Source organism: Ceratotherium simum, chromosome 22 (genome assembly GCF_057802395.1).
Source record: "Ceratotherium simum simum isolate JZ-2026a chromosome 22, ASM5780239v1, whole genome shotgun sequence".
Lineage (NCBI taxonomy): Eukaryota > Metazoa > Chordata > Mammalia > Perissodactyla > Rhinocerotidae > Ceratotherium > Ceratotherium simum.
Genome location: NC_141921.1, coordinates 49,466,540 through 49,712,684, shown reverse-complemented (window position 1 = coordinate 49,712,684; position 246,145 = coordinate 49,466,540). Strand labels below are relative to the sequence as shown.

General features: G+C 59.7%; 7 protein-coding genes and 1 long non-coding RNA gene across 20 annotated transcripts; 4 read left to right on the top strand and 4 right to left on the bottom strand.

Annotated features, from left to right (window-relative positions):
• Positions 1 to 15,915: 15,915 nt before the first annotated feature.
• PLCH2 (phospholipase C eta 2) lies at positions 15,916 to 78,845 on the top strand. The gene is made up of 22 exons (XM_087446974.1): positions 15,916 to 16,306; positions 49,000 to 49,146; positions 51,286 to 51,539; positions 51,744 to 51,872; positions 57,188 to 57,358; positions 59,606 to 59,699; positions 59,889 to 60,092; positions 60,335 to 60,455; positions 62,271 to 62,442; positions 62,820 to 62,927; positions 64,142 to 64,300; positions 68,307 to 68,393; positions 68,815 to 68,897; positions 69,347 to 69,444; positions 69,528 to 69,710; positions 70,121 to 70,228; positions 70,893 to 71,017; positions 71,096 to 71,180; positions 71,485 to 71,631; positions 72,883 to 72,962; positions 75,138 to 75,435; positions 77,062 to 78,845. The coding sequence occupies exons 1-22, from the start codon at positions 16,276 to 16,278 to the stop codon at positions 78,342 to 78,344; spliced, it is 4,167 nt and encodes a 1,388-aa protein (XP_087303100.1). The 5' UTR covers positions 15,916 to 16,275; the 3' UTR covers positions 78,345 to 78,845.
• Positions 78,846 to 81,559: 2,714 nt separating this feature from the next.
• On the bottom strand, positions 81,560 to 99,395 carry PANK4 (pantothenate kinase 4 (inactive)). Of its 4 annotated transcripts, none has more exons than XM_004425504.3 (19): positions 99,246 to 99,395; positions 94,831 to 94,913; positions 94,208 to 94,422; positions 93,364 to 93,547; positions 92,917 to 93,009; positions 92,386 to 92,539; positions 92,101 to 92,282; positions 91,425 to 91,506; positions 90,623 to 90,723; positions 87,688 to 87,843; positions 86,925 to 87,037; positions 86,429 to 86,516; positions 85,188 to 85,339; positions 83,997 to 84,052; positions 83,800 to 83,849; positions 83,290 to 83,394; positions 82,901 to 83,001; positions 82,724 to 82,792; positions 81,560 to 82,069 (listed from the first exon to the last, which is right to left on the bottom strand). In XM_004425504.3, the coding sequence occupies exons 1-19, from the start codon at positions 99,367 to 99,369 to the stop codon at positions 81,856 to 81,858; spliced, it is 2,322 nt and encodes a 773-aa protein (XP_004425561.1). In that variant the 5' UTR covers positions 99,370 to 99,395; the 3' UTR covers positions 81,560 to 81,855. The 4 variants fall into 4 exon arrangements, 3 of the variants coding, with proteins under 3 accessions (XP_004425561.1, XP_087303097.1, XP_087303098.1); XM_087446971.1 differs by having other exon boundaries at positions 90,638 to 90,723; XM_087446972.1 differs by lacking the exon at positions 83,800 to 83,849 and having other exon boundaries at positions 83,290 to 83,360.
• A 2,306-nt stretch (positions 99,396 to 101,701) lies between these two features.
• Positions 101,702 to 103,019, bottom strand: HES5 (hes family bHLH transcription factor 5). The gene is made up of 3 exons (XM_004426066.3): positions 102,874 to 103,019; positions 102,624 to 102,789; positions 101,702 to 102,546 (listed from the first exon to the last, which is right to left on the bottom strand). Exons 1-3 carry the CDS (start codon positions 102,925 to 102,927, stop codon positions 102,260 to 102,262), a joined length of 507 nt encoding a protein of 168 aa, XP_004426123.2. The 5' UTR covers positions 102,928 to 103,019; the 3' UTR covers positions 101,702 to 102,259.
• A 6,972-nt stretch (positions 103,020 to 109,991) lies between these two features.
• LOC147914158 (uncharacterized) lies at positions 109,992 to 119,413 on the top strand. Its single transcript, XR_015555882.1, has 3 exons — positions 109,992 to 111,070; positions 118,448 to 118,517; positions 118,655 to 119,413. It is a non-coding gene; the product is annotated as an uncharacterized LOC147914158 (long non-coding RNA).
• A 15,424-nt stretch (positions 119,414 to 134,837) lies between these two features.
• TNFRSF14 (TNF receptor superfamily member 14) lies at positions 134,838 to 141,644 on the top strand. 4 transcript variants are annotated; one of them, XM_087446968.1, is made up of 8 exons: positions 134,838 to 135,226; positions 136,223 to 136,331; positions 136,905 to 136,967; positions 138,107 to 138,324; positions 138,468 to 138,574; positions 139,490 to 139,650; positions 140,779 to 140,810; positions 141,026 to 141,644. In XM_087446968.1, the coding sequence occupies exons 1-8, from the start codon at positions 135,158 to 135,160 to the stop codon at positions 141,224 to 141,226; spliced, it is 960 nt and encodes a 319-aa protein (XP_087303094.1). In that variant the 5' UTR covers positions 134,838 to 135,157; the 3' UTR covers positions 141,227 to 141,644. The 4 variants fall into 4 exon arrangements, with proteins under 4 accessions (XP_087303094.1, XP_087303093.1, XP_087303096.1 ...); XM_087446967.1 differs by having other exon boundaries at positions 134,840 to 135,226; positions 136,842 to 136,967; XM_087446970.1 differs by having other exon boundaries at positions 134,846 to 135,226; positions 138,169 to 138,324; positions 138,484 to 138,574.
• Positions 141,645 to 166,449: 24,805 nt separating this feature from the next.
• On the top strand, positions 166,450 to 169,886 carry PRXL2B (peroxiredoxin like 2B). 5 transcript variants are annotated; one of them, XM_087446963.1, is made up of 7 exons: positions 166,450 to 166,604; positions 167,032 to 167,236; positions 167,922 to 167,973; positions 168,557 to 168,620; positions 168,717 to 168,792; positions 169,080 to 169,198; positions 169,630 to 169,886. In XM_087446963.1, the coding sequence occupies exons 1-7, from the start codon at positions 166,542 to 166,544 to the stop codon at positions 169,867 to 169,869; spliced, it is 819 nt and encodes a 272-aa protein (XP_087303089.1). In that variant the 5' UTR covers positions 166,450 to 166,541; the 3' UTR covers positions 169,870 to 169,886. The 5 variants fall into 5 exon arrangements, with proteins under 5 accessions (XP_087303089.1, XP_087303090.1, XP_004425562.1 ...); XM_004425505.3 differs by having other exon boundaries at positions 166,451 to 166,604; positions 169,707 to 169,886; XM_087446964.1 differs by lacking the exon at positions 167,922 to 167,973.
• Positions 169,887 to 171,193: 1,307 nt separating this feature from the next.
• MMEL1 (membrane metalloendopeptidase like 1) lies at positions 171,194 to 207,291 on the bottom strand. Of its 3 annotated transcripts, none has more exons than XM_087445827.1 (23): positions 207,117 to 207,291; positions 190,550 to 190,627; positions 189,671 to 189,730; positions 188,606 to 188,767; positions 188,275 to 188,364; positions 186,507 to 186,593; positions 185,870 to 185,988; positions 185,224 to 185,289; positions 183,718 to 183,915; positions 183,549 to 183,638; positions 178,449 to 178,585; positions 177,989 to 178,082; positions 176,349 to 176,477; positions 175,768 to 175,866; positions 175,179 to 175,262; positions 174,680 to 174,783; positions 174,374 to 174,432; positions 173,775 to 173,894; positions 172,728 to 172,861; positions 172,531 to 172,596; positions 171,857 to 171,952; positions 171,402 to 171,478; positions 171,194 to 171,313 (listed from the first exon to the last, which is right to left on the bottom strand). In XM_087445827.1, the coding sequence occupies exons 1-23, from the start codon at positions 207,268 to 207,270 to the stop codon at positions 171,214 to 171,216; spliced, it is 2,403 nt and encodes an 800-aa protein (XP_087301953.1). In that variant the 5' UTR covers positions 207,271 to 207,291; the 3' UTR covers positions 171,194 to 171,213. The 3 variants fall into 3 exon arrangements, with proteins under 3 accessions (XP_087301953.1, XP_004425563.1, XP_087301952.1); XM_004425506.3 differs by having other exon boundaries at positions 183,718 to 183,852; positions 186,507 to 186,602; positions 188,284 to 188,364; positions 207,117 to 207,270; XM_087445826.1 differs by lacking the exon at positions 190,550 to 190,627 and having other exon boundaries at positions 183,718 to 183,852; positions 186,507 to 186,602; positions 188,284 to 188,364; positions 207,117 to 207,270.
• A 5,161-nt stretch (positions 207,292 to 212,452) lies between these two features.
• Positions 212,453 to 238,053, bottom strand: TTC34 (tetratricopeptide repeat domain 34). The gene is made up of 8 exons (XM_087446962.1): positions 237,273 to 238,053; positions 229,584 to 230,406; positions 228,010 to 228,235; positions 226,621 to 226,825; positions 225,150 to 225,316; positions 220,820 to 221,090; positions 219,783 to 219,997; positions 212,453 to 216,660 (listed from the first exon to the last, which is right to left on the bottom strand). Exons 1-8 carry the CDS (start codon positions 238,051 to 238,053, stop codon positions 216,133 to 216,135), a joined length of 3,216 nt encoding a protein of 1,071 aa, XP_087303088.1. The 3' UTR covers positions 212,453 to 216,132.
• Between the last annotated feature and the right edge of the window lie 8,092 nt (positions 238,054 to 246,145).

The window sequence follows — 246,145 nt, the reverse complement described above, 5'->3', positions numbered from 1 at the left end:
TCCTCTCGATTCCTGAGTACTGTACAGTGTCGGTCCTCAGGGCCCTCGAGCCAGGTGTCCAGCTTGGTGTGGACCCCAGGGGGAAAGTGGGCAGTGGGTCTAGAAAGAGTCGAATATTAAGGGAGAGCAGGCCATCTCCCAGAGCAGCCACACCAGCTGGGTTGGTGGGGGGTCCTGCCCTGTCTGGGCCTCAGTTTCTCCCCTCAGAGAGTGGGATGTCAGTGGTCTGGGAGGGAGAGGACGCCCCACCTCCACATCCCCTCCTCCAGAGGCTGGGGCTTCCACTTCTGCCCATCCCCCGGGGTCTTCCTGAGGCAGGGGATGCCAGCGGAGGGCGTGGCGGCTCCACTTCCTGGGCGCTGACGCAGGAGGTGGGAGGCAGGAGGCAGATGGTGTCCAGGAGCAGGCTGGGGCTTGTGGTGGGCCCCTCTGGCACTCCCGCTGCCAGCCAGCCGCTCTCTGGGACACGGCCAGGGGACACCACGGGCATCAGAACGGAAGCTCCTAATGAGTCCTCCAGGGTAGGAAGCAGGCCCCTGAGGATACACTCGGGCCCTCCCCAAGGGCAAGAACAGCCAGGGCAGGCGGGGCGCTATGGGCTGACGAGGGCCTGCTAAACGGCAGGCAGCCACTTCATCCTCCAAGGTTTCGAGGGCGTGGGGGGTTGGCTGTTGTATGGAGGCGGATCTGCCAGTCTGGGTGTGGACAGCACACCCTGAGCACGTGGCCTCGAGGCCGGGCCACCCTTTGGCCTCTCTGGGCCTGGGCTGCACATCCTGATTAAACAGGGCTGGCTGCTGGGGGGCAAGGGTCAAAGGGACCTCTCTGCCCTGTCGCATCCACCTGGCCCGGCCTGGCACTGGGAGATGCCATCCGTGAGTGGTCACCTGTGGGCAGCAGCCAGTTCCCAAGGCCTGACTTTGGCATCTGGACCAGGGTCTGAGCAGAGGCCAGAGGCCTGAGACAGGAGGTGCCCCTCCTTAGCCTGGGGGCCTGGGCTCCTGGGGGTTGGCCAGGGCGAGGAGGAGCAGGCCTAGCTGGGGAGAGCCCCACAGCATGATCAGCCACGGATCCTCCAACCCACAGCCCCTTCCCACACAGCCACCGACCCAAAGCCATAGGGGGCCCGGCATGGCTGGAAGTGAGGGGTACCTTGAGGGGCCTGGCCTGGTTCGAGGGGCCCCTGGGCGCCCGTGCTGCAAGGGGGCTCAGCTCGCCCAGCAGGTGCCGCTGGGCCCACGCCAACTGCTGACCTCATGGTCCTCCGTGGCCTCGCCTCGGCTTGCAGTGCAGTGCTGTTGCCTAATTAGGTTCGCCTCTGCCAGCCCAGCCCGAGCCCCACGCCCGGCCCGCGCTCGGCAGACGTGTCCGGGCACGGCTCCTGGGCTCCCACTGCGGCAGGAAGCTGTGGCGCCTGCTCGGGAGCCTGGCAGGAGCGGGCCGGGACGGCGGCCGGAGCCGGCACTGGCCTCGCGGGCTGTGTGGCGGAGGGGCTGTGGCGGTCCAGCCGCCTCTGTGGAGCCTGGGCTGGGAGACCCCACACCTGCGGGTGAGCCTGGAGCCAGGGCAGCCCATGGGGAGTCCAGGAGAGGAGGGTGGACCTGTGACGGGCTGTGGCGGGCACAGCCAGGCCGGGGTGGGTGAGGCCGCTGGGCTGGAGGGTGAGCATGGGTCCCGAGGGGCCCAGGCTTTTGGGCTGCCTGGCATCCACCCCCTACGCTCTTCTGAGGCATGGGATGCCCGAGGACTGCTGGCCAGCCAACTCCAGGCCTGCTGCTGCTCTTGGAGGGGGTGGACCAGGTGGAGGGCCCGGGGCTGAAGCGTGCCAGGGTGAGGGAGGACGGACCACCGAGGGGTCCTCCTTCCTGGGGAGTGGAGGAGGCCGGAGGGACCTGGGTTTGAGGAGGGATGTGTGGTGGGGCTGCACCGAGGGGCCCTTGGGAGAGGAGGTGCCATTGGGAGCCTGAGCGTACCGACCCCGGCCGTTCACTCTTCCTACCTGAGCTGGGCTGGCTCCCAGTGTCTGGAGGGCCCATGGCCCCATGTCTATCCGAGGGCCAGGCCCTGGGAGCTCCGTCCTGGGATGTCAGAGGCTCCAGACAGAGCCCAGCGGCTAGAGACTCCCACCCCGGCCTCTGCAGTTTCTCTGTGGCCTCCAGGAAGGAGGCTCAGAGGAGTGAGCGCCAAGGAAGCCTCTGAAGGAGCTGGCCCGGGGAAGTGAGGAGGAGTTGGGTGGATGGAGAGAAGATGGAAAGGAGAGTTCCGAGCAGGAGAGGAGGCTGAGCAGAGGCTGGGGTGGGACTGAGCCTTTAGTGGGGCCATGAGGAGGTTGGGTGGAGCCTGGGGCCCTCCTGGGGGGTGGGGAGAGTTAGGGGCCTGGAGCCCAGCCAGGGGTCAAGGGGCAGACAGCAGCCTGGGAGGCCGAAGTGGCCTCAATTCCCTGCACAAACCAAGTGGTGGCTAAAGGGCCTGAGACCCCCGACCTGAGAGTGACAGTGCAGTGGGACCTGAGGGCTGGAGGGAGGACTAAGGGTCCCCAATGTGCCATGGGCTCCTCCTGTGGCCCAGGGCTGGCAAGTGCCTCCAGCGCCGTCACAGCAGAAGGGGCTGGTGGTTTCTTAAGATGGTTCCTTTGAACTTCCTCAAGCTGTGGAAAAAGTCCCAGCACAGGGAACCGTCAACACTTTGGTGACAACGCCACTGGTACCGTCCCTGGCCCTCTGGCTTCACTTGCTGCTCACCCAAAGCCTCCGTGTCCCGGGGCGGGTGCTGCCGTCCTGCCTGACCCTTGCACACTGCTGCCCCTGCACCCACCTTGGTGGGCTGTTTACTTCTGGGGTGGTGGAGCTGGGCTGCAAGACAGCATCCTCCTGTGCTCCCACCATGTGAACCTGGGCGGCTGGACAGGCCTCACCCACACCCCTGCTGCCCCTGTTCCCTCTAGGTGTGTGATGAGCGGCAGACTTCATCCCAGCGGGACACGCCGGGGGCCCTGGGGGCAGTGCGACCTCAGAGCAGCCTCTTTCTGCCTCCCTCGGATGGCCGGCCTCAGCTGGTAATCCAGGCCGGTCCCACCTGTCGCCGGCTGCCGCCACCGCCGAGAGCCTGCGATCCCTCCCTGATGGCTCCCCCGCCCGAGGACCCAGGGCCTGGTCTGGCGAGTGGACTGCCTTTCCTGACCATCAACATTCTGCCTGTGGGTGAGTGAGGCCTCTGGGCAGACAGCCATGTGGTTCTGGGTTCGGTTCCCCATCAAGCGTGACGTCCTGGTCCCACCTGGGAGAGGGGCTCGGCCAGCTCCTCCAGAACAGGGGGGCTGCCATGGGCTGGTCGCCGTGCACCTGCCCCAGTGCAAGAGGAGGCAGAACAAACAGACATTAACAAGACAGCTTTGGGGCTGCCAGCTGCCCCTCCAGCTCTGTCCAGCTGGGGCAGACCCCGGGAACCCTGGGCCGATTCGGGGATGCTCAGTGGTCTCGCGGCTGCTGGGCTGTGCATCCTGGACAGGTGCTTGGTATCTCTGGGTCTGCCACTTCTCAATGTCCTGTGGCCTATTGGTGACGATACTTGTGGCTTCTGGAAGTGGGTTGTGCTGGTTTAGGAGCACGCTCTCTTTTTCCTCCCTCAACTTTAAAAAAGAAGGGACTGTAAAGCGCGATCTTAGGTGCGCGGCTGGATGAGGTCGTGCAGAGTGAACTCGCCGTGTAACTGCCACCCAGATCAGGAAACGGGGCATTCCCACCTGCCCCTCCCTGGGACTACCCTCTTGCCCCCAGGGGTCACTGCTGTTCTGACTTCTATCTCGTTCATTTGCTGTGTTTCCACTTCTGACATTTGGAATCACTCGGGTATACGGGTGTACAGTGAGCCTGGCCAGGTGCGAGGGCCCCGGCCTGAGGGAAGGGTGGGTGCTGACGGTGCCCTCCCCTCCCCGGGCAGCACAGGCTCCTCCCGGAGATGCTGTCTCCAGTCTCTGTCCTGCTGTGTAATTTGCTCCGTGTTCAGAATCTGTCCGCATAGAAGGATTACATACTACTCAGGTATGAGCCTGCATATGGGCCCTGGCAGTCTGGGAGGTGGGGGGCTTATCCCCTTCCAGCTCAGAACAGTTGGCTTCTTTCTGTCCCGAGCACCCAGTGTGGTGGGCTGAGCTGGTGTGTGTCTGCCCCTGGGCCCTGGGCCTCAGGCCCGGGTTGAGCTGCCACCTGCGGCCCTGGGCCTGCCAGCCCCTGAGTCAGGAGCCACCGTTCTGGGATAAGGTGGGAGCTCAGCCCACCTGGAGAGGGGGTGGGTTAACCCCTGGGGGCAGCTCTTGGCCGCCTGGTGCACCGTGAGGACCTAGGGGCTGGTGGGGGCAGACACATCCCTGCATCTCAGGAATGTTTTCTTCTCAGACGTGTTGCTGGGCCCGGCACCTGGGCATGGTCAAAAGGTCAGGGGTCTCCTGATGTGGGGGCCTTCTGGGATCTATCCCAGGAGCCTACTGGACCCCACCTGGTGTGGGAGACCCCAGGAGGCGTAGGTTTCTGGTTTTCTGGGCCCTCTGCTGAGCGGCAGGTCTGCCTCTGGCTGCCAGTGTGTGTGTGGGCACAGGATCTTCCTCTGGCTCCTCCTTGGCAGACACAGCGGCTCTTGGGACCCTGACTCAGCTCTCTTGGGAGGTGGGGGAGGAGACCAAAGAGGAAGGGTCCAGGAGGTGAGGGTGCGCGTGTCTGTGTGGGTCTGTGGGCATGACGACAGGGCTGCATCTCAGTGGGGGGGGCGTGTGCACGTGCATGTGTGTGTACCTGTGGTGTGTGCATGCATGTGTGTGCATGCGTGTGCGTGCTCATGCACAAGAGCACCTGCTCCTCCTGGGAGCCCTTGCTGCTAGCTTGGTGGCTGCTCCCCAGGGGAGAGCAGTGGTGGAAGTGAGTGTTCGCACGTGTGTACACGCGTGTGCCGCATGAATCTGAATGCATGCCTGTGAGGGTCTGTGCGTGTACATGCGTGACGTGCGTGTGTGTGGGTGTACACCCCTCCGTGTGCCTGTAGAGCCAGCCCTGGCTTGTTCCTCCCACATTCCCCAGATGTGCCCGGGCGGGTCTCCTCTCCCTCAGGGAGGTGGCTGCTCAGAGGCACACGGCCCCTGCCCAGGCTCAGGGCCCCTGCTTCTCAGCTCAGTCTGGAATGGACACCCAGAGAAAGGGTGGCTGGCACGGGGGAGGGGAGGCTGCTGGGCCCCTCCTCCAGACCCAGAGTCCCTGAGGCCGCATCCCCAGGCAGGGCCCTCAGGGGGAGCTGGCACTTCTCGGTGTGGGGAGGTGCCTGGATCCAGGGGCGATGGTGCCCAGGAAAGGGGGCTCCACCCTCGGACTTCTGCACCCCCGGTGCTCCCCACCCACCCCATGCCCCGTCCCCTCCATGCCTGACTTGCTGATGCTGACATTGGGCAGGTCCTGTGCTGGGTGCCAGGCTGAGGGCAGGAGTGGGAGCACCTGGTCTAGCCCTGCAGGTCCTTCCAGAAGGCTCCCTGAGGCAGCCCCACTGAGCAATGGGAAGTTTCCCAGCCGAGAGGGCAGGGAAGGCCCTCAGGCCCGGGTGACAGGCTCAAGGCCTGGGAAGCAGGTCAGCATGTCCTGTCGGCTGCCTGGGGATGGTCTGTGTCCCTGGCAGGTAGGAGGCCCCTTCTTGTTTTGGGCTGGAGTTTCTCCGGGCTCCTGTGGGCCACAGCGCCTGCCCTGGCTGATGCCAGCTCTGTCCCCCAGTGGCAGACCCAAGTGGGTGTGTGGGGGTGAGGGTCAGAGCTGTGCCAGGAGGTGTGGCCTGGGCCCTGCTCTGGGGCCCCCACTCAGGCTGCAGGACCCGGGTTGGGCGGCTCACCTGGAGCCCGGTGATGCTACCCAGCACCTGCTCTGTGCCACCCACACCAGGGCTGGCGTCCCCTGCATCCACAATGGGGCACAGGCCCCGGTCTCCAGACGAAGCAGTTCCCACGGCGCCGTGGCTCTCATCGCGTCCTCAGCCCCTCGGCCAGAGCAGGCACCCCTTGGTTCCAGCGAGGGAACCCCGCTCCCAGCTGGTGCTGGGAGGGTGGACAGTGCGAGGCCCAGGCCCAGGGCTGGGGTAGCGGGACAGCACTGGGGGACGTGGCAGCCCCACCCCCACGGTGCAGTTTGCTTGCCCAGGTTCTCGTGTGTTGTATCCGTGGCAACAGGATGCCATTCACAGCTACTTACCCCACTCCATGCCAAAGAATGAGGGGAGAACGTGAATGAGCTGCTCCTGATGTCATGGAGATGAGGGCAACGTGGCAGGGGCTGGAGGGTTGAGTCTGGCCCCCACCAGGTGCCGGGAGTGTGGGGCATGTGGGGTCCGGGCCACACTGGGGCTTGCAGCATTGGGGTGTGGTACCCGGCCCCTCCCTGGTCCCGACAGTGCACCTACAAGTCTCTGTAAGTGGCCCGCCTTGAGATGCTGCTGGGCTGGTGGATGCAGATGGGAAGGGTCAGAGCTGGGGCATGCCGGGCTGGGCGGGACAGACGCAGAGGGCGTGCCCCCCAGGGAAGGAGGGGCCCTGGGCTCCTAGAGGGTGAGCGGGAGCAGTGACTCTCCACCAGCCGCCCCAGGTTGCATCCTGCCCCCCTCCCCAGGACTTTGAGGCTGCCTGGGGACTGGCCTCTGGGTGGTGCAGGGGCCCTGGGGCATCAGGAGTGTCCATGGCCCCTGGGCAGTGTGCACCAAAAGGAGAGCTGCCAGAGCCATTCTGCGGGAGCTGGGGTGGTGGAGGCGGGCCTGACGCCAGGCGGCACTCCGGGCAATGCCTGCCGTCTTGGGGAGCTTTTGTGGAGGCTTCCCTGGGTCACTGAGCCACCTGGCTGCCCCTGAGAGATGCAGTTCCTACAGGTCGGGGGGGTGGGGGCTGTGGTGGTGGCAGCTCCTTTCTTCTTTGGGGGCTCCAAGCAGTTACCTCCTTTTTCTTCCCAGTGCACAGATGGATGGAGGTGGGGGAAGTCAGGGGGATCTGCCCCAGCCGTTACCCACTGGGGCCCATGGCCAGGCTGCGTGTGCCCACCCCAACCACCTGCTCACTCTCTCTGAGGATGGGGCCATGGCTCCACCTGGGAGGAACTGGAGCTTTGCAACGCTGGCAGAACTTGGTCTGGCCACCCCCAGTGGCCAGCTGGCCCAGTGAGCTCACAGGTGGGGAGGCTGGTTTGGGCTGCCCCCAGCTCCATGGCCCCATGTGTGATCCTGAGCCAGTGATACTGAGTGGGGTCCACCTTTCACTTCGCCCCACCTAGCCTGGATCCCAGCCCGGCTAGCCATGTGCTGAGGGGCTGACAGAGCAGCAGAGCCATGCTCAGAGACGTTCAGTCAGTAACTCAAGCTCACACAGCAGGATTTCTGCTTTGTTGGTGGGGAGATGACCCAGCCCTGGGAGGGTCAGCGAGGGGGCCAGGAGGTTGCCAAGAGAGCAGGGCATAGTGCTGGACCCGACTGGCTGAGTGACCAGAGACAGGAAGGTCTCAGCAGGGTGGACGGTGTGTGTGCCTGGAGTTGCTTGTCTCCTGGAGCTGGGGCAGCCACCGCCTGGGTCGCCGGGCCTCTGAGGGCTGGCAGATCCTCCTTGGGACTCTCTGGGTGGACAGGGCCAGCAGCCAGGACATCCCTTGAGGCACAGCTGGCTTGGAGCTGAGGCACGGACTGGCTCAGGCATCCTGGCCATTGCCCTCCTGTCCACAAAAGGCCAGACAGAACGAGGCCTGGCCCTCACGCTCCGGGCCGGCTGGAGTGCGCGTCCGGGTCTGTGTCCTTATAGAGCTGGGGCTGGAGGGGCCATGGCGGCTGCAGCCTCTGGGCCACGAGGGTGGGGGAGGTGGCCAGAGTGTGTCCACATGGCCCACTGGACCCCGGGGGCTTTCCCACTTTAAAGTGTGTTCAGATCCACCGCTTCCCCTGGGACTTCGCACCTGCTCTTTGTTGGCTGTGCTGGTATTTCTTTTTTCCTGACTATGAAAGCAAGACTTGCTCAGAAGGGATGCTTTGGAAAATACAGAAAAAGCATAGAGAAGAAATGAGATCCGTCGTCAGCACCTGTGCCTCCCCTCCAGCCCCCCCCCCCCGTGGGCTCCAGGTGCTGCCCGGCGGCCTCCCACCTCGTCGCGGTCCTGCTCCCTCTGCCAGGAACCCAGCCGTGGGGGCTTGGAGGCGGCCTAGGTTCCCTCCTGACCCTCGAATCTTCTTCAGGAGCCTGATTTTTAATGGCGGCCTCACACTCACGGATGTAGAGCCGCAGCCATCAGCGAGCTCTCGGAAACTTCTGAGCGTTTGCCGTTATGAATCATGTTGCAGGAAGACTCTGGCGCAGGCCCCCCTGTGTTTCTGGCTGTTTCCTTGCAGCGCCTCTTTCTGACTGTGCGCGGTGGCGTTTGATGTGCGCCTGGCTCTTTGAAGCTCCCGCCTTCGGCTTCCTGCTGAGCAGGAAGGGAGCCTGTGCGCGGAGGGCTCGCCCCACATTCGCTGCTGCCTTTCCAGAATCGGCCCTTGCCTGATGCAGGGTCAGAGGCTTTTCTGGAGGAGGGTGGACTCACGGACTCACCTTCAGGCGGGTCTACGGCTGGGAAAAGTGGCCGTGGCTCCATGGACAACGGCAGCTTTGGGCTCCTTCATTCCCTGGGCACCCGTGGGGGCCTCTGGGCAGGGCCGAGCTCTCCTCATGCAGAGGGTCCTTGTTCTCAGTTGTCCAGAATGCAGCCTGGTTTTGGAAAGCAAAATCGAGCCCTGCCTCCAAGTAGACAAAACGGAAGTTGCCCAGTCCTCGTCCTCACGAGCCCATCGCTTCCCTCGGGTGCTCAATCTCAGCTTGTTGATTCTTGGTTTAGACACAGTTCCACCAGGTGGCCCAGAAGGTCAGCCAGCCAGTTTGAATATCCGGTCTTGGCAGAGCGTGGTAAGGGTCTTTCTTCCAGGAATCGCCTGTCCCAAGCAAGTAGAGACACACCAGGCTGCTGGGTTTCCCTGACGGGGAGAGTGGGGCAGAGGCTCGCGGATGGCGTCCCCACTCTGGGACCCCGTGGCCCCTCTCTTTGGTGCCACGTGCACTGATGCTCCCTGTGGCCGTGAACCCTGGGCAGGCCGTGTGAACACAGCCACTAGTCGTTTGTGTCTGAGTCGTTTATGTCCTCGGGCGTCGACGCTGTGCCTGGGCCAACAGGGAGGCCTGAGGCTCCCTGGGAGGGGGTCCCTTAGAAGTGGCGTTTTCCCCATGGTCTACAGCTTGCTGCACAGGGGAGATTTATTCTGAGAAGTGTGGGGCTTGCAGCTCCCAACTATCCAGAGGCCGTGAGCCTGGCATGCAGCAGAGCTGTGCTGGGCCCTGGGACAGAGACCTGGCTTTGCCGACAGATGGGGAGGCAGACAGACCCCAAACCATCCTGCTTGGTCTGGAGGGGAGCAAGCAGCCCAGGGCTCAGCCTGGGAAGGGGGTGTGGGCTGCTGGGCACCCATCAGGGAGAAGGGAGCTGGGAGTGGTCCGCAGGTCATCTGGGGGTTGGTGCACAGGCTGAGGCTGGGTGGGTGCTGCTTCCTGCAGGGAGGGAACCTGGTCTTGGGGCGTTTCCTCAGTGAAGCTGGGGGAGCACGGGGCCTGACACCCTGGGCCTGGGATTCCTCTGGGCTGACCAGTGCTGGGGGCTGGCCCTCTGGCCACCCTGCTCTGCAACACCGAGCTCAGTGGAGGCTGTTTGGGGCTTCCCTGAGGCTGGCGGGTGGAAGATGTTTGTAAGGTGGGGGTGGTGGGGGTGGCAGGTGGGGGAGTCTGTCTGCAGCCCCTGTGAGGCTCCCCGCCATGAGTGGCAAGACCTTCCTGTACGGGGAGCAGCAACTCGCTGGCCCGTGGGGCTGAGTGCAAGGTGGCTCTGCACCTGGCCCCAGCTGTGACTCGAGGTGGGAGGCTGGGTTTCAGAGTCTTCTGGGGCTGGGCCCGCTGCTGCAGGAGGCCCAGGCCTAACCCGGCATAGCCCCAATCCTGAGGGGCTCCTGCTCTGCCCAGTGTGGAGTTTAATTTACTGCAGGGGACTGTGCTTGCAGAGTCTCTTTCCCTCTGCCAGGAAATGCAAGGGCCCCTCCTCCCTCCATTCCTCCTGGGGGCGGCAGCTCCCTGAGCCGCTTGGGAGAACTGAAGAGGCAGACAAGGATGGCTGTGCTGGCCGGGCTGGCAGGTGTGGCCCGAGGTCCCAGCTATTTCTGGTTCCCTGCTGCTCTGCCCCCTGGGGACTGGGGCCCATAGCTGCCTCCAGGCACAGCCTCTCCTGAAGTCTGGCAGATGAGGAAGGTGGTGGGGCCAGGCAGGACACACCTTGGGTGGGGAGTGGGTGAGGGGGCATGAAGTACGGCTTGGGCCCCTCCCCAGGGTTCTGCTGCAGGACCCGCCCTGGAGCTTGGAGCCTCTGGCCTTCCTGCTGAGCAGGACAGCCCCTGTGGGCTGGTACACAGCCGGCACTCAGTGCACGCTGGCAAAGGGCTCTGTGCCCAGAGCAGGCAGCAGAGGGAGCAGCAAGCCCAGACCTGGCCCAGGGATGCGGGTCTTTGGGGTCTGTTCCCTTTCTGGCTGGCCACAAGGGAGTGGACTTGGGCAGCGGCCAGGCATAACTCTGCCCAGCTCAGGGCCCCTCTTTTCTGAGCGTGGTCACCTGCTCCAGAGACTGGAGGTCCACTCTTACCCGGGGGTCACCCCCATCGTGGTGTCCAGCCCCTCCTCCTGCTCGAGCTCAGCTGGGACCTCCCATGGCCAGCTGAACCACTCTGCCTGAATCTCAAACTCATCACATTGAAAATTCTACTTCCGAAACCCTGCCCCCCCACCACCAGCTTTCCTGCCTGGGCAGATAGCACCCCTTCCCCCATGGGCCTGACCCAAATCCTGCTCCTCAATGTCTCAGGTTCCCCCCACTTTTCTCCACCTCTACAGCCCCTGCCTGTCTGAAACACCTTTGTGTCCTGTGCCCAGGCTGGCGTTCAGCCAGGCTGCTGCTTCCCGAAGTACCCCCGCACTCCTCCCTCCATCCGCCCGCCCCATCTATCTCAATGATCTTCTGGACCTGACCCATGAATACCTCCCCACTTTTGTCTCTAAGACACTCTGTGATCTGGCCCCTGCCCCTGCCTCCCTCTCCCCTAGCCCCTCTCCCTCTGCTTATCCCACCCCCACTGAGCAGAGCTCAGCCCCTCATTGGAGGACCCCTCCTGCTGTGCCCCCTCCAGGATCCCCCCTAGTGTCAGCTGTGACGGTTTTTGTAAACCGCAGGCCAGTTGGTTGGGTGCTTGTGTCAGGCTGGTCAGTGGGTGGAGGCCTCCTCCAGGGCAGGGGCCTTGGGATGGGGTCACACTGAATTCCTAGCCCTAGCCCGGTGCCCTGGGCCATGCAGAGTGTTTGTGAACAGTTACAGGAATGAAGGAACGAGTGAATGAATGAATGAATGAGTGAACAATCAGCCTAGCGGACGGCTGGCCGCTATGTGAGGGCCACGGCTCGTTTACCACAGCGTGCAGATGCGGCCCCGAGCTCAGTGGGAAGGCAGTGCTGGGATGCTGGTGTGGGGTTGGGGTGCCCACAAGGAGGATGGGGAGGGAGCTGTGCTCCTCCACCCCGTCCTACCCACCCAGGGCCCGGGAGAGGTGTCTCCATGAGACCCCTGCCCGGCCCCTCTCTGAGACCTGAGCCCCACACCACCCCACCTCCTCCGGGCCTGCTGGCTACCACGTCCGTTTGACTGCGCAGCAGCTGCAGGACCCAGGCGACTGCTTTCTCCCCAGCTGGCCTCGGGCCATGCAGGCTGGGAGCAGCCACTGCCCTCCTGCCCGCTGCCTGCCCACCAGCCTCCGCCCGCCCCTGTCCCATGGGCACCTCCCCTGCAGGTCCCAGGACGCGAGCGCCCCCAGTGGGTTTGCCCTGGGGCAGCCGGGCAGTTCACACGTTAGTGGGGCATCGGGCATTTCCACCTCACTCGTCCAGACGTGGGCCGCCCTGCCCAGAGGTCCAGGCTGGCCTCATGGATGGCCACGTCTCTCAGCCCTGACCCAGCTCAGACCCAGATGGAAACACCCACCCCCTCCAATGAGAGAGGCCCTCTGGGGGCAGGACACCTGGTCTCCGGGACCCGAGGCAGGTGCCTTCCTCTCTCTGCACCTCTGTTTCCCCCTCAGAGAAGATGTGGAGTCAGGAATCTCTGATTCCTAATGGCTGGCGGTGCCTGTGAAGACCTGTGGCCTACTGGGGACGGCCCTCCCAGCAGGTCCCCACCCCTCCTTTGGCCAGCACCACCTGGATGCAGCTGAGTGTCCCGGGGTCTTGGGGCAGGTGGATCAGCCCTGCCTGGGCTGGGGGCCGGGTCGCCCACCTCCTGTGCCCAAGGGAGATGCCTTGCTACCAGCCATGCCAGCGCTGGTCAGGCCGGCCCAGGGCTGCCCCAGACTCGGGAAGTGTGGGAAGCAGGAGCCGGGAGAGCTGAGATCCGACCCTGCACGTTGTCTTGAGTTCTGGTGGAGAACGGGACGTCTTAAGACCAGATGCTGGTGACAAATAAACACACTTGCTAAATTTAGCCGGCTGAGAATTGCACGTTTACCCAATTAGGCGTATTGATTCGGCACGCGCGTGCTTGCTCTCCCCGCCACACCCGCTGCGCCTCGCACCGCCTCCCTGGGTCTGTCTCTGGGCCTCTGTGTCCTCGCTGGTGACCTCGGGCTGCAGAAAGCCTTCCAAGCCAGGCTCTCCCTGGAGCCACTGTTTACGCCTGGAGCCGGGCAGCAGTGCCCACGGGGACAGGCTCAGGGTACACGGGACAGCGGGGCAGCCTGGCTGGACTCCTCTCCGCTGAGGCCGAGCAGACACGCCTGAGGCCACCAGAAGCTGGGCCTTGCTGGTGTGTTTGGGGGAGCAGTGGGCACGTGGTGCCCTGCAGCAGGGGTCTCATGATCCTTCTGGGCAGCACAGACTTGAAACAGGGCAAGGCCTTTGCGACATCTCTGGTTAAGTTCTGTGGCTCAGATCGTGGGTGCTGCACAGTCTCAGGGGCTGTGAATACAAGGGACAGGGGAATCTGGGAAGGCTTCCTGGAGGAAGCCCCTGGCTCCAGGCCTTAGAAACCAGGCGGGAGGGAGGCCGGTGAGTGGGGCCCCTGAGAGCCAGGCTGAGGGGTCTGATGTGTGAAGGGAGCCCAGAGTCCCTGAGGGTTTGGAGCTGGGACTAGCCTGCTGGGGCTTGTGTTCCAGCAGCACAGGTGGGTGCACTGGAGGGAGGCATGGAGGCCAAAGCAGGGTGAGGGGAAGGCCTGGATAGTGGCTTGTCTGGGAGACACCGGGAAGAAAGAGTGGCCGGAGTGGCTCTCAGTGGGGGCGATGGTGGGCTGGGGGGCCGGCTGTCTGCCCTGGCTGCTGAAGTTGCCCCCAGAGGACCTGGCAGTAGTGGTGGGCGCATCCTCACAGCACGCACCATGTCAGCGGACTCTCTCCACCCCACGGCAGGCCCCGCCCGGAGGCCGTGAGCCCCGTCTGCCCAAGGTCCACGCTCTCCTTTGGGGGTTCTTGGAGTCTCTGGCTCGGAATGGAGATTTCTTTCCTGGTTTCTAATTTGTGCTTTAGCTTTGGCTTTGTGCAGGAGGAAGCCGAGATTTCTCTGTCTCATTGTTGCCCTTGGTTTCTGTCTCTCTGTCTCCGGGTTTGGGGTATCCCTGTCTCTGTCTCTCTCTATCCCTGGGTCGGGCTCTCGGCTGCTTCCCTTGGCACAGAGGGTGCATTCACCCTTTCTCCTGGGGCTGCCTCTGCACCGGCTGCTGGACTGCCACTGCGCCCAGCAGCCCTGCTCCAGGACTGCCATCTCTGTCCCCCTGGGAAGAGCCCCCTCCCCCTAGCTGAGCCCCATGCTGCCTGGGAAAAGTGTATGGGGGGCATGGTTGGAGGTGCTGCCCACTCGGGGTGCCCAGGAAGTTCCCCCGCCTGCCTGCACCATACCCGGGTCTCCCAGCCGGGCAGTGGTGGAGGGGTGCTCAGGGATGTCATTCTGAGGAAAGCCTTGGAGGTCCTGGGAATGGGCAAAATGCAGAAGAAGCCCCCAGCCCCTGCTTGGCCAGGCCCCTGCTGTGATGGCTACGAAGCCGAGAAGTGTCAGCACCCGCTGGCTGGTGTGACCACAGAATGTCAGGGGGCCTCTGAGTGGGGGTCCCGTCCTGGCCTGGGCTTGGCTCCCTGCAGGCTCCCAAGCACCTTCTGGAGGTTCTTTCCCTCTTATCCGTCCTTCACTTGCCTCAGCTAGCCACCCTGCATGTTTCTGGGCGTCTCTATCCTCTGTCCTTCTGAATGTCCACCTTCTCACTCATCTTGGGGTCCTGGGCCAGCTCATGCTGTCGGGTGGGGGGGTAGGGAAAGAGGAGTGGGTGGCCCTGCCCTGGCCTGGGCATTAGGCTCCTGGCCTGGGGGGTGGGCAGAGAAGTTGCTGGAGACAGCATTCTAGAAGAGGAAGCCAGGGCAGTGTGCAGCCGAGGGAGCCAGGAAGCAGCCTTCCCTCAGTGGGGAAGCACCGAGCCGGCATCCTGGAGCCGCCATAGAGGGGGTGCGACTCTAATGGCGCCGCAGCAGCTCTGGATGCATCTCTCTGACAACCCCGCACAGTAATAATGGTGGAGTCTTCACTGCCAGCTCGCGCCCAGTGGGGATGCCTGGTGCTACCCTGAGCAGGGGCTGCCAGAGCCTGCCCAATCTCAGCTAGACAAAGTATCCCTGGAATGCACACCTGGGCACAGGGCTTCCAGTGCCAGGTGTGCAGACTGCACGGGGAGTGGGAGCTCGGCCCTTGTCTTGTGCACCCAGCAAATGGAAAGACTTGGGAGCTCAGCTGGCCTGACAGGTGCCAAGATGCCATCTCTCGTGGGTCCGCCTTGGCACTGGGAGGGATCCCGCCCCGGGGTCTACAGCACAGCCAAGGAATCTGCTGTGTGGCTTGGGGAAAGTCAGGGACCTCTCTGGGCTGCAGCAATCTAGAAGGAACTTTAGAAACCAGCAGGTCTTATACCTGGGGAAACTGAGGCCCAGAGAGGGGAGGGGTTTGGCTGAGGCTACTTGTGGGTCTGTGGGGAGCCAGCATGTGAACCTGCATCTTGTCTCCTGTTGAGTCACTGGACCAGGGTCAGCCGGTGGGAGTCTCAGCCTCCCTGGACACAGGTCTGGACATGTTCTCTTGACCTGTCTCCTCCTCTCCTCCTCCACTGCTGCCTGCAGTGGTCTGGCAGGGAGGTCCCACGAAGGAGGGTTCCCAGGGCCTGTCTCTGTCACAGCTTTGGGGGCTCTCCAGGCCCCGGGGCAGTGGGAGGGAGCCATGTGCTGGGCTGGTGGCTGCCCCCGGGGCACAGGGCCAGTTTGGGGAGGGGAGGCAGTGGGCCAGCTCCCACTATTGTTCCTGGGCCTCTCTCCAGGCTTGGGGGTCACGTTTCCTAGACATCAGCCTAAGAGGCCCCCTCAGGGCAGGCTGCCCCCACACCCCCGCCCCGTGTGAGCTAAGGGGTGCCTCCTGCCCTGCAGAGGAGCTGCTCTGGGGCTGGGCTGCCACCCCTCCCCCACTAGCTCCAGGCCCTCGTGCTGGTTTCCGCACGTGCCACCTTACATCTTGGAGGAGGGGTGGCCCAGGCCCTTCGCTGCAAGCACCAGGGTGGCGATGGATGGCAGCGTGTGGTGGGTAATGCCTGGCAAACACCCCTGTCTGGCTGCACTCAGCCACCTGCTGGGCAAACGCCCAGCCTCGGGATGGAGAAGCGGTTCTTGGCCCCGCCCCCTTCGCGGTCCGCAGGCTGGGGCCGCGCGGAGGGCGTGGAGGGGGAAGTGGAGGGAGCGGGAAGGCCGGGTGCTTCTTTGCGGGAAAAGTACTTTGGCCGCGGCAAGCGCGGGGCGGGCCGGCTGGCCCCAGTGTGCGCCCCTCTCTGCCCCCTGCTCTGGGCCCCAGCTCTGCGCCTCTCGGCTCTGCGCCCGCCGCCAAGCCCGCGCCCCCGGCCCCCTCCCGGCGCGGGGCGGGCAGGGGGTGTGGTGCGGCAGGCACGAGTGACAGCGCTCTCCACGCGCGGCGCCTCCACGGGGCGCAGTGTCAGCGCGCCGAGCCCGCCGCGCGCACAGCCCGCCGCGAGCCCCCCGAGCCGGCGGGACGATGCCACCCGAGCCCAAGGCCGGCCGCTGACGGCGCCCCCGGCCCGGCGCCCCCGCCCCCCACCCCCCGACGCCGCCGCCGCCGCCGCCGCCGCCACGGAGACAATGGACGCGGGAGCCGCCCCGCGGAAGCACAGTAGGTGCCGCGCCGCTCCTGTTGCTGCGCCCCGGGCACGGTGGACGCGCGGGGGCGCCGCTGCCCTGGGCGGCCGGTCGGGGCGGCGCGGGGAGGGGGCGCGCGCTGCTCCCCTCGCGCCTCGGCTGCGTTGGCCGCCCGGTGGGCCAAGCTGCTTCTGAGGTCCAGCCCGGAGAGGGGAGGCCCCGATCTTGGAGGGGGCGGGTAGGGGTGTGGGTGTGGGATCGCGAGGGCAGGTGAGGGGTCCTGGGCTCTCTTGGAGGCCGCAGGTGTGGCTGAGGGATCTAGGGGCCACCCCCCTGCGAACTTTCCTCCCCTGGTTTAGGGTGGCAGTCGCCCTGGGGCTGTGTCCCTGTGCTGAGCCCAGGCTGGGTGCCCCGTCTGGTCGCTGCATGTGGATGGTACAGCAGGGGCACGGCCATGTGGGTCTGCTGCAAGGTGCTGGCTGGACATGCCACAGCGGGTGGACTTAGCACATCTACCTGGGCTGCAGGTGCCACCTCTGGCCTCCAGCCATCCTCTCCCAGCATGAGCAGGTGGGGTGCGGAGGGCCCTGGCAGGAGGGGCGCAACCCACACATGCTCTGGGATGGCCCCACCCAGGCTGTCTGTAGGATGGTGGTGGTGGGGGGAAGCAGTGCTTCCTGGGGCTGTGGGCCTGCAGGCAGAGCTATGGGGCATCCTTTAGGGGATGGAGCCCTTCTGGAGCTGGCAGAGGGGAGATGCCAAGGACACAGGAGGCCTCCTCTCCCCTCCCCTCCCCTCCACCCCCACCCTGCCCACTCACCCTTGAGGCAGACAGAGTGACCACTGACTCCCCACCGAGGCTGGCCTTTCTCCCATGGCCTTCTCCACCCCTCACCCGTGAAAAGGTACCTGGTTTGTGTCCTCTCTGTCTCTTTATGCCCTGATCTCTGAAAGGTGCATTGGGCCAAGGTGCCCACATGCTTCTGTCACAGGAAGCCCATCTGTGTCCTGCCAGAGTCCTCTGAGCCCACAGGCTCTATCAGACAGCTGCAGCCATAGGTGCGGGGTTCAGGTACTAGGTCTGGGGGTACAGGTCAGAGGTCAGAGGTCATCATCTCTCCTAGTTGGTGGGGACAGGAGCCGGCCTGCATGTCTTCCCCAGGACTCTGGCTCTTGCCTGGGATAAAGGAAGAAATTGGCTCTAAAGACCCCAGCAGCCCCCACCGGCTCATACTCCCTCTGCACTTAACCCACAGCCACATCCTCTGCCTGGCCCTGCAGGGAGAGTCTGGGGGTTCCAGAAAGGAGGCAGGCTTCGGCAGGTGGAGTGTGTGCCATTGGCCGTGCTTGAAGGGTCCCCACAGCCCCCTTCCCCGAGGCCCAATACTTGGTGGCCCTGTCCTGGCCTGCACCTGGCCAGAGGCTGTCGTCCTGCCCCCGGGAGGGGAGAGAGCTAACCCTTTGTGGGGCTGGGGGACTTCCATGAGCGTGCACTGGGCAGTAAGTGCTGTGCCCGGGGCTGCCTGGAGGAGGGGTCTGGCGGCCTTGACATCTTGAACCCTGGCCATCCAGGGTGAGCAGTGAGCACAAGGCTGGGTGGGGTCTCCAGGGGGCATGTCTATCACCAGCCGAGCTGAAGCAGTTGCTGTTGGGGACAGCTGGGGGCACTGGGAGGATATCCAGCAGGCTGCAGTGGCCCCTCCTGTGGGTGACCGGGCAGGGACTCCCCTCATCTGGTGCTTGGGACAGGTCCGTGGGGTCCCTTAGGTGCCAGAGGGGCTTGTGGGTGGGAGAGACCCCCTGCAGACCCTCCAGGGGAGCCATGGGGGGCAGGTGGCCCCGGTTCCCCGAGGCCCTCGCTCCCCGCAGCTGCGAGTTCAGGTTACATAATCCCCCGCCCCACACGCGGGTTGCCATAAGTGGCAGCAGCCAGGTTTTACAATACGAGTTGTAATTGGATTTTAATTTTTAATGTCTACAATAGATGAAGAGCTATGGGCCAATTTGTATAGATTCTGTTACTCTGCACCTAATAGGACTACTTCATTAGCTGGTAACTGCCGCACTCGCCCTGCCGCCTGCTCCCAGAAGGGTGGGAATGTTGGCCCAGAGACCGACAGGCTGCCTGCCACCTGCTCCAGTGGTGGACAGGCCAGGGGGTGGGCTGCCAGCAGGCACTCCTGTCACTGCCGGGCCAGCCTTCCCCTCCGCCATCCCATGCCCATGTCCACTGCAGCCCCCAGGCCCTGTGTGCTGGGGGCCCTGCTGCCGGGGTCCAGGGACTCAGGTCTCATGCCCACTGAAAAGCCAGCTTCCCTGCGGCTGCCTGCTTTTGGGCCATCGCAGGCCCAGCCAGGACTTTTGACCCCAAGAGCCGCTGGGCACAGATTGTCTTGCGCCTACCGGGGTCTCCCAGGTTCTGGAGGTGGGTGCAACTCTGGGTGCCCCTGGGGCCTCCGGATGGATCCAGGCCCTGGGCAGAAGCAGGATGCCAATGGCCCCCTCGCCCCCCTAGCTTGAGGGGTCCCGGGAGGCAGGACGGCTCCATCTCCCCTGCACTGCCCGCCCTCCGGATTATTCTTAGGTCTGTTGTGTAACAGGCCTGCATCCACGGCACGGGGAGGAAGGGCTCCTGGGAGATGTCTCCAGCGGCAGCAGCCAGCCAGCCGGGAGTGCAGCTTTTGTCCCTTCCTCCCGCCCAGCACAAAGGACAAAGGAGGCTGCCTGGCCGCCCAGCCCAGCGAAGAGCTGGCCAGCCCAGGCTGCGGAGAGCGGCCCCAGGCCAGCAGGGGCTGCTGCACTCACTCCCTGGGGCTGAGTCTGGCTTGGGGCTCCTTCGGCCTCCAGCCCCTGTGTGTGTGTGTGTGTGTGTGTGTGTGTGTGTGTGTGTGTGTGTGTGTATGTGTGTGTCCTCCTCCGGGGCACAGTGGCCTGGGTGGGGGTGCCCACCCGCCCCAGTTCTGTCCCCCACGACTCTTCTTCCTGCCTTCTTTCCACCCCTTCTGTGCTCCCAGCAGCCTCTGGGGCATTGATTCCAGGGTCTCCACCCCCACAGATCGGAGCAGACTCCTCATACCTGTTTTCTCAGCCCCTGCTACGCAGCAGACCTCTGTGGGTTGGAGGCTCTGGGAGGGTCGGGCTCCACTGCAAACAAGCTGGTCTGGGGAGGTCTGGGGAGGGCCAACCACTCACAGCCCAGAATGTGTGTGGGAAAGGCCCTGAAGCGCTCAATTCACCTGCATTCCACAGGATCAGCACCCGCTCCATCGCCGCCTTCCCCCTAAGGACCCGCGGAGAGGTGTGTGTACCCTGGCATTCATGCATACACGTGCACACATGCTCACTCCTGGGCCGCCCGGGGAAGTGGGTGAGCTGGCTGGTGTATTGGGGCTCCCATTTTCCATCCTGAGACTCTGTGGTGCTCAGAGTGGAGACCAGGCCCACATGTGGCCCCGCTGTTCCTGGGGACCTCTGCTCCAGGCCGGCTCTGCCTGGGAGGTGAAGCCCAGGCCTTGCCCGGGACGGGCCAGGGCTTGGAGGACACCGCCCCGGAGTGGGGCAGACTTGAGCAGGCTCCCAATTCTGCCACCAGCCCCTGTGTGGCCTTGGGCAAGGGACTCGGCCTCAATGTCTTCACCTGTGAAATGGGCTCCTAGTAGTGAGTTGTGGGCAGTAGCTGAGAGGGTGTGTAGAGCTCTGACCCTGGCGCCTTTGGTAACCCCTGCTGCCCACCCCTCCCCCACCCTGAGCTTCCTGACCTGCCCTCCTGGCCTGCCCCCCATGCTCCCCATGCTTCTCCTGCTTCAGAATGCCCAGGGCTGAGCAGTGGCTGCAGGTGGCTTTCATGCATAACCGAGAAGCTGACACTGGCCCTAGGCAGTCCCTGGCATGTCAGGCCTCAGTTTCCCTGGGCTCAGCCCCAGGACCCTGATACTCCTTGGGACCTGGGTGGGCAAGGCCGCTTCTCACCCGGAACCTCAGCGGAGCTCTGCCTCCACCAAGGCCTCCTGAGAGAAGTCGGGGAGCCCACGGCACCTGCCCAGCCGGGCCTGCCCCCTGAGGCTTGTCAGGCTTAGGCTGGCCGGGGCGGAGGTGGTGGTCCCCTTCCTGTGGCTGAGCTCTCAGGCAGTGGATATCGGATCTCAGGAGCCCCTCCCGTCAGGGGCCTGGTTCTGCATTCGCAAAATACTGATCAAAGGCCTTCAGTTCCTCGTGGGACATTTCAAGGGCTGGATGGCTCCCTTCCTTCGTTGGTGGCCCTTGTAGCACAGGGGGGTGCTCAAAGGGGTCCTGGGTGCCTTGTTGACTCATCATGAAATGCTCCACTTTTCCACGAGCCTCTGTTGCCTCCCTGAGCAGCACAGAGAAGATGCGGCCTTCCGGGATGCCGCCCTCGGCCTTCAGAAAACATAAAAATTAGGAGCTACTTCTCCAGCCTGGCCCTGCCCCGTGCCTCCCACCCGCAGCCCAGCTGTGCTCCCCGACCCACTGTGTGCTCAGCTTCCCCTGGGGATCCCTGGCAGCTGATAGAGGCCAAAGTGGGGCCAGAGCTGCCCCCTGGGTTCAAGTCCCAGCCCTGCCCCCTCCTGGGCTGTGGGCTCCTGGGCCAGATGCTGGTCTCTCTGAGCCTCTGTGTCCTCATCTGTGCAAAGGGGGTGATGGTGGTTGTGGTGTGAATGAGTTAACTCAGAAAGAAGGTGGGGAACATGCCAGAGGGTGGTGATTGCTCCACCGAAGCTGGAGCGTCCTTGCTTGCTGTGAGGGGACATGGGCTCCCTGGAGGTGGACCCTTGCAACCCATTGCTTGGCCTCCTGGAAGCGGATTCAGGGTGCAATTTAGAACAGGGCGTGGGTAGGGGCAGCAGATGGGTCCAGTGTTACAGGAGGGAGGCCTCCTCTTGGCCCCCATGTCGCCAAGGGGCCAAGGCGCCTCTCGACTCCCCAGGTCCCACCCGCTCTGAATCGAGGGCAGGGGGTGGGCCCTGGGTCCTAACCGTGGGATCTGGAGCCCAGAGCTGAGTGTGCTCAGTGGTGCCTCCCCAGCCCCTACAATCACTTTGGATAGTGTCCCTGAGGGATGCCACCTGCAGTGACAGGGCAGAAATGTCACTGAGGACATGGCTAGTGGAGGTGGGTCTCAGGGGCGGGCTGGCCCTTGGGAAGCCCAGTTAACTCCTTCCCCAGACCCCACCTCCCGGGAGGCCAGCATCCCTCCTGCCCTGGGCCTCTCCTCCAGCCCAAGGAACTGGCCGTGGCTAACCCACAGAGCCTTGGCCCCCACACTCGGGTGGGTCTGTTATGCGGGTGGGCTGGGGACCCTCACCCGGTGCAGAGGATGGCCCTGACACTGCCCTGCCCTGAAAGGGTTGGTTGCACTTGGCAGCCAAGAGCGAGCCCCTGGTAACTGTGGAAGGGACGCCTGCTGGGGAGACGGCCCAAGTCGCAGGGGAGGGGCCTCTAGGCCTCGGCCTCCTGCGTCCCGCCGGCCCTGAGCTGAGCGTCCTCTGGGCCCCCTGCCCTCTGGGAGGCTGGCAGGGAGGCGATGATTCAGGCCTGGGCTGTGGGGAGGTGCTGTTATCCGCACACTGTGAGGAAGTGTCTGTTCACACAAAAACCACGTTTCGAGCCCCAGGATCTTTGTCATCCTTCAGAAATGCCAAACCTGTCAAGTGGGGATTGTGTTCTGCTGCGGGCGTATGGGGGCCTCTGGGCACCTTGCTGACGGCCCCTCTGGCAGTGCAGGTGAAGGACGGCCACCGTTCTTCCTGCCTTGAGGCTCCCCTGGCGGGAGGGAGTGCCCTCAGGGACCCTGTGGAGGCGGGGGTCACTCTGTCTCGCTCTGTGGGAGCCATGGCTGGCTCTGTGTCCACTCAGGCTTACAGAAGGAGAGACGAGGCCAGGGGACAGCTGGGCCTGGGTGCTGGACCCTGGATGAGGACTGTCAGGGAGCAAACTGGAGGTTCCTGAGGAAATGCCCGAGCCTGGGTCCCGCATCTGCCCCCTCCGCCCCACCTCGCCCGCAGCAGAGCAGCCCTGTGGGAGTGGGAAGTATTTCATCTCGGCAGCTGCTGGCAGAGAGCGAGCCCCCGGGGAGAGGGGCTGTCTGCCGTGGTGGGGCCCAGGAGCCCTTGCTGCTGCTCCCTGCCTGTTCTGTCCTTCCCCCCCTGCCCCCTGCCCCCAGCTGGCTGGTCTTCGGGAGCTGCCACTGTGAGCTGGGGCCTGGTCCACGATCCTCTCCAGGGGGCTGGGAGAGCTTCCTCGCAGGTTACTCATCTGCCCCAAGCCACCCAGGAGAGCAGCAGGTGGGCCTGCAGAGATGCCTAAATAATTCCTGGGCAGTGGGGATGGGGAGGGGCTTGGCCAGGGCTCCCCACCCAGAGGCAGGTGCAAGCTTCCCTTCCTGGCGGCCTGGCCTGTCAGCCTGTGTCTTGGGAGACCCCCTTAGGCATGTTAGTTCCAGTATTGGTCCTGTTATTGCCCCATTTTAAAGACGAGGACATTGAGGCTGGGGAGGCTGTGACCTGCAGAGGGTCCTGGGGCTGGCAGGCAGCGGAGCAGGCGAGACTCTCGGCTGTCTGGTTAAACAGGGCACACAGTAGGTGCTCACTGGGTGCTGGTCCCACTTTCCCTCATGGAAGGGGTCATTGGAGCCTGGGCACGCTGACTATGGTGTGTGCCACCCCTCCTGGCAGAGGCAAGACCTTCCACCCTTGCCCCTGCCTCTGTCCACACCCTGTGGCCTGAGCTCAGTACCCCTGCAGAGGACGGCCATGCCCAGGCGTCCACATCTCACTGCCCCTTTCCAGGGTCCTCATGGCTGGGGGCAGTGTGGAGCCCCTGACAGCCCCTGGGGTGCCCTCTCCCCACTCCGGCAGACCCCAGCATGGGCCCTGCCTGCACGTGTGTCCTCTGTGTCCCCCCAACCGGAGTGGGCTGCTATGGCTCCTGGTGTCCCCAGGATTGTGGCCAACATCGGAGCAGGGCTGCTGGAAAAGCCCTTCCTGTGTTTCTCAAGTGGGGCAGGGGCAGCGAGAGAGGCCCCCAGCCCCGGGGTGGGGAAGCCCCTGAGAGCCCGAGGCTCTGAGACCCCCCCAGCCAGCACCATGGCTGAGCCTCACCAGGGGTGGGCAGGGCGTCTGGGCTGCCCAGGCCTGCTCCCTCCAGGGCTGTCTGGAGGGGATGGTTGGGGAGCCCCTCCCCAAGTCTGGGCAGGTGGGTGCTCCCTGAGGAGGGGGCTCTGGGCAGCCCCAGGCTGGGGCCAAGCCTCCCTCTGTTGCACCAGGCTCTCTGCAGGCTGCCTGCTGCAGAGGCAGATCCCGTGACCACGGGAGGCAGTTTCTGAGCAACGGAGTTTCCAGGCCAGGCTGTGGCCCACTTCTCAGGCTGCAGCAGCATTGGCCACAGCGAAATTCCAGAGCAGCAGGTGGCCACCCACCCAGCCAGCCGGCAGGGAGAGGCAGGGCACTGGCCTCTGTTTGTCTTGGTGGGCTTGGGGGTGAGAGAGGGTGGGCGGGGGTCTGCTTCCCGAGAACAAAGCCAGCCTCTGGGCAGAACTGTGTCCTGAGGCCCTGAGTGGAGCATCCAAATACGCCTTCCCCATGGTCTGTCCTCGTCGCCCTCACCGTCTGGCCCTCCCTCCAGCGCCCCATTCAGCCTGGCATGGTGTGGCCTGGCATGATGTGGCATGGCGTGGCTGCCCTCTGGGGGGTGGGCTGCAGGGGAGGGGTCTGCTGAGCACCGATGTCATTCCATGGAGAATCTGGGTATCCAGGGCCACGGACCTCCCATTCTGCAGGGGCTGGACCAGCAATGCCCTGCATGGGCCCGGCCCCTTTATTGGGAAAAGGTGGCCTGATGGCTGACCTCAGCCTTCTTGCCTGGGACCCTGGGGTGTAGGGCTCTTCGAGCTCCCATCTTGGATGAGGCCCCTGAGTTTGGGGTGGGGGAGGATGTGGGCACCAGTGGGCTTCTCCAGCCGTTCACAGGGTCTGGGTGGGCCTGTGCAGTGTCTGGCCCTGCTGGGCTGTCAGTGGGCAGGAGGCCCGCTTCTGAAGAAGAGCTGCTAGACCATGTTTCTCATGGGCGCCGCCTCGTGCTGTGGGGAGCAGGGAGCCGCTGTCCTCAGGACCCTCGGGCATGGGAGCCAAGGCCAGTGGGCACCTGGAACTCAGCACCAGCTGCTCTGGGCCTGGAGCTGCCAGAGGCCCAGCAGGCACCTCGTCCACCTGCCCTGGCCGGTTGTGCACCTGGCCTAGGAGAGGTACGGAGCTGGTAGACGCGGGCTTCCGCCACTCCCTCAGCAGAGCCGGAGGACCGGCCGCCCAGTAGGCCCACCTGTGTCTCCTCTGGCGTGGTGGTTCACAGGGTTGGCGGAGGGAGCACAGGAGAGCAGGTAGGGGCTGAGGGTCCCAAGAGGGGCCTGGGTCGGGGGGCAGGTGGGGGCCTAGGCAGCCCCATCTTCCTGCAGAGATGAGCTCACTCAGGCCCTCCTGCTGGGGTGCTTGGGGGCGCACTTGTTCTGTGTGGTCTCAGGGGCAGGGCTGGGGAGGGCTGGGGGTGTCAGAGCCCCGGAGGACTCTGCCACAGATGTGGGCCGGGAGGCAAAGGGCAGTGGCCTGCAGCCAGGAGAGTGTGCTTTCAGGCCCCTGTCCACCCCTCCACCCTGCACTGCCACCTGGGGCCTCCTGTCAGCCCCCAGGGGTGGAGGGCAGGGTCCCCCTACCCGCCCGTTCCCCCACCTTCACCCCCATACCTGGGAGCCGCGCCGTGGGCAGAGGCAGTCATCCGCATGGGCAGGTTTTGTGTTTGTCTGTGTGTGTGTGTTTAGTGTATTTTTAAAGCGACTTTGCAGCTGTGTTTGACTCAGTTACATTCTCCGGCAGGAGCTCGGCACGCGGCGCATTGTGGGGTTATTTTGGGCCTGGCATTATTGGGAATTATTATATTCTGCGTCTGCAGGGAAACAGCATCATCGCATGGGTCTCGTCAGGCTGAGTTGGGAGGGTCCTCGAGGCGGTTTGGGATGCGGGGCCAAGTGAGGTGGGTGCTCAGGGGGGCTGCAGTCGTGGAAGGCTGTGGCCACCCTCCCAAGGCAGGATGGGCGTCTCCCGGGCTGCCCCATCCTGCCGCCCCACCACCCATGGGGTCCTGCACAGGGCGTCCTCCCCCGGCCTCGCTTGCAGGGGATGTTGTTCCGCAGAGACCGCTGGCTTGAGCCAGATAGCTGAGGAGCCAGGCAAGGACAGGCTCTGGGCCGTGCATGCTCCTGGAGGCTTTCTCAGGAGAGCAGACAGACGGATGGAAGGGGACCAACAGAGGCCCGGAGAGAGTCAGGTGTGCCCCTGTGGCACATTGGGGAGCCCGCCCACACCTCTCTAGCTGCAGTTGGGGTCACCCAGCTGCCAGAACCAGATCTTACGTCAGACACAGCACAGGATACCTTCTCCTGGCGTGTCTCCACTTGGTGCCTCCTCCCACTTCCCCCCGGGACAGGAGGACAGGCTTGGGGTGGGGCTGCTGGGCTCTCCCTCCTAGGAAGTCCCTCAAGGGGCCACAGCCCCTCTCAAGGACATGACACCCCCCAATCGTGCAGCAAGGCAGGCCTACCCCTAGCCGCGCCAGGCCAGTGAGTGGACACCCATTACGCATCCCATGTCTGGGTCGCCCCACTCCTGTCCGACGTGAGTCCCCCTGCAGCGCAGCCCCCACCCCTGTAGGACCCGGGTGTCACGTTGGTCGGTGCGCAGCTCCGTGCTCTGCTCTGACCTCCTGTTCTCCTGTCTCGTCAAAAAGACTTAAATTGCCCCCTGGCACCCAGCTGTGCCTTGAAAAGGCCGGGGCAGTGACTCAGCCGCCACCACTGGGTGCTGCTCCTGGTGATGCATGAGGTCTCTGGGGCGGCTGGGCCTCCTTGAAACCCCCAGGCCAGGTTGGACCAGGGCAGCCCTGAGCAGAGGGCCTCTGGCGGTGCCCAGACTGCATTCTTGAGGGCTCCCTGGTGCCTGCAGGGCAGGAGAGAAGATGGGAGGGTGCTGGGCCGTGCTGGGGACTTGTACCACCTCACGAGGCTCGCCCAGCCCTGGCCTCAGTTTCCCCTCCTGAAACTGGGGAGCTGGGCCTTCCTCTGACCTTGGTTTGTCCGGGAGTCTTAGTGGGAGGAGTGAGGGGGGCTGTTCCTCCAGCAGGACCCCCAGCCCTGAAGTCCACCGCATCCTCAGGGGACCAGCCCTCGGCGGAGTAGGACCGCCTTCCTGCGCCATTCCAGGGCCTGGGGGAGAAGCCTGCACTTGGTTGGCTGAGGGCCGGTCTCGACGCGAGCAGAGCTCCCCGGCGGGAAGGGACACCGAGATTTGCTCCCGTGACTGGGGCACCACAAGGGCGGGCCACACCTTCCCTGGGCCTTTGCTTCAGGTCCTCTTTGTCCAGCCTGGGCCCCTGGCCCCCTGGCCCCTTCCTAAGGAGCAGGGAGCCCTCTGCAGAACCCCGGGGTCTGGCCTCTCCGGTCCTCAGGCACCCATGTGTGGCTGCAGTGGCTTTCTGTCTTGCCCTGTTGGTCTTCATGCTGGCCAGCCCTTATCCAGGGTGGCCTGGGGTTTGGGGCACCCAGGGCTCTCTCAGGGTGGGCGGAGACCTGGGGTGCTGCTCTTGGGGAGCCAGCCTAGACTGACCGGCCGGTGGCTCCATCGTCGGGGGACAGGAATGAGATCTGGCCCCAAGTGGCTGTTCTGGGCTGGCCTGCCCCGACTTGCTGGGACTCCTGCCCACCCCTGCCCTCTCTGGGGTTGGGGGCCTGTCCGGCCATGGGTTGGGGACTGCGAAGGAGCAGGGGTTTGGGAGACCTCTGCCCCTCAGGGGCCTGGTGGGCCGTGATACAGGGTCACTGTCCCCTCTGCCTCAGTTTCTAGCCGCCAACGGCTTCTCTCTGGGGTGCCTGACTCTCCTGGTCACAGTCACCCCGAGTGAATGGGCGGCTCAGATTTTCCCCGGGGAACCGAGATCTGCTGAGATGGGGGTGGCCCTTCCTCCCAGGGGTGTGGCAGAGCCTGAGCCCGCTGGAGGGCCTCCTGCCCTTGAGGGGCACGGAGGAACTTCAGGAGGTCAGCAAGGACTCCCCAAGAGAGATGGCTCTCCTGGGAGCACAGGCCGGAGGGGAGCAACGTTCCCGGAGGCTGCAGGCGCTCACCCCGTCAAGGCAGGGCGGGCGGTTCCGGTCCTGCCCTGGGGGGTGCTGGGGGCTGCTCCCTCTGCCCTTTGCTTGAATATCCCCAGTGACTCACCCCCAATAGGCCATCCCTCTTCCTTCTTTTCTTTTCTTTTTTTGCCCTAAATTAAAAATAAACATTTGCAAGTGCAGCACTTGATGGCTGCTGGGACCCACGCTATCCACGGGGGGGCTGGGAGGAGGGAGCAAGAGGGGCAGGCCAAGGGCATGGTGCCCCAGGCTCCCCGTACTGCGTCTGTCCTCGGCTTGACTCACCCCAGGCTGTGGGTGAGAGTGTGTCAGGGGGACACATGTGACAATCACCACGTGGCAGGGAGCATGACCTGTTGCCACCCCAGGTCCTTCGTCCTCGGAAGCCCAGAAGCAGAGGAAAGATGACTGGTGGGGTTGGGGACCTCAGGGAAGCTGAGACAAGAAGCCCAGGACTGACTGCCTCGAGGGCAGTGCCCACTGCCTGGGGCAGCTGCTTGGATGTTGAGCCCACCCTGCCGTGCACTGAATTGGGGCAGCTGGAGGGGACTCCCTCCCACCTCCTGCTAGGCTTTGAAGATCTCGGCCATCTGGAGGGTGAGCCCCCTGGTGGAGTAGGATCTCAGGGTCTCTCTCAGGTCTCAAAGGAAAATGTGTCTTCCAGGTGCCGTGGCCCTGAGCTCATGTTCACGCTGCTGGCCTCCTGACCTGTGTGTTCACCCCGAGCCTCCCTGAGCTGTGCATTCACACGCCCAGCCTCCTTGAGCTGTGTATTCACACCCGTGGCCTCCCTGAGCTGTGTGTTCACACTCCTGGCCTCCTGACCTGTGTATTCACACCCCCGGCCTCCCTGAGCTGTGTGTCACACCCCCGGCCTCCCTGAGCTGTGTGTTCACACCCCTGGCCTCCCTGACCTGTGTGTTCACACCCCTGGCCTCCCTGAGCTGTGTATTCACACCCTCGGCCTCTCTGAGACGCTGCCTCCTACCTGCTAGTTGCTCAGGGCATTGCCCAAGTCTTGGAAGGAGCAGGGTCAGGCTTAGAACCCGGCTCTGACTCCAATGTCTGGTAGGTGGAGGGACAGTCACTCTGAGTCAGGCACTGGCCGAGGCCTCCTGGGCAGACCCTGTGTTTTCGGAAGGCAGCACCCTCTGGCTTCTATTGGCGGGTCAGCAGCTGAATCTCCCAGTGAAGGTGGCTTGGGTGGGGGTGTCACCAAGGCAGTGCCCCTGCCTCCTAACCTGGCCCTCCCTGCCACCTGAAAACACTTAGCAAGAGCAGGCTGTGTGCCAGGAGGGCTCTGGGCACCGGAGTTAGCAGTGAGTGGCACAGCTCTGCCCCCAGGGGGGCCCCACCCCAGCCCCACTCGCCACGCAGGTACACCCCCCAGCATAGAGCCATCTCCACGCGGATGGTCTTGGGGCCGTCTTAATTCCCCTCGTCAGCCTCGTGTGTTCCCAGAGTCTCACTGGCTTTCGATGTCTGCACTTACACAACCCTCGTTCCTCTGGCGCAAACAGTGATTAAATCTGGGCTGTCGCAATGCGCGGTAATAGGTGCTGGCCGGCTCCTCACACTGGGGCTGCCTCTCGTGGCGGCCGGGGCAGCACTCCGGTTGTTTGGCAGGATTACGCGACGCCCGGGGTGGTCTAGGCTGCTTGCTGAACCACTGCCTTGCAGCGACCGGCCCCTCTTTGTGGAGTGGGCCCTGAAGCCCCCTCCCAGGCGCGGGGGCCTGGTCCCCATCTGGGGAGGAGCTCGGGACGGGCTTTGGGGACTTTTCTCTCTCCATGCACCAGGAGCCCCGCTGGACCTCAACCACAAGCTGTGCCCTCCGCCGCCTCTCCCAGGGAGGCCTTGCCTTCCCCCTCACGACAAGTTCTACACTAATCGTAACCTCTCTGACTTGTTCCTTCAGTTTTGTTGTTGGAGACACATGGATTTTTAAACGGTTTCCACTCTACCAATGACCACTGAGTAAGCGGTTATCTGAATGTGTGATGGAGTAAACTGAGGAATCGTTTATATACAGAATCGCGTCTTCGTGGAAGACCCGACTGGGCAGCATTTGGAGGATGGTTTCAGGCTGGAACCCTGTGACAGGCTGTCCATCCTTGGCACGGTGAGGGGCTGGGTGCTGACGGCCAGGGAGGGGTCCGTGGGCAGCCCCCTGCCGCTCGCTCTCCTCCGGCTCCTTGGTGCTCTGAGTGTGGGGCCTGAGCTGGGCCCGGGGCCAAGAGCTCTTCCGCTCACAGTGAGGGTGCCTCGGCTGCACGCTCCGGCCCTGCCCTGGCCCCTTCATGCCCTCAGCCCCTCACCTCCTGCTCTGGGGCCAGCCAGAGGAAGGGCTCTGCACCCAGTCAGAGGCCCCCATGGCCCCAGTGGCCCCTGCTCTCCGGGGAAGTGACCTCATCTTTCCTGGGCTTTGCAAAGGCTGTGATGCTCCGGGGGCCCCTCCTCTGCCCACCCCCGCCCAGGGCTCCCCCAAGGAGCTGGGACCACGGCTGCTCTGACTTTCCCCAGCCAGAGGCTCACTGAGGATGGGGCTGCTTCCGGTTTGCTCATCACTCCCTCCCCAGCCCCAAGGGCAGCTCCTAACACACAGCAGTGCTTAATAAACATTGACTGACAGCTCGGGGGTGCGGAACAGGCTGGAGGGAGAGGGGCAAGGAAGGATGACGGGGCACACCCAGGTAGGGGCTGGTGCCGCCTGCAGGCAGAATGAATGGCCCCCTCTGTCCTAGGATGGTGCAGGCCTGGGAGCCCAAGGCAGGGGCTGGTTTGTGTGCATATACTTCTAATTTCAAGGATTTTTGTATTTTTAATGGATGCCACTGGCCAAGTGGCTTCCCATCCCCATGCCCAGGGTGGCACAGGGGTGCAAAGACTGGCGGCTTGGGCATGTGGCCCAGCGCACAGGCCAGTGAGGCTCAAGGGGACACCCCAGTCCTGGGGGGCTGGCCTGGCCTGCTGTGGGGCCGAGGCTGTGGGAAGGGCTGGGGCCAGGTCATAGGCAGCTCCGGACAGACCTCGTCAGGGGCGTTGAGGGGAGGGTGTCCCTAGGTGGCTGGGCTGGTGGCTGTGCGGCTGTGTTTGCCCTGGAATCTGGCCCGCCTGTCTTGGTGCCAGGCTGGCCATGGCTCTGCCTGGCTGCCTGCACGCGGGCGCGGAATCTAGGTCAGGCTAGTGCAGGGAGGCAGGGCTGGGCAGCCAGGGCAGTGCCTTCTCCCACGGGCTCTATCCAATGAGGCTGCTGCAGCTCCGGGCAGGGCCCTAACCTGAGACCTCGGCCAGGACCCTCCCCGTGGCACCCAGAGCAGGGGCTGGAGGGCTGTCCCGGGGGAGTGGGGAGAGAGGCAAGTGGACGAGTGCTGTGGTTGCGGGTTCCACTGGCGGGGGTGAGTGCGGTCTGTCTGTGTGGGGACCCGGTCCCTGGGCACCTGGGGGCCTGGACATGTGGGTATGGCTACGACCATTCAGGCAGAGCCTTTAGAAGCTCCTCATCCCTCCCGTTGTCTGTGGCTTCCACTGGCCAGCCACCTCATCGTTGCCCAAATCACCCCCGTCTCCGTCTCTTCCCACGGGCCCATCTGCGGTCCCAGGGCTCTGGCCGGATCCCACTTTGTTTTGGGATTGGAGCTGGTCACCACCATTGGGACCTCAGCTCCCCTCCTGCCCCAGCAACCCTGGGGGATGCTGCGGGGACGATTACCACCCCGGCCAGTGGGACTCCACCTCCCCTGCTGCCCCCTGACTCCACAGACCCCAAATCCAACCACTCCTGCTGTTGTGTCATCTCTGTTGACTCCCTTCTGCCTGGAAATTTACTGATGTTTCTTTCAGAGCCATCTGCTGGTTCCGCTGGGCTTGGGGGGACCAGGAGGCAGGTTCATGCCCTTGTTGGGGGCTGGTCCAGGGTGCTGGGGGCAGTCTGGGGCAGGTGGGAACACCAGGCCTGGAGAGGCGGTCTCTCCCACCTAGGCCTCCTCGTTTGTGGTTCCCTTGGCTGTGCGCCCAGCACTCTGTGCTTCTGCCTGGTTCTGGGGCTTCCTTAGGTCCCACATTCTCGGGGCCATCTGGAACTCGGCCTGCACTGGCCACGCTGTTCGTGGTAGCACCTCACTGCTGCCCTGCACTCCCTCTCGCCCCCACAGGCTGTGGTCACTCCAGGCAACTTTGGTCTGGCTAGGGGGTCCCGTGGTCAGGCCAGGGCAGCCGTGGTCACTTTGGGGCAGCTGTGGTCACTTTGGGGCAGCTGTGGTCAGGCCAAAGCTGCTGTGGTCACTCTGGGGCGGTCTGTGGTTAGGCTGGCTCCCTGTGGTCCTCCTCCCCAGCCAGGCCAAGTGCTGCTCTGTGACCTCAACCCCAGGACTGAGCGCATCACTGGGGGTGACTCCACGTGGGGATCTGGGCCTGGGGAGCAGGGGATCTTTGTATGGCGGACACAGAAGGATGTCTCCTGCCTGGCCCCGTGTGCCACCTGCCTCTCCCTCTCCAGCTGCTTCCCGAGGCAGGAGGTTGCTCAGGCTGTACTGGTGTGTTGAGTGCGTGTCGAGGGTGGTGGGACTGGGTCCGGCCGCCCGTGAGGACCTCCAGAGTGGCTTAATTTCTTAACAGAAGTGGTAACATTTACAGAACTCTTAAACCAGGCACAAAAGTGCACTAAATTGGCTTTGATGTTGAATAATTAATAAAACTTCCCAGGCACGCTGGATGCTGGGCCACGTGTCTCTCCCAGGGGCGGGGCTGTCAGTCCTGTCTCATCACCTGAGGAGTCGCCTTTCCTTCTTTAAACAGGCGCTCAGCACTTCTGAGAGGAGACTGAGAGATGCTGTGCGTGGGCTGGGGTGGGCACGGTGCTCACACTCGAGAGGGCAACAGGGGCCAGTGTGGCCGTGGGGGCGGGCTCCCTGGAGGTCTTGGCTCTGCCTCTGCCTGGTTATGAACCCTGGGCAAGATCTCTCTACCTCAGTTTCCCTATCTGAAAAGCAAAGAGGTTGGACCCAGTGGTCTCTGGGGGCCCTTCTAACTCAGACATTCTGAGGTAGCCTCGGAGGAGCGGAATTGGGGACACGCCAGGGGCCCCTCTGCTGTGCCCCATGTCCCCCGGGTACTGGTGGGCCCACGGTGAAGCCCTGCCCGCGAATGGGCTGCAGCTGCGAATGGCAGTTCATTGCAGCAGGTTATGGGGGAGCGTCTCCTGGAGACGTACGTGGGACGGAAGTCAGAAGCTGGACTCCAAGGTGCCCCGTGGAGGCTCCCGAGGGTGTCAATCTGTCTGCTCCACTGCTAGGGGGCGACATCTCATGGCTTCCTGTCCCCAGAGGTTGTCCAGCAAAGTGGCCGCTGCCTCCCCGCCACTGGGCAGGGCCCAGTGCTCTTGGGTCCCCTCCTCACACAGCAGCCACCAAAGCGGGTATCGACTCGGACCTTTGGTGCAAGAAAGCCTGGCCCCAGCTGGGCCCCCACCTAGTGCCCGCTGCCCCCTCGCTACCCTCCAGACCTTCCTCTCTGGCCCCAGCTGGAGGCTCCAGGTTGGCCAGGCCCCTCAGAACTGCTGATCCTCCCTCGATTACAACAGGGAAACTGAGCCCAGAGGGGCAGTGAATTCCCACGGTCACATAGACGGAGCAGAGCCAGGACGTGGACTGGGGTCTCCCGACAGCCGACCAGAGCACTGCCCTACACACTCCTTCTCCTGTCCACAGAGGTGTTCAAAACCCCTGCCCCTCCGTGCCACTTCCTAGAGAATGCTCGGGTCAGTGCCCGGCCAGGCGGTTAGCCCAGAGGACACAGTGCTGGGCTCACACGTGCTGTTTTGCAGTTTGTGAGTGGTGTGACCTCCCTCCCCAGGTGGCCCCCCTGACTGCACGTGGTGCTGCCCACTGGCTGGCAGAGGGCGCTGGGGCTCGGGGCAGCTGGGCTGCAGGCCATCTTGGGTGGGGAGGGGTGGCCAGGGGATGGACAAGGGCAGCCCTGTTCTTTCACGCAGCTCCTTACCTCTCCTCTGCTGTCTCTCTGGCCGTCCCCCTCATGTCTCTGCCCCCCACCCCGTTTCTGGGTCTCCATCGGGGGTCTTCTATCCATGGCTCTCTTTGGGGCTGTTTTTCCTTTCAAACATCGTGTTTGTTAGTCTCAATGCAGGCTGTGCGCAGTGGCGCTCCCTGAGCACACACACATGCACACACAGGCCCTTGGGGGTCCTCGCAAGACAATAGGAGCCCTGGCCTGGCCCTGGCCCAGGTCTCCAGTCCCGCCCTCTCTCCGGCACCCTGCCCTGGACAGGCGCTGCTTAAGTTGTGTTTTGGGGAGATCAGAGGTGTGGGAGATTTTCTGGCTGGATGAGAGCGGGCCTGTGTCACGTCCTTTCAAATAAATCATGAAACTACACGTGGGAAGCAGGCTTCAGGGAGAGGCAGGGCACTGGTGGGCAGTGGAGGTCGGGAGCCTGGGTTCTGCCCACTGAGACCCTGGGCAGTCCGTGCGCCTCGGGGCCTCTGTCCAGTCCGTAGAGCAGGGAAGACCGCTCCAGCCAATGCAGAGCTAGATGGAGGTGCTGTAGGGTCTGGGGTGCACAGACGTGGCGCCCAGCGCAGTGGCAGCATGAAACAAGCTTGTGGAACGAGATGGAATGCGGAGGTGGCCCGGGGCAGCTCTGGGTCCGGAAGCTCAACATGGCGAGGAGCAAAGGGCGCGGCAGTGCCCTGATGTGGTCGTGGTTGTAGGGAGCAGATGGTGGGTGGCCGCCTGCCTGTGCAGAGCCTGGCCCCGCGAACACGTGTGCAGTGCTCCCATTGCACAGATGAGGAGACTAAGGCATGGAGGAGGACGAGCTTTGCCCACTTATAGGCCTGGCTGGGAACCCAGGGCTCTGGGCCCAAGGTCCACGCTGGCCCCTGAGTCTTAGGGCACAGTCTTCTCCGGCCTCCTCCTGACGATGCTTGGAAACCAAAGGATCGACCCAGCCGGAGCTCAAGGCCAGGTCCAGGCTCAGAGTGGCCCCTGTCCGGACACGCGTTTTAGACCTGGAAGGCGAGGACCCAGTCCCAGGGAGCGGGGTAGGAGGGATGACGGAGGGAGGGATGACGGCTCTGTCCCCAGGGGTGGGGAAGCCCCAGAGCAAAGCCCCCAGGCAGCAGACGCGGGCCTGATCCTGCAGCAGGGGTCCGGGCAAGAGAGAGGGAGTCAGCTCAGGCTGCAGAGGGCAGTTGCAGGGTCTGGGAGGGCACAGGGCACGAGGGCAGGAGGCGCCCACCTCAGAAAGGAGGGCTCAGGCAGGGGCCCCACGCCTGCGCCCATGTCACCTGATGGTATTGTTTCTTCAGTCCCCTCTTCAGACAAGAAGAAAATTAAACTCCTGAGGGCCCGCCAGGCCCTTCCTCCACGATGACGTGCATCCCCACCCACCGCCCGCCAGGCCAAATGCTCTCAAAGACAGAGTTTTGCTTAAAAGCCCAGAAAGGAGATTTAGGAGATCAGACTCTTAAGCAAATTAACATGTGCTGCGGGCGGCTTTTAATCACCGCCTTTAATCGCAGGCCGGACGGAAATCGTCCCCTGCGAGCGGGGGGCGGGGCTGGCGACACTGATGGATTATTCATTAGAAGCTGAACCTGAGCTCCATCAGGCTTCTCCACGGGGACGGCTCAGGGGCCTTTTGTCCACCCCAGGGGACCAGCTGTGTCCTCCCGGGACCCTGTGGCTCGCAGGACCTCTCCGTGATCCTCACTCTCCAGTCTGGCTGTGATTCTGCTTCTCTCTTTTCCCTTCTTCCTCTCCCTCCGTGCCTCAGTTTCTCCCCTTCTGAGACTGTGGGGCTGCTAGCTCTTCCCAAGAAGGGCCTGTCAAAGCCCTTGTGGGGGTGCTGGGCTGCCCCCTCTTGCCTTTGCTCTCTGGCCTCTGGCCGTCTCTGGCACGTTTCCACTTGGTGCCATTGCTTGGACCGGCCCCATCTTTTTGGCCTGGCAGAGCCCCCCTCAGCCTTCCTGGCTCAGCTGTAGGACCTTTCTGGCCACTGGGGTCTCTGCCAGCCTGGTGGACACAGGCCCAGGGACCCTGACAGTGCTGAGCGAATATGTGACCAGTGTGGATACAACAGAGTCACAGGGTCAGCTCACGAGGGCAAGTCCCCAGAACCCAGGCAGTGGCCGCTCCAACCAAGGGGTCAGGACTGCACGAATGGCAGTGAAGGAAGGAGAGCTGCCCCTTTAAGGGACCACACAGCACAATGGTCCCTGGGACCTTCTCCAGGCAGGATCCAGGGGGTGGTGGTGACAGCTGATGTGGCTCCCCTCCCCCTCCACACCTGGGGGCCTGGCAGAGGGTGGTCACACCTTGGGGTGGCGGCATCTCGGAGGGCCCCAAGGAGCCCTCGGTCCTCTTGCTGGGGCCTGTCACCTGTCTGCTCGTCCCAAACTTGGGCTCCTGCATCCCCATAAACCTCCCCAGGCCACCCTCTGGGCTGTGGGTCAGCCCCCCCAGTCACCAGTCGGGGCTGCAGACAGAAGCAGCAGCTTTCAAAACAGCACCCGAGGGACCAGGGACGGAAATCTCTTCCGTTGATCTGGGAACTGTTGTTTCCCTCAGATGCTGGATGCAGCAGTTCAAACCAGAACACAGCCTGGGAAGAGGCAGGTCCTGTGGGGATCAGGACCGGGCTCTCGGAGACTTTGCTCCCTGCTTGGCCCTGGCAGGACCCTGCCCTTAGGCAGCATGCTGGGGCTGGGGGCTATTCTCCCATACCTCCAACAGCCCCCACCATCCCCCAGACCCCACGGGCTTCGGTGGGACCGTCATTGAGAGACACGTGCGGGGGAGGCAGGGAGGGGACAGAGGAGAGGCTGGGGCTGCCACCAGGGGCTCCTGGATCCCTGTTGTCATCATCCTGCACACATACCCCTGACCAGGGCAGCCAGTGCAATGTCACCCTCGCCAACCCTGAAGTGCCCAGCCTCCTAGGGAGACCCTTCTGGGATCGGGTGACTTGTCCTAGATCCAGCCCTCAGGGTCTGGGGGGAGGCTGTGTGTAATGATCAGAAGGACCCTGTGGTCGTGGGGGGCTGCCAGCCGGGGTGGGGGGATCGGCCCTCCCCGCTCTGGTAGGAGGGCTGACCTGGAGAGCGGGAGGTCAGGGATGGCTGGGGGGTCGTCCCAGGAGCCCCTGCTGGAGGGGTGGGCACAGCATCGCCCACCACCCCTCCACCCCGCCCCTACTGCTGGCCTCTGAGCAGCCGCTCTCGACCCCCACCCCGGTGCGCTGCGGGCCCCACACCAGCGCGGGCTGCGATGGGTTAAGGCGGGCGGGGCTCCCGAGGGAGGGGCGGTCCTGGCGGTGGCGCGGGCAGCGTTGATCGTGGATCGGGCATGGGCGCAGCGCGGGAGGTCCCCCGGCTCTGCTCCGGCTCAGGGACACGCGGGGCCAGCGCGCTGCCTTGCCCCCCTCGGGCTGCACCAGTAGCAGTGCCTGCGGGCCATGGAAGAGCCTGGGGACCCCAGCGGGCTCAGCCGGGACCAAGGTAAGGGGGCAGAAGGGGCTGGAGGACGGAGGCTGTGACCACCCCTGCGGGGAGCCCAGGGCGGGTGCTGAGCTGCTATTGGTGACCCACTGACCCCACATAGGCAGTGCTTGACCCCCCTCTCCCAGGGATCTCTGGGACCACCCCGTTTCCCCCACCCGCACATTCCCCCGTCCCCTGCACCATCCCCTGCCCCCCGCGAAGGGTGGAGACAATCCCGAAAGATGGTGGGAGGAGGTGCCCCGGCCGAGCCGGCATAGAGCTCTGACCCCCAGCCTGCCCCCAGCAACACCAGCCTTGGTGTGGGGGTCATATCTGGGGTGTCCTGGCCTGTCCAACCCCACCCGCCCCGCTCGTCCAGGGTGGTGGTGGGGTGGCCGTCAGTGTCGGGCAGCACCATGGACAGGGCAACGGCTGCATTTCTCTGAGGGGCCGGCAGCTGTTTGCTCTCAGGTTCTGGCCCTGGCACCCAGGGTGGGAGATTTCTTGCTCGGAATTTTCATGCTGTCCTGACCTGGGGGGCTGGGCACTGCCCTGGGAAGACAGCACAGATCAGCAGGGATGGCAGGAGCCCTCCCAGGCTGCCAGGGCTCCCTGGCCCCAAGGAGTTTGGGCACAAGAAGGGGCCGGGTGCCTGGTGTCGGGGCCCGTCCTGCAGGGACAGGAGCAGGCAGAGCTTCTCCCAGGCAGGGTCTCTGTCTGCTCCCAACGCAGCACTTGCTCTGGGCCGGGGGTGGGGAGAGTCCAAAAGGGACTCTTGGGAAGTAGGGGTGACTTGGGCCAGACAGCAAGAGAACTTCCTGAGTAAGGGCTGGGATTCCAAGGAGAGTAGGAGCTTGCCTTCTGGCAACTTGTTTGGATCCTGGTTGTTCTGGACCCAATTTGTTCTGCCCTCTGGTGGGCATGGACACAGGGGAGGGACGGGGGAGCCTTGGAGAGCACGTGTAGGGAGCAGGGGCATCGTTGCTGGGCGGACTGAAGATGGGTCCCTGGTGGTGCCTCTGAGGAGCTGTGTGACCACCGACCCTGTCTGAGCCTCTCGTGGAAGAGTGGGACAGCCTGGGGTCACCTTCGTAGGGCAGCGGTGAGCAGAGTGTGCCTGGCCCGTGTGGCTGCTCCAGGAACGCCTGTTCCCTCCTGCCCTCCCCTCCCCGGCTGAGATGCCCTTTATGAATGGAGGACAGTGTGGCAGGTGTAGACGGGCTGGTGGTGCAGACACTCCCTGCTTGGCTGTGTGTTTGGGTCACCCCCAGGTGTCACCACTCCCTGGCCGCAGCCCCCACCCGAGTGCGGGGCAGGGCTCCCACGTGTGAGTGGTCCCTGGGGAGGGCCTGGCCCAGCACGTTCCTGCCTGTCTGGCCTGCAGAGAGCTCCATGGAATCAATAGCCCTGGGCTGGCCCAGCCTCAGTGAGGACCCCTGGGTACAGGAAACCTACCTGTTGGCCGCATAGGGACTAGCTGCTGCCATGTGGCCCCAAGGCCCCAGGGTCCAGGGAGACCCGACACACCCAGGGTCTGCAGCCAGCGAGGGGAGAGCTCTGGTCTTGGGAGGGGAGTGGGGTGGCAGCGGCAGAGCAGCTGTGAGCTCACCCCCTGTGCCCCCGTGTTCTGGGCTGAGGGCTCGGCCAGTCTTGAGGGAGGGGACATGTCACCTGGCCCTTATCTGCTGGAACAAACATGCCTGCGGCCCCTCCCGGGGGGAGAACAGTCTCAAATGTGCAGCTGAGGACAGAGCAGATGGACTGGAGTCTTGGGTCCGGCCCTCCATCTGCACAGCTAATGAGCTGATGACGACGGTCTCTCTGCTCCTGGCACCTTTCTCCCGGGAAGCCAGTGGATGGCCCCTGCTGGGAAGGGCCCTCTCCCGGGGCAGGGTGTGTGTGTGTGTGGGTGAAGGGGGCCCTCTTTGGTGCCGAGGCCAGGGCTTCACAGGGGGAGGGCATCGAGGAGGGAGATGAGTAATCGGAAGTGCCAGTTTCTTCCCAAGACTTTGCTTCCAGCTCGGCATACGTGGGCTCCGGCCGGCTGGACAGACTTCCTGTGTGGGCAAGGCCGGTGGGCGTGGGCCTCCTGGGTGATGTGACGGACACCCTCCCAGGACAGTGTTTTCTCTGGCTCCTGGGAAGCTGTGGGGAAAGGAAGTCTCCCACCTGGGCAGCGGGGCAGCGTGCATGCCCTGGAAGACCCAGGGTGGAGCTTTGTGTGCTGGATGGTCGGCCAAGGGAGAAGTAAGCTGCTCTGAGAGTCATCTGCTCAAGCAGCACTGGGGGCCCGTGGACCCCCTCAAGCTCTGTGTCCCGAGAGTGGGGGACCCAGGTGGGGTGCCTGAGGACAGCTCCATCAGCAGGCAGGTCTTTAGGAGCCACCGACTCAGAAACAGTGGGCCACACTGCCGTGGGGTCCACTCAGCCTGCTCAGATCCGGAGACCACAGGCATGCTGCCAAGTGACCCAGGGTGGTCTTGATTTCACATTGATCGGGAGCCAGCCTGGCCGAGGCAGGCTCTGGCCCCCCTTCAGCTGACCTGCTGTTTCCTTCGGAAACTCTCCCTGGGGTTCAGGCCCCTGCGCTGGAGCTGACTACAGGCTGGGGTTCGGGTGGCTCCTCTGGAGCCCCCTCCCGGGTCAGCGGTGGGCGCCTGGGGGACGGCATGGAGGGTAGTCAGGGTGAGACCAGGGAAGGGCCCACCTGGCCCCACAGGGCAGGAGGCAGGGACGGGCAGCTGGCCCAGCCTCCAGGCAGGAGCGGGGTGGAGTTTCCCACATCATGCACGAGATGTGGGAAACTTTAGGAAGTCAATCCTGGAGGGCCTGGCCCCACTCGGGAACATCCTCTCAGTGCCTGTGGCCCTAGGGCTCTCGAGGAAGCTGCCTCCTGGCTCTGAGGTGGCCCTGGCGGGAAGGAGGGCTGGGCCCAGGATGGATCCGCCGGCTCAGCCTTCTTCTGTTTCCTGTCTCCTCCATGGCTCTGTGCCCGCTCTGCCCGGCGGCCGTGCAGCCCTGCCAGCTGCTGCCCAGCCTCTCCCGTGGCCTGGGTGGGTATGGGTGGGGGCAGGGCCGGCTCTGCCAGTGCGCAAAGACCCCTCCCTCGGGGCGGCTGCCCCTTCTCTCACCCTGCAGGAGTTTCCTGTCTTCCCAACAGGCAGGCTGCGCTCCATCTGGTGACTTTTCAGGAAAGTGCCCCCACTCCCCGTGCCGCTGCTGTGAGCCTCTCTCTCCCTCTCTAGCTGCTCCCTGGGGGCTCCCTGGGGCCATGTCCCCGTCCCTGAGGTAGGCCAGGTACCTGCCTCCAGGAAGCTCTGGTCAAGGTGGTGCCCATTGGCCCTCCCAGCCTCCGCTCAGTGAGCTCGTGGGAAGTGAGCCTGGAGCCAGGACGGGAGCCCCAGCACGTGATCCAGGGGCACCCGTGGGAGCAAGAGGCTGTGCACGGCTGTTAATAGCTATTAATAGCTTCCTTTCCCGCAGGACTATTGAGTGTGATTAATGCACCGCTGTGGCTGTGCTGGGACCACCGGGGTGGCCAGGGGGCAGGAGGGGAGGGACCCTGGCTGAGGCTGGGACTTGCCCTGCCTGGGTTCGAGGAGGTGCCGGGCTCTGCTGGGTGGGGAGAGGAAGGCCAGATGTTGAGACCCTGCTGTGCTGAAGACCCCAGGCCCCAGTGGCACTCGGCAGGCTCCGTGATAGCGTGGGGGCCCACTGCACGGGAAGGGGCTTCTCGAGGAGGAGGGTTCCTGGCGCTGGATACCCCCAGCCTCTGAGAATGTCCCATCCACTCATGCCCACTGCCACAGGGGCTGGGACAGCTGTAAATGGCTGTGACCATCATGAATGCTTCTGTCTCATCACTACCTGTTGGGTGACATACAGAAAGGTCTTACTGGGCCTCCCTCAGGCCAATCCTCCAGGAGCTCAGGCCATCAGCTGGGGATGGGCCAGGCTGCCGCAGTCCCACCCAGAGCCCGAGTGCCCAGGGGCCTCTGGGGAGGTGGGAGGTGCAGGCCTGGGGCTGGTCAGTGGACGAAGTGTGGCTGGCCATCGGAGTCTGTTCCCACCCTCTAGGACACTCGTGGTCCCTGGCTCCCTGGGGTCTGAGTGCACAGGCCAGGAAAGGGCGGGGTGGCCAGAAGCAGCCAAGGGGGAGAGCAAAGTCTGCCCTCCTCCCCCTGCCCCTGGGCTCCTCTGGCCCTCCTCACTGTGGAGCTGGGCAACGCTGGGTGAAGTGGTGGGGCCAGGCACCCCCCCAACGAAACTCGTGTTGCTCGCTGGAAGCCCAAGCTGCCTGCCCCACGGAGAGGGCCGTGGGAGGAGAAGGGCACATCCTGGCGAGCGGAGCCTCTGGTGTAGACTTTTCTCTCCCACTGCTCCCCTGGCCCCAGCCCCCCACCCCCCACCCCCACCCCTACCCCCCCACCCAGGCTTGTCTGGGCCAGCCCCAGGCCTTACTGATCCGGCCAAATGACCCCCAGGCACCACTGCCCTCGTGTGACCCTTGAGCCAGCCCTGGCTCCCGTGACCCCCGGGCGCCCAGCACAGCCACCCTGGGGTCCTGCCTTGGGGGGAGGGGGTTGAGGGCTCCGAGTCACACTCCTTGATAAAATAAAAATAGTTGGGGAGGAGGCGCCCAGACGTGGGGATGAGCTGCTTCTCAGACGTTGAAATAATCTCCACCATATGTGTGTGGGCCCGTCCCTCCCTCCTCTGAGGCGCTGGCCAGGGGCTGGGCTGGTCCCCCGTGGGTGCGCCGGAGCCCGACGCAGCGGCTGGGGCAGGATGGCCTCTTCTTGCTTCCTCTTGTCCACCCAAGTGCAGTCTGAGCGCCTACTGCATGTTGAGCTGGGCCAGCAGCAGAGCCAAGACGCAGTGTGGAGAGGCGGGAACTCAGGGCTGCCGGGGAGGCGGGTGGGGGCTGAGGACCCCGTGGGGGGCCGTGGCAGGGACAGGGCCAGAGGAGCCTCAGGCCCCACATGTCCCACTGCTGCTGACCGTTCGAAGTAAAGTGGACATGGGGAGGGCCTTCAAAAAGGCAAAGAAGTATTGGAGGAGGAACGGGCTGGAGGCAGATGAGCAGGGCTGGGTCAGAGGGTCCCGCCTGAAGTCCAGGGCCAGCACCCTGCAGGGAGTGGGGATGTGCCGCACGCCAGGCTCGTGCGTGTTTGCTCAGTGACGGGACCAGTGAGCAGGGCGTGTACACATGCCTGCGCCCCACTTGTGGGAGGGGCGCTTCCGCACCTCCAGGGTCTGCCTGTGTGTGTGTTCTCGCGCCGGGAAGCCTGTGGGTGTAATTTGTGGGTTTTGTAGGAAGATTAAATTGATTTTCCAGCCTCCCCGGGGAGAGGCGGAGATACTGACTGCTGCTGGCCTCTTGTTGCCGGCCGTGTTAGGACAAGATCCATCTCTGCCACAGAACAAAATTAAACCAGCGCTGCCCAGCTTCTGACAGCGAGGGCTCTTCCTCCCTGGAGTAGCTGCCGCCCGTGTCCTGCGGCCGCCGCCGTCCTCTGCAGGGCTTAAGGAAGAGAGGAGTGAGGGGCTGGAGGCGCCTTCTGACAGATGGGGGAACTGAGGCACGGAGATGGGTGAAGACCACCTGAGGACTCTGCTTCCTGGCACCTGCCAAGGCCAGGCCATCTGGGTCAGCGGTTCAGCCACTGTGCAGGGGCCAAGCCGAGGAGAGTCACGGGCACCTCTACTCTGGGGTGTCGGTGGGGGGTTGAGGGCACTGCAGGCTCTTCCTGTGCCCTCTCCCCACCTCGGGAGGTGGCCCTGCCCATCTGTGTCTGAGCTGGGCACGTCTGTGTGCCAGGCTCCTCTAGGACCTCAGCTGGAGGTGTAGGCGCTTCCTGGAGATGGCTGAGCCCTAGAGAGCTGGACGGCCATGGCAATGCCAGTGATGGCTGTGCCAGGCGCTGGCTCCATGCCACCTCCCAGAGCTGGCTTGGTGGCCTTGGCATCGGGGGTCCAGCCAGTGCTCACCCCCACTCCAGTGCCTGGTGTGGGCCAGTCCTGGCTGGTGCAGGGACAGAACAGGACAGGACTGGGGAGGGGGCCTGCCCAGGAGCGCCCAGAGGTGCTCACACAGTGTGCAGACGAGTGCACATGGACCTGTCAGGCAGCCTCGAGGCAGCTACAAGGAGCCTTGAAGGAATAACTGGGTCACAAGGACCAGAGAGAGGAGAGTGCCCCGGGGTGTGTGGGCAGGCGTGAGGAGGAGGGGCTGGAGAGCAGCGGATGGGGGCCAGGTTCCCCTCTCCCTGACAGAGCCCTCCTGCCCCTTCCTGACCAGGGCTGCCGGCCCCCCATTCGGGCCGCTGGGCGCGGGGTGGTCCTGGTGCAGGGCTAGCTTCCTGCATGGGCCCGTTGGTCAGGTGTGGGACTGGTGCGAGGGCCCAGAGGCCAGGTGTGGCGGCTTCACTCCCACCTGAGCCCCTGCGGGGCTGGTGGGTGCAGCTGTCTCAGCAGCTGCATCAAGTGTCCAGGCTCAAGGCCGGGGCAGGAGCAGGGAGGGTGTGGACCATGGTCGGGGCCTGGGGTCTTGTTTGTCAGTTTCCCCCTGGGCACTCAGGGCTCTGGGGCCCAGCCCAGGGCAGGGAGGGTGAGAGCGGGGCCCTGGGCAGTGAGGGGAGTGCACCAGATGGGGGATGCACTAGCCTACCTGTGTGGGGGTGTGTGAGCCCGGCCCAAGTGTGAAAGGTTCCCCAGGGGCCCATCTGTGACCCCATGGAGGGGTGGGGTAGGGGACTGGGCCCTTCTCCCTCCAGGCCTGGCCAGGTCTGCTCTCAGCCAGCACCTGGGGGGAAGGGTTTCCTCAGGCCCCGGAACGTGGGCCCCCAGTGTGACTCTGAGGGAGTGGAGGGCTCGTCTGGTGACCATGTGTGGACGTGGGGTCCTGGCTGGCATTGCCTGCCTGGCACCTTTGGGGAGCTGGGGGGGGGGTGGCAGGCGGAATGCCCCTGCCCCGTTCTGGGCTGCTGATCCTCCCTTTGCTGAGGCCCATGGCTGCCCACAGCTGCACCAGAAGTGGAGATGGGAGCCGGGGGACAGTGGGAAGGGAGGGGCCCCGCGCCTCATGGTTTGTGGGTCTGAGCCATCGGGTTTGGGGCCCGTCCTGGGTTCAAGCCCAGCTTGGCAGTCACCTGGGGTCTTTGTATGCATCCAGCAAGCTCAGCTGCTCTGTGGGGGTGACACAGCCACCCCCAGGGCTGGACGCTCCCCTGTGGTGTCCTGCAGCCCTGGGGCACCCCGTCTTTGCACAGCGGCTGAAGTTCTGCACTGACCTGTCCCATGGAGTGTCAGAGGTGGGGTCAGGGTCACCTGGGTCCTCCGGGTAGTGGAGGGGCCTCCCTAGCGGAGCCCTGCGTCAGGCCAGATTAGCTGGACCTTCGTCCGCCTGGCTGGGGGAAGATTACAGCCCAGGGCAGCTGAGGAGGACTCAGAGAGTCTGGGTGCGGGGCCGGGCCCATGCAGTCTGTGCCCCTCCTAGAAGCCCTGCCCGGGCATATGGGGCATCCACGTGCCCTGACTGATGGCAGGAGACGGTTGACCCACTAGTGGCTGAGAGCCCAAGGGCATGATTTGAGGATGGCAGGGGGAGGCTTTGGGAGGTGGGTGGGAGGCAAGGGCAGCCCCCCAAACTGGGGTCCGGTGCAGGGGAGGAAAGAGCAGGTGTGACCAGTGTAACCTGGGTTGGAGGAGCCGCGTGCTTTGGATAGGAAGGAATGGCCCAGAGTTGTGGAGGACTGGCTGATGGAATGGGGGGCAATGACCACAGCAGGCAAGGAGGGGTGAGTGTCACAGGGCCCAGGACACGAGGTGTGGACCATGGGGCCTTGTCCAGGCCGATCCCTCAGACCCGCCCCCGGCCCCGCTCTGGTCCTGATGCTCCCCAGCTTTCTGGTTCCCCTTTCCCCAGACCCCCTGCTCAAGCGGCGATGCTGTCAGCGGCTCCAGCAGCCCCGTCTTCCTGAGGATGCCCGGGACTCGTTCCCCTTTCCTATCCTAGAGGCTGATGGCTTCCTAGTCTAATTCCATGCAGAACCGTCTCCTGCAAGGGACCGAGTCAGTGCCTTTTTGGCAAAGGGTTCTGGCATTTGGCTTTGAGTCGATTACCTTGGATCTAGCTAGGTGGGGCCCTGGTTATCTGTGGTCAGGCCAGGATGCCCATCACTATCTCCTCACAGCCTGCAGCCTCCCACCCTTGCAAACCTTGGACTTAGCAGCTGTACCAGGCTGTTTGGCCTCTGGTGCCTCTTGTCCTCGGCTCTGTGCCCCTGGCCCCAGCTCCTCCCCTCTGTGCTGGGGAGGGAAGGGTGGCTGCCCCTGTCTCAGCACAGCCCAGAAGCGGTGGGATTTATGGCAATGAGGACAGAGGGCTTTCAAGGGCAGCCCAGCACTGCCTCAGGCTGCCCCTGACCCAGGGACCCATGCTGGCCCTGCCGTGCCTGGGCAGTTGGCACAAGGTGGGCTGTGGGCTCTTGGGCCCAGTGGCAGGAGCACCCTGGGGCCCTCGGAACCAGGCCCCAGTCCTCACCACAGATGTGACTGTGGGGTGGGGTTCTGCCCCTTGGGCCTTGTGCCACCCCTTGGCCAGGCTGGCCTGCCCTGGCCTGGTGGCCCCTGGACCATGAGAGGCGGCCATGCCATCTTCTCTGTCTCTCCTGCTTGCGTGCTCCTCCTCAGAGTGCGGTCGGCTCCTCTGGGCTCGCTGCCCCGAGGACTGCCCTAGTCTGGGCCTTAGCTGGTGTGGCTGTGACTGGGCCTGTGTCCAGTCAGCAGGCAAGCAGGCAGGTCCTCCCCAGGCCCGACTCTCCTCCCCCAGGCCAGGTCAGTCATGAGGAGGGCAGCGGCTGGGACCAGCCCAGCCTCCAGGGGCAGAATGCAGCGATGAATGCAGCCATGCAGTGGGCCGCCTCCTCCTGGAAAAGGCAAGCTGGGGGGCTGGTCCCTGGGGACCGCAGCTGCACTGCCAGGGGCCTGGAGCTGGACGAGGGAGATAGTATGCTGGGCCGAGGCTCAGGGGACCCGCACCCTCCAGCTGGTGCTGGGAGTCGCAGCACAAAGGGGCCCCATGTGCCCCGGGGCCTCCCTGGGCCAGACAGGCCTGGCGGGCAGCCTCGCTCCAACTCGGCTCACCATCTCCAGCCCACAGAGGCCTGGGCGCTGGGGGACAAGAGGCTGCTGCTTCTCTCCCACTTCTGGGCTCCCCGGGACTGCGGGAATCCACTCGGGGCTCCCCGTGGGTACAAGAGATGTGGCGATGAGAGTAGGGGCTTGTTCTGGGGCTCGGGCTGGGATGGAGAATGGGCAGCAGCCTTGGACATCCAGCGTGGGGAGGATGGTGGGGAGACCGCTCTCGCAGGGCCTGAGAGTGCGCCCTGGGGGTCGTCCCATGGGAACCATCACCCCAGGCCTCCCTGCTGTGTTCTGTGGGTCCCGGGGGGCCTCTAGTCTCTCCTGCCTGTCATTACTCAGCCAGGATGTGGGGGCTGGTAGCCTGGGGCCTCCTGCCTGGTCCCCTCCTGGGCCCCAGCTGGGAGTTTCCTTGGCCTAAATCCTCTGGCCAGCTGGGCTGGATCCAGGCTGGATTAGCGCAGGGGATTGGGCAAAGGACAGGCGGGGCGGGCAGAGGCACTGCGGCTCCCCACCCCCAGACCCCGCGACACTTCTTCTTTGGGGCCCCTCCATGGCCTGGTGGGTGGGTGGGCTGGCCTAGGGCCGTCTGGGACAACAGGTGATCGTGGGGCCAATGCCAGAGGCATCTGGGAGCAGCCCTGCAGGGGCCTTGGGGGACTCTGAGGGGGAGGAGGAAGAAGTGGAGGAGAGAAGGGGGTGTGGTGGAGCCCCTGCGCCGCCCACCACCGCCTGACCTGCTACTGAGGCAGAGTGGGGGCGCTGGCCCTCTCTGGGCTCCGTGAGCCCACCCCTGGCCATCGTCTGGGCATGTCTATCCCCTGGCCATCTACCCCCAGCAGGACGAAGGGAACGGTGGCCTCCCTGGTGGAAGCCCTTCTCTGGGTTGGAGGGAGCGTGGCCGTGTCCCCGAGTCGGCAGCTTGGCCCACTAGGTAAGGGGGCAGGCCTGCTGGCCATCAGGGGCCTCCCTGGCCAGAGCCCCGCCCAGCCACTGGGGCTGGAAGGGTGAGGACTGCTCCTGGAGGTGTGAACAGTCTGGGGGCTCCCACTCCACCCCTGTGCAAACCTGTAACTCTCACCCCCTTGAGTCTCCCTCTGGGGGTCATGGGGCTCCAACAGCATCTCCCGGTCTACCTTGTTGACTGCCCCCCCTCGGGGCCTGCAGGCTGAGCCCCAGGTGGCAGCAGGGAAGGTGGGGGTGCACGAGTTAGGGGCTGAGGAGCTGGGGGCAGGGCCCTGGAGGATATGCTTGCTGGGCACTCCGGTGGCTCTGAAGCTTTCACTGAGGGGTCCCTGGCACTTTGGGGGGTGACAGCACCTTCAGCCCAGGTGGAGTGGGGCTGGCGTGTGGTGCCAGACACGACGGCCCTTAGAGCCAGGGAGAGTGCCCCTCACCGCTATGAGACTCGGATGGGGAGAACAGAGCCTGTCCAGCAGGGGATGGGGGGTGGAGGGTCTGTCTTGGTGGGGCCAGCCCACAGAAGGCCCCATGCAGGGCTGTCCACCCCACTCAGTCTCTGCTCCAGCTGGCAGACAGGGCCTGGTCTAGGCACCACCTTCCAGAACCGTGTTCTAGGCCTCTGGGGCCTGTCCCCGTCCCCATCTCGTGTCTCACCCCTCCTACCTGCTACCTGCATCCCAGCAGCCCCACCAGTGTCCTCGCGTCCCACTGTCCACCGTGGAGCCCAGCCTCCCTGTGTGCCCTCCCCCCCGACACCTGTGTTCAGGGTCAGAGATTGGCTTCCTCCAAGAAGTCCTCACTGGTCGGTCCCCTCGGGCTGACACTGCCCATGGGCCTCCGCAAACCACCTGAGGGTCCCTCACTGGGTGGACCTCGTGGGGTTTAATTACTCAGTGCTTCAGCAGATGGCGCCTGTTGGGTCCCACGCTTTTTGTAAGCAGGCGTGAAGGGTCCAAAGGGGGCCAGGACTGACCTGTCCTGGAGCTCACAGCCTCCCCAACCCCAGGGAGCTGCTATCCTGGTCGGCAACCCCGTTCCCTGGGACCTGGGAGACATGCAAGGTGCAGACAGGAGGCCAAGTGGATGGAGGAGGGGAGAGAAGGAGAGGGGTGGGGTGGGGAGAGGCAGGTGGACCCCGTGGGGGAAGGGTTTGGATTCTGGAGCTCAGATCTGGCCCTGTACCATCCCAGATCTGCACCCTTGTGTTCACGGAGACTCCCTCCGTGGCCTCTGGGGTAGACGTGAGTGGTGCCATCCTTATTGCGCGTAGAAGGAGGGCGACTTTCCTGAAGATGCCACAGGAAGGCGGTGCAGGTGCTCAGGAGTGAGACCTTCTGCTCTCAGGAGTTCCTGTGGCTAGGCCAGCAGCCAGGCTGGGTGTCGTGGGGGTGGCTGCCTGCTGCCCGTGGGGCCTGCCCTGTGCCTGGCACAGAGGCTTGTTGCACAGCAGCGCAGCCACCGTGCCCCTGTGTCCTCTCGTGTGTCACAGCCTTTGGGGCAGGTCATGGTGGTCGCTGGGTCTGGTCCAGTTGGTGGAGGGTGGGATGGGCAGGCAGCTAGATGGGGACAGAGTTGGGGAGTAGCAGGGTCCTGTCTGGGACCTCGCCTGGCTGTCAGGCTCCAAGACCACAGAGAGGGGGGCAGGAGCCTGGCCAGGCAGAATTGGTCTGTTTCTCTGTGTGGACTCTGGCCCTTGAGCAGGGTACCAGATTGGATGTGCACCTGGGGGTCGCAGGCAGCCCTGGGGGTCTGAGTTCAGCCCCTGGTGGGTGGGCAGGTGGGTGTATGGGTGGTCTCTGCACCCCCTTGAGCACACGGAGGTGGGTGCTGGGAGTGGGCTGTGGTGAGTGGTGGGGCTGCCGCAGCGCTCACTGGCGCCCTGTCTGTCTGTCTGTCTCTGTGTTGGTCGTCCATCTGCGTGCCGCGGTCCAGTGGAGCGATGTATGAGTGCCATGCAGGCAGGGACGCAGATGGTGAAGCTCCGCGGCAGCTCCAAGGGTCTGGTCCGCTTCTACTTCCTGGACGAGCACCGCTCCTGCATCCGCTGGCGGCCGTCACGCAAGAACGAGAAGGCCAAGAGTGAGTGGGGCATCCCTGGGGTCGGGCCGGAGCCCCAGGCCAGCCCTCGGGGGACAGGGACCCCTCCCAGAGCAGCTGCTGGACAGCGAGAGGGCAGCCAGACCCTGAGCCCGACAAGTCTCCAGGTGGCTCTGGGCCTGGTGCACGGGTACAACTGGCCTTGGGGGTCTGCGGTGACCTCTGGACACGGGGTGGGGAGGGGGCAGGGCCCCATGCTTTTCGGGGCCCAGGCCCTGCTGCAGCCTGGCAGAGCCCTCTGGACTCAGAGGAGACCGAGCGGCCCCAGCGCCCAGCCCTGTTTGGGATGCTGGGATGGGCTGAGAGGCAAAAGGACCTTCAGTCTGGCTGGGAGACAAGACCTCCTGGACACAGAGAGAGACCATGTCGGCTCTGAGGGGAGGGCTTTGGTGCCAAGTGTTGGCTCGGGCAGCCTGGGGCGTGAGCAGCTGCGTGGGGGTGTGGAGGCTGCAGGGCCGCCTGGAGTGAGGACGGTCCTGAGCTGGGAGGATTTGTGCTGGGGACGCATGGCACAGTGTTGATCTGAGCGGGGCACTGCAGGGACGGGCTGGGGACTCTAGGGGTCAGGAAGGGGCATATAGAGTCCTCACGGGCGGGGAGAGGGGGTTTTACTGCTCCTCCTCTGGTTTGCCCACGGGAGAGACCCAGGTGTGCCAGGGCAGGGTCTCAGCCCAGTGGTTGCCAAGGGCACCACTGCTGCCACGGGGCCCTGGAGAGAGCCATAGTGTGGAGCCCCCCGGGAGAGCATCCTGGAGGAGGGGGCTGGGAGAGTGGAGCCCCTGTGCTCAGTCAGGTGTGCCTGCTCTGTGCCAGGCACTGTTCCCAGTGCTGGACATCCTGTGGGAACTTGGCTGACGAGAAGGGGGCCTTCAGGTGTGAGGTGGGCAACACCACCTTATGGTTGGAGAACCGCATTGTGCTGAGCAACAAGAAAAACACAGAGGGTGGTGAATAGAGGGGAGTGGGTGGATGGGGGTCATGGAGGCCCCTCTGGGGAAGGGGTGATGGGGCAGAGACCTGCAGGCTAGGACTGGAGGAGACCGAATTGGGTGTTTAGAGCTGACTCTGGCCTTGGAGGGGTCCCTGGGAGGGAGGAATGCACATGCACGCACACAGGGAGCTGGAGAAGGCAGGTGGGGCAGGGCCCCCAGGCAAGTGAGGAGTGAGGAGTGGGGCCACGCCTCACTGCAGAGGATGGGGAAGCCCCACCGTTATTGCACTGGACACAATGACGCCCAGAAGGGCGAAGAGCCTGGCACAGCGAGCAGCAGGAGGCAGGTGCCGGTGGTGTTGGGAGGCAGTGAGGGCCGGGTGTTGGGGCCCTGGCTGTGCCGAGCCGAGAGTGCCTGGCTCCCAGAGGGATGCCAGCCACCTGTGCCCTGCCTGTCTGTGAGCGGACCCTGCCATGTGCGAGGAACAGACCCTAAATATGCTCGTCTGAGCTCATCTACACGAGGTAATTCAGCTTTTGAACGGAGGCTCCGAGGAGCCCCGGGTGCTGCGGCCAGTAATGAAATCCTTGATGGAACCTGAGCTGGCGCACGCTGAGCAGACCCTGCTGCACCCCAGTCCCCCACCTGCTGGTGCCAGGGCTGGTGCCCCTCCTGCGGAGACGGCCGCAGGATCGCGCTGTGGCGGCCAGCAATTGCCTTCTCAGGATGGGGAGATGTGCTGGCCGGAGCTTGACTGGTGGAATTGGCTTGTCCAGGCTGCCTCACTCTGCAGCCTCGGCCAGAGGCAGAAGCCAGACCCCAGGGTTGCTAAGTGGGGGAGGTGGCCCTCTTCCTCTTGGGGGTGTGTGCCTTTCTCACACCCAAAGGAAAGGGGGCGCAGGGTCGGGGTCAGAGCAGAGTGGGGAGAGGCAGGCTCACCAGCCCCAGCACATTTGCATTTTCCTTCTTCCACCCTGGGGGTCCCTTGAAATGCGCCCCACCCCTCACTGTCCAACCTCAGATGGGAAGGGAACCCCGAAAGGGCACCAGCCTTGCTGCTCATGGGCTGAGTGGGGCAGCGTCCGTCTGTGCAGAGCCGTTGCTGTGAGCGTCTCCAGGGGCGTGGGGACGCCTGGCCCGGGGGTGGGGGCGGGCTGTGACTGGTAACGCCCCCCACCTTCCGCCGCAGTCTCCATCGACTCCATCCAGGAGGTGAGCGAGGGCCGGCAGTCTGAGATCTTCCAGCGATACCCCAACGGTAGCTTTGACCCCAACTGCTGCTTCAGCATCTACCATGGCAGCCACCGCGAGTCGCTGGACCTGGTCTTGCCCAGCGGTGACGAGGCGCGCACCTGGGTCACTGGCTTGCGCTACCTCATGGCTGGCATCAGCGACGAGGACAGCCTAGCCCGCCGCCAGCGCACCAGGGACCAATATCCTTGGGCTCGGGGGGCAGACCCTGGGACGGACCCCTCAACTGTCCACCCTGGGTGGGGCTCCCCTGCCCCTGGCTGGGTCACATGTTTGGGTGAGGGGAGAAGGGAAGGGGTGCGTGGGCTGGGGTCCCCCACTCCTTCCTGCCTTGGGCAAGGGGCAGGCCTGGCTGGCCCTGCTGGACCCACGTTGGCCCCTAACTTGACCCCAAAGTGGCTGAAGCAGACGTTCGCCGAGGCCGACAAGAACGGCGACGGCAGCCTGAGCCTCGGTGAGGTCCTGCAGCTGCTGCACAAACTGAACGTGAACCTGCCCCGGCACCGGGTGAAGCAGATGTTCAAGGTGAGAGTCCCCGCTGGGGCTCGAGCCCCGCAGGCGCGGCACCCCTAGGCCCGTGGGGGGCGGTTGGGCGGATGCCTCCAGCTGCTCCCTCTTTCCAGCCGTGCCAGCACCACGCAGCAGCTCCCGGGGCCTCCCCAGGCAGGCGGATGGAGCATTTGGGGCGGACACCGGGTTAGTGAGGGAACCACCCAAAGGAGGCTGCACCCCCTTTTCCACCCTTCCCCACGGCTCTCCAGCCTTAATGGGGCGCACCGGCCCTGGCGGGGTCCCTGGTGGGGTCCCGGGCGCACACATGCCCGTCTTGCCCAGAGGGTGCATGAGAGGCCCAGAGTCCTGATTACCTGCCCTACGCGGCCTCCGGGCCCCCCGTAACCCTGGTATTAGAAGTTATGAAAATGCTCGCTTCAGCGAAGCGGCGGCCTTTATTGTCTGTAATTAGTTTTTCTCTTTCCGGAACCCCTGCTTGGCCGGGGGGAGGAACACGGCGTCAGCAGGTCCTGATACAGGTGGGGATGGGTGAGTGGGCAAACCTGGCCCTTGGGCCTCGTTGTCTTGCTGCAGCCAGGAAAGGGGGTTCTCTGAGCTTGAGCCAGGCCTGCACCCCGACACGCACGCACACACACGCAGGTGACCACTCCACCAGGCACGGCCCCTGGCGGCTCCCGACTGTGTTTCATGATAGACAGGGTTGTGCCCGGCTGGAGCGCAGGGAGCCAGCTGGCTCAGAGCGTGTGGGTCTGTACATGAATGAGGGGAGCTAGCAGGATGCTCTCAGACTGCTGGCCGAGGACTAGGGGAGCTCACAGGGCCCTTCCTGAAGGCCCTGGCAGGGCAGAGCCTGCCTGGGCAGTGGGGACCTGGCAGACGGCTCAGGCCTGCAGATCAGCCCAAGGTGTCCCTGCCTGCCCCATCTCCAGGGGCAGCTCTGGGGTCAGCAGGCCCTTCCAGAATGGTGAGGCAGTGCCAGGGGCCGGGAAATAGTCTGGTTTAGGACGCAGGGTCCAGATTGGCCTCTGAGGCAGGAAGAGAGAGGAGCGCCCCTCATGGAAGGGGGTGGGAGTGCCTGCAGGCTCCTGGGTCCTGAAGGTCCAAAGTCCTGCTTTAACATGCTTCCCGCTGGGAGCTCTGGGAAGCCCACACCCACCTGCTCCTCCTGGAAGGACTTTGGGCCTCTCATGCGCCCTCCGGGCACATGAGGGGCTCCCTGAGGAGCCCTGTGTCCAGGCCCAGGCCCAGGCCTGGCCATGTCCGGGCTCCGACCAGATCACCTTGAGGAAGCCCGGGGCAGTGGGGAGAGATCCTGCAGCCTGAGGCTGACGGGTGGGGCAGGCTCCGGGCTGGATCTGGAGAGAAGTGAGCAGGGGGCTGTTGGCCGGGAGCCGCGGACCCCAGACCCTGGGCAGCTCAGACCCAAGCGGCCGCTGTCCACAGTGGTTGGGCCGTCAGAGACAGCTCTGGGCCTGAGCTCCTGGGCCTCCCTGCCCATCTGCACAGCGCCCTATGCTGGCACTCCGGAGCCCAGGGCGGGGCTGACCTCCAGCCAGGCAGAGCAGCTCTGATAATTAGCATCAATTTGGCTGTGGAGAAATCTCAATATTGTTTCCACCACCTGCAATTGTCTAATCAAGAGAGAGATCTGTGTGGCAGGTAAAGAGTGGTTTGAACATAATTTCATTAAGTCTAAGATGACAGTAGAATGTAGGCCAGGCCCAGTGTGGCCCTCAGGCTTCATTGCCTAGTAAGCACCCTGGGCCAGCGCCGTGGCCTGGCTCAGCAGAGGAGTCCAGGGCGGGGCGTGCGTTCAGCCGCTGCTGTTTCCATTTGTGGAAGGAAAAGCAGGCGCTCGACCACCTCAGGAGGCATTTCTGGGGCTGGGGGTTAGGGGTCAGATCCATCCTTTCGGGTTGCCTGAGAACCCTGTCGTCATAAAGCATTTCATTCGGGTGGTGAATGGGCAGCTACCCTGCCCTGGATTCCTGGCTGTGCCGCCCAGTAGAGCCCGGTGGAGGCCAGATCACCCTGTGGGCTGGACGCTCGACAGAATGGGGAGCTCTGTCCGGCTCCAGCCATGCCGCCTGGGGGGGCTACCACCCAGGCTCTGTCCCCAGGGGCCTTTTGACTTGCAACACATGCCCTGGCCCAGTCTGTCCAGCCAGCTCTCAGAAGCAGAGCTGTCCCCTGAGACAGCACCAGATACACCGGGGTCTTCATCTGGCACCTGCTGGGCCCCTCACACCAAGCTGGCCACCTCTGAGGCTTGGCTTGGGCACTCGGGTCCTGGAGTGAGACACTGGGGCCCCGCTGGGTGCCCATCTCCATGCCAAGCCACAGTGCCCGGGGAAGGCAGCAGCCAGGAGCACGGTCAGGGTCCAGCCTTCCCGGGATCCCTACTCTCAGTGGGGACAGGGACGTGGGGGTGGTTCTGCCCACCTGGCTCACTGGTGATGCTTCTGGTTCAGAGGGGGCCTTAGGGACCTGGCACCCACCCCCAGCCACCGCAGTCTGTGTGGCCATAGAAGAAACACTCTCCAGGCGGCTGGCAGGTCCAGCGAGCACTGCTATCCATGGTGCTGACCCAGCGTCTGCCCCTGCCAGCCTGTCACCTCTAAGCACCCCCACCCCACTGGGCCAAAAACCCGTCTTTAGCACTCAGAGACTTGAGCAGCACCTCCTACAGAGCCTTTCTTGCCCCTTTGCGGGGACCCCACGGCTTTGTAGCACCTCAGACTTCCTCTGGGCTGCCTTACTCCAGTCGCTGGGTGCTCTTGTCCTCTGGGTCTGGCCCTGGCCCTGGCCCTCAGCGTCCCCAGGCTCTGACACCTCAGGGGATGCTCCCTGAGCCAGTGGATTTATGAAGGAGTCCTTTGGGGTCCCAGTGGGTTTGCCTCACGAGTGTTGTGTGAGCCGCTCTGTCTGCAAAGGAAGACAGTGGCTGAGCCCAGGGTCCTCTCATTGGTGCTGTGGAGGGAGAGCCAAGATGCTGCTGCGCCTCCTGAGGACTTGTGCTCTTCTGAGCAATGGGCAACCGATTGTAATTATAGGCTCACAGCTCAGAGTGGGCACTAACTCCAGGGAGGGGTGTTGACAACAGTGTGGGGTGTGGTTGACTCCCAGTGTGGGGTGTTGGCTCCCAGGGTGAAGTGTTGACTCCCAGGGTGGCATGTTGGCTCCAGGATGGGGCATTGACTCCCAGGATGGGGTGTTGGCTCCCAGGGTGGGTGTTGGCTCCCAGGGTGGGGTGTTGGCTCCCAGGGTGGGTGTTGGCTCCAGGATGGTGCATTGACTCCCAGGGTGTAATGTTGGCTCCAGGATGGGGCGTTGGCTCCCAGGCTGGGGCGCTGGCTCCCAGGGTGGGGTTTTGGCTCCCAGGGTGTGATGTTGGCTCCAGGATGGTGCATTGACTCCCAGGGTGTGATGTTGGCTCCATGATGGGGCATTGGCTCCCAGGCTGGGGTGCTGGCTCCCAGGGTGGGGTGTTGGCTCCCAGGGTGGGTGTTGACTCCCAGGGAGGAATGTTGGCTCCCAGGGTGGGGTGTTGACTCCCATGGTGTGATGTTGGCTCCAGGATGGTGCATTGACTCCCAGGGTGTAATGTTGGCTCCAGGATGGGGCGTTGGCTCCCAGGCTGGGGTGCTGGTTCCCAGGGTGGGGTTTTGGCTCCCAGGGTGTGATGTTGGCTCCAGGATGGTGCATTGACTCCCAGGGTGTGATGTTGGCTCCATGATGGGGCATTGGCTCCCAGGCTGGGGTGCTGGCTCCCAGGGTGGGGTGTTGGCTCCCAGGGTGGTTGTTGACTCCCAGGGAGGAATGTTGGCTCCCAGGGTGAGGTGTTGACTCCCATGGTGTGATGTTGGCTCCAGGATGGTGCATTGACTCCCAGGGTGTGATGTTGGCTTCAGGTTGGAGCGTTGGCTCCCAAGCTGGGGCACTGGCTCCCAGGGTGGGGTGTTGGCTCCAGTGTGGGGTGTTGGCTCCCAGGGTGGGGTGTTTATTCCCAGGGTGTGGTATTGGCTCCAATGTGGAGTATTGGCTCCCAGTGTGGGGCATTGACTTCCAGGGTAGGGCGTTGACTTCCAGGGAGGGATGTTGACTCCCAGGGAGGGGCATTGACTCCCAGGGTGGGGTGTTGGCTCCCAGGGTGGGGCATTGACTCCTGGGGAGGGGTATTGACAACAGTGTGGGGTGTGATTGACTCCCAGTGGGGGGTATCGGCTCCCAGGGTGAGGTGTTGACTCCCAGGGTGGGATGTTGGCTCCAGGATGGGGTGTTGGTTTCCATTGTGGGGTGTTGACTCCCAGGGTGGGGTGTTGACTCCCAGGGAGGGGTGTTGACTCCCAGGGAGGAATGTCAACTCCAGGGTTGGGTGTTGGCTCCTGGGGGGGGTGTCAACTCCAGGATGGGGCGTTGACTCCCCGGGGTGGGGACGTTGACTCCCAGGGAGGGGTTTTGACTCCCAGGGTGGGGTGTCGACTCCAGGGTGGGGTATTGAGTCCCAGGGTGGAATGTCGCCTCCAGGGTGAGGTGTTGACTCCCAGGGAGGGGTGCTGACCCCCAGGGAAGGATGTTGACTCCCAGGAAGGGGTGTTGGCTCCCCGGGTGGGATGTTGGCTCCAACTTGGGGTGTTGGCTTCCAGGGTGGGGCGTTGACTCCAGGGTGAAGTATTGGCTCCAATGTGGGGTGTTGGCTCCCATGGTGAGGTGTTGACTCCCAGGGAGGGCTGTTGGCTCCCATGTGGGGTGTTGACTCTGTGTGTGGTGTTGACTCCCAGAGTGGGATGTTGACTTCAGGGTGAGGTGTTGGATCCAATGTGGGGTGTTGGCTCCCAAGGTGGTGCATTGACTCCCAGGAAGGGGTGTTGACTCCCACAGTGGGGCATTGACTGCAGGGTGAGATATTGGCTCCAATGTGGGGTGTTGGCTCCCAGGGTGGGGTGTTGGCTTTCAGTGTGGGGTGTTGACTCCAGAGTGAGGTGTTGACTCCAGTGTAGGGTATTGGCTCTCAGTGTGGGGTGACTGTGACAGGTTCAGCTGCAGGTTGACTTTGAAAGGCTTGGACTCGGGGAGAGTGACGTCAGTTCTGTGTTAAAGAGTCCCTCAGTGGCTTCTTGGTGGGAGAGTCAGAGGGGGTGTCCAGTGAAGAAGCTGCCTGAGGGGCCTGGGCAGCAATCATGGGCCGTGACATGGTTAGTGGCGTTGGAAGGCGGAGTGTGGATTTGTCATTCAGTGTTGACTGAGGCGCGGGGGTGGGCCTAGAGGACCCCTCATGAGCGTGGCTCAGGGTGGGATGTGGGGGACCCAGAGGCCTTGCGTTGCAGGAAGCGGACACGGATGACCAGCAGGGGACACTGGGCTTTGAGGAGTTCTGCGCCTTCTACAAGATGATGTCCACCCGCCGGGACCTCTACCTGCTCATGCTGACCTACAGCAACCACAAGGACCACCTGGACGCCACTGACCTCCAGCACTTCCTGGAGGTGGAGCAGAAGGTGAGGGCACCCTGGCAGGAGAGTGGGTCCTGGCCAACGTGGCGCCACCTCAGGTTCCCGGAGCGTTTGAGCCTGCTCAGTGTGGCTGAGAGCTTGGGGAAGGGTGGGCCATGGCCTGGCATTCGAGGTCCCCATACCCACCTCCACTTAGTGGACTGGCCGCGGTTCCCATCACAGGCCATGCCAGTGTATTCCAGGATGTGTCCCATGGGGGCTGCAGTGTGGGTGGGGAAGGTTTGTGATTTCTCCTCTGCGGGCCTCTGAGCAGCTCAGCCCTGACTGCAGACACCCAGAGCTTCCAGAGGGGAGCCTGCGCTTGACCACAGCACTGACTGCAGCATGGGGCATCTCCTGGGGCTAGGGTTCCATGGCGCAGCCCTCCCACGTGTTCCAGCCATGTGGGTCTGGCTGGCTTGCGCCCTGGGCCCATTGCCACCTCCATTCTCCCATATGTCCAGCAGACACTCAGATGCCTCTGGGTGCCAGCAGGGCATACCTGCCTGTTTCCCTCCACCTCAGGCAGTCCTGTCCATCCTGACAGGCCAAGTGCTCCCTGGACACGATCCTGCTGACTGCGGGCCCAGTGTCCAGAGGCTTAGGGGTCTGGACCCCTGGTCCCCGGCCCAGGCAGGGGCTGGGTGCCACCTGCTCTGATGGGCAGGACACTGGAAGTCTACGGCGGGGGAGGGGAAGGCCAGTGTCTCCCAAGGAGAGAGGGCTCCCCTCGGGGGCTTAGACAGCATGTGGCCCCACCATCAGGGTTGGCGGGAGGCAGCCGTAAGGACCAGCTTCCAGGCCTGTACCTTCCTGGGACCCCCGTGGACCTGCTTTCGGGCAGAGTGAAGAGGGGCAGCCTCCGGGCCCCGGCATCCTTGCGCTTCTGGGGCCAGACCCCCTGGCCCAGGGACGGCTCAGGGCCTTCCGCTCCACCCTGCTTTGTGGGCAGAGTCAGCCTCGCAGTGATGGGCGATGGGCAGCCACCACTGAGCAGGGCTGGGGGCTGGGTGGCAACTGTGGGACCCAGGCTGGGTCTGTGTGGTGTTTGCCCAGGATCTCCCACCTCTGCTGTCCTGGGTTGGTGCCCTGCCCCACGAGGCTGCCCCAAACCTAGGGTGTGACTTAGGGGGCTGTCCCCGCGCTGTGCTCTGGGGTCCCTTCCCACTGATGTCACACACTCTGCCAGGGCTCTGTTCTTGTGGCAGCCCATCTGCCTCCTCTCTAGTCTGGGCCAGAGAGGCCAGCACCAGCGTGGGTGGATCCCAGTGCCCCGGAGACTCACTCCCAGCCCTGTCACTGTGGGTGGTATTAGAATGAGGCTGTGGGTCCTCTGTCCTGGCTGCTGGTGTACATGGGGGCAGAGGGCAGGAATGTGGCCTGGTCTGGGAAGGGCAGAACTGACCCGTTGCTCCCTGACCTTTGCCCCAAGCTTTCCAGAACTCTCCCTATAGTCTGGGGCCAAAACTGTCCACCAGGTGGGTGGCTTGAGCCCTGGCCTGGCCCCTTGGACTCTGGGCCTCCCAAGGTTCAGAGCAGCTCTGAGCTGTGACCCCACTCTCCCCCCTCCTCCTCCCCCTCCACTCCCATACTCATACCCACCTTCCTGGGGACTTCCTGGGAGCCCCGCTGGTGGGCCAACCACGGGGAACTGGGGGCTCCTGGCCTGGGCTGCACTGCAGGGCCCTGGGAGGTCGCTCAGCCCCTGACCCGCGGGGTCTCCTTGGGCTCAGCTGTGGTGTGCAGCTTTCCTGTGAGGGACTTAGGTGGCAGAGGAGGGAGCAGGTGAAGAGGAGGCTCGCATGTCCCCAGGCTCCTCCAAGGTGGGACGTGGGTCCTGGCTCTCCTACACCTTCTCACACATGGGCCTCGCTCCCTGCCAGCCCGTCCTGGTCCACAGCTCTCAGGACCTCTAACACGGCAGGGGGGTGGCCCAGCTCATAAGGACAAAGACCCCTCCCCTGCTTCCAGGATGCTCAGTCAGAGCCAGCTCTTCCAAAGCCATGTGACCCACCTGTGGTCCACTGGCCACTGAGTCCCAAGTCATGTGACACTGAGGGTGGCCAGTGAGCCCCTCAGCGGGGGAAGCACACTGCAGGGACCAGAGCCTCACGCCTGCTGTGGTCAATGCTGATGTGGCAATCAGAGACGGGACAGGAGGCAGTGGCAATGGTGGTGGAGGGTGGGGGCTGCCCGAGGCTAGCTCAGGCCAGTGACAGGCTAGCCTGGGCTCATGACCCTGCTCTGGCCTAGATGACAGGGGTGACGCTCGAGAGCTGCCGCAATGTCATCGAACAGTTTGAGCCCTGCCCAGAAAACAGGAAGAAGGGGGTGCTGGGCATCGACGGTAAGTGGGCGTCACCGCCAGCCGGCTGTCCCGGGAGGCCCACGGAGGTGCTGACGGGCAGCCTGCGGGCCTGGACGGGTGTCCTGAGCAGGTTGCTCCATGTTCCGCGTGGTGTGGGAGGCGGGTGGTCCCGAGATGGTGGGGCCGGCACACAGGGGCTGAGCCCCCCACTCCATGCTCCTCCTGCAGGCTTCACCAACTACACGCGGAGCCCAGCTGGCGACATCTTCAACCCCGAGCACCACAGCGTGCACCAGGACATGACCCGGCCGCTGAGCCACTACTTCATCACCTCGTCCCACAACACCTACCTCGTGGGCGACCAGCTCATGTCCCAGTCGCGAGTGGACATGTACGCCTGGGTCCTGCAGGCTGGCTGCCGCTGCGTGGAGGGTGAGTGGTGGGGGTTCCGGGACCCTGCACCCTCTCCGCCCAGGAGGCCGGGCTGGGCTGGCATCTCCTGTCGAGGGGAGACCCTGAGGAGCCCTCTGTGGTCTCTGCCCTCTGCCCAGGCAGGGGCTGGGGAAGGGCTCTCCTGGTATTAATCGCTGAGCTCTGCTGGAGTCCATGGGCTGTGGGCCTCTGGGCATTGGTGGCCAAGCCCTTGGGACTGACGGAGGTCTGCCTTCCCACAGTGGACTGCTGGGACGGGCCCGACGGGGAGCCCATTGTGCACCATGGCTACACTCTGACCTCCAAGATCCTCTTCAAAGATGTCGTTGAAACCATTAACAAATATGCCTTCGTCAAGAATGAGTGAGTGGCCAGGACTAGGGGGCTGGCCCGGGGAGTGGTTGGGGCAGGGGCTCAGGGGGGTCTTCCTGCCTCTCCCCCACGTACTTTCTGGGGGACAGTGGTTGTAATGGCTGAGGGGCTGGTTTTGGGGTCTCTTGGGGTTTTGGGGTTGAGGATGAGCAGCAGGGGAGGGAGCTGAGCCACAGCTTCTGGGAGAGGGAGGGCGGTGGGTGCGGGAGCAGACAGCATGACGGGCTGGGGCTGCGGAGGGTGTGTGCGAGCAGCCTTTGTCCACACACACTTGGTAGCAGTCCACGGTGTCGGCCGCCCGCAGCAGCAGTGGCTCCAGCACCAATCACCCCCAAGAAGCTACTCTGTGTCCAGACTCAGTTTGCTGTCACTCAGGCTGTGGCTACAGACACCGTTGAGCAAAATCCAATTTAGTTTCTGGAAATAGAAGACCACTCCCCGCACTGTTACAGTTCCCTTCAAGTCTTGGCTAAACGAGGCTCACAGGCAAGGAGGGAGCTAATTGAACGAAGGAAGAGAGGAGAAGCAAGATTGATTTAGGAAATAGAGGTAGAAGGGCCCTCCTGGAATTGCTGGCCTGGGCTCTGCTTCAGGCTGCTGGGAGGGAGTGGAAGTGAGGGGCCTCTGCAGGGCGGCCTGGCCCCTGGAAGTGCAGGTGAGGGGGGTGTCTCAGGCTGGGGGGCTGGGACACACAGGTCTCCTGTAACTGCCGAGGAGCCAGGGGCCTGCTGGGGTCTCAGGACTGCCTTGCATCTCACATGCCAGCGTAATCTTCGCAGGCACAGGGTTCTCCCCAGGCCGTGAGCTCCAGGCTTCAGTCCCTTGCATGAGAAATGGGGGGATGGGGCCGGCCCTGTGGCTTGGTGGTTAAGTGCGCGCGCTGCGATGCTGGTGGCCCGGGTTCGGATCCCGGGTGCGCATCGAGGCACCACTTCTCCGTTCATCCTGAGGCCGAGTCCCGCATACAGCAACTAGAAGGATGTGCAGCTACGACATACAACTATCCACTGGGGCTTTGGGGGGAAAAAATAAAATAAATAAAATCTTTAAAAAAAAAAAAAAAAAAAGAAATGGGGGGATGAATTCCTTCATCCCAAGCCCTGCTTGCCCGCCTGCATCACAGGACTTGTCCATCTCTTGCTCTGGTTCATGACCTCTAAGTCTGGGTCACCTACATTTTCTAAAAGGATTATGTTGCCTTTTGGCAAAAATCCAAGTAAAATGTGCACATGGTTAAAAAAAATAAATCAAACAACTGAGGAATTTATAATGAAATCCCCGTGCTGCACTCCCCATTCTGCACCATGCGGTGATAACAATGTTCCGCCAGGTGGTGTGTGCCAGGCTTATGTCTCCTTCTCTGTGGTGCCAATGTTGGAACCCCAGGGCCATCCACAGGACGGTGTCTCCAATATCTAGGCAAGTGGGATTGTCTTGCACACAGTCTGTCCATCACGTCACGTTGCATCTCAGTTTAGTCTGCATCATTTTTAAACCATGACTTACTGACTTGCTCGAATGTTTCCTTTTGTTTTCCTGGAGTTTCTAATCACCTTTGATTTTTCTTATTGGGAGAAGTACGTGCCTTCTCTACCTGTTCCTAAGATCTCCCAGTCCTTTTGCACCCACTCAGTTGCTTTTCAAAGCTATTGTTGAGCCCTCCTGGAGTGGCCGGCAGCTCCATCTTTCCTGGGCTCCTGGTGAAGACCCCTCCTCATTCAGTGGTACAGGTGACCTGGGGTCCTACATAGGTGGGGTCTAGACCTTCCCTGGCCTCACCCTTCTCCTCCCACCTTGGGACCACAGGTACCCAGTGATCCTGTCCATCGAGAACCACTGCAGTGTCATCCAGCAGAAGAAGATGGCCCAGTATCTGACTGACATCCTCGGGGACAAGTTGGACTTGTCATCAGTGAGCAGCGAGGATGCCTCCATGCTGCCCTCTCCACAGATGCTCAAGGGCAAGATCCTGGTGAAGGTGAGCCCCTGCCTGCCCTTCTGGGGCCAGCATCCTGCTGGGCCTCTGACCTCTGACTTGGGACCAGGTCAGTGACAGGGCTGTGCTCCAGACAGCCTGGGGCTCTGTGCCGATTGTGGCAGATCTGAGGAGTCAGAGCAGGCCCTGACCCTGACCTGGCCTCAGTCTCCCCATGGTGGCCACTCCATCTGGGACTTCCACAGGCACACCCAAGCAATTCCCTCCCACGCTGCTGCTGCAAGGAAGTTGGTCCCTGCCCCATGGCCTGAGACCCACGAGCAAGCTTGAGACAGGCCCCCTCCCTTCGCCACTGCTCCTGAGGGTACTGGCCGCCCGGCACCTCCTGCGGCCCCTCCATGGTCTGCCTCCTCCCCCAGGGCAAGAAGCTCCCAGCCAACATCAGCGAGGATGCTGAGGAGGGTGAAGTGTCTGATGAGGACAGCGCAGACGAGATCGACGATGACTGCAAGCTTCTCAACGGGGATGTGCGTGCGGCATGGGCTCTCCGCGGGAGGGGGCTCTCCCCAGGAGGGGTTCTCCCCAGGAGGGGTGCTACAGCCCTGAGGAGCAGGCTCATGGCCTTGCTATAGGAGAGGGGCATCAGGCAGGTGCTGAGGGCAGTTTGCAAAGCCGCCAGGCTGCTGGGCACGTGTTCAGCCTGGAGCCAGTGGGGGCCCCTCTGCACCTGCCCCTCCACACAGGACACAAACCCTGAGTTCCCAGCTAGTGGCCTGTCCCCTCTTCATCACGGCAGCCCACTTGGCTTGGGGCTGGGGGCTGCACAGGGGGGCTGAGGAGTCAGGAAGGGCTTGGTGCAGCTGGGCTGGGGGGACTGTAATTCGCGTCCTCTCTCCTCTGGGCGCTGCTCTAAGCCACTGCTGTGAGGCAACGAAGGCCTTATTTCTCCCCAAAGGGCCATTGGCTGGGAGAGTCCTGGTGCAGGAGCTTCCTGGCCACTGGCTAATTGTTTTAGAAAGCCCTGAGGCAGCGGAGTTCCTTCCGCTTCGGGGCCAGTGCATTTCTGCCTCTGGCCCGAGGTGACCGTAAACCCACATTCTGTGATGTGTACCTTGCACCCACTCCAATCTGGGCCAGGGGCACCCAGACACCTAGGGCCTAGGCCCTGCCCTGGAGGGGTCCAAGTTCATTCTGGTCACACTGGGGCTGCCCGGGGCAGGGAGGGCTCCTGGAGGCTACCCTGACCAGCTCCTGGCACCAGCTAGCCAGGCAGTCTGTCCCTGCCCTGCCCATCTCTTTGAGGCACGTGATGGGGGTAGAGGGATCCCAGATCCCAAGGTGCTGAGTGTCTCTCGGAGCCCAGAAAGGCCTCCAGGAGCACTGATCTCCTCCTCCGAGGCCCACTGGGCCGGGCGCCCGGTGAGCCGTCTGCCGGGTCCCCATGGGCAGCATTGCGCAGCTGAAGGAAGCAGCTGTTAGAATCAGATGGGCCTGGGTTCAGGGCCGCTCATCACTGTCTGCGGCCCCCGGGCAAATCGCATGCCTGCCATGTGCCCCGGGAGCGGGCAGTTGGGCGTGGGACAAGCGAGGTGGTGTAGGAGTGAGGGTGCCACGTGCACTGGGTGTGAGAGGCCAAGATGGGACAGGCCGGGCCCTGGGCCCCACCCAAGACCCTGGGGGCCGCCACCGCCACTGCCTCAGGGCTGGGGACAGATGCTAAGGGGCCGTCCGGCTCTTGCAGGCCTCTACCAATCGGAAGCGCGTGGAAAACATCGCCAAGAGGAAACTGGATTCCCTAATCAAGGAGTCGAAGATTCGGGACTGTGAGGACCCCAACAACTTCACCGTGTCCACGCTGGCCCCGCCTGGGAAACTGGGGCACAAGGCAGCAGGCAAAAAGGTGAGCCCTGAGGCCGACGGGTCAGCCTGTGGCCGGGCGAGGGGCCCGGAGCATATGGTCTGTGCACACCTGTGCACGTGTGGGCACACATACACCGCACACACGAACCTGTGCACACGTGCACACCTGCACAACGAACCTGTGCACACTGGCACACATGCACACCACTACCTGCTGGCCCCACTGCCTGCTGGCACATCTGTCCACCCTGGGTTCTCCAGGAGCGCACATCTGGCTATTTAGATTCTCATTGCGAGGGGCCCGCGGCCTTCACCATGTCGCAGGGCAGATAGCTGGGGGGGTGGGGGGATGCACCGTTTGTGGAGGACAGCCACGGCCTGTCCCCTAGAGGCCTGTGGACAGACCCCCAGCCCCCACCCTCCACCCTGTCTGCAGGCAGGAGAGGGCAGGCAGCCTTGGGGACCTGCAGCTCCTGGCAGACGGGGACTTGAGCATTGCCTGGGGGCCGGAGGCCAGGGCCCCCTTACTGGGGCGTCTTGTGAGTGACAGGGAGGGGCACACAGGGTCTCAGAGCTGAGCACCCACAGCCTCGTGGGGGAGCGCACTGAGCTCTGGGCAGTATCCCCGTGGAGAGAACGGTGTAGGGGCTGCCCAGAGCTGGCATGACAGACGTGAAGCGTGGGGGGGGGGGGGGCAGGCTGGGCCAATGATGCTGAGTGGTTGGGGTCCCTCCTGGAGAGGGGGCAGCAAATCTTGAAGGACGGTTCGTATCAGCCGAGTGGCCCGAGGGCCAGCAGATCCCATGGGGCTGTGGTGGGCAGGTCAGCTGGCCCTGGGGCCAGGGAAGGTGCCGTCGGCCCTGCAGACCCAGTTTTGCAGGTGAACAGGGCTGGGGGGCAGGTGGTGGAGACGGTGTCTCCCTGTTTTTGGAGAGCTCTGCCCTGCCCCCCTACCCCCCCCCCCCACCGCAGGGACCTGTCCACCTTCCGAGCCCTGGCAGAGGTGGGAAGGTGGCCCCTCCCTGGCCGGGGCGCGGGGGGCTGGGCACCCCCAGGACAGTGTTTGTGGATGTGTTTGTGTCCCGCCCACGGGTCCCACAGTGCAGCTGGCGGCACCAGAAATTCGGGGGTCGCTTTCTGTGCAGGTGGCTCCTGCAGGTCCCTTGCTGACAGGGGGTCATTTATTTTCAGTCCCGAGACGTCTAGGTGGGGAGGGCGCAGAGCTTCTGCAGCTCTGGTGGGTGGGCGGGCGTGGCGCTGCCCAGCCAGGGAGTCGCCGTGAACTCCCTGCCTTCCCTTGGCCATAAATACCCGGGCGCACCCGGGGTGCACAGGAGGGCAGCCTGGTCCGGGGGACCTCGTGTCTGAGCCGCCTTCTGTGTAAGGGGGAGCGGGCACTCAGGGACGGCTTCCTGGAGGAGGAGGAGCTCAGGTTGAGCTGCCAGGCGTTGGGGTTGGGGGAATCAGAGAATCCCGCTGCCACCAGCAGCACCAGGCCCTCCCCTGCTGAGACGTGGGCAGGGGGATGAGGGAAGTGGAGCCATGGAAATCTCTGAGGGAGGTCCAGGCAGAGGAGGGAGCATCTGGGCAGTGGGGTCACGGACACGCCCCTGACGTGCCTCTCTGTCCCCTCTGCCAGAGAGCCTGAGGCTACACTCTCCATTCCCTGGGCCCCAGCGAGGGTCCCTGTGGGAGAGGGCAGGGGGCGTGGAGTGCAGCAGGAGTGGCTATCTGGAGGGAAAGAAGCGATGGGCAAGGAAGGGGACCCCCGCCTGCAGTGCTAGGCACCGCTCCAGAGGGCGCTGGTGCTGGCCGAGGGCAGGCCTGGTCCTCCGCGGGACCCAGCCCCCCAAGCCCACAGTGTGGCTAGGACTGGACCTTCTTGGTCAGGCGGGGCCTGCTGGGCTTGGCCCTGTGGGCAGCGCTCTGTCCGAGGTGTGGCCGCTTCTCTGCCTGTTGCCCAGGCTGCCTCACCCTGCTGTGCTTCCGTGAGCACTGAGCTGTGTCCCGGGGGGGGCAGGGGCCCGCTGGGGGGCCTCCATTGCCTACAGGGTGGTCAGAGCTCTGGTCGGAGCTGTCTCCCCGGCCAGGCTCAGGGTCACAGCCGCAGCCACCTCAGGACACTGGGCCAGCGTGCGCCGCTCTTGGCTGGCCAGACTCACAGGCGCTGGTGCGTGGCGTTTCAGGCGATGTTGAAAGAGCTGCCAGGCGCGTCGGCCTCAAGTGGCCTGAACGCTGTGAGCTCAGCTCCCAGGCCACCGTCAGCAGCTGCGGAATCATCAATGAATTAGGAGGAAGATGGGCTGGTGTTGCTGGGGCTGGAGAGAGAAACATCTCCGTCAGCAATTTGGGCCTCAGACGGTCCTGAGCGCCTGCCTGATTGCGGATCAGCACCTCGGGGTTGGGAGCGCCTCTCTGCGCAGCCTGCGACCGGATGCACATGGAGAGGGCACAGCAGCCCCCTCGGCTGCTCTGGGGGAGCCGAGAGGAGGGAGGGCAGACCCAGGCCGCGGGCGGGAGCCAGAGAGGCTCCCATCCTGACTCCCCACAAGGGCGAAGGAGGGGAGCAGGGCTCAGGTGAGGGCTGAGCTGCTCCCAGAGCCAGGAGCGGGCAGGGGTCAGGGGAGCAGCTGACCGGGGTCCAGACCCTGCCAGGTGGGGTCCGCGGCCCCTGCTCTGTTTGCCAGCAAGTGAGCTGAGACGGTGTCCAGGCAGACGAGACCGAGGGGGCATGCACCCTGGGCCCCAGGGCTGTCAGATGCCCACAGTGGGTTCTTTGACACAGCTCTGGAGCACAGGGTCCCCTCCCCTTTGCCCACGGGGTGGATGCTGACCATCCGCCCTCCCCCACTGGCCAGGCAGAGTGGGCCTGGACTCCCTAGCTCGAGCTCCAGGCTGTCTCAGCCAGGTGACCAGAATCTGTACCAGAGGGTTCCTCCCTCCTGTCCTGGATGAGAGGCCGGCGGACAGGCAGGGGCATGGTCGTGGGGGAGGTGCGTGTGTGCAAGGGGCATCCACAGGGGTGTGTGTACAGAAGTGCACGTGGGTGTGTGCGGGCCGTGTGCAGACGTGTGCAAGGGTGCATGAGGCGTGTCTGTCTCTGGCTGAAGGCCCTTTCTAACACGGACCCTCAGCCAAAGGTGCCCGGTTCCAGCATGCCTGACAAAAACCAGCCCCTGTCCTGGATGGGGATGAGTCGTGGGAGGGGGGGCCCCGCACAGCCTGAGCAGAACTGGGCGATTTCGGGGGCATCTGTGGAAGGGGCTTGGGGGCGAGCAGTGGTGGCTGCAGCGTGCTCAGGGACACTGGCATAGGTTCCTGGCGGCTCCAGGGGTGTGAATGAGCTTTGGGATGGATGAGAGGTTTGTGCCTCAGCCCCAGAGGATGGGTCTCGGTGCTGCCAGGACCAGGCTTGGGGGGCCCCTTGAGCAGGGGACAGGGGCAGGGAGGGGAGCCCCAGATGTGCATGTTTCGTGAATGGCTGAGAGGAAGGCTCAGTCCTGTGGCTTTGGGGGATTGGCTGCAGCCCCGAGGGTGGACAGCAAACAGCCGGCTGCGTTGGGGAGCGCAGCCTCGTGTTGTTTGTCCAATTAGGTAATACCTTTGCCACTGCTAGAAGCAGGCCAGGACACCAGAGCTGCAGGGGTCTTCGCAAAGAATGACACAAGCAGGCAGGGCTGAGGAATGTTCCAGATACATAAACAGCATTTATAATGCAGTCACCATCCGTGGGAAAAAACTCAGAACTGGGAACTTAATGAGTTTGTAACAACACATCCTGAAGAGCTGATAGGGGCGTGTGGGCGAACATCTCCATTGGGGACCTCTTCTGTCAGGGCCCTCCGTGCCTGGTCTCAGGCCTCTGCTCCGGGCAGCTGCCTCTGTGCTCCAGGGGGCGCTGGGGACTGTGCCTCCTCCCAGGCCTGGGGCAGCAGCCAGCCCGGCTCCCTGCTTCCTCCAGGACCTGCTCAGTTCCCCCTCTTCCAGGAAGGCCGCCTGGTCCGAGGCTGGGCTCACCCTGTCCCTTCTGTCTGTCCCTCCTCCAGGCTGAGGAGGACTTGGAGTCTGGAGAGGACGCGGGAGCCAGCAGACGGAACAGCCGGCTCCTCATGAGCAGCTTCTCTAAGCGCAAGGTCCAGCGGGGCTCCTGGGCTGGGGGGCCCTTCCTGAGCCCACCACACTCCTTGCCTCTGAGTGCCCCAGCTATCCCTGTACCAGCCAGAGTAGGGGTCTCCTCCAGCCCCCAGGGCACCTGGCCTGCCTCCCAGAATTCCCCTTCGAGTTCCTGGCTGCATTGTCCGGCGGCAGGTGTGGGGGTCTGGAGCCCTGGTCAACAGCCCTCCCCTGGCCCACACTGGCCAATGCCTCGAGCTCAGGTCACCTGGGGCCCAGGCTGAGCAGGGTCCTGCAGAGGATGGGGCAGGCCCAGCCAGGCAGTGTGGGTGCCAGGACCCCAGGATGGCTGGCCCACCTTCTGCACCCTCCTGGCTTCTGCAGACAGCCCGACCAGGCCTGGGGCTCCATGGGTCCTGACTCTGCCCTCCTTCTGCACAGAAAAAGAGCAGCAAGTTGAAGGCAGCGGCCAGCGTGGAGGAGGGGGATGAGGACCTGGACTCCCCAGGCAGCCAGAGCCGAGGGTCAGTGCCCTGCCCCCACCCCTGACCCTGGGAGAGACAATGGCAGCGGGCAGTGCTGAGGCCGTTGTCCTGGCAACAGCGGCAGTCAGATGCGCAGGCTGGGTGGTGGCTCAGGGACAGCGCAGTGGGATGTGGATGCTGGGGCAGAGGGGCCGGACTGGCCAGCAAGGATCCCTGTGCTGGTTTCCGTGGTGCTCGGCACGGTCTGAGAGGCTTCCTTTGGTGGGCTTGGTGCCGGCCCCCCGACCGTGTTACCTCTCAGTGTGTCCACTGCGTGTCCTGGCACCTGGAACAGGGCGTGGTGGGTGTGGTGGACTCTCGATGGACGTCATGAGTCAGTGATCCTGGCCAAGCCCAGGAGCCTGCCTCTTGGACTGGGGCACCCAGGCTGGCCTGCGTGGGGAGGGTCCTGACCAGGGGTCCTGCCCCCTGCCCCCGCTTCCCTGCAGGGCAGCCCGGCAGAAGAAGACCGTGAAGCTGTCGCGGGCCCTCTCAGACCTGGTGAAGTACACCAAGTCCGTGGGCAGCCACGATGTGGAGACGGAGGGTGAGGGGCGGCCGGGGCTGGGGGTGTTGGGGAGGCAGGGCCCTGACCCCGTGCCCCTGATGCTGGCTGGTCTGCGTCCGCAGTGGCGTCGAGCTGGCAGGTGTCGTCCTTCAGCGAGACCAAGGCCCAGCAGATCCTGCAGCAGAAGCCGGCGCAGTACCTACGCTTCAACCAGCACCAGCTGTCCCGCATCTACCCCTCTTCCTACCGCGTCGACTCCAGCAACTACAACCCGCAGCCCTTCTGGAATGCCGGCTGCCAGATGGGTGGGTGCCCGAGCGCCGTGTGTCGGCGTGGACGGCGAGGAAGGGTGCGGCTGGGCCCTCCACGGCGCCGTGCACAGTTCTCGTGCCCGTGGCTTTGGAGAACCTCCATGGCGTCCCGCTAACTTCCCCAGGCTGGTCCTGGGATCGGGTCCATGGGAGCCCAGGGCCAGGTGGGAAAACAGACGCAGATCTGCCCAGGAGCTCCTTGGGGTGCATGGCGGGTCTGGCCCTGTGGGTCCCTGGGGGATGTTCTGCCAGGAGGCATGGCCTCGGTCGTGCATCGCTGCAAGCCCAGGGCCCCCGCTCCTGCGGACAAATGCCGGCCAACGCTGGGCTCGCGGCAGCTGCGCAGGGTCAGGATGGGACGCAGGCCCGGCACTGACAGGGCCACCTCACCTCCTTCCCCACAGTCGCCCTGAACTACCAGTCAGAGGGGCGGATGCTGCAGCTGAACCGCGCCAAGTTCAGCGCCAACGGCAACTGTGGCTACGTGCTCAAACCCCAGTGCATGTGCCAGGGTGAGACCCGAGGAGCCAGGGACACGGGTGGGCTGCACTGAGATTGCAGTGGGCAACCTGGAGGGTCACTCTGCCACGAGTCTGGATGGGGTGAATTAGGGAGCCGCTCTCCATGCCCTGGCCCCCCATGGGGGTCACCGGCAGGATGTGTCTGAGGAGACCCGGCCGCCCTCCTCCAGAGGCGCCTGGAGCTGGGGTTGCGGGGGGCATCTTTAGGAGCTCCCTCCTCCCTTCCCAGACGCTTCAGTCTCCTCCCTGGTGCTGAAAAGGACTGTGGGCTTCTTCTTGTTTTAACCCAAACCCTCCTCCCTGCTCCTGGCTTGCTCTGTGCACCTTATCCCTGCGCTTCCCCTCTGGTTGTCAGCCTGAATGACCCCCTGGCTGCCCTGCCTCCGGCCCCGCCCCCACCCCACCATGCTCCTGGCACCCAGAGGCACACAGCCTCGCACGTGCGAGGGGGTCACCTATGGGAGGGATGAGCTGTGCCCACGTCACAGGGCACACAAGGCACAGCATACAGGCCCCCAGTGCCCCTCGTGCTGGAATGCCACACCTCCCCTCCCTCCTCCTGGGCCTGGGGCTCCTGTCCAGTAATTGGGGTGGGGTGGGGTGTACTGTGTAGCTGGTGCCCGCCCTGGCTCAGCCTTGTGCCCGGCCCCCTCAGCTGTCTTCAACCCCAACTCCGAGGACCCGCTGCCTGGGCAGCCCAGGAAGCAGCTGGTGCTGCGGATCATCAGCGGGCAGCAGCTCCCCAAGCCGCGAGACTCGATGCTGGGGGACCGAGGGGAGGTAGGAGGGGGCCTGCGTGTGGAGGGGAGGGGCTGGAGCCGGCCCGGGCCCTGGTGCCACCCCTGCCCTCTGCGCCAGATCATCGACCCCTTCGTGGAGGTGGAGGTCATTGGGCTCCCCGTGGACTGCAGCAAGGAGCAGACCCGCGTGGTGGATGACAACGGTGAGGCCACGGGCCCCGGCCTGTGCCCCGAGACCCCGTCATGCTCCCACGCTGGCAATGCCAGGCTGACCAGGAAGGGAAGGGGGCCAGGGCCACCTCTTGTGACCCAGGTAACCCTCCAGGCTGCCCCCTCGGCTGGAAGCCCAGTGATGGCCACCTGGCCTCCAGGCGTTTCTCCCCTTGACCAGGCAGCCAGCCCAGGAGGAGGCGCTGGGAGAGGGCGTGGGCCTAGGTGGCCTCCAGGCTGGAGCCCTGTGAGGTGGAGCTGGGGAGGGAGATGACACCTCCTCTTGGTGGCCTCCAGGATTCAACCCCATGTGGGAGGAGACCCTGGTGTTCACGGTGCATATGCCAGAGATTGCGCTGGTGCGCTTCCTCGTCTGGGACCACGACCCCATCGGGCGCGACTTCATCGGCCAGAGGACACTGGCCTTCAGCAGCATGATGCCAGGTGGGCAGGGGACAGAGGGTGAAGCCCCGGGCCAGTGTCCCGCATAGAGACCAGGGTCCCCCACAGGCCAGCGTCCCACATAGAGACCAGCGTCCCCCACAGACCAGCATCCCCCATAGAGACCAGTGTCCCCCCACAAAGACCTGTGTCCACAATAGAGACCAATGTCCCCCATAGAGGCCAGTGTCCCCCATAGAGACTGGTGTCCCCCATACAGGCCAGCATCCCCCATAGAGACCAGCGTCCCCCACAGACCAGCATCCCCCATAGAGACCAGTGTCCCCCACACAGACCAGCATCCCCCATAGAGACCAGTGTCCCCCACACAGACCAGCATCCCCCATAGAGACCAGTGTCCCCCCACAGACCAGCATCCCCCATAGAGACCAGCGTCCCCACACAGCCCAGCGTCCCCCATAGAGACCAGCGTCCCCCACCCAGACCAGCATCCCCCATAGAGACCAGCGTCCCCCACACAGACCAGCGTCCCCCATAGAGACCAGTGTCCCCCATAGAGGCCAGTGTCCCCCATAGAGACCAGTGTCCCCACAGACCAGCATCCCCATAGAGACCAGCGTCCCCACAGACCAGCATCGCCCATAGAGACCAGCGTCCTCCACAGACCAGCATCCCCCATAGAGACCAGTGTCCCCCCTCCACAGACCAGTGTCCCCCCACAGACCAGTGTCCCCCATAGAGGCCAGCAACCCCCATAGAGACGAGCATCCCCCACAGACCAGAATCCCCCATAGAGACCAGCGTCCCCCACAGACCAGCATCCCCCATAGAGACCAGTGTCCCCCCACAGACCAGTGTCCCCCCCCACAGACCAGTGTCCCCCATAGAGACCAGTGTCTCCCATACAGGCCAGCATCCCCCCACACAGACCAGCATCCCTCATAGAGACCAGTGTCCCCCCCACAAGCCAGCTGAGGGCTCCAGGACAGGGTGGAGCTCAGCTTTCTCCTGCAAGTTGGCTTCTGCCACGAGCGGTCCTGGGGGACACAGAGGGAGCTGAGGAGGGCGCGCGAGGCCACAGGAGCTTTGTGGGCGGGGTGGGGCAGGGGAGCTCTGGCTGCGGAGTGCCCCTGTCCCTGGAAGAGGACAAGGTCCCTGCAGGATGGAGCAATACCAGCGGGCTTCCTAGAGAAGGCGAGGTCCTCAGGACTGGGCTCACTGGTTGTACTTAGGGCCTTGGGAGCTTTAAGTGGAGTGTAGGGGCAGAGCGAGCCGTGCCCCTGGCTGTTTCAGGCTATCGGCACGTGTACCTGGAGGGGATGGAAGAGGCCTCCATCTTTGTCCACGTGGCCGTCAGTGACATCAGTGGTAAGGTGAGTGCCACTTGCAGGGCCACCTGCCGTCGGGGAGGAGTGCGCCAGCCCCACCCCAGCCCCACCCTAGCAGTGACCCCTGGGCCGGCTCCTGACCCCAGGGCCGTGAGGCCTAGTGGTTACCTCGCTGGGCCTGTTTCTCCACACACGAAATGGGTGGTGGGGGCACCTGGATTCCGTGTCCCGGGGCCGCGGCGGGCACCAGGAGGTGGAGGCCCTGGCCCTTCTCGGGCGCCCCTGGCTCTCCCTCCCTGTCTCTCCTGAGCCTCCCCTGCCCCTCTTACTTCTCAGGGTCCACCCGGTTCTCTATCCCTCCTCAGAAGGTGTCTGCTGGCTTTGCCCCACGACCCCACCCTGCTCCCCAGCACATCTGCCCCCGCCCCGTGACGGGGGTCTTGCTCCATTTTCGCAGTGTGGAGAACCCTGGGGTCCTGGTTTTGTGCTCAGAGCCCAGGCAGGCTGGCCCGCGGTGGTCAGTCAGGCACACACGGGGGTCCTGCGAGGTCCCAGCACTAACCGTCTCTCTCCCCTGCACTCCACGGGCCCGAGGTGCCGGCCGGATGCAGCTTTCCGTCGTCCGTCGTCCGTCCATCTGTCTGTCGTGTGTCTGCCTGTCTCCGCGGGCTCCGCGTCCCCCGCTGTCGGTGTCTCACGGTCTTCACTCTGTCTCTTTGGTCTTGCAGTGGCTTCTCTATGTCCAAAGTCTACTTTTAGCAGCACAGCCCTGTTAGGGGCTCGAAGGTACCCCAGCGCAGGGCTGCGTGGCCCGCCCGCCCCTACCTGCATGCTCAGGCTGCCCCCATTAGCATCCGTGATTCCTGGTAGCATTTTGGAGACTGTCAGCTCATGTGACATGGATGGGGACGTGGTTCTGGAGGTTCTGGGTCCCTCGGGCCATCCTCAGCCACAGACCAGCATTTACGAAGCAGATCCAGGACTTCAGCCCGTGCCCCCCGCCCCCTGCAGTGTCCAGTCCTCTAGCTGAGAGCTCCTCTGGCACCCAGCACCCCTTCCTTCTCTCCCTCTTTCCCTCTCTCTCTCCTCATCCCCCGCCCCATGTGCCCCTCTGACTCTGTCTGTGCCCATGACGCCCAGGGTCGGGGTGGGAAGGTCCCAGCGACCAGGAGCTCCAAGCTTGAATCCTGGACCTTCTTCTAAATGGCTTTCTAACCATTGGACCAAATTGCTCTGGATTTGGGATCTTGAATCGGGAAGCTGATTCAAGTGCCGGCCACTTGAATGCCTCTGCCCAGAAGTGCCCCCATGTCACTGGGGAGCAGTGGCTGTTGTCAGGGTCTCTGCATGTGAGGACCCTTCTGGCCTCTGCACACTCAACATGTAGCTGCTGGCCTCTCCAGCATCGACCCAGGCCCTTGCCAGACAGTCCTGGGCCCCCCGCTGCCCTTAGGCAGGGAGGCTGCAGGGAGAGGGCTTGCAGGATGGCCCTGGGTCAGCCGGGGTTCAGGGGGCGCCAAGCCGGCATGGGCCCTGCCCTTGGGGCTGTTGAGCAGAGAGCAGGGTGAGGCTGGGAAAGATTGCCTGGCAGGAGTCTGGGAAGGCTTCCTAGAAGAGGTGGCCCCTCCTGGGCAGTGGGCCGGCGGGGGCATGGGAGAGCAGACGCTGGCCTGCACCTGGCTGTGCTTCTTCCCTCGGCCTGCGGCACCTGAAGGCGGGGCAGTTCTTTGCTCCCATCTGGTTCTCGCTCCATCTTTCTCTCCACACCAGCACCACCCTGCGGGCCCCTGTGCCAGACTGTCCTGCCAGAGCCAGGGGTCGTGGGGCCTGGGAGGGGTGCACAGTGTGCTGGCTGCAGGGCCCAGGGTTTGAAGTCTCTGCTTGGGAGAACGTCGTGGGGGCCTCTCCTGCTGGCTCTCACTGGGCCCGCCGGCCCTGAGGCCCTCAGACCCTCCACCAGCGCCCGCTCGCTCCGCCCCAGTGCAGGCAGAGCGTGTTCCTAGTCTGTGCCGTGGCCATAGCAGCCGCTGTCCCTGATAGAGGTGCCCTGGATCTGAGTGGCCCAATCCCGACATGCCTGCCAGTGCCCCTGACGAGCCTTTTCCCTCGGGCTGCGGCGGGCTCAGCCAGGCGCCGCCTGCGGGATTGCGGCTGGATGGGGCGGAGTGGTCCCGGCCCCAGGTGCCTTGCTGCCGGCTATGTGGGCTCCTTCTCTTGCAGGTCAAGCCGGCTCTGGGCCTAAAAGGCCTGTTCCTCCGAGGCCCAAAGCCCGGTTCCCTGGACAGTCATGCTGCTGGGTGGCCCCTGCCCCGGCCCTCCGTTAGCCAGCGGCTCCTGCGACGCACCGCCAGTGCCCCAACCAAGAGCCAGAAGCCCGGCCACAAGGCTTTCCCAGAGCTGGTCCTGGGCACACAGGATGCAGGCTCTGAGGGGGAGGCCCGTGACGTGGCACCCCCCAGCCCTGGCCCCACTCCGGAGGCCCTGGCCCCGGAGGAGCCCTGCAGCTGCAGCCCCCGAGGTAAGGGGCCGGCGGAGAGGAGCCTGGCGCAGGGACGGCCCCCGCGTGCCCCCGAGGGCCCCGGGCCTGCCGGGATGGCCGCCACCTGCATGAAGTGTGTGGTGGGCTCCTGCGCCGGCGAGGATGCTGAGGGCCTGCGGAGAGGGCGGCTGCCCAGCCCAGGGCCCTCGGGCGAGCACACGGCCATCAGCCAGCAGCCCCGCGCCCGGGTGGACTCGCTGGGGGCTCCCCGTGCCCCGGGGAGAAGCAGAGGGGCCCCCAAGGGCCCTGGGGCCCAGCGGCAGGGTCCGGGAGGCAGCGGCTCCATGTCCTCAGACTCGAGCACCCCGGGCAGCCCCGAGGGGGCCCCCCGCTGGCCCGAGGGCGCCCGCAGGCAGGCGGGGGCCCTGCAGAGGGAGATGAATGCCTTGTTCGTTCAAAAGCTGGAGGAGATTAGGAGTAAATCCCCCATGTTCTCCACGGGTAAGACCAGATGCTCCTCCCTGGCATCCCCCCGGGTGTCCCCCACGCCGCCCCTCGGCATGGCCTGGGCCCGGCGTCCCTGCTGCCTGTGCTTCCGTGTCCACAGCCATCGCCCCGTGTGCTCATCGTGCCTTCATTTCCCTTTGCTCCATCGGCTTGTCCCGCAGGCCCTGAAGCCCCAGCCCCCCATCTGAGCACGACTGACCCCCCGGCCTCTTGCTCTCTGAGGCCCCCCTGCACTCCCCAGGGGCCAGAGAAGAGAGAGCCGGTCTGGCTGCAGCCACCCTCACCCCACATAGGGAGTGAGTCCAACCAGTGGCCCCGAGGGCCAGGCCGTGCTTGCTGAGGCCCGCAGCCCCAGGCATGGCCTCCTGGCCCAGCCCCAGTGCCCGTGCCGACCTCCTTCCCTGCCTGACCGGCTGCTCCCACACCCTTCGTAGGACCCAGGAGCAGCTTCCAGGCCCCCTCCCACCTCCCTCCAGGGCCAGGCTGCACCGCAGTCCTCCAGGAAGTCTGGTGTGGGTCGGTGGTTCACCGCAGTGCAGCCTCTGGTGCCCTTGGGACTCCTGGATGGTGCTCAGAGCCTTGACGCTGGGGCCTCAGAGTTTGCAAAGTGGAGCAGACTGCATGTGCCCCTTGGCCCTGGGAGGGCGTTGATGGCTGAATTGCGCTGAGCAGCCCTGCTCGGGAAGCCCCCGCCTGGCCTGGTTGTGACAGGCAACTGCTCAAGGCCACCTTGTCACGGGGAGCGGAGCCCAGCCTGGGGAGGGAGGGTGGGAGCTGAGCCATCCTCCTCCCGCTGCCTCCCTGCGCCCCACCAGCCTTGCTGTCAGTCTGTCCATCTGCCAGCCCCACCCCTACGCTGACCACCCTGTTCTCCTTTCTGTCCCCATGCTGCCTCTGTAGTTAAGAACTGAGAGCAGCCGAGCTCCAGGTAACGAACGGCCCAGCCCCAGAGGCCCCGGGCCTGGCATGGCAGCGGAGCCCCGTGGGTCCTGCCTGTGGGCACAGGGCCCGTCTGCTGCCCCGGCCCCAGCAGCCGCAGAGCTGGAGGGCAGGGGTGGGGGCAGCTGTGTGCGCATGGAGGTGCCTGGCTGCTGGGGGTCCCGTGGGCACAGGGGCCATGATGATGCCACCCAACATGCTCCTCTCTCTCCTCCACAGACACCTGCCTCTTCTCCACACAGAGGTCGGTCTCCTCCCTGTGCAGCCTGGAAACCATTGCTGAGGAGCCAGTCCTGGGCCCCGGCCCCCCAGCCCTGGTGGCCGCCCCCCCAAGTCCCTACTCAGGGGGCCCCCAGTGCTCTGCAGGACCTGGCGCCAAAGCAGTGAACCTCCCAGGGGCGGCTCTGGGAGCTTCCATGCTCCTCCAGCTCAGGACCGGGAGCCATGGGGACACTGAGCCAGCCCCCGAAAGCAGGCGGCAGGCGTGCCATGGTGGGGACCCTAATGGAGCGTGCGAGGGGGCCCCCAGCTGCCAGATGGACAGCAGGGGCCACCCCCGGGCCCTGGGCCAACTGCCCCTGGTCAGAAGGGCCAAGAGTGAGGGGCAGGTGCCCCCAGAGCCCCTGGGCGGATGGTGGCCCCCGGCCGGGCCCTCCCCCGCCGTGTACTCAGACGCCACGGGCAGCGATCGGCTATGGCAGCGGCTGGAGCCAGGCCACCACCGGGACAGCATGTCCTCATCCTCCAGCATGTCATCCAGTGACACGGTCATTGACCTCTCCCTGCAGGGCCTGGGCCTGGGCCGCGAGAGCCTCACGGGAGGCCCGGCCGGACGCCTGCCCTTGCGGCCCTGCTCAGCTTCGGCCGTCCATCTAGACCTGCCCGCTGTGACCAAGAGCAAATCCAACCCCAACCTGAGGGCTGCGGGCCAGCTGCCTGCAGTGCCTGATGAGCTGCGGCCCCGCCCCCTGGCCCCATGGCCACCCTGGGACCGCCTCCCCCTGGCAGGCCTCAGGGACTGCCCCGTGGCCGCCAAGTCCAAGAGCCTGGGAGACCTGACAGCCGACGACTTCGCCCCACGTGCTGAGAGCCTGGGCCACAGCCTAGGCCGCCGCCTGGCCCTGGCGGGGCAGGGGCCGGCGGGGCAGGTGGGGCGGCGGGATGCCCTGACGGAGCAGCTGCGTTGGCTCACGGGGTTCCAGCAGGCCGGTGACATCACGTCACCCACCAGCCTGGGACCAGCTGGGGAGGGGATGGCGGGGGGCCCGGGCTTCCTGCGACGCTCCTCCTCCCGCAGCCAGAGCCGTGTGCGCGCCATTGCCAGCCGTGCCCGCCAGGCCCAGGAGCGGCAGCAGCGGCTGCAGGGCCCACGGGGACCCCCAGAGGAGGAGCGGGGGACCCCCGAGGGCGCCTGCTCCGTGGGCCAAGAGGGCTGTGGGGACGCACTGGCCCCCTCCAAGGGCGCCATGGACCAGCCCACCGGCCTCCTGCTCAGACTCTGACCCAGCGTCCGCGGGGGACGTCAGCGGCCTCCCCTCAGCTGGGCCGGCCGGGCGGGGTCCGGTGTTTGCTCAGGGCCGCGTGAGCTTGTCCCCACAGCTGCCCCGCCTGCCCTGGGCGTGGCTGGGTGCCCCTCTGCCGCCCTCCGCCCCTGCCCCTGCCTCTCCTCCCCGGGAGGAGGGGAGTCCGCCCCTGGGGCTGGGCAAAGTCTCCACGACATCTGAAGATATACACATGGACAGATATTTAAATTTTTAGAGACAAAGCTTCCACAACATTAAAATGGTGCCGAGTCTTTTCCACTTGCCCTGGTTTTCTAGCTGCGTGGGCGTGTGCAGGGGCGAGGGCTCCCAGAATGCCTGTGCCCCGCCAACGGTTTGCCTGGTCTGCACACACCCTGCTCCAGACGGGACGTTGAAACTCTGTAAACTCCTGAACATGACTCCAATAAACACGCTCACGCTCGCTCCGCATGGGGATGCCATTTTCTCTGTGGCCATGTACCAAAGGCTCCAGGCCGGGGGCTGTGCAAGCCTGGAGAACGCCCCCGACTTCTGCCCTCAGAGGGCTTAGCTGGACTGGCTCCCCAGGGCGGGGGCCACGAGCCCCCGACATATACCCCTGCTCCTCCCAACCCCACTCTTCGGGGGCAGACCCGAGCCCTGGGCAGGGAGCCCAGCCAGAGGACCCCAGCTGTGGGGCCGCCCTGCCCCGAAGTCTCAGAGCACGGGGTTCCAGGATGGCCCCTCCTTTGAAGAAGCTGGGGTGCTGGCCGGGCCTGTCCTCTGCCCCCGCCCGGGGCATCTGGCCTCTTCAGGAGCCACCCCAAGGACCTCAGCAACGGGCAGTGCTCGGTGCAACAGGCGGAGGGCTCAGGACGGCCACCTGCGGCTCAGCTCACGGAGGCCTTGGGCCCCCCGCAGGAGAAGCCCTGCTGTGAGGGCGGAGGCCCTTGGGAAAGTGGGCGCTGGGCACGGGGACCAGAAGGCTGAGCTTTGGTGGGCCAGGCTGCTCTGGAGTGCGCTCTCCCTCGCTTGTCCCCCCATAGGCCCCAGGGACCTGCTCTGGTCACTCGCCCAAACTTGGCAAAGGCCTGAGTGGGGGGTGTCCACTGGCCCCACTCGCCTCCCAGGACCCACCAGGCCCCTCAGAACCTGGTGAGCCCTCCTTCCTCCTCGGGTCTGGGGAGCACGTGCGTGGGGGGCGCTGTGGCCCAACCCCAGAGGGAGCACCAAGGCAAGGCGTTCAGTGGCTGCACCGGGCCTTCTGGGCTCCTAGTCTCAGGGGCTGTGAAGGGGGTGAGCTGAGTGCCGGGGCTCCTGGGAACGACGCCCTGCCTCTCATGAGAAATGGGGGGTCACCCCTGTCCAGCCCTGGGTGGGCGCTGCCTCCTGTCATGAGGTACCTCCAGGGGATGCTCTCAGCTCCCGGGAGGCCGGCAGCCTTCCTGCTCCAGCTGGGAAAGGGTGGGGTGGGGGGGCGCGTCACAGGAAGGGGACCTGGGGGCAGGTGTTCAGGGTCCTGCGCCTCCCTCACCCTGCGGCCCCCGCAGGCTCCCCTGGCCTCTGTCCAGCTCACTCTCAGGGTGGTGTGCCCCTCCTGAGGGCCAGACCCTGGGAAGACACGAGGACCCACTAGGCGTCATGACACCAGGCTGAGCAGGGCTCTGGTTGGACCTCTCGAGCCCTCCTGGGCACCTGGGCCAGGGCCCCAGACTGGCCAGGCCAGCGCTGCTCCACCACCAGAGAGCAGAGGGCAGAGAGCAGCGTGGGAGGAGGGGCCAGGGAAGGCCACGCAAAGGCAGCCACAGGTTGCTAAGTTGTGCAGGCTGCAGGCTGGGGGACACGGGGCCGGGCTATGTTGGGGTCAAGGCTGGGGCACCCTCAGGGAGGCACAGATGACAGGGACCCACTACCTACTGGACCAGCTGGGCCTAGACCCCCTAACCACTGTGTCCCCGCCGTCCCCTGGTGGCCACCCATGGTAGGGCCAGGCCCGGCTGCGCGACGGAGCAGCTGCTTGGTGGCCCATGTGGGGGCCACCTGCAGGCAGGGCTGGGAGGGGTCCATGTGGGAGCCACCCGCAGGCAGGGCTGGGGGTGCGATGGAGTGGGGACAAGACACGTCGGCCACCCGGGGTGCTGGCATGTGCAGGACCGGTCCCTTGCCCTCCAAGGCTGGCTCCCAGACCCTGTTCCCTGTTGCACTGGGGTCAGTGCAGGTCCCATAAGACCAGCCTCCTGGAAGGGGGTCCACAGCACCCAGTTTCCACGGCCCAGCAGGACAGCGAGTGCGTGGGGGTCTCAGTGAAAATGAGGGTGCAGAGAAAGATGAATAGGCTCAGTCCCTGCAGGCGACGGCCAGCCTGGCCTTGCCCTCACCCCCGCCCCAGCCCTCGCATTTCCGGATTCTCCAGAGGCGAGGGAGCCTGGGGGGTGCTGGCCGCAGCTGGCTCTCCTCAGGGCTCAGGGGCTGCTCCGCCGTGCCACGTGGCAGCCCTGTTCCTCAAGGTCCAGGGTCCACGGTGGCAGGGGCTCTTCGCTCCGAGGTCTTCACTTGCTAAGAAACCAACGTCTCCCACTTGCAGCTCACTCCAAGGTGAGTTCTGCAGTGACGTGGCGCCCGTGGCTCAGGTCTGCAGCCTGAAGGACATATCCAGCTAAAGGAAGAGCTGGGAGCAGTGGGGAGCCCCTCGCCCGCCCACCTGTCACGGGCAGGGCTCTGGGCACGGGCTCAAGGCCACAATGACAACACCCAATGGTCTGATCATTCTGAGCAGGAGTGTGCGCCAGCCACCAACTCGAGAGCCCTCGATGCTCACGGCTCCTCTCAAGTTAGGAGAGCCGCTGAGCACGCGGTTCAGTCCCTCCTGTGCGCAGGGGGCCGGGGAGGGCCGGGGACGCAGAGGGCGACCTCCTCCAGACAGATGCGCTGGTGGGTGGCCTCTCTCTGGCCCAAGGTGGGGGAGGGGGCGGGTAGAGACACAGGAAGCCAAGTGCTGGGGCAGCGGCCACGGCTCACAGGCCAAGGCGGACCTGTGAGTTCCTGAAGTAACTGAAGGGAAAGAATCCACTCAGCTTCCCGGCAGAAGGGTCGGCAGGGACCTGCCCGGACGTGCCCAACCAGCAAGGCTTCCGGGTGGGCCGCCTTCTCAGAATCAAACTGCCAAGGTGAAGACAGCCTGCCCTGTCTAGAAACTACTGGTGCGAGCCCTGTGCCTCTGTCACAAGTATCTGTATGTATTTATATATATATATTTATATATATATAGAAAAGATTATTTAACAGCTAAATACATCCCAATACGAATGTCTCACGGGACGAGAGCTGCGTCCCCACCACGAGCACGGCGGCCTGCACGCCGGCCTCAATGCCTCGAGTGCCGTGCCCACAGCGGGCACCCGCTCAGTCATAGAAGCACAACATAAATATGAGGATTTGAACGCAGTCTCCCTGTTGCAGTCGAGGTACGTTCCTGACAGTGACGAGCAGAACAGCCCAGTGGGCGGGCGCCTCACTCGGTCGGGACCTCATACTTGAAGATGACGCTGAAGAGCCGGCCGCCCAGCCGCTCAGCCAGCCAGGAGTTCTTGATGACGGCCAGCTTGAGGCTCTCGCAGCGCAGGGCCGCGTAGTAGTTGGTGTGGACGGCGCGGCCCATGCCCTCGATCACCACCAGGTCCGCGCCGCGCTCCCGCACCAGCACGGCCAGCCCCTTGTCCAGGCGGCTTCGGAGAGGAAGGGGGCAGTGAGGCGGGTGGCAGGGCCTCACACCCTGCATTGTGCCGCACCCGGGGTGGATGCCACATCCTGCCTCCCACCCAGGGCAGTGATCAACAAGAATGGCCGGAGACCCCCACTGCTCAATGCACTGACCACGTGTGCTCTACACCCTGCCCGACCCTAAGGCAGCCTGCCCCGCAGCTGTCCCCCAGGCCTCAGGGACCCTGGGCAGCTGCGCCTCCATGAGCAGAAGGCAGTCTGTCTTGAAAACCGGGCCTAGACTGGGCCTTAGTTAACACTTTTCTATTGTGAACCTTAGGGACCTTAGTCCTTCTCGTGGGTTTATATCATCCTCCCTTGTTGGTTAACAGGGGGCCTGGAGGGGGATGAAGTCAACACTGGAGAATCACCACCCACACACCCAGAGCCGCCTTGGCACTCCCATCCACGGCGGACTCCAGATGGCTGGTTTCTTTTATGTTCTAGAATCCCCAGGACAGAAAGCACTAAGGCGACAAACTAGTTATCTAAGGATGAATGTGGGGAGATAGCCCCCCGCCATCTATAGGTGGCGATGCAGGGTGCCTGGAGCCCCACTTGTGGCCTCTGAGCCGGGCGGCCACGGCCCGGGGGGACCAGGGATGGAGGTGCTGGGGTACCTGAGGTCCAGGCACGGGGAGCTGGAGCCCGTCTGCAGCAGCAGGAGCCTCTCTTCTCTGAGTGCCGAGCTGCCGAGCACAAGGGATCAGCGCCACGTGAGGTGGCGCCCCAGGAACCTGTCCCACCCCCGCGTCCTGCCTCTCCGTGCCAGGGGCCCCAGGCCCTGCCCAGCTTACTGGATGATGGGGTCCATGGCCGCGATGCGCTCAGCCACGATGAGGGACTCGCTGTAGGTCACGTCATTCAGGGCGGGGCCCGAGTTGCACGCCAGGATGACCTGCAGGATGTCCAGGCTCTTTAGGGACCTCTGCCTCTGCCCAGCACCCCCGCCAGCCTGTGCTCGCCTGCCCGCCCAGGGCTGCCAGCTGAGGAGCACGACCCCTGGCGAGCTCTCACTGCTTGGTGTCCTCCAGAAGTGCTGGCCCTGGGTCAGGATGAAGATGGCCCTGGCACACTGGGGTCGGGCTGGGGGTCACCTTCCCGTGGGCCGCCACTCACCCGCACCTACCTGCCACGCACGGAGGAGCCCGGGGCAAGGGTCCCACCGCGCGGCCTCGCCACTCACCTCTGTCCCTCTAGAGAGAAGCTCCCTGACAAAGGGGAAGACTCCCAAAATGACGTCTACTCCACTGTTATCTGCGAAAATTAAGGCACATTTGTGAGGGGGCCCCTGCAAGACAAAACCAGACGTGCAGTTGGGAACAGGTGCGTTCACGCGCTCCACACACCGCCACGCGCCATGCTCCCCACTCCCGGGGCCAGGGCGAGGGCTGCTGGTCCCGCAGGTGCTGGGGCCGCTGGGGACACTGGGGCAGGCTGGCCTGTGCTTCTTCCGGAACCACTGGCCCCCATGACCTCAGCTGACCTAGTCAATGGTCCCTGCAGGAGCCAGGCCCAGAGCAGGGACGGTCACGCAGACCCGAAGCTGGGGGAGTGAGACTCTGGGGCCCTCGGCACACTGCCTGGCAGCCCCCTGCCACCCCCTGCGCCCCCTCCCCTCCTGGGAGCCCCGCCCAGGCCCCTGCCTCCCACGCCCCAAGTGCACGTGGCAGAGGTGGGTGGGCAGCTCGGGTACCTTCAGTCTCTGAAGCCACTTGCTGTAGGTGTCCACGAGCCAGGGCCGCTCTGCGGGACACGGGGACGAGTCAGCCGCGCCTGCCCACCCGCTCACTTCTCCCGGGAGCCAGTCCTCACCCAGCCCAGCTCTGCCCCCTCGCTGCTCCCCGCGCTGGGGCCTGAGTCCCAGCACCAGAGGCCAGCCCTGGGCCCTACCTTGCAGCTTCCTCTTCGCCTCCTCAAACCCAAACTGGGGGTCAGATTCAAGGACACTGCATGAGAAAGGAAAAAAAAAGTCATAAAAAAACCCCACGTCTCAGCCTCCGCTGCTCACTGTGGGCCTCGAATGACACGTTTTCCAAACTGGACGAACACACTGTTATCCATGGTAGCTGAGTGCGTCCCCACTGCCGTGGTCGGTCCCCACTGCCGCAGTCAGCAAAGCTTCGAGTCCCGAGCAGCGACAGTGAAAGGAGAGAGCAGCACATTCCTCAAGGTGAACATCAGCTCAAGAACACGGAGCAGCGGCGCTGGGGACGTCCTCTGTGCCTGGCAGCCACAGGTGGGGCCCCTTGGGTCAGCGCCGGCCACCAGCCTTGCCTGGCACACGCCCCAAAATGAAGCCTAAAGGGACAGCCAGTGACAAGGGGGGGGAGCGAGGTGGATGGCTCTTCTCAGTGTCCGTGTCCAAGAGTGCACCACGGGTGGACTCAGTGAGGGCCAGGGAGACGGGGATGCCAGGCGGGAGACAGAGCGTGGAGCAGAGGGAGGGCCCTGCTGCTCAGTGGGCAGGCCACCTGCGAGGCCCGGGACTGGGCTGCAGCTTCTTCAGGGATTAAAGTAAACAACTGTGGAAACGCTCCATTCTGAGGGTGCCCAGACCAGGGGCCCCAGGACAGGCTGCTCGGTGTGCCCGGGACACACGTGCCCCCACCATGCAGTCAGCTGAGCCCCTCCGTGAAGCACTTTGTTATTTCAAACGCGAAGGGTCGTTTGATTCCTTCTCTGTGTGCTAGTGTGGTAGCCAAGAATTCAGATTTTTACCACTGAAAACGTCAGCCCCACGTCCATACTCTCAGCCCTCCCCATACCTGCCCTTACAGACCAGCAGGGAGGCTGGGTCCTGGCACTGCCGGGCTGGCATAGCCAGTGGGCTGCCACGTTCACTTGAGAGACTGCACGCGCCAGCAAAGCCCCAAGCAGCACCACGTCCACCGGGACCCCCGGTTCCCCCACTGCCACCTCCACATGGGCCAAGCCAGGCCGGCTGAGGCCCGGAGCCGGCGCTGCTCCACATGGCTTGGCCTGGGCAACCTGCTGGAACCTGGGGCCACATGGAGCCGTGGGGACGAGAAGGAAGGGGTGGGACAAGGCCACACAGCAGCCGTGCAGACGGCGAGCACCTACTCGGAGACAGCTTTGGCGCCCCAGTCGAAGACGTTGCCGGCCAGCAGCCCTTCGATGAGGGCCAGCTGCCGCTCCTCCCAGCCCAGCGCGTCCAGGGTGCGGATGACGCTCTGGAAAGACTTCAACGCTACGCCGTTTTCTCTCTGCTTCACCTGCGGGCAGATGCGAGCCGGGGCTCACGAGTGCGGACGTGGCAGTGCCTCCTCCAGGCCCTCAGCAGAGCAGGGGAGAACGGGCGCCCTACTGGAGACGCTGTGGGGTATGTCACCAACTGTGAACCCGCTCTGAGGGGACAGAGAGCTCACTGCGACATCATGGCAGGAGTTTAAACAAAGCAAGATCGTATTAGGTTAAAAATACTGCTGATTCAGAACAGCGCCAGCTGAGAGTGCAAGTTTAAACCTGCGCTGAGAAGGCTCGGTGGGGCTTTGGCCCCAGTGTGACAGTGCTGTGGGCGAAGGCAGGGCAGAGAAGGGCCAGGGTGGAGGACCCAGACCCCCATGGGTACCTGCTGCCCTGACCATGAAATCCTCAGCACCCAGACACTGTCCCTAGACACTCCCGTTCGTGAGGAGGGGTAGGGACATGGGAATTGGCGTGCCGGGCTGGCCCTGGACCCCGCCCACTGCTGCCGGGCATGGTGGCTCCCAGTCAGAACAGCCAAGGAGGAGGGCGGTGCCTCTCGGCCACTGCCAGGCTCTGGCTAGCTTGTCACACTGTGGGAGGACTGACACCCACAAACACCAACTCTGAGGCTCCAGGCCGACTACAGGCGGCCAGGAAGAGGGCACAGGGCCTCGGTGCAGCAGCAGCCCAAGGCTCTGGCAGATGCAGAGAAACGCGCTCCCTTAGGAGGCCAGCACCCCTCAGCCAGCACAGAGGTGGCCTGACCTAAATGCTCCATGACCTGGTCCTGGCACCCGCCTGCTCCCCTTTCTCTGCCACATGTCCAGCACCCTAAGTGGCTGCTGGTTATAGCCCCCAGGATACTTCTCTGTTCTGGGGGAGCCCCCACAATGCCTCTGACCCACAGCTCTGCAGCAGGCGTGGCCAACCGTGCGGCCACCGGGTGTTCTCAGGAGATGGACCCGCCAGGGTGGCTCCATGATGCAGCCTGTCACCAGGGCTGGGAGTGGGGGCAGTCACCAAACCCGGACAGGTTGGGAAAGCCCCCACATCCCCCGCTCTCCATGTCCCCAGACCCCTTGCAAGCACGCGCCCCCCATGGAAGGCGTGCTCACCTTGGAGTAGGGGTCTGGGAAGTTGAACTCATTCAAACAGTGCTCCCTTGTGTCCAAAAGGCTGCGCACGGTCAGGGTCCCATAAGCACTGTGGACAGAGACACACAGGGGAGGCTGAGCAGGCCAGACTGCCGAGCATGCTGCCTGCTCGCTGACACCCCCTCGGCCCCCAGGGACGTCCACACGGTGTCAGGCACCCGCGCAGAGGCGGAGAAGTGGTGAAGCCTGAGTGGGCCTGCCCGGCCCAGCTGAGTGTCCCCGAGCGTGGGTGCTGCAGGAGACGCGCAGAGACTCGTGGGGGTGCTGGGAGCAGCCAGTGGGAACTTCGGCCCTCAAGTGAACGCACATTCCCCTGCAGGGGCCGCCTCTGGGGGCCACGTGCACCAGGCCGCCCTGCTCACAGGGCCCGGCCGCTGGCGCACACCCAAGGGTGCTGCTGGCCCAGCTCACACGGCGGGTCACAGGCCAGTCACACACCGGGGAAGGCCAGACTCACAACGGCTGGTGTCGCAGCGTCTGCAGCTTGTCCCAGTACTTCTGGCGGAACTTCTCCGCCCTCTCGGCTGCGTCCACAGAGCCTGGCTGGCTGGCCACAGCGCGTTTCACCACCTGCAAGGACGGGGTGGTCAGTCAAGCCTGGCCTGCTCCTCTGCTGGGCTGGGCTCAGAGCTGTCCCCCAGCACACGAATGGCAGGCTCATCTGCCTGCCATGTCAGTCTCCTGGGGGCTCATCTCTGCAAGTGGGAACCAAGGCTCAGAGCCATGTCATCCGACATGTGCCCCGAGTCCTGCTCGTCACCAGCTCCTGCCCTGCTGAGGGGACAGAGGTCCTGGACCACCCTCAGAGCCTGCGGGAGGCCCAGGGCAGGGTGGGACCGCTCACGCTGAAGGCCTTTACGGAGAGACACATGTTCCCATGGGGTTCCGACAGCCTCGAGCCGTGACCCGCCAAGCCGGCGTCCAGCGGCTGCCGCCTGACCCCGTGCAGATCGCTCGCCTTTTGAAGAAATGCAGTAACTAGCAGTTACTTGATGTACTTATAAAACGTGCCTCGCTGACCCGACAAACCACCAGAAGTCATGTTTTACTACAGAAATACGAATTACCCCTCCCAAACTCAAACACAGATCAAAGGGCTTCTGGAAAACACCCTCATCCTCCCTCACCACACCTCTCACTTCCCCTGGAAACCCAAGACGGTTGGAGACGATTTCCCGAGACGTCAGCCTCCGCTCCCTGGGCCCCCGCCGAGCCCTCACCCCGTCCAGGGCCTCCTCAAAGCAGGTGAGCCAGTACTTTCGGGCCAGGGCGTCGTCCGTGAGGTCAACTGTGTCGGGCACGTAGGAAGACGGGTCCAGAAGGAGTGGCAGGTTGACTAGTGGCCTCTCCAGCCGGTCCATTTCCAGTAAGTCAAACTGGAAGAACGAAAAGTTGGTGGACATGTCAGCTGTGCTCTTTCTGAAAGACCCAACAACCGCCTGCACGTTTTAGACCCGGCTTCTCAGTGAGAACGGAAGGGGGCGAATGGAAGCTGCCGCGTGCAGCGAATAGACAGCCCCAGCTTCTCCGTCTCCGCACCGCGCCCTCCTGCCCTCTCAGCCCGCGGCATGCCCCCATTTGTCTGGCGACCTGAGCCAAATGCCCTGGATCCTGAGTCTGCTCGTAGCCCCAAGGTCACCTCCCGCCTGGTGACGCCTCCCTCCCTCCCTTTGTCCCTCCGGTCTGCGGGGCTTCCTCCCGGTGGCTCCCACCTCATCCGTCTCCCTGTCACAGGGAAGCCAGGGTCCCGGAGCCCCCATACCGGCTGCTCCTGGTGGCTCCTGCACCACCCTGTGCCCTTCTCCTCCTCACTCACGACCCCCAGACACCCCAGCCGCTCTTCTGGTCCTCGCTTCTCCTGCTCAGGGCTCCGCAGGTGCTGCCCTCACTCACACCCGGCGGGCTCCTGTTCTGCTCCTCCTGCCCAGTGTCGGTTCCACGGCAAGGCCACAGTGACCCCGTAGGGGCAGGCAGCACCGCCCCCCATACACACCAGCTCCTTTCTCCCCAGAGCACGTCTGCTGATCACACACCCGGGGGCTGAAACCGCCTCCCCAGCCACGCCAGCGAGGGCCAGGCCACCCCATGCCGACGTGCAGCCTATGGTCACCAGTGTCGAGCACGCCCGCTGGGCACTTGGGTACTTTTCAAACAAACGGTTACTTTCCCAGTGGGCTGTTTAAATTTCACGTAGGAGAGAGTGAAGCTGACGCGCGCATGGCCCTGGTTCTTAGACCTTAACTGCAGCGGGCAGCACTCTGGGGCCAGGACAAGCGGGGGAGCTCGAGCTCGCCGTGGGGCCCTCTGCCTGCCCTTGAGGTCATGACCCGCCACGTTGCGCACACCTGGAAGTCGGCCCTCCTCTGCCGGGAGTGCTTCTGACTGGCAAACTAGTGGAGATGGAGACGCAGGAGGCTCTGAGCTAGGGATGGCCTGCATGACAAGGTCCATCCCAAGAGGAAGAACCTGGCTTCCAGAACGTGTCCAGGAGACAGTAAGTTTAGCGTGGAAATAGCTGGTGCATCTCCACATGGTTGAAGAAAGGTGAGGGCAGCTTCCCCGGGAACTAGCTCCACGTGTCTCCTGCCTCGCCATCCTCAAGGGCTCCCTGCTCCCTGCCAAACGGGAGTTCAAATCCTAGCCTTGCCTTGTGCTGGCTATGTAAACCCAGAGAGATGCCCTGTCCCTCCGCACTTCTGTCTCCCCCTCGGTAAAGCGGGCTCTACACGCCGCCCTCGCAGGGCCACACAAGGACTCAGCACAACAGATGGGTGAGGCGCTGAGTGCACAGATGCATCCAGAAGGCCGCCGGCCCCGCCCCACGTCATCAGGATGAGAGCTCCCGTGTGGTGCCACAGCACCGAGGCGGGTCTCTGCCCACGAATCCACTGAATGTTATAGCTGTGGGGCAGGAATCTGCATTGCCACTGGATGAACGCTCCACCCAGCCCTGGGCCTGGGGCCCTGCCTGCTACTCGCAGGTGTCTGCCCTCGGGCAGAGCCAGCTGCCGGCGTCTAGACAGTGCTGCACGAACAGGCCTCCTCTCCTGGGGCTCCTGCCATGTTTACACTCACTTCTGAAAGAGCCTGCAGCCAACACTGAAAAGCAACTTTCCATTAACAATGCCAGAAGGCTGCCCCGCAGGCGGCATGCTGACTCGTGGGCCCAGACCGGCCCTGAACTGCCCGGCTGGTCCTCCAACATGGTGTGCAAGTCCTGGTAATGCCACACTGAGGTCACGCCATTGGGGGCACGTCATTAATAAGCCAGCGACTGGGCGGGCCCCATGGAGTAGCGGTTAAGTGCGCATGCTCCACTACTGGCAGCCCGGGTTCGGATCCCGGGCGCGCACCGACGCACTGCTTGTCTGGCCATGCTGAGGCCACGTCCCACATACGGCAACTAGAAGAATGTGCAGCTATGACATACAACTATCTACTGGAGCTTTGGGGAGAAAAAAGGAGGAGTGGCAATAGATGTTAGCTCAGAGCCAGTCTTCCTCAGCAAAAAGAGAAGGATTAGCGTGGATGTTAGCTCAGGGCTGATCTTCCTCACAAAAAAAAAAAAAAAAAAAGCCCACGACAGCCCACGAAATGGCCATTTCTGCCAGGAGAGGCCTGGCCATAGTGTCTTGTGTGTGGCTGATGCCGGTCCCAGCTGGGAGACCCTCTCTACGCTGGCTCAGCAGGCCAAGGGAGCCCCCAACCCTGTCACGGCAGCCCTACCCCCAGTGGGAACTGAGGAATGGGTCGGAACCTTCCAAGGAGAGCAGACTCTGCACTCCCTGAAACATGAGGCAGAGGACAGGGGCTACGGGAAGGGGCCTGAGTTGGTTCCTGGGACTCTGGGTTTTAACCCGATTCTGTTGTGAATGGCCCCACAGCCCTGGGGAAAGAGCCCCTGTCCTCCCTGCAAACACAAACCTGGACTGCACAGCCTCTAAGGCTCCTGCGGAACATTTTGAAAACATGAAAATACTAAAGCAGGGAAGCCGGAAAGCAAGCCACAAATGTCTTTCTTTGGCCCCCAAGTCTATGGTTAGATTAAAGACCAGTCTGTACCAGCAGAAGGACCTTTAAACCAGGCTACCGTGACACAAGGGCTTTCCTCAGGGACCCTGAAGACCCCTGAGCCAGCCCAGACCCCATACTCACAGTGCCGCTCCTCACCCGCTGCGACGGGCAGAGCTCGGGGGATGAGCTCATGAGCCCAGAGCTGCCTGCGTAGTTCTCTCCCCAGCTGTACTGGTTGGGGTCTGCAGGACGAAAAACCAGGCGTCAGCCTCACGGACACCAGGCTGCGCTCAGAAGGCAGCACGGCCAACCTGAGGATGGCCCGACCGCGTTGGGCAAAGGACCAGCCACCGAGGGTCCCCATGACACCGGGTGAGCCAGGGGTTTCTTCTGTGGTAGTAGGTTATTTCTTACTAGCACCAACACCTCACAAAATGATCACTTAGACCTTTCACAGCTTCTCAAAGATTTCTCTAATTTATCTCAACTAAGAAACTGGACTCAGGAACACAGGGAAGGACTGCCTGCCCTGGGCTCCCGGGCAGAGCCGTGTCTACACGTCCTTCACGTGTCCTTTAAAAATGAAGAAACCGAGCTTGGCTGACGGTAACGAGGCAGGAGCGGGAGGGGGCGAGGAGGGCCAAGCCTGTAGCCCCTGCATGGACCCCTTGTCACTCCAAGGACCTCCTTGGGTCAATTACATCCCACGTAAACCCTCGTGAGTCACTTTCCACCAGCCCCTCAGGAGAATCACAGCAAAGGGCTAGCCTGCTCCCTGCCACCGCCGGGGAGGGGGCCCAGCGAAGGCCACCATGTCCCACTCGTGGCCCTTGATTCAAAAGGGGGAAAGCGGAGGTGGAGGGCTAGACCACTGACTCCAACTAAGTACCCACTCTCCCCACCTCCTCCGCCACCCCCGCCCCCACAGCCACACTCTACTCACTGTCTTGCTCGGCTCCTTTTAGAAACGCTCCGATGGCTCCCAGGTAGCCTTCGTGTCTCAAGAACAGTGCCTGGACTTCCCCCTGCCACGGCAAAACCCCCCCTGAAGCAGGCCTCGCCGTGCACACGGCCGAGTCCACATAGGCGGGCCTCCCTCTACACGGCGGAGGCTTCCCGGAAAGTTCACCACACACTTGTCAATGGAACTACATTCAAACGCAGGATTTAAGAGCCTGTCATTTGAAGAAATCTGAGGGTGACTACCTCCTTCCACAAAATTAACTCCCGCCCAGTTCACCCCATTGGCCCGGCACTGCACATCCATCCGCAGGCCCCCCCCGGCCCAGCCCAGAGCAGGCCCGCAGCACGACAGAGAACGTAAAGCTCCTTTGAAGCTCGCCAACAGTGGGAGACGGTCCCTAGAACTCTCACCATAGGTAACATGCCCAAATTCAGAGACAGCCACGGTGCCCAAGTGCAGGAGGCCAGGAACCAGCCAGAGGGAAGAGGCAGAGGCCAGGAAGGGCCAGGTGGTGGGCGCCCAGCTCCTGGGCTGCCTGCCTTCGGGCCCCTCACCCCTTGGGTCTGCTAGTTCTGAAGACGCTGAGGGTCCACGCTGGAGTGCCTGGGAAGAGCCCCGTGCAGGGCGGCAGAGGGAGGCAGCAGAGGCCCGTTACCTTGGAGAAGAAGTTAATGCTGTAGGTGATGGTGCGCATGGTGACGGGGTGGCCCCGGATGAAGAAGCCGCCGAAGTACACCCTGTCCAAGCAGTGCAGCTTCGCGTAGAGGCAGGCCAGCTGCCCGACGTCGTTGCTGATCATATGCAGCAGGCTCTTGGCCATGTCTTCCTTGGAAAACTCTGCGAGAGAGAACCAGAACAGAGCGCTACTAGGCAAGAAGACTGGGTGTGCGACGTGTGAGCGCCGGCGACCGGAGAGAGCCAGTGACAGACGGAGAGGTACCTCTGTCGGCAGTGGCTGACTTCCCGAAGCTGCTCGCGATGAGGTTGCCGCTCAGCCCCAGGGTCTCGTGGGCCCCGCCGTAGATGTCCTGCACCAGCATGTCTACGTTGGTGTGCTGGCCCCTGGAAGCCAGATGCAGCAGCTCATCAAACTTCTGGGGGGACAGAGCAGACAGGCGCAGGTGAGGTGCCGGAGCTGGTGGAATTCCGACAGCCCCGGAAACTAAGCCCAGGAGAGGAAGCAAGCAGCTCGCTGGCCGAGCGTGAAGGCCCTTTCTCACTATGGAAGGCCAGGAGGGGCAGGCAGGACTCCATGGCCCACACACCCAAGCGATGCTCTAGCCATTGGACGCCTGTCCTTCAAAGACCCGGGAAACAGGGTCAGGACAAGGCGTAGGAAGAAGCCACTTTCACAACAATCCCAGCCAACTGCAAGCCCCAGGTCACACAGCCACCAACCCTTTCCTGAAAGGGACTGAGAAACAGGACTTTATACAGAGCCAGAAGCAACTCCCTGCAACCGCCAGAATACCTTTGTTTTGGTGAGCAGAGCCCCAAGCCCCCAGAAGGTGCCACCTCCAATGGAGCTGCCGCCAATCCACTCGAACCTGTCCTCGGTCTCCACCTGGGAGCAGAAAGAGGGCAGGCACATGAGCGAGCGGGACCCCAGCCACCAACCAGCAGGTCCCGGGGATGCGATGGTTTGGGGGTGTCCCCAGACATGGGTGACGATGCTCTTCAAGGCTGAGTCAGGGTGGGCTTGGCAGGTGCTGATGCTGGAAGGAGGGGCCCGCCTTCCCATGGACAGCCTGCGCCGGGCACTCTGCACGCGGCCTTGCGCCCCTGGAGGCGGGAGCCCAGCCAGGCCTGAGGCACATCTGCCCATGTCCCTGTGCCTGGCCTGGCCCCAACGCATGGCAGGCACTCAACAAACCACTGCTGCACCACCACTCACTCGTTCTACGAAGCTGAGCCTCACCTTCACAATAGAGACTCCAGAACCGATATTGACAAGAAGATACGGGAAAATGTTGGGGTGATTTGTCTGAAATCGGAACTCAGGGTCGGAATCTTTCTGATACATGAAGGCCTCGTGCGGGATGTTCTTTAACACAAAGTTGCACCCCTTTATCAAGCAAGTCATCACGTCCTCCTTGTCAACTCTGCAAGGGAAGGAGCCTGGCCAGTGAAAACAGCAGGGGCCGCAGGGAAGGCCTGCAGCGCGGCACAGCTGCCCAGCTGATCTGGCACCGGGGTCTCTCCTGGAGACACTGCTCCCGGCCTGGCCGGGCTCAGCTTCTAACTCTGACCGATACACGCGGCTCTCAAAAACGGCAACCAACAGAGCAACTTATAAAATTACCACCCCCGTACAGAGTTCACCAGAGACGGGCCAGCGACCCCAAGCCAGCTGGATGCACCCGAAGACCTGCACTCCGCAGTGGTACAGACGGCCCCCGCCCCGGCTCCCACCGCAGGCCATGGCCCTCGGGAACCCGTCCCAGCAGGACGGGGAGCGTTGCCTGCAGGAGCAGGCCAACTCCTCCGCAGAGCTCCTTCACTTCCCTCCACCCTAAGCCTGTCCCCACGCACCCCACCCACCACTCGCAGTCCCCCACACCTTCCTGGGGTTGGGCCACCCGAGTCCTCCTGCCAGCCCGGCCCACAGCCCCCAGCCTGTGCCCAAAGCCTCGCCGTTGGTCGTGGGGTCTTAGAAATCCTCAGAGCAGGACGGGGTCGGGGCAGGAGCTGGGTCTACTGCAGCACCGCTTCAGAGCCCGACCCTGAGAACGGACGCCAGCCACCCTGTGGTCCCCACTCACTTCAGTTGCAGCTTCTCTTCGATGAGATCCTTGAACTTGTAGGCGCCACCCCCAGTGGCCGGGATGACCTTTGTCTCGGTGTTGACGAGGTGATCCTTGATGAAGTCCAGGCAGGCTTCTATGTAGGTGTTCTCGAACTTGATGAAGTGCAGCCGAGCGGTGACCTCCTCCTGCACGGAGATCTCGTAGGGCGGCTCGTGGTCGTGTTCTGTGTCCTGGGGATAAAGTCGGGGAACCAGCATGTGTGGGCTGTGTGGGGGAGGGGAGATGCTGAGACGGGCCCCTGAGCACCCACCCAGCAGCGCTGACGAGCTCCGTCAACCCTGAAATCGAGGGACTCTAGATGCCAATGTCAGGGAGGAGGCAGAGCGGGGATGGGCAGAGCCCTGGGGCCAGGGAGGAACACACTGCTCAAGGAGCACGGGCGGGGGGCGGCGCTCCTGCGGGGTCCTGGGTGGAAGGGGAACTGAGCTAGGAGGCAGGGAGGAGTATCAGCACCAGAAACTTCCAGGAAGCTAAGCTGATGGGCGAGCAGCAGAGGGATGGAAAGTGAGACCTGCTCCAGGCCCTCTGGCCACCCCGGGGTTCTCCGCAGCTGCCGACCGGCAGCCCAGGAGGCTCACCTTGCCCGAGTGGTCGAAGGACCTCACTCTGGCGACTTTGTGCTGCACGGTGGAGTAGTAGGCCAGCTTGGTCAGTGAGCCACCTGCGGGGGAACACAAACGCAGCAAACTCAGAACCCTCCCACGCGCTCTCTCCTGCCAGACTTGGGTCCTGCGCACGAGGCAGCCGGTGCTACTGGAACTTCAACACCATGCAGACCCTAGGCAGAGGAAGGGAGTGGACCGTGAGCCCCAAACACTCCACTTCCTTTGAAAAGGTCTGTTCCTCCTCAGGTCCCAGACGAAACTAGGCTCGGGACTGTCTACTCCCTTCTGACACCAAGCCCTAGAGGAGAAAGGAAGCCACCCCATGTCTGCATGACCTCGGTGCTCCTCAGTGTTTTAGGAAAATTCTATTTCAAGCTCTGATCTTGAAAACGACTCAGGGGCTGGCCGGGTGGCGCAAGCAGTTAAGTGTGCGCTGTGCTTCGTTGGCCTGGGGTTCGCAGGTTCAGATCCCGGGCACGCACCGACGCACCGCTTGTCAAGCCATGCTGTGGCAGGTCCCATATAAAGTGGAGGAAGATGGGCACGGATGTTAGCCCAGGGCCAGTCTTCCTCAGCAAAAAGAGGACTGGATCGGATGTTAGCCCAGCTCTAGCGGACGGGCGGGGAAGGGGCCATTCTCACCAGGGACCTTCAAGGAATCGGGCCAGAAAGTGGCAGCCCTGTCCTCCGGAGGCTCTGGGCTGGGAGGCAGCCCGAGGCCTGGGGTGGGGGTGGGGGACGCCAAGGGAGGCCACCAGGAGCACAAGTTCCCTCTCGCGGCTGGGCCTTGTTAACGCCCCGACAGCCTGACGTCCCTGGACGCTGGCCAAGACTGAGGAGTAGGAAGCAGGAGGGGCCTTTATCTGCCTGGAACTCTCTTCAAGGCTTGTCAGAGAGGTCCCGGAGCAGCACGTCAAGGACAAGCTCTGGGAGCCTCCTTCCGCATCGGGGGCGGGGCAGCTGTGAGGCTGCAGGTGCGTTCACAGCTGTGAAAGCCCGCGAACGGCAGGGGGGAGGAGAGGCCCGAGGCTCGGCCCCACAAAATGACCCTGAACCAAACTGCATCTCTCATGGGGCCCGACAAAAATAAGACAGAAATCTCTCACTACAAGAAGAGGGCTAAAAATATTTTCCAATGGTTATTTTGTGACAAAATACTAAGGGAAAGACACGCGTCACTTAACGGGGGGACACATTCTGAGACATGCGTCGTTAGGTGATGTCGTTGTGCGGATATCATAGAGTGGACTTACAGAAACCTGATGGTATAGCCTAGGACATACCTGGGCCCTATGGCGCTCATCTTATGGGACCACTGTCACGTATGTGGTCCGTTGTTGACCGAAACATCGTTATGCGGCGCATGACTGCATGTGAGAAACACTCCGGTCCAAAAATAGACGTGGACACACCAAGGTATCCGAGGGCCAAAGCTCCTCCAAGTAACAAAAATCAAACCACCACTGCCGAGATCAGTCACAGCCTGATCTGAGCCGCCTGCCAGGCAGTGGGGACGGGACCTGCCGGGACATCCTGCAACGTGCCCTCGCCGGGCCGTGTGGAGGGGCCCAGGTGCAGTAAGTAAACCCCGCCGTCACAGGCTTCCTCCCGTCCCCGGACTGTGAGCTGAAGAGGCCGTCCTCGGTCGTGAGCCTCCCATCCCTCCTCCCCACCTGGTCCCCGCCTGGCCCGGAGCGTCTTTCACTAAAATGCTTGTTTGTCCATTCACCTCCGTGAATAAATCATTTCCTAAAAAGACAAGGACGTGAAGGGATGAAGATACGTTTTGAGAGACTCCTCAAAAGTCATTATAAACAAACTCCCGGGTCACAGAAGTCATTTCAGATTGTGTTACGTTAAGCTTAAACCACAGCCCAAACTGAAGGTCTTGGGGTTTGGTGGGGTGGTGGGCCAAGGCCCAGCACTGCCAAGGCTCGTCTCCCTGCCCCCCCAACTCCCGGAAGGGTCTGGGTGTGAGTGGGGACGTGCGCAGCGGGGCGGTCCGTCTGAACCAGCAAGAGCTCAGAGCAGAACAGCAGGACCTGCGGAGGGCAGAGGGCACGCCTGTTCTCAGGATCCCGTGGAATGACAGCGAATGCAAACCTGGCTCCTGGCTCCCGGGCTCCACACGTCACACTTGACAAGCACAGTGACCAGGCTGGGGACCGTGCACAGCCCCCCGCTCCCTGGTGGTGCCTCTGGCTTTCTGGTCCAGCCCACACTCCACTCGGGCCCACAGCACCCCTGACCGACAGCAGGGATCAGCCCGTGTTCTGCCTTCCACACCTGAGCCAAGACCCTCCAGTTCATCCTCCCTGCCACCCTCTGGGCCTGTCCTTCCACTCTGGGCGCCAAGGGGCACAGGACACCCCAGCACACGGCAGCGCCCTGTGGCCCTTTCTGCTTCACCTGAGGGTCCTCCCCGCTGCCCGGCAGAAACCTGAAGTCACGTCAGCTTCAAGTACATGTTGACAGACAAAATGTCCCTGACGCTTCCAAAGCGAGACTGCACCCAGCTGACACGAGTGCTCCATCTGGGAGAGGAGAGGACTCGCCAAGATCACAGGGCAGCTGAGCCTTGCCGGACCGAGAGGCTGGGGCGAGGGAAGAGTACACAGGAGAAGCCTGTCTATAAACCAACCGTTGACAAGCACACTGGCTTGGGGGACGCCTGGCTTGAGGACCCCGACCTCCAGCTGTGACCTCCTAAAACCTGCATGTCTTTGAGGAACCAGAGACACAGGACCCAGACCGAGGGGAAACTTCAAACACAGGAAATAAATATCAACACTAAAAATATCCCTCTGTATGTCTTTCTGCCAAGGAACCCCACCTGGGCTTGACCCTGGAGGACAGGCCACTCCAGGACCCCCAGAGCCAGGACATTCCTTCCACTGTGGCTACAAGCTGGCCCTTGGGGGCCACACAGAACATCCGAGGGAAGCCCCGTGGCAGTCAATTTTCAGCTGCACTTCAGAAACACTAAGTGTCGACTTGTTCCTGTGGAGCAGAGCCCCCAAGTGTAACGGCAGCAGAACAAAGCCGGGAGCCTCAGAGCACAGGCCCGACTGGACGTCGCACACCATGGTGCAGGCAGGACGCAGACAACAGCACAGTGGGCCAGAAGGGCTGACTCGAGCCGCCGGAGAGGTCCGGTTGTGCATGACCCCCTAAGCCAGGCCATCCAGTCGGGCACCGAGTTCTATGAGGTCCCCTCAGATTGCTCCCCTGCCCATCCTCTGCCTCGTTCAGCCTCCAGGCATCTCACACCGGCCACCAGGCCAGTCCCCCAAAGCAGTGCCCCTTGTTAGCCCACCACGGCTAGCAAGGTGGGAACTGAGGACCCAGGCCACTCAGGCGTGTGAAAGCCGCTGTGGCCTACACAAGGGGCCTCATCGGGTGAAGCTGCCCCCAGGAAGCCCTCCGTCCTGATACACAGGCAGAAGGGCAGAGTGGCCGAGGGTTGGCCAGGTTCCAAGCCCGCCTCCGCGGGCCGCTATCAGCCAGGTGGCCTCAGGCAAGTTGGTGCATCTCTCGGTGCCTTAGTGTCCTCATCTGTGAAAGCAGGGCGCTGGGTGTCAGGGCGTCCGTATGGGAGAAGGGCCTAGCACGGGGCCTGCTGCCCGGTCAGCACTCAGGGCACTGGCCATCAGACGAGCAGTGGGGGTGAGTGGGGCAACCAGGCAGCGAGAGAGAGGGCGAGGCAGCCACCCGCCCGCAGGCCCGTGCTAGGATAAGGAGAGGCAGGGCGAATGCGGGGCCCTGGGGGCCCCCTCTAGGCCGCGGGAGACCCGGGGGCTTGACCAGAGGCCGGCAGAGGTCCCGAGGTCCACGTCCACGCCGTCGGAACTCCCGCCAATCCTCTACGGTCCAAGAGCAGAGCCTGCAGGGGCCGGGCTTCGGGCTGGGCCCAGCGGGCGCCTGCGCTGCGGCCAATGCCCAGCGCTCCAGGCCGCCCGCCCGGGCTTCCCGCGGCCAGAGCTGGGACTGCCGTCCGTCCTCGTCCCGTCCCCAGACACCGGCCCTGGATCGGTCGGGGCAGCCACCCTCGGCCGCCAGGAGAGGCGCCGGGCTGCCGACCCTCCAGAAGTCGGAAGACCACCGGGCCTCTCCCCGCGGGACTACAAGGCCCGGCATGCCCCGCTCCGGCCGCGCGGCGCCTTTCGGGAGCTGTAGTGCGGCCGCCGTGGCGAGCCTGCGCGCCGGCAGCCTGCGGACTACAAGGCCCGACAGGCTGTGCGCCGGCGGCCGCGGACTACAAGGCCCGAAAGACTGTGCGCGCCGACGGCCCGCGGCCCGCCCTTCGTCCTTGCCACCGCCCCCGGTCCACTGGCCCCGCCGCCCGCGCCTGCTGCGCGCCGCCCGCTGCCCGCGCCGCCCGCGGCTACCTATGTCTATGGCGAAGCGCTTGGCGTTCTCCAGGTTGCGGAAGATCTCGTCGGGGGGCAGCGTGATGCTCTTGTCCAGGCTGTCCCCGCTGCTCCCGCTGTGGCTCGCTCCACACTCCGCCATTTTGAATGTGCCCGGCCAGTCTCATCAGCCATGCAGATATATGCGCATATATTTGACTGCTAAACGCCTCCCGCGCATAGATTATGCTAATGAGGCCCGTCCCGCCCTCCTGCGCGGTCGCGGCGGCTCCAGGGCCGACTCTGGCCCGCCGGGCGGGAGTCCCAGAGGCCCGGGCCGGAGGCGAGCCCAACGCAGAACGTCTGGACTGCTGTCGTCTTTGTTGTTCTTCCACTGAGCCGGCCAGATGCTGACTTCGTGTGCTCTGAGCTCGTGCAGGGGGCACCGGGGGCTTGGAGACCACCAGAGACCTGCCTCTTTCAGGGAGTGCGGCTGGAAGCCTGGTACCCGCACGCGAAGGCGCATGTGACCCACCAGCCCGGTTCTGCAGGGACGCAGGACTGTCGGTGCCACAAGTCCCATGCAAACTGGGGGAGTCAGGGACCCTCGGGGTGGGAGATGCACGTGCAGCTGGGGAGGATGCAGCTTCGATGGCTGGATCCGCAGAAAGTGCAGGGGAAAGCGGGGGAGCCTCCCTGGAGGAGGTCACCTTATGGCAAGATGGGGAATCTATGGGAGTTTGCAGGGAACAAGCTGAGAAAGCTTCCGAAGCTGGAGCAGAGGCACAGGTGGTCGTGGGGACGGATTTCAGGGCCAATCTCTAGGAAGCCGCAGCTGGCGTGGAGACCCTTGAGGGATGTGTCTTCCTCAGAGGCACTGGGCATTGTGGGAGAGAGCCCAGTGTCAGAAGCAGACAGAAGGCCCTTAAGGTGGCTCTGGCACCTGCCTCCCAGGTGACCCTGGGCCCGTTACAATGTGTCTCTGGACCCCAGCCTCTATCTGGGCATGCCACCAGCTGCCTGGCAGGGCCCCTGGGAGCACAGGCCTGTGGAGCAGCACAGACTCAGAGCTCCAGGGGTGATTCAGGGGAGGGGGCTGGTGGACAGTGCATCAGGCAAGGCCTCAGGGGGGAGGCAGCCTTGCGGGTGTCTTCCAAGGGGGTGGGTGTGCTGCTCCGGGTGGGGAGGCCTGGGATGGAAAAGTACAGAGGGACTGCCCCTGAGGGGTGTGGACCTCAAGCATCGAGGACCCTGGGCAGTGGGACGCCTGTGCGCCAGTCTGACCAGGAGGCACACCTGATGTGTGCTCATTGATGTGCCTGCCGCTCATGCAATAAATGTGTGCGTTGAAGAAGGAGCCTCCCGGTCCCCTGCTCACCCCTCCCAGGGGCTCGGCAGGGACCCCAGAGGCCGCTGGCAGGCACCGGGCTGGCCTGGAGGGGGTGCCTATGGACATCTCTTGCGGAGTGGGTGGAAAGGAATGGAAGGCAGAGGGGAGAGAGGTGCTGATCAGGAAGGAGGGAGGGCTGGCTGGGACCCACGGCTCTGAAAACATGTGAATGTCTTCTGCTCCCACGTCCAGCTCCTTCATTCCCCACGGGGTGGAGTTTGCCCCCTGGGGAGCCTGGGTGCCTCTAGGTTCCTGCAGACTCAACCAACACCCTGTAGTCTGCCTAAAAATAGGTGCCCTTTCTGAAGCAAGGGCCTGCCCTTGGCGGGTTCGTCGCCAGCACTGTCTGTTTCAGCCCTGGCGAGCGGTCAGCCTACAGGAGAGCAGGGCAGCCACCTGTGGGCTAGCCAAGCAGGTGCCCCAGGAGCTAGTCCAGGGACAGGAGCTGCCGGCCTTGTGGGGAGGACCAGGGTGGGAGCAGACATCTGCGGTGTGTTTGGCCCAGCTGAACCCCTTTTGCTGCATCAAGAGCCCCGCTGCAGGTGGCAGCCTTTGGGTCCCTCTCGGCTGGACCGAGCTGGAAGACCCTGGAGCCATCACTTTGCCCCCACCCCGACCTGCAGAGAGCTAGTGAGAGGCCTGGGGCAGAAGCTCAGGTTTCCCACCATATCTTTTCCTACTGCACACAGGGGCTAGCTGATGTGTTCTACAAGGCCGGCTCTCCTTCCAGCCTGCCTCTCCCCTGCCTCTCACTCCACTACCCTGCTTCCCTCCTTCTCCCCTGCCTCCTCTGCCCTCAGCCAGGACCCCGCCCTTCTTCCTGTGTCACTGGCATGGACACCTCCCACTCGTGGTTGTGTACCATGACAGTGCCCACTCCTCTTCAGCCCTGCAGACCGCCGCTTTGGTGGCTGACACGTGTGAGGCACGAAAGACCGACCACAGAGGGCTGAATAGTCCGATTTTATTAGAAGTCTGCAGAGCAGCCCCATGGGCTCCCACATGACCGAGAGTTCAAATTCTGAGTACCAAGTCAGGCCCATGTGCACCCGCCCACACAGAGGAATCCTTTAAGGATCACCGCGGAGACCCCCACCCTCCCCAGACAGCCCACTGTGAGCCCCAACCCAACAACCAGACACAGCCAGGGGCCTTTCGCCTTGGCTCTGCGTGGTCCTTCCGCCCACTACAGGCTGACCCTCTTTCCCATGAGGATACACCTTGAGTTCCGCCTTCACAAAAGGCAAATGTGCCCACGGCACGGCCCACCCGCCAGGCCCTCTGGACCAGCAGCAACAGGCCACGAAGAACATCGTCTACACGCCAGAGCGCTGAGCCCCTGCGTCTACAAATATCATAGAACCCTGGACCAGCAGCCCGGACTTCCCAGAAGCCATTTGCTGAAATGCAAACACAGAACGACCCCATGGGGTCAGACACTTGGCAAGAGATGGGCCCCAATTGTCCTAAATGACAAGGACTCTGCACGCACATTCTCTGAGAACGACCCTCCTGCTGGCCAGCCAGCCTGGAGAATGGCCTTCCTGAGAAGGAGCAGTCCAAGCCCCGGGCGGGACAGACGGATGGGAAGGCCCTTCCCTACGCGCCAGAGGAACGGGCTGGCCCTCTGGTCGTTGGGGCGCCACCTGCAGGTCCCGCCGGGTCACCAGGGCCGCCAGAGGCTGCAGGCCGGCTGGCGCGCGGCTGCGGCGGCGGCAGCGGCGGGCTTGGCTGGGGTGGGCGCGGGCGCGGGCGCGGCGCCGGGCGCCTTGGGCTCCTTGGTGGGCGCGCCGGGCGCGGCGGGGGGCCGCTGGAAGTGGTAGAGCAGCTTCCTCTGCGTGTCGCTGGCCGCGTGCAGCGTGAGGAACTGCACCGCCTCCTGCAGGCACCACGAGTAGCCCTCGCTGTAGTCCTGGTGCAGGCTCTTGGGGCCGGCGGCGGCGGCGAAGGCTGCGGGGAGACGGAGCGGCGGTGAGCGGGGGCAGGGGCCGGGCTGGGGCGCAGGCCAGGGCGGGGGCTGGTCTCACCTTTGCTGTGCTTCAGGTAGCTGACGGCCATCTCCAGGATGTCGGCCTTCTCCAGCTTGGAGTTGGGCTGGTGCCGCGCGAACTCCTGCTCCAGCAGCAGCTTCAGCTGCTCGATGCTGCTGTTGATGCGGTCGCGGCGCATCTTCTCCACCACGGGCTTCCGCAGCTGCGGGAGGAGGGGCGTCAGGAGGGCCGCGAGGGCGCAGGGGCCGCGGGGACCGCGCGCCAGGCGGGCCGGCTGCGCACTTACTCGGTTTTTCTCTTTGGGGCTGAGCAGCTCCACGGCCACGGTGCTGGGGGCCATGCCCGGCGCGGAGAGAGGCGAGTCGGCGAGGAGGGAGGGAGGGAGCGGACAGGCGGGCTAGGCGCGTCCCGGCCGGCAGGCCCCGGTCCCTATATAGGCGCGGGCGGCGGGTTGGCGCCTGGGGTCCGGGCTCCGCGGCCGTTCCCACACTCGGCGGCCAATGGCGCGCGGGCCGCACAAAGGCGCCGGCCCATTAGCGCACGCTAAATTGCCTGTGAATTGGCGCGGGCACAATGGGCGCTCCCCGAGGAGCAGGTGGGCCGCGCGGCACAATGTCCGGGCTGTGGGAACGCGCTCGCCCTCATTAGCATCCCGGGGCCTGATGCTGGGAGCCCCGCGCCTCAATATGCTGTCTTTTCCCAGGCCGCGGGGACGGGGGGCGGACGGGGGAGGGGGACGGGGGGGGGCAGGAAGGAGCAGCGCCCCTTCCCTCCCCCTTTCTCTCCCCTCTGCTCCCGCCTCCCCAGCGACTCCCCGCTGCTGGCTGGCGGAGGCCACAAGCGCACATAAGGGAACCGCTTTAGAATGAAGCGGGGCAATGGCTTCCAGGGGGATGGGCACCCTCCCTGACAGGGACCTGCTGTCCTCTGGGGAAGGGGAACAGAGAAGGCCACACTTCTTCTGAACAGGCGCCTCCATCTCCCTATGCACACGTAGAAGGTGGAAGAAGGGCCCACGCTCTTAGAATCAGAACTACTGGCCTGTGTGGCAAGTCCCCAGGCTCTCAGCTGGGAGATGTGACTTCTCCAGAGCTAGAAAATGGGCTGCCATGTCACCTGACTGGGCCTTGGGTAGCATCAGAGAGCCAGAGTACGTGAAATGCCCAGCATGGAGGCTGCCACCTAGGCAATCCCCCTAGGAGCCACTGTGCCCCATCCTCTGGGGAGCAGCTTACCAGGCAGTAGCATCTGGGGTGCTTTGAACCAGCAGGTGTCCCTCAGGGCCTCACCCCGCCCCACCCCATCTGGCTGGGGGTCCAGCCATGGCCCTTGGCTCCAGGCGTGCCTGATGCAGACGCGTGGTCACTGCTCATGTGTGATGCAGACGGGGGCGTGCGGGGGGGCACGAGCACATGCCGCCCCCTGCACAGCCTGTTGGGCACTTGTAGGGTTTGCTTTCTTCCAGCATTTTGTCGGGGGGGGGGGCGATGCTGGGTGGCAGACATGAGGATCAGGGCAGGGCAGCCCTGGAGCCCTCAAAAATGCTGTGCGGGCTCACACTGGCCCTTAGGGACACACTGGTGTCTGGCCAGCCCAGCTGAGGGCCAGCGGCTGCTCTGGGACCATCAGCCTCACACTGGGCCCTTAGGGGAGGGCCTGCTGGGAGCCCCTTTCTGGTCAGAACTGTCACCTTCCTCTGATTATCTGCAGCCAGGAATCCAGGCATCCTGTAGGGACTGACGGAGGGAGTGGGGCAGAGGCTGCCTCCTAGGGGCTGGGCAGGACCCAGCTGGGTCCCAGGGGAAGGCAGGGCCTCTGCGCAGGAAGCCAGTGGCTGGCATCAGGGCACTTCAGCCAGAGTTTGCATCCAGGGGCACGGTTCCCCAGACAGCAGCCGTCTGAGCATGGCTGGGAATTGCAGAGCCATAACAAGGGTCCAGTCAGACCCTCTCCTCAGGGTCTTGGCAGTGATGCACAGCTGTGAGTGGCCTGTTTGGTGGACCTGCTCCAGAAGCCCCCAGCACAAGGAGCCTTTGGTTACCAGGTGAGGGCCCATGCAGGAAGCAGGCAGGATGGTGTCAGGACAGCTGGGGCAGGCTTGGCTTGGAGCCAGCACAGGAGGGCCCTGCTGGCCAGCTGGTCACCCGTTGGGATGGGTTCGGCTGGGGCGCTCCCAGGTGGAACTTCAGGTGACTTTGGCCGGGAGGGAAGGCAGCTCGTTTCACCCTCTGGTACCTGCTCCTCCTGCCCCACCCCCACTCCTGCACCCATCTCTCTTGAAGGGGACACAGGCCCCAGGCTGGCTGTGGGAGGCAGTGACACTGAGGGCTGGGGCAGCCTCACCGTGAGCTGGGGCTCCTCTCTGAGCAGATGGGACCTTACCACAGGTATCTGGCCCTTGTTTGATGCAAAAGGGCAGAGGGCACATGGGCAAGCTGGGGATGGGTGTGCAGAGGCCAGGAGCTCACCCCTTTGCTCCTGGACACCGACAGTGGCTGGTACTGTCAATGTGGGCCGGCAGATCCCACAGGCTGCAGGTGGGAGCCGGTGATGCTCAGAGGAGCATTTTTGCAGCCAAAGTGGGGCTCGTGTTGGGCGGCCAGCATGCCTGCTAATGGGCTCCCGGGAGGTGGGCTGGGGTGGGGAGGGCGGGATGACTTAGTCACCTGTGTCCTCATAGCTCATACCCTGCCAGCTGGGGTTCCAGCACCGAGGAGCTGCTTAGCCAAGGGCTGGGAGAATGCAGGGACAAGGGACAAGCGCCAAGCCCACCCTGGCCCTGGCCACAGCCTCTACCAGCTGGTCAGGCTCCAGCCCACGCGTGCCCTGACCGCCTGGCAGCTGGCAGTGGGGGCCCCAGGGCTGTGAGGGCAGCACCCAGGGCTGGCCCCCCCCCAGGTTTTGAGGGTGCAGTTGGCTGGGGCTTGTCTCCTGCCCTGGCCCCCTCCCTGAAGCCAGCTCTCGGCCCAAATGAGACACGTGCCGGGAGACATGGTTCAGCCCCCATCCCACCCCAATTGCCTGCCCACCCGCAGTGGGCCAGGGTGGCCTGCCGAGGAGGTGAGGGTGGCGGGTGGGCTGTGGGGGCTGCCCCTTCCCTCCCGCCTCGCTGTCCCCCACCCAGGGCCTGGAGCAGCTTTGATCCAGTGTTCAGTTGTGGGAAATATGAAATGAATGGTGTTAAATCCCAGGCGGGCCAGATGAAAGGCTCGCTCCCTCCCCGAGTGTGGGCCAGATGGCAGCTCGGGCGGCCTCCGAGGCACACGCCTGGCCTTTGTGGGCCGTTTAACACTGTGAATGGGGCCAAAGTGTGGGAAAGTCACTGGGCTCCTAGCTCACACCATCGGAGGTGAGTGGCTCTCGTGGCCTAGGGGAGGGGGTTGTGAAGTGGGGAGGGGAAGGGGGGGGCTGATGGCCTGAAATGTAGCGGGGTCTGATCCTCCACCTTGGCTGCCCCCAGCAGCTGGGCCCTTTAAGGAGGAGGGAGAGTTTCTGCAGCTCCCCACCGTGGAGAGCTCAGTCAGTCTGAGGGGTGGCTAGTTGGGGTGGGGTGAGGTGTCTGGAATTGAAGAGGTCCCCCTAGAAACAGCCATTCAGGTGAGGTGCCTTGCTGTGGACGTGGCGGGCTCCAGGCAAAACCTGCTAGTTGGGCATGATTATGCTAGAATTCAAGACTTTGGGACCATAACCCATTCTGAATAACCCACACTCCCAACACCACCTCCTCCCATGCTGACTGTAAAGCCAAGGGCACCATGGGGGGTGAGGGCGGCTCCAGGAGCCTTGCTCCCTGCTGCCAGAGGAGGCCTTCTTGTTGGGAATGCAAATGGTGCGGCTGCTGCGGAAGACAGTATGGAGGTTCCTCAAAAATTAAAAATAGAATTACCATGTGATCCAGCAATCCCACTTCTGGGTACGTAACCAAAAGAACTGAAAGCAGGGTCTCAGAGAGATACTTGCACACTCATGCTCACAGCAGCATCATTCACAAGAGCCAAAAGGTGGAAACAACCCAAATGTCCATCGTCAGATAAAGGATAAACAAAATGTGGTCCCTCCATACAATGGAATATTTTTCATCCTTAAAAAGGAAGGAAATTCTGACACACGCTACAACATGGATGGACCTTGAGGACGTTGTGTTGAGTGAACTAGGCCAGTCACAGAATGACAAATACTGTGTGATTCCACTTGTATGAGGCCCCCAGAGGAGTCAAATCCACAGAGACAGAAAGTAGAACGGTGGGTGCCAGGGGCTGGGGGAGGGGATGGGGAGTGAGTATTCAAGGGGACAGAGTTTTGGTTTGGGAAGATGGAGAGTTATGGAGATGGATGGTGGTGATGGTTGGACAACAATGTGAATGTACTTAATGCCACTGAATTATACACTTAAGGATGGTTAAGATAGTAAATTTTAGGTTATGTGTATTTGACCACAATTAAAAAAAAAAAGGAGGAGTTCTTGGAGAAGAGCCACAGACTCCCTCCTGCCTCACCCCCACGCCAGGCAACCGCAGCTTCTAACTGCCATTGGCTCTGGGACCTCCCCGTGCCCTGCAGGCAGGACTGGTCTGGAGGGCCACACCCATCCTGCCTCTGCCCCTGGAATGAGATTCCCTGGAGCAAGATTGCGATGCTCACAAGATGCCATGAAGCACCAGGCTGCCCCCCACCTAGGTGTTCCTAGTCCCAAAAGGGTTTCTGCATGGGGTATGGGGAGCAGGCAGGCTGGGGAGGGTCAGCAGCCAGGCTGGCCTTGTGGAAAAGGAGGGCCAGGGACAGCCCACAGTGCCTCCTCCATGTCCAGGGTTACCACATGGGCCCCAGGCTGTGCACGGCACAGACTGGCGCCCCCTGGAGTTGTTCTGTGCCATGGCCCTCGCCCTGGGCCCATCCAAACGCAGCCCCGTGTCCCCTCCTGCCCTCCAGTGGCTGCCGGCAGAGCCCCAGGCCATGCCTCCGTCACCAGCCAGTCCAGCTGCTGTGGCCTCTGAGAGAGACCCAGGGCTGCAAGGAGGCGCCCTGGCTGTTTCCTGGGGTGTGCAGGGACAAGTGGGCTTGGTGCCACTCAGGGAATCCACCCCCAGCCAGCCAGGACCCTTGGGGGCACTGAGGGTGGTCTAGCTGCCTGGAGGGGAGTGGGCGTCTAGTGGCTGCTGAGTCTGCCTGGGGATTAGGAGGGGGTTGGAGTATCTCCTTGGGGTTCCAGGCAGGAGCTGGACGGGGGGTGGGGGGGTTGGGGGGGTGGTAAGAGCCCCCAGTTTTTGAGCATCTGCTAAGCACCAAGCAGGGAAGGAGCACTCTGACTTAGAACAGCCCTGAACCGGAGTGTCCCTGTCCAGGCTTTACAGGTGAGCAACCAGAGGGTCCCAGAGCTTGAATGACTTGCGGGAGGTCGTGTGTACTCTCCACGGCTGACATGATGATGATGAGTTAACATTTCTGAGCATTTACTCCACTCTAGGCAGGGCTGAGTGCTTTAGTGTATTTACCAGTGTAGACTTGACGACAACGCCCTGAAGTAGCAGGTATTTATTACCCTTCCTCCCCCAGCCACGAGAGCCCCCGGACTGAGAGCAGCCGGGCACGGAGAGGTTGGTGAGGGACGGGGAGCGTGAGGGTCGGAGCTGGGACTTGAACCTGCGGAGCCGGCCTTTTCTCCTTCCTGAGCGGCCCGAGGGAGGTGGGATAGTGGGAGGGGAAGGGGCGCGCAGAGCCCGGGCCGGGGCCGCGGGCGCTCCTGTGAGCGGAGCGTGCTGCGGAGATGGGGACCCGGGGACGCCTTGTGGTCTGCGTCCCCGAGAGGGCTGGGGGCACCTGGGAGGGGGCGGCGGGACGAACCCCCGGCGGCGGCGGCGGTGGCGGGGAGCGGGCGCATCGATTGGCCGAGATGCGCTCCAGATGGCGGGTGGCCCGGGAGCACGGACAAAGGGCGGCGCGGCTCCAAGGCGGCCCGCGAGGCACGCGCGCTGCTTTTGTCCCGCGGAGGCCGAGAGCGCGGACTGTGGGAACCGCCGGCTGCGCGGCCCCACTCAGCGGGGGTGGGGGCACCGCGAGGCCAGGAGAAAACCTGGGCCCCTCCACCCCTCAGCCCCGCTTTGGCCTTAGCTGCCTGCACGCACCCCCTCTCCCCGCGCCCAGACCAGACCAAAGCACCAGATACAGAGACGGGGCTCTTGCGCCTTCCCTGTCCCCACTGCGGGTGCTTCCCTCCTTGGGGTGGCAGACGCCTGGACACACCTGGGCTGGGAGAGGCCTGAGGCCTGGCCCCTGCCCTGGGGTGGGGGTCGAGGGGGGCTGGAAGAGGGCTGAAATTGGGGCTGGGAGACCCTTACATTGCCAGAGATGACTTGGGGGGTGTAGCTCCAGACTACCATGGAGTTACATCAAGACAGGACACCCCCCTGACACTGGCAGACAGGTGGAGGGAGACCTCCAAATGCCAACAGATTTGGGGGCATGAATTTGATTAGTTTTTCTTATTTCTGTATTTTCCAGATTTTTTGGGATGATCATCCACTACTTGTGTAATTTCTAAAAGGGCTCCTGCAGGGGCCCCCAGGGAGTGTGCCAGCATCTTGGGGAGGGCTTGAGGCACTGATGTTTTCAGAAGAACCCTGGAGTTGGGGGCATAAAGAGAAAGGCAGGGGTGCCAAGAGGGCTTCCTGGAGGAGATGAGGCCTGAGGAGGGCCTTGAAGGGAAAGTGGGTGTGTTCCAGGTGAGGGATTCCAGGAAGCTTCATCCAGGTAAAGAGAATGGTGAGATCGGGCTTGGGGTGAGCTGAAGGTGGGAGCAGAAGTCTCTGAGTCTGGCTGGAAGAGGCTCTCTTGCGTGTGTGCCCATGTGTGTGCCCCAGGCTCTGGAAATAAAAGGCCTGGCACTGGCCCCCTGGCCCCCAAACCCAGCCCCTTCCCTAGCAGATCAGTGTGGATGTGCCTCAGGTGTCCTCAGCTAGGTCGGTCCTCCCCGCTCCGCCCAGCTGCCTGGCCCTGAGAGGCGCCGACTGAAGAACGCCCGAGTTGGGCTGAGCACTGCTCTGTGCCACCCTTCCTGGGCTCCGGGGTGAGTGTGGGAGAAAGATCCTATCAGCAGCCCCTCTCCTGCGCTGTCTGGGGGTCAGTATTCTGCCCAGTGCCACACCGTGGCTCATCTAGGCCTCCAGCAGCGCTCAGAGGCAGGAACGCTCACCTGCATTTCCCAGGTGAGGAAACCGAGGTGCTGAGGGGTGAAGCAGTCGCCCACAGGCCCACGGCCGCTGCCCTCCACCACCTCGGCCCAGGGTTACATGGCTGGTCAGTCAGCAGCAGAGCCAGGAAGGGGCCTGGGGGTTCAGGGTGGGCTGGGGAGGGGCCCTCCTCCCTGCAGGGCCCTCAGTGCTCAGGGCCAGCCCCACCTCCCCAGGGGTATGCTGGACCCAGGAGGGGGGCTTGGGGTGTCTGGAGTCCAGCGATGGGGGACTGCTTACACAGAGCAAGGAACCCGAGGGCTGGAGGAAAGGCATACAGAGGCCAGTGGCAGCACCAGAGCCAGATGCCTTCTCCTGCCCCACAACGGAGGCCAGGCTGCAGAGAGGCGGGCCCAGCCCTCTCCCCAGGGCGGCTGGGGTTCCACAAACAGCTTCTCAGCCGGGTCTGAGCTGCTACTGGCGTGCGTTCCTGGAGGCAGACCCCCCTTAGTCCCTTGGGATGCCCAAGCCCCAGGACGGAATGCAGGCTGCAGGGGGTGACTGGGGGAGGGATCTGCCATCCTGTCTCCACACCCCTGATCTGGAGTTACCTCCTCTGTCAGGGGGTGACGGGTGAGGTGGCTGGGGACGGGGCATCTTATCATCCAAGGTGGGACACCCATCCACCCCGGAGGCTGGGGTTGCCCCCAGTTCACACTGTGCTCCAGGAAAGCTGGCACATCCTGACCACCTACTGCGCGCAGAGACCCAGGGGAGGGGCTTCGTATCTGCACAGTGACTCTGGGGGTTAAGGATGGTTACCATCAGGCCCATAGCTCAGATGAGGAAAACGAGGCTTCAAAAGTGGAGGGGACTGGTCCAAGGCCACAAAGTTAGCCAGACAGCTGGGGGGCCCTCCAGCTCCCCCCTTCCAAGGTCAGAGGATGTGGAGGCTTGAGAGGTGAGTCAGGAGTGGGGCAGCTTTGCCCCCTGCACACTCCTCCCTTCTACCCACCCCTGTTAGCTCCTGCCTCGGTTTCTTCTCCTGTACCCTAAGGCCCCAGATCCACCTGCCCAGCCTGCCCCTGGGGGTCACCTCTCAGCTTCTGTCTTGCAGCAGCTCCCCCAGCTCTGAGTTCTCCAGGCAAGGAACCCGGAGGCCTGCTGATCCCACCTCCCTGGAGACTCTGCTTCCCTCCAAAGCGGGTGACTTCAGACCTGCCTCTAATTTCCAGGGGCACCACTGAGGCGGCAAACAACGCACATGGTGTCGCCTCACTCTGCTTGGCTGGGTGGGACGGAGATGCCGTTCCCAAGGTCAGTCAAACTTTGCAGCCAGCTCCCACAGTTTCTGGGGTCTGACCTGCTCCCATCTGTGTAGATACAGACTGTCCTCCCTGCAGACGGTCTCCCTGTGGCATTTTAGTGGTGCGCTGGGGCAGCTGGGGAGTGGGGCTGCGGCCCGGAGCTAGGTGCAGAGCTGGGGAGCGGGGCTGCGGCCCGGAGCCGGGTGCAGAGCTGGGGAGTGGGGCTGGGGTCCAGAGCCGGGTGCAGAGCTGGGGAGCGGAGCTGGGGAGTGGGGCTGGGGCCCAGAGCTGGGTGCACAGCTGGGGAGCAGGGTGGGGGCGTGGGGCTGGGGTCAGCTCGACCCTTGGAGATTCCTTCCTGAGCATGTTCACCATGGGGGGTCCCGGAGGGCAGGCGCTGGAGGGTGGGCTCTGCCCTTGGCTTTCTGTTGAACACATGCTGGTCCTTCCTGTGCCTCGGTTTACTTGTGTAAGATGGGCTTTTTCTGCCAAGATCACCCAATGGAGAGACTGGCTCCAGGTTGCTGGAGGTGACTGGGGTGACTAAAGGGGGACTGGGGTGTTGCTGAGAAGAGAATAATGTCCACCCCGCTTGGCTGGCTTGGCCCCTACCCAGAAGGAGCTCCCATTGCTGGAGCTGACTGTCTGGCCCTGCCTGTAATTCTCACCCAAAATATGACCAGTGCACTGAGTCAAGGCCACCAAGTTAGGGGACAGGGCCCTCCATGCACCCCCGTCCATGTACCAACCACTCCTTCCACAATGGGGAGCCATGGGGGGCTCTGAGCTGGGAAGGGATGCTTAGGAAGGGTTGTGTGTGAGTGCCCATGAGGCAGGGCCAGGCTGGGGCCACAGATGTCTATTTCAGAGACCCGCTGGGCTGGGGTCTGGCCCACTAAGGGTCAGGTCACAAACTGCTGACTTGGTCAGACTCTGTGACTCAGGGGGGCTTGGACCCTTCCTCAGAAGCTACCCTTGGACGGCTACCCAGCTCTGACTTCCAGCCTCACCTCTTACTCACAGAGACCTGGGACAAGACTGTTTCCCCACCTGGAGAGGGGGCCATGATTCAGGCCTCTGCTCCCCTTCTCTCATCTGATCAAGGCCAGGCTCCACCCTGGGACCTGGTTGTGGGAATGGGCGGGGTGTCCATCAATCTGGGGGGCTCCTGCCCTCCATTGGGGGTCACCCATAGACTACAGCCCCCCAAGTCCCCAGGGCAGACTTGGGAACCTCCGCTTTGCGGACCACACCAGGCCTCACGTTCCCATATGGGCCACACTCCAGACCCCGAGCAGCACTGGCACAGACCAGGCTCCACCAGCCCCAACCTCCTGGGCCTCAGTTTGCCCAGTGTAGAGTGGGGCTAGGGCCGTGGCCACCCGGGCGGGCAGAGGTGGGCGGTGGGAAAGCGCACCCCAGAGGAGGGGGGGCTGGGGGCAGGGCCAGGTCACCATCCCAAGCTGGTTAAACCCTGCGGTGTCAGAGAGCGGCTTGTTCCCAACCTCTGAAAAGCAGACAAGCCCTTTATTGCTCTATTATAACGCGGAGCCAGATGGTCTTTTGGGAGTTGCCCCCCCTCGCCCCCCGTGGCCGCCCTCATTCATTCAGAGGCAGAGCCGGCACTAATGCCCCGGGCCCAGGCACGCTTCCACAGCCGCCGCAGCGTGGGAACCGCTGGCCAGCACGAACCCACAGCCCTTGCCACCCCCGCATCCGCGGGTCTATGCTCAACTCGGGAGGGCCTGGAGTGGGGGCGGGAGAACTCCCAGCAGACCCCCCCAGGGTGTCTCCCCACTGGGTAGGGAGGGCACTTAACCTGAGTGACCTAGGGCAGGGCACTTAACCCTACCTGTGCCTCAGTTTCCTTATCCGTAAAACCGCGACGATGGTAGTGCTCACCTACTAGGTTTTGGGGGATCAAATGCATTAATGTCAGGTGCTTAGAACAGGGGTGAGCCCCTCCACGTTGTTGTGCCTTCCCAAGAATGGTTTTTACATTTTTAAATCGTTGAAAAAACATCCGAAGAAGAAAAATATTTTGTGATGTGTGAAAATGAGATGGAATTAAAATTTCAGCATCCATAAACACAATTTTATGGGAAGGCAGCCAGGTGCCTTCCTGTGCTATTGAGGAGGGCTGCTTTCCTGATAGGAGGTGGAGTTGAGTAGGTGGGACAGAGATGGCCCCAAATCCTAAAATGCTGACTGTGGGGCTCTTCCCAGAAAAGATTTGTCCCCCCGCAGCCTGGAACGGCACCTGCCACCAGCGCGGGCTGGGACCTCCACCCTGTTGCCTGCGTGCATTGCTGTCCTGATCGCAACCCAGGGGCTTGCCCCACCCACCCTGCTCGTTTTGGGGGCTGGCATGGGAGCCCCACTCAGGAGTGGCCGCCTTGCCGAGGCTGAGCGTCCTCATGCCCGTGGTACAGACAAGCAAACGAGGCCCAGTTTGTACCTAAGGCCAAGCTGCCATTGGTGCTGAGGCCAGACTGAACCGCACACAGGAAGGACCAGGGCGGGTTCCTGGATCCGTTTCTACTCTGGTCACTCAGCACCCGGCCATCCCCACTTGTGTTTCCTCCAGGGCCTGGGGGTCCCTCCCCTTCACACCCATTGGGGGGCTGTGCCCCCAGAGCAAGTGTGCTATGGTGCACCTGGGAAAGACCTATTTTGTCCTAAAAGCACGCCAGCTCCCCCTCCCTGGGTAAGTCCACTTCCCCACAACCTGCCCCCACTCACTCATGGGGGCCCCAGACTGGCTGGTGCGACCCCTTCCTCTCCCAGCCCTCTAGCCTCTGGGGACCTGCTGGAGATGAGAGACTGGGTGGCCCTCCCTGGCCTCCATTTCCCACCTGATCGTTGGGGGCTGGGCCTGGCTGCTCTTTATGGAGCTCCTCCGTCACCTGATGAGGTCACCGGGGGTTCCCAAAGCAAGCATGCAGGTGGGGGCACCACACTTTCTTGCAGGTGGGAAATATGGGAGAGCAGCAGCTCAGAGGCCAAGGGCTTTGGTGGACGGCAACTAATTTCCACGCAAATGTAGAAGCAGACAGAACACAAGACCCGGGGTGGGGGTGGGGGGCCCAATGGGGGGTGGAGGGACCTGAGCAGCTCTGGGCGCTGGGTTTGGAAGTCCCTTCTCTCTGCCCCACTGCACTGACATGGAGTGTTTGAGCCCCCCTCCCCTGCTGGCTTCGTGGGTCTCCCCCTGCCCCCGTGATGGCTGAAAGGAGTGAAGAACCCCAGCCCCAAAAGCACTGTCCTGACTGGGACGCTCTGCTTCCTAGGCATTGTGGGGGCCCGAGGGGTCACAGGCTCCATGTCCCCCACGGTCACTTCTGCCTGATCCTTGGACCCCAACCCCACAGCAGCTCCTCCCTGAACCCCCATGGGACCCCTGTCCTGACTCCAAACAACGAACTTCATCAACATTCCCTCTAGGTACCCGCTGGGGCTCCCACCTCCTGCGGACCCCTCTCCCCATTATAACTGGCAGTCAGGGCCAGCTGTCAGGGACCAGTGTGGGAACCCCTCAGTGAAGCACAGCACTGGCCAGCAGGGAGTCCCCCTCTCCATGGCCCAGGGCACACCTGATGCTCCCCACAGCCCCTGGGCTGGGGTGTCCTCAGGCCCACTCAGTGGTGCAGGGAATATGATCCCCCAGTTCACAGATGAAGGCAAGGGAGGCCAAGCCTGGGACCCGGCCAGCCATATGCTTACGGGGGGAGGCAAGATCAAGGCCGCCCACCCCAGCCGGGCAGTCATTACCCACGTGGAGTGGCTGCTGTGAGCCAGGTAGCCTGCCCAGAGTCTGGCCTCGGGGTGCAGGGAGGAGGGGGTGGGGGCCCTGAGCAGAGGCAAGGGCTCTGGAACCCAGCCCTCCCACTCTGGCTGCCCTCCAAGTCTGGCAGTGACCTCATCTGCAGTTTCCTGCCCCCACCCCCTAGGATGAGATATCTCCTGGCCTGAACCAAGGGGGTCTAGCGGGCGACCACCTGCCCACTGGGCTCTGGGCCCCATCCCACCACCCTGGAGCCTACTCTTAGGGGAGAGTGAGGAGAGCCCCTGTCAGCCCGCCTCGGGCCTCTGTTTCTCTGTATGTGGAATGGGGGGAGGAGGGAGCCTGGGTGGGCTCACTGGCCCCTGGACCCCCGTCAATCTGATGCCACGCCGGAAGGCCCAGGGGTGTGGGCACAGAGGCTGTGGGGCTCTTTCCAGGCGGCCACCCCGCAGCCTTGCTGGCCTCTGGCCTGGAGGGGAATTTGGGCAGGAGGCCCGCTCCGGGTGGCTTCCCATACCCGCCCCCTGCCACGGACATTCGTCCTGCACAAAAGGCGCGTGCCCTGTGACAAACTCATTCGTACGGGCGCCTGGCTTTGTGTGCGGAGCTGTGGCCCAGAGGCCATCTGGGAGCAGTCGTCCCTGCGGGCGGGGCTCCCCCAGGCTGCCTTTGAAGGCCCCGGGAAGGGGCAGCAGCTCCTGACCAACATGCTGCAAGCCCACACAGCTGGCCAGGCCAGTGCCTCCCCGTTCCCACAGCCCATGGGTGTCCCCTGTGCGCGCTGGCACAGGTGCTAGGCGTGACGGGAAGACTAAAGGGGCACCTGCCTCCCACCCCCACCCCTTCGGAGTGCTGCTCCCCGGTTCTCCCGCCTGAGAACCTCTGGAGGCAGCGTGGCCTGGTGGGTCGGGCTGTGGGCTCAGGGTTCAAATCCAGATGCTGCCACTTAGCAGCTGGGCTCTCTGGGCCTCAGTTTCTTCATCTGTAAAATGGGGCTAATAACAGTCCACTGCAGGCATGTGCTGAGACGAAGGGCATGAAGAAAGGCAGAGCATTCAGGGGCCTGGGAACACAGCTGCTGGGATTCACATCATGACCATCCGGAGTCCCCGGCCCCGGGCTCTGCCAGGCCTTTGCCTCTGTCTACCCCACTTAACTCTGTTTCCTGGTGGGGTGATCCCTGCCCACGTTCTGGGCTGCCTGGGAGCTGGCTGATGGAGCAGAGAAAGGTCGGGGTTCTGGGGCCAAAGGGCACTGGGATGGTGTGACCTCAGAGAGGCCGCTCGGCCTGGGTCTGCCCCTGCTTAGTGGGGTAGATGTGGTCCTGCCTCCCTCTCAGGATTCTGAGCAGGTCCAGGGAGACCTATGTCTTGCTCAGCTTGTATGCAGTAGGTGCTGCATAAGTGTGTAGTTCCCTGCACCACCTTTCCCATCCAGGCCCCCTGAGCACCCCTGTCTGACCTCAGCCCTGGGCCTGCCTTGAGTCGACCCAGCTGTGTGTGCAGCCACATGAGTGTGGCGGGGTAGGGACTGTCAGCCCCAAGCAAACCCCTCTGCTGACCACCCTGCAGAGGGCCAGGACAATCAGGAGGGAGAGCCCCAGAGGGACGAGGGGGGTGGGGCCTCCCTGAAAGTCCCCCCTGGTGTGGGGGACACTTCTGAGTCTGACAGCTGGACTGGTGGGGGCAGGGAGCAGGGGGCCTGAGGGTCTTTCCTCTCAGGGACCCTGGGGCCGAGGGACTTCTGGGGCTAGGGCTTGGCAGACAGGACCTCTGTGGAGGGGCCCCGCCCCCACCCCTGCTAGGGGGGACGTCCTTGAGAGGGTGTCCTGCAGGCCCTGAGATAATCCCGGCTTTTGAGAGGCTGTGAGAGGCTGGCCCTCGGACTTTCCCACAGTCCAACATAAAGGGCCGGCTGCCAGCTGCTCTCCCACAAAAGGCTCCCAGCCATTCAGGGCCTGGAGGCGGGCGGGGCGGGCAGAGGCGCAGCCACAGCCTACCTGGCCACCCCCAAGCAGGACCTGAGTCCACAGGGGTGGTGCCTGCCTGCTGAGCATCGAGGGGCCGGGGAGGTCGCCAGGGCTGGGACTTGGGAGCCGTCCTGTGCCGCCACCCAGGCCAGCCTCCTGCTGGCTCCCCCCCCCCCCCCCCGTTCTCCCCGAGGCTGGCACGGTTCCTGGCCCATCACTCACCCTGGGTGCCCAGGTGAAGGGCCTCTCTGGGGACCCTTCACACTCCCGCTGCTGTGCTGGGCATGGCCGCTGCTGTGGGGCTGCCCTACCTCCTCTTCCCCCCGCCACACGCCATGGCCGCGCCTCGCCGTGGCTGCCACACTTCCTGCTCTCAAGTCTGGCTCGTGCTGTGCTCACCCCCGGATTTACTTCCATCCCTCACCCACCCCCACCCCATCCTGCCTGCCACACAGTGTGGGTGACAGGAGGGGGATATGGGGGCCAGAGGGCTGGGCACGGCCTCCTCTCTGGGCCTCAGCGTCCTCATTGGAGAGGAGGGGACAGGACTGCCTCTTCCCTGGGCTAGTGGAAGAGCCTCCTGAGTTCCTGGGGAAGCCGGGGGGCGGAGGGGTCCTGCTCCCTGGAATTAACTGCCCAGATCGCCTCTGATGATGACCTTATAATAAATACGAGGACCAGCTTGGGGGAGGGAGGAGAAGGTCAGGGGGGCTTCCAGGAGGAGGTGGTGGCTGGAGCCCGGCCTTTCAGAAAGCAAGGAGGAGAGTGGGGTTTTCTGGGAGCAGCGGCCCTGGCCCAGTCCAGGGGCAGTGATCCTCTGCAACCCTGGTGGTAAGCACCCCTTCCCTGATGTTGTGTCTCCATGTTCTTCCACATCTTGGGCTGCCCCTGCAGCTGCTTTTGTCGCCCACTACCCATGGCCAGGCCCAGCAGGGGCTCCAGCCAGGCAAGCACCTTGTCAGGTGGGAAGACTAGTCAGGTATGAGGAGTTGGAGAGGCCCAGAGGAGGGACCAAGCGTGGCTCTGGACAGCAGGCATGACCAGAGGGTGGCTGCTGGGGATGCCTGCCCTGTGCCTGGAGGACAGGAAGGTGGGGTCAGGGAAGGAGTTGCTCTGGACACTGAGCCGCACGGACGGCCGCTTCCCCTGGCCTCTGCATCCTGGGCATGGCTGGACCACTGGGGGCCGCTCTGTGGGAGTTTGAGGGTAGGACTCAGGGGCATGGCAAATCCCAGCTAGCTCCCACGTGTCCCCCGCCCGCACCCCCACCTGCTACGGGCGGGGGTGCGTCACTATTTCCAGCCCAGCGTCCCGGGGGGTCCTGCGCTTTGTCCAGTCCTGGCCGCTGATTGGCTGCCAAGCGTGGGAAAGCGCGCGCGCCCACGGCCCCACCGCCCCGCGCCACATAAAGGCACCGCCACCGCTGCTCGCCACCCCCGCTCGCCTCCGCCTTTCGGCACCCTCCGCGCGGTGCGGTCTGGCCCCGCTGGCTTGGCTCCAGGTGCAGCCCCCTGACGACCCCCAAAGTAACGATCAATTCGGGTCCCGTGCGGCGGCAGCGCAGGGCACTCCCGGGGGTCCAGGCAGGATCCGGCGGATGCTCCTCACTGCCTCTCTCCCTCTTGTTTGAGAAGTTCGCGGGGCGCCAGCCCAGCTCGGAGCTGGAGAAGTGACATCGTAGAGACGGAGGTGGCAACCTCCCCGGTGAGCACTGCGCCTGGCCTGGCGGGGTGTGGTGGCGGGGAGTGGTGGCGGGGTTGTCACCTGAAGTAGGGCAGGGTGGGCGCCCTGATGGTACCCGCTCCTCTAGCCCGCTCACCGGCTCGGCTCACTCTTCGCAGCCCCGGCAGCCCGGCGAGCGCGGCGGATGGACTCCAGGGAAGCCGTGGCGCGCTGCCTCAGAGAAGCCTTCCTGTCCTCTCCCTGCACCAAATGCGGATGCAGACCCGGGCCAAGCTGAACAACGACTTGCAGAAGAGACCCCTGCCGCCGCCTGAGAGCAGCGTGCCCGTAGCCCTCGTCCACAAGGGCACCAGGTGGCGACTTAGCCAGGCCCCTCGGACCCAGAGTAGAGGCGGGGGCTGGCTCCTCCTGCAGTAGGGAATTTTGTTTCCCCTCCTATTTCCTGCCCGGTGCCAGGGCCCAGGCTGAGCAGCCCAGCCTGCCAACTGGCTGGGCTCTCAGCTGCAGGGCAGTGCCCCTGGTCTTCTCCTTGAAGGAGGGGTCCTGGGGGCAAGGTTTTGTATGTTACAATGGCAGTAAATGGTCAAGATTGTCCATGACAGAGGGAGCTGGGGCAGCACCTCTGGGGAATCAGGTCTGCCTGGTCATCCCAGCCAGGCCCTGCAGCTGGACCTCTGCCTCTTCCAGGTTGGGAAAGAACTGGATGCTTTATGGTAAAGCTGGAGTGGGGGGATGCTGGGGGAAATGCTGTGCATTTGAAGGGCATGGCCTGGTGCCGGACACCAGGTGGGGTATGGGGCTGTGGTGGCATCCCCCTGGGATGCAGGTGTATCCATTGGTCAATGGCAGATATGCGCGGGTACATACAGCGTATGCCTCAGAGCTGGACCACTATGGAGCTTGAATAAAGGTGTTGGACTGCAGCCTCTGCCTGGTCTCTGCCCCCTCCCCCAAGGCTGACTGCCGCCCTGAGATTCAGGGCCCCTGCCCAGGGTGTGGGGAGGGATCTGGGGCCTCCTGGGGTGGGGCACTGTGCCAAGGGCATCCTGGGCTGGACCCCTGCCCTGCTGGCCACTCCCCTGAAATGTGGTCAAGGCCCAGCTCGCTCCCCCGGCCCCCAGTGACAGGGAAGACCCTCAGGGATGCTCTGAGTCAGAGACAGCTCCTTCCTTCCTCCGGCCGCCTGGGGGGAACCTCCCAATTACCTTGGAGTCCGCTGGGGCCAGGCAGTGTACTAGTTGTCTACACTGTGGGTTCTGAAGTCACGTTCCCAACATCCTGGAGGCGAGGGCATCATTGTCCCCATTCACAGATGAACAAACTGAGGCCCCTGCAGATTCAGGGACTGTGCCAAGGACACACAGGGAGCTGGGGGTGGGCAGGTGCCCCTCAGCAGTGGGTGCTGACCCCTGCCCCTGCCGTGGCCACCTAGCTTGCAGTGAGCAGAGCAGGAAGTGCGCCTCCCCCATCGTATCTCCTCCTGGTCCCCCAAATCTCTCCCCCTATTTTTTCCCTGGGGTAAGTGCTTCTTCTCACAGAGTGGTGGCAAGGCTGAGAAGTCACTTCGTCTTGGGCCCAGCCCAGTGTCCCTCACTGGATCAGAACCCGCAGGGGAGCACCACCCTGCATTTTGCCTGGGCGGGGGTGGGGTGGAGTGGACAATCTTGAAGGGAGTGCAGCCCCAAACCCCCACCCACCCGGCTCCTTGACTGTGTGGTGTGGAGGTGACGGACACCTCCTGGGAAAGAGCAGAGCACAGGGTCTGGAGTTTGCTGCCCCCTGGCATCTCGCAGCCTGTCCACGAGGAAGGCCTGGCCCAAGGATCTGCAGCTCCGAGGAAGGGAAGGGGCTCTAGGTCTCCCCCCAGTGGAGGCAAAGGGAGGTGAACGGTCCCTTGGGGTTCAAGCCCGCCCCAGCCTCGGGGGCGGGGCATGCTGGGGACAGACAACTGGGGAATGCCCAGCCTGGGCAGGTCTTCTAGCAGGTTCGGGGAAAGGGGTGGGATGCTGAGACCCAGGCGGAAGTTACCGTCTGGGAAGGCCCCTCTGCGGGGTGGCAGGCTGACTTCGCACAGAGGTTGAGAGGACGGGTCAGCGGTGGGACGGTGACCACACCAGTCTGTGGCCACTTTGTTAATGCTGCTGCTGCTTCTGTGCCTGGTGCGGCTCCAGCTCATGGGTCCTGAGCATCCCCCGTTGGTGATTCCCACTCCACGCCTCTGTCAGGGTTCTAGTGACCCCATCTGTCAGCAGGTCTCTCCTCTGTGGGAGGGGACAGCCTCGATGGCCACCCTTGTGCCCCATAACCCAGCGTGCAGTAGGTGCTTAATAGATGTGGGCTAAACAGAGCATGCCTTCCCGGAGGCCCGAGGAGCCCTGGACTCAGGGTAGGGCTCTCCCAGCTTCCCTATCAGGGGTGGGCAGAGACCCTCAGCCGTGGTTGACCACCCCGTGCCTGGGGCAGATGCCCACGCCCTCCTGGCCCAGGCTTATCTCGGGGTCTTTGCCCAGGGTGGGGCTGGGGCTGTGGTCACGGCCCTCTGCTTTCTGGGTCAACTGGGCAGTCGGTCAGCATGGCTGGTCGATGATTCCAGGGAGGTGATGTGTCATCTGTCATATATTCAAGCATCAGTATTGGGGTCCCCTGACAACCTGTCTTATTTGGGGGCTGATTGAGCACTTGTGCCCGAGGACCTTCTGCGGGACACAGGACCGCAGGCCTGGGGACGTTTATTGAGTGACGAGCAGCTTCTGCCGCAGCAAGCCCCGCGCCCAGCTCCAGGAGTCCCAGCCTCCCCAGCAGGTGCGTGGGCAGCAGTATGTCCATGCACAGAGGGGGTTGGGGCTCGGGGCTGCCCCATCCTGCTGCTTGAATGAGTGAGGAGGAAGGTGCATCTCGGCTGGCAGGGCCAGACACCAACATTGACCCTCATGTGGTCCATGTTTTCTTTGTAAAAGTGCAGCCAGCGACCGTGTTTGAACAAAGAGAAAGGCAAAGTAGAGCAGTCCTTTCTACTTCATGATGACAAGTCAGGGGAAAAACATGATTACGGTCTACATTAAAAAAGAAACTGTATCTCTTCGAGGCAGGCGGAAGCGCAGGCTAGGCCCGTGGGGCCCACATCCTTGACTGTCAGCAGGGCGTTTCCTGTTTTGGGGCTGAGGCTGGGGCTGGGGCAGTGTGCCTGGGACGGGCCGCCGACAGCGAGGGGTCCATGAAGGCCCGGGCGCTGCGGCTCTTGTCGGACAACTTTAGATGCGACTGAAGTGCAAACCGTCCATTCAGAGCGCCTCTCATTTGACTTTTTGATTTTTTTTGTTGCACTTTTTATTTTGAGACAATTCACAGGGAATTGTAAGAAATGACACAGAAAGATCCCAGGTACCCTTCACCCAGTTTCTCCTGTTAGTAACGTCTTACAAAACTACAGTGCAGGGTATACGGGGGTATTAACACCGATGTGGTCAAAATATAGAACATTCTGTTGGCACGAGGATCCCTCCTGCTTTGTCTTTGTTTTGTTTGCTTGCTTGATTTGTTTTTTTTAATTGTGATGAAATATATATATATCGTAAGATTTGCCATCTTAACCATCTGTGAGTGTACAATTCAGTGGCTTTAAGCACTTGCACACTGGTGTGCAACTGTCACCACCATCCCTCTCTAGAATTTCTACATCATCTCAATAGAAACTCTGTCCCCTTTAAACACTAACTCCCCACCCCTCACCCCCTGCCCCTGAACCTCTGTTCTACTTTCTGTCTCTGTGGCCTTGACTTCTCTGGGGACCTCCTGTAAATGGAATCATAGGGGCCGGCCTGGTGGCATAGGGGTTAAGTGCTCGCGCTCCGCTTCTGCGTCCCAGGGTTTGCAGGTTCGGATCCCAGGCGCGCACCGATGCACCGCTTGTCAAGCCATGCTGTGGTGGTGTCCCATATAAAGTAGATGAAGATGGGCACGATGTTAGCTCAGGGCCAGTCTTCCTCAGCAAAAAGGGGAGGATTGGTGACAAATGTTAGCTCAGGGCTAATCTTCCTCACACACACGCACAAAAAGTCATAAATGGAATCATAGGATATTTGTCTTCTTGTGACTGGCTTACTTCACTGAGCACAGTGTCCTGAAGGTTCATCTGTATGTCAGAGCTTTGTTCCTTCTTATGGGTGAATTATACTCCATTGTGTGGATGGACCACACTGTATTTGTCCATTCGTCTGTCGATGGCCATCTTGAATAATGCTACTGCGAGTGTGGGTGAGCAAGCCCTGGAGGTGGCCACTGGGGCAGGGGCTGGACCTGATTCATTTCTGAATCCCACGGTCCAGGGCTGAGGGCGAGACTGGGTAGGGAGAGGACCCAGTGGCGGTGGGGACCGGGGTGTGCAGCAGACAGGAACCCAAACTGCCTGGCAGAGCTCCCTTCTGGGAAAACCATGGGGTCCCCAGAGGCTGGCCTAGAGGCCCGGCCTTCACCAGTGATGATCGTTAATACAGCTCTTGTCCAGCCTTTTTCTTGTAAAAGTGAAGTGTGCAGTTACAAAAACTCACGCAGCGCAGAAGAGAGTAAAGTAGAAAGTGGAAGTAAGTTGTTGGTGAGAGCCCGCCCCTCCGCCCCCAGGACAAGGCCACCTGGAATTTTCCGGGACACAGAGAAACATATACATGCAGACATACCCTTTTTTTTTTTATGCATCATAGGTTGACCTTCTCTGTCCATTTTCAAGTCCCTCTGCCTCCCTGCCCCCAGGGCTGGGGTGTATGTGTGTGCGATGGGTCATGTGGGTATCCCAGATCTTTTAGCAAATCACCCTACCAAAGCTATCTCCCGGGGGGTCAACATTAGCGAGGGAAAGAGCACTGTGTTGGTCTTGTAGCTGCTTCACCTGGGGAACGCCAACAGTGGTCAGCGCCGTGCGGCCACCGCCACAGCGCACCTGCATTCCATGAAGTTGGGTGCCAACCCATCACAGCAAGCGGACACACCTGCGGGGACTAGGGGCCTTAGTGAGAGGTGCTGGACAGGAGCTGTAGGATCTGGGGACTGCTGGGTGATTCAGGCCGGGCCGGATTGAGCGCTGCAGGAGCGGGGGCTCCGTGGTGGGGGTCCGAATGCATCCTGTCAGGGATGTAAGCAGAACGGCGTGGTTGAAGCTGAGGGTGACGAGGGAGGGAGCAGCAGTCACCCGTACTAGCCAGGGCAGGGGGTGTTTGGTTGTTTTCGTGGCCTGACAGTGATTGCGTTTGTCTGAGTTCACGCCTGGTCAGTGTGTCCTTGTCAATGTTGATGTGCTGTGCTATTAATTTACCTGGAGAACACCAATGCTGACTGACAGCTCCAGGCCAGCTCTCAGCTGTCGGGGGCTTTCCTCCACCTCGCATCTGCCCAGTGGGTGTGTTCTGAGTGCTCCCTCTGTGTCAGGTGCTGGGAACGTAGCCGTGAGAGGGGGAGAAAGCTCCCTGTCCTCAGGAACTCACATTGCAATTGGAGACTGCACTGAATTGTGTCCCCCAAATTCATATGTTGAAGCCCTGATGCCCAATGTGGCTGCATCTGGAGGCAGGGCTGTCAAGAGGTAATTACGGTTAAACGAGGTCCTAAGGTGGGGCCCTGATCCAATAGGACTGGTGTCCTTAAGAAGAGAAAGAGACACCAGGGATGCTGGTGCACAGAGAAAAGGCCATGGGGGGACCCAGTGAGAAGGTGGCCATCTGCATGCCAAGGAGAGAAGCCTCAGGAAGCCAACCCTGATAGCACCTTGATCTTAGACTTCCAGCCTCCAGAACTGTGAGAAATAAATTTCTGTTGTTTAAGCCCTCCAGGCCAAGGTACATTGTCGTGGGGCAGCCCTCGATGACTCATCCAAGCCCCTTCCCGGCAGTCCGCACCCCTGGTCCAAGCATCCCTGATCTGTTTTCTCTTCCTCTACATTAGATCTGCCTGTTCCGGAATTTCACATAAATGCAGTCACACTCGATGGCTCCTTTGGGTCTGGCTTCTTCATGTAGCATAATGGCTGTGAGGTTCATCCATGATGCTGTGTATCAATATCATTCTTACCACTGAGCTGTATCCCATTGTACGAATATGCCACGATTTGTGTATCCATTCACCTGTTCAAGGTGCCTGGGTGGCTTCCAGTTCTTGGTTAATATGAGTAAAGCTGCTATGAACTTCTGTAAACAAGTTTTGGTGTGGACATGTATTTTCATTTCTCTTGGTTATTTACCTAGGAGTGGAATTGCTAGGTTAGATGGTAGGTGTGTGTTTAACTTTGTAACTATTTGCCAGACCATCGTCCAAAGTGGTTGTACCATCCTACATTCCCACCAGCAGCGCCAACAGTTCCAGTAGGTCCATATCCTCATCAATACCCAATATGATCAGGCTTTAATATCAGCCATCCTGATAGCTGTGACGTGGTATCTCCTTGTGGTTTTAATTTGCATTTCCCTGTTGACTAATGATGTTGAGCATCTTTGCATGTGCCGTCTATATATCTTCTTTTGTGAAGGATCTGTCCAAAAATTTTGACATTAAAAAAAAAATGGGTTGTTTGTCTTCTTATTGAGTTGTAAGAAATTTTTAAAAATACATCTTTTGGATACAAGATATATGTGTTGTGAATATCTTCCCCAGCAGATGGTTTGCCTTCCTCTTTCCTTAATAACAAGCTTTGAAGAGGAGAATTCTTTAATTTGGATGAAGTCCAACTTATCCATTTTTCTGTTATGGTTTATGTATTTTCTGTCTTCTCTAAGGAATCTTTGCCCACTTCAAGTCACAAAGATTTTCTCCCATGTTTTCTTCCAAAGGTTTTATAATTTTAGCTTTTACATATAGGCCTATGGTCCCTTTTGACTTAATTTTTGCATGTGGTGTGGGTAAAGGTTGAAGTTCATTTTTGCCCCTTTAATTATCCTTATTCCAGCAACTATTGGCTAAAAGATTACCTTCACCCTGTTGAATTACCTTGGCATCTCTGACAACGCTCTAATGGTCACATAAGAATGGGTCTGTTTCTGGACTCTGTCTCTTCTGTTTTATTGATCGATTGGCATTCCTCATGCCGGTACCTCCCGGGCTGGGCCTGTCAGGCTTACACTGTACGTCCTTCAGGTCGGCTCTTCCTTTTCAAGATTGTTTTGCCCACAATAACTCCTTTCTGTTTTCACACAAGTATAGAAAGTCAGCTTGTCAACTTCTACAAGCAAGCCTGCTGGAGTTTTGATTGGGATTACATTGAATCTATAGTTATTTGGGGGAGAATTGACATTTTACCAAAATCCAATCTTCCAATTTATGAGCATTGTACCTTTCCATTTACTAGGTCCTCTGTCACCTCTCTCAGCAGTGTCTGCACACATTCTGTTGAATTTATCCCCAAGTGCTTCATGTTTTTAATGGGAATGTGTTCTTGGTCTTTTAAATTTCAAATTCCAATGTTTATTCTAAAAAATATTGGCCTTGTGTCCTGTGACCCTACTAAATAAACTGTGAGGTTCACATAGCCTTTTTGTAGCTGTCATACGACTTTTATATACATGGTCACATTGTCTGCAAAGAAGCAATGTTTCCCTTCCATTCCGTTCCATATGCCTTCTTTCTTTTTCTTGCCTTATTGCACTGTCTAAGACTCCATGCAATGTCACATAGAAGGGGGAGGAGTGGGTGTCCCTGCCTGGTTCCTGACCTTGGGGGACAGCATGCAGTTTTCAGTGTTAACTAAGAGGTCAGCTGTGGGTGTTTCTCAGATGCCTCTGCAGATTTGGGGGCTCTTTTTCTGCACAGTGCCCGGGTCTCTAGGACCTTGCAATCTCCAGTCCTCTTGCTTTAAGCTGCTGTGTCTTTCCGTGTAAAGTGGGTTTCTTGTAGTCAGCTTACAGTTGGGTCTTGGTTTTGTATCCAGTCTGAGAATTTCTGTGTTTAATTGGAGGACTGAGACCATTTCCATTCTGTGTAGTGTCCTGTGTGGTTGGATTTGGGTCCGTATTTTGATAATTATTTGCTGTTCCTTGTTTTCTGTTTCCTGCCTTCTTCTTGATGAATGGAATGTTTTCTTAGTATTTCATTCATCTGCACTGTGGGCTTATTAGCCATACATCTTTGTTCTATTCATCAGTGGTTGCCGTAGGGCTTACAAGATGAATCTTTACTCACCTTCCAATAATAGTACACCACTTGACAGACCATGAAAAGAACCTTGCCACAGTTTACTCTCGTTTCCCCTCCCAGCCTTCTGGCCATTATTGTCGTGGATTTTACTTCTGCGTGTGGTGAATGTCACAATGCATTATTATTATTTTTGCTTTAAGCTTTCTGTTATTTTTAAAAGAAATTTTAAAAGTGAGAAAAGGATGTCTCGTGTTTACTCATGTATTTACCATTTCTTTCCCTCTTCATTCCTTGAGTAGAGCCGCGTTTTCATCTGGTGCCCATTTCCTTGTGTTTGAGGAAAGTGCTGTCACGTTTCTGATGGAGCAAGTCCGCTGCTGATGGATGAGCTCAGCCTTTGTAGAAATTGCAAACTGGAAGTCCTCAGCCTTCATTTTGCTTCCATTTTGGACAAATACTTTCACTGTGTATAGAATTCTAAATTGAGGTTTTCGACCGGCCCCGTGGCTTAGCAGTTAAGTGCCCACACTCTGCTACTGGCAGCCTGGGTTCGGATCCCGGGCGCACACCGACGCACCGCTTGTCCGGCCATGCTGAGGCAGCGTCACACAGACAGCAACTAGAAGGATGTCCAGCTATGACGTACAACTATCTACTGGGGCTTTGGGGAGAAAAAGGGAAAAAAAATAAAAAGAAATAAAGAAATAAATTGAGGTTTTCTTCCAGCACTTTGTAGACATTTTCCATTGTCTCCTGACCTACATTGTTTCTGGTGAAAATTCAGCAGTCACCCTTGTCTTTGCTTCTCTGTACATGACGTGTCTGTTAGCTGAGACTGATTTAAGATTTCTCTCTTTATCTCTGTTTTCAGGAGTTGGATTATGATTTTCCTTGTTATATATTTCTTCTTTGCTTATCCTTCCTTGGCCTGTAGACCTTCTTTGGTTTGTGGGTTTATACTTTTTTCCAAATAATTTTTCTGTTCTTGCCTCTCTCTCATTTCATAAGACTCCAATTATATTTCTGTTAGACAGCTGGATATTTTCCAGGGGTCGTTGAGACTCTATTCATTTGTTTTGCTTTTTCTTTTTTTCTCTTTGTATCTCACTTTGGATAGTTTCTGTTACTATAGCTTCAAGTTTGCTGATATCATCTTGAAGTGTCCAACCTGTTGTTAACCCTACCTTTGTGGGCTGAATTATGTCCCCCTAAATTCATATGTGGAAGCCCTAACCCCAGTACGTCAGAACATGACTATATTTGGAGATAGGGCCTTCAAAGAGGTAATTAAGGTTAACTGAGCTCATCTGGGTGGGCTTTCATCCACTCTGACTGTTGTCCTATGGAGAATAGGAAATCTGGACACACAAGGAGACCCCAGGGATGCACATGCACAGAGAAAAGACCACATGAGGACACGGTGAGAAGGAGGCCGTCTGCAAGACAGGCAGAGAGGTCTCAGCAGAAACCAACCCTGGAGACAAATTGATCTTGGACTCCAGCCTAGAGACGGTGACACGATACATTCCTGTTGTCTGCCCCCCATCTGGGGAATTTGTTATGGCCGCCCGAGCCGACTAAGACACCAGCCCAGCTTATTTTTCACTGGAGATTTCATAAAGTTCCATCTGGTTCTTCTCTATGTCTTCCATTTCCCTCATTATGTTTATATTTCCCCTTAAAAATGTTTTAAAGACTATTTTAGGGTGTTGTCTGGTAATTCCATCATTGCTGTCATCTTTGAGTCTATTTCTACTGACATGTTTTGGCTGCTCACAGTTTCCTGCTTCTCGACATAAAGGTAATTTTTGATTGCGTGCTGGACATTGTGTTTTTACTTTCTTTATTCCCTGGAATTTTCTCTTTTACTTTCGGTCCTCCTTTAGGGAGGGCTCTACTTGTCCGGCCTGTGCTCAGGGACTTCTTGTTCGCTCTGATCTTGGGTGGGACTCTCTGAGCTTCGTTAGAGCAGGTCTCGAGCAGACTTACTCCAGGGGTGGTTCAGCCATAAGGAGGCATGGCCTATGCGGTCTCTCCTGTGGGCCCAAGTGACCAGTGAGGACAGTCAAGGCCAATGGTCAGGACTCAAACGTCCCCCGCCCTGTGTGGGCTCTGGAGCCACTCAGTGCACAGCTCCTGGTGGCTCACTGTCCCGACTTTGGAGTTTTATCCCTGACGTGCACGGCAGGTTCCTCAGCGAACGCTAAGGGGACCCTTGCCGATCTCTGCAGCTATTTCTCTGTGTAGTTTCCTCCTTTCTGGAACTCTGCTTGCAGTGTCCACCTGCTTAAGCCATCCTGAGCCCTGACCTCTGTCTCCTTAACTCAGGAAGACGGCCCTGATCTGCTGGGGATCCCGGTCCCCTATTGCCCAATTCTGAGTGCAGCTGCTTCATGGCTTTCAGTTTCCAGCTTTGGGGGCAGGCGGGTAAGTCCAGGCTGTGTTACTCCATCACGGCTGGAAGCAGCAGTGACAGTTCCCCTTAGATGACACTTAGGTTGTTTCCATGTTCTCTGTCACCATCAAAGGCTGATGTCCTCTCCTACAAGTCCGTCTCTCCCCATTTGAATGAGAATTTATAGGATGGAATTCCTACATGAGATTGCCTGGATCAAATAGTGCCAGGAGCTACGAAATTCAACATTTACTCCAAAACTGCCTTCCAGAAAGGCTGGCCCACTGTACAGTCGCTCTGATGCTCCATGGAGGACCTGCCTAGTTCACCAGCCCGAGTCCCCTTGGGCCTCCCGTGTGCCCAGTCTCGACCCTGCAGACGCTCCTACGAGGAGCTTTCTGCTCCCCATCTTCAGTGAATCTGCACGTCTTGCCTTCCTCTCTCTTGGCCTGCTCTGCTCTTTCCTCTCCCTTCTCTCTTTCCCAGACACCCACGATCACGTTCCTCCTCTTCGTGGCCGATGGTCCCGGGCCAACGTGCCCAACATGGAGCCAGGAGGCCCCTGATGCTCCCAAAAGCTCCCTGGGTGCCGGTCCCGTTCCGAGGACCAGAATTGTCCATTTATCCATTGAACCAGGGGCAGGAGGAGCCCTCCGCCTTCCACGTTCTTCCAGAACTCTCTCCTTGAGCTGAAACCAGGGAGGCAGCGTTGAGTGGTGGCTAAGTCCCTGAACCACTTCTTCAGTCCAATGCTCCTTTGCTCCTACTGGAGATGTGGCCTCCCTTGGCCTGGCCCCAGCTTTCCGCCTGGTGTTCTGGCCTGTAAAGCGATGGGCCCTAGGGTCCTGGCCATCTACAAACACAGGGTAATTGAGAGGGCTAAGATGGCAGGAGTGCCTGTAGGTTAGGTGAGGACCCAGCGCCAGGGAGCACAGGCCGGGTGTGAGCTGTGATGATTTCTGAGGACCGGGAGACCACAAGATGAGGCCCCCGGCAGAGGGAACGGCCTGTGTGGGGCACTGGGATGGAAGGAGCTGGAATAACCAGGGACCCCAAGGAGGTTGGTGTGGCTGCAGCATAGAGTGGGGAGAGGAGCTGGAGAGACCAGACTGGGCCGACTGGGCAGGGCAGGTGGAGAGGGGCAGGCAGCTGGGGTGTGGTGAGGGGCTCCAGATGGCGCAGGGAGGGGGCGACCGTGGTGTGACGTACAGCTCGTGAGGTCCCCAGCTGCTGCCTGGACAAGACAGAGTGGGGAACCAGGGCGGGGGGGCGCCAAGGTGATGGAGTGTGCCTGGACTGAGGAACATTCTGGAAGCAGCCTCACAAGTGGTTGAGGTGTGGGTGTCAGCAAGGTGAGGCCTGGCACACAACTGCTTCCCACGGCCCTGATTTCGGGGGGAAGCAGAGGCAGGGGGTGGTGGACGAGGAGTTTGGAGGGCTGGTGGGGGGCTGGGGCACGGCAAGCTTGGGAAGCAGGGGAGACGTCTGAGATGACAGCTGATACCCTGCTCTGGAGCTGAAGGAGACCGGGTCTGGGCGTCCACACCGCCTCCCCCAGTTCGGCTCCTAGGACAAGCTTGGATTCCAACAGGCACCGGGCCTGTGGGAAGTCCCAGGCGGCCCGAGCACACTCTGACCCTCCTCTGCCCCCTGCCGCCAGTTCTCTCTTCTCTGTCCCCAGGCATGAGGCCAGGGAGTTGCCGTCCTCTCTGTCCACCCCCCACCCTACACCATGAGAGCCGAAGACAGGCTCCTGCAGACCCTGCACCTCTGGGCATCCCTGGGGTCGCCCCCTCTCCACGCCCTTCTGCCCTCCCTGCCCTGCTCCTCACCCCTCAGTGGTTCCCGCCTGGGTGACCCCTGAAGCCTCCTCATCACACTCCTGTCTGCTCTGTCCACCCTCCACACCGGCCCAACACTGCAGTCTCCTGTGCACAGGATGCACCTGGGGTCTGCAGCCCCCCTCCAGGAACCAGCCTCAGCTAGCTCTGCGTCCTGGCCCTCTCCATGCGTCACCAGGGGTGGACCCCAAGTACTTTCTGGCCACATTGCTCAACACATGTCTTTCCTCCGAGTATGCCCTTTCCCACCTTGTCCCCCCAACAGAGCTCCTATTCATCCTTCAGAGCCCCACCTCACATCTGCTGCCCATGAGCCAGCCCTCACCACATGACGCTAACTCTGGCTTTTGGACTCAGTTCCCTCACTAGACCATGAGCCCCAGGAGGGTGGGGCCCAGGCTGCTTTGCCTCTGAGGCCACTGCCCAGCCCAGGGCTCCCACAGAGCACAGGGAGCTGAGGCTGCCTTGAATGCAGAGGAGAGGAGGGGAAGCCTTAGGGTGGGCTCCCAGGATGACCCCACCTCCCATCCTCCAGGATTGGGCTGAAGCACCGTGGTTCTCACAATCCCTCCCACCCTGAAGACCCTGGAAACCTGCCTCTCCAGAAGGAGAGGCAATGTGATCAGGGGATTCCCTGAGGCCATTGGGAGGGGTCTTGACTGGGAGGTCAGGGTGTCGGGTGATGCAGTGGGGTCGGCAGCCCCCTTCGAGGGCTCGTCTGGGGCTGGGGGAGAGTCTTGGGAGATAGCAAGGAGATGGAGTCTCCTCCAGCTGCAGCTAGCTGGGGTCCCGGAGAGGCGCAGCCTCAGGGTTAGGGTCTGTGACCCTGACCAGGCCCAGCCTCACTTTCCCCATCTGCCCCAGGGGAGGCATGCACAGAAGCCTCTGAAGCCCCTGCCTGGCCCTCCCCTGGCCCTGAGGGTGTGGGCACCCTGCAGGAGCCCTCGGGGTCCCTGGACACAGGATCTGGCTGAGTCGGGAGAGGGGTGGGGGTCCTGGGTCCCAACCCACGTCACAGGGGTCATTGGAAGGAGAGGCCCTGGGGTGTGGGCTCCACCTGCATCCGCCAGGTAACGATGGGGTGCAGGAGCCCCACGGAGCTTCAGACAGACATGTGGCTCTCTGGGGCACTCCTGAATTCCTGGGTGCCACAGCCGAGGGAGGAGAGGTGACACCCAGGCATGGGGAGGCCTGGCAGGTGGGGAGGAGCCCCTTCTGCAGCCTCCTCCTCCCGTCTCATTTTCTCATTGATGAGTCTGGCACCCAGAACTGGGCCTGGCCTGAAAAAGTGGTGCCAAATGAATGAATGAGTGAGTGAATGAATGAATGAGTGACTGAGTGGATGAATGAGTGACTGAGTGAATGAATGAATGAGTGTGTGAGTGAATGAGTGAGTGAATGAATGAGTGAGTGAGTGAGTAGCCGAATGGTGATGTGAGACTGGATCCCAGCTCTTTTCTTCCTGCTCCAACGGGCACAAAACTCCTGCCACTGGAATTTGCATTCTGGGATGAGGCAGGGGGTGGTGGCAGGCAATGAACCAATAAGAGACCGGGGTGACTGGGTGAGGGTGGAGGGGGACGGTTTGAAACTCAGCCATCAGAGACAGCCTCCTGGAAGAGGCCATGGTTCAGCAAAGACCTGGTACAGACAGTATCCTGGGCTGGGCGCCCTGTTCCCCTTGGGGCCTGACACTGGGCTCAGCACCCAGCGTTGTGAGGCTTGATGTGGGGTGGGTGAGGAGGGACTGGGCAGCCGGAGGGCCCAGCCAGCCATTGGACTCCCTATTTAGGCTGAAACTCACAGGGTAAGTCTTGCCCCTTGCCATGCCTCAGTTTCCCCACCTGCCCAGGGTGGGGTGGATGAAAGGGTCTCTGAGGATGTATTGGATGGGAGTGGTGGGTTGAGAGCTGGGATCGGGGGGTTCTGGGGGCCTCACCAGGTGTAGGGAGAACATCCTCTGTCTTCTGGACACCCCCACCTCGAGGAGCATCCCAGGACTTGGGGGTCAGTGGGAGCATGGCAGGGAGCAGAGGTGGTCCCGGCACCCTCAGACCCTGCCCTGGGCCCCGGCAGTGTGCTCGGAGGCAGCTGTGTGCTACTGGGGTTTCCAGAGCATTCTAGAGCACTCCCCAGGGCTCATAGGGCTGAGCGGAGGGTGCAGAGGGGGTGCCCCTTCCCCTTCGTTGGAAACCCCCAGGCCGCGCTTGGGCAGGGGGTGTACAAGGGGGAGCAGGGTGGGGGCACTCTCTAACAGGCCCTCAGGTGTGGGGACAGGAGCCTGAGCTGCTGGGTCTCCCGGGGGCACCCAAGCCCCTGGGACCCGCCTGACCCCCTGCTTGCCTCGGAGCACTGGGGTCTGCGGGGCTGGGTGATGGTGGCCAGGGTGGACGCTGCCTCTGAGCACCGGGAAGCTTTGCCAACAGAACGATGGTCAGTCCCCACCCCACCCCCAGGACTGCACCCCTGCCCTTTTCCTTCCCCTGTGCCCAGGCTCTCCCCACCAGGGTACCCCAGAAATGGAACTATGTAGTGACCCCGAAGACGCTGGTGACGGACAGCCAGTCCTGCCCCGTGTGACCGCTGCCCGAGGACATCCAGGCAAACCTGGCTGACCCCAGATGCCAGCTGCCTGCAGGACGGTGAACCCTCTGGTAGGGTCCCCATCCTCCAGGGGTCCTGCTCCAATACCACGTGAGGGGGGCACTCACAACCCTCCTTCCACAGACCAGAGGCACAAGAAGGCCGGTGCAGTCGGCACCGTCACGTCCATCAGATGCCGTGGGGTTTCACTGGGGCTGGGGGGGGGGTCTGTGCCTGCGACCCTCGAGGAGGATTTTGTGCCGATGTCAGGACCAGGAAGGGGCTCCAGGTCAGCCTGGGCTGGGCATCCAGCGATCTGTTCACTGGAGGGAGTGGTTCCTGGGTCCTTGAGGGCTCAGCCTCAGGGCCTGAAGGGGACCTGCCGGGGCCTACGGAGATGGCCGAGCCCATCAGGGTTGGGACGGGTCTGATTAGACGGAAGCCACCACCTTTAATTGATTTTGCAACCTCATAGATGAAGGAGGCCAGAGGGGTGCCATGCCCATCACATCGGCCTCGGACTTAAACGTGATGTGAGAGCCAGGGCGGCTTGGGGGGCTGACTCACCTGGTTGCTCCCCATCCAGGACGCCAGGGGTGGGTGGGCTGCCTCTCACGAGACCCCTGAGTCTGCCTCTTAGGCACCAGGTGTGTGTATGATGGTCCCCTCCCCCAGGCCTGCTGTCCTGTCCCCCAGCTCTGGAGGTGGCCATGGCTCTGGGGAAGCCCAGGTGGGGAGAGCCCCATCTACACAGGAAGACTGGGGTTTGGGTCTGAGCACAGTTTGCACACGGGAGACCCTGGGCAAGGCCCTGGCCCTGTCTGAGCCCCAGTTTCCCCATCTGTGATGGGAGCCAGAAATACCCAGCCCCACCCCCTCCCAGGGACAGGTGGGGTGTGGACACAGTGGGGAGCCCCTCTTGGTGCTCAAGGATGGCAAAATGGCAAAGTATCCCCTCCCCTCACCCTCCTGGGGACTCAGGGTGCCCCCAGCCTCCTGGGGTCGGGAAGGGTCGCCTTCTGCAGAGCTGTGTCAGGGATGTGCAGGTAGAAACTGGCCTGACCCAGTCCCGGGCAGAGGTGTGGACACACCAGGGTGCACTGCTGGGAGGCATGGTTTCTTTGGAGGGGAGAGTTACCCCATTTCCATAAAAGCAGGTAACAGGAAACCAAAGAGGGCTCCTCCTGGCCCTTGCTGTAGGGAGCAGCAGGCTGGCCCCCTGGGTGTCACAGCAGTGGGGGAAACGCCGACGTGCTTTGGGGGGCCTCCTCCACTTGATAGGAAACTCAAGGGGGCTGCTAATGGGCAGGAGAGGCGCCACAGAACTTGCCCCGCCGCAAAGCTGGGCTCCTGCCGTGGGCGGAGGATCTGTGCCCAAAGGCTGTGTCTGCGGAGTCCCACCTCCCTCTGCACGCCCCTCCCCTGTCCTCCCCTCTGCTCTGTGGATCAAGTTCTGCTTCCTGCAGAGCCCAGCCCTCGGCCCCCTCAGTCTAGCGCTGTGGAGTCCTGCTCCCCAGGCCTCTATGGGCCCAAAGGGCACTTACCTGGGGACTGGAGACAAAGACTTCCTGAGAGCTGACAGCCCTGCTAACCCCTCCTCACTGGCTCCTGCCGCACTTTCTCTTTCTCTTTCTCACAACGAGGCGGCAGGAAGGCCAAGTGCTGAAGCTGGTCCTGCTGGCAGGGGTCCCGGGACAGCGGCCAGGGAATGAGGGGTCCTGAGGAGGGACATGGAGCCTCCGCGAGGCTGGGGGCCGCCGCCCTGGAGCCCAGCACCCAAGGCTGACGCCCTGAGCCTGGTGAGTCCCCTGAGCCTCTCTGTCCAGCTGTGCCCCAGTGCCCCCACTCCTGCCCCCGGGTGTACCCCTCATTCTCCCTCCTCCCTGTCCCTGCCCTGGGATGTCCCCGTTCTGCCCTTGTCCCCCAGCTGCCCAGCCCGTTTTGGCAGACCCAGCCCTCTGACACCCAGTCCCCCTGACCCCGGGGGTGGGGGAGAAGACGCACAGGAAAGCCATACCCACCACAGCAGAAAAGCTCCTCTGTGGTTCCCATCCCCACCACCCCGCTCAGGGGACGAAGGTGAGCCCCACCACGGGGTGAGGGTGCCTCCTGGCCCACCTGCTCTTGGGAGCCTGAGCTGGGCCCTGACCTTGGGTGGAGCCTGCAGCAGGGGCCCAATCTCCACCCACAGCCCCTGCCCTGTCCTGGGAGATAAAGCCCATGTTTGTGTGAGTGGGGGTGGAGTCCACCAGCCAGGCCAGCGGGCAGAGCTTCCTTGTCAGTGTAGCTCCCTGCCAGCCCAGGCGGTTACCTCCAGGAAGGCCCCCTGACTGCCAGGCAGAGTCAGCCCTGGGACGAGGGCCCCCAGCACGGCCCACCCCAGCCCCGGGCCCTGAACAGCCTGTCTCAGCTGCCAGGCCTGTGAGCCCCTGAGAGTCATCCCTGCTCTGACCCTGCTGGCTCCCCAGGGCTCAGTGGGTCCAGCACAGGCCAGCAGGGAGGCTGGCAGGTTGTCCAGCCCACAGGGGCTCAGAGCTTCTGGGGGGCGGTCCCTGGAGAGGGCAGTGGCTTAATTGTTGGGCTACCACACTGACAGGCCAGAGAATAGAGGCAGGAGACAGGGCGGTGCCCACCTCACCCCTGGGGGTTGTCCTGGATAATTCCCAGAGCCTGTTGGGACCCACCTGTGTCATCCCTACCAGGGCACTGCCAGCTCCAGGGGCTGCTGCTGCCCCATTTCACAGAGGGTGAGACTGAGGCTGCTCCTCCCCTCCAATGCCCTGTCTGTCCCCCAGGCCTTGTGTCTCCTCCTCCTGGGGTCCCCCCGCTACACCTTGGCAATGCCCCTGTGCAAAGAGGAGGAGTATCCAGCAGGGGACGAGTGCTGCCCCAAATGCAGTCCAGGTAGGTGTCGCCCCGAGGGGCCAGCGCTGTGGGCAGACCCTCCGCCCTTCCCTGGGCTGGAGCCCCTCTGTTCACGGTGCCGCCTCCCTGGGAGGTGTGAAGGCCCCAGGGCAGGGGCCACAGGTGGGGGAGGGCTCAAGTCCCTAGGGCCGCCCCCCTGCAGCTGCAACTCTCCCCAGAGACCCTCACAGCTGCACTGCACAGGGGATGTGGGCTGGGGCAGTGACCATTTATGGCTAGAAGACTAGGACTTGGACTGGGCACTGCGGCAGAGTCAGGCCTGGGTGTCCTAGGAGGCCCCCACATTCTTCCAGAACGTGCTGACATCTTCCAAAGCAGGCTTACTCTTGGGAGGCAGCCGGGCAGGCTGTGTGGCGTGGGGAAGAGCTCAGGTGGCCTTCAGGCGCTGTGGGTGGTGTCACACCTGCTGAGGGCTTCCAGGTGGCAGTGATGGGCGGGCTCCCGTTGGGTGCTCCCAGCCCTGAGCGCTGTGGACCCTCCGGGCTGCAGGTTACCGGGTGAAGCAGGCCTGTGGGGAGCAGACTGGCACATTGTGTGCTCCCTGCACGCCAGGGACATACACGGCCCACCTCAACGGCCTGAGCGAGTGTCTGCCGTGCCGAGTCTGTGACGCAGGTGAGCACACTTCCCCAACCACCACCACGCTCAGCCCGGAATCCTGGTGCTGCAGCACAGCCACACCTCAGGACCACGGTGCTGCCCCCGCGCCAGGCCTCCCCATCCCCAAGGAGGGCTGTCTGATGGGGTGGTCTCTCTGTCTCTCCCCAGACGGAGGCTGGTGTCTCCTCCCCCTGTCATCTGTCACCCCGACCCTCCAGAGCTCAGGGGCACCCAAGCCTGGGGCAAACCCCAATGGAGCCAGAGGGTTCCGCACTGCCTCCCCCAGCCTATGGGCCCAGGGTCCTGGCCTCAGCCCCCCACAGTGTGTGGGCTCTCAGGAGCCTGCAGCACCCCCACAGCCTACGCCCAGGGGCCCCTCCTCACGGGCTCAGCGCTCGGACCCTGGGCCTTCTTCCTGCCTGGTGCAAGTGGTTGGGGTGGAGGGACCCCAGGAGGAAGGGCATGACAAATGTGGGGGCTGGAATGCTTTGGGGATCAATGACATGGGGCTTAGGGGCTCGGGGCCTCGAGCTACACCCACAGATCCCTGACCCCGAGTGGGCTGAGGCTGGGGCACAGATGGCATTGAGGCTGTCCCTCAGGAGGGGAACGGGGGGCCCAGGCCCAGCTGTCACCCCACCAGCACTGCCAGCTGAGGAGGGGCTCTCACTGTCGTCTCTGCCATCTGACTGTCCTTTGCAGGGTGGGAACCCCTCTGAGGGACGGGTCTTCAGGGGTGGGCCGCCTGGGGCCGGGACCTGCCTCCTGGGGCCCCACAGCTGCCGTCATTCTCACTTCCTGCCAGCCCGGCAGAGCAAGAATTTCAGTTTCCCCACAGGCCCCGGCTCCCCTGTTGGGGCCACCCTTCCAGCACCTCCCGCTGGCCAGCCCTTCTCCGCTCGCTGTGCCGCTAATGTCCCTCAGAGCCCCTCTGGGACTCGCCTCTGTGTCCAGCACCTCTGGCACTGTGTTTTGGCTGAGCCAGGGTACAGCTGTCAGGGTCCTGGGTGCGGGCAGAGTTGGGCCCAGGCACACATACCAGGGCTGCTGTGCTGGCCTGGGGTCCTGTCACCAACCCCTCCTCAGACCCCAGGCAGGAGTCCCCAGGCCTGTGGGTGCTGTCCAGTCCTCTGCTTTGTCTCCTTCTGGGACAGAGTGCTCACCACCGCCTGTGCTGCCCTTGCTGCTGCTCTCAGCTCTTTCTCTTGGATCCCAGCCATGGGCCTGGTGGTCAGGCGGCAGTGCTCGAGCACAGAAAACACCGAGTGTGGCTGCGACCAAGGCCACTTCTGTGTCAGCGAGGAGGGGGACGACTGTGTCGAGTGCCGGCCCCATGCTGCCTGCAGACCGGGCCAGAGGGTGCAGGAGAGAGGTGAGCCGAGCCCCAGGTCCCTCTGCCCAGCGACAGAGCACCCCAGTCCTCCAGCACCCTCTGAAGAGACAGATCCCAGGCCCAAGCCTGAGGGGGAAGGCCAGCTCCCCTTCCGGCAGGGCCCCTAGGCCCCCTCTGCCCAGCCGTCTCCTTTCTCAGGCACCGAGTGGCAGGACACGGTGTGTGAAGACTGCCCGCCTGGGACCTTCTCTCCCAATGGGACCCTGGGGGAGTGCCAGCCCTGGACCAAGTACGTGATCCTGGGGGGCTCAGCCCCATGCTCCTGAGGGGTGGTCCTCGATGCTCCCCTGGGAGATAAGTGCTGTCCCCCAGCAGAAGGCCCGCAGGCCGCACCCTGGCCCTGCCCGTCAGGTGCCAGCATCCAGGAAGCCCCTGCTGGGACCCCGTGGTTCACACACAGCACATCACACTGGCTGAGAGCCGAGCGGAGCAACGTGGCTCCGGAGATGGACTATTCCTGGAGCACAACTGCAGGGATGCTGCTCCCTGGTCCCTGGTCCCCTGTGCTTCTGTGGTGTCACAGGTGTCAGAGCTGTGGAGGTGTCCCTGTGATTCTGGAGTTGAGGGAGCCTATAGGGCAGATTCTCACAGTGAGGACCCCACTTGTGCTGCAGCGGGACCCCCCAAATGCACACTCCGGGGCCCACATCTGACCTGGGTGCTCAGAGTGTCTGAGGGGAGCCTGCTGTCTCTGGGGGGAGCCTGGGGTGACCAGATGTGGCTGCCACAGTGGAGGGGTACAGCGGCCCACTCTCTCCACTCTGCCTTGCCCCTCCTGTCCCTTCTCCATGTCTGTCCCCCTGTCTGAGGCATTGGCTCTAACGGTCTGTCATCCCGGACACCAGCTCTCTTCATGATCTCTCCCTCTCCCTGTCCCGGTCTCCAGCTGTCACTCTTCACTCTCCCTCTCCCCTTCCTTATCTCCTAGTTTCTCTCCTCTTCCTTTCTTCTCTCCTTCTTTCAGCCCTGGGGCTTGGAAAGTTATTCAGACCTGAGTTGACACCCAGAGCTGTCCACTGCCCCTGCACCAGGCAGCGCCTGCGTCTCTCTGAGCCCGGCCGTGCAGCAGGGACCTTCCCGGGTCGAAAGAGGATCCTGCTTCTGCTGCCCCCGGGCTCCGGATCCCACCAACCTTCTCTCCTAGATGCAGTGGCCCCTTTGAGACGGAAGTGAAACCTGGGACCAGCAGCACAGATGTCACATGTTCCTCCCGGGGCCTCAGCATTTTTGTGGGCGTTCTCGTCGGGTTTGTGTTTTGTGGCCTCGTAGTCTTCGGGATATGGATGAAAATCAGAAGGGCGGCTGGTGAGCAGTAGCATGTGGTCTTATCAGGGCTCAGGCCCGAGCACCCACAGCTCAGAGACCCTCTAGGGCTCTGAGAGACAGTCTGAGAGACCCTCAAATCTGGGGGAGGGGGTGGCCCCCAGGAGCATCTCCAGGATTCCCTGGCCCCTCTGAAGAGCAGATGCTGCTGGCCTGGGATGGTGGGCTTCCTGCTGAGTGGGAGCCCTGATGTCATGGGCTCTCCCGGGGGTGGGGGATAGCAGGGTGGGAGCCCCTGTCCAAGGAGCCCTCTGCCACCCCTGTGCCCACTCACCACCATGGACTCCGAGCTCCCGTCTGCCCTGGAGGGACAGTGGGAGAATCTGTGGTGTGGTGAGATCCTCTGGGAGGGGGGGGTTGGAGGGTCAGCAGCCTCCCTGCTGTGGCCAGTTGTGTCCCCACTGAGAGACTGTCGTTCATTCATTCGTTCATTTATTCATTCATTCATTCTTCGCTCATTAGTTCCTTCACAAATTAGTTCCTTCACGACCTTTGTTCGTCCAGTTATCTGCCCTGCTCTGGGCAGCTCACCTGGGCCAGGTCCAGCTGGACACCAGGATCCGGGCTGTGTAGACCCAGCTCTGGCCATTGGGGAGCCCCCTGTATGCCCAAGGGGGAGCAGGCACTCAGCAAAGAAATCCAGATTGGGGAGGTTGCCCACGTTCTCGGGCTGCTGTCAGCAAATCATCCTTCGTCCTCCCCCCCGGGACTCCCAGACTGCTGGGAGGTCTCTGCATCCCAGGCTGTGAGCAGACTGGACCAGTGGCCCTGGGTCCCTTCTCACCCAGATTCTGTGGCACCTGCCCTCTGAGGGGTGGGGGGACCCTCCTCTGTGAAGTGCACCCCATCTCTCCCTGGGTTATGGTCAAATTGGGGTGAGTTAGGGACCGGGGTTTGACAGCTGGGGAGGTGGGCACGGGTGCCCCCATGTCTTTTCACATGTCCTGGGCCCCCTGGGGGACAGGCCCTGCCAGGAGTCCCATCCACATCGGTCTCCCTATCTCTGAGAGGGTCAGTTTCTCAGGGAAGGTCACACAGCGAGAAACCGGGAGCGTGGGCCCCCTCATTGCTGTGTGGCCCCTCCCTGACGTGTGTGTCTCTGTTTTGCAGAGGGACCCGCTCGAGTGAGATTCTTCTCTCAGGTATTATTGCTTGTCCCCCAGTGGAGGTGACACTGCAGGGCAGGTGGGGCCCCAGTTCTGTGAGGGTCCTGAGTCCTTAGTCTACAGCCATGCTAACTCGGGAAGAGAGGACACAACCCCTCCCCTAGAAACCCAGGCTGACCCTGAGCATCACGAGGAGGCCCATGGGCTGGAGCCAGGCCAGGCAGTGTCTTCATGCTGAATGTGTCCTGCAGTGGAAATGGCGGCGTGCGGAATGGGAAGTCACAGCTGCCCAGGCCGAGCAACTCATGCCGGATGTCACCACGGTGGCTGTGGAGGAGACAGCATCCATGTTCACTGAGAGGGACCAACATGCTGGCCAACAGCTGCAGGTGCAGCTGTCTGAGAAATCTCAGACTGCGCCTGCTGAAAGCTGCCAGGCCCTCAAGGGCTGAACGTGGGGACCAGGAGAGCCAACGGGACCCACTCCGGGGCTTGCTTCAGACTCTGTCCAGCAGAGGGAGAGATAGGCCACTGCTCAGGGGGCTTTATGGACCCCACACCTCCCCACCAATCACATTCGTGTCCTGAGCCCTCCACTCACCCCTGTGCTGACCCCGCGCTGACCCAGCACTGTGAGGACATGGCCACAAGCCACTTTTGGCTCCATGCCCTGCCTGCTCCCCGGCCCTCCGAGCCTCAGCTTGCTCCTCTGTGGGCTGGGCCCGTGGGCACTTACCTCCCGGGCTGGGACTGGACGGGACAGGCCATGAATGTGGCATTATGTGAATATCACATTTGGAACACATTTTTAAATTGGAGTTGTGTGCCCCATTTTTTCATTTGTTATTAAAAAAGTATATTTTGGGGAGATGCTTTGAGAGTATGTAAATATTCTGTTTCTCCTCAAACTTTCTGAGAGATCACGAGAAGCACCGACAGGACGTGTCGATGACTGTGTTGCGAGGAGCTTTGAGACTATAACATCACCCACTTCTCATCAAGCAATTATCTGTTGGTTTTTCTTGCCTGAACAATGGCATTCCACTGGAAAGAACTTTCCCCTTTCTTTCATTCATTCATTCATTCATTCATTCATTCACTGATGCATTGACCTCATGAGGATCTCCTGGTTTCTGATTCTGCTTCTGGGTTCTAATCCATTACTCTCTACGTCGGTGCTCAAATCGTCCCCGCTCTTACCAGTAGGAGTCCCTTTATAATGGCTCCTGGATTCCTTTGACATATCCCTATCATTCCACGAGCCTGTCTTTAATTTCTGGCCCAGCAGGATGTTCCAGGCTTCTCTGGTTCTTTCCCTGCCCCAGTCCTGGGACCGGATGTTTCTCCATGGAGCCCTGGCCGTTTTTATGGAGGATGGTATTTAGAAACCAACACGAGTGGGCGGCTGGTGTGCTCATTGTCACTGGGGTGTCATTGCTTCCAGGATTCACAGGGGACGAGTCAGGAGTCATATCCCCACACCTCTGGACACACGTCTCTCAGAGACACACACGGAGCTGAGACACAGATCTGTGTGCAGGTGCACTGCCCACGCGGCAGCACGGTTTGCACCGAGAGCTCTGGTTCTGGACGGACAACAGCGTGCATTCTGTCTGTTCCCTTTCTGTGTCTGTGACTCCAGACCCTGACATGAACCCGGCTTCCCTTGTCCGAGCACATGTACTCGTTGGCTCCGTCCTAGAACACGCAGGGTCGTCTCAGAATTGCTCCTGCTGTGAAAATCCTCCCGAGGAGCCAGAGGTCAATATTTGCCTTCAGTTCGTTCTTCCTTTCCTCCAAATATCATGCTCCAAAGTTACATTGGTTAGTTTTTTTTTTTTTGGTGAGGAAGATTAGCCCTGAGCAAACATCTGTTGCCAATCCTCCTCTTTTTTGCTGAGGAAGACTGGCCTTGAGCTAACATCCATGACCATCTTCCTCCACTTTATATGGGATGCTGCCACAGCATGGCTTGATAAGCGGTGCGTAGGCCCACGCCCAGGATCCGAACCTGTGAACCCTGGCCCACCGAAGTGGAGCACACAAACCCAACCACTATGCCACTGGGCTGGCCCATACATTGGTTAGCTTTTATTTTATTTTTTTTTTCAGTGTGGTTGTTTTATTCATTTGAAATATAATTTTGTTCATTCTTTGAGTCTGAATTCTGTCTTACATGTTTGTCCTCAACCCCTGTTGATTCTCTGTAGCTGTGTGGCTACCTGTGTATTTATATTTATCCATCTCTCTACCTTATTTATTTCTTCATCTGTGGGGCATTAACATGGGCGTTAATGTCAGATTAGTGGTCTTACCGCAGAGGCTGGCAGTACAAGAGCGTGACAGACGCTGTGATGTGTATGAGGAACCCATCCTGAGTGGAAGATTCGGGTGGATCACAAGTCGAAGCAAGGATGAGGAGTGTATTCCTGTCACGGCACATGGACGTCAGGAGAAGGACTCTCACAAGATGTGAGAAGGGCTCAATTTCCCAAGCAGCCACCCCGGGCTTAGTGTCCAATCACCCAACAGCTGCAAGTTAATTAGGCAAACGCTGACATAACTGGAAGGAGGGACACCCAGAGGCACTGTGACAAGTGGGGCTTTCACTGTCCTCTCTCAGGCACTGACAGAACCAGAGAAGACCAGCAAGGAGAGGGCAGACCTGAGCAGCGCCATCACCCCTCCACCTCCACTCACTGGTGCCCCCGGACGCCCGGGCACAGCAGCAGAACGCATGCCCCCTTATGTACTGATGGGACTGTCACCGGCTGGAGGTGGGCTGAGCCTCCGAGCAGGCTCAGTGAAATTAAAAGCTGTGAGATTCTAGGGAGTAGACGCTTCCACAGCCAGCCTCTGGGCCCCAACAGGGCAATGGCTGCTAGAGGCTGCCGGAAGGGCTCTGGACGGGTGTCCACCCTGCAGCCCCCAAAGGCCACGCCCACCTGGGCGGTGCACCTGGGTCCGCCAGGCCCTTCTCCTCCGACTGGAGCAAGGCCAAGACAGGAGGCCCGCACTGAGCCTGTCTTTTTTCTGATGTGGTGACATGTGGGGCCTCGCTCACCCTGGGGAGACAGCCCCTCCCAGGGCCGGTCAGTTCCTGGAGAGAGTGAAGGCTGGTCTGGTAACGCACCCTTCACATGCCAACTGATCCAGGGCCCACTCCCCACCTCCTCTGTTGGGTCTTACACTCCAGGCCAGTCATCCCTGCCCTAGTCACCCCAGGGCAGGAAGGGGCACCCAGGGCCAGTGCCTACTGCCCAGAGCCCGCTGAAAGTATTCCCACTAGCCAGTCCCCAGCCTGCTGATCACCTGTCCCCGCCTTTCCTGCAGAAACCAAATCAAGGCTCATGCCCACGTTGTCTCCTCGTCCCTCTGCCTCCTGAGCCACACTGGTCTTCCCCACGTGGCCCCCGTGGCGTGGTGTGCCCCTTCTATTGGGAACTGTGAGCACCGTCTTTCCAATGACAGTTGTCTTCTGAAACGTGGGCCTCAGGATAAGGCCTTCAGATCAGGAGATGATGATAAAATCTGTGTTTTTAAAACGAGAAGTGCTGTCTCAGAGTTGGATAGAGGGGCTCTGGAGGGGCAGGGCTGGGCTGGGGCCCAGAGGGTGGGCTTCTCCACCTCGCCTCCCTCCGCCTCCCACTGGATGGAGCAGCCAGTTGCCTGAGAAGGAGCCCCCGGGATGGAGGTCAGGATGCTGGGGGAGGTGTTAACCTCAATGTGGTCAGGCAAAACCTCAGCCCTGTGTCACCTCCAGGTGTGGTACCAGCCTCATGCACCAGGCCCTGGATAGGAGCTGCCAAGGGTGCCCCATCCCTGCCCCACACGCCTCTCTGGGCTCAGGGCGGCCCAGGCAGGATGCAGCTGGGCGGTGTTGGCTGCGAGCATCATCTAACTCCTGGGTCGAGTCTGGGAGCAGCTCCTGCAGGTGCAGAGGGCTCCTGCGGTCGGCCCGGTTTCCCCGCCGCAGCAGGGCTGATGCTGTGATGCGCCTTGTGTCTTCTCTTGCACACCCGTGCTGGCCACTTCGCCCTCTGCTCACTGGGTCGAGGAGAGTCCTAGAACTTTACCACGAGGGCGCTTGCCTACTGTCTGCCACAACCAGACCTGGAGTTCCGAGGGCCACCCTGAGAACCACTTGGGTGCCAGGCAAGACCCTCCTGGTCAGGGTCCAGGATGCCTGCCAGGAGCGAGACTGCTCTCCTGCCTGCTGGTCTCTCAGCAGCAGGAGTCCCACGTGATTGGCTGGCGGCCACAGTGTGAGGTTCAGCGGGACTCTTGCTATGTCCCTAGTGAAAGCCCCCTCCCCCCACCCTGGGCACAGGACCCCTACCCCTTGGAAACCAGAGCTGCCTGACGCAGAGCACACATTTGCAAGGGTGCAGGCCAAGCCTCGAGGGGCAGACCCTGCCCTCCTGGGACTCAGTGTCCCTCAGCACTGGGGACCAGCTGGGCCCACACAGCTCACCTTGCCCTGGGCGGGGGAAGGGTCAGGCCAGAGAATAGCTGCCCTGGAAAGGGGCCAAGGACGGGGCGGGCCCTGCAGAGAGAGCCGACCCAGTGGGGAGGGCAACACCGTGGGGGACAGAGGGAGGGGAGAGGCCCGAGACTCAGCCAGGGACTGAGAGAGCAGGAAAGCACAGACCCCATGGTGCTGTCTGCAGGTTCCCTGAGGTTGGGACCCAAACGGGTCAGTTCCAGAGTCAGGTCTCTTGCAAGGAGATGCCCACCCATCTCCCCATGTGCTGGTCCCACCTCCCATTCCTGGCAGCTGAGCTGCAGAGATGAGAACCCCCCGGCCAGCAGGTAACCCTGAGCCCCGGCCTCCTGCTGTGGAGGAAAGGGTGTTGCTAGCAGGGAAGAGCTGCTGGCTAATGGACCCAGGTCTCACTGGTAGCCTGCCCCACTTCCTCGGGACACTGGGCCAGGGGAAGTGGCCTGGAGGAGATAGAGGCAGGAGCAGAAACAGCTGGCTAGGTCAGAGTGGCGACGAGGGTGTGGTTTGAGAAGTGGGCTCAGGCCTGCCGGGCAGGCAGACACTGGAGGGCTCAGGGCTGGGTGCTGGGGGCTGCAGGGAGTGGGGAAGGGCAGGGTGGGGAGGGAGCGTGCAAAGACTGGGAGGGGGGACCTGGCTAGCTTATGGTGGGGCTGGGGGGTGAGGCCCCTCTGAGCAGGGAGCCCTCCCCTCCTGCCCTCATCCCCTCCTGCACCCATAGATGGTCCTGTCCCATCCCATCCTAAGGCTTCCCTCGGACCCACCACTAACCAGCTATACACCTAAACTGGGGAAGAGGAGCCACATCTCTGAAACACAAAACAACGTTACCCTAGGGAGAGCGGCGCAAGCCTATTCTAGATTCATTTCAGCAATAGGGTTTATGACCTTGATGTTGGGGCAGGATGTCCCAATGGTACAACTGTTATTAATGGTTCCTTTGTTCATTGATTAAAGTCTTAGTGATCTGAGGTCGACGGGAGGAATCCAGATTGGTTTCTATCTATTCCACATTTCTCCTAGTATGAAAGGACAAGAGAAATAGGGCCCACTTTACAAAAGCACCTTCAAACTAACGGATGATATGACCTTAATCTAACTAATTTATACCTAGCCCTGCCCAAGAACAGGGTTTTTCAGGGTGGCAGAGCTGGTCATTGTGTAAAACTTAAAGCTTTATTGCCAGAGGTTCAATTTCTCTTCCCAACAACATGCTCGTAATCAATATTCCCTTACTAATTATCCCTATCCTGCTTGCCGCTGCATTCCTCGCGCGAGTCGAGAGAAAACTGTTAGGCTACACACAGCTCCGAAAAGGACCAAACGTACTCGGCCCCATGGCCTGCTCCAGCCCAAGGCTGATGCTGTCAAACTGTTCATTAAGGAACCACCACAACCACTAACAACATCGACAGCCATATCTGTCGTTGCACCAATCCTGGCCCTTGCTCTGGCCCTAACGAGAAGAATTCCACTACCCATACCATACCCACTAATTAATATAAACCTAGGCTTACTGTTCGTATGAACCATACCAGGCCTAGCTCTTTATTCCATTCTCCAATCAGGCTGAGCTTCAATTCCAAGATATGCACCAATCGGAGCCCTACGAGGAGCAGCACAAACAATTTCGTGGGAAGCAACATTAGCAATTATTCTGTCAGTCCTGCTAATAAACGTTCATTTACATTTTCAACATTCATTATTACCCAAGAACACTTATGACTAATTTTCCCGTCTTGACTACTAGCCATAGTACGATTCATCTCAACCCTGACAGAAACCACCGAGCTACATTCGATGGAACAGAGGGAGAGTTGAACTCGCCACTGGTTTCAACGTTGAATATACAGTGGGTCCATTTGCCCGGTTCTTACTGGCAGAACATGCCAACATCATGATGATAAACACCTTTACAACAATTCTATTTCCAGGAGCATTCCACGACCTCTGCATTCCCGAATTATACACAACTGACTTTACTATCAAAACCCTTTTCCTCACTATATCTTTTTTTATGAATCTGAGTATCCTACCACGATTCTGATATGACCAACTCATGCATCTTTTTTTTTTTTTTTTTGTGAGGAAGATTAGCCCTGAGCTAACATCTCGTGCCAATCCGCCTCTTTTTTCTGAAGAAGATTGGCCCTGGGCTAACATCCGTGCCCATTTTTCCTCTACTTTATATGGGATGCCGCCACAGCATGGCTTGACGAGCAGTGAGTCGGCGCGTGCCCGGGATCCGAACCTTCAAACCCAGGGCTGCCGAAGCAGAGCACGCGCACTTAACTGCTACGCCACCGGGCTGGCCCCTCATTCATCTTTTTTCTTCAAAACCTTCACCTACTTACGGTGAGTTGGGGTTGATCGTAAGTGGGAGAATTGGTCATGGTATTGTAATAAATTTTGCTGGATCTTTTTTAGGTTTAATGGTTTTTAAAAATTATTTGGAGAGAGTGTTGGTTTTTGGTTATGCAACGGCTATGGCTGCTGAGCAGTATCCTGAGGTTTGAGTGTCTAATATAACTGTCTTGTGGTATTTCTTTTGGGGCTATTGATGGAGGATATGTTAGTTTTATTTGTTTTGAAAAACGACGAGGCAGAAATTGTGTTTAAGTTTAATGGGTTAGGGGATTGAGTATTTTATGACACTGGAGGTTCTGGGTTTTTTTAGTGAGGAGGCTATAGGAATTGCTGCATCATATAGATATGGGACTTGAGTGGTAATTGCGACGGTTTGGTCATTGCTCATTGTTGTTCTGGTTATTCTAGAGGTTACTTGTGAAAATTAAATAAAGACAGGCTTAGGATTCATGTGATGAGGAAAAAGAAGAAATATAATTTATTTAGACTTTTTGGTCAGAAACTAGCATCAAGATTTTTCATTTGGAAGTGGGAAGTGGATTTTGGTAATACTCTTTCTACTCAGATTAAGTCTAGTGGTAATGAGGCTGCTTTTTGGCTTGCTGGTAGATTCATGTATAGTGAGACATGGGGTATTATAGTTGGAAAATATCTGAGAAGGTCTGAGAGTTTGAATAGGTTTGAAGGATGATCAAATTTTAGATTTTGTGTTGCAAGGTTGAGTTCAAGTGTCAAAATAAAACCTAAACTAGTCACAGCAAGGGCCATTAGTTTTAAAGATTTTATTTATTTATTTATTTTCCCCCCAAAGCTCCAGTAGATAGTTGTATGTCATAGTTGCACAGCCTTCTAGTTGCTGTATGTGGGACGCGGCCCCAGCATGGCCGGAGAAGCGGTGCGTCTGTGCACGCCCGGGATCCGAACCGGGGCCGCCAGCAGCAGAGCGCGCGCACTTAACTGCTAAGCCACGGGGCCGGCCCAAGGGCCATTAGTTTTAGATAATAAGGCGTAGTTGACTGTGGAACTGTTGTTGGAAATAAGAAATCTGGCAAGATGTTCCTGATTAAAGGCCATTTGGTGGAGTTACTTAGGAGGGGGATATTTTCATTAATTACAATAAAAGTAGAAAAACGAGGCTGTCCTAGGAGCGTGAAGGAAATAATTCTGGGGCCGTAGATGGCTGGTGGGGTGGTGGCAGCGAGAGTGATCCGTGGGGCTCAGGCATTGCACACGACGTGTCAGCGGGTCCAATAACTAGGTATCCAGAGTAAAAGCCTGTGAGGAGGGGCGCTTGTCGGTGCTAGGCTCGAAGCTGAGTGAGATTGTGGTGAAGGGACATGCTTTATATAAACTGCCGTGTTTTGGATGTCTTGTTCACTCTTCACATTATGAATAATGGACCCGGAGCATACAATAGAGGGTGTGTGAAGAAATGCTGATTAATACCAATAGTTGCTATTACTAGGCCTAACCGGCTTGAGAGGAGAAAGCAACAATCTTTTAAAATATCATTTTGGGTGAGAGAACAGTTTGCTGTAGATAACGTGGTGATATCTCCTGGGCAAAGTCTTAGTGTTTGAACAGTTTTGATGGAGTAGGGCTGAGGTGGTGTAGGGCCCTCCAAGGCCGAGGGAGGTCGTGGGTAAAACCCAGTTGGGCAGATTTGCAAGTTTTGGCTGAAAGAAGTCCAATTAATGGAAGAATAATATGATTGAGGTTAAGTATAAAAATTTGCTGAAAGTCGCATGAGTTTAGGTTAAACGGGAATCATGCTGTTGAACTAATAAACCCAGCGTCTCGGATGCGGTCGTGTAGAAACGCTCGGAGGGGGCGGCATCTGCATCTGCCGGGCCACGCCGCCTCCGTTAGTAGAAATGATCTAATTCCCACTCCTTTCCATCCGAAGAAAAGTTGGAGAAGGTTTTTGACGGTGACTAAGATTAATACGGCAATAAGGAATATAAGTAAGCATTTGAAGAATCGGCTAATATCGGGGTCTGAATGTATGTGTTATTTTGAGAACTCTATAATTGGTCATGTAACGAAAAGTGCTACTGGCATAAATGTTATTGAGAAATAGTCCAATTTAAAGCTGAGTGATAGTTTCAGAGTTTGAATAGTTATTCAGTGTCAGTTTGAAATAATTATTTCTTGGCCCGAGTAAGTGAATATCGTTATGGGAATTAGGCTGGTGATGAAGGCGTATGAAATGGTAGCTTTAACGTATGATGGATATAGACTGTTTTCAAGGATGATTGGTAAAATTCATATGAATAGTGAAATTAGCATAAAAGAAGTGAATAGATTTATTACTTGTATTTGGAGCTGCATCAGTGTTTTGGTTCCTAAGATCAATGGATTACTTTTATCCTTTAAAAGTTTGAAAAAGTCATATTATTATATACGGAGGCATGAATCAGTAGTTCTTGCACCTTTTTCAGTAAATAAGAAGTTTCACTTTTCTATTGTTAGAGTCACGTCTAGTGTTTTTATTAAACTATATTTACCGTATGTGGGCCTCAAAGTAATTTTGGGGATAAGCAGTAAAAGTAGAAGGGGTAAGTAAATGTGAGTTTATAGGGCATTTTCTTGTGTAAATGATGGTTTAACATTATTAATGTGATATGTGTATCGGCTTTGTTGCCTTATAATTAATATACAAAGGGAATAGAGGGCAGCAATAACTGTATTAATTCCTATGATAATAATAGTAACGTTAGACCATGAGAATGAGGATATTAGTACAAATAGTTCTCCAATTCCATTGACTGTGGGGGTAAAGCTTTGCTGGTGGGGCTGCTAGTAGCCATCACACTACTGTTAGTGGAAGCACTGTTCATTGTCTGCGAGCTGGAATTAGAGTTCGCCTGTGAGTTTGTTCATGGTTTGAATTTGCAGGCTAAAGAGTATTGATGATGTAAGGCTGTGGGCGACTATAGTGCTGTGGCTCCAGCAAACGTCATAGTGTTTGAGTGAGAACAGCTACAATCACTGGTGCTATGTGGCTGATGGAGAAACATGCTGAGTAATTTGAAGTCTCTTTGGTGTAGACAGATGGAGCTGGTTATGGCTGTTCCTCATAAGGACAATGTAAGGAAAGGATACGCCCCGTAATCAGTCAAGGGATTTCATATTGCTGTCGTCCTGACTACGCCGTAGCCGCCTGGTGTGTGCAGTCCGGCTGCAAGTACCACGGAGCCAGCGACGGGGCCTCTGCACATGCTTGGTAATCAGAGGCCATCGAGGGGCGTGTTTACTCTGAATGCGATTATGCATGCCGGTCACAGGAAAATGTCAGCTCAAGAGCTGGGTATGTTTAGGTTTAGTATTGAATTATTAGGAAATTTAATGAACCTCTAAGATTTTGGATAAAGGTTACTGCAAAGAGGTTACTACAAAGTGACCCTACGAGTGCATGAAACAGAAAATAAAGACCTGCGTTGACTTGTTCTGTCTGATTTCCTCAGCGGGCAATAATGATTTGGGTTGGGACTAATGTTGCTTCAAAGAAAATACAGAAGATGATCAATTCTGTGGTGGTGAAAGTCAAAATTAAGAAAATTTGTAATAAAATTAGTCTTGTAATATATAGCTTTTTCACTACACAAGAATATACGATTCTTTGGTTAGATGAAATTGGCTGGCTATATGTATTAGTGGAAGAAGTCATGTCATTAATGTTAGCAGAGATGCTGATAGACAACAGAGTTTAGGGAAAAACCTGGGTGAAGAGTAAAAAAGGTTAAAATGATGTGAGGGGGCTTGGAGCTGATACATTGTATGCCCTGTTGAAAAATGTGTTTTTTCAGATGTTACATTTTGAACTTTGTGGTGCTCTCAAAGGTTACAAAAATGCCAGCTATGTGCAAACTTCTCACTGTATAATTAACGCCTTCTTGACAGGAAATTAAGTCTTTGCCTCGGTGACCGTGGGTGGCCTTGGCTGTCAACCCACACAGGTGAACTCAGCAGTGTTCTGTGCCTGCCAGCCAGGATACATCACACAGAGGGGCTCAAACACGGACCCCTCTGGCAGGCAAAGAAAAATTGCTATCTTCTAGGTAGTCAAGAACCTGGTGTTCCTGCTCTAACAGCAGTTAAAGATCTGGGCTGTGGCAGGAGAGGGTGTCTGGGTGGCTCGGCTTACTCTGGACAATCAGTATTTGAAGGCCCTGGATCAACACCAGACAGAGACTGGAAGCACAGACCGGGGATCCGGGGTCTAGGTCCTCTGGTCCTCATCCTCTGACTGCCCTGGGGGCTTGAGCCCTCCCCAACCTGTGCCCCCTGCCCTGGGGCCTTCACACCTCCCAGGGAGGCGGCACCGTGAACAGAGGGGCTCCAGCCCAGGGAAGGGCGGAGGGTCTGCCCACAGCGCTGGCCCCTCGGGGCGGCACCTACCTGGACTGCATTTGTGGCAGCACTCGGCCCCTGCCGGGTACTCCTCCTTTTTGCACGGGGGCAGTGCCAGGGTGTAGTGGGGGGACCCCAGGAGGAGGAGACACAAGGCCTGGGGGACAGACAGGGCATTGGAAGGGAGGAGCAGCCTCAGTCTCACCCTCTGTGAAATGGGGCAGCAGCAGCCCCTGGAGCTGGCAGTGCCCTGGTAGGGATGACACAGGTGGGTCCCAGCAGGCTCTGGGAATCATCCAGGACAACCCCCAGGGGTGAGGTGGGCACCGCCCTGTCTCCTGCCTCTGTTCTCTGGCCTGCCAGTGTGGTAGCCCAACAATTGGGTCACTGCCCTCGCCAGGGACCGGCCCCCAGAAGCTCTGAGCCCCTGTGGGCTGGACAACCTGCCAGCCTCCCTGCTGGCCTGTGCTGGACCCACTGAGCCCTGGGGAGCCAGCAGGGTCAGAGCAGGGATGACTCTCAGGGGCTCACAGGCCTGGCAGCTGAGACAGGCTGTTCAGGGCCCGGGGCTGGGGTGGGCCGTGCTGGGGGCCCTCGTCCCAGGGCTGACTCTGCCTGGCAGTCAGGGGGCCTTCCTGGAGGTAACCGCCTGGGCTGGCAGGGAGCCACACTGACAAGGAAGCTCTGCCCGCTGGCCTGGCTGGTGGACTCCACCCCCACTCACACAAACATGGGCTTTATCTCCCAGGACAGGGCAGGGGCTGTGGGTGGAGATTGGGCCCCTGCTGCAGGCTCCCAAGAGCAGCCGGGCCGGGAGGTGCCCTCACCCTGTGGTGGGGGCTCACCTTTGTCCCCTGAGTGGGGTTGACACCAGCTTGGGACAAGGTTGACATAAGGGAAGCCATATTGTAGAAAAGAAACCACATTGTAACTTTGAATGACCTCTGATTAACTAGCCCAGACATGCTCTGTGGATTTTAGGGCCCCGCCCAGCTGAAACAAGTTGATAACTTTGTTCTCTGGAGCTCCTCAGGAATGCGATGACCTCCAGGCAGAGAGTCTGTGCTGACAGCCATCATCAGTGACAACTGAAAGATCAGGGTACAGGGCCGTTGCTCCGGTCTCTGATGCATGTCCAGTAAAACCAAAGACTGCCAGGAACTGAGACCAGATGGACGCCTCACCCGGAGATCCGATGATGCCGCCACCCTGAGACCAGATGCTTCCCCCACCCGGAGACCAGCCCCCTATATAACTGGCTTGTAGTCTTTGTTCTGTAAGATGGTGCTTTTGGACATTAGTCGGCCATCTTCCCCCTTGCTAGCTAGCTGTAATAAACTGCCCTTTCTCTGCCGGCATCTTGCCTCTTGACGACTGGCTTTTGTCTCACAGTGAGTGGATCTGCCCTTTGTGTGGTAACAGCGGAGTGCGGATGGGAACCACAGAGGAGCTTTTCTGCTGTGGTAGGTGTGGCTTTGTAGTCTGTCTGCTCTCCCACCCCGTGGGGTCAGGGGGACTGGGTGTCAGAGGGCTGGGTCTGCCAAAAAGGGCTGGGCAGCTGGGGGACAGGGGCAGAACGGGGACATCCCAGGGCAGGGACAGGGAGGAGGGAGAATGAGGGGTACACCCGGGGGCAGGAGTGGGGGCACTGGGGCACAGCTGGACAGAGAGGCTCAGGGGACTCACCAGGCTCAGGGCGTCAGCCTTGGGTGCTGGGCTCCAGGGCGGCGGCCCCCAGCCTCGCGGAGGCTCCATGTCCCTCCTCAGGACCCCTCATTCCCTGGCCGCTGTCCCGGGACCCCTGCCAGCAGGACCAGCTTCAGCACTTGGCCTTCCTGCCGCCTCGTTGTGAGAAAGAGAAAGAGAAAGTGCGGCAGGAGCCAGTGAGGAGGGGTTAGCAGGGCTGTCAGCTCTCAGGAAGTCTTTGTCTCCAGTCCCCAGGTAAGTGCCCTTTGGGCCCATAGAGGCCTGGGGAGCAGGACTCCACAGCGCTAGACTGAGGGGGCCGAGGGCTGGGCTCTGCAGGAAGCAGAACTTGATCCACAGAGCAGAGGGGAGGACAGGGGAGGGGCGTGCAGAGGGAGGTGGGACTCCGCAGACACAGCCTTTGGGCACAGATCCTCCGCCCACGGCAGGAGCCCAGCTTTGCGGCGGGGCAAGTTCTGTGGCGCCTCTCCTGCCCATTAGCAGCCCCCTTGAGTTTCCTATCAAGTGGAGGAGGCCCCCCAAAGCACGTCGGCGTTTCCCCCACTGCTGTGACACCCAGGGGGCCAGCCTGCTGCTCCCTACAGCAAGGGCCAGGAGGAGCCCTCTTTGGTTTCCTGTTACCTGCTTTTATGGAAATGGGGTAACTCTCCCCTCCAAAGAAACCATGCCTCCCAGCAGTGCACCCTGGTGTGTCCACACCTCTGCCCGGGACTGGGTCAGGCCAGTTTCTACCTGCACATCCCTGACACAGCTCTGCAGAAGGCGACCCTTCCCGACCCCAGGAGGCTGGGGGCACCCTGAGTCCCCAGGAGGGTGAGGGGAGGGGATACTTTGCCATTTTGCCATCCTTGAGCACCAAGAGGGGCTCCCCACTGTGTCCACACCCCACCTGTCCCTGGGAGGGGGTGGGGCTGGGTATTTCTGGCTCCCATCACAGATGGGGAAACTGGGGCTCAGACAGGGCCAGGGCCTTGCCCAGGGTCTCCCGTGTGCAAACTGTGCTCAGACCCAAACCCCAGTCTTCCTGTGTAGATGGGGCTCTCCCCACCTGGGCTTCCCCAGAGCCATGGCCACCTCCAGAGCTGGGGGACAGGACAGCAGGCCTGGGGGAGGGGACCATCATACACACACCTGGTGCCTAAGAGGCAGACTCAGGGGTCTCGTGAGAGGCAGCCCACCCACCCCTGGCGTCCTGGATGGGGAGCAACCAGGTGAGTCAGCCCCCCAAGCCGCCCTGGCTCTCACATCACGTTTAAGTCCGAGGCCGATGTGATGGGCATGGCACCCCTCTGGCCTCCTTCATCTATGAGGTTGCAAAATCAATTAAAGGTGGTGGCTTCCGTCTAATCAGACCCGTCCCAACCCTGATGGGCTCGGCCATCTCCGTAGGCCCCGGCAGGTCCCCTTCAGGCCCTGAGGCTGAGCCCTCAAGGACCCAGGAACCACTCCCTCCAGTGAACAGATCGCTGGATGCCCAGCCCAGGCTGACCTGGAGCCCCTTCCTGGTCCTGACATCGGCACAAAATCCTCCTCGAGGGTCGCAGGCACAGACCCCCCCCCCAGCCCCAGTGAAACCCCACGGCATCTGATGGACGTGACGGTGCCGACTGCACCGGCCTTCTTGTGCCTCTGGTCTGTGGAAGGAGGGTTGTGAGTGCCCCCCTCACGTGGTATTGGAGCAGGACCCCTGGAGGATGGGGACCCTACCAGAGGGTTCACCGTCCTGCAGGCAGCTGGCATCTGGGGTCAGCCAGGTTTGCCTGGATGTCCTCGGGCAGCGGTCACACGGGGCAGGACTGGCTGTCCGTCACCAGCGTCTTCGGGGTCACTACATAGTTCCATTTCTGGGGTACCCTGGTGGGGAGAGCCTGGGCACAGGGGAAGGAAAAGGGCAGGGGTGCAGTCCTGGGGGTGGGGTGGGGACTGACCATCGTTCTGTTGGCAAAGCTTCCCGGTGCTCAGAGGCAGCGTCCACCCTGGCCACCATCACCCAGCCCCGCAGACCCCAGTGCTCCGAGGCAAGCAGGGGGTCAGGCGGGTCCCAGGGGCTTGGGTGCCCCCGGGAGACCCAGCAGCTCAGGCTCCTGTCCCCACACCTGAGGGCCTGTTAGAGAGTGCCCCCACCCTGCTCCCCCTTGTACACCCCCTGCCCAAGCGCGGCCTGGGGTTTCCAACGAAGGAAGGGGCACCCTCTGCACCCTCCGCTCAGCCCTATGAGCCCTGGGGAGTGCTCTAGAATGCTCTGGAAACCCCAGTAGCACACAGCTGCCTCCGAGCACACTGCCGGGGCCCAGGGCAGGGTCTGAGGGTGCCGGGACCACCTCTGCTCCCTGCCATGCTCCCACTGACCCCCAAGTCCTGGGATGCTCCTCGAGGTGGGGGTGTCCAGAAGACAGAGGATGTTCTCCCTACACCTGGTGAGGCCCCCAGAACCCCCCGATCCCAGCTCTCAACCCACCACTCCCATCCAATACATCCTCAGAGACCCTTTCATCCACCCCACCCTGGGCAGGTGGGGAAACTGAGGCATGGCAAGGGGCAAGACTTACCCTGTGAGTTTCAGCCTAAATAGGGAGTCCAATGGCTGGCTGGGCCCTCCGGCTGCCCAGTCCCTCCTCACCCACCCCACATCAAGCCTCACAACGCTGGGTGCTGAGCCCAGTGTCAGGCCCCAAGGGGAACAGGGCGCCCAGCCCAGGATACTGTCTGTACCAGGTCTTTGCTGAACCATGGCCTCTTCCAGGAGGCTGTCTCTGATGGCTGAGTTTCAAACCGTCCCCCTCCACCCTCACCCAGTCACCCCGGTCTCTTATTGGTTCATTGCCTGCCACCACCCCCTGCCTCATCCCAGAATGCAAATTCCAGTGGCAGGAGTTTTGTGCCCGTTGGAGCAGGAAGAAAAGAGCTGGGATCCAGTCTCACATCACCATTCGGCTACTCACTCACTCACTCATTCATTCACTCACTCATTCACTCACACACTCATTCATTCATTCACTCAGTCACTCATTCATCCACTCAGTCACTCATTCATTCATTCACTCACTCATTCATTCATTTGGCACCACTTTTTCAGGCCAGGCCCAGTTCTGGGTGCCAGACTCATCAATGAGAAAATGAGACGGAGGAGGAGGCTGCAGAAGGGGCTCCTCCCCACCTGCCAGGCCTCCCCATGCCTGGGTGTCACCTCTCCTCCCTCGGCTGTGGCACCCAGGAATTCAGGAGTGCCCCAGAGAGCCACATGTCTGTCTGAAGCTCCGTGGGGCTCCTGCACCCCATCGTTACCTGGCGGATGCAGGTGGAGCCCACACCCCAGGGCCTCTCCTTCCAATGACCCCTGTGACGTGGGTTGGGACCCAGGACCCCCACCCCTCTCCCGACTCAGCCAGATCCTGTGTCCAGGGACCCCGAGGGCTCCTGCAGGGTGCCCACACCCTCAGGGCCAGGGGAGGGCCAGGCAGGGGCTTCAGAGGCTTCTGTGCATGCCTCCCCTGGGGCAGATGGGGAAAGTGAGGCTGGGCCTGGTCAGGGTCACAGACCCTAACCCTGAGGCTGCGCCTCTCCGGGACCCCAGCTAGCTGCAGCTGGAGGAGACTCCATCTCCTTGCTATCTCCCAAGACTCTCCCCAGCCCCAGACGAGCCCTCGAAGGGGCTGCCGACCCCACTGCATCACCCGACACCCTGACCTCCCAGTCAAGACCCCTCCCAATGGCCTCAGGGAATCCCCTGATCACATTGCCTCTCCTTCTGGAGAGGCAGGTTTCCAGGGTCTTCAGGGTGGGAGGGATTGTGAGAACCACGGTGCTTCAGCCCAATCCTGGAGGATGGGAGGTGGGGTCATCCTGGGAGCCCACCCTAAGGCTTCCCCTCCTCTCCTCTGCATTCAAGGCAGCCTCAGCTCCCTGTGCTCTGTGGGAGCCCTGGGCTGGGCAGTGGCCTCAGAGGCAAAGCAGCCTGGGCCCCACCCTCCTGGGGCTCATGGTCTAGTGAGGGAACTGAGTCCAAAAGCCAGAGTTAGCGTCATGTGGTGAGGGCTGGCTCATGGGCAGCAGATGTGAGGTGGGGCTCTGAAGGATGAATAGGAGCTCTGTTGGGGGGACAAGGTGGGAAAGGGCATACTCGGAGGAAAGACATGTGTTGAGCAATGTGGCCAGAAAGTACTTGGGGTCCACCCCTGGTGACGCATGGAGAGGGCCAGGACGCAGAGCTAGCTGAGGCTGGTTCCTGGAGGGGGGCTGCAGACCCCAGGTGCATCCTGTGCACAGGAGACTGCAGTGTTGGGCCGGTGTGGAGGGTGGACAGAGCAGACAGGAGTGTGATGAGGAGGCTTCAGGGGTCACCCAGGCGGGAACCACTGAGGGGTGAGGAGCAGGGCAGGGAGGGCAGAAGGGCGTGGAGAGGGGGCGACCCCAGGGATGCCCAGAGGTGCAGGGTCTGCAGGAGCCTGTCTTCGGCTCTCATGGTGTAGGGTGGGGGGTGGACAGAGAGGACGGCAACTCCCTGGCCTCATGCCTGGGGACAGAGAAGAGAGAACTGGCGGCAGGGGGCAGAGGAGGGTCAGAGTGTGCTCGGGCCGCCTGGGACTTCCCACAGGCCCGGTGCCTGTTGGAATCCAAGCTTGTCCTAGGAGCCGAACTGGGGGAGGCGGTGTGGACGCCCAGACCCGGTCTCCTTCAGCTCCAGAGCAGGGTATCAGCTGTCATCTCAGACGTCTCCCCTGCTTCCCAAGCTTGCCGTGCCCCAGCCCCCCACCAGCCCTCCAAACTCCTCGTCCACCACCCCCTGCCTCTGCTTCCCCCCGAAATCAGGGCCGTGGGAAGCAGTTGTGTGCCAGGCCTCACCTTGCTGACACCCACACCTCAACCACTTGTGAGGCTGCTTCCAGAATGTTCCTCAGTCCAGGCACACTCCATCACCTTGGCGCCCCCCCGCCCTGGTTCCCCACTCTGTCTTGTCCAGGCAGCCGCTGGGGACCTCACGAGCTGTGCGTCACACCACGGTCGCCCCTCCCTGCGCCATCTGGAGCCCCTCACCACACCCCAGCTGCCTGCCCTCTCCACCTGCCCTGCCCAGTCGGCCCAGTCTGGTCTCTCCAGCTCCTCTCCCCACTCTATGCTGCAGCCACACCAACCTCCTTGGGGTCCCTGGTTATTCCAGCTCCTTCCATCCCAGTGCCCCACACAGGCCGTTCCCTCTGCCGGGGGCCTCATCTTGTGGTCTCCCGGTCCTCAGAAATCATCACAGCTCACACCCGGCCTGTGCTCCCTGGCGCTGGGTCCTCACCTAACCTACAGGCACTCCTGCCATCTTAGCCCTCTCAATTACCCTGTGTTTGTAGATGGCCAGGACCCTAGGGCCCATCGCTTTACAGGCCAGAACACCAGGCGGAAAGCTGGGGCCAGGCCAAGGGAGGCCACATCTCCAGTAGGAGCAAAGGAGCATTGGACTGAAGAAGTGGTTCAGGGACTTAGCCACCACTCAACGCTGCCTCCCTGGTTTCAGCTCAAGGAGAGAGTTCTGGAAGAACGTGGAAGGCGGAGGGCTCCTCCTGCCCCTGGTTCAATGGATAAATGGACAATTCTGGTCCTCGAACGGACCGGCACCCAGGAGCTTTGGGAGCATCAGGGCCTCCTGGCTCCATGTTGGGCACGTTGGCCCGGGACCATCGGCCACGAAGAGGAGGAACGTGATCGTGGGTGTCTGGGAAAGAGAGAAGGGAGAGGAAAGAGCAGAGCAGGCCAAGAGAGAGGAAGGCAAGACGTGCAGATTCACTGAAGATGGGGAGCAGAAAGCTCCTCGTAGGAGCGTCTGCAGGGTCGAGACTGGGCACACGGGAGGCCCAAGGGGACTCGGGCTGGTGAACTAGGCAGGTCCTCCATGGAGCATCAGAGCGACTGTACAGTGGGCCAGCCTTTCTGGAAGGCAGTTTTGGAGTAAATGTTGAATTTCGTAGCTCCTGGCACTATTTGATCCAGGCAATCTCATGTAGGAATTCCATCCTATAAATTCTCATTCAAATGGGGAGAGACGGACTTGTAGGAGAGGACATCAGCCTTTGATGGTGACAGAGAACATGGAAACAACCTAAGTGTCATCTAAGGAACTGTCACTGCTGCTTCCAGCCGTGATGGAGTAACACAGCCTGGACTTACCCGCCTGCCCCCAAAGCTGGAAACTGAAAGCCATGAAGCAGCTGCACTCAGAATTGGGCAATAGGGGACCGGGATCCCCAGCAGATCAGGGCCGTCTTCCTGAGTTAAGGAGACAGAGGTCAGGGCTCAGGATGGCTTAAGCAGGTGGACACTGCAAGCAGAGTTCCAGAAAGGAGGAAACTACACAGAGAAATAGCTGCAGAGATCGGCAAGGGTCCCCTTAGCGTTAAGCTGAGGACCCTGCCGTGCACGTCAGGGATAAAACTCCAAAGTCGGGACAGTGAGCCACCAGGAGCTGTGCACTGAGTGGCTCCAGAGCCCACACAGGGCGGGGGACGTTTGAGTCCTGACCATTGGCCTTGACTGTCCTCACTGGTCACTTGGGCCCACAGGAGAGACCGCATAGGCCATGCCTCCTTATGGCTGAACCACCCCTGGAGTAAGTCTGCTCGAGACCTGCTCTAACGAAGCTCAGAGAGTCCCACCCAAGATCAGAGCGAACAAGAAGTCCCTGAGCACAGGCCGGACAAGTAGAGCCCTCCCTAAAGGAGGACCGAAAGTAAAAGAGAAAATTCCAGGGAATAAAGAAAGTAAAAACACAATGTCCAGCACGCAATCAAAAATTACCTTTATGTCGAGAAGCAGGAAACTGTGAGCAGCCAAAACATGTCAGTAGAAATAGACTCAAAGATGACAGCAATGATGGAATTACCAGACAACACCCTAAAATAGTCTTTAAAACATTTTTAAGGGGAAATATAAACATAATGAGGGAAATGGAAGACATAGAGAAGAACCAGATGGAACTTTATGAAATCTCCAGTGAAAAATAAGCTGGGCTGGTGTCTTAGTCGGCTCGGCGGCCATAACAAATTCCCCAGATGGGGGGCAGACAACAGGAATGTATCGTGTCACCGTCTCTAGGCTGGAGTCCAAGATCAATTTGTCTCCAGGGTTGGTTTCTGCTGAGACCTCTCTGCCTGTCTTGCAGACGGCCTCCTTCTCACCGTGTCCTCATGTGGTCTTTTCTCTGTGCATGTGCATCCCTGGGGTCTCCTTGTGTGTCCAGATTTCCTATTCTCCATAGGACAACAGTCAGAGTGGATGAAAGCCCACCCAGATGAGCTCAGTTAACCTTAATTACCTCTTTGAAGGCCCTATCTCCAAATATAGTCATGTTCTGACGTACTGGGGTTAGGGCTTCCACATATGAATTTAGGGGACATAATTCAGCCCACAAAGGTAGGGTTAACAACAGGTTGGACACTTCAAGATGATATCAGCAAACTTGAAGCTATAGTAACAGAAACTATCCAAAGTGAGATACAAAGAGAAAAAAAGAAAAAGCAAAACAAATGAATAGAGTCTCAACGACCCCTGGAAAATATCCAGCTGTCTAACAGAAATATAATTGGAGTCTTATGAAATGAGAGAGAGGCAAGAACAGAAAAATTATTTGGAAAAAAGTATAAACCCACAAACCAAAGAAGGTCTACAGGCCAAGGAAGGATAAGCAAAGAAGAAATATATAACAAGGAAAATCATAATCCAACTCCTGAAAACAGAGATAAAGAGAGAAATCTTAAATCAGTCTCAGCTAACAGACACGTCATGTACAGAGAAGCAAAGACAAGGGTGACTGCTGAATTTTCACCAGAAACAATGTAGGTCAGGAGACAATGGAAAATGTCTACAAAGTGCTGGAAGAAAACCTCAATTTATTTCTTTATTTCTTTTTTATTTTTTTTCCCTTTTTCTCCCCAAAGCCCCAGTAGATAGTTGTACGTCATAGCTGGACATCCTTCTAGTTGCTGTCTGTGTGACGCTGCCTCAGCATGGCCGGACAAGCGGTGCGTCGGTGTGCGCCCGGGATCCGAACCCAGGCTGCCAGTAGCAGAGTGTGGGCACTTAACTGCTAAGCCACGGGGCCGGTCGAAAACCTCAATTTAGAATTCTATACACAGTGAAAGTATTTGTCCAAAATGGAAGCAAAATGAAGGCTGAGGACTTCCAGTTTGCAATTTCTACAAAGGCTGAGCTCATCCATCAGCAGCGGACTTGCTCCATCAGAAACGTGACAGCACTTTCCTCAAACACAAGGAAATGGGCACCAGATGAAAACGCGGCTCTACTCAAGGAATGAAGAGGGAAAGAAATGGTAAATACATGAGTAAACACGAGACATCCTTTTCTCACTTTTAAAATTTCTTTTAAAAATAACAGAAAGCTTAAAGCAAAAATAATAATAATGCATTGTGACATTCACCACACGCAGAAGTAAAATCCACGACAATAATGGCCAGAAGGCTGGGAGGGGAAACGAGAGTAAACTGTGGCAAGGTTCTTTTCATGGTCTGTTAAGTGGTGCACTATTATTGGAAGATGAGTAAAGATTCATCTTGTAAGCCCTACGGCAACCACTGATGCATAGAACAAAGATGTATGGCTAATAAGCCCACAGTGCAGATGAATGAAATACTAAGAAAACATTCCATTCATCAAGAAGAAGGCAGGAAACAGAAAACAAGGAACAGCAAATAATTATCAAAATACGGACCCAAATCCAACCACACAGGACACTACACAGAATGGAAATGGTCTCAGTCCTCCAATTAAACACAGAAATTCTCAGACTGGATACAAAACCAAGACCCAACTGTAAGCTGACTACAAGAAACCCACTTTACACAGAAAGACACAGCAGCTTAAAGCAAGAGGACTGGAGATTGCAAGGTCCTAGAGACCCGGGCACTGTGCAGAAAAAGAGCCCCCAAATCTGCAGAGGCATCTGAGAAACACCCGCAGCTGACCTCTTAGTTAACACTGAAAACTGCATGCTGTCCCCCAAGGTCGGGAACCAGGCAGGGACACCCACTCCTCCTCCTTCCATGTGACATTGCATGGAGTCTTAGACAGTGCAATAAGGCAAGAAAAAGAAAGAAGGCATATCGAACAGAATGGAAGGGAATCATTGCTTCTTTGCAGACAATGTGACCATGTATATAAAAGTCGTATGACAGCTACAAAAAGGCTATGTGAACCTCACAGTTTATTTAGTGATGTCACAGGACACAAGGCCAATAGTTTTTAGAATAAACATTGGAATTTGAAATTTAAAAGACCAAGAACACATTCCCATTAAAAACATGAAGCACTTGGGGATAAATTCAACAGAATGTGTGCAGACACTGCTGAGAGAGGTGACAGAGGACCTAGTAAATGGAAAGGTACAATGGTCATAAATTGGAAGACTGGATTTTGGTAAAATGTCAATTCTCCCCCAACTAACTATAGATTCAATGTAATCCCAATCAAAACTCCAGCAGGCTTGCTTGTAGAAGTTGACAAGTTGACTTTCTATACTTGTGTGAAAACAGAAAGGAGTTATCGTGGGCAAAACAATCTTGAAAAGGAAGAGCCGACCTGAAGGACGTACAGTGTAAGCCTGACAGGCCCAGCCCGGGAGGTACCGGCATGAGGAATGCCAATCGATCAATAAAACAGAAGAGACAGAGTCCAGAAACAGACCCATTCTTATGTGATCACTAGAGCGTTGTCAGAGATGCCAAGGTAATTCAACAGGGTGAAGGTAATCTTTTAGCCAATAGTTGCTGGAATAAGGATAATCAAAAGGGCAAAAAGGCATCTTAACCTTTACCCACACCACATGCAAAAATTAAGCCAAAAGGGACCATAGGCCTCTATGTAAAAGCTAAAACTCTAAATTTTCTGAATCGTGATAGAAAAATATGGATGGGGGGCCTTTGCAGGGGCATTGCAGTTAAGTCCGTGCGCTCTGCTTCAGCAGCCCGGGGTTCACTGGTTCGGATCCTGGTGTAGACCTACACACCGCTTGTCAAGCCATGCTGTGGAGGCATCCCATATAAAGTAGAGGAAGATGGGCACGGATGTTAGCTCACGGCCAGTCTTCCCCCAAAAAAAGAAAAAAGAAAAATATGGATGATAACCTTGTGTTTCCCCTAAATTGTCATCAGGAAAATAAAACAGAGTTTTCTCCTTGGCCTTTCTTTTTTATTCAAACATGGTCATTGGGTGTAATTCACAAAGAAATCATTAAATGCACGAAGTTAAATGTTGGTGTGTGGCCACACTGCCAACTCTGGGTTTATAACAGCCACTCCCCGGCCTGATAGGATGCACCTCATTCATTCAGTCATGCTTTTTATTCTCTCATTCATTCGAGCACCATTTATGGGGCGCACTGTGCCCTGTGGCACGCTAATTCCACCTCCAGGTCCTGCCTGGGGCCCTTCCTGGGGACGCACTGTCTGATCCGCCTCTGGTCTGGGAGCCAGTGAGGCCGAGGGGCTGCTTTTCTCCTCTCTGTGTCCCCCCCCCGTCTCAGTCAACAGATGTTTACCGAGCCTGGTTCTAGGGGTGAGGACAGGGCAGGAAAGGAAGGTTGACAACCCGTGTGCCTGAGGGAGGAGATGGTCACAGCCCACATAATTGGGTGCTTGCTGCATGCCAGCAGAGACCAGTGGCTCCAAAAGGTGGGGACACTGGAAGAGGTTAGGTGGCCTGCCCAGGGTCAGGCTCCAGGCTCGCCCTCTGACTCCCATCACAGAAGAGCCGGGCAGTGGGTCTGCAGGATATACATATGTCCATCTCCTGTGTGCACTGGGTTGGAATAGCCGAGTAAGGAAGACCCTTGGAGATGGTCTGGTCCTGCCGCTCCTCATTCAAAGCAGCTAGGGGACGTGCCTGATGTTCACCTGGACCTGCCAGCTCCCTGCCCAGCGTGCCAAGGCTGTCCCCATGCCCACTCTGAGGGAGGAGTCCCCCACGAACACTTCCAGTCCTTCCGAAACAATGAGCAGAACCCCTGAATGGGGCATGCTGGAGGACACGGTCCTGTGTGACTGTGACTTTGGATGCCACACATGTCCAAGACCTTGCCTGTGAAATGGACACAGTGACCCCCATCCACCTGCTGGAGAGGCTGGGACACTTGGAGCTGGGTGCAGGGGCTCGCTGAGGCAGGGGCTGCTCCCTCCTGCTCATCACTCATTAAATGTTCCCAGGCCTCAGTCACCTTTATAAATTAAGCCCTGGGCACCAACTGTCCTCCTATTTTCTCATTGTGTCTCATCTCCCAGCCACCTCTGCTCTGCACCGCTGGGTCTGGAGGCAGAAAACTCCATTACCCTGTCTCCTCTGCTTGCCGGCATCCTTGAGGCTCCAGAGCCAGGAGCACTGGCAGAGATGCAAACAATGCAGGAGAGGAGCCCTTGACTTCGCTCTCCTTCTGGAGGTGTCTCTGAAACTGCCTATATCTCTTCTGGGACCCCAGCTCTCTAGGGGGTAGCAGCCCCTCCTGCACAGCCCCAGGCCCTGCAGAGGCAGCCCCCTCCCCACACAGCCAGTCTGGCCCCTGGGGGCTGCACTCCTGGGCTCTGAACTGCCTCATGTTGCCCCTTGTTCCTCCTTCCCTGGTGGGCAAGGGGCTCCCCTGCCCCTATTCATCTCTGAGTGGCCTCCCCTTCCTCATTTTGCTCTTCCTGCCTTCAATATCCAGGAAATGAATTCCCTCTCATTTTACATAGTAACACGGTTTCTGTTCTGGTGCTTGGCCCTTCAGGCACCCCCAGAACCCCCAAGCCGAGGGCCAGGCTAAGGAGGCAGCAGCAGCCCGCTCGGGCGTCAGTCTCCCCAGCTCTACTGGGGGTCCTGCGGAATACAGCGTGGTGTCAGGCAGGCGGCCGCCCCTTCCTTGTCCAGGCTGGTCCAGGCCCTGGAGCTGTCTGTGGGCGCTGGGGGCGAGGCCGAGTGCCAGGGGCGCAGAGGCTCCGCGGGCGGCGCGGTGCGCCCCTACGCCCAGGTGGGCCACACCGTCTGGGTCAAGTCTTGGCTCTACCTCTCGGCCTCTCAGAGCCTCAGCCCTCGTCGGTAAAATTGGGTGACGCTGAAAGCTATTACGAGGCTGTCGTGAGGAATAAACGAGGCAGATTCGCAAGGCACCCAGGAAGCTGCTAACTCCTTCGGGTCCGTTTAACCTAAAGTTTGGGAGTTGAAAGCTGATATTTAGCTGGCATGAAATTGACAGTATTTTATGATTAAAACAGCCAACACGGACGTGTTGTAAACGTGTAAATGAGAAAACTGCATTCGCATGCACTTTCCAGCTGAAACAAGACCACGGAGAAAGGCTAAGCCCCCGGACTCCTCCGCCAGCTGGAACCCCCCCCGCCCCGCCCCGCCCCGCCCCAGCCACATAGCCGAGACACGGGCGGCCACTCCGCTCGCCTTAACCCGCCCCACAAACCGCGCCCTACGCCACCGCTGCCGCCCCTCCACATACGACGCGCCGGGACCGCGCCCGACCCGGCCCACCCCGGCCCGGCGCGGCACTCTGCGCAGGCGCACCGCGTGCCTGCGCCTCGCCGCCAAGCTCCGCCCGCCGCCTGCGCGGCGGCGCCCTCGGCCCACGGGCCTCATGCATATGCAAAAGAGGTGCCCCGGCGCCGTCCCGGCGCTGCTGTGGGCGGGGAACGGGGCGGGGCCAGCCGGGGGCCGGTCCGGGCGAGGAGGGGCGGTCTAGGGGCCTGGCCCCCGGCGTGGCCAGGGCGGAGCCGGGCCTGGAGGCGGGTGACTGGCGGACCCGAGGCGGAGAGGGGCGGCCGGGACCCGGGCCTGCAGCTGGGGAGCCGGGGACGGCGGCGGCCATGAGCACCGTGGACCTTGCCCGCGTGGGCGCGTGTGTCCTGAAGCACGCGGTGACCGGGGAGGTGAGGCCGGACGGTGTCCTGGCAGCAGCATCCGGGGCCGGCGAGGGGGGTCGTGAAGGTCGTTGGGGGTGCAGGCTGGGCGTGCGCGGTGCTAGCCGCGCTGCCTGGGGCGTGCGGCGGGGCTGGGAGCGCGGGCGGTGGTCGGGTAGCGCGGGGTCCGGGGCACGGCGCGGCTGGGGGACGCCGGCGGTGGTCTGGTGGTGCGGGGTCTGGGGCGCGCGGCGAGGTTGGGGGCGCGGGCTGTGGTCGGGTAGCGCGAGGTCCGGGGCACGGCGATGGGGGAGGGCGCGGGCGGTGGTCGGGTGGCGCGGGGCGGAGCCGGGGTGAGGGGTGCGGGCCGTGGTCGGGTGGCGCGGGGCCCGGACGGGCGGCGAGGCTGGGGGAGCGGGGGGTGGTTCCGTGGCACCCCTCACCCGCCCCTGCGCAGGCCGTGGAGCTGTGGAGCCTGTGGCAGGAGCAGACATGCGTGGTGGCCGGCCTGCGGCGCTTCGGCTGCATGGTGTGTCGCTGGATCGCCCGGGACCTCAGCAGCCTCAAGGGGCTCCTGGACCAGCACGGCGTGCGCTTGGTGGGCGTAGGGCCCGAGGCCCTGGGCCTGCAGGAGTTCCTGGACGGCGGCTACTTCTCGGGAGGTGCCTGCCCTCCCCGCCTCTCCCCGACACCGCAGCGGCCCTGAGGCCCTACCACAAGCTCGGGGCATTGGTGGCTCCCCCTTTGCCCAGCCCTGACCCTTCTCTCTCCAGGAGCTGCCTCCATATGCTCCTGTGTCAGCTCTCCTCATCTCTCCCTCCAGCTGAGGCCCTCACCCACATCCCATCCCCCAGCCATGATGTCTCCCCCACTGTGGACAGACGGACAGTGTGGCAGGGCCCAGTGGTGACTCTGGTCTGGTCTCAAATCAGGACCAAGAGTTTTTACTGGGTCAGCTGCAAGTCCCCTCTGACCACCACCTTTGGTCACTCTAGATGAGACCCTGAACTTCACTAGTCCCACTCCCCCTGCTCCTCCTAGGAGTAGCTGGGACCAGAGCCCAGGCTGTGGCTGCCCGTCCCCCACCCCCACTGGGACTCCTCCCCAAGCACCAGGATGTGCCCTCCAGAGCCCTGAGCCCAGTGACAGAGGAGAGTCCTGCTCCTCCCTTTCCCAGTCACCTTTGGGCCTCAGCTCCTCTAACAGTGGGGACACTCAGCCGTGCTCTGCCCCTCCCAGCCCTGGGTGGGTGAGCTGGGCACCGAGGGTGGACAGAGGACTGGATGCAGGAGGGTGAGCAGGGTGATGGTGGACCTGAGACACACACCTGTGGCCTCTGCTTTCCAGAGCTGTATCTGGACGAGAGCAAGCAGTTCTACAAAGAGCTGGGCTTCAAGCGGTGGGTGTGGGGCGGGGGGGTCCACTGCTCCTTTATTCCTGTTCTTCTTGCTGCCCTCTCCCTAGGCAAGCAGGTTTTGGTGGCATGTACCGCTCTCACCAGCCCTTCTACCATGTTCTCTCTTGGCTGCTCTAGGTTAGGCTTCTCACCCAGGACCTACCCCCAACAGGCAGCAGTGCCTAGCCCACCAGAGGGGACTGGGAGCCTAGTGCCCCAGTCAGGGGCCATCCCAGCCACCTTGGGTGCCTGTGCTACAGGCTTGCTGCCTTGCCTGATTGGCAGCACCAGCTGAGCCAGATCCCTGGGCTCACCCAGCGTGGGCCCCAGTGCATGCAGGCCTGCCCGGCCCCTTGGCTGAGTGCCCCGAGGCTCCAGCAGCTGCTCCTGGCTGGGCAAGTGCTTCCATGGGTCAGGCTGGGCTTGTTGCTGGGCTGGCTGCCCTGTGCCCCTTCTGAGCTCCTGGGGAGATGGAAGGCGGGGGTCCTGCTCTGGGAACTGGTCTGTGCGTCTTGTGGAGACTGGGGGCAGGTGCTGGGGCTCAGTCTTGCCAAAGATCCTGGACAAGCCAGGTGTGTCTTCATAGGTACAACAGTTTGAGCATCCTGCCGGCCGCCCTGGGGAAGCCCGTGCGTGATGTGGCTGCCAAGGTTTGTGATGGCCAAGATCGTGTGGGACTCAGAGTGGTGGGAGTCCCCTGGGGGAATCCATCTAGGGCTGACTTGGGCCTGCTCCCCTCCCTCCAGGCCAAGGCTCTTGGCATCCAAGGGAACCTGTCTGGAGACCTGCTGCAGAGTGGAGGGCTGCTGGTGATCGCCAAAGGTGGGCTGGGGGAGGGGCACCAGGGGCCAATGCCTGGTCACGTGGGGTGCCAGGGCCACATCCTCAGGTGGGAAGGTCTTGCTGAACTTGGTGACCATGCCCTGATCCCTCCTCCCTCTCTCTGGTTCGTTGATCTCGTCATGGTTCCTTTTCTGATCTAGCCTGGCTCAGAGAGTTGGCTTAGCTGGGTAGGGTGTGGCCAGATCTGCTCACTCAACTCCGTGACTGGGTGGGGTCATGGCTGGCCAGCACACAGGGGCACCCTGACCGCCTCCCCGCTGCTGCAGGTGGTGACAAAGTGCTGCTACACTTCGTTCAGAAGTCCCCGGGCGACTACGTCCCCCAGGAGAGCATCCTGCAGGCCCTGGGCATCTCCGTGGAGGTCAGGGCCAGTGCGCCGCCCCAGGTGAGCTCAGCTTCGGGGTGGCACTGCTGGCTAAGAACACCTCCCTGCACCCAGTTCGCCTGGGCTGAATGCTTGGCATGGCCAGATGCTGAGCTGGACCTTGCAGGCTTTAGGTCACTTTGTGCTCACGACAGCCCCAGGATGTCATTGTCACCCCACTTTGCAGAGGAGAAACAGGCTGAGAGCAGTGAGGGGCCAGGGGCAGGGTGACCAGATGGGCAGACACAGCAGGCCCCCCCCCCCCCAGCCACTGAGGGTGGTGGATTCCCTGGGGGCTTCAGGGTGGAGGGCAGCTGGTCCTCTCATCCTCGGGAGGACTGGGGTTTGTCCTAAGTGACTGTAGCCGGCATTAGCATGGTCTTGGTGGCCACCCTCCTGTGCCCGAGTGGAGGGGAGCGTCCAGCATGTTCCTTCCTCTGCTTGGTCCACAGACTGCCGGTGGGTGGGCCCAGCTGCTCTTGGCCCTGGGGAGTGTGGCCGGCCTGATGGGTCCCTGCTGTCTCTGCAGTGTGACGAGGAAGCATGCACCAGGTGAAGGTCCCAGGCCTGTGAGGATCTGGGAGACATCTGCTGCCCGGGGCGTGCTGGGAGTCGGATGTGAAGACTCGTTCCGGAATCTCTGGGCTGGAACATTGAATTCTGCCTGGTCTGAGGGCAGTAACAAGCATTAAACTTCAGTTTCTGGGCAGCGCTGGTCTCCATTGCTGTTGATTTCCTCCGGGCCTGTGGGGCAATTGTGGGCCCCGAGGCGTCATCTTCCCCACTAGGAGAATCAGGAGAATCGCTGTCCTTTGGGTTGGGGGTGGGGACGCACTCCTGTAGTCTCTCTGGCACATGAGAGTCAGGGGTCTGAGGACAGGCCCAGGGGTGGGACAGGACAATGGGGCTGGGCTCCATCTGAGAACGAGGGAGCAGGGTCGGGAACCTCCCTGGGCCCCAGATGGAGCCCAGCCTGGAGGGGCCGGGGTCAGCATTCATGTCCAGTGGGAGCTAACTGGGTTTCCAGGAAGGAGAGGGTTTGCTTCCACCCACTGGAGTCTGGTGGACACTCAGAGACGCAAGGAAAGGGCTAGTCTGCTGGGTGGACCTTCACTGATGTGAGAATCGCCGTTTGTACCCTGCTGTGCCCAGCTGGTATGTCCAGCTCCCCCAACACCTTCCCTGAGGGGGAAACAGGACCCTGGAACCTAACAGGTCCAGAGCAGAACTCCCGCCCCCAGCCTCTCCAGGGGCTCTGCTCTGAACAGTTCAGATGACCTTCTCAGCACCTCCCTGTACCCCTGGTTCGGGCCTGGATGACCACAGTGGCCTCCTAGCTGCCTCCCTGCATCCCCCCACCCTCTGCCTGCCCCAGCTCTTCTCTCAGTGGTCATTTAAAACCTCCAGGCAGGTGACAATGTCCCTTTGTGGTTTAACCCCTCCATTGGCTTCCAGTGACACAAAACCCCAAATCCAGATTTTGTGCTGAGGTTTCCTGGATCTCCTCCGCCTGCCTCCCCCTCAGCTCCTTCTCGGCTCAGTAGCCCCTACCCCTGGGGGCTCAGTGGTCCCTGGGGGCCGGCATTTGTGGGCATCCTGGTCACTGCTGTGTCCCCAGCACAAGGACCCTGGGGACAGCCAGATGCAGTTGGGGGACAGCCTCTGGGGCACTGCCACCACGACCGCCCACCCCCGGCCCTCCTGGACACACAAGGCAGCCAACTTCTTTAAAGCGTTTACTTAGTTCAAGTCTGAAGCTCGTGGACATCTGACGAGGACGCGCTTTGCAGAGTGGGCGGAAGACAGTGACACGCGTCTACAGGGCTGTGATGGGGTGGCGCAGACCCCTGCGGGCGGGCGTGCGGGGGCACCGGGCCCTGCCACGCTCACCCCGCGCGTCTGTGTCGGGGCGGCGGCTGCGCCCCGGGCTGCGGGGCGCACGTCAGGGACTCCCCGCCGGCTGTACAGTCTCTGCGCGGACCGGACGCCTCGGGGCGGCGGCTGGGCGTGGGCTGCGCAGCGCGGCTCGGCCTTGGCTACCAGACGCGGCATCGCTCCTGGGGGTGCATGGGGGTGCCCCGGACGCAGTGAAACGCGTCCGCGAAGGCGGCCAGGTTCTGCAGCGAGCCCAGCACCCTGCGGGCGGACGGAGGGGCCTGAAACAGCACCGGCGGGGCCGGGGCCGGGGCAGGGGGCGGGGGGCGGGGGAGCGGGGCTCACTTGCCTGTACTTCAGGGGACTGTGGACGTCAGTCTTGATGGACTGCACGGCGAACTCTGGCCGGTAGGACCCGCACCACACCTGTGGGCGCACGAGGGGCGTGGCTGCGGGGCTGGGGGAGGGGTGGGCCTGGGGTGGCGGGAGGGGCAGTGGTCTTTTCTCTCTCTGGGCGCAGAGGAGTCCCGCCAGTCCCAGGCTGCTTTTTCAGGATGTGGGATAGGGAAACTGGCAGGTTCCTCCCCTTCCTCCACAGCCACATATGAATCCTCCCCAGCTCCAACCCCCGGCCCTTCCTTTTCCTCCAGGAAGCCTTCCAGGCCTGTTAGTTCTGGTTCTGCTTGGCTTGCCTGCCCACGGTACCCCTGGAGGCACCCCATAGTGTGGGCCCTCCGAAGACATGAGTGGGGAGCTGGTTTCCAGCTCTCGGGGGACAAGTGGTATGGGGACTATGGCTCTTACCTGGGCGTAGTTGATGAAGAACAGCTGGTCGTAGGTCAGATCCAGTCCTGGCAGCTGCTGATCCTTGCCGCCCTCTGCTATCCACTTTAGGTAAGCCTGCGGCACCAAACGGGTGCTGGGCCCAGCCCTGCCCTCCTTCCTGGGGACAGCGCCAGCCTGGCCAGGACTGTGGAGTCCTCAGATCCGGGCAGAATGGAGGTCTGGCTCCACAGCCGCCCCTGGTGGAGGGCCTGCCTCTGCAGCTTAAGGCCCTTTGAGCACCCCCAGGGACAGGCACTCACCACCCTAATTACTCAGTGGCCGTCTGACCGCCTGCACTGGCTGGGCTCTGTGGGGGCTCCCCGCCCAGGCCGCCCGCCACACGGTGCCCACCTAGAAGGAATTCTGATGCCCAGTGCTTGAGGCTGCAGGCACAGGGGTGTTGCTGGGGCCGGAGGGTGTGCAGTGACTGGAGACGGCCGGGGCCTCCCCAGAGTGTGGAGGCTCCAGCTAAGGTTGGGGTAAATGTGGGCAGAGTAGCCATGGTGCCCGCCCACCCAGGGCCAGGCTGGCTCCTCCAGGGCACCGCTGCCTCCCCATGCAGATGGAGAAGGGTCGCAGGATACACCTCCGCTGGGGACGGGGCAGTCCCTGCCACACTGAGGACCCACCCCCCACCTCCTCGAGGGGCCCACCTTGTACGCCTGCCGCACCCCTCCGTTGTCGGCAATGTTCTCCCCGAGTGTGCTGAACCCGTTCACCTGCACACAGGAGACGGGATGGCCGGGCAGCTGGGGCCCTGGTTCCCCTCCCCTCCCCTCCCCTTCCCCGGGGCCAGGACTGGGGTGCGGTCAGTCCGGGCAGGGGGCTGTGCTGGTGGCGGCTCGCTCACATTCTGCTCGTCCGCCAAGTCCCAGGTGTAGTTCCCGTACTGGTAGATCATGCACTCTGACTGCTCCCGGAAGTGCTGGGCCGAGAAGTTACTCCACCAATCCAGCATGTTGCCATTCTTGTCAAAGTTCCGCCCTGGGCAGGGGCAGAGAGGCTGGTTCTCTCCCGCACGTCCATCTCCCGCACCCCAGGTGTCCTCCTGGGAACCCCAGGATCTAAAGCTCATGTTTGTGAGCAGAGAATGGGCCCTGAAGGGCATCGGCCTGCTCGCAAGAGTTGGCACAGTGTCAGGGGCTGCTCAGGCCCCTGGAGAGGGAGGGCTTCGGTGGTCTTCCCTGTCACCCCAGAGGTTAGGCACTGTGGTTTCATGACCCTTCCTGGTGTCCAAACTCTCTAAACCCCAGGTGAGGGGAGCATATGCCCCTGGGGACCAGGTTGCCCTCAGGAGGTCCCAATGGCTGAGCCCTGTGGGAAAACCAGCTTCCTGGGTTGCAGCTGGAGCCCCTGTGCGTGGTCACAGGCCACTAGACCCAGGCAGGGCGGCCCCGCCCGGCAGTGGGAGGTCCGAGTGTTGGGTCAGCACATCCCTGGGCTAGAGCATGCTGGCTGCTCTGGAATGACACTGAGCCAGGCTCCGTGTCAGGCCAGGACCTGGAGCTTCCCAGGTGTGCCGGGCAGTGCCACTGTTCCCTTTTCACAGGCCCAGGGAGGGAGTGGCCAGTTAATGAGGTGAGTCGGTACCAAGCGCTCAGGCTCTCGTGCCCTCTCCTCCATCCCTCTGCCCAGAGCAGGAGTGCTGGACAGTGACCGAGCCTGCCATTCAAGACCTCCTCTGCCACCGTAGCTCCCTGGGGCCCTGGCAAGTCCTTTCCATGCCCTGGGCCTCAGTGTCCCCACAAACCATGAAGGGGTTGGATGGACAGCTCCAGGGCCCCTTCCTGGTGGCCCGACTTGGCCCTCAGTCCCCTTTCAGGGATGCTGCTCAGTGGAGAGGGGAGGGGGTGTGTGACTGGGAGGTGTAGCCCTCACTGCCCAGGCAGCTCCCTACCATTGTCGTCAAAGCCGTGGGTGATCTCGTGCCCAATCACCATTCCAATGCCCCCGAAGTTCAAGGCCTGTGGCTGCTCCTTGCTGAAGAAGGGAGGCTGGAGGATCCCAGCGGGGAACACTGCCCCGGGGTCGGGGTGGGGGACAAAGAATAAGCTGTGAGTGAGCACACCGGTGTGCCAGGACCTCCAGGAGTCCTGCAGTTAATCCCACAGGCGGGGAGGTCGAGGTGATGCCACACAGCCCACTTCATAGATGAGAAAACGGAGGCTCAGAAGCTCAGAGGGCAGGGCCAGTGAGTGGCAGACCCAAGACTCGAGTCCGGGTTCTTTCCACCATTCCGTGCTGCCTTCCAGAAAAGGGTTTTTGCTGCCCCCACTACCCGCCCCTGAAACCCTCACACCCTGCTCACAGACCACGAGTGAAACTTCCCCACAGGTGGGGTGACGGGGTGAAGTTCCTACAGGTGGGAGAGGTGGCACCTACTCCTCTTCTGAGAACAGGCTAGTGGGGCCCAGGAGGAAGGAGTGGGGGGCCGCTTGTTGCCAGCTCTCCTCTGGCACTGGAGGGATTGGGGCGGGTGGGGAGAGGTGAACATACCAATCTGGTTTCGGTTTGGGGAGTAGAACGCGTTAACCACGGCGGCCCCGATGATCCAGCTGTGATAGACAAGCCACTCACTTGGAGCCCAAGTCTCCTGGAGCCCTGCCTCCTGACCAGATGGCCAGAGCCCACCATGAGGCCCCATGCCATAGTGGCCATGGGACCAGTGCGGCCGACGACCAGGCAGGGTCCTGGCCAGTCCAAAGATCTGGCTCTTTCCTGGGGCTCCTGCAGCAGAGGGCGCAGGGCCCTGAGTCAGAGCCAGCCGCCCTCCCCAGCTGGCGCGGCCCCCAGCCCACTCACAGGTTCTGGTCCACCTTCTCCCGAAGCTTCTTCAGGCTCCGCTGGGCGCTGGCCTTGAGGTTCTGCAGACCGTTCTCAAAGTACAGGTCCTCCGAGAAGTTCAGCTACAGGAGAGGGGTGGTCACTGCCAGGCATGCAGGTGGGATCTGCAAGGGGCCCGGGGCAGGCGGGGCAGGGGGGAGGTCAGGGTGCTGGGCAAGGGCCTCGGGACTCGGATGTGGCCAGCAGGCTCTGAGTGCAGGTGGACTTGGGGGGCAACCCTGGCTCTGCCTGTTTTTGTGACTGAGCAAGTTCCTTAGTCCCTCTGGGCCTCAATTTCCCCATCCATAACAGGGTAACGCTAGAGCCTCCCCAGCGCAGGTGAGGTAGTGACAGGCTGAGTTAGTGACAGAGCACCACCCCCAGGTAATCGAGAGCTCGTGGTCCGTGGGGGCTGGTTCAGGGGAAGATCGGGTTGGGGTGGGGGGCTCTTGCAGGGCCCCTGGCCGGTGGGGCGCACGTTGGAATACTCCTCGTCCAGGTGCTTGTTCCTCTCCTGCAGGAGGTAGTCGGGGTACCCAATCTGCTCCCGCATGCTCATGGCCTGGGGGAAGAGGAGTGGCTGGTCCGCGCTCACCCCACCGTGGGTAAGGGGCTAAGGGCTCTGCCCCCCACCATATGGGTAAGGGGCTACGGGACTCGGCCCCTCCTTGCAGGCTGTGGGAGGTTTAACAAGGATGGGACACGGAAGAGCTCTGCCCAGGCCGACTTGCAGACCTGACAGCCAGCCAGGGGTCTGGTGGGGCGAGGACTAGGAGGAGTCGCTTGGCTGCCATTTGTCACGCTGGCCCAGAGGGGCCTCTGGTGAGTCCTGGCACCCTGCTCCCCAAGGCCATGGCTACCCCACCCGTTCCTGGGGCTGCTGGGGGTCTCCCAGGCTTGGCTTCCGGTCCCGCTCTGCCTACAGCCCCTTCCTGAACCAGCCGCCCCCTCCACCTCGTCCTCGTCTCTAACGTGGGTGATGATTCATGGTCACCCCGTGCCCCCACCCTGGGGCTCCCCTCTCCTGGAGGGAGGCCCTGACTGTGGAACTCCAGCTGTCCGCCCACCTTCTCCTTGGCCTTCTTCCTGGACGCCTCGTCCATCCAGCCCAGCTCATTCAGGGTCTCCACGAAGACTGCCCGCACCTTGTCGATGAGCTCTCTGACCTGGGGAGAGTGTGTGGCCCTCGTGCCTGGGTGTCCAGCACTGGGGTCTCTGCAGGGGTCTGGACAAAGCACTGCTCTGGCTGTGGGGCTCTCCAGGTGTGGTGTGGGGAATGACCCCCCCGGACAGGGTCCCCACTGCTGCCTGCCGGCCCCTGGACTCACAACTTGTACAACTCACACCTTTCCCAGGTGGGCCTGCAGAATCGGCGGTGGGGGTCCATGGCTGGCTGGGGGCCAGAGGCCCGCGGCAGCTCCCACCGCCTGATGGTGCACTGGGGCAAACGTGTGTCCCCCCCGGCTGTACCACAGAGCACACACGTGCTGCTGGGGGGTGAGTGGGGCCCCCTCGCTGGGTTCCCAGAGTCACAGTGGGGGGTGGTGGCCATGTGACCTGCCGGCATCACTGCTGGGAGGTTGCACCTGGCCCCTGGCGCGGGCCACAGACAGGGTCGCCTGACCACATCAGAGCACAGAGCACCCACCATGTTCTTGCTGTCTCCGGGGAAAGCCTCCTTGACGTAGAGGGAGCCCACGGCGCTCTCCATGTTGCTGTTGACGTAGCTGACACACTCCCGCCAGCGCACCTCCTCCACCGTCGTGCCGTACAGCGCCTGTGTGGCCAGGCATTCCTTCATGCCACTGCATTTACCCATCTACTTCCCACCAAGCCTTGCGTGGGGCCCTGGGTTTATGAGGGGAGCAGATACCCCTGGTCCTCTGCCTTGGGGCGTGTGGCAGCCGGCAGGGGACATGGGATGATCTCAGACTCGCCTCTGAACGCTGGCCATGGTGTGGGGAGGACGGAGCGTGCAGTTTAGAAGGGTGTGGGCCTTTACCCTGGGGTGGTGGTGGGGGCTTTACTCGGCCCCTAGTTCCTCCTTGTCCTCTGTCCTCAACACCTTGGCCTGGCTGTCTGGCCAGACTCTGCCCTCAAGGACTCCAGCCCCACCGTCAAAGCACAGGCTGGTGTTGACCCCGGAGCAGGGCCTGGGGGCCACGTCTAGCTTGGCCACCAGCCACCAGCTCTCTAGGCCCCGGTTTCCTACTTCCGAAGCGGCGATGAGAATGTCTGCCGATCTGCACCCTTGGGACGCAGGGGCACGAGGTGGAAACGTGTCACCATTAGATTCCTGGCCCCAAATCTTGGCCAGCCCAGCGTCCGGCCAGACGTTCCTGGGCTGTGGGGTTTCCTGCCCCCTAAGTATTCAGCAAGACTCGTTCTGGGACTCAGCTCCCTCCTGACGCTTGGCTAATAGTGTCTCCAACCCAACATGCCAGAGCGGGAGCCCTGACCTGCCCCGGCCCGCTCTACCCATTTCCCTGTCACAGTAGAGGGCCTCTGCACATCCCATTGCTCTGGTGAAGACCTCGGAGTCCCCCTGACTCCTGGTCCCTCGTCCCCCGTATCTGTGTGGATACCTTCATCTACTGCCAATGCCGTGGTCCAACCCATCACCCCTGCCTCCACTCTGAGCCTCTCACCCAGAACACTGATAATGACAATGTTCTGGTCACTGTCCCAGAACAGCCACTAGGACCACAGGGCTTGCCGGTGGGTCTCCTGCCTCCACTCTGACAGTGCCCCTCCAGCAATCAGAGTGACCACATGAGCAGGACGTCAGACTGGTTTCCGCTCTTGACACCCAGCAGCTGTCAGCGCTCATCGAATCCGTGCCCTGGTCTGGCCCACGATTGCTGGCCACTACCTCCCTCCCAGACCTCATCTCCTTCGTTTCCCCTACGTGGCCCTGGGGTCCCTGACTCTGGACCTCTGCACTAGCTGTTTCTGCTCTCTGGGAATCTGCCCTGTCTCTTCATGTCTGGGTCATTCCTGCTGTAAGGTCTCAGGGTCACCTCCATGGAGAGGCTCTCCCTGCCCTCATTGCTGCCCCTCACGTCCTCCTTGTTGGTTTTGAAACAGCAGATCTCAGGTTTGTTGACTGCTTATTGTCTGGCTGCCCCAAGAGGGCCGGTGCCTCGTGGGCCTCGTTCCTGGCTCTGACCCCAGCGTGGACCTCGGTGCCGGCCCCCAGCTGGCGCTCAGTATCATAAACGAGGAACAAGTGCCCGGCCAGGCGTGGGCGGGGGCGGGGGCAGGCGCTACCTCTGGGTTGCGGCTCACCTTGCGGTAGTTTGCGCGTGCATCCTTGAATCGCTGGCTTAGGCTGCTGATGCGGTCCAGCACCAGGCGCCAGACCAGGTAGTTCTGCAGGGTCCTGCGGCCAGGGCGGGGGCGGGGGCGGAACAGGAGTGGTGTTGGCCCAGGGCGGGATATGGCTTGTGGGCCCTTGGCCAGCAGGTTCTACCCAAGCAGGGAGTTCAGGGTGGTGGAGAAACTCCAAGAGAGCCCCCTAGATACAGCCTGTCCGCCCCTGGGAGTTTGAGATGCCCAAGGAGGGGTTCACATCTCCCCTCCCCTCGATGTAAGCCTCCATCGCCACTAAAATTTAACCCCCTCCTGCCCCTCAGACCTCAGAGCAAATGCTCTATGGGGTCCTCTCCTGAGAGGAGGAGCTGATGGGGGCGGGGTGAGACCAGGGGCAAAGACACTGAGGCCTCTTGGGACGTTCCCTCGGCCCCACCTGGCTGAGTAGATGTCAATGATGTCTTCAAGATGTTGGAGGTAGGGGATGCCGTAGACCACCACTTCTTCATCTGGCAGCAGCTTGATTTTGACAGAGGACAGCACAGATTGTATGAAGACAGTCCAGTTAAATCCCTGGGGAAGGAGGGAGTGGGGAGAAAGAGGGAGAGACAGAGAGGTAGACAGTCCTGGGCATCCAAGAAACCCAGCCCGCACCAAAGAACGTTCAAGAAACGAGAGAGTTGCCGCAGATAATCAGAGTCGGGAAAAGGTGGGTGACATTACTGCAGAGCCTATGGACTGGAAAGATAAGAGTTATGCCAATATATTTGAAAGCCTAAGTGTAATGGAAAAATTCCTGGAAAAACAGAATTTAGCAAAAATGACAGAAGAAGAAATAGAAAATATAAGTAGTTTTATATGTAATAAACTGAGCCTTTAATTTAAAATATTCCCACATAGAAATTTCCAGTGGATACTATCTGACATTTAAGAACTGCCAATCTTACTTAAACTTTCCAGAGAAGAGAAAAAGCAACAACTTTTTTCAACTTGATTTATGAGGCCAAGAATAACCTTAGTACCAAAATAAGGATATTACAAGAAGAGAAAATAAGAGGCCAGTCTCATTTATGATTATCAAAAAAAAAAAATTCTAAGCAAAATCTTAGCAATTGGATACCTATATAAAATGGATAATACATCACAGCCAAATTAGATTTACTCAAGGAATTCAAGTTTGGTGTCACATTTGAAAATCAAAGCAATGTAATTCACTATGATAACTGAATAAAGGAGGAAAATCACATGATAATTTCAATAGATACAGAAAGACGTTTAATAAAATTTGCTATCTATTCATGATAAAAACTCTCAGCAGACTAGAACTAGAAGATAAATTCTATAATCTGATAAATGGCATCTACAAAACATTTGCAAAGAACTCTACAGCAAATGTGAAATTTAATGGTGAAATGTTGCAAGCTTTACTTCTGAGATCAGGAAGGAAAGGAGATGTCTACTGTCATGACTTCAACATTAGGCTGAACGTCCTAGCCACTTCAATAAGACAAGAAAACCAAATAAAATCAGTAAGTGTTGAAAGGGAAGAAATAAAAACTGTTATTTTTCATGAAGGACATGATTTTGTGTGCATGAAATCTGAAAGGATCTACAGATAAAGTATTAGCACTAATACATGCATTGAGTCAAGTTGTTGTATACAAGGTCAGTATTTCTGTATGCTAGCAACAAATAAGAGGATAAATTACAAAATGATACTATTTACAATAATGTAAAAAACCAAACACGTTAAGAATAAATCTAATGAAAAATATGTAAGGCTTTGAAATAAAAAACTATAAAACTTATTGAGAGAAATGAAAGAAAACATAAAGATATGGAAGTGCATATCAGGGTCATGGATCAGAAGACTCAACATTGTAAAGAGGTTGATCTTCCCCAAACTGATACTTAGATTGAAGCAATCCCTATCAAAATCTCAGCAGTTCGTGTGTGTGTGTGTGTGTGTGTGTGTGTGTGTGTGTGTGTGTAACTGGCTAACTCACTCTAAGTTTTATAAGAAAATGTAAAGACCAAGAGTAATCAAGATGTTCTTGAAGAACAAAGTTGTTGGACTTGCCCTCTCGGATATCAAGACCTGTCATGAATTTATAGCAGTGGACGTAGTGGGTGGCTGGCACATGGATAGACAGAGAGACCAATGGATCAGAAGAGAGTTCAGAAACACACACACATATGCACAGACACGCAGACAAACATACAGATACATACACACACAGACATGAACACAGGCACACACATAGACACACAGACAGAACCTTGATTTTTAACAAAGGTGGCATGCAGAGCAGTGGCTATAGGGGGAGTCTCTCCAATAAATGGTGCTGGATCATCTGAACATCCATAAGGAAGAAATGAAACAGTTCCTTCACCACACTCCATATGAAAAATCGACTCAAGGTAGATTGTGGACCTAAGCGACCTTGGGGGCAGGCAAAGATTTCTTAAGCAGGACAAAGAACACCAGCCATAAAGAAAAGGCTGACCCATCTTTGACAAGTTGATAAATTGGACTACTTTAAAACCTCCTTTGAAAATAAAAAGAACCATTATGAGAGTGAAAAAGAAAGCTTCTGGTGGAGAGGATGTTTGCTACATGTAAACTGACCAAGGGGTCAAGCCAACATGTATCAAGAACTCCAAAAATCCACGAGAAGAAGGCAAATGTCCCAACAGAACAAACGGCAGGAGACTTGAGCAGACACTTCACGAGAGGGGACCGCCAGTAGCCAGTCAGCATGAAGTAGTCCTCAATCTCACTGGCTGTCAGGGAAAGTCAGATTCAGCCCAGAGGAAATTCCGCAGCACATGTGCCAGCGTGGCGAAGAGGAAAGGAAGGGACACCCTGAGCGCAGCACTCTCGGGGAGCATGAATCTGCAGTGACCTAGGGGAAGGTCTGGCATTATCTACCAAAGTTGAATGCGTGCCTGTCCTGTGACCCGGCCGCTCATTCCAGGTGCAAACCTAATAGAAATGCACACACGTGCATGCCAAGAGACGTGCACAAGAACGAGCATTGCTACATTCTTCAGAAGAGTCCAGAACCAGAACTGACCCAGAGCTCCAGGAAGAGCAGAGTGGGGCATCACCGCTGTGAGTTCTTAGAACTGAGGTTACGGCCATCAGGGTGAGTGGCGATCACCCCATGCCGCCGTGAGATGAGGAGGGATGACGGTGAGACAGTCTCACCCACACCATGTGGAACAAAAGAAGCCCGATGGGGCGAGCACCGCTCATGGTGGGAGAAGTTGGGGCCGTGGCTGCTCTGGAGAGGCTGGCGGGGAAGGGGCGTGAAGGGGCATCAGCAGCGGCTTAGGTCCTGATCTGAGTAGGGGCTCTGTGGATGTGCTCACTTTGTGGCAATGCTAAGAGTTATAAGACATTATAAACCAAACACCCCAAACCTCGGGTTCCTGGACACCACCCGACCTGCTCCCGTGCGTCCCCGCGGCAACTTTAGGCCGCGTGAGTCTCTTTGTCTCCCTTCCCATATTTAGCCCATTTGCAAGTCCTGTTGGCTCTACCCTCCAGATAGACCCAGAAGCCACCTCTCTCACCACTTCCGTTGCCCCTCATCCCGGCTGCCACCCCCCCGCCTGGGGGGCCCTGCAGCCTCCTGGCGAGCCTCCCTGCTTCTCGTCCTTGTCCCCTTTAGCCTGCTTCCTCGGTAGCCAGACCCTCGTACATGAGAGTCAAATCCCCTTCCATCTGTGCCCCAAACCCCTCTCACACAGCGTCAACGCCAGTGCCCTGGGGTCCGCCACCGTCCACGCCCTCGCCTCCCTGGCCTCATCTCCCATCCGGCCACCTTGCAGGCCCTGCCTGGGGACCTTGGCCACTGTCCCTCTGTCTGGACCATGCATTCCCCCCAAGGCTCCTCTCCGCATCAGCGTCCCCATGCAGCCTCTCCGCCTGCCCCGGCCGCTCCCTGCCTGCTTCCTCACACACTCTGCCCGCAGCCTCTCCTCTTCCTGTTCCTCCTGCACCGAGCACCGCTCCAGGCAGGGTCTGCCTGCTTCCTTCCCTGGCGGAGCCAGCGCCAGAGCAGGGCCTGGCCCCACCAAGTGCCTGCTGGGGCGGGGCGAGCTGTTGGGCTGCGCTGGGGAAGGGGTGTCCCAGCAGGCCACCATGGGGACCAGCGCCAAGGAGGGGAGCAGGATTCAGGGACCACAGAGCCTTCCGGAACACCAGGTGCCGTGAGCCCTGGCCGGGGCCCTCCGAGTTTTCCTGTTTTGTTCTTTGGCTCCAGACCCTACATCTTCTGTCAGGAGGGAGGAGCTTTGGGTCTGTCCCCGCCCCTCTCCTCCTCCCTCTGACTTTGGGTCTGTCCTCACCCCTGTCCTCCTCCCTCTGACTTTGGGTCTGTCCCCGCCCCTCTCCTCCTCCCTCTGACTTTGGGTCTGTCCTCACCCCTGTCCTCCTCCCTCTGACTTTGGGTCCATCTTCACCCCTGTCCTCCTCCCTCTGACTTTGGGTCTGTCCCCGCCCCTCTCCTCCTCCCTCTGACTTTGGGTCTGTCCTCACCCCTGACCTCCTTCCTCTGACTTTGGGTCTGTCCTCACCCCTCTCCTCCTCCCTCTGACTTTGGGTCCGTCCTCACCCCTGTCCTCCTCCCTCTGACTCTGGGTCCATCTTCACGCCTGTCCTGCTCCCTCTGACTTTGGGTCCATCTTCACCCCTGTCTTCCTCCCTCTGACTTTGGGTCTGTCCTCACCCCTGTCCTCCTCCCTCTGACTTTGGGTCTGTCCTCACCCCTCTCCTCCTCCCTCTGACTTTGGGTCTGTCCTCACCCCTGTCCTCCTCCCTCTGACTCTGGGTCCATCTTCACCCCTGTCCTCCTCCCTCTGACTCTGGGTCCATCTTCACCCCTGTCCTCCTCCCTCCAGCTTCGACTCCATCGTGGCCTGTGCCCTCTGCCATCTGACTTTGGCTCTCTCCCTGCCCACACCCTCCACCCTCTGACTTGGGCCTCGTTGCCACGGCTGGCGGTGGCTAGAGCCGCAATCTTGCCCCTCCTTCTGCAGAAGGAGGCCCCTCGAGAAGCCTGGCTACTCAGGGCAGTCAGGGCCAGTTGAATGAGTTTGGGGCAGGGGGATGCAAAGCTGAGCTCCCCTTTCCCTGGGGTGGGCTGCTTCTGCCCTGCCCCCAGCCCCTAAGCATGAGGCCTGGCCAGGGGGTTGGGGGGCCCCAGGGTCTGGGGCAGGCAAAGTGGTAGAGCAGAGCCAGGCTGGGGTTCTGAGCAGGACTTGGGGACAGAGCGCCCTGGGTGGGGGTCTCCCCAACTCGGGCAAGTTAGCAACCCCTCCCAGCCTGTTCCCTGCTCAGAAAACGGGGGTCGTCACAGCAGCCACGTCACAGATGGGGTGTCCCCGTGTCCCCAGACAACCCAGTTGATGCCTGCTGTCCTGGAGTGAAAATGTCCCGGTTTGGGTGACCACAGCCCCTGCTTGGGGATGGGCATATTTTTGAGGCTTAAATGAGAGGCAGGGACCGTGTGGGCGGCTGGGGCCTCACCTTCAGGCCAAACTGGCTCTGGAGCTCCTCCAGGCCCATCCTGTGGTACAGGGCGGTGACGTCGTGCCTCTCCTCCTGGGGGGCCGTGGCCTGCAGCAGGGGTTGAGTGGTCACACGGGGGCGGGGGCGGCCGGGCCCCAGGACACGCCCCCACGGGCCACAGTCTCACATTCGCCAGCTTCGTCTCCAGCTCCAGCACCAGCAGCATGTCCTGCCACACCAGGTGGCCGTTCTCGGGGAGGTTCATGTCCGCCCGCAGCATCGTGGCCACCGATACCATGAACTGCAGGTAGGCTTCCCGCACCTGGGCCAAAGGACGCAGGATGGAGTCTGGCGGCTTCGGCCGCCTTGGCTCCCATGGAGCTCTCTGTGGGGTTGGGGGTGGGTGTATGACACAAAGCAGACCCCCAGGATGCTCATTGGGATGGGGGTGTTCCAGACTACCCTGCCCTCCCAGGCCGGAGCCCTCGCTGTCACTCACACTCCCCGACAAGCCGGCCGGAGGGGCTGCCAGCTCTGTGGGTGGACCATGCCCACTTCCCCAGGCCTGCACTGAGGCCACGCCCAGATGGCTCAGGGCTGGGCTCCCTACCCCATCGCTCCTGCGTGTGACCCCATGTCCCTGAGCTTCCGTGGCACTGGGAGACTACCCTGCCGGGCTGCAGGGCTGCATATAAAGTGCTGGGCACACAGTGGGTGTGCAGTAAATGTCCAGGGCCGTCGGGTGCCAGAGTGAAGGGTGGCTGCCCTAGTCAGGCTCCTCTCGGCCCAAGGGTCAGGAACTGGGTCCTGAGGATAAATGTCCTCCTGGACCCGCCTTCTTCATGCTGCGTCCTGGGAGAGGCTTTCCTCTTGGCAGGCAGGAACCACAGAGGCCACCTCCTCTGATTCCTTGGCATCAGGCTGGGCTGACATGTCTCGCTGGCAGCTGCCTGGTCTGACCCATGGCTGCCGGGCTTGAGACCTCCCGGATGCCCCAGTCCCTGCTGCTCTGAGCTGGGTCCCTTGATCTGGTTCTCCCAGCCCCACTGCCCTACTCCATGGCTTCTTCTTTTGGCTACACTGGTCTTTTCTCCTGGCTGGATTCATCCTTCACAGCCTAGCTCAGAGCCTGCCTCCTCCGGGAGGCCCACCATATTGCTTCCCCATCATTTCTCATCTCCTGCCTTTTCACTTCTGCTCCCGTCCTTCCTTCCCTGGCTCTTCCCTCCACCCCCCGCTGCCCGAGTCCTGCCTGCCTTGCCACTATTTGGTTCCTCGTTTCTCTCCTCCCTTGGTGCAGGAGCAGGATGGCTAAGGCAGCAGGCCCAGGGCCCGGGCAGCCTGCTTTCAGATCTCTTCAGGCCCCATGCAGTAAGCCGGCTGTGTGGACCGCAGTCCTGCGCCGATGAGGTGGGAATGGCAGGGTGTGCCTCTTGGGGCTGCAGGGCAGAGCTGAGCTTGTCCCCGAGCCCAGCACTGGGTGTTTAGGGACACTCCCTACGATGGCGGTAGAGGCGGAGGTTCCATCTGTGTCCCCAGCCCTCAGCGCCGGGCGCGACCCACACAGGTGCTCACAGAGGCTGGCTGTGGGGGCATGGTCAAGTGACACACAGGGAGCTGGGCCACAGGTGGGCCCTGAGGTGACAGGAGGAGGGCGCCCAGAGTGAGGGGCCCCGGGGTCCAGCCCACTCACCTTCCGGTTGCTGCCCTCCTTGAAATAGTACTCCCGGGACGGCATGCCCAAGGTGGGCTGGTCGATCTGGAGACACAGAGGGTGTGCACCTGGGCGCAGAGCCGGGGGCCTCACAGCCTGGCCGAGACGGGCAGCTGCCACCGCTCCCCCAAATGCCCATGGGAACATGTGCTCCACCCGGAAGCGGGCGCTGCAGGCACGCGGTGCCCTAGCCCTGCTCTGTGAGTGCTGGGCGGAGGGCCGTGGGGCTGGACCGCAGGGTGGCCTGAGCGGCCTTGAGATGCCCTCGCCCTCCCAGAGTGGTGTGACATTCACCACGTGGCTTCCCGTTGGCCTGCTAGCTGTGGCCATTGGTGGCTCTTTGAGGTCAGGCTTCCTGCCCTAGTGCCGAAGGCCTGGACAGATCATGCTGACAACCAGCTCAGCACCTGGGCCAGCCCCTTTGATCAGGACCCCTCTGATCAGGACCCAGATTGTCGAGGCTGGGCCCCCAGATCACAGACCCAGACTAGAGCAGGGCCCCGGGAGCACACCGGGGCTCGCCCGCCCCTCTGGCCACGGCCCTGCCGTCTCCCCACTGCGCTGTGAGAGCCCCCAGCCAGGCGCGGGGACCTGGCCTACCCCGGCCCCCCGGCGCGGCTCGTACGTAGATGATGTGGCGGCTGGAGTTCTGGTCGTCGTTCCAGATGAAGAGGTCGATGAGGACACGCCTGTTGAACTGCGTGTTCATCACGGCCAGCTGCTGCTCCAGCTCCCATCCGGGGCCTGGGGGTCAGCGCCCCATGCTGGAGACCGCCGGGCCCCGGCGCCCAGCCCAGCCCGTGTCAGACCGCGAGTCCCCGCCTCCTAAGCCCAGAGCTCGAAGGGCACAGGGGACCCCTGCAGCTCAGGGAGGTGAGCACATTTGTGGGCCTTGGAGGCCAAGGGGCATGGGGGACGTGCGTCCCCAAACAGTGCACAGGGGCCAGAAGGGCCCTGAGAGCAGCGCTGCGTGCCTGAGGTGCCAGCTGCTTGGTGTGCCCCGTGCATCTGCCCTGGGTCAGGGATGGGGCAGAGTGTAGAGCACACGCCCCGAGCTAGGAGCCCTGGGTCTGGGAGACCAGTCCTCCCTAGAGGTCTGGAAGGGATGCCCCTCTGCAGAACTGGAGGGGACTAGCCACAGGGATCCTACCAGCAGCTGCAAACTCCCTGCCATGGGCCTGGACGGCCTCAGCTCCCAGGAGCCCCCAGCCCCGGGTCCCCCTGTCGGTGTGAGGCTGCCACCAGGCCCCGGCCTTTCTTACCGATGGTGTCATTCCACTTGTCCATGGCCACCGGCCAGCCACCCACCACCTCTAAGATGTCCAGCAGGGGCTGAGAGTCTCGCTTCTCTATGATGCCTGAGAAGGGAAGGAGTGGTCACTTACCCAGACACCTGGTGGGTGTGACACCGCCATCACACAGACCGCGGGGACACCACATGCCCAGCGCAAAGCCCGACCCTCCTGTCACAGACTGCAGCGCAGGACCCGGAAGGGCCTGGAAAGAGCAGAGACAGGACACAGGCGTGAAAGGGTCTGGGGGCTCATGAAAGCACAGGCCACGGCGCGGGATGGGGAACGGGCCCGGAGCTGCAAGCAGGTGAGTGAACCAGCCTGAGGGAGGCCCTGTGGCCAGGAGCAGGCAAGGCTCAGAGCCCCCCAGGGGTACTCAGAGAGGGGCAGGAACTGGCGGCACTGGGCACTCTGGAAGGGGAGGGGGGGACCAATTCAGGGCTAGGGTGGGGGTGCTCCAGCGCTGTGGGAGAACATGCTGGATGGAGTGTAAGACCTGACGGTGATGATCTGGCAGGAAGCTTGGGAGAACTTCACTCAAAAACAAAGTGAGGGTGGGAATGCAGAGTGTGCGAAGGAGGGGAGACACCCAAGTGAGAACAGCGCGGGCCTCAGGGTGGGCAGGGGCATGGCTGGCCACCTCACTTGATTTGGTGGGACTCGAAGGCGGGCAGAGGAGAGGGGGAGCTTCCTGGTGGAGAAGGGGCTCCAGGAGTGCCCTGATGGGGCTCCCCTCTCCTGGGGAGCTGGGGGCACCTGCTGGAAGCGGGCATCCCACATGACAGGTTGGGGACATATTTTCTCTGGCTGGTCCTTGGTGGGAAGCAGGGACAAAACTCAGGGAAGCTGCCAGCGATGGATCACATACACAGATACATGCACACCTACACACACACACTATACCACACACACTGACAAAGATTCTTTGCTTGACCCAACGTTCGTCAGGCTCCTGAACCTTCTTCTGGGCCCCTCGGTGCACTGCCTTGTAAAATCCAGTTTAGCAAGGACCCCCACCCTGGGTATCTGATCAGGTCCTCATCCCCCACCACCCCCAGGTGCCTTCAGCAAGACTCCTGTCAGGGGGGCTCAGCCGGACTGCCCCTCACCCCTGATGTTACTCTTAGTCATTTTCCATCCACTGCCCCCGACCCTGCTGCTCGGCTATGAACCCCACTTGCCCCTGCTGTATTTAGAGTTGAGTACAATCTCTCTCTCCCACTGCAAAACCCCACTGCAGTGGTCCCCATGTCACAGTGGTCCTGAATAAAGTCTGCCCGACTGTCTTTAACAAGTGTCACAAATAATGTTTGTGTTTAACAATACACAATACATATATGCACATTCACACATACATGCACACATGTATACACACAATACATATACACACATGCACACACATACACACATACATACATACATGCACACACACACAGCTTTCCCTGGGGCTCCCAGGCAGGCCCCTCATTCTCTTCCTCCTGACTGAACAGAGTGTGGCCTGTTCTGGGGTCAGGCTGTAAGCGAGGTCACAGGCAGCTGCAGCAGGTCCGTGCCCCATGGGAAGCCTGGACCCAGTGGCCAGGTGGGGGGCACAGCACACAGCCCCTCTGGCATGAGTCCTGAGTGGCGCCCACTCCACTCTGCTAGGCTGCAGGGGCCGTGGGGTCCTGGAGCTGAGTGGGGTCCTAGCAGGTGCAGCTCCACCAGCCAGCCCCCTTGGCCCCTCCTGCAGCCCCACCCCACTCACTCTCATTCATGCAGGAGCGGTACAGCATCTTGGCCTTCTGCACGGCTGGCCGGTCCTTGGTGGTGGAGTTCTCCAGCACCCCTGTGGGCAGAGGAGAAAGCAGGACAGAGGCCTGAGGTCAAAGGTCCCCGTGACCCCGCCACACTCATCGAGAGAGGTCCCTCTGCCCCTGCTGGGCCTTTAACCCGGGGGTTCCCTCCCCCTTTGCCCACTGGACCGAGGAGAGCTCAGCAGGCTGTCCCCCAGGCCCCTTGCCGCCCGCAGGTAGGGCAGATGCTCGGCCTCACCCCGGCTCCGCCCCTCAAGGTGGCGGTGCTCCCACCTTTGAGGATGACCTCCAGCTCATCGCGAAGGATGTCGAAGACGCTGTAGCGGGAGTTGGTCTCGGGGATGACGTGGCGCCGCAGCCAGCCCCCGCACGCGTACTGGTAGAAGTCGTCACACGGCTCCCTGGACGGGTCCATATTCTGGAGGATCCTGGCGGCTGCTCAGCCCCAGGGGTGAGGAGGAAGAGGGGAGACCATTTGTGGGCGGCCTGGCGGGCTGTCGGATATTCAGTCACATCTGTATGCTCCTGGGGCATTAGTCACCCTCTCTGAGCCTCAGGGAGGTCGGAAGTGGGGGATTCAAGTTCCAGGCTAGCGCTTACTAGCCGCACCACCTGGACCCCCGTGCCCTCTCTGGTCCTGTTTTCATGTCTGCAAATCCAGGACGCAGCAGTGGGACAAGAGGCCAAGGCGATGGGCGGAGACCGTGCGGCTCACAGGGAGTGCTCAGCTGGTGGCCTGCCCTGTGAGCCCCCAGCCACTCACCCTGACTCTGCCCCTGGAGCCCCCTTACTTGTCAGTGTATCTGGGGGGGCGGCACCCAGGACCCTCCCTCGAATTCTGTTCCACTTGGCTGGGACCTCCAGGAAGCACCACCACGGGCGTCCATCCACAGCCCCACGTCTCTGAGTTTGTTCACTAGTGTTTCTTCACGCCATTTTCACTGCTTTTTGTCCTCGGCAAATAGCAGCATATGGCCCCCAATTTTAAGACAAATTCCTGGGAGAAATCCTGAGAGATGATGCACATCCGTGTGCCCTTTCTTTCTGTAAATGCGGGAAGGAGCCCCTGGGGTCCCTGCACTGCTTCCTCAAGGTCACAGGGGCCTCAGGGGGCGCAGAGGTGGCTTCCTGAGGGCACATGGGGACGAGAAGCGGGAGCAGAACCCGCCTCCTCCACCCACAGCCGAGTCTCCACCTGTGTGCAGAGCCGGGGTCGGCCCAGCAGCCCACGGCCACGTCTCAGGTTGCCCCCTTGGGCTCAGGCAGGGCCAGTGCCAGCATCACCGGAATCCCCCAGCCCCTGGGCCCGGCTGTGAGGGCGGAGGGAAGGGGGCTTACCAGCCATCACGCAACCAGGGGTGGTGCAGACTTCGCTCATCTCCTTGGGCCGTCTGATGGCTGCGGGCAAGGAGCAGCATGAGCGCAGGGAGAGGCGGGGTGGGCACAGGTGGGGCGGGGGGGGGCTGGGGCCGGTGCCGGTGGGGGGAAGGGGCAGAAAAGGGGTGGGGGATGGGTGGAGGCAAGGTGGGGTGTGTCTGCTGTGTGGGGGTCAGGCCTCAATGCCACCTCTAGCCCCTGTGGGTGGACCAGCCTGGGGCCCCGAGGGCAAGTCTGGAGGGCAGCCCGTGTCCTCCCCAGGTAGCCCAGGCCGGGGTCCTTAAGTGAGGGTGAGCCTCATTCTGGCCTGACCCTGGCAGTGACCTGGGAGCCCCTTTATACCTATCTCTGCCTCCATTGACCCCACAGCTGCCCCAGACACCCAGGGGAGAAGCTGGCCATTCTGCCCTCCTGCCTGTCTGCCCAACCAGCTCTCACCCCGTCAGGGGCCAGCTCCCCTAGGCGGCCTGCCTGAACTGCCCGTCTCTGCACACCCTTGCCCCCCAGCACCATCTGCTTGTAGAAATGTGCACCTGCCTGGCCTCAGGGGCGGTGCCTGGAGCCTGGGCTGCAGCGGAACTCGCGTGGGTTCCCCCCGCCTAGGGAGCATCCTGTGTTCAGGTGCTCACGGCTATGTCCCTGCCACTGTCCTCTCTTCCCCTGGGACTCTGGCTGCCCCAGGCAGGGCCCCGCCCCCCTGCCACACACCCTGGCTTGCAGTGGAACCTGGCCTGGCCGCAAGCTCCCTGCCCTGCCCTGCCACAGAGTGGCCTGGCCCACAGGAGGCCCAGTTTCCGAGCCCAGCTGCTCGGGCATGTGTTATGGGGAAGGCAGAACTACCTCGGGGTTTTCGTTCTATAATGGTCTTCTCTTCCTTTGAGAAGCGAAGCCAGCCAGTAAAGAGCGGCAGCTGCCTCCCTGGAGAGAAACACAGCATTCAGCTCGTGGCCTCCAGCCACTGGCTCCATGTGCCTTGGGGCCTGCTTGGGACGGCACTGCATTGTCCCACAGGGCTGGGGTCCTGGGGTGCTCCGGAGGCTCCCTGCATGGGGAGGCCCCTCCTCCCATAGTGAGGGCTGGTCTCCAGGGAAGCAAGATGCAGGGACCCCAGCACAACTCATCTCTGAGGGACAGGGAGGGGGCTCCCTGGCTTGTCATCCCCACCCTCCAGCACCACCCCCACCCTCCCTGGGCCCCGCCATCTGCCAGACCCAGAGGGTTCCTGGGGCTTCCTTCACCCCAAAGAAGTCCCCTCTGACTTCCTCTTCTACCTTGGGGTCATGGGCCACCCCCACACAAGGTGGGCAGATCCTGGGGTCCTACCAAGGCAAGAACAATAGGCTCCTTTAGGGGAAAGGATGTCTTGTGGGGGGGTCCCTCTCTGACCCATTAGCCACCCTCAGCTCCAGCCCCTCCACCTTCATGTTCTGCTGAAGGCACAGAGCCGCCTTCCCTCCACCCCTCTGCCACATGGGGTGGGGTAGGGCACTGCCTCCTCAGCATTGGGGTCTTCGGGGTGGGCTGTCAGCTTGGAGAAGAGTTTAGGGGTGCAGAGCGGCGAGGTGGAGGGAAGGGGAGAATCAGGTCCAGGGAGAGGGCAGGCCAGGCCTGGCCACCCTCAGACTTGGCTTGTGGCTGAATTTCCCCACCTGAGAGGCACATGGAGGGAACAGGGGCTCATCCAGGCCAGGGCTGTGGGCAGGGCTAAGACCTGGTTCAACCCCGGCCACAGAGACTGCAGAGAGTGTGGGAAGCCCCGAAAATGTTGGGTGCTCTCTGAGGTCCTGGCCATTCAAAAAACTACGAAACATGATCTGGGGTGGGTGGGGAGAGGTGTTTCTACTCCACCTGCTGATTGCTGCTTGTTTTTCTTTTTTTGCTGAGGAAGATTCGCCCTGAGCTAACATCTCTGCCAATCTTCCTCCATTTTGTATATGGGATGCTCCCACAGCATGGCTGACGAGTGATATAGGTTTGCCGCCTGGGATGTGAACCTGCAAACCCGGGCCGCTGAAGCAGAGTGGGTGGAACTTATCCACTAGGCCATGGGGCTGGCCCCTGATTGCTGCTCTTTTTATCCATGATTTATTCACTCATTAATCCAACATCTGTTGATTATTACAAGCCAGCCCGGTGCTGGTGCCCCAATAGGGGTCCGACACAGCCCGCCCGCACAGAGCCCAGGTCTGGCAGAGACAGGAGGAAAGTGCTGCAGGATACATATATTAAGGCAAACTGTTTAAAGGTGAATCTGAGCTTCAGAGAAGAGAAGGACAGTGCCACAGACTGGAACCAGAAACTAAGTGGTAAGTGGGTGCTGTCATGGCTGCCCCACGGGTGTTTGCGGGTCTCAGAACCCAGAGCCTTAGGACAAGGGACTAGACCCTGGACCTCAAAGAGCCACACCCTCAGTGAAAGAGGGGACTAGAAGGACCTCTGAGCTCTGGCCAAAGAGAAGACAAGAAGGAGAAGGGATTTCTGCTTCTGGTGAGGACGCAGAAAGTCTAAACAAGACCCTAGCTCCCACCCTAACATAGAGAACAAACTGGAGAAGTGGCGACCCAAGAACTTTTAGAAACCCACCAGAGAGCTGAGGACAAAGAGCCCTAGTGAGCCGAATCCCAGAAAGGGACAAGCCCTTCCCAGGACAGGAGGGACCTATGGCTGCTTTCACCTCTGGCTGTCACCAGGGGAGAGGCAGACTCCTCTGGAAGGGGAGCTGAAGCAGGAGGAACTTTTAACAAGCCTTTTGCACCTGCATATGGGCTGGCGTCTCACCCGCCAGTTTTTTCTCACAGGGCCTTCCCTGAGTGCATGGTGGTGGCACCTGAAGGCAGGGGCAGGGCAGGAAAGCTGAGAGAAATCCTCCCACATGGAAAGCAGGCAGATGTGACTCATAATCAAGAGAAAAGCCAAAACAGTCCAAAGAAGTGGACTTATAGGTGACCAGATGTCAGAGTTAGCAAAGTCTTTAAATGAATGATAATTAAGTTAAAGGGTCTTATACAAAAGATGGAAAACATATGTAGACATATGGTAAATTTTACCAGATACGTGGAAACTGCAAAAAAGAACTGAATGGAAATGCAACCCAAGAAGAGAAGAGTTCATTTTATAAGTTTAACAGCACAGTCAATATAGCAAAAGAAAGAATTAGTGTCAATATACATAGGTCCATATAAATTATCCAAATTGAAGCACAAAGGAAAAAGAATGAGAAAACTGAACAGAGGAAAACATGTACAACAACCCCAGAGCTAACATTATCGTTACTGGTGAGAGACTGGATGATGTCCTCTAAGAAGAGGAACAAAACAAGGATGTCCTCTCTCACCACCCAGTCAACATAGTACTGGGGGTCCTGCTAGTTCAATAAGACAAGAAAAGGAAATAAAGGTATACAGCTAGGAAAGGAAGTAATAGGACTCTATTTGCAGGTGACATGATCGTCTATGTAGAGAATCCCAAAGAATCAAGCAAAAAACTCCTGGAACTAATAAGAGACTATAGCAGGTCATAGGATCCAGGTTAATATACAAAAGTCAAAGGTTTTCCTATATATCAGCACTGAACAATTGGAATTTTCAATTATAAAAACAATACCATTTATAATAGCACCTAAAAATGGAAAATTTAGGTACAAATATAATAAAATATGTACAGGACTTATATGTGAAAACTACAAGACACTGATGAAAAAATACTGAAATAAATGGAAAGATATTCTGTGTTAACAGATTGGAAGATAATATTATCAAAATGTCAATTCTTCCCAACTTGATCTATAGATTCAAAATAACCCCAATCAAAGTCCCAGCAAGCTATTTTGTAGATATTGGCAAACTGATTCCAAAGTTTGTATGGAAAGGCAAAAGATATAGAATAGCCAGCACAATGAAGAAGACCGCAGTTGGAACACTCACACTACTTGATTCCAATACTTACTGTAAGGGTACAGGTAACCAAGACAGCATAACATTGGCAAAAGAAGAGACACATAAGTCAATGGAGCAGAGTAGAGAGCCCAGAAATAGACTCACACAAATATAGTCAGCTGATCTTTGACAAAGGAGCAAAGGCAATTCGATGGAGAAAGGATAGCCATTCAATAAATGTTCAAAATGGAACAATTGCACATCCATAAATAAAAACAAACCAAAAAACTTACACGCTGACCTTACACCTTACACAAAAATTAATGCAAAATGAACCACAGACATAAATGTAATATGCAAAGCTATAAAACTTCTTGAAGAAAACATAGGAGAAAATCTACATGAACTTGGGTTTGGTGATGACTTTTAAAATACAATGCAAATAGCATGATTCATAACAGAAAAAAATCAGTGAGTTAGACTTTATTAAAATTAAAAACTTCTGCTCTGTGAAAGACTTGTTAATAGAATAAAAAGATGAGCCACACACTGAGAGAAAATATTTGTAAACATATATCTGATAAAACATTTGTATCCAAAACGTACAAAGAACACTTAAAACTCAACAATAGGAAAACAAACATCCCAATTAAAACATGGGCAAAAGATATGAAAAGAGATCTCACTAAAGAAAATGCACAGTTGGAAAATAAACCTATAAAAAATGCTCAACATCATTTGTTATTAGGGAATTGTAAATTAAAAGTCAATGAGATACAACTATACACCTATTAGAATGGCTAAAATCCAAAAGACGGATGACATAACCTGCTGGCAAGGCTGTAGAGCAATGGGCACTCTCATTCACTGCTGGTGGGAATGAAAAATGGTACAACACCTTGGAAGACGGTTTGGCAGTTTTTCAGAAAACCAAACACAGTCTTACAATATGATCCAGCAATTCCACTCCTAGGTGTTTACCCAACTGATTTGAAAACTTACGTCTACACAAAAACCTGAATGTGAATGTTTATAGCAGCTTTATTCATAATCTCAAAAAACTGGAAGCAACCATGATGTCCTTCACTAGGATAATGAACAAATACACTGTATTACATCTATACAATGGAACTGTTATTCAGCAATAAAAAGAAATAAGCTATCAAGTCACAAAAAGATGAATCTAAGGTGCATATTACTAAGTGAAAAAGCTACATACAGTATGATTCCAATTATATGACACCTTGGGAACACAAAACCACAGAGGGAGTAAACAATGATTGCCAGGAGTCTGGCGGGGGTGCAGAGCAGGGGTGGTGGTGGAGGATGTAGATTAGATGAAGCACAAGGGATATTTTAGGGCAGCGAAACTATTCTGTGTAATACTGTAATGGTGAATAGAATATATTAAACATTTGTCAAAACCCATAGAACTTTACAGCACAAAGAGTAAACCTTAATGTATGCAAATTAAAAAAAAACATTTAGGAGGTCAGGGGATCCCAGGATGAAACGCAGCCTGAGAATCTAAATGTATCACAAGTGTATGAAATAACTTCACTGAAAGGGGTGGGGGAAGAAGATGCTGACCTCAGTCACTTTGGAAATGAGCAGAGTCTGTGAGACTAAAGGTGAAATGAACTGTGCATAGTGCTGTACTCTAGTTGATAAAGTTGCTCCCCATGAGAACACGAGTGAACAATTCTGAAACCACAATATGTGTACACTGGAATTGAATGAGTAAGCAAATGGATAGCAGATGGCCAGGCTGATCACCGTTGCACTGGGAGGTGACAGATAAGCAAGGGGAGGAGGCTAGAACGATCCATGTCGTGATGGATCAGAGTTGGAGACACAGTATAAACTCATCTTTAGCTTAATATAGATAGAGATTGTTATGTATACAAATATAGATAATATGTTTACCTACGAGTTAGCACACACATGCTCCTTGCTCTTTCAGCTGAGAGTGACTGGAAGCAACAACAATCTAGTAGCAATGAGCACACCTAGCACCCAGATCTTGATTTCTAATACCATTATGCAGTAAAAGGAACCAGGGATGGTTGGAGAAATGGTTGATTCTATAACTGGGGAAGGAAATATACAAATGAGCCTGGGACATCTTATAGTGTTAGAAAGTAATAAAGTGCTACCCCCACAAAACCCCAAACCCACAGTGATGGGGGGCATGTCAAAGGGCTACAGCAGCCAACTGACAGAGGCCCCAGGGGCCAAAGTCAGATCAATTTCAGCAATAAAATGAAGTTGTATTGGATTATAACTCCAAGTGCAAAATAAATATCCATGAGTTTATACTGACATAAATAAATTATTGAATAAATAAATGAGTGAGAATAGACAGATCTCCCATAGAGAAGAATTCCAAGTAGTTTATGTAGCTACTTCACCTCTAAGGATGTGGAGCATAACTCCCCACCCGCTGAGTGCGGGCTGCACATAGTGACTTCCTTTCAAAGAGGACAGAATGGAAAGAGGGGGGAGAAAAGTAATTACGGTAAAAAGACCCTTGACAAACACCACCTCAGGCTATGTGATCAACGTTAAAATCAACAGTGATAAGTCACTGAAAGTATGTACCCTTGATCTGTGGTCTTTCTCCCCAAATACATCACCATGGTCTAATCATGAGAAGAACATCAGACCAATTCCAATCGACAGACATTCTACAAGACACCTGCCAATACTCCTTAAAACTGTCAAGATCATAAAAACAAAGAACATCTTAGAAACCATCACAGTCAAGAGGAGCCTAAGGAGATTCAACAACTTAATGTAATGTGGTATCCTGGATAGGATCCTGGGACAGAAAAGGACATGAGGGAAAAACTGAGGAAATCTGAATAAAGTAGGGGTTGGTTAATAGTAATATATCAAGATTATATTATACTAATGTAAGATGTTAATAACAGGACACTGGGTGTGGAGTATACGGGAACTCTGTACTATCTTTGCAATAATTCTAACCTAAAACTGTTCTACATTTAAAAAAATTATTTTCAAAACAACCTGAACAGAGGATCTGAGACCTGTGGGACAATATTAAATGGCTTCACATATGTGTAACCACAGTTGCAGAGGACAGATGGTATGGGTCAGAGCAATCTTTGAAGAAGTGATGGCCAAGTATTTTTGAAAATTGGCAAAAGATACAAGCATACATATCCAAGAAGTGCAGGATAAATACAAAGAAAACCACACATAGCAGCATCATAGTCAAAGTACCAAGAACTAAAGATAAAGAAAGTCTTAAAAACATTCAGAGGGAAAAAAACATTACATTCAGGGGAAAAACAATAAGAATGATGGCCAACTTCTCATCACAAGCAATGGAGGTCAGAAAGTGATGGAATGAACTCTTGATTGAATGCTTGAAAGAAAAAGGAACTAGCAACTTAGAATTCTATACCCAGCAAAAACATTTAAAAATCGAAAGTGAAATAAAACATTTCAGATAAAAGCTGAGAGATTTGTCTCCATCACACGTGCACTGCAACATATACTAAAGAAACATCTCCACACAGAAAGAGCACAAAACTAGTTGGAAGCCCGCATGGGTGGGAAGGAATGATGAGCACCAGAAAGAGAAAATAAAGGTAGATAGGGTGAATCAAGTGTTATGGGAGACCCAAACAATGCCTCTGATTAATTTGCTTCCAGTCTAGTCAGACATATCCAAAACAAGCTACCAAAACTGAAGAGGGAAGTCCACGCCTCCTTCATGCTCATGCCCCTCTTCCATTTCCTCCACAGTTCCCAGCACAGGCTGCCATAACCTGCTGGTTGGGGAACTCCTGGGGCAAATTTATCAGCTGTTACAGCTCAGGAGTTGCCTGAGGATATAGTGGGCTCTTGAGGCAACATTTCCCAGACTTAGACGAGACAGTTGTGGTTTTCCACATTGCCCTTTAACTTACACTGCCTCATTTAAGAATCAAGAGAAGCTTGTGAGGGTCACAATCTCCACTGTCCTGTTGAGAAAACCAACAGGGACGTGGGGTGATACACTCAAGGTCACGTCACCGGTGAGTGGCAGAGTTTGGACTTCCAGCCCCCATATTCTTTGTTCTGAGCAAGAGAAAAAGCAAAACAGCAAGCCCCTTGTGACACAAAGACTGAATAGAAATTGCCCACCTCTACTGCTAAAATAGGATCATCAGGAACCACAGCAAACAGACCCCACACAATGATATTTTTCTCCTTCATGATTCCAGAAGGGAGTAGCTCTCCTTAATACCCAATTGACATGTGATCTACTCTCTGTTCTTTTACATTTTCTTGAATAACTTGTGTAAAATGCCAACTATTTTCAGACACTCTACATTAAAAAAAATAATTTTGACATTTCCTCTGAAAGCTTTGTTTTCCTAAAGGTTGGCCTTGATTTAAATAAGTTTTTTTCTCTCTCTTTCTCCCTCCTCTTCCTGTCTCTCTTTCTATCTCAAAAAAAGAGGGTTATGAAGAACTTTGTTGGGTGGAAAATAACCATCCTCCCCAGAGAATGTATAATCAGAGGCTGGTTGTCATGCAGGTGTCGGGTATGTGTTTACATGACCATGTGGTCAAGGAAACCTCAGAGAAATTAATTCTAAGCAGTCTCTCCAAGGCTGGTAGCCTCCCAAGGTGCCTGATGGAAACAAAAACTCATATTCTCCAGAGGGAAATTTTATCAGCCCGAGTAACACAGGATTCTCACAGACAAAGCCAATTTGAACATGGGTTTATGTTTATGAAAAGACAAGCTTCCATGAGTGAGAAACAGCAAGCAGCAGAACTGGAATCCCAAGGATTTCATATTTTGAGATTATCTGATCCAGATTGTGTGGAAGATGGCATCACGGCCCCAAATCTTGACTCTGTGTCTCTGTGTCTACGCCTTTGCCACATGACTTTGCAGCTGCTTCCACTGACGGGAAGAGGACAATCCCCCCTCTCTTCACTGTGGGTTTGCCCATGTGGTTGGCTTTGGCCAACAGAATGAGGCAGAAATGACATATTCCAGTTCTGAGCCTGTGCCCTAAGAGGGCTTGTGTGTTGTCACTTGTTCTCTTGAACTTATGGCAGGACAGGGATACGCCCAGGCTTGCTTGCTCCTCCTCGTAGGAGGATGAAATTCATGGACGAGAGCCATGCAGCAGAGCCCAACCTAGATCAGCTGACCTCCAGCCAACTACAGATGTGCATCATGATAAACAATTGTGGTTTTAAGCCTCTGAGTGCTAGGATGGTTTGTTAGGCAGCTATAGCTAGCTGATGCAGAAAATAACCCAAGTATATTTGAAATATTAAAATACATAAAAGAAAGAATTGAAAACAAGGGCAAGTAACATTTAAAAAGAATAAACTTTAAAAAGAATCAATTGGAAATTCTAGAAACAAAAAAAATGTAGTTGCTGAGATTAAATTAAAAAAAAAACAACACCAAAAGCGAATGTGTTAAGTAGCAGATATAACAGAGCTGGAGAGAGATTTAGTGAATTGGAATGCAGTTCTAAAAAATTTTCCCAGAATGCAAGACAAAGTCAAAGAGACGGAAACTTTTCCCAAAAGGTCACGGAGGATAGAGTGAGAAAAATTGAGCATGTACGTAATCAGAATTTTTGAAGGAGAGAAAAGAGATAATGTGGGAGACACAATATTCAAAAAGATAGGCTACAATTTTACAAAATCAATGAATGTTATTAATCTCAGTTTCAGGAATCATGACAGATCCAAAGCAGATTAAATAAAGGAATTTCATAGCTAGATGTCTCATGGTAAAAATGCAGAATACCAAGGACAGAGAAAACAGCTCAGAGGGATAGAAAGTTCACCTGACAAAAGAATGACAATGAGGTTGTACCTGATTTCTGAACAGCAGCAATGAAAGTCAGAAGACAGTGAAACCAAATCGTCAAGATATTGGGAGAAAACAACTAAGCCCAGGTCTGGTTAACCAGTGAAACTATCACTGAAGGATGAGTGCTAAGTAAAGTTATTTTCAAATAAACAAAAACTAAGAGTTTATGCCTGAAAGATTATTTTAAAGCAATGCTCCTCAAACTTGCCTGATCACAAGAGAGGTTATAGTACAGATTTGGAGGTCCCACCCAGGGTGAGGGCTGTTATGGACTGAATGTGGTGTCTTCTCCTCCATGTCCATATGTTGAAGCCCTAACCTCCAATGTGACTATTTGGAAATGGGGCCTCTGACTAGGTGATAAAGGTTAAATGAGGCAATAAGGATGGGGTCTTGATCTGATAGGGCTGGTGCCCTTATAAGAAGAGGAAGACACACCAGCACTCTCTCTGTCCACCATGTGAGGACACAGCAGGAAGGTGGCCGTCTGCAAGCCGAGAAGAGAGCCTTCACCAGGAGCTGAACTGGATAGTATCTTCATGTTAAGCTTCCAACTTCCATACTGTGAGAAAATAAACTTCTATTGTTTAAGTCACCCAGTCTATGGTATTTTGTTGTGACTGCCTGAGCAGACTGAGACAGGGCCCAAGGTGGGGATTTTTAACAGTTGCCCTAGGTTATTCTGATTATCAAGCAAGTTCAGCAAACACTGTCCTAAATCAGGGCTTCCTAAATGTTAACGTGCAGATGAATTACTTGGAGTTTAAATGCAGATTCTAATTCAGAAGATCTGGGGTGGGCCCTGATATTCTGAATTTCTAACAAGCTCCCCTGTGAGGCTCACAGTGCTGGTCCACGGACCACACTTTGAATAGGAGGCTCCAAAAGTATGTACTTCAAAAAGAAGAAAAATTATTTCATAAGGACTGCCTGAGATGCAAGAAGAATGATGAGCAAAGAAATGGATTAGGATGTGGGAAAAACTAAATTAATGTTGACTGTATTAAACAATGTTACTGATGTGCAGTAAACAAAAAATAAGATAGAAACCAAGTACTTATCCACAATAATATGTGACCAGGGTGCAGAATGAGAAGAATTAAACTTTCTTTTCTTTTTTTGTGAGGAAGATCAGCCCTGAGCTAGCATTCATGCCAATCCTCCCCTTTTTTTTGCTGAAGAAGACTGGCCCTGGGCTAACATCTGTGCCCATCTTCCTCTACTTTATATGGGATGCCGCCACAGCATGGTTTGACGAGCGGTGTGTTGGTGCGTGCCCGGGATCCGAACCCAGGCCTCCAGCAGCAGGGTGTGTGCACTTAACCACTACGCCTAAGTTAAATATGCATATACAAATTTAAGGTAGAGTAGTTCTGCATTCTGCTTTGGACATCAAAAGCCACATAGAATACCATTCCCATCCTAAAAACAAGAAAAATACAGATAATCTACAGAAATCACAACTTTTCTGGAGCCCATCTAGGATCTGAGGTCAGAAGGCAACCAGGAAAACAGTTTCAGAGAGTGGCAAGCCCCTCCAAGCAGAGATGAGATTGTTTCATTTTTGACAGGACCCAGGAGTAAGAGATGGTCATGATACAAGTGGGTAAGAAGAAATCAGATAAAATTTTAACAAATTTTTAAAGGCCAAGTGTGAGTTAGCCTGTCAGTTTGGAATAGCTGGGAGCCCCAGCATAAGGGGATTTTGCACTCACTCACAAATTCTTTCCAGGGGCCTTTACCAGGTGCTGATGAGAAAGATTGGGGGCAGGTCTCAGAAGACCAGAGTCAGCCCCCCTCAGTGGCACAGGCATGCAGGTTATCCACTTCTCCTGAGGTGTAAGCACGAGGCTCCTCCTGCTTGCCAGAACCCTCCTCTTGTTAGGAGCAAGAGCGTTAAGTCACTGGAGGAAGGGTAGTGAACCAGCGAAAATCCGTGGTCTGGAGGAGGGTCAGAAGTAAAAATCCTCTGCCCACAGGAGAGGGACAGGAGACCCCTGTGGGCCCAGGATCTTAGATTGACATCAGGCTGAGGTCTGCTGCCACCAGAAGAGGGGCAGGGAACTCAGGGATAAGGCAGTTTGATGGAAGTGGGAACTGGGGCAAGGATGCTGAGACAGCTCCACTGCAGAGCCCAGGCAAAACAGACATGCTGAAGACTGAGACTGGGCCAGGACATCAGAGATCTCCTGCCCCCAGCATGAGCCTAGAACTGAGGAGCAACAGCAACCTACCATTCACGGAGGGACAAATGCATGGAGAGAAGCCCCCTCTGTGTCACAGGCATCCAGAGACTGCTGAAAGCTGCTGAGGCTGGAGCAGGAACAAGAGGAAAGCCTTAAAGAAGCCTAGGCCCGCTTCTCTAAGCACAAGGTGTAGTAGCCCATTCCTCCCAGATGCCGGAGGAATTTGAAGTCTGTGGTGCACTGAGGGCAAAAGTAGCAAAAACAAAACCCAACCAACTTCTGACCAGATTAATTCAATCCTTCACACTAACACACTGACAGAAGAACAAGTGTGCCTATTTCTGGGTGCACATACAATCTATCTCAGTCTCTGCTCTTCCTCCCATGATGTCCAGCATTCAGTAAAAATGTATGAGACACACATGTAAAAGCAAGAAAAAGTAATCCATTTCCACAAGATAAGGTAACCAATAGAACTAGACACAGAGATAGCCCAGATATTGGCACTGTCACAGAAGGACTTCAAAATAACTGTGATTGTTATGTTACAGGATCCAATGGAAAAGGTGGATAGCATGCATGAACAGATAGTGCATTATTAGAGGGGAAGAATTTCTTTGACTGGCTGACCAGGACACTGGATACATCCGAGGAAAGAACCAGTGAACTTGAAGACTAATTAGGGTCAAACTCTTCAAACTGTATCACAAAGAGTAAAAGAGTGAACCAAAACTGAACAGAACACCCAAATACTGTGCGATAATAAAACGTCCAACAGACATGTATGTAGAGTCCCAGAAAGAGAGAGATAGAGAAAGGGACAGAAGAAATATTTGAAGAGATAATGGCTGAGAATTTTCCAAAATTAGTGATACAAATTCCAAAGAAAAAAACCCAAATTCCAAAGAACACAAGCAGCATAAATACCAAAACACTTACACACATCCCCAACCCCTAGACATATCATGGTAAAACTGCTGTAAACCAGAGATAATGAGAAAAATCTGAGGGCAGCCAAAAAAAGATGAAACATTACAGACAGAAGAGCAAGGATAGGAATTAGAGCAGACTCTTCATCAGAAACTATGAGAGCCAGAAGGCAATGGAGCGACTGAGGGAAACAAAAACCCAGTTAACCCAGAAGGCTATACCCGGATTGATCTATCATCTATCTATCTATCTACCTATCTACCTAGCTATCTAGCTATCTAGCTATCTATCTAGTCTGTATCTATATAATGCAGATGAAATAAAGGCTTTTTCAGGCAAAAGCTGAAAGAACTCATTTCCAGCACACTTGCACTACAATATATGTTAAAGGAAGTTCTTCAGGGAAAATCAAAATGATGCCAGATGGGAATTTGGATTTATATAAAGAATGAACAGCATTGGGAACGGCTCTTTAAAAAAAATAATGTGAGAGAGCCTGGTAAGGCTCACCTAGATCTAGAAGTCATGAAATTCTGATAATTATAAACCTTATATTTGTGTAGGCTCAAACCATATCATCACACCAGATAACCACCTAATAATTGAGATGTGGAGCACCAATGATCCTCTTTTGCAGATTTATAGATTCACTGGCTTTCAGAGAGAACAGGAGCTCAGAGCTTCAGCCTAATGTCCTCTTATTAGAAGAGCAAAACCTGAGCTGAGGTGGAATAAGTCACCAGGACCACACACTCGGTGTAAACAGGCTCTGGGCCGTGTTTCAGTTTAGACGCTGTCACAGGACTTCTTCACTCAAGTGTGTAAGCTTTTGCAGGAGACAGCGAATTGTAACTATTTGTGCAACATTAAAACCTGCTCACTTTTGAGAAAAGATCAGAAAGGATAAGAAAAGAATTTTAAGATTTCGAAATGTCATTTTGAATGGACTTACCTCTAAAGTAATTAACAATAAGTGCTGTTTGTGAACTATTAGTACCTTGTACTCAAGCCGCATGTTACGGCATCCCACAATTAACTAAAATATGTTTCACAAGAATGAGGTTGATATTGGAGATGGATAAAGATAGATCTGTGATAAAATAATTTGACAGAAAAAAGGAAACTCCTTAAGGTAGCTATTAATAAGGAACCACAATAATAACAAGGAAAGGAAATATAATCCGACTATTCTTCATAGTTCAGCTGTGAAAATATTCACTCAGTAGAAATACCGTAAATGATGAATAGGGATTTATCCAAAAGCAATGATATACCTATATTGGGAGGATGGGGGCCTGGGTGGCTTAAGGAGCTAAATCTGCCTTCCGTTCAGGGCATCAATAATAATATTGACAGTGGGTCAATGACAAAATCTGATATTTTATTATTAAATCTGATCATGAACAGCATGACAGACATTTTTCTAAGTGTTATTGATGTATTAAATCATTGAAACTTCAAGTAAGCCCCTAACATATGTACTATGTTATGTTCCACTTCACAGATAAGGAAACTGAGGCACAGAGGTATGAACGAAAACTTCCCAGGTCACACGGCTAGGATTTGGGGGAGCTGGCATGCCCAGCCAGGCTGTCAGACTTAGGAGCCTGGGTGGGTGTTAACCACAATCTTATAATCCCTCCCTGTGATCTAACATGGATAATAAAGATGGAGGGATTCAAAGACCAGGTCTAGGACATGAGAAGACACTCCAGTCCAGGGGTTGGCGATATTTTTCTATAAAGGGCCAGATAGCAAGTATTTTGGCTTTGTGGGCCATATTCAGACTCTGTCTCACCTATTCAACTTAGCTCTCATAGCATGAAAGCATCCATGGACAATACATAAATGAATGGGTGCAGTGGTCTTGCAATAAAGCTTTACTGACAAAAACAGGCAGAGGGCCAGATTTGGCCATGGGCCATAGTTTGCCGACCTCTGCACTAGACAACAAATATGGCTGCTTGTGAGGAGCAGAATTCTAGGATGGGTAGGACTGCAGGCATGGGACTATATATCACATGGTAATTTTTATAAAAACATTTGATTTTCTGAAACAGGTTTATCTATAACTTTTAAAATAACAAATATTAAAGCAAAACATCTAAGATAACCATAAAAAGGATAGAAATACAAAACTTCCAAGCTAGTTGAGGGAAATGGAGTGAAAAATAATAGATCGATCCACAAGAAGGCAAGAAAAGAGACAAAAAGAGGCAAAAGAAGCACAAAAGAACACAACAGAAAACCGTCCGTCTCAGTCATCACAGTGAGCACAGAGACTGACTCCTCCAGGAAAGACTGGGACCAAAATCCAGCGATACACTGTTGCAAGAGACACATCTGAAACTAAAGACACAAAAAGTTTCAAAGAAAAAGAATGAAAAAAATAGAGTAAGCAAATACTGCTGAGTAGTTACATTCACGTCAGACAAAACTGAATTTAAAACAAAACAGAACTTAAGGCAAAAGGTATTGTTAAGATAGAAAGGGTCACTGTATAATTTTACGTAGTGGAAGATAAACTAATTCTAAATTTGTATTCACATAATAATGTAGCCTTAAATTAGGTAAATGAATACTTGACACCACTACAAGGAAAATGGATAGTTTGTTAGTGCAAGAGGTTAACACACACATTTTTCAGTAATTGAAAGATCAAGAAAATGAAAAAAAGCAAATATACAGAAGATCTGATGGATCTAATGGATACATCTATATCTGTATCTGTATCTCCACTTCCATCCAACGTTTAGTGGCTGGGTGTGTTCCACAAGCACACACAGATTATTTATAAAACTGACCACATATTAGCTCCAAAGCCAGCCCCAGCAAGTGTCAGAGAATCAGTATCACATAAACCATGGTTTCTGACAATGATGCAATTGTTAGAGACCAGTAAAAAAACGTAACTAAAAAAATATTCAAGCATCTGGAAATTAAAAAAAATTTCTAAATAACTTATGAATTAATGAAAAAAAATTTATAGTGGAAACGGGAAACTACTTAGAAATAAACAATAACACTGCATATAAACCCTCCATGAGCTCCAGCAGGACCTGAGGCAGAGGTCAGCTGTGGGGTCATTTTTTGGGGTGGGGGCACAGGAGTCCTGACTGAGGAGCCCTGGCAGAGACTTCACTTTTATTTAGGGGACCGCAAGGAGGAGGCAGACTGGGCAGGGAGGGTCCCTCCGGTCAGGGCTGGCTCACACTGTTCAGCACCACCCAGAAGAGGACAGGGGCCCCCTGCGCCCCACAGCTGTGGTGGGGGTCAGGCCGATCCCCTGGAAGCCTGTAAACCAGGCGTTTTCAGCCCGGGGAGCCCCGGGCAGAGGTGCCCTGGGGTCTGGGCTCCCCAGGGCTCTCCGTGCAGCAAGCGACTCTTCCCCGTCTGGTGCCCAGGGAGTTGGCAGCGCCTACCTATCCTGGCAGGAGACCCGGAGGGGCCGGAGACCACAGCGGCTGGCAGGGTCCAGCCAGGCAACTGGTCAGGTGGGAGCAGCCCTAGTAGGGGACACCCACCACATCCATAGGCTGCACCCACTTCCGGCTCACAGAAACAGCCTTGCCCAGTGATGGATGATGGTCCCACTGTGGTGCGGAGGGCTCCAGCCAGGGGGGGAACGTTTAAGTAACAAAGGCTGTGATGCTCTATTGTTGAGAGCGCCGAGGTGAGCACTTCTACAGATTCTCTTGAGTCCTGAGCCCACTCGCCTTCAGGAGGCGCGCACCGCACCCACTGGCCTGTGTGCACGCGGTGGATGTGCCCCCCGAGGCTGTGCAGCAGGGGGCAGCTGGGATTTGACTGGGGCTGCCTGGTGCCCAGGTGCATGCACGTGAGCCCCCCGCTGTGTCCCTGACCCGAGAGGGGGACAGTCCTGGCTCCCCCATGCTGGCCTGGGGGGGATGGGGAAGGGACTGCGAGTGGGAGGTGTTCCTGCGGGGCAGCCCCGGCTGTGCCCCCATGTCTCTGGAACCCCAGCCTGGCCCCTCCCTACCGTCTGGCAATAAGCAGAGCCTGTCTGGGAAAGCCGTGAGGCCCCCTGACCCGGTGGACCCGGGGAGGAGGATCCCAGCAGGTCCCTTCCTCAGGGTGGCGGCCATGGAGGCGGCAGGTGAGCCCGGGCCAGCGGGAGGGACACTGCGCCACGGGTCCCCAGCACTGGAGTGTGGGCTCCTGCTGCTGGGCCGGCCGGGAACTGCAGTGCGCTGTGCAGTGGGCTACGCTTCCAGCTGGAGGGGAGGGGGCCGTGCGGATGGGGCGGGGGACCTGGTCTGCGGCATCTCAAGCGTCCCGCAGAGGCCCGCAGGCTCAGAGCCTGCAGAACCAGCTGTGCGCCAGCCTGCACCTGGACAGAGCCTTCTGGAAGGGGTCCCTGGCCCCCGCAGGTCAGTGCCCTCTTCTCGGGTCTGCAGCACAGCCCTGCAGCCTCCGGTGCCCAGGGCAGACCCCGCCTGCTCCATTTGACAGGGCTGGCTTGTCCGGGGTGGGCGTGCACGCAGACCCTTCGGAGGTTGGGGGTGGGCCTGGGGGGAGGCGGCGCCCTCACTCACCTCTGCTGTTGGCGTAGAGGAAGCCCAGGGCCACCAGGGCGCCCGTCACCAGGAGCAGCAGCAGCAGCAGCCCCCCCTCCAGGAAGCGTCGGTGCTTCTGCCCTGACCGGCCAGCAATCTCCGCCATCCCTACTGGGCTTTCGGGCTTCCCCATCACCAAGTCTCTAGACGGGGAAAGTGCACAGCTGAGTGACCCCAAGGCCAAGGGCATGGGTGGCGTCCACCCAGCGGGGGAATGCCAGGGCAGGGGAGACGCAGTGTGCAGCTTCTGAGGCCCTGCCCGGGGCTGGCAAGGACCGACCCTGCCCGGGAGCAGGTGCTGGGTCATTTCGGGATGCTCAGCCCCTCTCTCCATCGCCCAGTGCACCCCCCAGCCCTCACACCCAAGTCTCAGGGCCTTCCGCACTCTCCCTGGACCGGAGTCTCTGAGCCCCAGGGGTGCCCGACGGTGGGGGGAGGCCCAGCCTGCTGGCTGCGGCGGCAGTCTCTCCCTGAGGTTGGCCTCTCCAAGCTGGCTTGCTGGCAGGGGGTGGTCCGGAGACCACTCTGCTCACAGCTTGAGGTGAGCAGGTTGGACCCGGGATGCCCAGCTTCCTGTGCTCGTCCAGGAGCTTCTGTGGTGGAGGCCGCCTGGGCCTCCTGCTGAGGGGGTCCTGGAGCTGGGACGCCCTCCGCGGGGTGACTCGGGCCACCAGGCTCCCTGCCCACCTCTCTTACCTGGAGCCCAGGAGCCAGTGAGGGGGAAGACGAGAATAACCAGTACCCATGCAGGCGGTGACCTCACAGGCCAGGGATGGACATGGCAGGGCCAGCTCCAACGGTCGCCTGGCTGGTGTGCAGTCCCTGTCGTCTCCCTCCGTCACTAGCAGGGACACTTTCCAAGGTGGTGGGCAGTGGTGGAGGACACGGGTGCTGCTGCTGTGTGCGGGGGAGGGCGCACCGCCTGGGACCTGGCAGGGAGGCCCGGCGTCTCCCGGGTCTTTGTGTGCTCCCTCGTGCGTGTGAGTGTGCATGCCTGTGCCCCTGTGTGCATGTGGGTGTGTACACATGTGTGAGCTGTGTGCATATGAGTGTGCATGTGAGAGTGTGTATCCACATACATGTGAGTTGTGCACGTGTGCATGAGTGAGTGCACACATATGACCATGCATGTGTGTGTGCACGTGTGTGTGTGCCGGGTCACCTCCTTTGCTGGCGCTCAGAGCCCTGTCCCTGAAAGTTGCTTGGGCACCTGGTGAGCAGCTGGCTGCTCTCTTGAGCTTCAGGCTTCCATCCTCAAACCCGGTCACACAGCTGACCTCTGGGCCCAGCGCCTGGCCCTGCCCCAGGTGCTGGAAGCCTGAGGGAAGCCTGAGGAGCACAGACCCAGTCCCGCCCTCGGGCGGGTAAGCAGCGGCCGCTGAGACCAACCAGGGCTGGGTTAGATATTCTTACCCACCAACACTCGGGGGTCCACCTGAGTCCTGTCCTGACTCATTGTGGGATCTTAGATGGTCTCTTAACTCCCTGAGCATCACCTGCCACATGACCCAACCCGAGAGAAGCCAGAACTGCTCTGATCTCAGGACCCTCCATGGCCCCCATCACCCCTCTCTGCGCCCCCTACCATCCTCCCTGCCGCACCCCCAGATCCCCACCTGCCCCCCTCACCCCCTGAAAGGGGGGTGAAGGTCATCCCCCCCGAGACCTTCCCTGGGCTCCGTATTCCACAGAGCCAGCCTCAGCCCCATCCCTGCCCCCGACCTGACGTCTGCTTCATCACCAGGCTTGCAACTCTGTGCCACTTGTTTCTATCCCCATTGTCCACCTCCCCCCGGGAACGTCAGCGCCATGGGCGGGGGGTTCTGTCCGCCTGAGTCCTCAGCACCTAGACCAGTGCCCACCAACCCAGAGGCATCAACCAACATGTTGCTGTCGAATGAGCGAGTGAATCAATGAGGCTGGCCAGGTCTGAGCATTTGGGGCTCTGCTTTCACCAGCATCTCTTTTCTTTGATCAGAACTCATGAATTCACTCACTCGTTCTGTTTATCCACTTCATCCTGTCCTGCTGACTTCCAGGGACTTGATATGACAGAAAGGTGCGTACACAGTGAAGATGTTCAGACTGAGGGCTGAGGACGAGGCTGTGGCCAGGCTGCGGCAGCCAGGTTCTCAACTCCCTGGGCACACCCGCAGCCTCTCCAGGCTACTGCGGCCGGTGAGATGGGGTCCTCACAAGAGGGGAACTGTGTGGAGGTGCTGCCCCAGGTATAGGTGAAGCAGCATGTTACCTGCCCCGCTGGTCCCCGGGGACTGTCTGGGCACTCGGAGGGTGTTCTGACAGCCCAGGAAGGTGGTCCAGCAGGCCCCTTACTCTGCTCACCTTCAGGGCACTCCGGAATGGCTGCCACCCAGGGGCAGGTTTTGGAAAGCTGGGTCAGGATGGCCCAGAGCTTTGGTGAGCCAGGGCCAGGCGGAAGGGCTCCCAGGGCAGGGAACAGTGGCTTCAGGTGGGGACCAGGGAAGCCTCCTTTGTGATGCGGGCCTGGGTACCCTGGAGGCGGGGACCCTCTCTCGCTCAGAGTCAGTGAGTTCCATCGGGGGGTTGGGTATGGGGGGAGGGGCCGAGAGCAGCTCTTGGGGTGCCGGCCCGTGCTGTGCCCAAAGAGGCTGCTAGGAAGGAAGGCCAGACCCTTCTCCCCACCTCGCCCACCTTGCCTGAGGGTTGGAGACCAGAGAACCACATTGGCGGGGGGTGGTTTGCCAAGGCCCAGCTGTGGGGTTCCTCCCTGCAGCCTCCAGTGAGGGTGGTGGTTCTGGGGGTCTGGCCAAGGTGTAAGGGGAGGGGGGGACCCTGCTCATCATGATGGGGTTGGGGCAGGGCTGTCAGGGAGGGCCCCCACCCAGAGACACCCACATTCGGCTATCATGGGGTTCTGCTGCCTCCTGCCCCTGGGGACTCGAGGCTCAGACCCTAACCCCCAGGGGCAGGTGGCCCTGGCTAGGGCAGTGGGAGAGGGGCTTCTGGGCATGGCACAGGCACCCCTGTGCTTTGGAGTGTGAACCAGGCACCCCTGCCCCACTGGAGGGGGCCGGGGGGTGGCCCGGGCAGAGCAGGCCCCAGTCAGAACTCAGACTTTGCTTCTTCAGGCCTGACTCAGTTACCAGCAGTTCTGCTTCCAGTTCAGAATGCTGTGGAATGAGTGGTTCCCCCAGCCCCCTGGGACTCTGTGAGGGTGTATAGTGGGGGTGGTCCACAGAGCCAGGGGTCTTGTGGCAAACAGCCCCTCATGGCGGCCGCCTCACTAGAAGGTCTGAGCCGGGTCCTGTTGGAAGATTCCAGTCTACATTCAGATGGCCTTTTAGGTGGGCCCTGCCCTGGGAGGGGCTCAGATCCCAGACACCACCTACCTCCTCAGCCCCTTGGCCCAGAAACCCGTCCAGACCGAGGAGCTGGCAGACGGGCCTGGAGGCTGCTTGGGCTGCTGGCCCGAATGGGGATGAGGTCGGGGTCAGAGAGCTGGAAGTGTCCTTCCTGGGGAGCTGCGGGAAGCCAGGGGCCAGCCTGTCTGCCAGAGGCTCCCAGAGCATGATGGCTCCAGGGACTCCACACTCTACGATGTCCAGCCAGAGTGGCTCCAGCCCCTGCCCAAGGCCATGTGGATGCAGAGGCTGGCTAGTCTCTGGAGCTCAGCCCCCCTTTCCCGCCGAAGCCATCCCGTTCCTCGTTCCTCCTATCTGCAGCTCCGACAGTGAAAAACAGAAACTGTGAGTAAGCAAGGGGCCTGGGGTCCCGGCTGCCTCCCAGGGGCTGTGGTGCTGAGACTTGCAGGTTCGAGGGAACCAAGCGAAGCAGTGCTGGGTGCTCAGGTGCCTGCCAGCCGAGAGAAGCTGGGGAAGGGGTTCCACAGGCCCTGGACGCACCTGATTTGCACACGTAGGTGGCCCCACTGCTGCCCAGGATTCTTCTGGACAGTAGATTTTATTCCCTTCTCCCACATGAGCTCAGGGGCCAGTGGGGGCTCCCTGCCTACCCCTCCCATTTCTCAGACAGTAGATGTGGGACATGGAGGTCTGAGGCCCAGCCTCTGCTCTGGAGTCTAAGGAGGCAGCCTACCATGGTGCGGGAGGCCCTTCCCTCATGAGTCCTGGAACCAGGGCAGGTCTAGAGGGTGTTAGCCTCCATCCCTGCTACTGCAGGGGGCTGCCCCCAGACCCTACAGATGCCTGTCCTTGACTGCTGGGCCCACCCCCTCCCTGACCCGTGCTCTCGGGCCCGGTGGTCTGGGGCAGGTCCTGTCCTCTGCACGAAGACCAGCCCCCTCTGGCAGGTGTGTCTCTGGGCCTCAGCATGGCACGAACCGACCTCCTGGGTCTGCCTAGCCACGCTCCGGGTAGGCATGAGGTGCTTCGCTTAGAGAAGATAAACAGGCTGGAAGATGTTTAAGGACATTTCTGAGACACCCGGAGAGCTGGGCTGAGAGCGGGGCCTCTGGAAGCCCCCACCACACCCTCCCTGCCAGCCACCTCCTTAAGTCAGGCCTTGGGGTCCTGGACAGGAGGGAGAGGGTCACCCCACCCCAGGTCTCCATCATCGAGCCACCAACCCAGCCCCAATAGCTGCAGCCTCAGTCCCCTCCCTGTGAGACCCATCATGGAGTAGGACGAGAGGACAGTGCAGGGTGCTGGCACAAAGGTGTGGGCAGGCAAGACCTGGGAGGGGTGAGGGACACGTGAGGAGGAGCCTGGCCACCGAGCTGAGGGTGGTGGGTGACGGCTGACAGCCTGTTTGGGGGGCTGGTCATCTGTCTTGGAGCCCTCTGCTTGCTCCATTAGTTACCTTTACCCTATCACCTCATGGCTAATTAGCAGTTCTTCTATTAAATTCTTGCTGTTGGAATCACTGGTGTGGTTTCTGTCTCCCAAGGGGACCCTGACTAATCCATAAATTGGTACTAGGAGTGGCCCCTGTCACAGCACCCCCAAAGATGAGATTTGGGGATTGGCTTGGTGTGTCCCTGGGCCTGGCTGGGGGCTGAGCTCCTTGGGAAATGTGAATCCGTGGCAGCAGTGGCTTCAGGAGTGATGGGGCTGTCACCGTGATCGGTTGTGATGTGCCGACTGTGTTGAGGGCCTTGCTGCACATGGCTGTTAGGGCAGTGGTGACAGCCACAGGGATGGCCGTGGGGCGGCACTCCTGAGTTCCTGGAGCATGTATGGGGAGGAAACAAGCTCAAGTCTCTGAACTCTCTGCTCAGGTCACAGCCAGAGAAGCAGAGACCCCCTGGCAGCCCCGAGAGGACACCTCCTTTCTCATGTGTGCAGGGCTGACGTTGCTAAAAGTCAAATGCAGCATTCAACTCACAGAGCTGTATAATTACAATGTTGGTTGCATTTACAGCCTTACCAAGTTTCTTATGAGAAAGTTAGGGCATTGATTGGGAGGGTAGTGGGACCCTGAAACTAGGAATGTGGATGTCTGGTTGGGCTCAGGGGAAGCTGAGAACCTTGAACCCCTATGTCCTCTGAGCCCCTCTTTCCAGTGGAAGCAGCTGCCCTCTACTGTCTGAGGAGAACCTCAGAAGACCCTGAGATAACCTCACGTGGGTCAGGGACCTAGAAAAAAGACGCTCATTCTATTCAAAGTCCACAAACCTCCCCTCCTCCGTTGACTCTAGACCCATAAGCAGGGTCCAATCTCAGCATGCTGGAGGGGCAGTAAGTACAAAGTCTGAGCCAGGAGGAGATAGCACATATACCCCAGTAATTGCAAGATTTCATTAATTCACACTGAGAAACCTGGGAATTGTGCGTGGGAATGGAGCCTAAGGGTGTTAGCCCATGGCAGACCATGGGGTTGGAGCACTGGCTTGGGATGGCTCTATTGATATGGGTGAACCTACCAGATATTCTAAACTTAATGTGTTGGCTCATGTCCACCGCTGGGAGCGACTCTAACAGTTCATTTGGTTGAATGAAATCTGGACTCAAAGGTGGACTATGGTTAATGAAGTTGGGATGCTGAAACTTCCCTAGTATAATGTAGAGGAAGGAATTCAAGGGCACAGGGAGACAGACATGTTGGAGAGGATTTACCATGTGTGAGCAGCACTGCCCACTACAGCCCCTCACAGGGCTCATCAGACTAATTTTCTCCTTAGTGCTATTCCTATGATAAACTACAGGAATACATTTCCTAACTGAACCATCCTTGCATTCCTGTATACACTGCTTATTGTGTCATTCTGCTCAGTGTATTATTCTTTCAGTGTGCCATTGGGTTTAGGTTTGTTGGTATTTCATTTAGGATTTTTGAACTGGTAATTCATAAATGAAGTTGGCATGTGGCTTTCATTTGGTTGAGATTATGCTTTCTTCAAAAAAGAACTGGAAAGCTTTTCTTCTTCTTGGCTAAGAAGTAGTTTAAAGTCATTTGGCATCAACTGTTCCTTGAAGGCCAGTCGGTTTTCCCCCACACCACCTGAAACTGGTCCTGCTCTGGGGGAAGCTCCTTCCAGCCTTCTCTTTCCCTGTGTGGTCATCGTCTTGCGTAAGTTTTAGGTCTACTCTGCAGTTTAGTTAAACACTATTTTCCTAGGAACTAATCCATTTCATCCAGGCCTTCAAATTTATTTGCATGGAATTGAGAAAAGTAGTCTCTTATGATTCTTTAAATCGCTTCTGTGTCGTTATTTTGTCCTTGTCACTTTTTAAAATTTTGTGTCTTTGTGCTTTTTCCATCTTTTTGATTAAGTCAGCTATTGGTTCATCTATGTGATTTTTGAAGACTCATATTTTGGGTTTATTTATTAGTTCCTCCATTTTTCTGTTCCGTTTATTAGTTTCTGCTTTTATCCTTATTAATTCCTGCCTTTGATTTCCCGTTTATTGCCTTTTTCTAACCTCTTGAATTGAGCACACACTTCATCCATCGTCATCTTCATTGCTTAGTAACATACCTGGGGCCAGAACTTCCCTCTGGGGACTGCTGTGGCTCGTCTCCATAGCGGCTTCTCTGGACTGTTTTTGTTACTATTATTTTTCCAACATTCTGCAATTCCCAATTTGACTTCCTCTTGGACCCAAGAGTTGTTTCACATGCAGGGAATTTTAAAAAGTTCATTTATAGCATATGTCTTAAGATTAGGTAATGTTATTGATATCCTATCATGAACATCTTCTTGGTAACCTAAAATGTGGTGATTTTGGGAAAAGCAGCTGCAGCCCCTCTTCTTGGGTAAGAGTCTGACTGACATCAGTTAGATCCACCTTGTCATCTGCTCTGGAGGCCGTCCGGGTCTTGCTTGGTTTGTCCACCTGGGTGCCATGGCATGAGGCTGAGATAACGGCCATCCCTCACGTGTACCTTCAGACAGAGTGGAAGTGGGAACGTCCCCAACACAGGTAGTGGCGGAAAGGGAGGGTTAGAGGCAGGACAGACTTTGCCCGTGGAGCTGGGGAGGACGAGCCCCTCTCTGTAGGGTCCCCAGGGCTGTTTTCTGGTGCAGAACCCGCTCTGAGAGCCAGGAGCCTGGGTGTGGCTCCTAGACACCCGGGCTAACTTGGACTGTGATCATGTGCAAACTTGGACCTCTCCCAGCATTCAGAATGGGATGAGGCTTACTTCACAGTGTCTCTAGGGTAGAAAAGAAAGGACTAACATGTGTGAAGCTCTCTAGCGAAATGCACGCAGTGCTGTACGACTGGCTAGTGGTGAGCTTGTTGACCAGCAGTTAGCTCCACCTTCCCAGCTTCGCCCCATCTGTGAGCAGTCCTGTGCCCAGCAATGAGGGCAGAGACCAGGCCAGGCATCCAGGCTGCAAGGCGAGGGACGCCCCCTGTCACACCCCATCGGGGCCTGGGTTCTCTCAGCCTCTAGCTTGGCAGTGAGGGGCAGGAGGGCCTGGGAGGCAGGTCGGGGGCTGCCCAGGGAGTGTGGGTGGGTCTGCAAAGAGCATCAGCCCCTGGAGCAGGTGGGGCCCGGGCAGCCCTGGAAACCTCCCTGCAGGCTGCACTCCCAGGTCTTGGGGAGGGGAGCGGTTACTGCATCAATCACATCTTAGAATCCTCCAGCACTGAGAGGCTGCTCAGTCCTGGAGCCACCCAGCGGTGGGGGGAGCACAGGGAACTAAGACCCTCCCCGTGTCCTCAGGGGCCGGCGGTCTGCCTTCAGGGCAGAGGTGGGGGACAAGGGGAACACAGCTGGGCCAAGCAAAGGCTGACCTGAGAGGGGAGATGGTGGGAGACGAGCTGTGGGACGGTGGGTGCTGCCGCTTGAGGGGGAAGAAGCCCCAGTGAGCCGTGAGGCGGGGCTGCCTGGAGGAGCCGAGGTGGAGCTGGGCAGCCTCACGCTGTGTGACAAACTCCTGCATGACCTTGAGAGGACAACAGGGACACGATGTCTGGGGGGAGGACAGCAGGAGCAAAACAGGGGTGGGGGTAAGGAGGGCCCCTGGGTGACTCCTCCCTCTGCCTCCGTCCCTCCTGCGGTGGGGGGGGCTGGCCTTCTCCATGACCTTGGCCCCAGGGCCAGCCCTCACCTCACGGCCATAGGGGCGACTTGGGAGCTTTGTCCTTGGGGAGGCCCAGAAGCTGCAGGAGCCCAGCCTGAGGGTCAGGCCAGGGTCAAGGGCCGTTTCACACCCAGGGAAGGGCTTCCTAGGCCAGCAGCCTCTCTCCAGGGCTACAAGGGTCCAGCCTTAATCCTGTCGAACCTGCAAGTCCCAAGCCAGGGACAAGAACCAGGGCCGTTTCTCTGAGGGCCGAGCCCCAGGTGTGGGCCAGGAGGGGCCCAGCTTCTGGGACCAGGCTGCCGTCGTGGCCAAGGGCTCTGAGCCTCCCAGGACTGTCGCTCCAGGCAAGCAGGATACTCCTCCCTCTGCATCCCAAGGCTGGTTGTCCACCACTGAGCCACCACGGGGATGGGAAAGGGGGGGGGGCAGCATTTCCCTAATTTGGGGGAGAGGTGCACTGCAGGGTCTGGACATGGGGTGAAGACGACAAGGCGGCCCCATGACGGCCTGGAGAGAGTTGGGTCAGTGAAGCCGGCAGCCCGAGGACGCCTCCCTCCGGACTCTCGCCCTCAGCCTCTTCAGACCGCCATGCTCAGGGTCCACCAGGAGGCCGCTCTCGGCTGCCGTCCAGGCCTCCGCGTAGCGCCGCTCCTCCAGGCAGCGCCGCCCGTGGCACAGGAACGCTTGGGCAGTGGGGGTCCGGCCCGGCCGTTCCCACAGGCTGCTCTGGGCGAGGGTGGGGGCCAGCTTGAGGGCCTGGGCGAAGGACCCTGCGGCCCCGGCCTCATCCCTCAGGCTCAGCAGCAGGCGGCCACGGGAGCAGAGATCCTCCACCCGCATCGGGAGGTCGCTGTCCCCCAAACCCTCCTGGAGCACAAGGTCCAGGTCCCTGAGTGCCCGGCCAAACTCCCGCAGCTCGGCCAGGCAGGTGGCCCGCAGGCGCAGGTGACAAGCATTGCTGTCCCCGGCCAGAATGGACAGTGAGCAGTAGCCCAGGGCCTGCCCAGGCTGCCCTGAGTTCAGGAGGGTCCTGGCTTCCTCGGCTGCAGCCTGCAGAGGGGACACAGGGAGGCAGGGAGGGACAGTCAGCCTAGAACCACGAAGGCTCCTCTAGAAGGGGTGGAGGCACAGGCAGAGGACCCCTGCCATCCCACCACCCAGGAAGCTCTCCGGCCTGCAGGCCTGGCTCAGCCACCATGCTCCTCCACTCCTCTCCTTCCCTTTCTCATAGCCCTGCTGCCACTCTCACCTGGGTGACCTCCTCCCTCTCTCTCCTTCCCTCCCTCCTCTCCTCACCTCCCCAGCGGGCCCCTCTGACAGGGCCACTGCCCGGCCTCCCACCCTGCCCACCCTCCAAAGGCTGCCCCTGCCCTGAGGACAGCAGCAAACACCGCCCGTGTCCAGCCGGGTCCTTGAGCCCCCTCCTGGCCGCCCCAAGGTCAGGAAGACAGGGCATACCGGTATCACTAGCCAATGAGCTGCCCCTGAAAACCCTGCGCAGCCAGAGTCCGAGTTGGGGGAAAAATGTGCTGCTGCTCCCCCCCGCTAGCGGGGGTGGGTGTGGGGGGACTCATGGCGTTTTGCCCCAGCGTCTGCCAGCATGATGCAGGGCCGGGGTTCAGTGCCTGCTCCCCCGGGACCGGCGGAGCGGTGCTTCAAGGACGGCTGTGGTGGACTCATCCCCAGTCCCAGTGGATGCCAGGGCGGGCCAGAGGTCAGCAAGCGCTGTCCATGCTAGCCCTTCCCCTCCTGGGGCCTGCGGACGGAGGCCCCGGCCTCCCGCTGTCTGGCGGTCCAGCCTGCTCGCCTCCTTCTGACCCCCGGCTCACTTCTTTTCTGAGCGTGGCTGAAGCCCACTCCGGACATAAGACGCCTCACCTCCTCTCCCCGACCACCCCGCGGATGAACCCGCCTGCGTGAGTCTCCCCACCGCCAGAAGAATAAGGTGCATTCAGACCCTGCCTTTCCCGCTGTCCCTGCAGCGGGCTGCACCGACGCCCCGGGCCCCGCCATGCCCCCAACCCCCGGCCCCAGGGAGAAAGCACAGGGCACCCAACACTGGGCAGGCGCGCTGTCTGGGGCGCCAACGCCAGGCCGGGTCGCAGACGTCTGCGCTGGGAGGGGGCAGGGAGGCCCGGCCGGACCAGCGTCCAGCGCCCACGGCGTTGCTGCAGGGGGCTCCCGCGCGGGCGCCGCCGACCTGCCTTCCGCCAGAGGCACAGACCCGGCCGGGCCCTGAGCCCCCGCTGTAACCCTGCTCCGGCCCTGCAGTGACGCTGGCCAGCCACTCCACACCCGCGTGCGGAGCCACTTCCCGGCGGGCTCTGCGCGGCCCCGCCCGCGCAGGCGCAGTGCCCCTGGAAGCGGGGCGCGACCACTTCCGGTTCACTTCGGGTAGGTCCGCGTCGCTAAGCAACGGCACCGCGTCGCGCGGATTCACGGCACAGCCCGAACTAGCCTCCAGGCGGCGGCCCTCCCCCCCTTCCCCTCCCCCTCCCGCCTCCCCCTCCTCCCGCCTCCTCCCGGCTCCGAGACCCCCTCGCCCCGCCCCCCATGAATGCGGAGACCCTCGCCCGCCCCTCCTCCGGGCTGGCCGGGCTCCGGCCGCCCCCCGCGCTCCAGGTCCTGGTGACGCCCTCTGCCTGCTCGGCTCCCCCAGCCCCAGGAGCAGCTGTCCCCTCCGCATCACCGCGGCGCCCTCGGCTCTCTCTGTCCCTAACGCCCGGGTAGCGTCCCCTGCATTAACCCCTGGTGTTAACACCTCGTGTGTTAAGCTCGTGTGGCTCCTGTCCGCCTGAGGAACCCCGGGCGCAGAGCCCGCTAGAGGCAAGGGCAAACGGAGTCTAAGGGGAAACCCTCGCCCCGGGCCACACGGGGTTCATTCCCGTCACTCCGGCCCCACAGCCCGTTTATGCTCTCGGCCTCCCCTACCTGGCGGCCCCTTCCCCACCCGAACCCCAAGAGGTTAAATTCAGCCACTGGAGCGTCCAGTCCCCCGGCCCTGCCTCTCCTACCGCCTCCAGCCAGCGGAGGGGCGCGGTGGTCAGAGCGGAATGGAGGACATCCTTCCTCTGCCCCGACCCACCTACTCCTCTGTCACACCGGCTTCCTTAGCGCTTGGCCCAGAAACCTTCCCTCCCCGCGCCCCTCCTCCACGCCCCTCCCCACGCCCCTCCCCGCCCCTCCCCGCCCCTCCCCGCCCCTCCCCACGCCCCTCCCGCCCCTCCCCACGCCCCTCCCGCCCCTCCCCGCCCCTCCCCACGCCCCTCCTCCCCGCCCCTCCCCACGCCCTCCTCCCTGCCCCTCCCCACGCCCCTCCTCCCTGCCCCTCCCCACGCCCCTCCTCCCGCCCCTCCCTCGCCCCTCCTCCCCGCCCCTCCCCTCGCCCCTCCTCCCCGCCCCTCCCCTCGCCCTCCTCCTCCCCGCCCCTCCCCACGCCCCTCCTCCCTGCCCCTCCCCACGCCCCTCCTCCCCGCCCCTCCCCACGCCCCTCCTCCCCGCCCCTCCCCTCGCCCCTCCTCCACGCCCCTCCCCACACCCCTCCTCCCCGCCCCTCCTCCCCTGCCCCTCCCCACGCCCCTCCCCTCGCCCCTCCTCCCGCCCCTCCCCTCGCCCCTCCTCCCCGCCCCTCCCCTCGCCCCTCCTCCCCTCCCCACGTCCCTCCTCCCCACCCCACCCCACCCCACCCCATGCCAGCTGCACCTTTTTGTTTCTTGAACATGCCAGGCTGCTTCCTACCTCCAGGCGTTTGCCTTGGCCTGTCTGTCGCCATCATGGTCTCACCTCCAGTTCCACCTCGCTAGCCCACTGCCCTGTTCCAGGGTCTTTCTGACACCGACACTCTCTGAAGTGAGCCCCCTCACTGTCCCCCTGACATGCGGTGGCTCCACGGGCGCCTAGTGGAAGGCCCTATACATTCTTGTCGGGCCACAGGCAGCGACCCCAGCCTGACCTCCCTTCACGGCCCCCTCTCAGCTCACCACCTGCAGGAGCCGGCCTCCCCATTCCGCCTCTCCTGGCCAGACCTGGGGCCTCCTGCTCACACCCCCACCCACCTCGCCCCCAACTCAAATCAGGTGGGCAACAGGCAATGCACACCTGCCCTGGGCCAGGGTCTCATGCCCGAGGCGCTGGGGAGGGGCTGGAGTGGGGGCTCCGCGGGGTGCTGTGACCTGAGTGAGGCTATGCCGCTCCGAGGCCTCCAGGAGACGCAGCAGGAAGCCGAGGTCCCGGGCGTCCGTCTCCGCCAGCCCCTGTAGGTCCCGCGCAGCAGCCAGCACCTCTCCCTTCTTGAGGCGGAGCAGGCCCCGTCGGGCTCGCGCGGCCTCTGATGGCGGGGCAGGGTGCAGGACTTCTTGCAGGCGGGCGCCAGCCTCCTCATAGCTGCCTGTCAGGGATTCAGGAAGGACGGTCAGGATGGGGCTGGGGCAGGGGGCAAGACAGGTGGGACTCACTGGTCACTGCGCTGGGAAGCCCACCACAGCCTTTCTCACTCTGCACAGGCTGGGGGAACACTGGCTGATGGAAGGGCTCAGCCCCAGGAGGAAGGAGCTGGGAGCAGAGGGACATAGTGACATCATGCTGGTCACATGGACTTGCCTCTTCCACTCTCCCCCCTTTAGGGGGTCACTAAAGTCCATGACCCTCAGGCCGAGCAGCAGGGCTCTGAGCCCCCTCACCGGGGCAGGGCAGCATGGGACAGGAGCCACCCTGGGCCCCCAAAGGTCTTGGTGGGGGCTCCTCACAGGTTTGGGAGTGATGCTGACAGGCCAGGGAAATGGGGGAGCAGAGAGACCTCCCCTTTCAAATCAGTCCTGAAATGTTTTCAGGATTTTGCAGAAGAGACCGACCTTTTGGCACATGTGGGCTTCAGACGATCCCACCCAGAACAGGGCCTGGTGTCCCGTGGACACTCACTAAGCATTTACTGAATAAATGCTTGAGTTTATGAGGAGGCCTGAGCATTCGAGCCTTTTATGAAACCCCAAATCATGCCTGTGGTGAAGCCACACAGGTGACCAAGAGCTAGAGACACTTATACACCAGGCCCCACACGGGGACCCCATCACAGGTGCTGGGACTTGGGGTGGAAGGGACCTTAGAAGCCATTGAATCCAGGGCCTCTTTCTCCCATTTTACAGAAAAGAATTCAGGGGTGAGCGGATCTGGGACCCACACCCTTGTTCCCCACGCCTGGGCCGTTGCATACCCACGGCAGTGAGCACGTCCACCAGGAGGATGTGCCAGCTCAGCTGCCCGGCATCGATTTTGATCAGCGTCTCCCCCGCGGCTAGGAGGCCGTGGGTGTCCTCGTCGCTGAGGGGAGCCCTGGTGTCCAGTAACCGGCTCAGGAGGGCCCGGCAGTGGGAAGAGAGACCCTGTGTGATGAGGGCCTGGGCCGCTGGCTTCAGAGAGTGGATCTCAGGGACCACCGTCCTCGGGTCGAGCTTCAGAGCCGAGAGGATGTCGTCCACAGCCTCCTGCAAGGGGAGGGGCGCAGGGGGGTGGCAGAAGTTGTCCCAGCTGAGTATTTGTCAAGTGTTCCTCACAGGGCCCGGGTGTTGGGGACACTGTAAAGGGCAGGGAGTCCAATTTCTGCTCTCCCACATCTTGGGGGGTCAGCCAAAATGAGGGCCCGTCTGGTAAGTGACACAAGGCAGAGCATGGTGTATTAGAGTGCTGGGAAGGAGAGGTGATCTGGAAGCAAAGAAGGAGCACACTGCTAGAGAACCCGCTATGACACAGAAGGTGGGCTTGAGCTGCACCCGAAGGGCAGCGAGCACGTGGCAAGAGGGCTGGGGGCTGAGGGTGCAGTTTGGAGGAGAGGAGGGCGAGGAGGTGTCTACAGGCCCCCACCGTGCCGTGGAAGCACAGGAGGTCAGGGCAGAGGCCGGGCCCTTTGGGGGAGGCTTGATGGTCGTTGGGGTGAGTCATGTGCATCTGACCTCTGACCTGGCCAACAGTCAGGAGTCATGGAACCATCGTCACATCCATCCTCCTCCTACTGGTTTTCCACTTGTCTTTTTTGTGGTGACTTTGTTCCCCCCTTTCTACTTTCTTTTGGGTTAATTGAATATTTTTACTATTTCATTTTAATACCTCTATTGGCCTTTTAACTCTGCCTCTTTTTAATATTTTTTAGCAGTTGCCCTGCAGATTACAACATGTGCTTTAACTTACCGCAGTCTATGCAGAATTAACATGGTGCCAGTTCACGTAAGATGTGAGAACCACACAACAGTAAATGTTATTCACCCCATCCTTTGTGATATAGAGAGGTTTGTTCAAAGAAATTAAGAGAAGGAATAAGTTTATTCTTTTGTATTTAGATATGCTCTTTATTTCTTCCAGCAGAGAGTTTCCATCGGGAGTCAGTTCTCTTCATCAACTTCCTTTAGCGTTTCTTGTAGTGCAGGTCTGTGGGGATGAATTTTCATCTTTCAGCTTTCATTTGTCTGAATATGTCTTTAATTTCTCTCTTATTTTTGAAGGATGTTTTAACCTGCTGGAGAATTCTGGGTTGACACTTTTTTTCTTTTAGTGCCTTAAAGATACCATTCCATTGTCTTCTGGCTTCCACTGTTTCTGCGACAGTCATTCTTCATACTGCTGTTCTAGTGTATGTAATGTTTCTTTCTTCCTCTGGTTGCTTTGAAGATGTTATCTTCATCTTTGGTTTCAGAAATTTGACCCAGATGTGCCTAGGTGTGGTTCTCTTTGTATTTTTCATATATCATTACATACGTATGTATTTGAAGAAATAATGGCAGAAAGTTTCCCAAGAAGCTCAACAAATCCCAAGATGATGAGCACAAAGAGAACCACACCTAGGCGCATCTCAGTCCAATATAGATATAGATATAGATGTGTGCCCCGTACTTTCTCCTCTGGGACTCCAGTTACACAGGTGCTAGACTGCGTGGAATCGTCCCAGAGGTTAATGGAGCTCTCTTCATCTTTTAAAAATCCTTTCCCCTCTCTGTTCTTCAGACTGGATAATTTCTACCGGTCCATCCTCAATTATTAACTCTTTCTTTGGCAGCTTCCAATCAGCTGTTAAGCCCATCCAGTACATTCTTAATTTCAGATATTATACTTTTCAGCTCCAGAATTTCCACTTGATTCTTCTTTATAGTTTCCATCTCTCTGCTAGGGTTCCCCATCTGTTCACACATTATGACAGAATTTTCCTTTGAGTCCTTCACATGTGTATCATTTCTGCTTTAATGCCCTGTTTGGTAACTCCAACCTCTGAGCCATCTCAAGCTCTGTTTCTATTGAGTACTTCTTTTCCTGATTATTGGTCACATTTTTCCTGGCTCTCTGCATGCTAGCAGTTTTTGGTTTTGTGCTGGACTTTGTGGACAGTACGTTGTGGAGAGTCTGGACTATGTCGCTGTCCTGTGACGGAGGTCGAGTTTTGTTCTGGTGGGTCATTTTCGTTCTGTGGGACTTGGTTTTGTTCCTTTGAGGGCAGGTCCATTTCAGTTTTGAACTTAGGGTGTGGTCTCAACCGAGGGCCCAAGGTGTTTGGAAAGCTCTCTCTGCTCTGGCTGGGTCAGAACTCCATCTTCCAGCCCGGCCTGACCCCGGGTCACTAGGAGCCCTCAGCCCCACCACAGGTGAGCTCTGCTGGGCCTGAGTCCTGGCCTGCATGAGCAGTCCAGCCCTGAGACAGGAACCCACGATGAATTCCACGAAGTCTTCTCTCCTCTGCATCCAAGAAGCCCCCTCTTCTCTATGGCCCTTCCAGCAAATTCCGGCCACTGCAGCAGCCTGGACCTCCAGTCTCTGCCCCCTCAGCCCAGCAGACCCACTGCCCACGTCCTTGTGCAGCGGCAGGAGAGGCTCCCAGGCAGGAAGTCGGTTCTCACGGGGCTCACACGGGGCTCCCCTCGTGTGGTTTCCCTTCTCTCGGGGATGGCAGTCCTCCACGGCCTCTTGGTCATGCCTGAAGGCAGTTGCTTTTTGTATTGTATGCAGTTATTTTGTTTTCAGCAGCCCAATACCAGTTACCATCTCCTAGCCAGAACTGGGAGTTTGCCCAGAAGCTTTTAAAGTCCAGGGACGGGGGTCTTCTGGAGCAGGTGTGCAGGGGATGCAGGTCTTGGAGAGATAGAGCCCTGAGACGGGTGGATGGAGGATGGTCCTCACCGATCCTTCCTACGCCCTGGCTTGGGCCCTCTGCACCTAGTGCTGGCCACTGGTAACCCGGATCAGCTGGTTACCTTCGCAGGAAAAAAGCCCCATTCTGTGCTGGCTCACGGGAATTCCAGCTGCCAGGTATGGAGCCCTCGTTATGGGCTAGGCACCAGGCTGAGCATCTGACGGCCTTGACCAAGCAGTCCCCCAGGCTGAGTGTCTGACGCCCTTGAACAAGCACCTCTTCCCATTTTACTGATGCTGACACAAGGCTCAGAGACGTTACAGGACTTGCTGGTAAAGTTAAAGAGAGGGGGAGCAGGATTCTGGACCCTGGCAGCCTGGCTCAGAGCTCCTGGCGCCACGCCTCCTCTCGTGGTGAAGGGGTAGAGGGCATGTGGGCAGCTTGGCCTCAGCCCATCTCCAAGGGGAAGTTCATGGGTGTGACGGGTGGGGTAGCCCCTGCTCCACATCCTGACTCTCGGACATGCCGTCTTTTCTGCCACAGACACAGGAGGAGAGGCATTTCTGGGGCACCTCATGGAGGAGCTGCTGGTGTGTTGAGAGCACCTTGGGGCGGGTTTCTAGGACCCGCTCCCGCAGCAGAGGCCCTCCCGGCCGAACCCCGTCTCTGTTTAGTGGGCTTGTCCCCGCGAACCACAGCTGCTTGCTCAGCACAGGAAGGGCGTGTGGAGGGCTGGGCTCCCAGCCACAGTGAGCGCCCGGCGGGAACAGAAACCAGGCTGCCAACACCGGGGTAACACCTGCTGGGCGGAGGTGAGCACCATCTCGAGGTGCTCTCATCTCGGCGGCATCTTGGATGGTTTTTCCTTGCTTCCTAGGATTCCAACATTAAGAAAACTAAGAAACCAGGCAGGCAGGTTCCCTCTGGGCAGCACGTCCACCCAGCGAAGCAGCAGGGCAGACAGCCAATGTCAGTCTCTCGCCAGTGACATGGCCCTTGGCTGAGAAGCACCCTTGTCCAGGGCGGTGGCCGCCTCCGGGCACGTCTTCTCTGTGGAAAGTCCCTGCCCCTGCATGCCAATAATCCATACACAGGCCCTGCATAGACAGCTCAGGTCTCATTATTTTAAGCTGGGAGGCCCCCTGGTGGCCGTGAGGGTTTGCACAGCCACCCAGGCTATCTGAGGCCGGGAGGCACGGGGACCTTCAGTTGAAAGGGAAAGACCCCTGACACTGGGGGTGTGACGATGAGGCTCTGGGAGCCCCAGTGCAGGTGGGGTTTGATGGCGTCTCACACTCGGGATGGCCTGGCCCTGTTCCTGTCTCCTCGGGGCTGGGAACGGAGGCAGCGCCCGGGTCTTTCTCAGATGCTCCTCCCCTAAAGCTCCCCACACCTCTTATGCCCAGTCCCAGGTGAGGTGTGGGGCTGGTACCTTCTGCTGGTCCAGGGCCAGGTGCAGGAGCGCCCGTCCGCACAGCGCCTGCACATTCCCCGGCTCGGCCCGCAGCACGGAGTTGAAGTCGAACATGGCGGTCTTCTTCTGGCCCAGGAACCCGTAACAGCGGGCACGGGTGAGCAGGGACTCGGTTGCCTGACTCCCTGGAGGAAGGGGCATGTGGCATCAGGACTTGACTGTGGCGGGCACAGGGTACAGTGTGTCTGCCCTCACTCAGTGTTTACTGCACCCGTCCTGGTACCCAGCGATGGCGGACGGGAGCGTGCACCAGCTGCAGGGCCATCGTGGGAGCTCACCGACCACTGGGCACCGAGACACGTGGGGGCCGTCTGGGTTGACCTGGGGCCACTGGCTGTGGGGCACAGGGAGCCCAACCAGGCCGGGTGGTGTCTGAGAGGGCTGGGGACAGACAGAGGCGGCTTCCAAGAGGAGGGGACCCTGCAGCTGCACCTGAGGTGAGGCCAGGCAAGGGCAAGGAGGGGAAGGGTCCTTGGCACTGGGGCTGGAATGGCTCCAGGCTGAAAAGTACCGGGTGGGCAGGGAGGAGCCGCCTGAATTCTGGGCACAGGAGGCCCCTCTCCAAAGAGGTCGCTGCCACCACACCCCTTCCAGGGGTCTGTCTAGTGACGGACACAGGGAACCACATGCTGGGCCCTGCAGGTTGCTCTGGGTCATGTCCCCTTCCTGGCTAACATGTGCGAGGCACGACCTCTGCACCAGGTGCCATCCCCGCACTGTCTGAGAATGAACTCCCCCTATCCTCACTCCCACCCTACACAGGCCTCTCCATCACCCACCCGGAGACGAGGAGAGTGAGGAGGCGCCCTGTGAGTGCAGAGCCCAGAGTCTCCCAGGCATTCTGCTCCCGAGTCCACATTTTCAGTCCCCATGCACCCACAGAACTCGCTGTGTATCCTTGGGAAAGTCCCTTCCCCCAAGAGCAGGTGCTCTAAGCCATGGCACCAAGGACGCCCCAATCCGATGCTTGGGCCAGGCCCCTGCCCAGCGCCCAGGGTGGGCACGGCGGGTTGGCCGGGCGAGTGGGAAGCCAGGCGCACACACAGAGCCTCGCTCTATTTCTGGGAAGGGCTCAGAGGAGCCAGGCCCTCACCTCCCACATTGGAGGGAGTGGAGCCTACCTGGAAGAAGGGCCTTGGCTGCCCTCCTACCCTCAGGGCCTGGGGTGTGTGGGACGGCAGCCCAGGTCCCAGCGGGTCCAGCCCCTCTCCCAGGCTTTAGCGTGTTCACTTGGATGGCCAGGGCCTCGGTGCAAGATGCCCTGAGCGAGTGGCCCCTGCCCCATGGATGCTCCCGGGGTGCACACACCCATGAACCAAGCACATCCTCGGACCCCCAGGTCCCTGGCCCCCAGCATGGCTGAGGCTCCCCACGCCCCCATGTGCCTGGCACAGGATGGGAGCCCTGGGGGCAGACAGGCAGCTCCTACCTGCGGAGAAGATGGCCAAAGAGAGGTAGGCGATGGCCTCCCTGGTGTGGGCCTCACCCTCGGCCCTGCTCGGCCCCGCCTGTAGGATGGCCAGGGCCCTCGCATGGCAGTGGCCCTGCAGGAGCTGCCGGTCTTCATGGCAGAAGACGTCCAGGGTGGGCTGGAGGCAGGCCGTGTCCCCGGACTGGACCACTTTCTTCACCAGCTGCAGGGGAGGGCGAGTCACCACAGTTCTTCCCTGTGGCCCACGCCCAGATCATCCCACCCCTTTCTCCTTGCAGGGATGTGGCTCACGGGGAGTGTGGCTCCTGGGGGCATGGCTTGAGGAGGACAGGGACTGCATGTCCCCAGCACAGGGCACAGGGAAGGCTGGGGTCGCTGAGGTGTGAGTGCTCCTCTCCCCTGTGTGATGGAGGTTTGGGGGTGTCCCAGTGTCCCTGAGCCACGCCTCCTCTGCCATGACGTGCAGGTATCTGTCCCTTCACAGGTCCACACACAACAGGTCCAAATGAGGAGCACGAGGAGAGGGAGCTTTCAAATCACGAAGTGACAGAGGGCATGGGGGGTCCTTCAGAAGGCGAGGGTCAAAAGCCCTGGACCAGGCCCTGCTCTGGGCAGAGGGAGACCCCAGGTGGACATAACCTCAGCTCTCTGGCCGCTCCATCCCAAAGAGACCCGATGCTGCTCCTGCTGGCCACATGCGTGTGGACACCGGTCCCAGAGCACCCTTTCTTCCCGCCTGCATGGCCCAGCACAGGGAGACCAGAAACCTGGCCAGAGGGGGAGGAGGAAGCCGACAGGGCCCAAGCTCTAGCCCCAAAGCCCAACATCTCTGCCTTGAACATGACCTTCTGACCCTGGTTCCCGCAGGAAGCCCTCCTAACACTGGAGGGAGGCAAGGTCCCACTTCTCCTGGGAGCAGAGTGGTCTCAGAGAGGTGAGGCAAGCAGGGCGTGGGGGCCCCTGTGCTGTCCCCCCAGGACAGGGTCACGTCCAAGCCTGGTCTACATGGGAGATTTGGGATGAAGCTCGGCCTACACTGGACTCTTGGTCCTTTTTCTTCATAACACAACAAAAGCAAACATGGAGCATCTGTTGGAGACTGGAGAACTGCTGGGCCCTGGGGTACCTGCTCCAGCTCATTCCCACAACAACCTGCAAGACCAGGGCACAGATGAGGAGACTGAGGGTCAGAGAGGTGAGGGACCTGCTGGAGGTGGCTGAGCTGGAGGTGGCAGAGCCCGGGGCTGGGACAAGCTTTGCCTGCTCCAAAGTCCAGGCTGTCTGGACCATGGGGTGCAGAGCAGGGGTCACGGGAGGCCTGGTGCCCTCCACAGAGCTGTGCCCCGTTTCCACCTGCCCTTCTGTGGCCCACTGGGACCTCCTCACCTGGTTGGCGTCATAGAAGAAGCCCCTCCGCAGCTGCAGCAGGGCCAGCCGCACCAGCACAGGGGCCGCCTGGGGCCTCTGGGAGAGGGCCACCAGGAGGGCCTTGTGGGCGTCATCCAGGTGGCCCAGGCGGTACAGGGCGTCGGCTGCCAGGAGGCGCGAAGCCTCATCTTCCGTGTCCAGCTCCATCAAGAGCGTGGCCAGCTGGTGCACGCCATGGGCGTTCCTGCTGGGAGAGCAGCTGGAGGAGAGCCGGCCCCTTCCCCACACCCCCTTCACCTGCCCAGGTAGGCGTGCCACAGGCGAATCCTATCCCTGTGCACCTGGTCCAGGCAGCTCCCTTCCCGCCAGGCTGCAGAGACCCTGTCCTGCTGGAAGGACCCTCATGCACGCCGTCCCCAGAAGCCCTGGCTGCCCTTTCCAAAATCCAGCCCTCGGCCCCCTCCCGCCACCCTGTGGGGCAGGCATCTTAGAGAGGGGGAATTGAGGCTGTGCGCTGATCCCCAGCTGACCCTGCCTTGGTGTTCTTTTCCACAAAAACAGGATAACAGTGTTGGCCTTGTAGGCTCAGGGGTGTGTGGTAGGCAGAGCTGGGTAACACGCAGGTTGCACTTGGAATGATCCTGGTGCACTTGTGGGGACGTGAGTGAGCTCCCACAGGGAAGGGGGGCCAGAGCCTTGCATTTGACAATTCCCAGAAAGAACAAACAGCAGGGCCTCAATCACAGACATGAAAGTTCCTCCTCACCAGCAAATCAAAACAATGCAAATTCAGCAACCAGGAGGAAGAGGAAGTGTTGGGGGGGGGGAAGGGGGGGACTGACATCAAACACCCCCCAGGAAGCCCCCAGCTCAGAGCTTTTAGCTTTGCTGAAACACCTCGTGCCACCTCCCAGCCGCCAGAGACATGCAAATTAAAACAGCTGCAGGTCCACCCGCTGGGCTGGCAAAGAATTTGCAAAATGAACATCAGGTGTGTGGCCAGATGGACAGCAGCAGGGCCTGAAGTCAAGGACATTACAGGGGCCGTGCTCCCTGACCCGGGAACCACCTCTGCCTCCATCTTAAGGGCAGAACATCTTGGAGACGGGACGTTACCCATGATGCATTATAACTAATGCCCAAAGGAATGCATGGTGGCTACTGGGCTGCTCATGAAGCATGTCAAGTGGCAAAGGAAATGTTCATGATCTATCGAGTAAAAAACTGGAATATAAATTGCATATACTACATAAATTCAGTTCTGTGATGTATATTTCATAGGCACAAAGAGAAACAACTAGAAGGAGATGCTAGCAGTGGGATAATGGGTAAGTCTCATTTTTCATTTCCGTTTTTGATTTTCTAATTTTCTATGACAAGTAAGTCCATAGTGCATCACGCTGTTTGGGACCAAAGGTCCCAAGATCTGGGCCCTGGCCTTAATCTGCTACCAATGCTTTAGGGAAATCACCCAGCCGCTCTGTCCCTCAGTTTACTCATCTGACAAACAGGAAGAAACACACCCTTGGCTACCTCGCGCGAGACCAGAATGAAGCAGCAGCCCCAGGCGGGCGCTGGGCTCTAGTTTTTACCCTTCCTGAGCAGTGGGGCTGTCCATCTCCGCGGCCTTACTCGGGCGGCCCGGCGCGCCCCTGGTTCCCAGGTCCGGCCTCCGCTGCAGCATCCGGCGGCCCTCCTCCCGCAGAACTGTCAGCAGCAGCCCCCGCTGGTTCCAGGGCACGTAGGCCTTGGCGACGAGCAGAGTCTCCGCGGGCCGCAACCGGCAGGCGGTGACATAGTCCAGCGCGCCCAGGAACGCGCTGCCCGCCAGCACCCGCAGCAGCCCGCGGCCACACAGAGCACGCACACAGCCGCCCGGGTGCGGCGGCGCCTGCTCCACCACCGCCTGGAAGTCCTCCCGGGCGCACTGCGCGTCACCGGCGTGCAGCGCGCAGAAGCCGCGCAGCGCGAGCAGGGGCGCACGGTCCCCGGGGCGCGCGGGCCGCAGCAGGCGCTCGCACAGCACCCGGGCGCCCGCCGCGTCCCCGGCCAGCAGCAGGCACTCGGCCAGGCGGGCCCCCAGTGCCGGCCGCGCCCTGGGCGGCACCACGCGCCGCAGGACACGGAGCGCACGGGTCACTGGGGCCAGCAGCTCGCGGTCAGAGTCCTCTCGGAGCTCGACGCGGCTCCGCACGGCCTCCTGGAAGTGGGCGAAGCCCACGTCCGCGGCCTCCTGCACCTGGGCACACAGGCGCTCCCGGTCCCCGGCCGAGAGAACGGCCTCGAACTGCCTCCGCGCCCCTGAGGGGCTCCCGCGGAAGGCCTCATGCAGGTCCAGAAGCAGGTCTTGGGTCCCGCTGTCCAGGAAGAAGGCCGCAGCCGCTCGGGTGACCAGCAGGGCGGCCAGATGCTCCCCTGTGAAGAGAACAGAGGCGTTGGTCCTGCCTGTTGGGCCAACTCTGCCCGTGGTGCCTCCCATAGCCCCCTAACCGTCCAGTGCTTTGGAACCTCTGAAGATGTCGCAGCATCTCAAGACTTCCAGTAGCCCAGGGCGTCACAGCACCGGGAAGAGCACTGGCAGCAGGGCCCAAGCCCACTGGTGACAGACCAGGATCAGAAGCAGCTGCCCTGCCTGCCACCCCAGCACTCTGCTCTCAGCAGTCACAGTCTGTCTCACCTTCAGCCAACAGGGAAATTTAGTTACCACGCCTCTTTTTATCCCCCTGACCTTTTTGTTTTTTGTGAGGAAGATTAGCCCTGAGCTAATATCTGTGCCCATTTTCCTCCACTTTATATGGGACGCCGCCACAGCATGGCTTCACAAGCGGCGTGTCTGTGCGCGTCGGGGATCTGAACCTGTGAACCCTGGGCCACCGCAGTGGACCACGCACACTTAACCGCTTGTGCCACGGGGCAGGGCCTATCCCCCTGACCTTTTAATGATGGATTTTAGGGCTGAGTTCCCTCTCTGGTATCAGCCTACCAGGTCAGAGCTGAAGTCTGACTCTGTGACATTGGTAGGGCCTGGCTGTTACTGCCGCATCTTTGTTTCTTGCCTTCTTTGGGCTACGTTGGGACCCAACACCTCCCTCTTGAAACAGAGGTGGCTCCATCAGGTCCAGGAAAGAGGAGACGACACCCTCAGTGCTGCTGACAGAGTAGAGTCTTGGGGATTGACTGCATCCCGCTGTGCCACAGTTTCCTTTTCTGCTGTATAATGGGGATTCCAATGGTCTACACTCACAGGGCTATGAGGATTAAATGGATTAATGTATGTCCAGTGCCTGGAACAGGGCCTGGTGTGCAGTGTGACTCAGTGAGGTTTCGCATCAGCAGCAGTGTCCCCTCCACCATCGTCACACTGTATGTCTGAGCAACTTAAACACACTCATGTGAATGGGGGCTTTCTGACTTCCGAGCCACCGCATCCCCAACAGGGCTCCCGAAAGGCGCACACCTGAAAACTCAGTGCTGCCCAGGGCTCAGGGTCCTGGGTGCCCACCCCTACATTAAGGTTAGAAAAGTGCTGCTGGGGAGGGGAAGTTCTCAGAGCCCTGGCCGGTCTCCACCTCGTCTCTGAACCTCCACTTCTGTGCTTTTCGCACGGAGTCCTTCAGAATTCTCTAGGAGTTTCTGTCTGTAACCTGACTCGATAGCCATGCAATAATGATCCTTTACACTGAAACAGAAGAGGGAAAACACCTTCACCTCTGCTGGAAGCAAAACTGCCGCCAGGCTGTCCTGTTGCCATTGGGGGAAGCGTCACGTCACAGCTCAGAGTCATGTAAAAAAAGCATCTTGCAGCCTGATGTCAACCAACCAACCAAGCAACCAACAACAGGGTCACCCTGTCTCATCCTGGTGGCCAAAGTAAAGGAAACGTTGAGGCTTTCCTGCCAGTTACCAACTCCTGAACACAACAGCTCTATCCCTGGTTTGTGCAACAGCTCACGGACCCCAGGGCGCAGCAGCAGGTGGAGAGCCCTTGGGACCTGGGGCGAGTGGTCATCAGAGACCCACATGGAAGTGTGTCCTCCGCTCTGCTTTCAAGACTCCAGTTACACACGTTAGACTTCTAGATATTGTTCCACACGTCACCAGGGCTCTGCTCATTTTTCTTCTGTTCTTCATATTGGATAATTTCTAGTCCATCTTCAACTTCACTGACTCCTCTGCTGTCTCCAACATGCTACGAAATTTTCATTTCAGTCATTGCTCTTTTCAATTCTCGAATCTCCATTTGGTTCTTTTTTTATAGTTTTCATTTATCTGCTCAGATTCCATATCTTTTCATTCATTATGACTATATTTTCCTTTAGTCTTTGAATATATTTATAATAGTTCCTTTAAAGTCCTTAGTCTGCTGATTTCAGCACCTGGATCATCTCAAGGTCGGTTTCTATTGACTTCTTTTCTCCTGACTGTGGCTCACATTTTATTTTCCTGTTTCTTTGCATGTCTAGTAATTTTTTATTGTACACTAGACATCTGGTTGATGCTTTGTAGAGACTCTGGATTCAGTTACGTTCCTCTGAAGAGGACTGAATTTTATTTTAGCAGGCAGTTAAACTGGCTAGGAGCAAACTCCATATTCTGTCTCTTCTCTGGTGGGCAGCAGCTGGACTCTCTCTGTGGTTCTTGCAGCTTCCAGCTGCTGCTTTCTCAGGCTCCCCCGCATGTACAGTCTGGGGGTCAGCCAAGGAGCTAAGTGGATTCAATACACAGATGGTGGGCCTCACTTCCTGATGTGGTTCTCTCCTTCCAAGGATTTCCCTTCTAACTTTTCTCAGCCCTGAACTCTGTCCTGACATCTCAAGCCAGTTAAAACTGCAGCTGTCTGTTTTACATGGATAAAACACGCATTGAGGTGTTTCCTCAGGCAGAAAGCTACAAACATGCAAATTTCATCTGTACAGTCCTCATCTTTCAAGGGTCAGCTTCCAGTTTCCGCCTGCATTTGGTCACTGTTCAGTGCCTCCAACTGGTTGCATTTTATTTTTTGTCCAAAGTTTATAATTGCTGCCTGTGGGACACAGAGTCTCGTCAAGCTACACCACCATTACTGGAAGCCAGACTCTTCTATCTTTAGATTTAAACATTTTGACAATCTGGGGGATATAAAATGCTATCCTATTATTGTTTTAATTTTCATTTTCCTGATTACTCGTGAGGCTCATTTATTTAAAAATACTTTTTTGCCAATCTGGTGGGTAGGAAGTGGTATCTCATTGTTTTAATTTGCATTTGTATCATTACTATGATGTTGAACATTTTGCACATGTTGATTAGCCATCTGTGTTTTCTCTTTTGGGAAATGCTTTTGCCAATTCTTGTATTATATATATTTTTTCTTATCGATATGTAGGAATTCTTTAAATACTCTGGGTACTAATCTTTTGCCCATTGTACATTTTGCAAATATTTTCTCTCTGTTGTGGATTGTCCTTTCATTTTCTATAGTTATGGGCAAAACAGAAGTTTTAAATTTTTGATTTAATCACATGTATCAAATTTTCCTTTATTGTTTCCACTTTTTGTATCTTAAGAAGCCCAGCTGTACACAGAAGTCTTAATGATATTCTCTTATATTTTCTTTTAGAAACTGTAAAACTTAGCTATTCACATAATCCACCTGGAATTTACTGTTTTGCATGGTTGGAGGTTGAATAATGGTCCTCTTCTTTCCTTACAGATTTTATGGGTCTGTTTCCGGCCTTTCTAATTTGTTGTATTGGTCTTTCTATCTACCCCTTAAGTCAATAGCCTTCTGTATCGAATAATATAGCTTTGTATTAACTGGTAGAGCAGATCCTTATACCACCACCTTCTTCTCCATCTTCTCCTTTTCCCCTCCCTCCCCCCTCCCTCTCCTTCTCCTCCTCCTTCTTCTCCTCTTCCTCCCTCTCCTCCTCCTTTATTATTGGTCCTTTGCTCTTCTATTATAGTATCAAATCTTTCTAACAATGGACATTGAATATCTCTCCATTTATATAGATATTCTTTTCATACAGTTTTATAATTTTCTCCGTAAAGTCCTATGACTCTTTGAAATAAATTATTTTCTGTTGCTATTGGTAAATGGTATGTTTTTAAACCATAAAGTTTCTATTTGTTGCTGTTATCTATAAATATAAATGATTTTTATATATACTGTTAATTGTTACTATATCTAATACATTTTTGTTGTTTCTTTTGGGAAACATGTTGTCTGAAATAATGATTACTTTGTTTCTTCCTTTCTAGTCTTACATGTTTATTTTTCCTTCTTATCTCATTGCATTGACTAGCATCTCTAGTACAATGATAGATAAATGGGAGAGTGGGCAGCCACCAAAATCTTGATTTTAAATGGAAGGCTTCTAAAATATCACCATTAAGTATAATATTTCTGGTAGATTTTTGATAGATGTTATCTTTTTCAATTAAGTAAGTTTTCTTCTGTTCCTTGGTTGATTAATTTTTTGGAGTGTTAAATATTATAAAATACTTTTTCTGAATTTGTTGCAGTGGTTATGTGTTCTTTCTTCCATCAATGAGTGTAGTGAATTATATTATGATGGAAACATAAAATTATAAATCCTATATTATTTAACTCAGTTTTGGCTAAAACGTGCATCAAAAACTGATGCTTTGACTCAGTTAGCAGTTGTATCAGTTACTGTTGCTGTGTAACAAGCCACTCCAAGACTCAGTGGCATGAAACATCGACCATTTCTATTTGCTTATAATTCTTCTTCAATTTGGGCTGTGTTTCCCACCTATGGCATAGTTCTTAATGAAGGACCCTGAACGACTGGGAGGTGGTTGTCCCGGGCGCTTTGGGAGAATAACCATTCGGAGCCCTGGCACCTGGATGCTTACCCACTGGGAGATTTAAGTTAAAGCTATTCTGACTCTGCATCTTGTCCTAATACACTGAGTTTCCCTGTTTGTCTGTTTACCAAGGCAGAGCACTTTCCAAAATATAGAAGGGTTTGTTCAATGTTTCCAAGGACTTTTGATAAGTAACGTTGAGATTAGAGTACATTTATTATGGGAAATTTATTCACACTGTAAGCCACGCTTGCGTTGCTGGTGGTGATAAGGTGACTCCTTGTGACATAAGTGACTTTTGTCTAATTAACAAAGCGATTCTAAGGGAAGGCGCTCCCGTCCACTTCAGAGCCAAGGCAGGACAGACAAGCTCCCTGGCAGTCCCCTCTGGGGGTGGGGGCAGAGTTTTCTAGCACACTTGCTCCCCAAGGCTGTAGCCCTTTAGGGGTTCTGGATTTCTGCAGAGGTCTCTACTAGTGGAAGACCACTCCACCGTGGGAGTTGCTGAATGCCCGCAGCCTGCCGTGGCGTTGGCCCCTGCTCACAGGCCACTGCACGTGTGTGCTTTGGGCACCGAGGGTCCCCTACTCAGGATTCTTGGTGACTGTTGAGCATTTTTAGGTAATTTATATGGGAGGGTTTCAGGGTATCTGGTCTAGCATACTTCCAGAAACAACTTCGCCCACTCACATTCCAGTTCTCTTTGTCTGCTCCTCCTCTCACCTTGCGGTCATCAGTAACCTCTGTGTGGCACACTCAGCAGACACTTTTTGTCCTCTCCTCAGGAAGGAGGTTACAGCGGCAGCCTTTGGTGCAGTGCACAGCACTTCATCTCGCAGACACCCTCCTCTCTGGCCCTCATCATCACCCTGCAGGCTCAGGGTTCCTCCTTCTTCCTGTCCTCCTGTCCCCTGTGCTGGGTCCTCTTTGGGGGGGCCAGGTGAGGGGTTAGGAGCATCTAGGGGCCATATTCCAGCCTACCACGAACATTCCGCGTGCCCTTGGCAGTCCCAGGGGCACTGGGGCCGTGGCTGCACCCACCTCAGAGGGCTGTAGTGCAGACTCAATGAAAATGCACATCAGACTCTTAGAATGGGGGCTGCCCACTAAGTGTTCAGTGACCAGCCGCCAACAACGCCATCCGTCCGGCCCCTCCACGTGGCTGGCTGCCCCACTCCCTCCCTCTGTGCTCACTCCCTCTCTAGACCCTTGACTTTAAATCCCTTCCTTGTGCAGACGATTCCAAACCCTTCTTCAAACCAAGTGCCCTCTCTTCTCAAAGCTTCTGTCTAGCTGCCTAAGGACGTGTCCACTTGATCGGCTCAAGGGACATCTTTTTGAGCACTTAGCGGGTGACACCATTTTAAGGGTTTGATGCCCATTTTCACTGAATCCTCACAGCCACCCTCAGAGGTGGGTGCCACCATCTCCACATGCACACGGGCATGGAGAAGCCACGCAGCTGGTAGTGAGCTCGGAATGCTCCAGGCAGCAGGAATGTGGCTCCTGGGTGCTCCTAACCACCCAGCCCCCCGCCCCACCCCCCACCAGAAGGAAGACCCAGCAAAGGGGCCAGGCAGGAGCAGTAGCATCTCAAACTGGGCATGTCTGATGCCCCCCGTCCTAGTCTGCTCCTCTCTGCCCTCTGCACTCCAGTAGCTGAAGGCAAAGTCCTAAAATTTTTCTCGACCCTCCTTCTCCATGCCCACTTTCCACCGTTAAATCTTCCCACAATCTTATCACTTCTAACTCAGTGATATCTCAGACCCATCGCCTCTCTCTAACTCTTCCTCCTTGATCTGAGCCTCCATCATCTCTCACCTGGACCATGGCCACTGCCTCCCAGCCTGAACCACCTCCCAGCTTCCCAGCCGGGACCACCTCCTGGCCTCCCAGCAGGCTCTGTTCTCACTCTGGCTTTTACAGCACATTCTGCACCCAGCGGCCAGAGGAAACTTTAAAAATGCAACCCAGAGCACCTCACTCCACAGTGAAAACCCTCCAGCAGCTCCTCGCTGCTCTGAGGGTAAAATCCAAGGTCCTTTCGAGGCCAGCAAGGTTTAGCCATGGCTACTGTCTTCAGAGCTCCCCCGACCCTGCCAATAGCCACTCTGGGGCCATTCAGTGGCATAGACTAAAGTTCTTTCTCCCTTAGGGACCTGGCACATTCTGCTTCTGCTGCCTGGAATGCTTCGGTCTCAGCTCAAATGACACCTCCTCTGAGAAGCATTCCTTGACCACGAGGCTAGAGCAGCACCCTGCGTGTTCCATTTCTCAAAGCACGTATTTTGTTTGCTTCTTTTCTTGGGTACTTCTTAAGTGCAGGGGCCTGTCTGTCCTGTCACTGTGGTGTCCTCAGCCCCAGCACAACCCCCACCCCTGCCATAAGCAGGACTTAACCATGCTGTGACGGAATGGCCGGAGTGACTTTCGTCCTGGCCTTAGGGGGATGTGAACCGCACTCATACCTTGGGGTCTGCTGCCCGTTGGGTCAGACTCAAGGGCCCGGCTGCAAGCTGCCCGGCAGGCCTCATATCTGCCAGCATGGAGCAGAGCTTCAGGAGACAGGGCATCGCACCAGGTGCCACTGGAGTCCAGGGCAGCCAGGAGTCCCCGGCAATCAGTCTCCTGCCAGCTGGTGCTGTCCCCGGCCTCCTGGTGCCCCGAGATGTAGTCCTGGAGGGCACCGACCAGCACAGGGAGGTAGGGCTGCTGGTGGGTGCGGATGAAGGTCACGGTCCGCTCAGTGCTCGAGGCAAAGGCCTGCAGGTAGTCGGCCACGCCGGCGTCCACTCGCGTCCTCGACAGGATCCAAGCAAGGGCGCGGGTCAGCTGCAGCTCCAGGGTTTGCTGAGAGTGAGCATCCAGCAGGGCACCGCAGCGCTGCACCACCTCTGCGTGGCGGCCGTGTGCCAGCAGGCCGGCCAGGGAGTGCAGGACTGCAGCTGGGTGGTCCGGGCAGAGGGTGGCCAAGAAGGCTGAGGCCAGGCTCCCCGTCAGGGAGACCACTGTCATGCCGTCCCAGTGGATGGCCGGGATCTGGCTGTCACCGCGGCACCAGGCCTCCAGGGTGGCCACCACGGGTGCCCCCCGCACCTCGGCCAGGGCAGCTCGGACCCTCCGCACCGCCGAGGGGGCGTGGCAGCTGAAGGCAGCCAGGTAGAAGGCGGTGGCCAGTGGGGGCTCCCCCAGGGCCAGGTGCTGGTCCCCCTCCCGGCAGAGGCAGGCCACAAGCTCCTGGGCCGACATCACATCTGTGTCCCCGAAGGGCTCATGTCCAGTCCTCATGGGTACCTGGAGGAGAGGGTGTGGTTAGTGCACAGGTGGCCATCAGCTGGCCGGCCCTACAGCCCCTCAGCCCTGCTACAGAGACACCTCCCTGCCCTTCCCCACTGAGACCCCAGTGTCAGCACAGAGCCCTGGTGAGTGAACACAGGGTGAACTCAGCGTGAAAGGGTGTTCGTGGTACTTCCTCAGCAGGAGGTCCCCATGGGGCTGGGGGCATCTACCAGGGTCTCCCAGCCCAGGCTCCCAGCCCACTATTTGCCTCTGGGTCTCAGTTTCCTCCTCTGCAGAATGGGACTATGACCCTGGTCAGCTATTGACGCTCTGTGGACATCCGACCTCTGAGCACCCAGGTGGGGAGGAGTTGGATGACCGGAGGGGTCACAGACCCCCGGCCCTCACTCCACTCCCTGCCCCTCCCAGGACCTCTCAGAAAGGCAGAAAGACCACTCGCCCCTCTTGGGTCAATCCAGGTCACAAGGCCGCAGTCCAGCAGTCTGAGTCTCCAAGGAGGAGCCTGACCCCAGGGCCGCACTCCACCACCTCCCACCCGTGGCACTGCAGGGCTGGGGCGGGTGCTGGGGCTGGTGCTGTGGCGGGGGGCACCTGCCTGGCTCTTGGGTGGGGGTGGGGGGCAACACTGGCCCATGCCAGGGGCTCGCTCTGGGACCATCTCTGCCACTCCCCTCTCCCCCTCCCCAGACCTTCTGACTTGAAGAACTAACTACTCAGGCCTTTTCTCTCCTGAGTCCCCAAGTGCCTGAAAACAAGCCCCCCACCCAATACATGCTCTCTGACACACACAGACACACGCACAAACACGCTGAGACACACGCACTCACACGCGCACACACTCACACGTGCCCACACACGCACACATGTGTACACACAGACACGCTGCACACACGCTCACGCACTCAGACCCGCTCACACTCGCCTGTGCTCGGAGGCTGTGGCCGTGCGGGGCGCGCGGGGAAGGGACAGGCGCGCGCGACCCAGACTCGCTCCCGGCCCGGTCGAGGGGCGGTGGGCGCGGCTCCTCCGCAGGGTCCGCGGGGCTGGGCTCCCAGAGATGCCCGCGGGTCTGGACGGCTGCGCGTTTCCCGGGAGAGAGTCAACAGCCTGGGCGCCCGGAGGCTCAGCGGCGCCCCCAGCGGCCAGGCGCGCCCCGCCCCGCCTCCAGGCCCCCTCTCCCACCGCCCGCGTCCCCTGCCGCTCCCCCAACCCCCCAGTCGCAGACCCCGCCCCCAGGCCCCCTTCCCCGCTCCCCACTAGCTGTGACCCGGTGCCCGCCCCCCCCCCACCCTCCTTCCCCCGCGCCGCCGGGAGGGCGGGAGGGGGACAGGAGAGCCGCCCCGCAGGGCCAGGCTCCCGCGGCCTCAGAGCGAGAACCCCGGTTTGTGGGGGGCTCGGGGGTGCGGGGCCACGGGGACCGGAGTGGAGCTGCAGGTACCTAGGGCGTGCCCTCACCTGGACTCTCACGTCCTCACAGAGGAGGAAGAGATCCAGGGAGGTACCAGGCCCTGGGCCCCTGCTACCCCCAGGACTCGGCCTTTGCTTTGGGCCGGCCCCTCTTCCTGCAGGATACTTCCTGGGAAGTCCGCCTGGGCTCCTGTGGGTCTTCCCGCCCCCCCTCCCGGCCGCGGGTCCCGGTCCCCACAGGCTGCTCTCAGCAGGGGTAGAGGACCTGGGCCTTTGCACATCCAGCGCCTCCCAGTGGGCTTCCGCTCTCTGACCTGGTTACCTCACCCTGAGCAGAGGGCCTGCCCCTCCTTGCAGGGGGCCTAGAAGGTGGCTCTAAGGAGCTGTGACTGAGCCTGCTGGCCCAGCATTACCTTGACTGCAGTTGAGGAAAGGGCCTAGCATCGGGGATATTTTAGGAATCCCCACCCCCCTGTCCAGCAGCCAGAAGGGAAGGTCCTGGGGTCCGAGATGCAGAGCTGGTACAGGCACTGCCCTGGGAAGGGAGGGGAGTTGCACGTCTCTGGAAAGATGGTCTTGCTTTGGGCGAGGGCCCCCCCTCAATTCAAGATGCCAATGCAGACTCCCAGTCCTCTGCAGGGCTCAGGGGACCAGGTGGAGTGCCTGCTGGGAGGGGGGATGTGGGTGCAATGAGGCAGGGCAGATGGGGGCACTGGGGGTAGGGGGTGCTGTGTCTCTGATGTCCTTTCCAGGGTCCAGCCTCCTTGGATGAGGCCCGCCAGCCCGTTAGGGAGGGCACGGAGGGCTGAGGCAGAGTCTGGGGTCAGGGTCTGCAGGGGACAGGCAGGTGTGAGCAGCAGGGCCTGGTCTCTCTGTCCAGCTCCTGGCCCCGTCCTTTAGCTCCTCGACATTCACAAAGGCACAAGACCCGAGCGATGCACGCAGTGGTGACAGTTTATCAAGAGGTTTCCCACTGCTTTGATTACTTTCATTTTAATTACCCTAGTTAGGCTGGAGCGGTAATGGAGAGGGCTGTCCCATGGTGCCGCGGGAAGGGCCCGGGGCGTGGAGGCGGCCGGGCTGCCTGACATTTGCCATCACATTAGCCCTGATCAGTCCCCTCCATCTCTGTGCTGGCACAGTGAGCCCGCGGACCCACAGGCACTGGCTGGATGAACCGGGTGGTCATAGCCCCCACCTGACTGCACTGCACCTGCTCCGTGCAGTAGGCTGTGTGGGATGTGGGCCCACGAGCCGGGATCACGTCTGCAGGTGTGTGCTGCTTTCGGTCCTGGTGACGACTGAATCCGAGAGGAAGGGGCTTCCCATCGGCGGCGGTGGAGAGGGGTTCCGCCTTTCTGACGGGTGTTGGGAGGCGGTGGTTCTGAGCATTCACCCTCTGCACTGCTGTGCCCGTCAAGTCCTGGACAGGACAGGACAGGTGGTGTCTTTGTGGGGACTTTATGGCTCATCCACAGCTTTAGGGGCAAATGGGGTGTTGTTGTGATGGAAGCATTAGGCTCCTACTGAATGCACTTAGACTGATGCCCAGCTGGGCCAGGAACCAAGTAAGAATCAGCCAGGAGCCCACAACTGGCGCGTGTCATTATGGACCCTGATGAGAGGAAGGGCCCAGGAAGTGCGCCCGACACCCAGGGGCTGTCCCTCTGCCCCCGTGGGTCTGCCTGCCCACCTGTGTGTGCTCAGACCTGGCCGGGAGCAGGGAGGGACAGGGGACTCCCTGTGCTCCCCAAACGGTCATGAGGTGGCATCGTGAGGGACGTGGACGCCTACTTGGTGGTCCCTGCTCCAGACATGGCCTGGAGCCATGCCCGGACCCTGGGGTAAGGACCCGCCAGCAGGAGGGAGAGCTCTGAGCCCCGTTCTCCCAGGTGCCAGCAGAGGCACAGCAGCGAAGTTGGAAATTAAAGTGGTTTATGAAAGTGAAGGGTTGTCGACGGCCTGAGGTCACCTTGCATTTTGGTGGCTTTTACCTCGTGCGAGGTGGGGTGGGCGGGCGCTCCCAGGCCCCGTCTGCAGACGCACAGAGCAGGGGGCCCCCATGCTCTGCTCCACCAGCAAGGGCGCGCGCTGACGTCGTGGTACAGGCGTCTTCACGGGCCCTTCCCCCAGTGCTTCTGGGAGGACTGGGGCCACCAGGTTCTGACGCCACTTTACCCGTCACCGTCACAGAAGCAGCTGTGCTCCGCTCACCCTCGACCCCTCCGCCCTCCAGACACCCAGGTGCTCCCCGAGTTCGGGTTCAGTCCCAGCGCTGAGCCCAGAAACTGGGAGTGGGGTCCATGTCCCTGTCTGCAGACCCACTGAGGCCCCGAGGTGCTCCTCTTCCGCCGGCAGGGAAGTCTGGGCCCTCCTGATGCCCGTGAGCTGCCAGCACCACCAGGGCCCAGGGCAGGGCTCCCGAGGGGGGGCCCTTGGCACCACCCCGGAGGGGAGCTGGGCAGGCCTTGTCTCCCCCCCGCCCCCCGGTCCAAGCAGCCCCAGGCCTGAGCTTCTGTTCAGTGATGGCGCTGTCTCCCTGCGGGCTCCCCTACCCCTTCCCCCTCCTCCCCGGGTACCCAACTGGGAAGGCAGACTCATTTCGTCTCAGCCAACCCCAATGAGAAAGGGAGACCCTTAGCAATGGCCCATGACTGCACCCAGCGCCCCGCAAAGGTGGCCTTGGGCTCTCTCAGGGGTGCATCCCCCTTCTCCTGCTCCCTCTGGAGCCAGGGGCAGCTCTGGCCATTTCTCTGGGCTCAGCGGCCATCCAGCATCCTGTGAACTCTGTGCTCTCTGAAGGTGTGTGAGCCCACCCAGAGGGCCCTGGCTGCCAGGGCGCAGGACACCCCCATGAGTCTGAGCAGCCCCTCCCTTGGACCTTACCTGTGGGAGCAGTGGCCGGACACCAGTGGGGATCCGGAGGCCAGGGTAGGTGGGCCCTGTCGACACCAGATGAAATTTCAGCCTCTCGTCCCACTGCCAGACGGGCAGGCACTGTAGGTGGAGGACCCGACACGGACGGGGTAGCACAGTTCTCTGGAACCCCAAGCCTGGGAAGGGGAGGCCTCTCCTCTCGAGGCCCTTCCTCCCTGCCGCTGACCACCCGTGGTCCTGGACCCCTCCCTTGCTAGCCTCGGCGCTGAGCTTCTGAGCCCCCACCTGGCAGCAGGCAGGGGGTAGGTGGGGGCACACCTGTCCCAGAGCTGGTTCCTCCCGTTCTATCCGTTAGTCAATAATGCAGGAGGAGCATCTCCAGCATTCCTCACCCATCTGTCGCTCGGGGAGTGTTTTAATCTCCATTACAGGGATGGCAGTTTGCCGAGGGGTGGCCCCGCGCTAGGAGTGCTCTTGTGGGTGAGGCTCCTGTTTAAGGAGGAGCAGGTTTGCCGTATTTATGTCCTAGCACCAATGGAGATGGCCTTCTGTTGTTTCCAGGGTGGCTTCTGGGGTTCCCCTAAACTAATAGCTCCTGCCCATGGGACCTAGCCCTGCGCCCCCTGCTACCTGTCCCCCAGCACCCTCGTCACTCAGCCTGGCCACACTGGCCCCCTTGCTGTGCCTGACACAACCCTGCTCCCTGACAAGCCTGTTTCTGTTCCTGCCCCAGGGCCTTTGCACTGCCAACCCCTCTCTGCCCACACTTCCTCCCTCACCCTCTTCAGGTCTCGGCTCAATCGTCCCTCCTTAGAGAGACCTTCACTGACCCCCCTCCTCTGAAGTAGCTCCCCATCCTCTGCTGCTTGGCTGCGTCACTCCCTGGCACTGTTCACTGTCTGTTGTTGGCTTTCCTCATTGGGATGTTGGCTCCAGGAGGGCAGGGTTGGGCTGCCACTGCCCAGCAGGCGCCTGACAGGTGGGAGAGGAAGGAAGGAAAGAGGGAAGGAGGGAGGGAGAGAAAGAAGAAGGGAAGGAGCGAAGCCGGGCCTTCCATGACCTCCGGGCTGCTGTGCAGGGAGGGTCCTGGCTCCCTGCGCGGAGGTCAGCCTCCAGTCACAGGTCTCCTCGAACTCAGCACTTTTAACGGATACCACCTGCCGTTGCTGTCAGAGCAGATTCCAAGGAACCAGCTCCTTAAAAGCAGAAAGTTCGGGAAGTTTGCTCTCCCCCAAAGCTGCCCAACTTTCTCCTTTGCCTTTTCCTTCCTCTGAAACTTCGCAACCATCAGGGGAAGGGGGAGATTAATGGGCCGAGCCCGCTGGCTGGTTTGTGTACAGAGCCTATATTGGTTTGAACTAATCAAGTTTATCAAGCAGGCACGGAATCATTAATCACGCAGAAAAATAACACAGCGAAATGACTTTTCAAAATGTCATTGGTATAATTATCATCTTGTCCATTACACTAAATGCCGCCATTTATATCTGTGACGCTTAAGTGTGCAAACAGTAATTAACGTGGTAATGAACTGGGGGCCCCGGAGCCTCCCCTCCCTGAGCTAATTTGCATGTTAATTATCATTAGCGACCAGGGAAACAAGTTATAAACAGCCTAATTAGCAGCCAGATCATTTTTACAAGAAATCACATGCACTTTGACACGTGAGCGAGCGTTAGATTAATGAAGTCAGGCGGAGCTGCCCTCCTGGGGCACTCTCTGGGGGTGTCCTCCATGCAGAGGCCTTGGTGGCCTCTGTGGCGTCCACCAGCAGGATGCTGTTAGGAGTTGGGGCCGTAGCTGGACGCATCGCTGCTTGACAGGCGGGGTGCTGATGAGGGTAAAGTCTCAGGCCAGCCCCTGACGCTGTCCAGCGCTTGGGCCGCTGCCTCCTACTCGGGCAGTGGTCTCAGGACGGACAGGAGAAGCCGAGAATCTGGCCTGGGCTGGGCGAGACCAGGGGAGGCTGGGTGGTCACTGATAGAGAAAACATCTTTCTGACACTTGTTCAAATGGTCGGGAGGTCTTTATTGGAGACTGCGGCAGCAGTGAGAGCGCGGGCTCCCGTCTGCATGCAGCAAGGACAAGGGGCTGACCGCCGAGGGGAGGGTGGGGGGTGTCAGTGCGTGGAAAAGGATCAACAGCAGACCGCAAGGGCAGGGCGATTCCGGCCAGGGGATCAGACAGCAAGGGGGCAGGTTCTTGCTAAACTGGTTCTTGCTAAGCAAGAACTTAGCAGGGTTCTTGCTATCCTGGACCCAGCGGGCTGAAGACACGGCCGAGGTGGAGGCCTCGTGCAGAAGAGGGCTCGAGGAGCCCGTCTGAAGTTCGGTCAAGGAGAGAGGCTTTGTCATTACAAATGATGTCTTTGTCACCTGTGTCAAATGACGAAGTCTTTGTCGTCACACAAAAAATTCTCTGGTTTTGCACCTGCCCCCTCTCCTGGACCCACGGCTCCTCGGCCAAACACTGGGACTTGCTCCTCACAAGGGGCAACATTCACCCAGCTCCTGTTATGTGCCTGGCTCTGTGCCAGCTTCTCGCCTGCAGAACAGCCCTGTTCTGAGAGATAAGGAGCCTGGCCAAGGCCCGCAGCCCTGTGGCTGCTGGTGAGCCCTGGTCACCTCTCTGACTACACCAGCCTCCAGGCGGGCTCCTGCCCCAGGGCCTTTGCGTCTGCTGCTCCCGCCTCCCAGAGTACCTTCGCTCCAGACACTGGTGTGGCTCGAGTCACTCAAGTCTCCTCTTCAGAGAGACTGCACAGCTTCCCCATCCAAAACCCACCCCATCACGCATTTTACTGCCTGTCTCCCTGGCTGGAACGTCAGCTCACCAGGGCAAGGGCACATCCTCTTCCCAGCGCCTGGAACAGCCTGGCACACAGCAGGACTCAGTAAGCCCTGGGGAGTGGGGTTAAGGCTGGAGTGCATTCCTGCAGAGCAGGGGTGGCCCCAATAGTGAATGGTTTACATTCCGGGCGGGCGGTCTCTGTCCCACCTACTCAACTCGCACAAAAACGGCCACAGACAGGTGTGGACGGGTGGCGTGGTGGTGTGCCACTAAAGCTTTATTTATGGACGCTGACACTTAAATCTCACTATTTTCATGTGTTACAAATATTACTCTTCTTTTGATATTTCCAACCGTTAGAAAACGTGTAAATCGTGGTCAGCTCACGGGCTGCACGAAACCAGCGGGGGCAGATGTGGCCGTTCTCGCACGTGAACTTTAAAGCCGGTTGGTTCCGAAACAAGCTGCGCAGAGTGTTTTGGGGGGACTTTCATCAAGTTACTGATTCCTTCAGAAAGGCTTCTTTCATGCAGATCCTGCGCATTCTCAGTCGCTCCTCCCTAGCCCGTGTTTCTCTTTCTGTTGCTGGTTTTCTTGGGGCGTTTGATTCCATTTGGGATGTGCTGTCGTTTGCATACACGAGAGCCGTGGATTTCTCTGTACGTTTCTGTCTACAGTCGAGTCGCTGATGTTTCCTGTTGCGGGAACAGCCTCTCAGCTGACGCCAGTGGGTTTTCCAGGCACAGATCCCGGCCCCTGAGCCGCCAGCAAGGTGCTGGCGTCGGGTGATGAGGCCCCCTTACCCAGCCCTGGCTGTCCCTCAGCGGTGCTGCTACGTAGGGCGACCCCGGGGACCCCGGCCCCTGCCTCTGGCTTCCGCACCAGGACCGGGTGGTTGGGTGGGTGTCGTCATTTCAGACGCCTCCACGCTCCCTTCAGACCCTCCGGGCCACACCTGCTCTCTTTC

What these genes read in the sequence shown, in the direction of transcription:
- PLCH2 (XM_087446974.1), top strand. Translation starts at nt 16,276, where the DNA reads ATGGACGCGGGAGCCGCCCCGCGGAAGCACA. An exon ending in TGGCTGCCGCTGCGTGGAGG is followed by an intron (nt 60,093 to 60,334) that starts GTGAGTGGTGGG and finishes GCCTTCCCACAG; the next exon opens with TGGACTGCTGGGACGGGCCC. An exon ending in ACCCCAGTGCATGTGCCAGG is followed by an intron (nt 70,229 to 70,892) that starts GTGAGACCCGAG and finishes CGGCCCCCTCAG; the next exon opens with CTGTCTTCAACCCCAACTCC.
- PANK4 (XM_004425504.3), bottom strand. Translation starts at nt 99,369, where the DNA reads ATGGCGGAGTGTGGAGCGAGCCACAGCGGGAGCAGCGGGGACAGCCTG. An exon ending in GTCAGCCACTGCCGACAGAG is followed by an intron (nt 92,283 to 92,385) that starts GTACCTCTCCGT and finishes TCTCTCTCGCAG; the next exon opens with AGTTTTCCAAGGAAGACATG. An exon ending in GCCATGGACCCCATCATCCA is followed by an intron (nt 82,793 to 82,900) that starts GTAAGCTGGGCA and finishes TGTGCTCGGCAG; the next exon opens with CTCGGCACTCAGAGAAGAGA.
- HES5 (XM_004426066.3), bottom strand. Translation starts at nt 102,927, where the DNA reads ATGGCCCCCAGCACCGTGGCCGTGGAGCTGCTCAGCCCCAAAGAGAAA. An exon ending in GCCCCAAAGAGAAAAACCGA is followed by an intron (nt 102,790 to 102,873) that starts GTAAGTGCGCAG and finishes CTCCTCCCGCAG; the next exon opens with CTGCGGAAGCCCGTGGTGGA. An exon ending in CTACCTGAAGCACAGCAAAG is followed by an intron (nt 102,547 to 102,623) that starts GTGAGACCAGCC and finishes GTCTCCCCGCAG; the next exon opens with CCTTCGCCGCCGCCGCCGGC.
- TNFRSF14 (XM_087446967.1), top strand. Translation starts at nt 135,158, where the DNA reads ATGGAGCCTCCGCGAGGCTGGGGGCCGCCGCCCTGGAGCCCAGCACCC. An exon ending in CTGCCCCAAATGCAGTCCAG is followed by an intron (nt 136,332 to 136,841) that starts GTAGGTGTCGCC and finishes TCCGGGCTGCAG; the next exon opens with GTTACCGGGTGAAGCAGGCC. An exon ending in GTGCCGAGTCTGTGACGCAG is followed by an intron (nt 136,968 to 138,106) that starts GTGAGCACACTT and finishes CTTCTGGGACAG; the next exon opens with AGTGCTCACCACCGCCTGTG.
- PRXL2B (XM_087446963.1), top strand. Translation starts at nt 166,542, where the DNA reads ATGAGCACCGTGGACCTTGCCCGCGTGGGCGCGTGTGTCCTGAAGCAC. An exon ending in CGGCGGCTACTTCTCGGGAG is followed by an intron (nt 167,237 to 167,921) that starts GTGCCTGCCCTC and finishes TCTGCTTTCCAG; the next exon opens with AGCTGTATCTGGACGAGAGC. An exon ending in GCTGCTGGTGATCGCCAAAG is followed by an intron (nt 168,793 to 169,079) that starts GTGGGCTGGGGG and finishes CCGCTGCTGCAG; the next exon opens with GTGGTGACAAAGTGCTGCTA.
- MMEL1 (XM_087445827.1), bottom strand. Translation starts at nt 207,270, where the DNA reads ATGGGGAAGCCCGAAAGCCCAGTAGGGATGGCGGAGATTGCTGGCCGG. An exon ending in TGGACGAGGAGTATTCCAAC is followed by an intron (nt 174,784 to 175,178) that starts GTGCGCCCCACC and finishes CCTCTCCTGTAG; the next exon opens with CTGAACTTCTCGGAGGACCT. An exon ending in ACTTGGCGGACGAGCAGAAT is followed by an intron (nt 172,597 to 172,727) that starts GTGAGCGAGCCG and finishes TCCTGTGTGCAG; the next exon opens with GTGAACGGGTTCAGCACACT.
- TTC34 (XM_087446962.1), bottom strand. Translation starts at nt 238,053, where the DNA reads ATGTCGGCCCAGGAGCTTGTGGCCTGCCTCTGCCGGGAGGGGGACCAG. An exon ending in TCTTCTATGACGCCAACCAG is followed by an intron (nt 226,826 to 228,009) that starts GTGAGGAGGTCC and finishes CCTCCCCTGCAG; the next exon opens with CTGGTGAAGAAAGTGGTCCA. An exon ending in AGCGGCATAGCCTCACTCAG is followed by an intron (nt 216,661 to 219,782) that starts GTCACAGCACCC and finishes TCCCCTCTGCAG; the next exon opens with GCTGCAGCCGAGGAAGCCAG.